This window comes from Maniola jurtina, chromosome Z, assembly GCF_905333055.1.
Source record: "Maniola jurtina chromosome Z, ilManJurt1.1, whole genome shotgun sequence".
Taxonomy (NCBI): Eukaryota; Metazoa; Arthropoda; class Insecta; order Lepidoptera; family Nymphalidae; genus Maniola; species Maniola jurtina.
This window is the reverse complement of record NC_060058.1, coordinates 11,229,862-11,516,690: the sequence shown is the minus strand read 5'-3', so window position 1 is coordinate 11,516,690 and position 286,829 is coordinate 11,229,862. Positions and strand designations below refer to the sequence as shown.

At 37.8% G+C, this 286,829-nt stretch overlaps 4 protein-coding genes and 2 long non-coding RNA genes across 14 annotated transcripts; 3 read left to right on the top strand and 3 right to left on the bottom strand.

Annotated features, from left to right (window-relative positions):
• Positions 1-86,841: 86,841 nt before the first annotated feature.
• On the top strand, positions 86,842-107,091 carry LOC123880229 (tyrosine 3-monooxygenase). 3 transcript variants are annotated; one of them, XM_045928225.1, is made up of 8 exons: positions 86,842-87,085; positions 100,807-100,918; positions 101,559-101,660; positions 101,786-101,821; positions 102,324-103,140; positions 105,093-105,219; positions 105,753-105,982; positions 106,581-107,091. In XM_045928225.1, exons 1-8 carry the CDS (start codon positions 87,020-87,022, stop codon positions 106,753-106,755), a joined length of 1,665 nt encoding a protein of 554 aa, XP_045784181.1. In that variant the 5' UTR covers positions 86,842-87,019; the 3' UTR covers positions 106,756-107,091. The 3 variants fall into 3 exon arrangements, with proteins under 3 accessions (XP_045784181.1, XP_045784183.1, XP_045784184.1); XM_045928227.1 differs by lacking the exon at positions 101,559-101,660; XM_045928228.1 differs by lacking the exons at positions 101,559-101,660; positions 101,786-101,821.
• A 7,382-nt stretch (positions 107,092-114,473) lies between these two features.
• Positions 114,474-124,223, bottom strand: LOC123880013 (outer dense fiber protein 2-like). 3 transcript variants are annotated; one of them, XM_045927871.1, is made up of 10 exons: positions 123,960-124,223; positions 123,431-123,532; positions 121,459-121,566; positions 120,349-120,492; positions 119,648-119,776; positions 119,052-119,162; positions 116,641-116,793; positions 116,151-116,290; positions 115,827-116,076; positions 114,474-114,736 (listed from the first exon to the last, which is right to left on the bottom strand). In XM_045927871.1, the coding sequence occupies exons 1-10, from the start codon at positions 124,035-124,037 to the stop codon at positions 114,554-114,556; spliced, it is 1,398 nt and encodes a 465-aa protein (XP_045783827.1). In that variant the 5' UTR covers positions 124,038-124,223; the 3' UTR covers positions 114,474-114,553. The 3 variants fall into 3 exon arrangements, with proteins under 3 accessions (XP_045783827.1, XP_045783828.1, XP_045783829.1); XM_045927872.1 differs by lacking the exon at positions 121,459-121,566; XM_045927873.1 differs by lacking the exons at positions 119,052-119,162; positions 119,648-119,776.
• Positions 124,224-129,992: 5,769 nt separating this feature from the next.
• Positions 129,993-151,750, bottom strand: LOC123880011 (endoplasmic reticulum mannosyl-oligosaccharide 1,2-alpha-mannosidase). Of its 2 annotated transcripts, XM_045927864.1 has the most exons (12): positions 151,433-151,750; positions 148,077-148,273; positions 145,115-145,249; positions 143,164-143,269; positions 141,729-141,914; positions 140,284-140,432; positions 139,546-139,734; positions 138,667-138,854; positions 137,606-137,714; positions 136,151-136,330; positions 131,779-131,919; positions 129,993-131,249 (listed from the first exon to the last, which is right to left on the bottom strand). In XM_045927864.1, exons 2-12 carry the CDS (start codon positions 148,218-148,220, stop codon positions 131,034-131,036), a joined length of 1,743 nt encoding a protein of 580 aa, XP_045783820.1. In that variant the 5' UTR covers positions 148,221-148,273; positions 151,433-151,750; the 3' UTR covers positions 129,993-131,033. The 2 variants fall into 2 exon arrangements, with proteins under 2 accessions (XP_045783820.1, XP_045783821.1); XM_045927865.1 differs by lacking the exons at positions 148,077-148,273; positions 151,433-151,750 and adding an exon at positions 146,152-146,246.
• Positions 151,751-152,017: 267 nt separating this feature from the next.
• LOC123880014 lies at positions 152,018-152,637 on the top strand. The gene is made up of 2 exons (XR_006799139.1): positions 152,018-152,285; positions 152,389-152,637. It is a non-coding gene; the product is annotated as an uncharacterized LOC123880014 (long non-coding RNA).
• Positions 152,606-255,542, bottom strand: LOC123880012 (ankyrin repeat domain-containing protein SOWAHC). Of its 4 annotated transcripts, none has more exons than XM_045927867.1 (14): positions 255,315-255,542; positions 252,333-252,943; positions 230,504-230,530; positions 227,408-227,533; positions 171,359-171,370; positions 165,715-165,717; positions 160,980-161,069; positions 160,231-160,236; positions 159,449-159,521; positions 155,967-156,059; positions 155,333-155,422; positions 154,491-154,687; positions 154,029-154,139; positions 152,606-153,411 (listed from the first exon to the last, which is right to left on the bottom strand). In XM_045927867.1, exons 1-14 carry the CDS (start codon positions 255,439-255,441, stop codon positions 153,313-153,315), a joined length of 1,665 nt encoding a protein of 554 aa, XP_045783823.1. In that variant the 5' UTR covers positions 255,442-255,542; the 3' UTR covers positions 152,606-153,312. The 4 variants fall into 4 exon arrangements, with proteins under 4 accessions (XP_045783823.1, XP_045783822.1, XP_045783826.1 ...); XM_045927866.1 differs by lacking the exon at positions 165,715-165,717 and adding an exon at positions 163,768-163,772 and having other exon boundaries at positions 152,607-153,411; positions 171,358-171,370; XM_045927870.1 differs by lacking the exons at positions 165,715-165,717; positions 227,408-227,533 and adding an exon at positions 163,768-163,772 and having other exon boundaries at positions 152,607-153,411; positions 171,358-171,370.
• Positions 255,543-266,881: 11,339 nt separating this feature from the next.
• On the top strand, positions 266,882-278,871 carry LOC123880098. The gene is made up of 3 exons (XR_006799164.1): positions 266,882-267,062; positions 269,813-269,816; positions 278,861-278,871. It is a non-coding gene; the product is annotated as an uncharacterized LOC123880098 (long non-coding RNA).
• Positions 278,872-286,829: the final 7,958 nt, after the last annotated feature.

The following is a 286,829-nucleotide window of genomic DNA, read 5'->3' as shown; positions in this document are numbered from 1 at the left end:
CAACATTGTTTGACAATTTGAATAAATGGCTTTGCATTTGACTTTGACTTTAAGAGGGCTCTCTCCGTCACTCGTTTCATACAATCGTAGTTCCAATTTCATTTGAATATTAAGCAACCAAAGTCCATGAAATTTTGCAGACATATTCTAGAAACTAATATCTATGTCTATGGTTTTCCAGATTTCTGTTAAAATATTCGGTTTCAAAGTTATGCGGTCTTAAAAATTTTCATACAAATCTTTGAGCCCCTGTAATTTTAAAACTACATATTTTTAGAAAAATTTAAAACACCACAGACACAGATATTAGTTTCTAGAATATGTCTGCAAAATTTCATGGACTTTGGTTGCTTAATATTCAAATGAAATTGGAACTACGATTGTATGAAACGAGTGACGGAGAGAGCCCTGTTAATCACGCGGAATGCGGGTATCCGTGAGATTGGCAGTTTTCTTTTCTTAAGCCTTTCGATGCTATTTTGTCATTAGATTTCCACGTAGCATCATGTGTCCAAGTCATAATAGTTTGTTGACAATGATATTGAACTCAGTCAATTAATTAAGCCAATCTCAATCGATCGTAAATAACCGCCCGACGCGTGGGGCTTACCCGTGCTTTGGTGGCTACATGACAAACATATAATGGTGACAAACATACACACACAAACTTTCACCTTTGATTTTATTAGTGTGATTAACTTTAAAAAAATCCTTTTAAAATGTAAAGAATTTATTGAAATGTTAACAAAGTTTGGAAATTAGTTGCATTAACAGCTTTGATAGTTTTAATTTTAAGTGATATTGTGAAATGGTGATAGTAAAGAGAATACCCAGCTGAATTTGTTGTGGGATTCTTCTCAGATTAGGGTGCGTTTGGAACCCTCATAGTTTTAGTCTTACCTTTACATCATTATCTTACAAATTCAACAACTGACAACAAAAAGTGTACAATTTTTCCCATTTTGAATCAATGCTTTGAGTCTGAGTCTGAAACAGCGCCACGGCGGGTGCGGGTGTTAACGACTTCGTGAGTTCTGAGCCTTAGGGTCATTACACTTGCAACTAGAGTGTTACAACAAAGTAAACAAAGTTGCTATGGCTTGTTTGTCGCGCGGTTTCCGCAATCGACAAATTAGTTTGGCACGAGACTTGCGGCGCGACGATCTTGCTGCTGCACCACTAATTTATGACAATTATGAATGACTTTTCAAATGTGAGTGGCTATTAAAAAATAAAATAATAATTTTATCTAATTAAAATTTTTACAATTACTTTTTAACCCCCGACCCAAAAAGAGGGGTGTTATAAGTTAGACGTGTGTATCTGTCTGTGGCATCGCACCTCCTAAACTAATGAACCGATTTTAATTTAGTTTTTTTTGTTTGAAAGGTGGATTGATCGAGAGTGTTCTTAGCTATAATCCAAGAAAATCGGTTCAGCCGTTTGAAAGATATCAGCTCTTTTCTAGTTACTGTAACCTTCACTTGTCGGGGGTGTTATAAATTTTTAATTTACACTTGTAAATAGTCAAATGCATCTACCACTGGTTCGGAATGCCTTTCCTACCGAGAAGAACCAGCAAGAAACTCGGTGGTTAGTTAGCGCTTAAATAGCGAAGCGGTTTCTGAAACCACTGTGTAGAGCCACAAGGCGATGTATGTCCAGCAGTAGGCGTGTATCGCCTATCGGTTGATGTGATGATGATGATGATGAATGTCCATGATTGCATGAGTCGCGATCACAAAGTTATGAGTGAAGTTGGCTGTAGCGTTTTTGCTATTAACTATTTAGCCAGCGATCTTGCAGAAATAAATGGCTTGCCTGATTGCTTACCCGTGTATTCATTCTTTAAAGTCGTAAGTATTCCTGATGACTGAAGGTCATGTCCTCCTTTCCATTAATCACATAATCGGAGTTCTCTGGAGATGATAATGCGGTGTTCTCAGATCCTTCCGCATACAACTCTAAAAGAACGAGATTTTGACTCTAAGGTTTGGTTAAGTATTATATTATATCGTTTTATAAAAGCTGTGATAGCCTAGTTGTTAGAACGTCCGGTTCCTAATCGCAAGTCGGGGGTTCGATCCCGGGCACGCACCACTAACTTTTCAGTTATGTGCGTTTTAAGCAATTAAATATCACTTGCTTTAACGGTGAAGGCATCGTGAGGAAACCTGCATTCCTGAGCGTTCTCCATGTACTCAAAGGTGCGTGAAGTCCGTTAATCCGCATTGGGCCAGCATGGCCGACCATGGCCTTAACCCTTCTCACTCTGAGAAGAGACCCGTGCTCAGTAGTGTTCCGGCAATGAGTTGATCAAGATTATATTGTTTCAACCATTTCTGCTGTGGCTCCCGGTTTCGATGCTGTCTCCCTGATGGTAGCAATGTGTCAACGCACGTTGCACCCCACATTAGGGAGACCTACTCTAGGGATTCAACGTCAATCATGCTGGCTATCCCGGCGAACTCTCCTAGGGATTCAACGTCAATCATGCTGGCTATCCCGGCGGACTCTCCTAGGGATTCAACGTCAATCATGCTGGCTGTTCCGGCGAAGCGATATCTTCTCTTCTTCTTGTCCCTTATCCCGCGCTGTGTGGGCTCGGCACAATGTGTCTTTTTCTTCCACTCACTTGTTTCGTACGTCAACGCATTTTCCACCCCTTTTACACACATTTATCCTGTTTCACGCAAGCCATCCACCTTTTTTGTAGTCTTCCTCTCCTCTTTTTTACTGCCAATGCATACCTATTTATCATACTTCTAGTGACCTGATTTTCTTCCCTCCGCATTACATGCCCATACCATACCAATCTATTCATTACCATACCAATCTATTCATTATAGCAAAGGTATACCTGTAATTGCAAATCTACCTTCATTTATGTGAAAAAAGTTTGATTAGAAAATAAGCCACGTTCCTCGGAATTCATGAAAGATTCTCAAGAAATTACACTTTGATGAAGGAAATTATGTAAAAATACACGTAATATAATTTAGTTTCCTTTGAAGATGTAGTCTATCTAGACTTTAATGTTATCATTGGAGCAATTTGAGTTCTCATAACTTGTATTGAGGGGGCAAATTGAAAACGAAAGGTTGCAGGTACGGAACCCGTTGCACTGTTACTTGGCTGGAAAACTGTCATACATATACACCAACTTTTTTTGACAGTCCTATAAAAATTTGTGCCAAAGTTATAAAGAGTTGAATAACTATTTAGATCCTACCACAGATAGTAACCAATGCCCGCGACTTCATCCGCGTGGATTTAAATTTTTATAGATCCCGTGGGAACTGTTTGATTTTCCGGGATAAAAAGTTGCCTATTTCGATTACAGGGTCGCAAGCTACTTCGGAGGGATCCCGCGGGGACTCTTTGATTTTCCGGGATAAAAAGTAGCCTATGTCCGTCCCCGGCTAACCCTGTAGTCAGAATCGGTTACACTGTTGGGCCGTGAAAAGGTAGCAGACAGACAGACAGATAGACAGACACACTTTCGCATTCATAATATTAAAGTATGGATAAGTAGGTACTGTGTTATCAAAAGAGCTGTTACTTTTTCATATTTACAGTTTCAACTTTCAGGCTTACATCTGGCCTGCCTACCTAATGAAAGAAAGAAAGAAAAAAACGTTTATTTTTGAAAGCTGTGCCACACATTACCTACCTATTAGTTATACCTACGGGTTAGGTTATCCCGGCGTGGCGTCTCTGATACCTACTTGAGCATTAAAATAATGCGCCTTCGTTATTCCTGTACATACTTGTAGCACGTAACTTCTCGTATTACATAGTGCAGCAAGTTTCTGTGATAGGTGCGTGATTATTCTCTCACCTAGCATTTTTTTAGGGTTCCGTAGTCAAAAAGGAACTCATTATAGTTTCGCCATGTCCGTCCGTCTTTACGCGGCTTAGCTCAGAGACTCTTAACTAGAAAAATGTGTATTACAGCTAGTTAGTGGAATCAATGAAGCCTTTTCATCGAAAGTCCTCAGAAACAGCTCCAATTTTGATGTTTTTTTTCTTTTTTTTTTTTTGTTATTGAAAATCAGAAACGTTTGGAAGCGGGGAAATAATTTTTATATTTTTTAATCCATATGTATGATATTTATACATGACGTCGAGTAAAACGTTACCTTCTCTTTGAAAGGTTGTAGAGGAGGTCAAAACTCAAATGCTATCAACTGACCTCTATACATCTAAGTATGGGCAAAAAGGGCCCGTTTTTGAGTTATTGATCGTTTTCAGCAAAAAAACACATATTTGTTTCATTTAAAATTAATTTAAATTAGGGCTCCAAAACAGTTTCATATTTCTGTTTGGTTAGTTTGCCAAAAATGCAATTTTTTTAAGTCACAGAAATTTTTGGCCTGCAGATTATCTGTAAAGCTTCTACACATTCTCAGTTATCTGATAACGTGCAAAATTCTATAATTAGCTGAAAATTCGTTAAGGAAATGATTAGACTATATACCCTTTTGGACCTTCCTGAGGCCGAACGTAGGAGTCGCAAGCCTGGGGCGCCAGCCAGGTAACCTCCCAGTGTGCCTGGATGCTGCTGGTCCCTTTTGGATGCGTCCGAGGGGAAGAGCAGTGTTCGGGCCGGTGCGCCCCGGTAACATGGCTAATAATTTCTCTTCGGAGATATTGTTGGCTATGGCTAATGACCTGGCAGGGGGGGAGGTTTCTCCGCGTGTCCCTCTGACTAGCAGAGGGCACAGTGGACGAAGCGGAGGACGGGACGCGGGCGACGTGCGCGTCCCAGGGTCGGGGGACGCACTTCGTTGGTGCGTCCCGGAGGTGCGGTGGTGGGGACCGAGCAGGTCCCCAGTGGAGGGTCTGCCTCGGCAGACGTCGCTGGCTGGGTTGCGGTTGTTTGCTTCGGCCGTTCCCGTGACCCAGTCGCCAGGCGACGCGCAGTAGCGCCGCTGGGGTTTAGTGGGTATTCCGGTCGCCTCTCGGCCGGCGAGTCCCACATACCCTCCCTCCGGGGGGGGATGCGTAAATGCATTCCCCAGCGTCAACAAAAAAAAAAAAAAAAAAAAGGAGTCGCAAGCCTACTACTGTGCCTAGTTAGCCTATTATGTAGATAGGGTCTGCCTCGACCCCTAGCAGCTAAATGGTTGCTTTTGGATATTGTAGAACACTATCACAGTTAAATAGGCTTTAAATACAAGTTAATTGGTCAGCTAACTTATAAAATATATTTGGAGTCGTATAAATTTCTTTGAACTATTTAGATAAACCTGCCCGCGAAATTCAAATTTAATTTGGTTTTTGCAATTTGTAAACTAATAAGGCAACATAGGCTTATGGCATTCTGATTCCGACAGTGGCAGTATCATTCTCACAGGTTTATATAAAAATCTTTACTTGAAAATGTCCAGTTTAAGAAATTAATTAAAGTATCGACTAATTTGTGAGAAATTTCGCGGGCAAGCCGGTCTCATGCCCCATAACAATAAACACTTACTTCTTAGATACACTTAGATTAACAGCTAGTTACTTAGATAAACTTAGATTAACAGCTAGACGACAGCTACGGAACCAGCTGCGCGGGAACAGACACACACTTGATCTATTTTAAAACAACATAACAACCGCATGGATTGAGGTAAATGACATCATTACTTACTTTTTCAACTTTGAAGATGATTTCCAGAAGAAATATTAAATTATCACAAGTAGTCATGGTTTCATTTTTTACTAGGTGATAACCGCGACTTCGTCCACGTGGATATAGGTTTTAACCGCGGGGGAACTTTTTGATTTTCCGGGATACAAAGTAGCAAATCCGCCTAGTAGTTTTGCGTGAAAGGATAGCAAACACACACATACACACACAAACTTTCGCCTTAATCATATTAGTGAGCGCATTTGGAACATATTTTCTTTTCTTAATATTTTGGGAATATGAAGGAATGAAAACGTACTCATATATTGCTGTATTTTATGTAATAAAAGTTTATTTTTTAACTAGCTGATTTGCTGTTACTCGTTGTTATATGAACTGGCACTGGTACTGTTTGTGCAAACCGCACAAACCGTCTATTGGTTTATATAGAACTCTAGTTTATTTAACTGTTTTCTCACAACTGTATCGAAAAACGTCGTATGATACACAGGCGTTAAGATAACTACAAACTCGTTTGTAATAACCTACTTATCGCCCTCGTATCACAATGTACTATTAAGGAATCAGGAACATTTACCTAACGGTGGCATAAAATTATTCCTATATGTTTGATTTCACAAGCCAGAGGATCATATTTTTTTGCGTCAGAAATTATGTAACCTATCACTATTTGTAAGCTATTTGGAAATACGCGTCCAATTGAAAACCTTTACTTATTTATCGAAGTAGATTATTAACTACGTGGATATCGGTTTGTTAAAAATCCCGTGAGAACTTTTTCATTTTCCGGGATAATATCAAGATTTGTACCAAATATAATACGATTTTTATAAGAATCTCTCAGAACTCAATGTCACCTGATGTTAAGTGATTACCGCCGCCCATGAACATTTGCAGCACTAAAGGAACCGCCGATGTATTACCGGCCTTTCAGGAATTTGTTGATCTGCCCCTTCAATAACCACATGTTGAATATTACCTATCCTATAGGTACCTGTCTTTAAAGGCACATATAAGAAGATTTTTCCTAAACTAATGATCTATCAACGCACTGCCCCACTGAGGTTAGAAATTTTGCTAATAAATTCCTTTTAGGACATAGTTAAGAATGGATTTCCAGAAATTCTTCCCCTAAGGGGGCAAATAGGGCATGAAAGTTTGTTTGAAAGTCTGTCTAAATATAGAATGCGATGCAAAGAGCGGCCCCTACTGTATCGATCATGTAGAGTCAAACCAGTCTAATTTTTCCACGTCTCATAAAACACGAGTTTGGATATCCCATCGCGTTGTTTCCCTACTGATTATCCCGGAAATTTGCGTTCCCAAGGAATTTTGATCTATATACTAATACTCATATACTAATCTACTAATACTCATATACTAATCTAATAATATACTAATCTTCTTCTTTCTTTGTTTGTTTATTTGTAATGGATAGTCAAAACTACAGAACCGATTTTAAACATTCTTTCACCTATAGAAAGCTACATTATCCGCGAGGCTACCTATATTTTATTTCCAACAAAATCTAATTAAACTAGAGGTGCTTACCCGGGATGAATCCCGGATCTCAGTCCTAAGCAGGAAGGCCAGTTATCAAAAAAAAATATTTAAATATTTATATTCAATTAAACTTTTACAAGTAGCTACTTTTGAATCGTCAAGAGCATCTCTACCACTGGTTCGGAATGCCTTTGCTATCGGGAAGAACCAGCCAGAAACTCGGCGGTTGCTCTTTTCAAAGATTTGATATACATTATTATGGCATGTATAAAAGTCCCTAAATTGTATTATCATCGCTTTTTATTACGGTTCCGTACCTCGAAAAGAAAAACGGCACCCTTATAGGATCACTTTGTTGTCTGTCAGTCTATCTGTCCGTCCGTCCGTCCGTCGTATCTGTCAAGAAAACCTGGGTACTTCCCGTTGACCTAAAAATCATGGGCAGGTAGATAGGTCTTATAGCATGAGTAAAGGAATAAATCCGAAAACCGTGAATTTATGGTTAGATCATTAAAAAAAAAATTAAAATGTGTTTCAATTTTCAAATGTATTTCAATTTTTCAAAAGTTTCAAAGGAAGATAACTATAGCAAATGGGGTACTATATGAAAGGACTTTATCTGTATATTCTAACACATATTTTTATTTATTTTTATGCACAATAGTTTTTGATTTATCGTGCAAAATGTCCTGAAAAATACTCGAGAACGAAACCCTCGGTGCGCGAGTCTGACTCGCACTTAGGCGATATTTTCTAGGTATGGGAAACTTAAGACTATTCCTCCATGGGTGGTGGTGTTTATAAAAGTTCATAAAGTTTTCGTGCTTTATCTCCCGTAGATTGCCAGCTAGTGAAATTTAAAACTAGTTAGCAAACAATGAGTACTAAGTAGTCAGGGTTGCAATCTAATACTTTTGTAGACTTTGTAGGGTTCTTCAGTGGAACAAGTATAGAATGTAACGGCTGTATCTATCATTATGAGATCATAAAATTATGTGTTTTAAGCATGTGTGGAATGTTCTCTTCCCTAACTCTTAAAAAATCTCGCGTCGCTCGCACTTTTATATTGTATTATCTGATGCCCGAAAGTTCGTTCGCATTGATTTGGTTTTTAAAAAGCACAGTGGAAAAATGCTAGCTATCTCTGAATAGTACCAAATTTTGGCTAAGAAGATGGACCCTGAAAAGGACTTTCGCTAATATTAATAAAGATTTGTTATAAATAGGTATATCAAATATTTCGCGCTCGCTTCGCTCGCGCTTTTAGTCAACCCTATATTATTTGATACCGGAACTTCATCCACATGGATGTACGTTTTTCAAAATCCCCTGGGAACTCGTTGTTCTTCCGGGATAAAAAACATGAGAAAAGTTGAGTGAGGTGCTTTAAGACAAAAAATGTTGTTATGGCTGAGCTCGTTTATCTTTCGCTTTTTTATCTGTACCTACTAAAAAATTGTTTCTAGTAAAATTATTCTTGTTTTTATTACGACAAGACGTTTTCTTATAAGCATGATTAAGGATCCCTACTTTATACGTACTGCGGTTTTAAAATGCACTTGACCATTTAATTGAAGAATAGGCAAAATTTATGAGAAAAAATGTTATCATATTAAGTAATATTATCAGGTGCTTAGGATAGCATATTAGGTAATATTATCTTAATACCAACCGATGCCCGCGTTCCCGTGGGAATAGGTTTTTAAAAACCCCGTGGAAACTCATTAATTTTCTGGAATAAAAAGTAGCCTATGTGTTAATCCAGGGTATAATCTTTCTGGGGTACCAGCCAGGTAACCTCCTCGTGTGCCTGAGTGTTGCGAGTCCCTTTCGGGAAGAGCAGCGCTTGGGCCGGTGTACCCTGGTAACATGATTAACGATTTATCTTCATGGGATATTGTTAGCCATGGCCAATTGTCCTGGCAGGGAGGGGGTGTTGTCCGCGCGTCCCTCTGAGTGTACCTAGCACACCCTCTGAGTGTGTGGCTGTGTTGGGTGGTTGGTGATGAGGCTTCATCACCAACCACCGGTCTCTCGCCTGTCCGGTTTGGTGACGGGTAAGGATGATGTTGAGGATGGAGGACGTGGAAAGGGAATTGCCCTCCCCGCGAACCCTAGCCCTCGAGAGGACCTGTGGATGATGGACACAGAGTGGTCCGGCGCACACAGTGTGGTCCTCGGGTTGGTTGGCGTGCTGTGGTTACGGCATGTCTTTAACGGTGTTTGGGGGCACGTAGTGTCCCAGTGGTGGGTCTGCTGAGGCGGACATCCGCTGGCTGAGTAACGAGGTATTTTGGTCCCTTGTGCTCCGTCATCATCGGTGGGATGGAACTTCGTGAGGTTTTTACTAAGTAGGAGTCCGACATAACCACTGTGCTCCCCCGTGGGCCCGGTATCTATGACGGATTTTCCACATAAGAACAAAAAAGGGTATAGTAATCTTCTCTATTCCAAATTTCAGCCAAATGCGTCCAGTAGTTTTGCGTGAAAGAGACCATACATACATACAAACTGTCGCGTTTATAATGCTAGTAGGATTATTAGGTGCTCCGGATAACATCGATGTCCGGATATAACTAGATTTGCTTAGTAAGTTGTCTTTTTAACCCCCGACCCAAAAAGAGGGGTGTTATAAGTTTGACGTGTGTATCTGTGTATCTGTCTGTGGCATCGTAGCTCCTAAACTAATGAACCGATTTGAATTTAGTTTTTTTTTTTTTTTGAAAGGTGGTTTGATCGAGAGTGTTCTTAGCTATAATCCAAGAAAATCGGTTCAGCCGTTTGAAAGTTATCAGCTTTTTTCTAGTTACTGTAACCTTCACTTGTCGGGGGTGTTATAAATTTTTAATTTACACTTGTTAACATCTCCACACTCGCTGCGACAGGTAGGTACCTATACTTAGTAAAATCGTCGTCTGTCGCTCGATATATTATATTTAAACACTGTGCCTACTATATTTTATGAACTCAGAATTTTTTCCTGTTTCATTTAATATCCCACTCGATACAACATCCGTTAGGTTGATCTTTTTCGTATAAAATGTAGTCTTTGTCACCCGGACCATAATGACGAATCGATTGACACCCCATTCATCAAAATCGGTCCAGTAATCAGCCAGTCAGTTAGGTGGGAGGCTTCGGCCATGGCTAGTTCCCACCCTACCGTAAAAGCCGTGCCGCCAAGCGATCCGGTACGATGCCGTGTAAAAACCAAAGGGCTATGGGTGTAATAAAAACTGCCATACTATAATAGTATAACTAGATGACGTCCGCGACTTCGTCCGCTTGGATTTGGAGATAGAGAACTCGAGTTACTTTTATTATTGTTAAGTATAGTTGTGATATTGTATTTGTATTTCCAAGAGATTTTTTACAAAGACAAAATGTTTATTTTTTCTTCAGGAACTATAATTACTCTTTGATTGTCCGGGATAAAAAGTTGCTTTTGTAAATTTCGGGGCTGCATACTTCTGTACTAAGTTTCATATAAATCCGTTAAGTGGCTGGGCCTTTTAGGATCCCGTGGGAACTATTTCCTTCCCCGGGACTTCTAACTCTATAAGTACCAAATTTCATTTAAATCGGTTCAACTGTTGGGCAGTGAAAAGCTAGCAGACAGACGGACACACTTTCGCATTTATAATATTAGTAAGGAGTCTGTGATAGATATGTACATAATACGGTACATAATACGATGTCACAAGGGTGATACAAACTGTAACCCGAGAGATCTTTTATAAATACCTATACATTTACTTCGGTAAGGACTTGAGTCTATTCAGCACTTTGAGATACAGGTATGAAGGTACGTGCCTACAAATGGACAGGTGGGCAAGTTTACTTTACCCCCCATGGTCCATGTACCTATGCTTGTTATGGTTAAATCGTCATCCGTATGTTATGGTATCAGCTTATTATTAGAAGAATATTTTTTAAGATTTAAGTACCTATGTTTTACACTAGCAAATTGGTAACTATCTTGTAAAGCTATAAAGATGTAATTTTTAGAAAAAAAAATCAACCCATTGCCGGCTCACTACTGAGCACGGCTCTCCTTTCAGCATACGAAGGCTTTGACCATAGTCCACCACGCTGGCCAAGATTGACTGACTTCACACACCTTTGAGAACATTATGGAGAATTCTAAGACAGCCAGGTTTCCTCACGTTTTCCTGCACCACGAAGCAAGCGGTATTGTGTTGTTTAGTTATAACTCCTAGAAGTAGCATGTGTCTGGGGTTCGAGCCTCGGACGCCCCGTACTGCAAGTCAAAGATATATATATATATTGTTATATATGACGAACAGAGTGAACGCTAGGGACATCTACTAACATAATACAATGTTATTTATTTACAATATAAACATTAGTGCTAGATATGAACCACGGGCTGCAAACGTTTGCTTGGTAATATTCGCATTTACCGTAAGATGACGCTTTCCGGCATATAAAATAATCTTAATCCTAATCCTACTAATATATTATAAATGTGAAAGTGTGGATGTTTGGATCAGATAGTACTTAAATGGGTCTCTCCGTCACTCGCTCCATATAAACGTAGTTCCAATTTCATTTGAATATTAAGCAACCAAAGTCCATGAAATTTTGCAGACATTCTAGAAACTAATATTTATGCCTGTGGTTTTCCAGATTTCTTTCAAAATATTCGGTTTCAAAGTTACGCGGTCTTAAAAATTCACATACAAATCTTTGAGCCCCTGTTATTTTAAAACTACATATTTTTAGAAAATTTTAAAACACCACAGGCACAGATATTAGTTTCTAGAATATGTCTGCACATGAACAATGAAATTGGAACTACGATTGTATGGAGTCGAGTAAGTGACGGAGAGCGCCCTGTTAATAAATAATTGTTTTAGTTCAGTCAATTTGCAAATTGCCCTCCGAAAAAAGACCTACCGTAATTTGACATAATGAATCGTTAGGGGGGCATGTCAAGAGGTCACAGGAAAAATAAAAAGGTCGCGCTGATTGCTGATTTTGAGAAATTCAAAAATGAATAAAAAAAAATTGAAATGCTTTTTTCTTGGAAACTATTGGTTTTAGGAAAAAGTTTTTTAAATAAAAAATGTAGAGGGCATTGCGAACTATATTTTTTGTTATTAAAGTGACGTCATCCGACTTGAAATACAAAGAGGGCGCTAATGGATCAAAAAAGTGTTTCAACGCTATTCTCGATAGGAAAAAATGATTTTTTTATAATAATGTAAATTGGAAAGTTGTTCGTCACAAAATTAGCTACAACTTTTATTAAAACAAATTTTTTAACATTATCTAGGTCACAATAACATAGTGGACTGTAAGCATATTAGAATAAACTAAGGACAGTTATTGGACTGAAATTAGATTTAGAAATTATTCATAAGTAGAAGTTTAAGCTAGAATAAAATTACTTATTAGCCCATAGGCTAGATTGTAGTAGGAATAAAGCTACCATTATATAATGGAGCTTTATGGTAAGAAAAAAAAAAAAAAAAAAAAAAAAAAACTTGTAACATTGCTACATTTATTTGCACAGGAGCAAGACTAAATGTTCAGCAAGATAAAAAAGTTAAACTGCATTAACACCCGACTACTACCTGCGAACTACCAATAGATAGCCATAGATATAGTAAAATTCTGTTGCTCGGTGTATTTTAACATTGCCCTATATTTACATTTATGAACTCAATTTTTTTCCTTTTTCGTTTGATATCCCACTCGATAGGAACTATGTCATTTTCAAAAAAATTTGCAGGAAAAGATTTTATTTAATTAGATGCAGGTTCAGTTTCATGGCTAATTAGTTAATATTAACGAAGGGGTGCATGTCATCGTTAAACTTTGATCGTTTGAAGATTTCCGAGAGTTTTCCATTCCCGAAGGTTTCTTCACTGTTAATATGCTCGATGTTTTCCCTCACTGCTAAAACAAGTGATGTTTGATTGAGTAAAACGAAAACTCCTAACAGTCAGAGGTCGTGGCCGGGATCGAACCTCCGAACGCCCGAATAGGGCCGTCGTTTTCACCACTTATAGCATACCGCTTCAAAGTACTAGGTACAGGAATTATGGGAGTAAGTAATAAATAGGAATAAAGACTTAACATTATCTATACATATAATAAAATTGTAGAAAAGTGGAGTCTGTACAATGGAAATATATAAAAAAAAGTAGCAGGGGTTGTTATTATATCGATGCCGAACCCGAAATTGTAATTAATTTTTTTTGTCTGTTTATCTGTTTGTCTGGGTGTTTGTGCACGCTAATATCAGAAACGGCTTATTCGATTTAGGTTTTCACTAATATATTGTAGTAAGCTTCACTTAACATTTATTGTTTATTTCATGTCAATCGGTTCATAAATAAAAAAGTTATGTCAATTAATTCAAAATATGCTGCCCGAAAAGTCACTATTCCAAGCGAACGAAGTTGCGGGCACAGCTAGTGTGTTAATAATATTATGTACGTACAAAAATCGCTTTATTTCGTACATTCAATCATCCGGATTTCCCTTTGTCCGAATGCCTTACGACAACTATTAGTCCGGATAATCGAGTCTCTACCGTATTATATTTAGTCAGTATCCTTTAAGAGCATTTCTTAGTTTCCTCGCACATTAATCACGTTGATGGCGTGTTGGCGCGTGGGAGGATTGTGTGGAGAGCCATATTTATCTGGTATACAACAGGACATCTTGGTCTCTCATAAACACGCTTGTAATACCTACCTTTTTTTTTTGTTGACGCTGGGGATGCATTTACGCATCCCCCCCGGAAGCTAGCCAGCCAGCCGTGAGGCCAGCCAGCTGAGGGGGGTATGTGGGACTCGCCGGCCGAGAGGCGACCGGAATACCCACTAAACCCCAGCGGCGCTACTGCGCGTCGCCTGGCGACTGGGTCACGGGAACGCCGAAGCAAACAACCGCGACCCAGCCAGCGATGTCTGCCGAGGCAGACCCTCCACCGGGGACCTGCTCGGTCCCCACCACCGTACCTCCGGGACGCACCATCGAAGTGCGTCCCCCGACCCTGAGACGCGCACGTCGCCCGCATCCCATCCTACACTTCGTCCACTGTGCCCACTGCTAGTCAGAGGGACACGCGGAGAAACCTCCCCTCCTGCCAGGTCATTAGCCATAGCCAACAATATCTCCGAAGAGAAATTATTAGTCATGTTACCGGGGCGCACCGGCCCAAACACTGCTCTTCCCCTTGGACGCATCCAAAAAGGACCAGCAGCATCCAGGTACACTGGGAGGTTACCTGGCTGGCGCCCCTTGTAATACCTACCTAGTTCAGACACTCAGCCTAGGGAGAAAATCATTTCAAAGGCAGACAGATAATATTGTATCTGTCTATTCTGCTACCTTTTCACAATCAATCAATCAAAAGATGTCCAAGTGCTTTACCACTCTTGTAAAGAAAAACAACATTCTTGAATTTGATTTTTGGTGCCACTAGGTAAAGTACAGGTAATTAATTATACATAATAATTATTATTGTCCAGTAGGGGGAAACTCCATGTCAATGTCATCGACTAATTAGCTCTTGGATAATTCTAGGAATCTGAGATGCGGAAAAAAGTAATTGTATTGTAACCATTTTGAGCGAATTACATAATTGTTTATCCAATTTTTAGTCGCAAATCACCTGCGCATGCAATTGTACCTTTTTTTACCATCTCGTTTTTAATTAATCGATTGTCACGACCTCCTCGGCGCAGTGGTTGGGTTTAATTATTATCATTTTCCCAACGGACATAGTAATTTAGTTTTACACTGAAGTAAAAAAAAGACTATGGAGCGGATCGCCCGTGAGGACATTCTAATAGATTTATAAATGAAACAAAAATATACACTAGTAATATTTTTATTTATGCTACGCAGGCATAGTCAGGCCGCAATGCTAGACGTGCCTGCTAACCGTTCCCACAGTCGCCGCGGAACCTGACGCCTGACGCGGCGAAATTCGCGATCACCGCGCGAGGACTGGGCACGGACACACATCAGAATTAGCTATAGAAGCCTCCGCCACAAATCGGCGGAGCAATTACGATTATTTTATTTTATAATTAGTTTATAATATGTAAATTTCTTGAAATAAAAATAGGATTTAAGGAACTGCTGTTTCCTTTCGCACCCCCTGCAGCCGCCCTAATGTAACTTTTAAATCAATGAGCAGGTAGGTACTTGGTTTAATAATAAAGACATAATAACTAATTATTTATTATTGGAGATATCTCTCAAAAAGTCCAAAGTTTTTATAAATCGTAAACTTATTGTTACAAAGTACGATAGAGTAAAGTAGGATAGTATTCAAATTACATCCATAAACTGAATGATTTGGTTTAACAAGTGTAAATTAAAAATTTATAACACCCCCGACGATCCAAAGTATTTGAGTTTTCCAAAACATCATTTTCAAATAAATAATTATGTATTTAGGCAACGTCCATCTTGACAGCTTGACATTTGTCTATTGACATAATATTAAGAACCTAACGGTTATCTAACCTTCTTTTCTACAAGAAAACTAGAAAAGAGCTGATAACTCTTAAACGGCTGAACCAATTTTTTTAGATTATAGCTAAGAACACTCTCGATCAAGCTACCTTTCAAACAAAAAAAACTAAATTAAAATCGGTTCATTCGTTTAGGCGCTACGATGCCACAGACAGATACACAGATACACAGACACACAGATACACACGTCAAACTTATAACACCCCTCTTTTTGGGTCGGGGGTTAAAAAGCAGCAACATTTACATTTTTTGGAAATTCTGAAGTGGTTTAATAAGAGTTGAAATATATGAAAGTCCGTCATTCCTTGAGTTACATTCTTGAAACTTAGTATTTGGAAAAAAAAGAAAATGAGGACATCATCGATGGAAGAAATACACGTTTCATTCTCACTATTACGAGTATCTTTAACCACTTAGTGGAGTAAATAAAGCCGTAAAATAGCCAATCTTAGGAAGTCCTCAGAAACAAATAGGGGAAATAATTTTTTGTATTTTTTTATCCATAATGTGCGATATTTATACACGAAGTCCAGAAAAACGCTACCTTCTCTTTGAGAAGTTGTAGAGGAGGTCATTTGTAGCAATGTTTCTGATTTTAAATGATGTATAAAAAACAAGAATTTAAAAAAAAAAACATCAAAATTGGAGCTGTTTCTGAGGACTTCCGATGAAAATGCTTCGTTTACTCCACTAACTACGCTATCAAAAGTGGTACGTTACAATTCATCTGCACTAGGATCCCGAGAATAATTACTTCAATGTGAACTACAGAAGTTTATAAAATCTATAAATAATACGTAGGCCTGTTATCGGACAATCTCGTAGACAAAGTAGCGTCCGGCGTTCTTGTGACCTTTAGACGGGGAACGGCTGATTGCAGTGAATTATTTCAATAGGGCCTATCCATAAATTTTGTCTTTATAATCATTTGTGGCGACCTAATTATCTTAAGTAAATGCGCTGGCGATGTACCTAACTAGTGGCGCTAATGTCTAATTTTTTCATACTTTTCATACGGAATAGAATTTTCAATAGGTCATCCTTAAAGTTTAATATCCTTTAGGTACAGAACTCTAAAAATGTGGAACTCTTTGAATTTCCGAGATAAAAAGTGGCCTATGTTCATCTCCGGGATATGTATATTTCTGTACCTACCAATTTTTAGGGTTCCGTACCTCAGAAGGAAAAACGGAACCCTTATAGGATCACTTTGTTGTCTGTCTGTCTGTCTGTCCGGCCGTCCGTCCGTCCGTCCGCCGTGTTTGTCAAGAAAACCTATAGGGTACTTCCCGTTGAACTAGAATCATGAAATATGGCATGAAGGTAGGTCTAATAGCACAAGTAAAGGACTAAATCCGAAAACCGTAAATTTGTGGTTACATCATTTAAAAAAAAATTAAAATGTGTTTAAATTTTCAAAGTAATAAAACTATACCAAGTGGGGTATCATATGAAAGGACCTTACCTGTACATTCTTATTACTAAAACAGATTTTTATTTATTTTTAAGCATAATAGTTTTTGATTTATCGTGCAAAATGACGAAAAAAATACTCGAGTACGGAACCCTCGGTGCGCGCGTCCGACTCGCACTTGGCCGTTTTTTTTTGGAATCAGTTAAATGGATGGTCTTTAAAAGTGACCGACGGATTCACTTTTGCATTTATAGGTAAGTACCTATTAGGTATTATTAGTGTGGATCAGTATAAAATAAATAATGAGCTCTTTGGCCTTTGTAAGTCAAATAATAATATGAAATATAATACATCCAATTCACTTATAAGTTTTTGCACAGTTTAGTCAGACAATTGCTTTAGTTTTATTATTTGATAAAACAAAAGTCTTTAAATCCTAAAATAGGTTTACATGACTAGCAAAATTCGTTTCAACATCTTTTCCTTGTTTTTGTATGTGAGGATTGTTTTTGTTCAATATCCAAACAACAATCTCGGTGGGTTATTCATTTTTTGTGTTACGTCATAATATAAAAGAGCTTTTATTTAGACTGGAGACAGGATACAGTTGAAAACTAAAACCCGACTGTGAACGCTGAAATATTGGAGTAAACTTGGTTTCCTGTCACTTAGTATTATATTATATTTTAATGTTATTGTACTTGTAATACATTTATATAAATGAGCTCGGAATTTGCTCTTTACTTCTTTTACTTTTACTTCTTTCATTTGATATCCCACTCGATACAATAGCAAAAACCGTGGTAAAGGTTTGAACTTCTATTTGATATTATTTTTTAACCCCCGATCCAAAAAGAGGGGTGTTATAAGTTTGACGTGTGTATCTGTGAAGGTATCTATCTGTGGCATCGTAGCTCCTAAACTAATGACCTGTTTTTAATTTAGTTTTTTTTGTTTGAAAGGTGGCTTGATCGAGAGTGTTCTTAGCTATAATCCAAGAAAATCGGTTCAGCCGCGGTTGTAAGTTATCAGCTCTTTTTAACCCACTTCAAAAAAAGGAGGAGGTTCTCAATTCGTCGGAATCTTTTTTTTTCTAGTTTCTGTAACCTTCACTTGTCGGGGCTGTTATAAATTTTTAATTTACACTTGTCTGAAGATTTTACTTCTACCGCAAGTGAACTATAGGTACCTTTTTTATGGACGATCTCTTCGGGGAGAGGTCGGGTTATGTGGGATTGCTACTAACTAAAATCTCTTCGGTGGACATTCCCAGAAATTTTCCAGACCTAATCAATGAATTTAATCCATACTTATATTATAAATGCATAAGTGTGTCTGTCTGTCTGTCTGTCTGTCTGTCTGCTACGTTTTCACGGCCCAACCGCTGAACCGATTTTAATGAAATTTGGTACAGACATGGGAGACATCCCGGGGAAGGACATAGGCTACTTTTCAACCCGGAAAATCAAAGAGTTCTTATGGGATTTTACAAAACCGAAATCCACGCGGGCGAGGCCGCGGGCATCCTCTAGTTTAAAAATAAGGTCTAAGTATGCATATTTTTGAATTAATTAAGTAGGTACTTAGATATTATGTGTCAGTGGCACGCCTAATCTTAAAAACGTGGTACCTTGTCACGACCCAAAATAATTTGTTAAAATATTTGTTAGCTGAAATCATAATAAAAGAGTTAAATGACCGACAAAGTTGCAAGTAATTACCTATTAGTCATATTGTAGTAATTTATTTGCAGATTAAGGGCGTGCTTACATGATTCCAGTTCTATGTACATTGCTACCATTGAAATAACGAATTCTGAATTAAACCTATCCTAGTGAATCCCAAAAAACATACTTTATTTTAAGGACAAATAGGTGTTTCCAAAGCAACTCAATTAATATTTTCAGTTTTATTTACTAACGATAAAATATAGGTAGTACACTTAGATTTTAAATCTAATTTAGTTTCACGTTGACTTCAGCAACATCCGACTCGTACATAACATATAGTGTTTTGGTTGGCGCTACATTTTCAGGCTGCATCATGTAATCCAGTCTTAGCTTCATAACATATTATACTTAAATGTCTATTATTTAATTTAAATCAGGATATACTTAATGCGTACTTATATTTATGCAATTTTATTCCCACGTTTAGTACATTATATCGTAAATAAGGTGTGTATCAATTACTTTCAAGTATTTTTACATGAAAACCTGCACTCCTCGGGGTCACGTTATCGTACTTACGTCATTATGTAATTATAGATCGAACTATTTTTACTCACTGTGTCATTAACGGATATAGTAAAAAGTTTAATTTGGCTACAGATTTGGTTCGGTAAAATTCCAGTTCATTAACATTTGCACAAAGAGTATTGTTGTTGTATGACCACCTGGCGCGTACAGATTTATAAAAATAACCCTTTTAAAAATAAACTCGTCTGTCTGTGACGTGTTATTTCAGCAGTATTAATATTTAAGTAGGATCAACAAATGGCTGAAAAGCCAACAACACATTGACGGTTCCTCTGGTGCTGCAAGCAGCGTGGAAAAAAAAAACATTTTTTAGGGTTCCGTACCTCAAAAGAAAAAACGGAACCCTTATAGGATCACTGTTTGTCTGTCTGTCTGTCTATCCGTCCGTCCGACCGTCGCGTCTGTCAAGAAAACCTATAGGGTACCTACTTACCGTTGACCTAGAATCATAAAATTTGGCAGGTAGGTAGGTCTTATAGCACAAGTAAAGGAATAAATCCGAAAATCGTGAATTTGTAGTTACATCACAGAAAAAAATAATTAAAATGTGTCTCAATTTTCAAAGTATGATAACTATACCGAGTGAGGTATTTATTATATGAAAGGGCTTCACCTGCACATTCTAAAACAGTAATCATTTATTTTTATGCATAATAGTTTTTGATTTATCGTGCAAAATGTCGGAAATAATACCCGAGTACCGGAACCCTCGGTGCGCGAGTCTGACTCGCACTTGGCCGGTTTTTGTTTAAAACATGTAAAACACGTGTTTTTGTGGTGGTCAGACAAATCGAGCAGGTTGCAAGGAGCCGCTGGATGGCGGCGGCGCAAGACCATGGCGTGTGGAAGCCTTTACAACAAACCAATGTCCAGCTGTGGACGTCTGTCGGTTGATAACAATGATGTTGCGATAGTACCTACTACAACTGAGGTAAATATTTTTGTTGTGAGAAAACAACCATCGAACGCAGCCCTGGAACCTGATGAATAATATCTATCTTGACCTTTCACATTTTCGTCAGTGTGAAAATTGGTTTCGCCATGGCTGAGCGGCCCCCAGGCCCCAAGGCCGGCCGCGGCGTGTCCGCATCTGACGACACCTGGCTTAGCTGTTGCGCCAGCTTGCCTGAAGAACAGCTTTTCCGCATTTCTTCTTTCCTTCCTTCCTTTGAGTCCACTCCTTTTTAACCCTCGACCCAAAAAGAGGGGTGTTATAAGTTTGACGTGTGTATATCTGTCTGTGGCATCCTAGCTCCTAAACTAATGAACCGATTTTAAATTAGTTTTTTTGTTTGAAAGGTGGCTTGATCGAGAGTGTTCTTAGCTATAATCCAAGAAAATCGGTTCAGCCGTTTGAAAGTTATCAGCTCTTTTCTAGTTATTACTGTAACCTTCACTTGTCGGGGGTGTTATAAATTTTTAATAAGGAGAGTTTTTTTTTTCTTCACCCATTCTGGTAAGCAAAGGGAACTATGCCCATACAGCCAAGTCTTCAGTAGAAGTTTTTTATTGATATGAAATGAAAATGAAATTTAATGGGATGAAATGAAATGCAACCTAACCAAAGTCATTCAATCAAATCATTAAATCTGATATTCAAACAAATTAGTAGCTTCTTTTTAGAAATATACGTATTTGCATGAATCATAAAAACTATGAATTTTTTTAGTAAAACTTCATAGTTGGTTTTTCTTTTTAATAGACATTATTTTGACAGTTGAGAAAGAGAACGCACGAGTTCGGGAAAGGTAAAAAAAAGCACGAGTATGTAATAGCCCACATCCCGAACGCTATACGTCCCTGGAATACGCCACTTTTTGAGCAACTTGTATTAAAAAATATGTACTGAATAACATCTCATTGTAACAAGTGTAAATTAAAAATTTATAACACCCCCGACAAAGTATCTGAGTTTTCCAAAACATCATTTTCAAATAAATAATTATGTATCAAGGCAACGTCCATCTTGACAGCTTGACATATTTTGTCAATTGACATAATATTATGAACCTAACGGTTATGTAACCTTCTTTTCTACAAGAAAACTAGAAAAGAGCTGATAACCCTTAAACGGCTGCACCAATTTTTTTGGATTATAGCTAAGAACACTCTCGATCAAGCCACCTTTCAAACAAAAAAAAGTAAATTAAAATCGGTTCATTCGTTTAGGCGCTACGATGCCACAGACAGATACACAGATACACAGATACACAGATACACAGATACACAGATACACAGACACACAGATACACAGATACACAGATACACACGTCAAACTTATAACACCCCTCTTTTTGGGTCGGGGGTTAAAAAATGTTTCTGCAAACAAGCAAGCAAGCATCTTGAATCTTTTAGTAGCAGAAGGAAGGTTATGTATTTGGGTCAATGTGTGAATCATGGCCGATGGAGAGAGCTATGCTTGGAGTTTCTCGACGTGATCAGATCAGAAATGAAGACATCGGGAGGAGAACCAGCGCAAACGATATAGCTCAGCGCGTTGCGAAGCTGACGTGATTTGAAAATTCGATAGAAATTGGGCTCCTAAGAAAAAAAGATAACATCCTCTTGTGTAATTCTAGCGGGCTGCAACCACTGCAACTCGCTTTTGCTTATAACTTGTTGGCCAGTGCCATACTAATTATTATTATTATTCGATAGCTTCCTAGAACACGATTTTTGTTCGGAACGACCCGTAGTACAAAGAGGTCATTATCTATAGATATTTATACTCTGGTACGACAGATACCAAGATAAATCGACAAAAAATCAGTTATTAGCTACATTTAATTATACCTACTTACACACGGCTATAATTATATTTTTAACTAGCTGATGCCCGCAGCTTCGCCCGCGTGGATTGGTCAGATCCCCTGCAGCATCAGGATTGAGGAGTTGGAATCCAAATTTTTTATGAAACAATGTCGCAAAGTTCCTCTATCGATTAAAAAAGAAATGACGCAAATCGGTTCAGAAATCTCGGAGATATCGGCGTACATAGGTAGAAAAACACAACTCCCTTTTTGAAAGTCGGTTAAAAAGTAGCCTATGTTACACCCTGATCAATCCTCTACTTGTCTGTGAAAATCCCGTCAAAATCGGTTCAGCCGTTCCAAAGATTAGCCTTTTCAAACAGACAGACAGACAGACAGACAAAAATTTTAAAAACCTGTGATTCAGTGTTGGTATCGTTCAAATAACCACATGAGCTTAATATGAGGTAGTTATTTCGAAATTACAGACAGACACTCCAATTTTATTTATTAGTATAGATGATAAATTGTCTTGTACATTAATTAAATACATTCATGTTGACAGACGTGATTTCTATTAGGTATCATTAAAATCTGAAATTCGATTGTACTGTCAAGTCGAGTTATCTTAAATCTATCAGTACCTTTAGGATAAGCAATGGTGAGTAATCATGCCCACTTCACGGTACTCGGTAGTTACATGATGACTATTAGTTGACTTTTTTTAGATCAGATACAATTTCACTGCAATCTCACCTGCTGGTATGTGACGATGCAGTTTAAGATGGAAGCGGGCTTACCTGGAAGAGGTATGGCAGTGTTCACTAAACCCATACTCTTTTGGTTTCTACAGGCCATCATACCGGAATGCTAAATCGCTTGGCGGTACGGTTTCACCATTGAGATGGTAACTAGCCACGGCCGAAGCTTCCCACCAGACCAGACAAATATAGGTAAATGCCTAGTGGACTATGAAAAAAATTACAACTTGGATATCCTCCTAACAAGTTATAATGAGTTAATTATACTTACCGACATATTATTAGGTACTTACTTATTCATTCAGAATAGAAGAAAGCAAGAATACATATTGTCAAATTCCAACTCTTTCAACATTGCTCCGTAACTAATTTAAGTTAAAAATTAGAAAAGATGTGTTTTCTTTGATAATTATAATTTTAAGGGATCGATAACGACATAAATAATAACTACAAGTGTTATCTCAAAGTTATTCTACCCAAAAACAACAACAAATAAGTACCAAATGCTCGTCATCGATGCTCGTGGATAACAAATTGGCAGGCGAGCAACTTGTTAATTCGATCACTAAATTAATCAACTTTATGTATTCCGGTAATGTCAATCCAGAAATTGTTCCCATTCTTTTCGAATCGATTTTAATATGCAGCTGAACGAGCAATCTTGGACCCAAGCATCCCTACCCATCCGTTACGGTGGTTTAGAGATTCGCAAAATTTCCAGTGTCGCATTACCAGCCTTCCTATCTTCTGTCCATAGCTCAGCAAATCTCATAAGTAAAATTTTAAGGGCATCCCCTTCAAACTTTGAGATTGCTGGCTTGGAATCTAGCCAGAAACGCTTTCTTAATTGCATGCCCAGGTCAAAATTTTGCAGTTTCCCCAAATTCACAGAGGAGCTGGGACGATATAATCTGTGAATTGACTTATTATAATCTTTTAAGTTGTAGTACATGTTCGGCGCGTGCCAGGCTTTTGGCCGTTTGTGAGCATGTCGACATCACAGGAGACCGAAGAGCTGGCAGCTACCTCGGACAAGGAATTAGTCTAGCCATCCAAAGGGGGAACGCTGCCAGTATCTTCGGAACCTTGCCTAGAGGGACTTCCTTTAATAAATTTATTTTAGTTATTATATTATATTTTTTAAGGTTTTTTTTTTAGTTTTAGGTTCTTTAATTATTAGGTATTTTAATTATTATTATTTAGTTGTTTAGTTTATTATTTATTAAATCACTGTATAAGGTAATAAATTACTTATATTAGTAAGAATACATACTTATTGCGCATACAACATTTTAAAAATAATTCTTTCATTTTAAAAATAATGGAGTTCCAGTGAATTTGAATGGCACGTTGAGGTGAGCCAGATTACCAGATAACGGACGATCACGGTCGAGGTGCGGGAACTATGCTGTCTGTTACACCAGCTTCGCCGCACTTCCAGGGAAAGTATCAGTTATTTATAACTTATTCACTATCTACGTAATACCTATATTAAATAAATTCACACTTTTACTTTATTTTTACGCGTAACCTTCCGAAGAAGGTTAATTTACGCCAACCACAATAATAATTCTTAGTAAGTAATAAAATTGATAAAGTACTGAGTACATTACATAGATAGGTAGGTACTTATTTTGGCTGTATTCGTAGGTATGGTAAATATGGTACCTATCAACTTTTACTATACCATTAAGAATAATAGATTACACAACAGACGAAATAATAAATTGAAGAAATTTAAAAAAATCAGTTCCATCATGTTGCAACAAACCTTTACCTACTCATTTTTTAAGTAAACCGATTAAGTGATCGATTACTAAGAACGGATGTTTATACAAATTAATAACCTAAGTTCCTCTCAATTATAAAAACAGATCGCATTCAGATGTTACAAATTATTGAGCAAATGAGCGAAGTTTTCGTTCTGTGTAGACTGTAGCGATGCATTTGCCTTCACTTGTATTAGATTAGCTGATGCCCGCGACTTTTTTTTAAATCCCATTGGTAGGTACTCTTTAGCTTTTTTTTATTTTTTTTTATTTTTATTTTTTTATGGAGACACACAGTATTAAAAATAAGCAAAAGGTAACACAAATATAAAGCACACGCACCACAACAGTCTCCAACGAAAAGTTATCACAAAATTAAAACACACAATAGCCGGGTATAAGAAGGTACATACATTTCCGGGATGAAAAGTAACTTATGTGTTAATCCAGGGTATAATCTATCTTCTTTCTAAATTTCAGCCAAATCCATCCAGTAGTTTTTGCGTGAAAGAGTAACAAACACACACACAAACTTTTGCCTTTATACCTACCTAATATTAATGTGATTAGTGTGAAGTGTGATGCCGAGTATGGGAAAGTGTTGTACAGGTGACAGGTCAAAGTAATATTATCTACAAGATGATGCCAGAGAATTATACATCCGCGTTGATTTAGGCTTCTTGAAAACCTCGTGGGAACACTTTGATTTTCCGGATCGAAAAATAGCCATGCCCGGGATGATCAAAATTGGTTGAACGGATGGGCCGTGAAAATTTTTCAGATAAATAGACAGATAAGATACACTTTCTAATTTACAGACAGAAAAAATAATACACAAATCACATACGACTTTGCCATCCAATGCAACGTAAATGAAACTAAAAGGTACCGCGCGGGGTAACTTTTAGTCTACCCTATTGCAATATTCCTTCACGACATACATAGCTTAATGTTCGTCCTTTGAAAGTAAAAATAACTGACCTTACAACACAAATAAAGAACCTGTCTCGGCAGACGGACAGACGGGCGAGTGCAAATTCACTCAATTAGACTCGGAGACCTCGCTTCGCGCTCAAAAACTACTTTACATGCCATAGATCAGTATTTACTCAATTTATCTTTAGTTAATATATTACTTATATATTTGGGAAAAATCTTTTTAATTGTATTTATTTATAAACTCGTTTAATGACTTGTTTGGGTACATTTTTAGTGTTCTATAATTTTTGTTTCCACATTACTAACGAACTGAGATTAATCATCAAACTCAATATAAAGGCAGAGGACTGAACCCACAAAGATCGTTTGTTCAACCTTCAATCTAACCTAGGTATATGCCTTCAAGAATCAAGAATTAAGTAATACTTAGGCATCGTCAAGGCAAGCGCGCTCCAGACTTGCCTCATCATTGCTTTTTGATTGTCGTCAAGACATACCCACTTGAAATACCCATTCGTGAAACAACTCCGAAAATAACAATAAAAACCAGCCAAGTGCGAGTCAGTAATTTCTTAAAGCAGAATGCAAACTACCGAAAGAATCTAAAACCAAAATACCAAGTTTATTTTAACTTGAAATAATAACGTACTTTCATACCAACTTTCATCCCCTATTTAATGCCTTCAGGGATTTTTTAAACAATGAAACACTATAATTTCTCCATTTTGAACCAAAAGCCAAAACTTAAAAAAACGACTAAGTGCGAGTAAGACTCGCACACCGAGGGTTCCGTACTCGGGTATTTTTCCGACATTTTGCACGATAAATCAAAAACTATTATGCATAAAAATAAATAAAAATCTGTTTTAGAATGTACAGATAAAACTCTTTCATATGAAATACCCTACTTGGTATAATGATACCCTACTTGGTATCTTTTTTTGAAAATTGAAACACATTTAAATTTTTTTTTCTGTGATGTAACTACTATAATAACACCTACCTACCTCGGGAAGTAGGTACCCTATAGGTTTTCTTGACAGATACGACGGACGGACGGACGGACGGACAGACAGACAGACAGACAACAAAGTGATCCTATAAGGGTTCCGTTTATCCTTTTGAGGTACGGAACCCTAAAAATTAGAGCCAAACTAGAATATTTCTGTACGTAGTGATAACAATTATTAGCTATATTCAGAATTACTCAAATCGGCCTTGGCTTTATTATTTTAATCAACACACTATATAATGATTTAATTGATTATAAAGCAAATTGAGATTACCTCTGACTAATATATTGTTTTATCTTTAATTAGCGGTATCTTTTATTACGACGTGGTATCGAGATACAAGTACGATTCTGCAATTATACTTTATATTATTATTTTAGCTATTAGGTGATGTTTAAAGCAGTAAAACCTGATTTTATGGAACAAAAACCTATTATGATTTTTATCATAAATGGTTTTTTATGTCCTTCTATGTTAGTTATAAAATTGTGACTTATTAATAATAATCACTACGACCATAGTAGGTATTATTTTATATTGGTAGCATGAACAATGTTTCTTTAATTTTCATGTTTTATTTTGAAGACGAGAGCTTAATTTGTAGGGTTCCGTACCTCAAAAGGAAAAACGGAACCCTTATAGGATCACTTTGTTGTCCGTCTGTCTGTCTGTCAAGAAACCTATAGGGTACTTCCCGTTAACCTAGAAGCATGAAATTTGGCAGGAAGGCAGGTCTTATAGCACAAGTACAGGAATAAATCTGAAACCGCGAATTTGTGATTACATCATTAAAAAAAAATGTGTTTCAATTTACAAAGTAAGATAACTATACCAAGTGGGGTATCATATGAAAGGGCTTTACGTATAAATTCTCAAACAGATTTTTATTTACTTTTATGTATGACAATTTTTGATTTATCGTGCAAAATGTTGGAAAAAATTCCCGAGTACCTACGGAACCCTCAGTGCGTGAGTCTGACTCGCACTTGGCCGGTTTTTTAATGAAAATAGCGAGCAAACGAGCAGGCGGATCAACTGATGTTATGTGATTACCGCTGTCCATGAACGCAGCACCAGAGAAATCGCCACCAAAAAAAAAAAAAAAAATGCATAGCCGGCCTTTCAGTAATTTGTTAAAACGAAGACAGGTGATAGTACTGATGATTAATGATAACATAGTATACAAAAACTATGAAAAATTAAAAAAAAAACCTGTATTTTTAAAACTTCACAATATATTGCAAATAAAACATCTGACTGACGCTAGAGATCAACGAACGTTCCGTAGACCACTCGAAGTCAATGCCGCGTCGTAAGTGGGGCATTGACCCGAGTTTCGTCACGCTATACAATTGTTTGAAAAATACTAAATCACTAACGGCCAAAATTAATGCTCAATCTATCTTTAACTTGTCGATAAGTTACTCAGCAACACTGTTATTTGCCAAAAGACAACTTATCGACAGATTACAGATAGATCGGCCGTAAAACTACAAGATAAGGCTAAGTGTTTGCCTTAGCCTTGCTCCACTAGCAGCGATGTCCTCCCTACCCGGAACTTGCAACATAATGCACTTGACAGTGAATTTTTACCACCAGTCGTAACTTTTATTGATATTTCGAACTTGAGAAGTCATAGCAGTTTATTATTGCGTAATAGTATTGGACTGGTAGCTAAATAGAAGAGACCATATTAAAATATCATATTGAGTGACTAGGACGATGAGTTTGATATTCATAGACAATGTTTAATATTCAAAGACAGCTTTAAAATACGAGTATATTGAACATATTGACGGTAAAAGTAATAAGACAACTATACCCAAACTGAACACTTTCTAGTAAAATTTTTGTATATAAACCTGTGGAGATGATACTGCCATTGGCGCTATTAGAAAGCCTACTTTGTCATATTATTAACCCCCGACCCAAAAAGAGGGGTGTTATAAGTTTGACGTGTGTATCTGTGTGTCTGTGTATCTGTGTATCTGTGTATCTGTCTGTGGCATCGTAGCGCCTAAACGAATGAACCGATTTTAATTTAGTTTTTTTTGTTTGAAAGGTGGCTTGATCGAGAGTGTTCTTAGCTATAATCTAAAAAAATTGGTTCAGCCGTTTAAGAGTTATCAGCTCTTTTCTAGTTTTCTTGTAGAAAAGAAGGTTAAATAACCGTTAGGTTCATAATATTATGTCAATAGACAAATGTCAAGCTGTCAAGATGGACGTTGCCTAAATACATAATTATTAATTATTTATTTGAAAATGATGTTTTGGAAAACTCAGATACTTTGGATCGTCGGGGGTGTTATAAATTTTTAATTTACACTTGTTTTACAAATTGCGAAAAACCGAATTAAATTAGAATTTCGCGGGCAGACCCTAGTGGGGTACTTCGTTTAAAAATTAATCTCTCTCTTAAAACATTTGCACGCTATTAATTTAACATTCGTTATGGCCTTCCATCTTTTTTGTAAACAAATAATTGTTTAATTATTTATTTTATTTACTCAAGTCTTCGAAAACTTATACGTTTGTCGTTTTTAGGGTCTATACCTCAAAAAGATAAAATGAACCCTTATAGGATCACTCCGTTATCTGTCTGTATGTCTGTCTACCCGTCTGTTGTGTTTGTCAAGGAAATCTATACTTTTTGTTGACCTAGAATCATGAAATTTGGCAGGTAGGTAGGTCTTCAAAAATTGGTAGGCACAAGTAAAGGAAAAAATCTGAAAATGTGAATTTGTGAATATCACAAAAAAAAACCCCAAAAATGTTCACAAAAAATTAATTTAATTACATATACTTAGATGGCGCAGTCCGTTAACTTGCATGTTCTACATAAGTGTTAGGTATACCTTGCTCAATGGTACGGAATCCTGCGTGTCCGAGTCCAACGTGCACCTGACCGATTTTTGGATGATTAGTCGCGATGAGCAGTTTACGCGACTCATTTGAGATCCACCCTCCGCGTGCTGGAAAATCTCCCAATTGTACGTTTTCCTGCGGTTTCACCATCCCAATATTTCAAGCGCCATTTCTTAAGATTATCAACTCCAACAACTGTTAGGTATCTACGTGTATCAAATTGATCATTGGTAATTCAATTAGGCAGAAGCAATTTCGACGAGGAAGCCACCAGAAGAGTTCGACTAGGTTGGACAGCTTTTGGAAAATTAAGTCAAGTCTTCTAATCGTCAATTCCTCAATGTCTGAAAACAAAAGTCTTCAACCAGTGTGTCCTTCATACATACGTTACACGTGTAGAAACAAAAAACATTTTTTACTTTTTAGTGTTTGTGGTTTTTGAAGTCGGTTTTATTTTTCTTTTGAAAATTTTTAATTCACATTTTTTAGTGGCCCCACTAAAATATACTATGCCCAATTAAAACCCTACTGTTTACTAAGCTTTTACACTGATCGCGAGCAATTTGCTCTTATCCATTGAGGAGTTCTGTTCTCCATCTCCGAAGATATTCATCAGGTCTTCACCAAAGTTATATGGGACAACCTGCACAATATTTCCTTTCAAACAAAAAAAAAATCCAAATCGGTCCAGGGGCTTTGAGTAATCGGGGAACATACAGAGAAAAAAAAACCGACGAATTGAGAATTCCCGTTTTTTGAAGTCGGTTAAAAATGGACAAACTTTAAAAACTATGCAGTGCTATTTCCTGAATCCTGACGTAAGCCGGGACAAATGCTAGAAAAAAGAAGAAGAGTGTCTGGGACGATGATACCCAAGTCTCGATTGCGCGCGCTCGTTTCGTTATCGGTGGTTCGACGGTTCAAATTCATTGCATTATTGTAATATGGTTACCGTTTGTATGCACTGTTATGATGTATGTACCCATCTTTTTTAATTGAGCTTTTAAACGTGTTTATACGTGGAGTTCATAAAGAAATAAACCCTAAATCTAAAGCATACAAAGCAATGGGGCCAAATGACGGCAAGGAAGAATTATTAAATGAACTGTAATCAATATTTTTTAGTTTCGTTCTTGGATCTTGGCGACTGGTTGAGCCGGATCGTTCAAAATGAATGATTGCAGTCACCAATACTTTTACGAGACTCGGGTCAAATGAACGAGTCGATACACAGGATGACGTGATGGACACAGGACTAGCCGGTAGAAGTGCGGCGTCCATGAGGAATTCCCCTCCTACGAAAAAAGTCATATCGTGACAAGATGCCGTGCACAACTCAGTCGCAATCACCTTGATCCGTTTGCCCCGCAAAGAGGACAAGGCCCCACTTTTCAGTCCAAGCCACGATAGCGATCTGAATTTGCTGGCGACCGTGTAATTAGGCATTGCGATTGCAATTAAAGTATCTCCTTTAATGTAATACTTCTATTAACTTTGTTCATCTTTATTTATTGATTTGATTGACAGCTGACACCCATTATCTATACTAATATATAAAATTGAAGAGTCTGTCTGTAATTTCGAAATAACTACCTCATATTAAGCTCATAATATGGTCATTTGAACGATACCATAACTCTGTCTCTCTGTCTGTGTTTGAACGGGCTAATCTTCCGAACGGTTGAACCAATTTTGAAGGGATTTTCACAGACAAGTAGAGGATTGACCAGGAAGTAACATAGGCTACTTTTTGAACCGATATTCAAAAATTGAGTTGTGTTTTCCTACCTATGTACAACGAAATCTCCGAGATATCTGAACCGATTTGCGTATATTTTTTTTAATTGATAGAGGAACTTGGCAACATTGTTTCATAAAAATTTGGATTCCAACTCCTCAATCCTGATGCTGCAGGAGACCTGAATACCAAAACTGATGGGATTTAGAAACTGTCGGTTATAAATTGATGATTGATATTGAAGGTATCTATACCAAGTAATGACTTTGTCGTTCACCTCAACGACCCAACTTCTCAACCCTGATGCTATAAGGAATTGCATTCCTAAATCCTGGTGATCCCTCGGGATTTTTAAAGAACTTTAATGGTTTTAATCAGACGTTCCCAGAGTTTTTTAGGGTTCCGTACCTCAAAAGGAAAAATGGAACCCTTATATGATCACTTGGTTGTCTATCTGTCTGTCCGACTGTCCGACTAGCTGGCTGTCGTGTCTGTCAAGAAAACCTATAGGATACTTCCCGTTGACCTAGAATCATGAAATTTGGCAGGTAGGTAAGTCTTAAAGCACAAGTACAGGAATAAATCTTAAAACCGCGAATTTGTGGTACATAATCACTTTAAAAAAATGTGTTTTAATTTTCGAAGTAAGATAACTAACCCGAACCTACCACAAAACTTATAACTTATATACCTACCTTACAAGACACAATTCAAAAGTGTTCAAAAATTCCGACTGCATCTTTTCGGTCGGCACTTTAAAGCGCATAAAATCTGCCATTATGATTTATTTAAGAACTTTATGTACCCAGTGATACTCGCACCATCAAGACGAATCTAATATCACTTATCAAAATCGGTTGAGCCGATGAATAATTATGAGCGGACGTAGGTACGAGCGTACGTACATACAGGTCAAAACATAACCCTCTTTAGGAGTTCCCCGTAGTCGGATGAAAAGTCTGACGTATTCGGAGCGCCTTATTTTGCAAATGGGTGAGAAATACAATAAACACACGTTTAGGTATGCAATACATAATTGTTTATCGTTATACATACGTAATAAGTTGATAACAAATACTCTAAGCATGTTCATTCAATTTCCGATATGAATATTGATTTTTTATCAATCTTGAGCTTGTTAAAAAATATTTGTTCTCGGCAAAATTACTTCGATTATACATAGTTACCGAGAAGTTTATAGACTGTTGATTGAATGAAAATAAATTTCCATGATTACTGTAATTACTGTCCTCTTAAGAACACCGCGATAGATACATTTCTATGAATTTTAAACAGTCATAAGTAGGTACGTACAGACCTACAAGGCGAGAACAATATTTTATTTATTCTTTTTTAACCCCCGACCCAAAAAGAGGGGTGTTATAAGTTTGACGTGTGTATCTGTGTATCTGTGTATCTGTGTATCTGTCTGTGGCATCGTAGCGCCTAAACGAATGAACCGATTTTAATTTAGTTTTTTTTGTTTGAATGGTGGCTTGATCGAGAGTGTTCTTAGCTATATTCTAAAAAAATTGGTTCAGCCGTTTAAGAGTTATCAGCTCTTTCCTAGTTTTCTTGTAGAAAAGAAGGTTAGATAACCGTTAGGTTCATAATATTATGTCAATAGACAAATGTCAAGCTGTCAAGATGGACGTTGCCTAAATACATAATTATTTATTTGAAAATGATGTTTTGGAAAACTCAAATACTTTGGATCGTCGGGGGTGTTATAAATTTTTAATTTACACTTGTTTATTGTAATTACCTGGCTAGCTTACTTTGCCTAGAGGATTTGGGTTATTTAAAAAATACGCACTAAACTTACTTAATTCTTAATTTTCCGGAAATAAAAAGGAGCCTATAGATTACTTTATGCATTAGCTGTCAAAACTGGTTCAGACGTTTCGAAGACTAACCCGGAATAACAGTCCATGAAATTTTGCAGACATATTCTAGAAACTTATATTATCTATGTCTAATTGAAAACTAAAACCCGACTGCGATCATCTTAATAAACGCTGAAATATCATAGTATAACTTGACGGTACCCATATTAAATATGGGAGGAAAACTGACCCCGGAAGGTCGTTCCATATCCTAGCGGTTCGAATCAGAAACGAGGAGTCATTTCGCTTCGTACAGACATATTATGTGCCCGTGGAATTTCGATTTCGCACGGGTGCAAACCTTGGCGATGCATTTATTGAAATGAAACAGTTATCGAAAAAGATTTTTTTCATAGCAAATGAATGCGGAATGTAATATTAGTTAATGGAGTGGTCGGTATTGTTTGGTTACGTACTTACATAACAATGAGCTGTCGTTATGACGTTACCTTGGCACTCGGGCTCGCAAGTTTATGAGCCGTGGAGCGTGGACGTGACTCCAGTCAGGCTTAGATATTTAATTTATTTCAAATTTTAATGTTTGCGCGTGAATCGACGATGCGCGACCTCCTGAGACTTTTGGGATTTTGGTACTCGTATCATAAGCTCAGAGTTACGCAGCGGACGATGGAGGGAGCTTAGCTTGGTGTTTCTCTACGTGATCAAAGCAGGAAAGACGACGTCCGTAGGAGAACCAGAGTTATCGACATAGCTCAGGCTGAAACTGAGGTGGCAACGATTAGGGAACATAGCTCGAAAAACCGATAGACGCTAGGGTACCAATGTGCTAGGACCCTAAAGCACAGCGTTGGAAGACTCCCCACCAAGTGGATGACGACATCGAGCGAGTCGCAGGAAGCCGTGGATTCAGGCGGTGCAAGATCGTGGCGTGTGGGAATCCCTACAAGGGACCTATACCCAGCAGTGGACGTGGAGATATCTGTTGACAATGATGATGATCCGTCAACTTTGTGGTCATGGCTCCCCTTTGATACGACTCTTGCTATGATGTTCTTCCATATTTCTCTATTTCCTATCCCGTGGATTGTTTATCAGATTACTATTGAGGAGAAGAGAGCGGTGTAATTGCAGGAAATAAAAAATTGTGGGAGACACAAAATCTGTATGACAGCTTCTGAAATGTTTCCGTTATTAGGCCAGTCATTTGGTAATTTGAGATGGAAAGTTTTCCGGGAGTTTTGCTAATTGGTGGTTTTATAGATTTCAATGTGCTCTTTCCGAATTTTTATTTTGCCACCTCGTATCTTTGCCGCTCACGCCGCCATCTTGGAAAAATGGCGTTCAAAAAATTGGTGGTTTTATAGATTTCAATGTGCTCTTTCCGAATTTTTATTTTGCCACCTCGTATCTTTGCCGCTCACGCCGCCATCTTGGAAAAATGGCGTCCAAAAACATTAGTCCAACATGAGCTATATTAGGTATGGTGTACCGTTTTAACCAACGACTCAATTTTAGCATCAAAATAAGATCAAGTATGTTTTCACTATTCAGTGGCCAAAATCATGAATGAACTCAGTACAATTTAGGTCATTTTGCTTGTGTGAGTTGATTTGAGTTCAGATTTGTACCTATTCAGTAGGCCAAGAACCTCCGGATTAAAGAGTAAAGTTGAAAACTAAAACCCGACTACGATCGTTAAACGCTGAAATATAATATTATAGTAATATTGCTTTTAGTGTTATAGTAATATTGCTTTTCTGTCGCTGGGTAGGTATATCTTAATGTTCAAGTGTAATTCTAGTGCATTTATATTCATGAACTCAGAATTTTCTCCTCTTTCATTTGACATCCCACTCGATACATTAGCAAAAAAAAATTTTTGGAGACCCCCTTTTTCCTGTAACATACGTTAGGTCAATTTTTTTCGTATAAAAAAAAGATCCCGACGAATTGAGAACCTCCTCCTTTTTTGGAAGTCGGTTAAAAATATAGCCTATATCACCCGGACCCGGACAAAGAGTCAATTGACATCTCATTCATCAAAATCGGCCCAGTAGTTTAGGCGCTACGGTGAAACACACAGAATCTGGATACAAACATACATACATATATACATAGACTGCTAAAATCATAACCCATCCTTTTGGCTTTGCCATAGTCGGGTAAAAAAGAAGCGTGTTTGACACAGTTTTGTTTAGGTACTAGTTCTTTCTAATTATTTCTGTAATTTATGTGAATTAATATTAGCGATCTACTGATTCAATACGAAAGAGTCGTGTTACTTATTGAAGTGGCATAGACGGCATGTCGCGGAAGAAATCACAGAGCCGGCCTGACTGGCACCTCGCTTATAAATTAATAGGTTAAAGCTGGTTTTGTGATTGCCTCTTGATTATGTTATTGCTTTTATTGAGTGCTTACTGCCAAATAATTAGTTTTTTAGGGTTTAGGTAAAAGGAAAAACGGAACCCTTATAGGATCACTTTGTGGTCTGTCTGTCTGTCCGTCCGTCCGTCCGTCCGTCGTGTCTGTCAAGAAAACCTATAGGGTACTTCCCGATGACCTAGAATCATGAAATTTGGCAGGTAGGTAGGTCTTAAGTACAAGTAAAGGAATAAATCCGAAAACCGTGAATTTGTGGTTACATAATTTAAAAAAAATAGAGGTATAATGTGCTTCAATTTTCATAGTAAAATAACTATACCAAGTTGGCTATCATATGAAAGGGCTTTCCCTGTACGTTCGAAAACGGATTTTTATTTATTTTTATGCATAATAGTTTTTGATTTATCGTGCAAAATGTCGGAAAAATTACTCGAGTACGGAACCCTCGGTGCGCGAGTCTGACTCGCACTTGGCCGGTTTTTTAATAAGTGGCCAAAAGAGAGCTATTTGAATTATCTTCGTGACTTCGTCCGCGAATGAATTCACGATTGAAACATTCCCATTGTGGTGAAAACTGCGATAGCCAGATGTTATTCTAACTATACAATCATACTAATATATAAATGCGGAAGTATGTCTGTTTGTTTGTTGTTCATTCACGCCGCAACGGAGTCACGGATTAGCATGATTTTTTGCGTGGATACAGTAAACAACCTGGAGAGTGACAGAGCCTACATTTATCCCGGAAAACCAAAGGATTCCCACGGGATTGTGAAAACCTAAATCTACGCGGACGAAGTCGCGGGAATCAGCTAGTGCTTATTAAACTTCTGCTTAATTCTAATTTTGTAAATCTTAAAAACATAGGTACATAATCTTTTCAGCTTCGAATCAAGCAACTCCTTTTTTCTTGTCCGCCCTTCATATTATGTTATCCAGTCATGGTCTTTTCACATTTCAAATCCAAAAGGTTTTTGTCAATCTCCCATGGCCCCACCGAGACCCACTGGCGGTGATGGCGCCAAAATGCGGGAGAGCGTCGGTTCGTTGCTTGCTCTTTGGCTGTTGACTTCCTACAAATTCTATCTGCTTCCTTGTCCTTTCCTAATGCAACGCTTTGCCCTCTCTGGGGCAGACGCCACGAGCGGTCAGCGACGAGTGCTCGAGCTGTCCGTGTATGGGCACTTTAAGGTTAAGCGTTAACCTCAGTCCTCCACTTGCAACTTCCCACGCCATGTAGGCCACGCCTTCGGACCATGTCCAGTTTGCCTCCAGTATACTCTAGACATTTTCCGTGTCGCTTTTTGTTAATCTACATAATTATCTGTGATTAAAATCCATCTATCCATGTCATAAAGCATGTGTGAAATGGTGACAGCTTATTATGATCATCATAATAAACTCGCACTTAAAAAACTTAACTCATACCTGGGAATGATGTAATTGAAGAGTCTTGTCTGGCACATTTTGGATCACAGAAACTTTTAAAAGATAGCAGTTTTCAAATTGAGTACTGTACATGAAAATGTAGTTCCAAAAGTGCATACTGGCGATTAAATCGAATGCACAAGGAATAAATAAAATTAATATGGATATGATTGTTTATCTACCACCATCATTACCTACATCTCTTGCTGTTATCACAGTAGAGTTAACAAGTCAATACTATCCTCAAAATTTCCTTCACCATGGAAAAAAAGCCAAGTTCTAGCTTTGCCAAAAACTAATGATCCTGTAGGAGTAAAAGATTTACGACCAATATGTATTTTCCCTTCTATATTTTCTAAGATTCTAAAAAAAATCTACAACCAAGTCACAAGTGTAAATTAATAATTTATATCACCCCCGACAGTTAAAGGTTACAGTAACCAGAAAACAGCTGATAACTTTCAAATGGCTGAACCGATCTTTTTGGATTATAGCTAAGAACACTCTCGATCAAGCCACCTTTCAAAGAAAAAAAAAAACCAAATTAAAATCAGTTCATTAATTTAGGAGCTACGATGCCAGCCACAGACAGATACACAAATTCACACGTCAAACTTTTAACACCCCTCTTTTTGGGTCGGGGGTTAATAAAATATTGCGAGACATATTATATTTTATCACATTTTCAATCGGGATTTAGGAAACATCCGTAGTACATCTTCTGCTCTATCAGACGTAATTGATAATGTACTCGTACTTACCTCTCAGGATACTGGTAAGGGTAGTTAGTATTCTTGCGTTGCCGGACTTTTCCCGGGTGTTTGACTCAATTAATATAAAAATAAACGCTTGCTAAACTTTCGTTCTATGGTTTTTCTTCAAGAACAATGCAATGGTTCTCTAGCTACCTACAGGATAGTATGCAACAAGTGGTTATTCGAAAAAATGATGGAAAGGATTTGCTATCTTCACTAAACCCTGATAGGGGCGTCCCCACAGGGCTCCATTTAGGACCTCTTTTATTTATTTTGTATTCAGCTGATATAATTAACTGTATTAAAAATTGGCAATATCATCTGTACGCTGATGACCTTCAAAATAATATATATTCCTGTCAACAATCAAGATGTTAGTAATGCAGTAAACCAGATGAGCAAAGTCCTTAACAATATTTCACAGTGGTGTCAGCAAAATGCTCTTATTCTCAACCCCTTTAAGTCTAAATTTATGGTTATGGGTACAAAAAAGCAAGTTAGTAAAATCCTTGCCCACCAGCCAAAATTATTTTTTAACAGAGTCAACATAGAACACGTCAATGGAACTCGAAATCTTCGCCTGCGCATGGATGAAAACCTACGCTTCGAGAACCACATGGCTGGCCTTGCCCGGAACTGCTTCTATAGACTAAACGTGTTGTACAACATTCAATCAACAACAATCTCAGACCTACGCAGGAGCAGTGACGGATTAAGACTACTTGGTGCCCTAAGCAATCCATGCCTGTGAGCCCCCCTATCCGTATGTCAACTAGAATCGGTCTTTAAACCTTTACCGCCTAAAAACATTAGTTTTTTGTAAAATAAGATGATGAGATGTAATGTTCTTTAGAAGTGGAGTAGTTAGGTGCGACAACAATAAAAACCAAAGCATAATTCTGTGGTCGGAAGGAAAAGGGGCACAAGTTGCATTTTTCACTAAAATTACAAAAACTCACTAATGAAATATATTATTTCAAGCTTCAAGGGAAAAAGGCATATTTTACGAAAACTTTATTTATTCCAGAATAAAAACTAAACAAAAATTGGGCACAAGTCGATTATCGTTTGTCTTAACCACTTCTTAACAAAGAATAGGGGCACAACTTAAATCATTCCTACTTGTAACAAGGTTTCGCAAAATTTTTGGTTTGGAATATGGCATCATGTCTACTTTGTTCTCAAATCGTTGCGTTTCAGAACAAAAAAAGCTCATGATAAATGACCGAAGTTGCACTGTTTAATTGTTTTGGTGTTTTTTTTGGGCCAATTATTACTATCGAACCGTTAGGTCACCGATCCCATTACAGGACAACACTGTTTGTTTGGCACCTGGACCTTTGCGCAAGATTCCACCACCATTGTTTCATTTAAGTCAGTTATGGATTCTTTTGTACCACTTCGGAAGTACCTAAGTAGGTAATAAGTTTTCTAATTTATTATTACTTAGTTAACGGTTTAGTTATAACTTATTTGTTATTTTTTTATTGTCAAAACGTGTCCGTAGTCCTACGCCCTACTCCTATAATTTTGTTGTATAATTTGTATACTACCGGTAAATTCAGAAATATATTTCTTATTCTAGATTCATCTTACTCACAACGAAAGAAAGAGGAAGACTAACAATATAAGGTCCATTATAAAACTTAAAAGAAACAGAGGATACATTATATAAACCAAAAAGGAAGAATAGTTAGTGCGAGTAAAGTAAAACACATATCTATGAGTAAAACATTAATGAGATTGCAGGAAGAAATCTGCTTATAAAATTTACCTTTGAGCAGCAAAGTCAGATATTTCAAGAGTACTGAAACCATAGTGATTTCAATAAGAGAGTTTTATATTTAGCACAACTGATTTCACATGGTCCTAAAAAGATTTTAGGTCCGTTTAACGATCAGTGTACAAAATTTATTTTTGGAAGAAATGTCAATTACATTGACCATGTATTTCGGGATTAGATTGTCTGGAGTTTAGAAGTCTTAGTTGAAATAAGAATCTTTCAAACAGACATTTTGTGAGACAGACAAAATGCGAACAGTTATTAAAAATCCTTCTTTGAAATATCCGGCATTATTACAAGTAATGACAAAACTAGATCTTACAACTCCACCTTCTAAAATTTCGGAAGAAAAGAATAAATAATTCTTGACCACATAATCTACTTACTTTATGACTTACCTAACTTATAGATCTCATTATTCACGACGACACACAGGCAAAACCTATCTTCTATTAGGCTTGAACTTAACAATTTATGTGGGTACGAAATGTATAAAGAAGACATATCCAGTTTCCAGATTACGCTTTGGCAAAATATTTAAGAGCACTGGTCTTAAATTCAAAAGCCAGTTCTAGACACGTGTAATACCTATAAATCGATACATATGATAATTAAATTAGTAGAGCCCATTGAAAAAGAGACACCAACTTGACAGTCATCAAATAAAAGCAGATTTTGCTAATCTAGAAAATTGAAGAAACAAAGAACCCTTCAGCAAATAAAGGTTTACCTTTGGTTTGCAGCAATTCTTGTTAACATCACTTTTAAAAATAATTTACAGACATACAAAAATTAAATGTACCTAATATAAATCTAAATCTAATATAATATAATATTTAATGTAATATAATATCAAAATCACATTTACATAAACATAGAATCATCTAAAAATCTGTGTTAATAACACAAATACTTCCAATTATTGAGATTTGAACCAGCTACATCCGGTGATCTAAGATTATAAGTATTTTTATCAAATTAATGAATAGTATAACAAACAAATTATCTTAATTTGTTCGTTTTTATTAATAACTGCTTACTAAAAAATGGCCTAAGTTAGTATGACGTAAGGTTGGCAGCCGAAGTTGGGTTTAGAAAAGAGGCACAAGTCACATTAATTTAAAATATATAATAATAAATTAAAAAAAAATTGGATTATTTATTATATGAGCTCATTTACAAAAGAAAACTATAAATTAAATCACAATATAATGTATATTTCAAACGGTATCTTGATTTTAAGAAACGCTGTCTCGACTAATTTCTTTCTTTGGTCCGTACTGGCGAAACGAGCTGTAGCCGCGTATCTGACTTGTGCCCCTTTTCCTTGCGACCACAGAATTTATTTATTTATTGAAATGCGCCTTGCGGCTTTCGGGGGCATTCGAATTGTTGAATGCACAAGCGGGCAGCGAGTGGGCAAGCGGGAGTGGGGTTATGACTCTAGATCGGACTCTATGTCAACTTAAAACGAGAGAATCTTCAAATTAGTCCTAGAAACTTTTTTTGGTGTGGTTTTTGGTGACGTGAAAGTGAGACGTGATGCCCTAAGGACGGATTTTTTTGTGCTTTTCTGGTGCCCCCTCAGACGTGATGCCCTAGGCAATTGCTTAATTTGATTAAGGGTTAATCCATCACTGCGCAGGAGTATCTCCTGTGTACAGAGGAGTTGCTGCAGGATTCTTTCTTGGCCCTCTGCTGTTTGCAATTTATACAGCTGACATTGAAAATTACGTAAACCACTGCCTGTACCATTTTTATGATTTACGGTGTTTACGTAAGTGAAAGATCATTTGTTTTGGAGAAAATTGTATGCATATAGACATACAAGCTGAATAAACATTTCGTCTTGCAATTATTAACAATGAAAATGTATCATAACAATCAATCATAGCTAGGGCCTACGTTGCTCGTGGTCTATGACATGATCTGTAGAAGGAAGAAACGGCCACAAGCTTTGTTCCGCATGTCTACACCACGTAGCATACAAATAAACCCGATAAGAAATATAAATAAGGTAATATTTAATTAATCTATTATCTTATTATATAAACGCTATTTGTTTAAAATATTCATTTTAATGCAAATTGTTAAAATTGCTTAGATACACTACTAAATATACTTAACTACTGCGATTTAAATAAGTGTTTTATTGCGAGGAATAAAATTATTTTTATAAGTAACATTTATACTGTACACAATTATTATACGACAAAACACATAATATAGCTGCTGAATGTACACCGTCAAATACAAATTATGTTGTTAAACCATTCAATCCTACTTATAAATGAGAAAGTTTGTATGAATAAATGTTTGTTACTCTTTCACGCAAAAACTACAGGACGGATTAGTTCCTTGGAATGGAGATATAACATTATACCCTGGATTATCATAAATAGGCTACTTTTAATCCAGGAAAACAAAAGAGTTCCTACGGGATTTAAAAAAACCTATATCCACGCAGACGAAGTGACATTAGCTAATAATATCACACTAATATTATAAAGGCGAATGTTTGTATGTGTGTGTGTGTGTGTGTATGTGTGTGTGTGTGTGTGTATGTTTGTTACTCCTTCACGCAAAAACTACTGGACGGATTGGGCTGAAATTTAGAATGGAGATAGATTATACCCTGGATTAGCACATAGGCTACTTTTTATCCCGGAAAATTAAATAGTTCCCACGGGAATTTTAAAAAACCTACGTTCACGCGAACGAAGTCGCGGGTATCAGCTAGTTATTTATAAACGCGAAAGTTTGTATGTAATGGACGGATGTATGGATGTTTGTTACTCTTTCAAGCAAAAATTACTGGACGGATTTGGCTGAAATTTAGAATGGAGGTAGATTATACTATGAATTAATACATAGGCTACTTTTTGTTGCGAAAAGTCAGAGTTCCCACGGGATTTTTAAAAATAAAATATTTTTAAGTTACGGAACCCTAAAAACCTAAATCCACGCGGATGAAGTCGCGAGCATTATGTGGTAATATCATAATATAATAATAATAATATCTTTAATATCTTAATAGTAATATCTTTTACTAGCTGATGCCCGCGACTTCGTTCGCGTGGATGTAGTTTTTTAAAAATCCCGTAGGAACTCTTTGATTTTCCGGGATAAAAAGTAGCCTATGTGCTAATCCAGAGTATAATCTATCTCCATTCTAAATTTCAGCCCAATCCATCCAGTAGTTTTAGCGTGAAGGAGTAACAAACATACACAAACACACACACACACACACACACACACACACACATACAAACTTTCGCCTTTATAATATTAGTCTGATTCCGCCAAATTTACAAACACAAACAGGTAGGGCACCATAGTTCGTGGGGAACCAAGGAGCCGACCAATGTCCATGCTCCCTGGTTTACTAAATTACTAGGTTTGAAAGGTCATCCCATCCGGAGGTCAAGGAGCCACCACGAAGTTGCAGAGTCTATAGTTTGTATATTACAAGTCACAACTGAATTAGATTCAGAGGTTCTTCACCTTGGCATTCGTAATACAAAATATAAAACTTATTTACCAGAAGGAAGTAAACAATAAAAAGGCTAACTTTTTGTCAAGATCGCGTCGTCTGGAGATGCAAAGTTTGTCTGTCTGAATACATTTTTAGGGTTCCGTACTTGAAAGGTGCCAGCGGGGCCCTATTACTAAAGCACGTTTTGCACTTGTATCTGAACTAATGGGGTCCTAAGAAACTTTAACCCTATTTTTCCTTCGGATCTTTCCACAGAGATTACAGTTTTAAAACAAATTGTATAGCGGTAGGACTCTTTGTAATGACAAGTCCACAGTAAATCAAGAACTCTTAGAGCGTCAGAAATCTATATCTTCTATAATATCTATATACCTACTTATAATAAAACTGTAACTGGATGATTTCTGTACATTACCTATTTTGAAAATTTTAATCGGAGAAAACGTTATTATCGATATACAGCCCAAAACATTTTTTTTTTAATGTTTGTCTGTCGAAAACTACAGAACGGATTTAAATTAAATTTGGTACAGTGGTAGTTGATACTCCGGATTTATATCATAGAGTAGTTTTTAATCCCGAAAAAAATTAGGGATTCTTCGGGATACGGGATCAAACTTTTTATCGATTTTACTCTATAACTTCGTCAAAGAACCGATTTTCAAAATTCTTATTTTTCACAAAGGTTCTACTGTCAGATTAGAATCATGTAAGTTTGGTGAAGATGTAATAAACAGTTTTGGAAATAGAGGATGGAACTCCTCAACGGGTAACAGCAAAACGATGGCGATCAGTATAATAGCTTAGTAGAAAGTAGGCTCTTAGTCATAATACGACACATTTAGCCTACCACATATTTTATACCCAATACCAATACTTTGTCTATGGAATAGGTAGGCTCCCCGTACGAAGCTAGGGTGGAACCACTAAGTAATGGAATAAATGGCTGCACGGAACAAAGATCGGTTATACCGTATGTTCTCTTCCCGTACCGCTGACGTTGATTGTTGAGTTACGAGGCTCTTCGGCCGGGTGGTCTTCTGCCGGCTGTTTCCACCGAATTATGAAAGAAGTCGTATTCGCGGTTCCTCATAATATGGCCAAAGTACTCCAACTCAACGTTGACTTTAGTGAAACATAATCCAAATGAGTAATCTATCCGTAATGTTTCAATAACAATAAATCTAGATATCTGTCGGAAATAAGATAGTTTCGTGACCGGAAACACAAATGGTCCTTGCGATCGAAATGTACACCCGGCTTCTGAGAGCGCAGTCCGCGGCGGACAAACGTATCTCTCGCGATCTTAATAACTTAACGTTTTAAATAGTGCTTCTATTAAAATACTGTAATTTTATTTTATTTCCGGAATATGCCTTGTCTACATTGTAATTTTACTTAGGGTTATGACCTGTTAACAATGGAACGAATAAAGCGTCTGAAGCGAACAAAATATGTTCGATAATAATGTGCCGACTGCCGGATCTAAGGACAGGTCCTGAGACTGAAAAGTTAGGTATACTATTCTTAAAAAAACCGGCCAAGTGTTAGTCAAACTCACGCACCGAGGGTTCCTTACTCGGATATTTTTTCGGACATTTTGCACGATAAATCAAAAACGATTATGAATAAAACTAAATAAAAATCAGTTTTAGAATGTACAGGTTAAGGCCTTTCATATAACACCCCACTTGTTATAGTTATCTTACTTTGGAAATTGAAAATACTAATTATTTGTTCAAACTCACGGTTTTTCGATTTTTTTCCTTTACTCGTGCTATAAGACCTACCGACCTGCCAAATTTCATGATTCTAGGTCAACGGGAAGTATCCTATAGGTTTTCTTGACAGACACGACAGCCAGATAGTCGGACAGTCGGACAGATAGATAGACAACCAAGTGATCATATAAGGGTTCCATTTTTCCTTTTGAGGTACGGAACCCTAAAAATCTGCCGAAAAATAGTCTGTCGACGGATCGTAGCTCACACCGTAACAAAATACATTACACAAAGTATTGCAAAATATTACGCAATCTGGAAAAAATCTATAGAAGAATTTTTATTGTACAGTTAAAAATATGTCTTTAACTAACTTTTGCAGGTTTTACGAAGTCATAATACTTATCTATATATTATTTTTGTTGTGTCTGCAGAAAACCGTTTTTCGGTCAAGGTTGCTGATTATATCATCAGGTGTTACGGTCAATGATTCAACGTGCTCTTTGGGAAATAGATAGAGGTTAAAAAATACATATTAGCTATACTAAAAATTACGAGTAAATCTAAAAACTATGAAAGAAAAGTGCCTGAAAAGAAGGTGTCAGACATAATATTTTGTAACTATATCACACTAATATTATAAAGGCGAAAGTTTGTATGTGTGTGTGTGTGTGTGTATGTTTGTTACTCCATCACGCAAAAACTATTAGATGGATTTTCCTGAAATTTGGAATGGAGATAGATGATATCCTGGATTAGCACATAGGCTAGTTTTTATCCCGGAAAATCAAAGAGTTCCCACGGGATTTCGAAAAACCTAAATCCACGCGGGCAAAGTCGCGGGCATTGGCTAGTTATACTTATAATGAAACTGTACCTAACTGGAAGATAAGTGCAACAAAGATAAGAACATCGTCAATGGATAAATTCGCTCCTGGTTGTCCGTGGGCAGGTTTAACGTCCTCCCCGTAGCAGTGGTAAGCGCTGTGCTCTTATTAGTGGGAGGTCCCGAATTCTGTTCCCGGCACGGGTTTTAAATTTTATAATTTTTAAGTTTTTTAACCTGGTCTGGTGGGAGGCTTTAGCCGTGGCTAGTTACCACCCTACCAGCAAAGCCGTTACGGTACGATGTCGTGATGCCAAAGGAGTATGGGTTTAATGATCACCCCTTCCAGGTTGACTAGCTTCCATCTTAGATTGCATCATCACCATCACCAGGTGAGATTGCAGTCAAGGGCTGACTTGTATCTGAATTAACTTTCACTTAGACGATGGCCAATGCTGAATAATTTAATGCTATAAATTCTGAAATTGCTCCTACCTGGAATCGAACCCGGGATCTTTTAACGCACAGCGCTCACTGCGCCAGGAGTTCGTACGAAATAAATTGCAAGTATAATAGTGTCACAAATTAAATGCACTTAAAGCAGGTAATATCCTTTTAATATACTTAATCTAATTAAATTACCGATTGAGGTCAACCGGTATCAGTAACAAAAGAATAATAATAATGGACGACAAAAAGCGCTATTGATACCATGTAAATTCAATTTCTGATAAATAATGATCAGTATCGCGCAGTTTAACATTGATAATATCTGAGATTTATTACGTAAAATTGTACGTTCGAATGAAAATTGGTGAGTTAACAGTTAAGTAATGGTGGGTTTAACGTACACACCTGCAGAGTGCAACACAAAGAAGCGGCTTCAACACAACTTGACAAATAGCAACGTTGCTAACTTATCGACAGATTTCAGATAGATTGATTATATTATTTACGTTAGCTTGAAAAATGAGATTGACTTCATCATGACGGATCTTAGGGATATATTCAGAGATGTCTCCGTGATCAACAGATTTAATACTAGAAACGATCACCGACTCGTAAGAGGCTCTCTTAGTATGGACCTTTGAGCTCCAGAGACGACGTCTGATGAGGTCAACTCTTTACACTAGATATACCAGGTATAGGTTTTGGGCAGCAAACGCGCCCTGTTTGAGCTAGAGAGGTGAAAATAATATTGCACCATCTGCCGTTTTTAAATCACTATAGTTTATGAGTGCTGTACGCTGCATCATCAGGGTTGAGAAGTTAGGAGTTAGAGTCCAAGCATGAAGTCGTTGCTTGGTGTCTACAATCTTAATTTATTATGAACACTTCCTGAATCCGATAACTCGATTACTTACTAACTAACCCTGCTGCATGAGGATTAAGGAGTTGGATCCAGAAATTTTTATGGGACCTCCACGGAAACTTTTACTGTTGATTGAAAAGTTTTTCAAATTGGTCTAGAAACCTGGAAGAAATCGGTGTACATACACAAAAAAACGGGCTGAATTGAGAACCACCTCCTTTTTGGAAGGCGGTTAAAAATTGTAAGATTAAAAAAAACAGAACTGCATATTTTAATCAAACCGAAAATCCTGCTTTTTATTTTTAACTTTGTATTATGTTTACGACATATTTGCACGCCAAGTTGGCGTGGACAGCTGCACCAATGTATAACTATGCATTTACACCAGTATACCTATAAGCTAACAAATAAAATAAAATTGAATCGACCTTATCAACAAGATGCAATAATCGCATGCTTGAATGCTATAATAATGTAATATGTGTCAGGCGCTAGTAATGTGGACATTTTCCATGGCGAACTAAACAAAGCGTGGATATTTTTGATTTTGATAGCTATTATTTTTAACCCCCGACCCAAAAAGAGGAGTGTTATAAGATTGACGTGTGTATCTGTGTATCTGTCTGTGGCATTGTAGCTCCTAAACTAATGAACCGATTTTAATTTAGTTTTTTTTTTTGTTTGAAAGGTGGCTTGATTGAGGTTCACCCGTTTGAAAGTTATCAACTCTTTTCTAGTTACTGTAACTTTCACTTGTCGGGGGTGTTATAAATTTTTAATTTACACTTGTATAGTCATAATTGTATGGAAGTTGTTGGTGTAAATAAAAAATAAAAGAGATCAAGCTGATCAGTCTGGAACAAGGCTTGATTTCGGAAGATAAGTCCCAGGTCGACTTGTTGTGGAGTAGTGTCTCCTGCTGTCTACTCATCACGCGATATACAAGTAGGTAGGAGTGGACTACCGGTCAAATCTTCTCCACATTCGATACGCAAGCATCAAGTTGCCATGTAGTAAGTACTTGAGGTTATAGCATAACGGCATGACAGTTTAAAAATCTGTGTTTCCTACCAATATTAAAACCAAAAAAAAAAAAAAAAAAATTGATATGTTGAAAGTAGAAGAAAGAGACCACCGTGTTCTTGGGGATAACTTTAGATGCAAAACTTCAATGGAACGCCCATATATCAACACTTGCTGGTAAACTCAGCTCTGCTGCTTACGCTGTTAGAAAGATTCGACGGATAACTGACGTGGAATCTGCAAAAATTTTAAATTTTGCCTATTATCACAGTATTATGTGTTACGGAATCTTGCTGTGGGGTAAAGCGGCAGATATTGGGGAAAAAATTATGTTACAAAAAAGGGCAATACGCGCAATCTATAATTTAAAACCGTGCGATTCCCTACGAGAGTATTCTTACAGTAGCTTCTCAATATATTTACACTAATATAATTTTTCTACGACAAAACATTCTTAGTTACAAAAAAATCGGTGATTTCCATGACAGGGAAACTAGAAACCGTAATAGGCTCGCATATCCTACGCTCCGCCTCAGGAAAGTGGGAAAATCATTTGAGTGTAATATTTTATAAGAAACTTCCACAGTCAATTATTTTAGACTCGCCTTTACACAAGTTTAAAAAATGTATTAAAAGTATGCTCCTGAACAAAGCTTATTATACAATCAAAGATTATCTAAATGACAAAAAAGCTAGGATTTGACTTACTCCAGCAATACACGGCGCTGCAATTGCTTGTATACACTATGGCATATTATTGTAAATTGAATATGTACTTGAAAAGAGCAACCGCCGAGTTTCTTGCTGGTTCTTCTGGGAAGGAACGGCATTCCGAACCAGTGGTAGATTATTTTGACGATTCAAAAGCACTTGTAAAAGTTTAATTTAATAAAGAAAGAAAGAAGAAAGAAAAACTGTTTATTTGGTACCAACAATAACTTAAAATAAATAAAATATAAAATGGGACGCGTGGTGTGTGGTGCCAAAATGGACTCCACTCAGCATTTGCTGCGCCTGTCTCGGGAACGCAGGCACAGCGCTGGTCTTCCGTGAAGCCAGAAGTTTCGGACGGTAACTATAGGATGCAATATACAAAATACAAATACAATACAAAATAAATAAATAATGTGGTTAGTAGATATAGGGTTAGTACAATAATTTAATGATAAAGTAGGTATATAATAAAATAAAGTAGAATAAAGATGTGGGAGGACCTGAACTACGCGCCTTCCTCACCCTTTTGCTGACGCAATAACAAAATTCTTAAATTTGATTTGAACCATGTTTTTGATTTGCTTACATCGCGCAGGGGAGGAGGCAGGTTGTTCCAGCATTTCGTAGCGGCATATTTAAAACTACCACGAAATGCTGCGGTTACATGATGAGGAGTTTTTAGAGTCCAGACTCTGTTGGAGCGAGTGTTGGTCTTTTTGGCCCATTCGATCTTATTAAAGAGGTAGTGAGGCTTTTGAGACTGTATCACCCCAAACAGTAACGAGGCCAAGTGCAACTCCCTTCTGGTTTTCATATTGAGCAGGTTTCCTTTATTGATGTAGGGCGAGATGTGCGATCTTGGAGGAACATTATAGCAGAATCGTATACAGGCGTTTTGAATTCGCTGAACAAGCCGTTGAGTGCGACTTAACAACCTGGGACCATACAGGGCGTCGGCGTAGTTCAATCTGGAGAGAATTAATGCTTCGCAAACCTTGAGGCGAGTGTCAGTGGTAAGAAATTTACGTACGCGGTAAAGAATTTTAAGTTTATAGAAACAGGCTCGGGCTACTTGAAGTATGTGGTTCTCAAATCGAAGTTCGCTGTCAGTCAGAACTCCCAGATTTCTAGCTTCTGTGGTCCGTTCCAGCACTTCACCTCTGACGCACACTGGAGGAGCATTGAGAGGAATTTTTGCTATACTCTGACGAGTTCCGAGAAACATGTATTTCGTCTTACTACAGTTTAAAACGAGCTGGTTTGAATCCGACCAGTCTGCAATACTTTCCAAGTCTTCATTAATTAAAGTTACAGCTTGAGAGATATTACTTAATTTAAAGGATGTATATATTTGTGTATCATCAGCATACATATGGTAATTACAGTTATTTATACTCTTAATGATATCTGCTGTGTATATAATAAACAAAAGGGGTCCTAATATAGATCCTTGCGGAACGCCGTTAGTCACTGGTTTGAGTGTCGAATCTACAGTATGGCCATTAGAATGTCGCAACTGTACAAACTGAGAGCGGTCATTGAGATAACTTGCAAACCATTGCAAGGAATTAGAGTCCAAGCCATAGAACGACAGCTTAGCGAGCAATAAGGCTGTATTGATGGTGTCAAAGGCACGCGAGAAATCTAGTAGTACAAGCAAACTCACTTCACCGGAATCTTGTGATGCTAGTATATTATCGACAACATCAATCAGAGCGGTGGCAGTCCCACAATTTTTTCTGAAACCAGATTGTCGCTCAGGCAGAATATCATGCTTCTCTACGTACTTAGTCAGCTGCTCACAGATTACTTTTTCAAGAATCTTTGATAGGCAGGGAAGAATACTGATAGGACGTAATTCTTTGAGAGTAGTGACATTCGCTTTTTTTGGAATCGGTCTGACTATTGCAGTTTTCCAGGCTTTCGGAAAAACACCCGTTTCAATTGACCGATTTATAATTGCAGTTATAACGCTTAGGGTTGTGGGTAAGGTTAATAAAATCATATCTAATGATATCGCGTCGATCCCAGTAGCGTTCGATCTCAGTGAACTTATGATTTTTCTTACTTCACCTTCTGTAACACAGTGAAGCTTAAACTTAAAATTGCCAAAAGTATTCGTTTTATAATAAACAATATCAGTTTCTTTGACATTTTTATGCACTTGTATGTCTAGGAAATGATTATTTATAATGTTTGGATCTTTGAATGTATTTATTATATCCTCATCAGAAGTATTGCTTTTTGGAACAACGTATTTTCTGAGGTTTTTCCATAATAGCTTTGAATCATTAATGTATTTATTTATATAATGATTATGAAAGGCCTCCTTTTCCCTATAGAGAGCGGTATTAACTATATGCTTAAGATCTTTATAATACTTCTTGCTAACTTCACAGCTAGCGTCTAGACGTGACTTTGCATGTGCATCATTGCGTAATTTCATCATTTGTACAATAGTAGGAGTGATCCATGGGTAAGATTCCTCTTTAATAGTAATAGTTCTCAGTGGTGCATGGACATCAAATAACAATAAAATGTATGAATTAAATGTCTCAAGCATGGTATTTACATCTTGCATGCCAATAATGAGATCCCATTCTATTTGGTTAAGATGTACATCAAATAAGTCCTTGTCTATATTTTTTAATGAACGAAAAGTGAGTTTCTTGGGTACTCGTTTGGTATTTACGACATCAACTTCACACTTCACAAATGCATGCCTACTCAAGTCGGGGATAAAATCAATGTGGATATTTGAGATGCTAATATCTGCACAAATGAGATCCAAAAGGGTTGAGCTATGGTCTGTAAAATGTGTCGGATCCGTGACATACTGCGTAAGATTCAAGTATCTTAAAAAGTCACTCAGCTTCTTGAAATTTGCAGTGTCGGGCTGTAACATGTCAATATTGAAATCACCCAGTAGAATAGTATGATCATAGTTCGAAAACGAACTTACCGAAGCAGTCAAAGCATCTATGAAAATAGTTGCGTCGAGCCAAGGCGGACGGTATGCCGTACCAATGATAAGCTTTAATAAACCTTTAAACTGACACGCCAGCCACATCTGTTCCACCGGAGGGCTTTCCGGGTGAGCACAAAGTTTAACATTCACACCTCGCCGAACATAAAAACCTACTCCGCCTCCGCGCATGCGCACGCTAGACGGCCGCGGGATATGACATAACTTGTAACCAGGTACCTTTGGCGCGCGACAGTCTTCGCCCTCCTTTAACCACGTCTCATTAATAGCCATTATGTCCACTCCGTGAGTCTGCATTGCAACGATAAACTCGTCATGAGATGTACCTAAAGATCCTGGATTTAGTAAACCCACTAATAACTTATTAGTTTTGTTATTACCTTTTAATAATATAAAAATAATAAAATAAAACATTTAAATAGTTTTCTTTTAATAATATTATTACCATAAGTCTGTATAAAATATAAAATAAATTATTATTAGCATATAATATAAAAACATTTTGAATTTATTTTTTTGATTACAATCCGGGTATCTTTAAAACTAGAGTGAAAAGGTATCTTCTAGGTAAACGCGTCCCAGCTTAAAGCCACATCATCACTTTCCACCGGGTGTGATTGTGGTCAAGCGCTTGCCTATAATGAATAAGAAAAATTAGGTTTAAGATAACAGCTGCTTTAGATGTACCTTGATCAACAGCAGAAGCTCAGTTCACGAGTGTTAAGAAGCTTGTAACAAAACGTCAAGGCAAGTAAACCGGCAGGCGTCCAATGTTAGTACTTACTAACATTAGTAGGTAGGATATGAAAAGACCGTCTCTTTGATTTCACGCAAAGGTACGGACCTGTATGTTAAGAACTATTATACAGTATACCCATGATTTCACGTCACCCCTAGACTAATATTTGACAGAACAGATTTCGATTCAAGATCAAAAGCGAGAGTTTCCTCACATTGACCTATAAAATAAATAAATAAATTGGTTCACTCTGCCAAAAGTAGACAGAAAAGTAAACGTGAGCATTATAGCCGTAACAACCTCTTTCAATAATAGAAATCACTCACGATAGTTTAAACACGGTAGTTTAAAGTTTATTTAAGTAGAAATAGGATTCAGTTCCTTTTATTAATGAATATTAATGAATTTGACCATTAAAATTACAGGTAACTTCATCAAGAAAACTTATCAGTGGACACATGGTCACATGGTGATACACATGTTAAGAATGAATCATAGATGTTAAAAAAGTACAATGTGAGTTTACTTTTCCTTTATCTTTGTCCACAAAGGTCCTTAACGAAGGGCAATCGCGAATTATCGGCTCTTTGAAATAATGTATAACAAATACATCCTGAACATATCTAAATACGCATGTGGTAGTATACAACCGGAACTGTCGTATTCAATGACTTAAAGTAGGCATTACTGATAAACTATTTACATAAATGGATTTTCTTATTAGGTACATTTTTTCACCCGGTAGGTTATGGTGTTTAGCAGTTGTACAGGGGTTTATCGGTGCAACGGTTCTCTCATAATTTGGAAAACTAAATACTCATTTTAGAGTTCGGTTTAGCAGTTCAAGACTCTTGTATCATCATGAACAACCGATACACGTTCACTGGACGTCTGGCTAGGAAGTAGGACGATCTATTTCGACTCAAACATCAGCAACAAAGGTAATTGTGAAACGGAAGTCCAACGTCGCATAGGTATAGCGAAAAGTGCCACGTCCCTACTGACGATAATATGGAGAGACAAGAATATTTCGCAATGGACCACGTTACACTAGACGCTTGCTTTCTCCATACTTATTCTTATATGGAGCCGAGACGTGGATCCTTAAAACTGCCGGCCGGAAAAGTATTGATGCATTCGAAATGTGGTGCTGGAGATGGATGCTTAATATTTCATGGACAAATAAGACCAACGTTTTGAAAATAAAGATGCGGCTATCCAATATCTTTCTGCGGCGGATGCTCGATTACTTCGGTCACATTGCTAGGAAAAATGCGAGTGGTGTAGAGAAACTCTTGTTCACTGGCAAGAGGAGGAAAGAGACCCCGGGGACGCGTCCCGAGACATTGGTCCGACCTAATCAGAAAAGCGGACTTCCCCTCGCCAACGTTTCGCGTCGCCATCCATCGGCTTCCGGTACGGATGAACCGTGCCTCGGAGCAGCGCGGCGGGGACCCGGCTGATCCGATGTAAATAAACTCTTTCACGGCACCGATACGGATAGCTAGTGGTAACATACTGAGATGGCTGCAGTACGCGTCGGTGGATATAACCTAGTGTTGTACAAAATCGTTCAAATTAAAGTTACACCTATTAAATGCGAAGGTTTCTCGCAGGCCATTCGAATGTTAACAATTAACTGGATATATTAACTTTATTGAGTTCATAAGCCTCAAAATAATAATGCCATTTAATAGTTTAGAGGTTAGACTAAAGAAGGTTAAAAACTTTAAAAAAAATATTATAGAAGTATGAATTATTATTGTAAAAAAGAAAGAAAAACATTTATTTTATAACATTTATTTTTTAAGTTTTGCCACATGATCACATGTTATATCTAAGTGTTGGTCATCCCGACACATCCACTGTATGCCTCAAGTAGAAGAGCTTCGGAATAAACTATGACATGTTTGGCACTACCCGAAAAAAGGTTTCTGCGCAGAATAATGCTGATGCCCTGTACATACACAAGAGCATACAGCGTTGATATATTCAGCTGAAACCCTGATACATGAGTGACCCTGATCCTGGATTGTAATGGACTTTATGGTCTAATGGACGGACTTCATCATTCAACTTAAAAATAGTAAATCCTAGTTTTAAATGGTTTCAAAATTCATCTACGCCCAAGTTCTTGCTGCTTTCTCAAGATTTTGCAACATTTTGTCCATGAAAAAGAGATGTGTCGTACAGATTGTATGAATTATTATTAATTTGAAAACCTTTGTCGCCCACATTCACTGTGTACCGAGTACTGAGATAGAGATAGCAATGTTGACTGCCACAAAACAACTAATTATAACGTTTTATAAATACTATACTAAAATTTTAATAAACAAAAACATGACAATTTCAGAAATTATAACTATCAACATAAAACTACAAAATAGAATCCAGTTAAAACTAAAAAAAAATGACGTTTTTAACGAGTAAATTGTATCCCAAGGAAATTGTTTCCATTTCATGAAGAGCTTAGCCTAAAGATCCAAAAATCGCAAAATATTACATGTTATGACATTTCAAAAGTTGATGTAAAATTGATTTTGCTGCCTATGTGCGAAGGGCCTTAGAAATCTCGTTATGCTAATGTGGTGACGTCGGCGAAAGCAATTTACATTGCTAGTGTCGAGTCAAATGTGACGTACTCAATAACCGTTATTAATTATTCCTAAGGTCTATCCGGAATTCCAACCATAAATATTTATTTAAAACCTTAGTGGTATTGTAGACACTAGAAAAACCAGAATCATAAACGCTCACCGTTTGTATCAACGATGAACGTTAAGATTCCAAGGTGGAATAGTAGCGCCCCGGATAGGAAAGCATTGGTGGTGGTTGTACGACAATAATACTCTGTCAAATACACAAACTGCTTGTGGTTCCGCCTGATAATGTCTAGTATCCTAGTGTTAAGTTATTTATAAGAATTGCTTGAATTTAAAGAAATGATCAAAATCTATACTTCTATATACTAATAAATAAAATTGAAGTGTCTGTCTGTAATTTCGAAGTAACTACCTAATTTTGAGCTCATATGGTTATTTGAACGATACCATAACTGAATCACCCGGTTTTAAAATTTTTGTCTGTCTGTCTGTCTGTCCGTTTGAAAAGGCTAATCTTCGGAACGGCTGAACCGATTTTGACGGGATTTTCACAGACAAACAGCGGATTGACCAGGGAGTAATATAGGCTACTTTTTTAACCGACTTTCAAAAAGGGAGTTGTGTTTTTCTACCTACGTACACCGAAATCTCCAAGATTTCTGAACCGATTTGCGTAATTTTTTTTTAATCGATAGAAAAACTTTGCGACATTGTCCTGAGAGATCAAAAGTTCCCACGGGATTTTTAGAAACCTAAATCCACGCGAGTGAAGCTGCGGCATCTGCTAGTTATTAATATATGAGTATTTCTTGAAGGTACTTGGTTAAGTTAAATTGAGATTTGACTCACTCGATGTCATGCGATCTATTGCGGGTAGGAAGTAGGTATCTTGAGTGAATTTGTGCCTACCTATTTGACGGTTTTTCAGGAAAACTGTCAATGTTATTTTGATTAAATAATTGCAATAACAATTGCTCCTTGATCAAATGAATATTGTGGTTAGGTTATTTTTGGATTTTGGAACCCTCGTAGCTTTAGTTTTAAGTTTACGAACTTAATTAACTATCGCCACTATATCATCTTACAAATCTAACAATTCCGACCATCAGAAGGTGTACAATAGTACCTAGTTTGATTAAATGTTTTGAGTTTGACCGACAGACGTCCATTGCTGGACATAGGTCTCTTGTAGAGACGTCCACACGCCACGGCCTTGCACATCCTGAATCCAGTGGCTCCCTGCAACTCGATTGATGGCATCAGTCCACCTAGTGAGGGGTCTTCCAACGTTGTTCTTTTCAGTCCTGGTGCAAAGTCACCATTTAAGCATCTTGGGATCCCAACCTCTATCGGTTTTCATTCACTTTAGATTCGTTGAACCATTGAACTATATCTTGTTATTTCTGATTTAATCACATGCAGATACTCCAAGCACGGCTCTCTCCATCACCCGCTGAGTGACTCTGAGCTTTCTTACGAAGCTAAAACATATTATTATATTTTCTAAGTTAATCATCATAACTTTAGATATATCCCTTACAAAATGCCTATACAAGTGTTAAGAGGCCTCCTGATCGAGTAATTACCGCAGCACCATATTATCGGTAAATCGTACTTTGAAGGTCAGGTCGTGTTTATGACAGACAGTTGAAATCCTAAAGAATTTCCGCCACTGTTTCACGGTTTCGGGGTATCAAAAGTTACGTGGAAATTATTTGTTGTGTATATTTATCGGCGTCACAAACCCAAACAGGTTTACCTGATGACACACCTAAACAAAACGAGCCGTGCGATGTCACAATTGATTTACATAATGTACTTGAGACGGGATTTTACCTGTGTGACGTTTTCACTGTTGACATTTTTTCAAGTCTAGTATTTCCACGACTTAATTTACATGTGATTACGAATTTCGCAAAGCGACGTGCGTCTTTGCTTTTGATAAAATGTACGTCTCGGTAGTTATTTTTGTGATATAGATGATAATCAATAAATATTTCACGGCCACAACAGGGCTTACACATGATTGTTTCTACAGTGCACAATTTAGAAAAAAGTAACCTCACGCAAGTGTCGAATACAATGACCGAGGCTCTAACGCACAGGTGACGGATGAATGAGCACAGACTTATGTAACAAAAACCTTTTGGGGTACCGCAAGGAAGCATACTAGGGCCGCTATTATTTTTATCATACATCAATGACCTACCTAACGCCATTAGCCAGTAATGCATCTCATATTATGTGGTTGACACAACAATAATTATAAATTGTAAAGAGAAATCTACCCTTGAAAATGAGATAAACAACGCATTGGCAAAAACAATTGAATTGCTAGAACTCAATAACTTGACAATTAACATGAATGACACAAAATATATCTTGTTACTTACAAATAGCATCCCTATATACAAATAAGTTATAAATTGCAAAACATTGAAGGAGTACAGGTATATGGTTCCTAGAGCTTATATTTGATAAATACAGCAGTTGGAAAGCACAATATTTTGATAGTCCATGCGATAGTCTTGATCGATTCACATACGTTTTAAAAAGGCTCAGCAGAATATATCATGGATATGTAGCCTCACTGTTACGTTATGGTCTTGTCTTCTTGTTCTCTCTGGGCTGGTTAAATGGTCTTGTCTCATGGGGAAGTTCTGTCAACGCCGATAAGGAATTTATAAGACGTAAAGCATGCCTAAGGTCTATCTGTGTGCCTAGTGGAAGATTTTTAACCTATTCGATCGCGTAAAAGTTAACTGCGTTTTGTATGGAATTGAAACAGCGCCATCTTCTTGTCACTAGATGGCGCTGTTTCAATTCCATACAAAACGCAGTTAACTTTTACGCGATCGAATAGGTTAAAAATCTCCCACTAGGCACCCTGAGGTGCGAGTATGATGGACAGCTGTTAGCCTTTATTTAAAAGTCAATGCATACTTCCCTTGCCTAGTCTCTATATTCTAGAATTGTGTATATATTTGTTTAAAAAATCTAGGATTATTCTTGACTAATGAGGTGAATCCAAACTTGAAAAGCAGAAGAAGAAATAATAAAATTCAGTTTGGTACCTTAAAAACGAGAATAAATCTTTTTTCTAAAAGCGCATATTACATGTGTTGTGTGTTCCTCGCGTGTTCTTCGCGTTGGTTTTGGGAAGACATTCCAATATTTCGTTGAAATTTATTGAATAATACCTGCTTTCTGACTGACGCTGATAAATTCAGATAATCATAACTTTCGTGCTGTGATATCAGATTGATATCAGCCAGCGGTCAATGTGCCTAATGGGTTTATGCGAAATAGTAGGAAGTCTAAAGTTTACTGGTCAACTGCGGGAATTCACTCGCTTTAAAACGTATGCGCAACTTTAATATCGTAACATATTTAATGACATTAAGGAAAATGTAATGAATTCTTTTTTCTCAGAAACGGTGTCCCATTTGCCTGTAATAACCTTTTTTAATATATTTCCTTATTTTTTTGCGAAAACGTTTTCCTTAAAAAGTTAAAAAATCACTACAGGGACAAATTTTAAAATAATTGCTCTTACTTCAACTCGATTAGGTTTATACTAGGTAAGGATACTCACGTATTAACACGTGTTTACGTGTATTAAATGTATTCTTCGTTCCTTCTTCGGGCTTCAAAGATTTTTCAGCAAAAAATATAACTGGTTACTCTTCTTTCACAAATTACTCTATGCACCGTTGTTTTTTGTTTGTATTCGACTAAAACCTAATGGTAGGTATAAACTGACGAGAGATTTTAACTTTTTTGCGATTTTGTGGATTCTTAACGCTAGGATTTTCCAATTAGACTGACTATTGTCCCTTTTTTTTCTTATGGAGAAGAAATCTTCTAAAGATACCCGACGTCCTGGGAAAGACATTGGATTATGTAGAATTTCTACGTACTAACCTCGGTGGCCACCCTCAGCGCATATTGAGAGGCTCCAAGACCTACTGTCCGGCTATCTAAGTGATTTGGACGTAGTAGGTATTTTGATTCAATTTCAGGTTACCTTTACTATTAAGTATATCTATCTTTTTCTCCCACTTGTGAAGTTATTTATTTACATTACATTACATTAAAATACATCGCTATCCTCCATCACCATATTGACACTAAAGATTTTAATAAAATCTGTACCTAAGTATTTGCTCGTTGATACCTATTGCATTTTTTCGCCAATGGGTTTTGCCGCGACAAAAAGGTAGGTATGGACGTTTTTGTTATTACTTATAAGTCTATATAAAACAAAATTGGTGTGGCTGTCTGTGATTTCGAAATAACCGCTATTAACCGCTTATGTTAACTAATATTATGGTTTGTAAACATGACACTATCAAAATTTTATCATTTATTTTACAAACTTTCGTGCCTGTCTGCTTGTCGGTTTATTTGTCCCGGGCGATTTTTGTTCGGTTGAACCGATTCTAAAGTCAGAACCATTCTAACTAATCAAAATAGGTAAACATATTTTGATTAGTGTACAATGGGACCATTGTACTCTTTCATAGTCATAAAATTGCTGAATTTTTAAAATAAGTAAATGATGTAATCGTGATAATTTCGGCTGAATTCTCGCGGGTAGATAACTATTTCTCGCTCAACAGACGGAAACGTTCAAGTGCGGAAACCAGCCCAGAGATAGAAAGAACTATGCAACGAGTACCTAATTCAAGATAATATTAAACTTTTCACGAGAAGACCAAGGATTTTTATTCTGATGTTCATTTAAAAAAACCCTTAATCTACACGACCAAGTCGCGAACAAATTCTAGTCTAACTATTATTATGAAGCTAGTCTAATAATAAATAATTATGTAGAGTGACTAAATATAAATTTTTTATTAATTGTTAATCACCTTTTGCAAAAAACCCGATCACAATTATAAATGGTGATACCGGAAACGATAATAATACAACAGCAGTTTTTGTTCTTATTACCACTAGAATGTACACTACATTTACTTATTGCTGTATAACGTGTCCTATGTCATTTTTTATCACCTTTGGGCACTAACTAAACTAGCGGATGTCCGTGATTTTGTTGAACAAAAAGGCCGTTTTTCCTGCAGAATTCTATGTTATATGATTGATATAATTGAGTGCATGCGGATTCATATGGTTTATATCATGTCACATACTCGTAGCTTGCGAGAAAAAACGCGCGGTAAATTTCAATAGTGCGAGTTTCCAAAAGTTAGCTAAAGTATGAATCGTTGTTTCCCATGAATAACGACACTGTTACAAAAGGCCTACTTTTCAGGAGGAGCATTTTTGTGTTTTATTTTAATACTAATGAACACGTACGCGATCTTGTTTAGTTTACAATGTTGGTAAAGGGTTTTAGGGTTGTTATAAAAGGATTTAATGGTCTTTTCTTAAATTGCCTGGATTAAAATTATTCATCAAGACTTTATTCCACGGGACCGAATCGTTTCTATCAGATCATAAGTACGGTTATGTCCTTTTTGTTCGGAAATGTGGTCGTAAAAGTATTAAAAGCTTTTATGAAACAGCCACATGTACTACGCCACGATGAAAAGGGACAAAGAGCACTTGGGGCTTAACCTCACGCAAGAGCTATGCTTGATTGGTGGGTCAAACTCTGACACTACGGTCATTGTGGCTGTTTTCGTCGAATCTTCTCCGCAAATACAATTGTGGTTTATTTTCAAACGCTAATTTGTAGGCAATAAAATCTTTTTTTCAATTTTCACGAGTGTAAATGAAGTGTTATTGTGAGTATATATTTTAGCCCCTCCGACCGTTGTGGCGTTACACGCAGCATATGACGAAATGGTGGTAATTTTTATTCTTCAGTCTCTATTGAGAGGACTATCCATTCTGATAGTATGTTGAAGTGACTGTAGAAAAGGCTTTACTGGGAATCGTTTCGTAACAATTACATTTTCCTTTGGCAAAAAAGGAAACTTTGTCCTAACCCAATGTATTATTATTATAAACCAACCATACATTATGGTATTATTATTATAATAATACAAAATTGTAAGAATTTCTACAAACAGATAACTTCATTTTATTAATATAGAACTTTTATAGATACAGTGATCTTTTATCAGTACAGTAAAAAACGTTTCTAAATATATACTTCATACAAAATGTATGAATTTATTTTAACAATTTGGCCATCGAGTATATTATTATGCGGATATCACTTAAGTAGTGTATATAAATTAAAGCCAGTTTTTCATTCAGTGGTATTAGTAGTGAAATAGGTCATTTGTACAATAAGTCAAGGACAAATGTATCAAACTCTCAACAATTACTTTTTTATGTAGGTAATTATATAATCTAAACGACATTAAATTTTCCTAATAGTAATATTTACCGCGGTGAATGTCTCCTAAAGATTTTTTAGGACTAAGATTCCCTAACCCCAGGGTATCTCTGCCAAACAGAACAGAAAAGTAGCCGCTTACCGGTTTTAGCCATTTCTGCTATGGCTCCGTCTTGATAAGTACTGTAAAACATTATGTTGGGTTGCTTCTAACTTATGAGACTTACATTTGAAGTTATAGGAACATACTGCCACAGACAGCTTGCGACTTTGTTATTTGACCTTTGCTACCTGTTAAACAGCAATATTCACGAACGATAATGCCGGTAGCACACGCGCCGGTCTCTACGGTTACCTGCGCATCTGCTGCAGTATAATAAGCTTTATTCGTCCCTCTTGCTATGAAATCGTTTCAATATTTTAAGGAACAAAATGGCAATCGGCACTATTTTGTACGCATGCCAACAATTTCCAACTGTACGATAGTAACTGGACAGTTTTGTGGCAGTAACCTCGTTAAGTTCTTTAAATGCTTACTAACATAAATATGATGTTTCTAAGCACATGTGACATTAATTTTTATAAAGCAAAGAGGTTATTATATTATTATTAAGACCTAAGCCGGGCATTTGACCTCGTTAACTACAAAATATTATGGCGTAAACTAGATGGTCATGTACCGAAAAAATTAATGAACTTGTGGAGATTTTGGTACGAAAACCAAACCAACTACGTAAAATGGGGCGACGCACTCTCTAGTGTATATAGGCTAGAGTGTGGCGTACGTCAAGGAAGGCTGACGTCTCCGGATCTATTTAACCTCTACATCAATGACCTTATTGGGAGACTGAGAAGTACCAAAGTCGGTTGCCATATTGGTAACGTCTGCGTTAACAATTTGAGCTACGCTGACGACATGGTGCTTCTCAGCCCCTCAATAAACGGGCTTAGAAAACTGCTCAGTATTTGTGACCAGTTCGCTAAAGAACATGGCCTCAAATACAATGTAGTGAAAACCGAAATGCTCATTTTCAAAGCGGGTAAGGGTCCGGAGACCGTTCCGCCGGTATTTTTGAATGGGTCGTCAGTTCGGGTTGTTAAGAGCTTTAAATACCTGGGTCATATTCTAACAGATGACATAAAGGATGATAAAGATATGGAGAGGGAGCGCAGGGCTCTCTCGGTGCGGGCTAACATGATAGCGCGCAGATTCGCGCGTTGCTCCGATGACGTGAAGGTGACGTTATTTAAAGCTTTTTGTCAATGTTTTTACACATGTCAACTGTGGACAAAGTTTACCAAGCGCAGCTATAATGCGCTTAGGATACAATATAACAACGCCTTCCGCATCCTAATGAAGCATCCGCGTTTCTGTAGTGCTAAAGCCATGTTTGCTGCGGCGAGGGTCCCTGACTTCTTCGCCATACTCAGAGCGAGGACGGCTTCCTTCTGGGAAAGACTAAGACACAGTACTAACTCCATCTTGTGTGCTATTAACGAAGATCTGAGTAATCCTTTTTCTAAAAATTGGTCAAACCTGCATCGGTGCGACAACAACAGCTTTATTTAGATTAGTTTATATACTATGTATATCTACATTAAGCTGTATATTATTTTGTGTTTTTTCTTTTTGTTTGTTATGGGTTGTCTTGTGACTTATATTGCCTGAAATAAAAAATTATTATATTATTATATTATATTATTATAAAAAATTTCAACGCTTTCTTTGAAGCCTCGTATCTCAGTTTAGTCATTCCTAACTCACCTACTTACCGCCTAGTGATCGTGTAGTAGCAGTTAGTCGGTAGATGACAGGTCACTAACAAAATGTCACGGAATGTATTATAGAAGCAGGCGTTATTTTGCGGAAGTCCATGATATACAAGGATGATATAAAATCTTGATTTGCTATAATCCGCCAAACCAACGAAATCTGTATGGTACGCAGCACCACACAAATTCCAACACCACTCGACGCGCGTTTCGCCCCGACACCGGAGCATCCTCAGGAGATGTAGACCTTACAATGTCTAATTGCAAAGTCTAATAAAAGAGCATTTTATTTCTATGCTTTACGGGGACGTAAAATTAATACATCCTTATATATATGATATAATATGTATATTAATAGATAGATTAGTAGCCGTAGCTGATATTCGATCAGGAGAACCAAAGCGGCCCGTACATTATACTTACTTTACCTTCTATGAAGCCTGAATCACCATAACGAAGTTTTAATCCCAGAAGACTATAATAATACAAGTTTCATATTACTTAGAATTAGTAATTATTAACAAAGTTCTTTAGTAAATAAGTATGCGTATTTACGCAGATCCGGCAAGCCACCGGAACGTGTGTGGCGTGCTCAAACACTTTTCTATTTGATTGGGTTTTGACATTGAGGCGGTCAATGTCCGGATCAAAAATGCTTTAATATCGATGTATATCTAATATAGTTTATCAAACGTAGTAGCCGCGGTTGTACGACGTCAAGAAGCCTTCAAATACAAGTTGGTAGAATATCATAATTCATAATCAACGGTTGTAACCTAGTTATGTCAACCCATCAATTCTACGCAACCTTAGAGCCAAGGATTTACACCTAAGGCGTGTGCTTGTCGGTTTGAAAGTAAACCTAATACTGCCGTCTTTAAAAAGAAAGGTACGAGTACATCAAGTCACACGACTGCTTGAAAAAGAATGTAATTTTTTCAGGGTTCGTGTATGTACGTATTTCTTTATTCCACCATAACTTCCAAATGCCAGAACAGACTTGGATATACGGGGCAGGGTTGTTGATTATTAGAAGTTCACATCTGCGGGTGCGGATGCTTATTTCAGGATTTTTAAACATATTTCAATTTTAAGTGCATAAAAACATGAAAATTGTTTTAATTTTAATATGTTTTTATTCAATCAAATTTTGAGAACAAAACTAAAAAAAATTTAGTCGTACCATACATATTCCTATAAAGAGAAAAAACTTTGTTCAGTACAATTAAAACACGCTAAAGGCACGTGCCACTCTAAATCTACCCACTTTCTTTACAAGTCGTTAGGTACTTGTTGCTGATCCGCATCCGTACAAGCTCCGCATGTGGAGGAATGTTCCGCATTTGCGGATGCATATATCCGGAACACCCCTGGTACGGGGTATCATTAGAATCCTTATATTACATTAATCTCAAGTGACATTAGGTAGAAATCGAAAATACAACATGCATGGAAATCGCTGGGGAGCACACTATAGAAACTTTTCTTAAATGTGACTCTATTCAAAACTATTTTATTCACTACTTTTGTCAAACACTCAATACATATTTTACTTCAATATATTGTTTTACTAAAACATATTATAAATTGTTACATACATTCTAATAAAATGCATGCCAAAATACAGTCTTATCTACCTTGTAATGCGTTTACCCAAATGGTTTCTTTATGCAAAAACATTACACCTACTAGGATTTTTATAGTAGCACTCTATAAAGATCATTATCAGCCCTAACGAAAGGAAGGAAGTATTTTGCATAGTAAGCCTCGTGTTTGCTCACACGTATGAATAAACAATTCTTGCTTTAATTATACAGTTTCCTTGCTAAATCCATCCTGCTGCGTGTTCATTCTAAATCCACGTCTAAAACATAGTGAACTACGTAAAATAGCACAGATAGCAAAAGCACCTCACCTACAGCCATAGATATTATGCCTACAGCAAAGAATACCTACTAATTACTTTTTACTAGACAGACTAACAGATTTCTAGATGTTCGATAATATTTTTGCCGTCGATATTAAAACTAAAAATTGAATTAAAGTAAATTTAATGAAATTAAATTAAAATTAATTTAATTATTTTTACGTAAATAATAAAATTTTAAAGAACTAGATAGTAAGGAAACTCTCGGTTTGATTCTAAATCGACGATATTATGTCAAAACTCTATTATAAGTGACGTAAAATTAAAGAAAAACTTTTGCAAATCGGTCCAGAAACCTCAAAAATTTGTGTACATTCTTAAAAAAACAGGATGAATTGAGAACCACCTTCTTTTTGGTGAAAAATAGGCTACCTGAGTGTACCACGACCATGATCAAAAGTATTTATTTACTTATTCACATTATAATATGCCCCTTGTAAAGTTATATGTACTCGTAAGTACCTATCTATCGTCGCGTCTTTAGATACATAATTGATTAATAAGATGGTGTAAATCTTTAAAGTTACTGTGACTCTGACCTATACACTTCGAGTTCTCTGAGATGTAAACATGTACATATTGCAGGTACCTACATATTGTATAAAACGGGTTATTCTTGAAACTTATGAGGCTAATAATTGATACTGAGACGGCATAGTTTTTGCCCTCCAATACAATCAATCTAGAGAACATTCTCTTTACGTTCCTATAATATAGTAATATAATTATGTTGATGTATTTAAAACGGATATTATTATCACGTATGCCAGATAATAACATGTCAAATTATTTATAGCTACAAAGCATTGTACTTACTGCAAAAAGGTACTTACGAATAGTTATTCAAAAGGTCGTATGAAACCGCATTAATTCTGAACGTTATATATTTTGCAGTTGATAAAAAATATTTTTCAAAAGCTCATGTGCAGGTCTTTTTATTTTTATTATTTTAAATAATTGTTTATTTATTAGCAGATTAAAAAAGAGCAAGGTAGGAGTTTGTTGCCGGTTATTCTTAGTAGAATCTGCTTTCAAAACCAGTGAGAGAGTTTTAACAAAATATTATAATATAAGTGGCATGGGCTGTCCCACATGAAATAAATTCATTTCATTTCAGATAGGGGAAAGGTGTGGGAGATGACTCCCATCAAAGAGAAACCTTGTATGAATGGAACTCAGAAGAGATGTACCTACAACATGGCAAAGAACAATGGCAAAATTAACGATATTATATTGAAGTGTCTGCAATAGAGCCAGCAACATAATCACTACGACTTTTTATTTGATGAGCCACCATAAAATATATCAATATTTCATAATGTTTTGAGATTATCACATCACACTAATATTATAAAGGCGAAAGTTTGTATGTGTGTGTCTGTGTGTCTGTGTGTGTGTGTGTATGTTTGTTACTCCTTCACGCAAAAACTACTGGACGGATTTGGCTGAAATTCGGAATGGAGATAGATAAAATATCCTGGATTAGCACATGGCTACTTTTTATCCCGAAAAACCAAAGAGTTCCCACGGGATTTCGAAAAACCTAAATCCACGCGGATGAAGTCGCGGGCGTCAGCTAGTATCAAATAAAAACACACTAAATAACTTAGTTTACCATATAAACAATAGCCCCTCGTGCCATAGCATTCTGCAAATACTTACCTATTGCGGTAGAATATTTTTTTATTATTTAACACTACCTACTTTAGATACATTAATTTTATTGAACATGACGGCAACATACATATATTTTCATAACAACGTTATTACATAATATGATAACTACAAAATTATTACAAGATTGCAAGCAGTATACTCGTAAATGTCACTGACGACAATGACTGACTGACGCGAGCATTGTGATCCGCTGATTACGACGATACGATAGAACACACATAAATTCAAACCTACATACATACATATATACATACATACACTGCCAAAATCATAAGCCTTCCTTTTGGCTTTGCCGTAGTCGGGTAAAAAACCAGATATAAAGACTTCCTTCCTATTAAAACAATAGTAAACTGTTTTACATTCTAAATTAGCGAGCTGTGTAGTATATCCTAGTAATCAGCAGCGGCCTCGGATTTATGTAAAAGTACTAAATAGGCCTAAAATATTAGGAACAACAAAGCAGCAGCGGCTGTCGGGCATTTTCACAATAACTGTACGTACCAAATAAACTTACAACATTCATTTAAACTTTTGTAATTTCTTATTTTTTTAACCTTTTGATTATAGTTGCTTTTTCCTTAGTTCGCTTATAGATAAACGAATCGTAGAAACATTCTTGAAGAAATTCGTAAGCGACGCGATTTGCCCGGCGCTTTAGACCTTCTGGAGTTAGGATTTTACGAGTATGATAATAATTTCATTATCAGTTAGCGGTGTTTTAGATTTTTGTGTAAGCGCGGCCTTAAAAATTGTTTTAAAATTATGAAAACGTCTACACTAATTGTCATTTGCGCCAATTTCTTCTCAGTATCGTACCAGGACGCTAGAACACTTGACTTATGATCACCTTTATGTGGAAGGAGTATTTGAATGTATTCGATTCGAAAAACGGAACTCGGAAATAATGCAATCTGTGACGTGTACCGGCACTCCGCTCCAATTACGGCTTAGTCACTCGGCTCCAAGGCACTTATGTTTCACGAATAAGACGACTATCTATTCATATTATAAATGGGAATCTGCAGTGCTAGGCCCCTTTTCACGGTCCATCTGTTTAACCGATTTTAATATTTTTTATTCAATACAACTTTTACAAGTAGATTTGAATAGTCAAATGCATCTAGCACTAGTTCGGAATGACTTTCCTACCGAGAAGAGTCAGCAAGAAACTCGGCGGCTGCTCTTTTCAAAGCTTGGAAATACAATATTATGCCGTGTATAAAAGTAATTGCAGTCCCACGCATAGCTGAAGAGAGTTGTAGGGCCAGGTTAAATCCACGCTCTTTTATCACTTACATAATCTTCGATTGTGTAGGTAACATGCTTTTCAGGATAGATTTTTTAAACTTGTCTAAAGTGCAAGTCCAAAATTAATTGCGGATTTTTTGACAAAAGATTATAGTCATCTCCACAAACGAATTTTGGACTTTCTTGAAGCGATTAAGATTTCTAGTTCCAGTTTTCTTGATTGCATCGTAAGGCTTTCTATCCCGGAAAAATCAAAGCGTTCCAACCCAGTTGCATGGGTCGTAGCCACGACGGGACTAAGCTTGTTCAACGGGGCATCCGCGTCATCTTGAGCGAACTTGGAAAAAGTGTACCTACATAGTTACGCGCGCGGCTACTCTTTTCATTTCCACTATATTTTTAGAAATTCAAGCGAACAAAGTCTAAACTAGCGTTGCGTTTCCGTCTGTTGGCCCTTCCCCGCCGAAGTCTTGAGACCAGCCATCCAAGCTCGCTCCAGTAGCTGAGTAGGCCGCCCAGGTGACTCTAGAAACTTGATATTTTGCAGGTTTTCTCTACCGCGCTCACAACTGCGTTAGGGAGGTCGCCAGTGAAGTGGATTGTGGAAATTCTATTTGTTACCCTTTTATTTTTCAGTAAAGTTAGAAATCCACTTAGAGTCATGCTAAGAGCCTTATTGTAAGTCTATGCTTCAAATAAATAAAATAAATAAATTAACTTTTATTTCAGGCCGTAACCCATAATTTATTATGTGTTTAAGTGTTTAATTAAGCATAGTGCCGATAGAATCTACACACCCACACACACACACACGCACGCACGCACACACTCACACACACACACACACACACACACACACACACACACACACACACACACACACACACACACACATACACACAGAAACTCACATACAATCACACACCCACACACTGTGCACCCTACTTTTTTATTTCCCTATTTATTTTTAGATAACTGAGGGAGAGGGCTGGCTATCCTTAACACAGATGTAAAAAATCTAGCTAGGATAGCCAGTCCTTGATCTTGCAACACTCAAAAACAAAGCTATGTTACTAATTACTAATTATCTTACTTTGTCATCAAAAATTTGTTAAGTACCAAATTGTATAATAATCAAGTCTTAGTACATTGTTCAACAGTGTTTAAATTTGTGTGTTTATGTGTTTATGTTTTGCTCAATAAAATTTATAATCTTAGATTATTTAATTCGAGTATTAGTAGTAATAATTAGTAGTAATACATAACTATCCAGTATCTATAGTAAGATCAACATTATTTCCTACCTCCTATTGGGGCCACGACTCACCTCATACCCCGATTGCCATCTCGACCTGTCGCGAACTATACATGTGGTACTTAAATAATTATGAATGAGTTAGAACTTGATTGACCATAGTCTTGCTTTGTCAAGTTTTTATAATATTCTCTTTTCATTTGACAGCCTTCAAGACATAACAGCCATACAAAAGTCAGAGCGCACTGAAAAAATGGTGCTCACGGTGTTCATAAATTAACAAGTCTACATTCAACAAGTCATTAAATACAAAAAGACCTTTTGAAAATCACAATCATGATTTAGATGTGTTTTTAAATTTTTCAAACAAGTTTCTTTATTCATCCAAGACAAGTTTATGAAAATATTAAATAATCATGCATTAAGCAAAAAAATCAGTCGTACTTACACATATACGAGTTATAGAAGTAGAAGGGGTCTTGAATCTAAAATGGAAGACATGGAAGAGAAGACTTCTTGCTACCGATTTCTCAGTAGTAGCGTTAAGAAAAAGGGGGCGAAGAAGGGAAAAGATACGAACCCGGAACCGCTGAGCAACTCATTGAGCAACTTGAGCAACCAATTGAGCAACCTTGATACCAAAAAAACTGTGCTGATCGGCTTGGTAATTGCAGTAGGGCTGGCTGTGTGGTATGGTTTCCACAGTGGGTGGATCCGCAAACGTTACTGCAGGATTCGACGCCGCCGGTCTTCCTGTTCGCGCAACACCTGCTGCTGAGGACGGTCCGGAAAGAACCACAACTGTACCAGACCCCAGTGCATCGAAAGGTTAATGATGTAAATCGTTGTTTTTATTTATCAATATCTATGCTGAATTGCTGATCGTAATTAGTTCAATCAGTGTAACAGTTAAAAAATAAAGAGTAAACGAGTTAAATAACCAAATATTGTGTGTAATTGTAAGTATAAATATGGAAAATTCAACTACCCTTGCTACTAATATAGCATGTTTGACAAATTTTACACAAGTGTAAATTAAAAATTTATAACACCCCGACAAGTGAAGGTTACAAGTAACTAGAAAAGAGCTGATAACTTTCAAACGGCTGAACCGATTTTCTTGGATTATAGCTAAGAACACTCTCGATCAAGCCACCTTTCAAACAAAAAAAAAATTAAATTAAAATCGGTTCATTCGTTTAGGCGCTACGATGCCACAGACAGATACACAGATACACACGTCAAACTTATAACACCCCTCTTTTTGGGTCGGGGGTTAAAAACGACTAATGAGGTAGGTAATATAGGTATCTAGTACCAAATAGCTAGTGCCATAGATTTTTTCGTTGTCTCTGCTCGACAAACATTCGTACTTGGAATTTACAGTAGTTTTTACGAGTTCATTTCTGTGATCAACTGTTTGCAGGGTTGTCAAGTTTTCATATCTCACACGAGTATCACGCTACGAGGCTCATTTTTTTTCAATTACATTATCAGCCCTAATCTCAGTTTGTGGGATTTTTACATTCCAACAATCTGAGGTTAGGGCCATGATTATGTTAATTATTTATTATTATTCGTGGTGGTATTTTGAGCGACTTGAAAATCAATGCAAAATCAATGAAGTCGATAAAAATGCAATACAATAAAGGGATTCCGATAGACTCTATGCAAATACTCCATTCAAGGTTTCAAGGTGACACGTCGTGTTTACGCGATCTCGTTATTGTAAACTCGTTTTACTTCGACACTTAGAGCACGCGCACACTGCTCATTTTTAACCGACTTCAAAAATGGAGGAGGTTCTCAATTCGTCGGTTTTTTTTTTGTGTATGTTCTCCGATTACTCAAATTCAAATTCAAATTCAAATTATTTTTATTCAATCAAACTTTTACAAGTTCTTTTGAATCGTCAAAATGATCTACCACTGGTTCGGAATGCTGTTCCTACCGAGAAGAACCAGCAAGAAACTCGGCGGTTGCTCTTTTCAAATGTACAATTTACAATAATATGCCATACTCAAAGACGCCTGGACCGATTTGGATTTTTTTTGAAAGGGTATACTTTACAGTTGTAATATAAAATTGGTGAAGATCTGATGAGCATCTTCGGAGATGGAGAACAGAACTCCTCAATGGATAAGAGTAAATTGCTCGCGATCAGTGTAATAGCTAAGTAAACACGTAGAGTTTTAACTATCATTATTTTAAGTTTGACATTTCTAGCTGTCATTATTTGGTCTCTGGGATTAAAAATTGACCAAGTATAGTCTGCGAGAGCTCTTACAAGTTGAAATTATAAAGTGCGTATACAACTGAGGCCGTTTTAGACAAAAACGAGGAATTAGCGGGCGCAAGTTGGTGTCAAGTAGATATAAAACGTTAAACCGCTTGTGCCTGTTAAACATTCACTTAATAATATCAAGGTTTGACCCTAAAGGTGCAAAAAAGAAATATGGTTATCGATGTAGTTTAACGCTTAGTAGGTATATTAAATCGATATACCTAATGTTACAATTTACAAACAACCATTTTAGTTCAATGGTAACAAAAACATAAGGTTAAAAAGTGTCAAATCTTTTAAACGTGTGCTTTCTGAAGCTTGAATTCCTTTCGCACCTTTTATGATAAGTATGTATTTTATTAGATTGGCAGACTTCACATACCTTTGAGAACATTATGGAGAACTCTCAAGCATGCACGTTTCCTCACGAAGTTTTCCTTCACCGTTAAAGCAACTGATATTTGATAGCTTAAAACGCACTTAGCTCCGAAAAGTTAAAAGTGTGTGTTCGGTTTGAACCCCGGAACACTCGAATGCGGACGTCTTGACCACTAAGCTCAGGAGTCATTGTTGTCATAGGTTGAATAAAACTGTGCCCTATTCATATAGCGTGTTTTATTTAGGTATTTATACAATGTCTAGAGTAGTTCCTTTGTTCTGGTCCGCGAATATTAATATTCAAAGTGAAGGTCAATTGCGTTTGCAATTCTGTTCGCTAGGACGCTTAAGAGCCTGAGACAGTCTCCAAAAAGTCAATAATAAAGAGTTACAAAAATAAGTTTTAAGATTACTTATTATGACCTTTATGGTTCAGCGATGCGTGCTGAGGTGTAGTAAACAAAAGTTCCGGGGTCGAAATCTGTTGGTCAATTTTGGAGTTCACATGGTGAAATTACATTTTAGTTAGAGAGTAACAAAATAAAATATCACATGCTTTATCAGTGAATGAAAACATCGTAAGGAAACCTGTATGCCTGAGAGTTCTGCCACAGTGTTCTCAAAGGTGTGTAAAGTCTGACGATCCACACGGGCTAACATGACTGTGGTCTAAATCGAGAGGACTGGCGATGTGTTGATCATATGAAAAGTCTCTATACCACATCAGGTATAGCCGATCTAACAACGATCTGACAAAGGAAGGGCGCAGTTGACACACAATATATTTGCCATGCCACACACTTATATCCCACAAAACCGAGAAAAATGGAGGATTATCGTAAAAGATAAGATAAGATAAAATTTGACTCAACAACAACAAATATAACATAAACATAACAGAAGTGTAAATTAAAAAATTATAACACCCCCGACAAGTGAAGGTAATTAGAAAAGAGCTGATCTTTCAAACGGCTGAACCGATTTTATTGGATTATAGCTAAGAACACTCTCGATCAAGCCACCTTTCAAACAAAAAAGCTACGATGCCACAGTCAGATACACAAATACACACTTCAAACATAAAACACCCCTCCTTTTGGGTCGGGGGTTAAAAACAAATTGACTTAAATCAGTTACAACAACAAAAATTAACCGTGCATCTGTTTCCCGAACTAGTAAAACTGTGTCTCGGAACACAGAGCCACACAGAGCTTCCAGTTCGGTGAGAGTGACACAAAAAGAGAGCTTATATGCTGCGTTGGCTGCTGTGGCCAAAATTCAGTCAGCAGGAATATTATTTACCAACATTTAGTGTTGTCACTACGTCATTTCGCTCTCAAGAACAGATCGATTAGTTTCAAATCGCCTTGATTGCTAATGCGTTGTACCTGCTAATCGATTTTGTTGCGACGCGGAAAATTAATTATGAACAGATAAGTCATGTATTTGATATGTTAGGTATATTGGATTATTGACGGCCGCGTTGGTATAGCCACAGTTTTACCATCTTGTTTGTTCATCGTGCAGTTCCCAGTTCGAGTCCCGAAAGTTATTCGGTTTTTAGGGTTCCGTAACTCAAAAGGAAAAAAGGAACCCTTGTAGGATTACTATTTTGTCAATCCGTCTGTAGTGTTTGTCAAGAAAACTTATAGGGTGTATCCCGTTGACCTATAATCATGTTCAAGTAGGTAGGTGTTACGGCGTAAGTAAAGGAAAAATCCGAAAACTGTGAATTTATGGTTACATCAGAAAAAAAATATGTTCATGTTCAAATAATTAGTATTTTAAATTTTCGTAGTAAGATAACTATACCAAGTGAGGTATCATATGAAAGGGATGTACTTTACTACATTCTAAAACAGATTTTTATTTAGTTTTATGCATAATCGTTTTTGATTTATCGTGCAAAATGTCGGAAAAAATACCCGAGTACGGAACCCTCAGTGCGCGAGTCTAACTTGCACTTGGCCGCGGCTGCACTTTTTTTTCTGTCAAGGTACCTTGAGACTTTTACGTCTATTGGTTCTAGGAACGGTGTCTTTTCACAATTCCTAAATAAAGGACAATTCAGCATTTCAGCTTCGCATTTCGTAAGTGAGTTGTGTCGGTTACTCTGATTCTTTTTTTTTATTTTATATTCAGATACAAGTTAGCCCTTGACTGCAATCTCACCATCATCTACTTGACCAACATCATAATCAACCCATCGTTGACACTCGACATCTTGATTTCATTTAAATTAATGTTCATCACCCACTCAAATAACTAAATTTGATTCTTTAAGGTGCCCACGCACTTGAACTGAACTGCGCGTCGCGGCAGCGCCCCGCACGATATTCTCTCCAGCCGCGAAGCCCGTACGTCACTGCCGCGCGTCGCGGCTGGAGAGAATATCGTACGGGGCGCTGCTGCGACGCGCAGTTCAGTTGCAGTTCAGTTCAAGTGCGTGGGCACCTTTAGTATTTTTTCTTCCCATCGAGTCACACCCAGAGTTCCCGTGTGACTCGCTGGGAATTCAAATGGATAAAAAGGTTGCAACTAGTAGGTAGCAGTGTGACTCGATGAGAGAAAAATTTCGATGAACTGCCAACCAGTCTCACTGTGACACGTTTGAGTATGACTCGTTAGGCACCCATCATTGTTGAAGGCACACTGTGGCTTAACACCTTCTCAGAATGGGAAAAAGTTATGCCATAGTCTGCCTACGTTGGTCCATTAGCAGATTTCACACATCTTTGAAAACATTATGCAGAACTCTCGTATGCAGGTTTCTACTACGGATCTCCCGATTTCTAAATTTCCTGATCACGTCGAGCATGGAGCTGTCTCCATCGAACGTTGAGTAATATACATTAATTCACATTACTTACACAAATTATGGAAAAATTTCCTCCCATTTAATAAAAAATCCAAATCAAAACAAAATTACCCAGCCACATGCCGCCTGTACGATTCCATTCACAGCTCGTCGCCCGTATTACAGGAAAATATCAAAACCACAACATTAGGTACCTACCTACCTACCTACCTAGGAGCGGAATGGCGCCATGATTCATCTAGTTGGAAGAAATTACCCAGTAAACTTCCTCTCCACGGGCCTTGCGTCCGTACCTAATTACTTCTATACGAAATCAATTATAAAGAACGTTAAAACAATGATTACTCTTTATTTATTACCTACCGACCTAAAAATCGTTGATTCATATTATAAAGTCATAAAAAAAACAACCGAATTTAAGACTATACCTACATTTACATACTTAGACTAATAAAAACTGACCAAGTGCGAGTCAGACTCGCGCACCGAGGGTTCCGTGCTCGGGTATTTTTCCCGACATTTTCTATTATGCATTAAAATAAATAAAAAGCTGTGAAGCTCTAGTTGTTAGAACGTCCGGCTCCTAATCGGAATCGGGGTTCGATCCCGGGTACGCACCTTTAACTTTTCATTAGGTATGTGCGTTTTACGCAATGAAATATCACTTGCTTTAACGATAAAGAAAAAACATCGTAAGGAAACCCGCGTGCCTGAGAGCTCATGTTGTCAAAGGTGCGTGAAAGTCTGCCAGTCTGCATTGGGCCAGCGTGGCAGACTATGGCGTGGCCTAAACCCTTCTCACTCTGAGACGAAACCCGTACTCAGTAGTGGGCCGGCAATGGGTTGATCGTGCTGAGATGTTACTTGTTATGATGACACTAAACTTTATTTCTAAGTGCTCGGCAAATATAATTTTAATGTTAACGCTCTTTGCGGATCGCATCTGACACCTGGGTTTTTAAACTTTTTTTTCAACAATCCGTGTCCAATGTTATCAATGTTTATCGGTTTTTTATGACTTTAATTTTTATTGATTTTGTTATTGATTAACAAAACAAAAATATTAACTCGTAATCTTTGAAATGGTTTTCCTAATGAAAGACTGCAGTGCTTCCCAAACAGTAGCTTGTAAGACCAAAACACTTGAACCTGGCACGCATAAGCGGCACTGACCTGCGTTTATTCTACACTCGTAGGTACCTATATAAATTACATACAAGAATAAACTGACTGACTGAGTGGCTTATTGATGTATATATACCGCAAAAAAATTTAATCAAATTAAAATCGTGGGGTAGACTGCATCATCACTTACCACCAGGTGAGATCGCAGTCGAGAGCTAACTTGTATCTGAAAAAAAAAATCTGAGAGGAGATCTGTTGTCAGCAGAGAGGCGGCGATGGGTTGGTGATATTTTTTATAAAATCCAACAAAGGGAGACGTAAGTCTAATTTTCTTTAAAAAAACCGGTACGGCTTGCTCAAAGATTGCCGATGTCACCGCACTCAGGCGCCGCTGACTCACAGTCATTAGTACCTACTAGTTGAACAGCTGATTTCCCCGCGACACCTGTGCAGGTAATCCCCAGCCACATGCTTTCATTGCCTATTTTTGTCGGGGTTTTCTCCGCTAACCTGTATTTGCGTAGCCGTCGATCCCACTGCCGGCGGGCTAGAGTTCAGTGCCCAGCCAGCGCGGCTGGGTGATTCGCCAACTCAGTATCTAACCCTGCATTATAGCCACTGAGTTCATTTGACATTGGTTGGTTATACATTGCTGCTTCACTGAGTTGATAATAAAATAATTTTTCGTAGAAAACCTTCAATGGATTGAAGATAAATTTCAAATAAGCTCGGTGGCTATCATTTAGTATTAGACCCTGAGTTAACGAATCAGCTCAGAATCAGCTGAGGTAACGAATGAGGCTTATCAGGCTGAAGCTCTGATAAGCCGCAATAGAGAGAGCGCGCTTAAAAGAGCGGACTGAAATCCGAAAAGTCGGCGTTCAAAACTCTTGTAATATGGTTAACAATTTCTCTTCATGGGATATTTTTAGTCACGGCTAATTGACCTGGCAGGGAGGGGATGTTTTTCGCGCGTCCCTCTAAGTGTTCTGAGTAGAGGGAGTAGTAGAGTACCGTGGGGCGTAGCCCCATTAGTGAAGATGTGGCTGTGTTGGGTGGTGGGTAATGAGTGTTTCATCACTCATCCAGTCACCGGTTTCTCGCCTACAGTGGGGTCCTCGGGTTAGTTGGCGTTCTGTGGTTCCAGCATGTCTCTAACGGTGTTTGGGGGCACGTAGTGTCCCAGTGGTGGGTCTGCTGCGGCGGACTTCCGCTGGTGGAGTAACGAGGTGTTGTCGGTCCCTTGTGCTCCGTCATCAGCGGTGGGATGGAACTTCGTGAAGTTTTTAGTCGGTAGAGGTCCGAAATAACCAATGTGCTCCCCCGTGGCCAGTGGTATCCACTATCGATGACAGGTTTTCCTCACGAACAAAATACGGTACTTAATTTGTTTTCCTTTTACCAATAACAAATGTTTAATAAATGTTACTTAGAGCTATAAAAATATATCTAATTAACTATGAAGAAATAATAGGTAGAAGAAAAAGGTAGTCCTAGCGTTCTCGATCAAATAAGCAATGGTTTCACATAATAGGTCTTCAGTTTTTACGCAGGTATCTAGAACTCGCGTGAAACCTAGAACTCTGAACTTTAGAACGTTCGTTGTGGTCTAACTGACTTACTACATGTTATCTTTTCCGTTTTATTTTGTGGGGAAAAAAGGGTTTTGCACGTGAGTTCAACCCAGTTCATCATGTAGGTATTGCATTTTTTGTTCGTGTTCTTATCCTATGCGAATAGGGTATTTCGTTTGACAGAAAAAGTTATTCAGTGCTTGAAACGACAACGTTAATAATGATAATAATCACTGGTTGTAGGTCTATAGTACGCGACAGGTCAAAATGGCGATCGGGGTGGGGACGCCCCGCACACCCGCACAGCCCCTGCGTTCACCTGGTGCTGGATAGTGCGGTTATGCGGGGCGTCTCCCCGCCTCATACCCCCATTGCCATCTTGAACTGTCGCGTATAGGTAGGTTCCACAGAAATTATTATTAGGTTATTTATTTATATAAATAACTATGGAAATGGTATATTAAGGTGCTGTCTTTAAAATCGAAACGGTACAGCGTATCGCCTCAGTCTTGCAAAAATAATATTTGGAATAATTGTATAGAACATATAAGCAACTTGTATAAATATGTTCTGAATTGTATGATAGGTAAGGTAAAGTCGGTTCAATGCATGCGTATTTTCGAAAGCGCCAGACCTCAGAATATCTTTGATTCAAGTTTTGTTATTAATTATGATAATCAATTTCCCAGATGAGATTTATTACATATTCTAAAATAATTGGAAGTCGAATAAAATTATTAAAATTTGTACAATAAGGAAATGTCGTGCTATGGCCTGTGGTGTTGGTGTAGAACGGTCAAAAGAGAATTTAGTTCGTTTTCTTTCAAAGCCCATTTAGTTCGATTGGCACCCAACGACAGATTTACACTAAATGAACAACACTTTAAACACTAAGCCGTCAATGCCTTATCAATAATAGGCCTTCTTTTTGAAAGCACGCCACCAACCATGGTCTTCCACCTTCTAAATTCATCCGTAAACCCTTCTCGGTTCGGAACATGGAAGCTAAAGATACTTAGTATTTATAAGCCAAAGGTATTAAATATTGTAAGTGGTCTCCAGTTTAGAACACGTCTGCCCTTTCTACTAGTTGCCAAGGGTCAAAGGCTTCTGTAAGGTTAAGTTGAATAAAAGTTCTTATTCTTTTATACCTATGAAATCGCCAGGTGTTTGCATGCCTACCACATTTTTTATCAGAACAAAATTAGTAATGCAAGATGCAATAAAGATAGTGCTAATAAGATTGTATCAGGTTGTATCTTAAGCAGATCTTGTAAACGACTTTTATGTCTAACGACCTTTAGTGGAGAGAATAATAGGATATAATAGTTTGCTCGTATTATTACAAACTGCAGGGAAGAACCGGTTGTGTGGACAAGGACACGGAGAAGTGGAAGAGGTTGGGGGAAGCCTTTACCCCCTGGGCTACCAGCCAGGTAATCTCCCCGTGTGCTTGAGTCTTGCGGGTCCCTTTCGGATGCGTCCGGAGGGAAGAGCAGCGCCTGGGCCGGTGTACTCGGGTAGCATGATTAACAATATATATTGACCTGGCAGAAGGGGGATGTTTGTCCACGCGTGACTCTGAGTAGGAGCACAGAGTGGTGTTGAAAGAGAACCACGACAAAGTAAAAGGAACGACGACGCGAGACGAACAGTTAAGTACCATTCCATATCAGCAAGCTATATGTAGTAGATTTATAGTAAATAAAGTAAGTGAAGTATAAACATTCAGGTCCAAGAAAAGTAAAGTAGGTGTTTACGTAAGTAAAAATTAACAAGTATGTGTAGGTATGTGTAAAAGCTGTCATAGCTGTCATATTATGTACAAGATCGACAGAATAAACATTTTTTACAGACCAAATATATTTCTATTTTCACAATGGATATGAACATCTTGGATTTGATAATACTAACAGAACCTATTGACTCAATATTGCACCTCAATTTGCATAATTTTATTGAAGTCGGTTTTTACGAGTTCGAATTTCGAAGTGAAAAAACTGGTTTGGAATATTTATATCCGCTGCAAGCGTTACACATTCGACAACTGCGTAGATATACACGTATCAGTTGTCCAATGGAGACGTTTAGAGACAAAGCAACAAGGTAATAATGCACAAGAAACCAGAAGCTTAATTGGCTATAATCCGCTAAATGCATGCGACATGCACCGCCCGCCCTCCCATTGCTAAACATGCAGGAAAAGCCAGCCACCAAGCAAGCAATACGCACCACCACCAGGCAGCACCACACAAACCCCAAAACCACGCACGCACGATTCGCACCGACACCGGGGAATCCTCAGGAGATGTAGACCTTACAATGCATGTTGCACCATACTTTGTCTGGTGATTATAGCAAATTAAGCTTTTGGTTCCTTGTATATCATGGACTTCCGCAAAGTAATGCCTGCTTCCATACAAAAATAATGATTGAAATACGTGACGCAGATGGGGCTGCCCAAATAGTAGAAGAAATTTTAATTGATATTAGCCATATTAAGAGTACGTACCTATCTCAAAGGGTCTTGGCAGGGAGGGGTTTCCCCGGCAGGCACCTAACTTTTGCTAAGCAACTAAATATCACTTGCTTTAGTGGTGAAGGAAAACATCGTGAGGAAATATGCCTGTCTGAAAGTTCTCCATTATGTTATCATAATTATATGTTAAGTCTGTCTTTGAACTTGTGGACAAGGACAACTGTCAGTGTCCACGTTTCAGCGCCATACGTTGATCAATTAATGAACAATTACATTTTTTATTTATTTGAAAAAATAAGCTAGGATAGTAAAGTCGGTTCTTCTATAAACATCAAAGCAGTTAAGCCACGCCCACTGTATGTTTCTTACGCTGTGACATAACATTCATATTTGATTGACGCAAGTCGTGGAGTATGAGTCGGGCGTAGGCCATGGGGGCTTATTTCGTCTCCTTCGAACGGTAAACCCCGGGTGACGTACATCGCAGCCTTGCTAAACACAGTTTAACACCTAACACGCTGTTAAACTAAACTAAAAAAATAATCATTTTGTTTGTTTTTCCACCGCACTGACGCGACGAAGCAACGAGTAAAAAAAGCAGTGATAGCCTCGTGGTTAAGACGGCTGCCTACTACTTGGACGGTCCAGGGTTTGATGCCGGGACAGTACCTCTAACTTTTTTAAATGTGCGTTATCACTTATCATCTATTAAAATATCGTGATATTAAAAGATCTCCATGATCTTTGAAGTCTATGGCCTGCCAACCGATCTTAGCCCCTAAAGGTAGAATACAGCCAAATCCTTCTCAATCTGGTCACAAACGGTGAAACACAAAATTTGCTAGTGAATAACATTAAATTATTTTCCAAGTCGAATCATTTGTTAGTCATCAAAATGTTAAACACAGGTTTCTGTTATTTACCTTTTAACTCTAGATATATGTTATTATTCTATGCACTATGATATTGATTAACATATTTTGATTTGCGGTTAGCAAAATGACTCTATTTACCTATTTAAATATGAATGGACAATTTATTTTATCGTAGAGTTGAATGAAGATCATTATCCATATTACATGATAAAATCCATACCTACTAATATTATTATAAATGCGGAAGTGTGTCTGTCTGTGTATTACTTTTTCCCCGCCCATCGTTCTATTTGTTAAGATTAGTCAAAAGGTACAAAGATAGTTTGCATCCTGCCCGGCTAGCATGGGCAGTAGATAAAAATTATATCCCCAATTATATCCACTGATTTGTATAACATCAGTGAATATAATCGGGGGATATAATTTTTATCTACTGCCCATGTTAGCCGGACTGGAGTCCTTTTTATGCCGGAAAGTCAGAGTTCCCGCGGGTTTCATTAAAATACTAAATCATCATTTAGCCTCAGCATACTTAATGTTATAAAGACATTATTATAATAGTTGTGTGCACGGCATTGATTTAGAATTACTAAAAAAACCGGCCAAGTGCGAGTAAGTCTCGCGCACTGAGGATTCCGTACTCGCGTATTTTTCCCAACATTTTGCACGATAAAACAAAAACTATTGTACATAAAAATAAATAAAAATCTGTTTTAGAATGGACAGGTAAAGTCCTTTCATATGATACCCCACTTGGTATATTTATCTTATTTTGAAAATTGAAACACATTTTAATTATTCTTTAAATGATGTAACTACAAATTCGCGGTTTTCAGATTTATTCCTGTATTTGTGCTATAAGACCTACCTATCCACCAAATTTCATGATGCTGGGTCAACGGGAAGTACCCTATAAGTTTTCTTGACAGACAGACAGACAACAAAGTGATCCTATAAGGGTTCCGTTTTTCCACTTGAGGTACGGAACCCTAAAAAACTGCGCGACCCATATCAATCCTACATTTGCTATACCTACATAAATAATATATTATAAATGGCGAAATTATGTCCAAATAATTTTGACGAATACAAAATAAAATGCAATAAAATACTAACGAGAAAATTTGCTTACTAAAGATGCAGTATACCTGCTATGAATCGAAATCATTTACAAATATTAATATTAATCCATAGATGTAAGTAACGAAATTAGGATGTTTCTTTTTCAACGAAAATTTTGATGCATCTATATTTTGATATATTTTGGTACAGTAAAGTATCAATATGTCTAAAAGTGTAATGATTTATGATTTAAGTTAGAAGTCGATTTTTCCGAGTTTGTTTGTTTGTGTAGTTTGTTGTTTGTTCTCCAATCTCTTCGTATCTCCAAAGCTACTCATATTAGCATTAAAGTAACCAAATTAACATTACTAAATATTAAATAATATAATATTTCTAATTAGAATCGCTAGAATATGGAATGCCCTTATCAGTTTCAGCCTCCACTTTTAATCAGTCAGTTAGTCATCGTTTTCTTTTATAGATTAAAACGGAAAGCGTCACGGCCTTCAGCAATGAGGAATACGGTGCTAAAGAGATACCTAGGGCGTTTTTATGATATCTGGTTTCCTCAAAACTGGGTTTGAACTTTGAATAATAAAAAGACCCTGGTTTGATATCGAGACAATGCTAGGTCGAAGACGAGATTATTGTAATATAAGGCTATTATAAGGAGATTATGAAGGAAACCGGGCAAGTGCGAGTCGGACTTGCGCACCGATGATGGTTCCGTAACTTGGAAGTACCGTGTGTAGTTATTTTGTTGCCTAAATTATCTCCAACTGCAAATCGTCAGTGAAGTTCTAACAGTGCGTAAGTCATTTTTCGTGGTTTGCCATTCAATGAAGATAGTTCACCTGTGTTCAACCGCTTTCATTCGACCATTTGCTTTCAAAAATCGGTGATTTCCACGACCGGAAAACTAGAAACCGTGACAGGCTCGCATATCCTACGCTCCGCCTCAGGAAAGTTGGAAAATCGTTTGTGGGAATGAGTGTAATATTTTATAATAAAATTCCACAATCAATTTTAGACTTGCCTTTACACAAGTTTAAAAAATCTATTAAAAGTATGCTCCTGAAAAAAGCTTATTATACAATCGAAGATTATGTAAATGACAAAAAAGCTTGGATTTGATGCGCTCCAGCAATACACGGCGCTGCAATTGCTTGTATACAGTATGGCATACTATTGTAAATTGTACATTTGAAAAGAGCAACCGCCGAGTTTCTTGCTGGTTCTTCTCGGTAGGAACAGCATTCCGAACCAGTGGTAGATCATTTTGACGATTCAAAAGCACTTGTAAAAGTTTAATTGAATAAAAATAATTTGAATTTGAATTTGAATTTGAATTCAAAATTATAACGTCTGTTATGTCGTCAATAACTCCATTTTAAATCCTTTTTCAAAATATATACATCAAGGGTTGTTAACGAATATTTTATACAGTTTTATTACTTTTCTGTAAACTATGCACTGTTAAAACTTCACTGATGAATTAAAGTTTGTAATCTTAAATTTTCTTATTGAAATTAAAATTATTTATTTAATATAGAGTTTTAATATAAATAATAAAAAATAATAAATAATAAAACTATACCAATTGATGGGGTTTTTGCATTTTTCCCTTTATTTGTGCTTTATGATGTTTCTTCTTGCCTTTCATGTTAGGTCAACAGGTAAATATCCTATTGGTTTTGATTCTCTTGCGAGTGTCAAAATATGCGGCATAAACTGTCGTTTCTTTTCTCTTTCGAGGAACGGATCCCTAAAAACTTCCAATATGAATATTTTTTTATTTATAAGCCTCGATAAAATAAGATTCTTAATAAAAAGTTGAATCTATTTCAATGCCCTATTAACTATTTCTAATGGTTGAATAGTAAATAGAAATAAATTGTACTGATTAAGGATTAAGGCTTGAATGAATTCATCCTAGGATCAAGGCGATTAGTAGCTGTGTTCTGTTGAGGAGTTCCGTCCTCTATTTCTGAAGGTCTTCATCATATCTCCATTGGTATCTGATACCCTGAAGACAACTCATGATCATCATGAGCAATCCATTGCCACTCACTACTGAGCACGGGTCTCCACGGAATGAGAAGGGTATTCCCAGAGTCTACCACGCTGACCAAATGGTGGATTAGCAGACTTCATACACCTTTGAGAACATAATGGAGAATTCTAAAAAATGCAGGTCTTCACTTTCCTCACGATGGTTTCCTACACCGTTAAAGCAAGTGATATTTAATAGGTAACTGCTTAAATGCACATAACTCCGAATAGTTAGAGGTGCGTGTCCAGTATCTGGGATCAGGAACTACCTAATTACCTACTACTCGAGCAATCGCCGAGTTTCTTGCTGGTTCTTCGCGGTACGAACGGCGTTCCGAACCAGTGGTAGATTATTTTGACGATTCAAAAGCACTTGTAAAAGTTTATTTGAATACAAATCTGTTCTATTCTATTCTTTGAAAATTCATTTATTTGGCCCCGATCGTAGTTGATTTACAGACATTGACCAGGGTCTGATGATGGGGCACGAAGATTGCTGGATAAACTCTTAAAGATCCACCAAGTTTGTACTCAACGAGTTTTGATAGGCAAGGTCTGATTTAGAACAGAACTGTGTCGCTAAAATATAATCGGTGGCCAGCGGGGTTATTCGCTAACTCAGTGTATAACAATGAATGATAGCCACTGAACTCATATTTTAATCCATTGGAGGTTTTCTACGGAACAATATTTTAATATCATCCAGTGAAGCAGCAATGTAGAGCCAACCAACCTCGATGTTTATCATTCAGTGTTAGACACTGAGTTACTGACACAACCTAGCAGGTGTAGCAACCGTAGACCCATACATTTCACTTGTTGGGGTTATTTAAATTTTTTACTATACTAAAATGAAATGATGGATACTACGTAAGCTTTTACCTACATACCTAGTAGGTATTATTATAATAATTATTATGAAATCAATGTCTTTAATACAATAATAAAAGGATACACAGGTCGTAAATCTTATCTTATTAACTTTATAAATTATATTTTTATATAATATTATTATAAATACAAATAATAAAAATAGTTCAAACCTCTTTAACCTTCAATATGAGATAAGCAGATATTTACTTTGGCAAAAAAATGGTCCAAAGGCTTCATTGTTGACCTTGGTAAGTAATTTTATACATGATTTTATTGAATTTATAGAAAAAAGCGCGAAAGATTTTTAAGTTACTTCAAATAAAAACTATTTTAATTGAGTTGTACACAAAATATAATTGGATATAAAATAATTATCTTCAATATAATGTGTTATGTATATTTTAATATACTTTGAAAACTTGTATTTTTTGAGTTGGCTAAAATGCTTTTTGAGGTCACATTTTTTAAGAAAAGTGGAAAATATTTTCTCAACAACTTTTATCAATATTATAGACCAAAGCCGTAATGCTGGCATATTGCGTTTGGCCTGGGCCGAGGAAATTCTCAGGAATGACGAGAGCATATTTTAACCCTAAGATAAAACTTTGGTACACTTATCTGGCAAGCTTTCGGTCCAAAGCCGAAACTGAATTTTAGCTCAATGTCTGGCTTTGGACTAGGCAATCCTGAATTATTAGCTATCTGAATCAAAATTTAAAAAACTGAAAAGGACTGATAACTTTCAAACGGCTGAACCGATTTTCTTGGATCATATCTAAGAACACTCTCGATGAAGCCACCTTTTAAACAAAAAAAACTAAATTAAAATCGGTTCATAAGTTTAGAAGCTATGATGCCACAGACAGATACACAGATACACACGTCATACTTATAACACCCCACTTTTTGGGGCGGGGGTTAATAAAGGCAAAAATGTGTTTATGTGTATATGTATGTGTGTAAGTTTGTTACTCTTTCACGCAAAAACTACTTGACGGATTTGGCTGAAATTTGGAATGGAGATAGATATCAGTCTGGATTAATACATAAGCTACTTTTTATCTTTTAATACCGCAAAATCAAAGAGTTTCCAGGGGATTTTCAAAAACCTACATCCACGCGAACGAAGTCGCGGGCATCAGCTAGTTAACAATAAACATGAAAATACTAAATAATTATGTTTTATTCAATGTCTAAACGCATACAAGTTCATTATTCGAAACTAAAAGTTAAAAGCCGAATCGATAAAAGTGAGTTTCGGCTTGACTGAATTTAGCAATTCGGCAAGTGAACCGACAACTCTACGGACAGAAGTCGAAGTTTTGGCTTTCAATTAAGCGCTTTTTGAATTCCTGAGGATTGCTAATTTCAATATACCTACCGACATGTTGATTTTTACTTTTTGCCTATAGTAACACAAGGATGTGCCTGTTAATTACCTGAGCAGGAAGTAAGTCATCATCATCATCAATAAATCAATAAATCATTACGGTGATCGGCCCACTACAGAGCACGGGTCTCCTCTCAGAATGAGAAGGCTTGCCACACTAGCCCATTGCGGGTTGGCTTGACTTCACAAACCTTTTGAGAACAATATGGGGAACTCTCAGGCATGAAGGTAGGTTTCTTCACTGTTAAAGTAAGTTAATTGCTTAAAAGTTAAGCAAGCGAATATCTACGCATATCCCACTGGTTGAAGATCACCCTTCTTTCTGACGTTATAGAAGCTTTATCTATTAGTAACTACCAGTTATTCGCGTTTAATGTGAATATGCTACAGGTAGGTATAAATAGGTGGGTTTATACCTAACCTATAAATATTTTCAGCTGGAGTTCATTGAAATCTGCTAACAATTCCGGAAAATCTAAGCGAAGACAGACGAAGAGATCAGGATGTAAATAAACACAAAAACTTACTTCTAAATTGCTAATCGCTACCTTAAGTTAATTAATTTCGACTTTTAATTCATGAAATATTAGTCAAAGTCTTATTTTCCAAAGGTTTTCATTTACAGATGCAGATTCGTACTTACCTTTATTACATATGTACTTAAAATGCTGTAAAAATAATAATTTAATAAATTTGGATTTTTTTTGAATGCTTGGGGCAACTTTTGTATCAAAAAGGTATGGAGGGTTTCCAAGGATGTGAAGAGACCAGAATTCGTGTTGCAATATGTTTGATGGATGTAGACATGGATATGGTCCCGGAGGCTGCGAGGAGCAGAGCTGGGCGCCGCGAGAGCGCGGGCCGCGAGTGACGCATGCGCCGCGCAAGGCAGCGGGGTGGGAGGCGCGCTTAACACTATTTAAACTGTTCTTGTGAACGGTCATCATGCATTGGTCTGTTCGCAACCCAAAGTTTAGTTAGCCACCGTAATACGACAGCTCGAGTCGTAGACAGACAGGCTTCAGCCCGTGGTCGAGACGCAAGCTCTCGCAGACGTGACTAGCTAGCCGCGCAGTGAACTCCCGTTCAGGCTCCTCCTCCCCAGTGCTGTGTCGTGAGCCATGGCCGTCGCCGCCGCTCAGAAGAACCGCGAGATGTTCGCCATCAAGAAATCCTACAGCATCGAGGTGAGAACCCACCGCCACCGCCACCGCCACCTCGCCACCGGCTCCTTCCCTTGTCTCGGATCGCTCGCACGCGTAGTTTTGGAGCAGGCTTGGATTTTTACCCCTCCGATAGTGGATCTCAGTGTCTAAAAGTTTTGCATTAAGTTAAAGTTTCAAAGTTTTCGAATCCCATTTAAAAATTTACTCAGTTAAATGATTTGCAAAATCCGATTAGACTGTAAGATAATTAAATCGCTTGCATGAAAATTAACAATGTTCCATTTTCACATCATAAAGTAAGTTTAAACTAGTTACCGGAATTCCGCTCTAAAACTTATAGCATTTAATTTTTGGTTCGCATGCATTCATTCAGTTGTTCCTATCAAGTAGGTTAGCACTACACAATGATCTGTTTCACCGCAAATTAGACGTGCGTGAACTTGGATACGTCTTACTATATCCGTAAACAAACATCGTAGTACAAACTAAGTCACTTGGTTTTCTTAACTTCTTTACATTATCATGCTGCTAAAGTTTATGTTAAGTTTGATTTGAAAATCGCCACTTTGCGAGAATAAATCGGTTACGTTTTTTATTCGTTAAATGACTCAAATTCGGAATGTAAACAAATAGTTTTTCACGTTACAAACTCTAAATAAGAATGAAGCTCGAATAAAACTAGCATAAAAACCATTATGCAACTCACTTTTTCTGTTTCTCACAAAGCGGGCAACGTAGTAGAGACGCCTGGGGTCCCCATTATAATCTTATGTACGATCAGACCTTCGCGAATTCACGTAATCATCTTCAGTCATTATTGCCTTACCTACTTGTTACATGTCAAATCAGTCATCGGCCTTGCACACGTAACAATGGATGCGAATTACCTACAAACAATCAAACTACAGATCGACCTACCCTAACGTTGCAGAACAATTAGCTTGCTGCGTACCTGACAGAGTACTTTTCCATTTCAAAATTTTTATTGAACACATAAAACATCCACATACGCGCGACATTAAAGGGAGAACGAAGAAATCGTGTGAAAGCGAAGACGCTATAATAATACTATTTTCACTGGAACGCCGTCTTACAATTAAAAACTTAAAATAACGTGTAATGTCATTTTAATTCGAGAAGGCTCGTAAGATCTCCGGCGTCCACTTTCCCACGGTGCAGCGTGATGTAACCGCGACGTAACAATTTTTCCCCGTAAATAAATAAGCCATTGTATTAGTCGAAATTTCCATCGAAACTAGGTGAAGCAGAGGTTAGGTGTATGTCCATTAAGCCGGTCTGTTTACTGAGAAAACATTACAAGGTGTCGGTAAAATTGATATTCCGTTTGCAATTACAATCCTAATTACCCGCGGGAGTAATCGCCATTGTCAATATTCAAGACGTTCAACAGTAGTTACCTCATCTTGTAGAATTACAGACTATAATCTCCATAATAGCCACTTTGTAAATAATTTTAGCTTCTGCGAAGTATTCTTGCGAATTATATTAAGACTAACTCTTTTTGTTTAAATGATTATATTCCTTTGTACGTTTTAATACTATACTCGTTTTTTAAAAAATAAGCTAGTTTCCATCTACTTCAACCAGTTCAATATCAAGTTCCCCAGAACAAAAACTACTACAAGTACTTTTTGTTCGATAAAATTGACCAGAAAAATTATTGTTATGTTCAAAAAGACAAAGGGATCTAAACTAATTAACATTTAGTTTGTATACCATTGCGTTGCGATATGTTTTTGTTTATTGATACGTAATTCATGTGCTTTGCGAAAAACCAGGTATGTAGCTGACGTGTTCTAATTAACGGACATTTTATAATTGGTGGCTGAATGGCTTTATTTCCTTGAAACATTGAGGTTGGACGCCCATCGGCTGTAAACAGTAACGATGATTAAAACCTGTTGACGAAGCTATTAGCCCGCGTATTTACCTTAAAACAATCGAAAAACCCCGTTACGAATACACCTATCACTTTTTCTAATTATATTTATATGCGCGAACCGAATGCGACGTCTCAAGTGACAGATTCGAGGGTTGCCCTTGACCAAACAAGGTTGTTCGTCGCGGTCAAATTAACATAAAAACTTGTAAGATGTTAGCTGGACGCGATCGTGCGTATCCGCAGCATTATGTTCCTCGCGGTGATCATACTAATTGCGCATTGAACACTACATTATACTTTGTCTAATTCTTTCTGATTCCCTGACATTGAAATTTTTAAGTAATCCATTTAATTTGGCGTGTAGCGCTGTTGTGTTTATCAAAATATTATTTACCACTGTTTGTCTGTTATTTCAAAAAAGAAATAATCACTCATGCCAGTCCACGTTACAAGTATTGCATAGCTTTTAAACACAAAATATACATATATTTCGTACAAAAAACATGTTAAAATTTAAATACTAAATGCACATCAGGAAAACCCGCGCAAAAACCCATATATTATGTATAATGTAACATCGTGTCATCAAGAGTCATTAAGAATTCATATTCCAAACACCTTTCTCGTTTAAATTTTTGTACAAACAAGTTTATCTTTTTTATTTTTTTAAATAGGCATAATTAAGTAGAACTGATAATCCTCCTCTACGATGAACTTAAAACTGATCCAACAAATTGAATTTGAATAGTTCATATATAATGGAACATACAAGTACAGTTAACCGAATTGATGCGAAATCACAAAACTCGTAAAAGGATTATATGCACTCGATGCATCTAGTGTTAGGACCGCGCCACACTCTACACTCTTAGCATCATCAAACAGCGACTTTTAGTTGCTTATCGAAAATTCGATTTGCCGAATGTTAATCTCCCTCTTGTTGAAGCTGCACATTAGATTATTAGTTTTATATCGTGTTAAAAGCTGGAGACGTCACTTCAACAGTGATTTATTATTTGTAAGATTCTACGTTTGTACACCATAATTTCAATAACTAAAACGGACGCAACACTAGAAGAAAGAGAGCTTGCAAAGAGTTGTTACTATCTCTTTCTAAATTGTTAGCATGTTTTTGGCAAGGATTGCATTCTTCAATCTTCTTTTTCCTATTACAATTTACTTCGATGACAAGAAAACTTGGGCTCGGTAGTTTCAATAATTCTAACTAGCTGAGTTTGTTGTCCGCTTCTTTCTAGAACACGGCGCATTTGGAAGTAGGAACCCTCGTAGCTTTAGTTTCAAGTTTACGTAGTTAATTATTAGCACCATTACTAATTTTCAAAACAAAGACTTTGATGTGACATCGTACCATAACGCAGTTATACCAGAAAAATACAAAATTGCTAGTCGCTGATGCTAAAAGTATTAAGTATGAGAATGCCCTTAGTGAGGGTGGCAATGGCAGGTCAGATACTCGGCTTAATGAACCGACGGATTGGAGAGGTGAAGTGGCCACTAGGGGACCAAGGCTATACAACCGGACTTCAGCGTTGTCCGCTCCAGTTAGTCGAACCTTTAGCTCGCGAGCTTGTCTGGCGTTTCCGCAATCAACAATACCGAGACATTTTATAGTTTTTAAATCGCGGAACTGTATTTCATGTTTTATTTATAAACTAGTCGAATAGACCCGGTATTGCACGGGTGATTTTTTTGCACTAGCAGTTGCCCGCGTCTTCGTTCGTTTTCAATTATCACCATATTGCGGGAAGTACCCCGTAGATAGGTTTTCTTGACAGACAGACGGACAACAAAGTGATCCTATAAGGGTTCCTTTGAGGTCACCTCAAAAGGAAAAAATGATGGTAGGAAGGGTTCTGTAGAACCCTGAAAACTGGAATAAAATCCGTTCAGTGCGTTGTGAGAGGCGGTGCGGGATTACTTGCTTTACTAAGTCCTATGTAAGTTGACAGATTGCCGTCAATCTGTCAACTTACATAGGACTTAGTAATAACTAACTTTCCGATATGATACTCGAACTCTATGATCTTTATTGAAATAGATTTGTGGCTCATTTGAAACAGTAGTTTTAGTTAACTAGTTTGGTCATTCATTAACATTCAACTGAACGAATAACAATTATACTAATAAAAAAAATTGCCTCAACCAAGAACTACCTCGACACTACCTTTGTTGACGACCCCTCTGGTGCAGTGGTGAGCGCTGTGGTCTCATAAGGTCCCGGGAGGTCCCGGATTCGATACCAGGCAAGGACAATTTAGGAATTTATGATTTGGCCGTGGCTAGTTATCGCCCTACTGGCAAAGCCGTGCACCCAGCTATTAAGCGTTCCGGTACGACGCCATGTAGAAACCGATAAATTATCACTTCCAAATTATTCCGTTTTGATCTTAGACTGCAACATACTTACCACCAGGTAAGATTACAGTCAAGGGGAAAATTGTAATAAAATGAAAACCGCAGAAACAAAGCGTTTTAGGTTTCCAGTTGAACAGCAAAAACCGTATTTAAATAAATTTTAATTTTGAGTTAATAAACTTATTAAAGCGTAGCAATGTTCATTAAACATCCGTTTCGAATGCAAACGGAACACTAATTATTATGATTTATAAACAATAATTAATTAAAGCTAACCCTGAGCAGATCATTCAGATCGCGATTCTCAGAGACAATAAATTACAAAAGAATTAACGACAGTGATTGCAACCTAGATTTAGGAAGGACACTGGATAACTATACAACGAATACGTACTACAGATCTAACTTTGATCTTAACAGTGACTTTGGTTAAATAGAAATTGACATTAATCTAAATAGAAGTAAATTTTCAAAGCGGTATTATTATAGTATTAAAGTAGTTTAATATAGACAAGTTTCATAGGCTGTCCTATGTCTTTAATGACATTATAGGGATGCAAAGGTTACGTCGCAGCAAAATGGCATTAGCCAGGAGTTGGCCTTATCCCTTAGGGAAAGGCTAATTCACGGGAGATGTTAAAACGATAACTCAATTAGACCTCACGTAACAAATGTAGTGATATCACAGAATCCCTGAGGGATATGGCTAACTCCCGGTTTATGCCATTTCACTGCGACAGATACGCAGCGATGTTGTGTGAACACATCAGTAGAATGGTTTTGATTTATTAGGTTTTAGTGCTAAGATGAAGAAAAAGAGATTCCCTTTATAATGTAGACAAGAAATAATGCTAAATTTTTGGAAATTCTTATAGGGACGAAGCTGAAGGCAATCGCTAGTCTTAATATATGAAAGGAACAGGTGACTGGTCATCAAGACACAGTTCAAATTACTGGACGGATGGGACTGAAATTTGGCATGCAGACATCCGCTAAGAAAATATTTTTGAAAATCCAACCCTTGAAGGGGGTAAAATAGGAGTTTGAAGTATATGTAGTCCACGCGGACGAAATTGCGGGTATCAGCTAGTCAATTATTATTAAAGTAATAATGATATTTGTGAATAATAGAATAAAACGATTGTATTTAGTTATATAAACTTGTTCTGAAGTATGTGAACAAGTAAGAAAGTTTCTATTCGAGCAAGCTGTAGGTACCGCTGATTTGCATTCTCTTCATGGTTTTGGCGTAAACAATCTGATTCAGTGAATAGAGCCAGTTCCTGTACCTACCAGATCTGCTTTAAGCTTGAGGCTGCTTTCAAATTGAAGGTAGCTAATTCTTAGATTTTAGATTGTCCTTTTAAATAGATACCCGTTTAGTTTATATGTAAGTATATATATGTAATCATTTTTTTTGTAAACTCACCAAACATGTTTCTATTTTATGAGGAACTAGCTGATTCCCCCGACTTTGCCCACGTGGTTTTTAAAAACCCCGTGGGAACTGTTTGATTTCCGGGAAAAAAAGTTGCCTATGTCAATGTCCGGGATGTAAGCTACCCCTCTGTTCCAAATATTTCATATAAATTGGTTAAACGGATGGACCTTTAAGAATCCCGTGGGAACTCTTTGATTTTCAGGATATATTATTAATAATTAGGCTATATCCTTCCCCGGGATTTAAACCAACTCTGTACGAAATTTCACAAAAAGCGGTTAAACTGTTGGGCTGTGAAAAGCTAGCAGACTGTCAGACAGACAGACACGCTTTCGCATTTATAATATTAAGTATGGAGGATTAAAATGAAAGACTCAAGAGTATTGAAATACCTAATAAATTTATTGCACTTGTAGTTTTTGAATACAAAAGTTTCCAAAACTCGCAAAATTTTGTACATGGGCCGTTAAATCCGTGTCTAAGTTTAGTGAGGGCGGTTGGTGCACTTTGGTACAAAGTCACTACATCCGTCCGTCGAGTGCCGTCTTGCACCGTTTCAGGGGCTGTGTAACAAAAGGTGTGATTAGTGAGTAATCCTTGACACACATTTGCGGCCGCTCTAGTGGAACTAGCTAGGTCTCCACGCCCGCCTAGTCGCAGTCGCACGCCGGTATCAGCTTTGCACCTTTATTAGGGTGCTGCCACATCCATTCAGTTAAAGCCGGTGATAGCTAAACTAGTCTATGTCACTTATAGATCTTGCAAACCAAGCAAAAAATTACGTCGATCCGTTGCGGCGTGATTGAAGAACAAACTACAAACCAATAAACCAACAAACAAACAAAACCGACAGACAAACAACTTTAAGCTCAATAGGAGTAGTGATTTTTTTAATTCATGCTGGACACAATGCGAAGTTTGTAGATATTAAATGCTACCACTATACAAATTTCATGATTCTAGGTCAACGGGAAGTACCCTATAGGTTTTCTTGACAGACACGACAGACGGACAGATGGACAGACGGACAGATGGACAGACAACAAAGTGATCCTATAACGGTTCCGTTTTTCCTTTTGAGGTACGAAACCCCAAAAACTGTCGGCTAAGTAGGTATGTATATGTTGCCTCACAAACATTTGTAACCATGACCTTAAGATTTAACAATCTTTGAGTATCACTACTACGTCATCACGTTGAACGTGACGTCATTGGGAATTATCTGCAATTTGGCAATTTACATTAAGTATCGATTAACCAAGTTAATCACCCGGCGTCTATTTAATGAGTATAATATAAACATGTAATATGACGTAGGTTTTGCCGATGACAGGTTGATCTTGACCGCGATCAAAATCACCTAATCTATAGACATGATTATTGTATCTCACGTAGCCCATTGAGCCGTAGTTGTAGTAGTGCAGTATACAGACTAGCGTATTTTATTAACTCGCTTTCTTGTCGGTCTGTTTGTTTGTCGGACCGAATAACTTTGCAATGGTTTTCAAACTAACTTTCCAATGAGCTAGAGACTTGAATTTTTAAACATAGATTAGAACTGGATAGCAGAGCAACATGTCTGTTTGTTAGTTTTACGTGTCAGTTAGTTGCATGTACCTTAACTTAGGTACTATTGATGTTTGAGACCGGTGTAAGAGCAATCATTTCACATCTTAGACAATTGCTGACTGTGCGTGAGAGAAATAGATAAAAACTTAGATAAAGTATGACCACGATCATACATTAAAGAAGAAGCCTTTCATTACACCAAGTTATTTTCATCACCATCATCATCAAATCAAGATATCCATAGCTGACATAGGTGTTTTAGGGACTTCCAAACGCCAATGCCTTTCGGCTTTCTGCAACTCGTTTGATGTCGTCAAACCACCTAGTTAGTGAGTGAATGGTGGAGATTGTTCTAAGCAATAAGGCTGCCTTTGCGTACAATTGTTATTAGTTTTTAGTTTCTTTGTTTTGTCTTGGTTATTTCATATTTTGTGTACCATAAAGTTTTCTATCTGTCTAGTTGGAGTAGTGATAGGTCTTCCAATGCTGCGCTATTCGGTCGCTCTCCTTGCACATTGGTACCCCAAGGTCTATCGGTTTTTCGATCTATGAGTATGTGCCCTGCCCAATACCACTTCATCTTTGCAACCCGTTTTGCTATATCGTTGCTCTGGTTCTCCTACGGATCTTCTCATTTCTGATTTGATCCCGTTGAGCATATAGAAAACAATTATTGGTTTGATGCAATACTGATTTTATTAGTCCATACTAGAATATATTGTCTTATGTAATTGCCCTTAAGGTATGTGGCCTAGCCTCCAAAGAGACAATTATACTAGGTAGGTAGGTACTCCTACAACGTAACATCCCAAACCTCTACGAGGAAAATCTCGTAGTAATTCTGATACACCGAGGCCGATGCAAAATTACCGACACGACCACAAATGAGTTAGAGAAAAAAATTGAGATGAGATTGCGTTATACTGTATTTCCTCTAAACATCCTTCGGAACGTGTTTGTAGCAATTAAAAAAGACACGTGAATCTGTGAATAAATTTGAACCTACCGTAACCTTTATGACTTGTACAATAAAAGGCTTCTTCCTAAATTATAATCGTCGTTACGTGGTTTTGGAACAAGAAACAATTCGTAAGTTTACAGATGAGCGGAAAAACTTGGTAGGTACTTCCAGAGGCTTGGGTTCTTCGATGACATCGTACTGCTACTTTTTATTCCTTGAAGAGTATCTATTGCACGTTTTCTAGTTTCCGTTTGGCAAAAATAAGATTAGCTATAAGCTAACTTATTGATCTATAAGCTTAGGTATTTTTTATATTCTTTAGGTTTATTTTATCTTATTGTTGTACGACTTTTGTTATCGGTGCACGCTGTAACTGCCCGTAAATTGAGTTACACGAGAGCTGTGAAATTTAAGGAATAACTTTTATAATTTGATTGTGTAATTCTGTGGGTGGTCCTTGTAATAAATAAATAAACAAATGAATAAAAATGACCACACTGACCAGAATCTATTTCTATTGTGGTAGTTATTTATCTGCTAGAGGTTAGATCTAATCAAGTTTCTCCATAAAATTTTACACTAATTACTAAATTATTTTATTCATTATATGTACTGAATGAGTATTAAAACTTTAGACTATAGGTCTCTTTCCATTGTCTGCTAAGCTAAAAATGGATATTTATAAGACATCGTAGGTATTTATTTAAATAAAAATAAATTAAATTAAATTACTAAATATATATTTTTATTCTTATTACAAAAAGCCTTTTTTAAATTGAGATTGATTTTCAATGTCCGCATGAGGATACATCGTCACGACCCAAACTTAACTGGTCGTGAAGTGTTGATCAATATTGATCACTGATTGCTTTTTCGATAGGTAGTTGACCTTTCACCTACACGGTTTAACAATTAACGGCTGTCAAGAGACCGACAAGCTTCCAACAGGTCGCACTTTACTACCCCTCATCCGAGTATAATTGCTCGTCACCCCCGGGGGACGATAGTACCTACTGTGGGTAAGATGTATGATGTGTGAGGACTTTTTGGCGTTCCGTACCTCAAAAGGAAATAAGGAACCATTATATGATCACTTCGTTGCCTGCCTGTCTGTCTGTCTGTCCGTTTGTCTGTCAAGAAAACCTATAGGGTACTTCTCGTTGACCCAGAATCATGAAATTTGGCAGGTAGGTAGGTCTTATAGGGTTATAGTACAAGTAAAGGATAAATCCGAAAACAATGAATTTTTCACATCACACGTAAAAAATTAAAATGCGTTCATTAAAAAAATTAATTTACTAAATCACATAGATGGCGCTGTTGTCTTCAACTTGCAGTGCTGCACATAAAAATGTTAAAATATCTTGTACGATGATACGGAACCCTTCATGTGCAAGACCAACTCGCACTTGACCGGTTTTTTATATGCAAGCAAGTTAACCTTTGACTAAAATCTCACTAACAGACCAACATTGAAAAAGGGGTAGATATCTACTGGTACTTTTGTATTCTAAACCACATTCCAAACTCCTTGAATCATATTGATAGTTACAAATTCTTACTGGTTTAATTAGGTTGTAAATGTACCTAATTTAAATCAAAATTAGTTTGTGCCCACGACTTCAGCCGCGTAGACTATAGAAAATTTAAAGCTCTATTTGACCCTATTAGGGACTTCAAAGGCATTTTCAAAAATCCTTTATTAGTCGATGTCTACGTCACAAAAGCTTTCCGAATTTCAGCCCGATCCGTCCAGTCGTTTGAACTGTGCGAGATCAGTCAGTCAGCTTTTCCTTTTATATATTTAGATTTTTGATTTTAAGATTTAACAAAAATATATGGTCTCAGCATGGGGTCTCAAAACTTTTTACGTACAGAGCAAAAGCTGCGCTGGAACGCTTTTGAAGGGATACCGATACTAGATATATTTTTCCCCGGCGTTATATTTTTTAGCTTCAAAACCAGTATGTAAAGTTCATTAATTAACTGTGAAACTGAGATAGAAATAGGACAATTTGACCTAACTTTGGTTCTTTCAAAGATACAAAAAGTCTTGCATCACCATTCCTCCTAGGTTAGGAATACTCTTCCGCGATCTGTGTTTAGTATTAATTATACAATCCGGATACATTTAAAACAAGAGTGAACATGCATCTTCTAGGTACACGCGTCTGATTTTAGATCACATAATCACTTTCCATCAGGTGTGATTGTGGTCATGTGTATACCTAAAGAGAATAATTTAAAAAAACCTTTGATTTCACACATTTCAAGTAAATACAAAATAAATAGATACCAAAATAGGGTCATCATTTTTTAGAGCAAAAATAATAACATTCGAAGTACATAATATTATTTCATATTAATTAATAATATGGTGCAATTCATAATATGCCGTAAGTAGTTCATATAATTAATTCATATGGCGTAATTTTAAAGCTTTAAAAAAATATTATCAAATTGTATAACTTCATGTAATCGATTTTAAAATTCAACTTAATATGATCACCAAAATTTTATGTTAAGTACCTTTAATATGATTCGATATAAAAATATATGAAGCAATAACTTTTGAGAGTCGAATAAGCATAATGTAGGTAAACTTCGTAAACACGACTACCTATCAACTAAAGTTTAATATCGTTGAGTAATCCATGTCAGTAATCCAACTGGTCACAAGTGTAAATTAAAAATTTATCCCCCGACGATCCAAAGTATCTGAGTTTTCCAAAACATCATTTTCAAATAAATAATTATGTATTTAGGCAACGTCCATCTTGACAGCTTGACATTAGTCTATTGACATAATATTATGAACCTAACGGTTATCTAACCTTCTTTTCTACAAGAAAACTAGAAAAGACCTGATAACTCTTAAACGGCTGAACCAATTTTTTTAGATTATAGCTAAGAACACTCTCGATCAAGCCACCTTTCAAACAAAAAAACTAAATTAAAATCGGTTCATTCGTTTAGGCGCTACGATGCCACAGACAGATACACAGATACACAAATACACAGATACACAGATACACAGATACACAGACACACAGATACACAGATACACACGTCAAACTTATAACACCCCTCTTTTTGGGTCGGGGGTTAAAAAATAATTCCATCGACCTAATAAATACAATTTAATTAAAACATATAACTTTGGCAATCAACCTTTTATTTTTGCTGATTTTTTTTTTTCATATCTTTGAATTAAGATTTATTATAATTATTATGATATTATTAGGTACCTATTATCTCAGATCTAATTACTATTATTATGGACAGTTTTCCTCAAGGAATATTACTATTATCGCAGATGTAAATATACTTTTACTGGTAACTTATTGAATTGTTTCTATTATTTTTATTTAATGTTTTGATTATTAATATCTACAAAGCCATTTATCAGGTACCTACTAGGTTGTCTAAATAAGAAATAAATTATGTTCGCAATTCAAAAATGTTCCAAAAAGCATAGTGTGAGCCTAGCTACTATAGGCACACTAAAGGTACTCAAACGTAAACTAAGTGTCTGCAGTTGTCACTTAGCAATAATTAACTTTCTCAACTCAACTACAATTTTCATCGCTCAAGAACAAGTCGGGAAATGCTTTTAACACTCAGTTCTCGCAGTTCAAAAGTTCACTCGACATTATAATTGGTTCCATCAAGACTCAGTGGTCCAGAAACTCTAGCCTTTGTACGCCTCGCTCCGAGATCCGGCGGCTGGGGGGTAATGGGGCACTTTACACCCGACCACGCGCAGGAAATAAGCTTAGGAACTTCGTAAAAGCAATTTCTGCTCCCACATGAAATATAACGCCTTACGACCGACCGCTATATTCATAAGGATTTAGAAGATCAACGCCTTTTTTATAGAATTGTCTCCTTTGTTATAAGAAACAGACAACGCCTACACTTCAGCTACCTTTAACAGGGCTCTCTCCGTCACTCGCTTCTGCTCGCTTCATACAATCGTAGTTCCAATTTCATTTGAATATTAAGCAACCAAAGTCCATGAAATTTTGCAGACATATTCTAAAAACTAATATCTGTGTCTATGGTGTTTTAGATTTTTCTAAAAATATGTAGTTTTAAAATTACAGGGGCTCAAAGATTTGTATGTAAATTTTTAAGACCGCGTAACTTTGAAACCGAATATTTTAAGAGAAATCTGGAAAACCACAGACATAGATATTAGTTTCTAGAATATGTCTGCAAAATTTCATGGACTTTGGTTGCTTAATATTCAAATGAAATTGGAACTGCGTTTGTATGGAGCGAGTGACGGAGAGAGCCCTCTTAAGCTTTCAAGGATCACTAAAATTATTATCATTTATACGAGGCATTGATCTACAGTTAGTGCCATAGATTCTTGCGTTGTCTTTGCTGCTTGATAAATGTGCAATCACTCCTTTGATTTCACAGAAGTCTTTTACGATTTCGATTCCACGATCAGCTATTAGTCCTATTGGAGTTTTGAACAAATTGTTGAAGTCCTCATATTATCTCCCACGAGTTACACGCATCGAGGCTCATAATTTTTTTAAACATCTGCACCTCGGTTCTAACCTTAACTTGCCGGGTTGTTACCGACTTAGTATTTGACTTAATAATTAACTTCCTTATTTTGTTTAATTTTACTAACTACTTAAACTGAGAAGGTTAAAAAGAAACTTTTGGTTGCAATTTTTTATATTCTTACAAAGTTTGTAATTTTAATATCACATGAATCTTAAATTCGATCTATAGTAATTTCTGTCGTCTCTGCCCACCTTTTTTACATCAAAAAATGTTTCAAACTAAAGTGTCTAAATTAAAAATATTGACCAATACCTATTTATATTCAACCTCCTAACTTTGGAAAGTAGTTTTAATTATTTACCGATATTTCGAATCGTAGGTAGAACCCGAAAGTTAATCTTCTCAGAAAAAACTGCTACAAAAAATACTACGCATGTTTTATTCGTTCAAATTATAAGATTTATCATCAAATAACACTTCGTTTGGATTTAGATTTTATTTATAATTAACTTTTTAAGTAATTAACTACTGATCGTCTTGTCCGTGTTATTCTGACACGATACCAGTGGAATTCCATGGAATTTTCCCACTCAGAGAACTTCGTAACATTTAGGGAGAATTCACACGTGCCACAACCACACCACATCGCATGCGACAAAAAGTGGTCAAGCAACGGTTAAGTGTGAATAGTGTCGCTACAACTTCTTGCAATTGCGTCGTAGCAACTACAAAATGTCGATGTGGTTGCGTTGTCACTTGCAGTTGCACTAGCCACTGCGCGGAATCGCTGGTGGTTGGATTGTGGTATCACCCACAGTTGAATTTAGCGACAAAATATGGTCCGTGTAAATGAAACTATTTATTTTAATACAAATGAGTTGTGGTTGCGGTGCGTCTGAATTCTCCCTTATCCCTGGATATCTTATGCTTTTGAATTTACGCTTATAATGGATTGTCTATTGTTACAGAACGGCTACCCATCCCGCCGTCGCTCGCTCGTAGACGACGCCCGCTTCGAGACGTTAGTTGTGAAGCAGACCAAACAAAGCGTGCTGGAAGAGGCTCGGGCTCGTGCCAATGGTATGTGCCCATGTCATTTACTTCACCATCATTATCAACCGATAGACGACCACCGCTGGACAGAGGTCTCTTGCAAGGACTCCCACACGTCTTGCGCCGCCGCCATTCAGCGGCTCCCTGTGACTCGTTTGTCATTTACTACATCTATATAATCTGTTTTCCGTAACTGACTTAAAAGGTAAACAAACATTTTCAATCAAACACGTGAGGCACATTATACAGGGCCCGTAGGACGTTGTTGCCGCGAACTGTAATGAAATTATATACGTGGGCAAAACCTCACTGACCAGTCGATCAAGCGAAGAAAATGGAGGTTTGTTTATTTTTTAAGACAGCTTAGGAAAACTAAAATAAGTAAGTAGTATTATTTAAAAAATCTTTATTTAAAGTCTCACAAACAATCAAGTCTCAATTACTTTGTTGTCTCAACTTGAATTGCACCAGAGTTAGCGTAGTCTGATTAAAACGGGAATTGATTTATTGGTAAGTATATAAAAATGGTTACCCACTTGCCATTTAAATATTACATCAATTCGTATGGTTCTTTTTGATTTTGAGTGACGTTAAAAGTTTCCACTTTATTTCATTTTTGTTTTTGTTATTTTTTGTTTTTTGAGTTTTATTTTTTGTTCTTAAATAGACTCTGGCTTGGAATCTGATTTTAACCAAGACACCGCTCCAATTGGTGACGACAAACCTGAAAACAATGACACCCAACAGGACGAGAACGACAATGGAAATGGTAAACATTCACTTGAAAGTTTAGTTTTTGCTTTTAAGTTTTCTGATTTTTTTACGCTTGAATTTCGTTAGAATTTTCGTTTTTGTTTATTTTTATTTTATTTTTTCTTTCAATTTTCACAACAGATGCAGAAGCTACAGATGGTTCCAACTCAGATGAAGGTTTGTATGTCTTTATTTTAATTATTTAATAACAATTAAAAACGTATCCGAGATCGAATACAATAAACTATGGCAACTTAAGTAGTTTCTAATTAGTCGCGTAACTTTAGTGGACAGAGCAACTTCTGGCAATCACAAAAGGCAAATTTGTTATATTTTAGCGCCAGACTTTAAACAACCAGTTAAGTGCGAATCTTACTCGCACACGAAGGCTTTCGTAATTTCATACCATTGCACAAGATTATGTACTTTTTTTTTAATTTACATTGCGGCCATTTACAATTTTTTATTATTTGTTGCGGCAATTATAGATACACTGAAATTTTCAATTCTCTACCTATTATGTTCATGAGATACAGCTCGCTAACTGACGGATAAACAGCGGAGGCTTGGAGATAGGGTCCCGTTGACACCCTTCGAGTATAGAACCCTCAAAATAGCTATTCTTCTTATTCACACTATGCGTAAATTGCCCGTATCTAATTAATGATTTCTTCCACAGATTACACTCTTACTGAAGAGGAGGTAATTCTGCAAAACGCCGCGAGCGAGAGCCCGGAAGCCGAACAGGCGATCCAGAAGGCCGCTCTGCTTCTCCGCATGCGCGATGGCATGGGCTCTCTCGCTCGCATACTCAAAACCATCGACAACTACAAAGGTTGCGTGGAGCACCTCGAAACGCGCCCTTCCCAAGCGTCCGGCATCCAGTTCGACGCTCTGGTGAAAGTGAGCATGACTCGCAGCAACCTGCTCCAGCTGATCCGATCGCTCCGCCAGTCGACCGCCTTCGCCGGCGTCAACCTGCTCTCCGACAACATCTCCAGCAAGACGCCGTGGTTCCCGCGCCACGCCTCCGACCTCGACAACTGCAACCACCTCATGACCAAGTTCGAGCCCGAGCTCGACATGAACCACCCCGGGTTCGCCGACAAGCAGTACCGCGAGCGCAGGAAGGAGATCGCGGAGATCGCGTTCGCGTACAAGTACGGCGACTCCATCCCGTCCATCACGTACACCGAGGTGGAGAACTCCACGTGGCAGCGAGTGTTCAACACCGTGCTGGAGCTGATGCCCAAGCACGCGTGCAAGGAGTACAAGGCGGCGTTCGGCAAGCTGCAGGAGGCCGACATCTTCGTGCCGCACCGCATCCCACAACTGGACGACGTCAGCAACTTCCTGCGCAAGCACACCGGCTTCACGCTGCGCCCGGCGGCCGGCCTGCTCACCGCGCGCGACTTCCTCGCCTCGCTCGCCTTCCGCGTCTTCCAGTCCACGCAGTACGTGCGCCACAACAACTCTCCCTTCCACACGCCTGAACCGTAAGTCTTTGTTCATTCTCTTATTTTAAGGATTATCGGACTTCTTTGTCTATCTGTCTTGTCTGTTGATACGCGTCAAGATAATAAAAACCTATAGGATACTTCCCGTTGACCTAGAATCATAAAACTTGGCAGGTAGCACAAGTAAAGGGAAAAATCCGGAAACCATGAATTGTGGTAACATCACAAAAAAGTGCTTTTTCTCGTACGATAGTTACTATCGTACTGTACGGAACCCTTTGTGTGGGAATCCGACTCGCACTCGACCGGTTTTTTTTTCGTTTGTCTTAGAACAGTATATTTAGTCTTCGAGAGCTATGTGGGTAGGTACTAGTTGGCCCTACTTTGGGCAGTATTATAATGAGCTTGAAATATTAACATAAGTAAACATACAGCCATAAATAAAAATAAAAATATCGTTTTGATCACTGTTTAAATATTTATACTAAATAATTTGTCTCGTACATATTCCGCGTACCTGTAATTAATATAATAAAGGTAATTAGTGTGGAGGATTATGTAAAGTTAAGTGTTTTTATATCATTATCTTGACTGCCGTTTCCTTGTTATTATTGTGAATTTAGAACGCTTCATAATAAAGTGATCATTCTCTGTTCAGGAATTAAACTGCAGCTGGTTTTAAATGTAGCTGTCGTGCGTTCACGAGCAATGACCTTAACGAATAATGCTTAAGTATTTCGAATCTTGATTACTTACAATACCTATTTAATTGTCGAGTTAACTGTAAATATATTCAAGTATGACACGAAAACGCTTATTTGTAGAGCCATCGTAACTTTGTTAAATTAAACTGCCTCGATGAGCTTATTCTGCGTATAACAAGATTTGAGTCACTTTTCTGGTCACAACATTATTGGGGCTTACTGTAAAGAAATTCTAGTAGCAGTTTAAAGTTGAGACATCAGCAGTTGCACTCCGTCCTGAACCTTATCTCTTTCCGATCGTGTCGGATTTCATCTCATAGGACTTTGCTCAGAATAGACACCGTTAAAACGAAACAGCGTTAGACCGCTGGCATAAATCTGAAACTTAAGTCTAAGCAAACTCAAAATGCTCTCTATAGATTTCAACCGAAGATTTTGTTTTTTCAACCCATTTTGACTTTTTCTTAATTTATAGACTGGCCTTGGTTGCAATTAGACTGCTGAGAAGTGATGACGCAACCTTAGATGCAGCGTGCTTACCTAAAAGATGCCTATTCACTTTTGACTTCGCTCAGATTTAAGTTTCAGTTGAAACGAGACAAAATACGTCATAAAAACGCTGTCTCACACAAAAGACGGAAACGTGCAGAAACGAACGTGGAACACGTGCAGAACGTGGGAACTGTTGAAACCAAGCCAGAGGCAGAAGATAACGCTGTCTTGTTATGACATTGTCTTAATTAGCTTACGCTATAGATCTCAACATGAAAGTGAATTAAAGAGATATAGGCAGTGTTAGTATGTAGTTGATAGTTAGTATTCGTGGAGATCGGCCACCGTGGCGGTTATTCACGAGAGTAATCTAGTTAAGACGCGATGGACACAAGCGGGGTAACATGATAGGGTCGTAAAATCGTTAGCTCGCTTATGATTTAGTTTCGCTCGACTGTGACAAGGTTTTCAGCGAAATGCTAATGTACTTACTGTACTTGAATTAATCGTTCTCTTGTAGTTAATTTTTGTTTTTATTGAATATGTTACAATAAAACCTAGCCTTGAATGCATGGAATGGTGCCAAGAATACAGGCTGCATTTCCGCGCTGGACATGACTTGTTCAGTTAGGACCCAAATCAGACTAGGGCTCGTGCTTGCTTCACTCGGTATTTTTTTTAAATTATGGCTAAAAAGAGGTAAACGTTCGAGAAAAAAGTAGATGTATGGAAATATCAGTGAGGTTTGAGAGGTGAGGTAAAATGAGGAGGGATTAACCGGCGTTGTGGTTTCAGTGACTGCATCCACGAGCTCCTGGGACACATCCCCCTGCTGGCTGATCCCAACTTCGCACAGTTCTCCCAAGAGATCGGGCTCGCTTCGCTCGGCGCTTCAGACTCAGAAATCGAAAAACTGTCTACTGTAAGTTTCTATAACTCTATACTCAATTTTTCCTGTAACCCAAAGGTTGCCCGTAAGAGGTTGCTACAACAATAAGACCGCCTTTGCACCATCTAGTATAGGTTCTTCTAATGTTTTCTGTATACATATTATATGTTTGTGTGTGCAATAAAGTTAATAATACATGGCGCAATAGATATCTGTGAGCATTTTTTATACTATTTAATCATCCTTAAGGCTGCCTTTTCATTGAAGCGGAAACGTGTACAGGAAACCAATTGTAATTGATGGAAAGCTCAGTAGCTCAATGCTTCAAGGAGCGGCTCTAACTCCAAAGGTCGGCGGTTCATACTTCACCTATTGCACTATTGCCGTACCTACTCTTCACACCAGCTTTACGCTTAGTGGGAGGGGAAAGCGGAATACTTTTTTTCAATCAATCGAAGCACGGGCATCTGCTTTCAACTCCACGTGTCTCTGTTAAAATGATAGCCTTAAAAACTATTCCGTCGACCGGTGGGGAATACAATATGAAGAATGTTTCATCTGTCCAGGTATACTGGTTCACGGTTGAATTCGGCCTGTGCAAGGAAAACCAACAACTGAAAGCTTACGGTGCCGCCCTCCTGTCCTCCATCGGAGAACTGCTGCACGCCCTCAGCGACAAGCCCGAGCTGAGACCCTTCGAACCAGCGTCCACATCCTTGCAACCCTACCAAGATCAGGAGTACCAACCCATCTACTACGTGGCTGAAAGCTTCGACGATGCCAAAGACAAATTCAGGTAACTATTCTTCATACTCTCACTCTCTTATTACGTCACATTCCTCATTGTTGAAATTCGTGAGTTGTATTGTCTTTCCCATTAATCGTCTTATTGAAATAACAATATGAATCGAATTGTTTCTTAGCAGTACAAAACTTTTAGTGTTAAAAGTTAAAAATCAAAGTCAAAATCATTTATTCAAAGTACTTAAAACTAAAGCTACAAGGGTTCCAAACGCGCCCAAGTCTGAGAAGAGCCCACAACAAACTCAGCCGGGTATTCATAATGACTAATCTTAATAATGACTAGCAGATGTTCAAGACAGCTTAATGATATGCTCAAAATCAAAATTTATCTATTTATCTCATAGAGAATAACTAGTGTCTCTCCCGACAATAGTTTACAATTACACCATCTCGCCACCAAATATACAAATTTTAAAGTCCTATTTTATCCCCTTAGGGGTTGAACTGTCAAAAATCCTTTCTTAGCGGATGTCAATCATAGCCATCTGCATGCCCAGCCCGATCCGTCCAGTAGATCAGCGAGTGTGGCAGTCACTTTTTTTTTGTATAATATTAAGATGAAACAATAATTGGGTTTTCCTGGTGAACAGACGCTGGGTGTCCACCATGTCGCGGCCGTTCGAGGTGCGCTTCAACCCGCACACGGAGCGCGTGGAGGTGCTGGACTCGGTGGAGAAGCTGGACACGCTCATCTGGCAGCTCAACACGGAGATGCTGCACCTCACCAACGCCGTCAACAAGCTGCGGGGCTCGCGCTTCGAGTGAGCCGCCCGCGCGTGGCCGGCAGAGCGTCGTCTTGTATAGCTAGTGATACCGTAGGTGTAAGACTGTTGTCGTGTGGAGCGTGTGTGCGTGTGCGGAAACCATCGGATGGTACTTCGTTGAATTCCTTTTGTACCTTATTATTTATTGTGCCGAGCTCATTGCCCGGGCCTCGGAAGGCGCGCGGGGCTCCCGATTGCCCATTTACGGAGGCCGCGCGCGTTCGCGGGACCTCACTATTGTATTAGTATTAATTTATAATTTAATGAGAACACAAACTAAAAATGGAGCACCAAAAAGTAAAAAAAATCAAACAGAAAATATATGTGTTTGAGTGGACGCTGTTGTTTTATTCTTATATACCTTTTACCTACATACTAGCTATGGCACTCGGCCACGCGTCGATGACCTGATATTAATTTTTTGTTAAAAAATTCCATTCCCGTTAAAATTTCTGCATAAAAAATATTTTTATTTAGAAATGCAGTATTGCGTGAAATTTTCAACAAATTTTCACATTTTACGAGCACAAACATACAGAAGCTCAATTATTGTTGTGTTGAAAAAATGGTTTTTCATAGCATGATTATCATCTTGAGATCAATATTAAGTTCCTTGCCACCTTTTCTCAGTGGAACTACTTTCCAATCCGTTAGTACTTACATAAAGTCTTCAGTCTTGACATATTATTATTATGCAAGCCATAGGTTGGTTTAAAACTTATTATTATTTCATTGAAGTAATTATAAAATTAAAACAAGTGTGCCGTTTCCTTATAGGTACTTAACAAAAATACCTGAGAGTTAAATGCGAGTCTTGTTTTTATTAGGTTTTTTTTTTTTAAATATTAATGCAACTACAATTGCACAGTGAACAAGAACAAGAATCATTACTGATCTTGACGGTTTTTGTAGGGCTGTCGTCAGATTTTAGACAGCTCAAAGCAAAATAAATGGTAATACATACTTCCTGACTACATCGTAGACCGTAGATCATCCGGGTTTACGTCCAAGTCAAAGTCATTGATTTATGTACTACTAGCTGATGCCCGCAACTTCGTTCGCGTGGAAGTAGGTTTTTTAAAATTCCCGTGGGAACTCTTTGATTTTCCGGGATAAAAAGTAGCCTATGTGCTAATCCAGGGTATAATCTATCTCCATTCTAAATTTCAGCCCAATCCGTCCAGTAGTTTTTGCGTGTACAAACATACACACACACAACTTTCTCCTTTATAATATTAGTGTGATAAGTGTGATTGTATTGTATACTACTGTAGACTTTCCGATTATCAAACAATGATGTGGTGGTAATTTAGCCGTGGTAGTCCTTATTAATACTTATCAGACAATCGTGTGTACATGAAAAAATATTTCATGGCTTGTTTCAGCCACCTTGAAATAACTTCAGTGTTCGTCTTAAAAAGCTAAAAGATAATGTAATTTACGTGCCTCAAAGTGCCTTATACATTTCTGTAAAAGTTAATATTCTTTGTTTGTTATTATTACCATTGGCACAATAATATTTTGCTATCAGTTGCTAGCGCATAGTTCACAAAGCAATGTGGTTAAAAATTACAACTACTTAAAAAAAATTAAAATAGGTAGGTACCTACTTAGGTGAAGAATAAAATTAAGACTAGCCTTTTTCCTCGGCGTTACACCTCACAACTCGCTGAGCTACGTCGATTACTCTGGTTCTCCTACGGAACTCCTCATTTCTGATTTAATCACCTAGAGAAACTCCAAGCATATCTATCTCTCTCCATCGCCCACTGAGTGACTCTCAGCTTTCTTATGACGCCCATAGTTAGCAATCATGGTGGCTAAGTGTTAACTATGGGTTTTAGGGATCAGTAATTTTAATTGATTCTGTGATTTGTATGAGATGCGTACTTACAAATAAATACACAAAAAATGTATAACATATAATATGTTACATATACCAGCAGAGGTTAAAACTGTGATATAACAGGACATTCACAACGATTACGACATAGTAATTGTGTAAGACCGCAGCAAAGGCTTGTCTGCTACGAGTAAGGTCGCACGGCATTGAAAACGCTCAAACCTTCAAAAGGCATTATTATTCCACAAGAATGATTCTATTCTTATTTAGAGGCGATTTAAAATGAAACGTAATATTGTAGAAGGTAGAAGCAATCACGGCACGGAGGCTCGGACCTGTAATACGATTTGACACCCCTCTGGGGAGATAGATCTCTTTCGATCTTATTGTATTAAAAATGTAAAACAATATAGTATCTATACCTTATCTTTTACGGATAGTATCATTTTCCTTTTAGGTTATTGCGATGTCTACCACGGAAATGAAATAGATCAAGCCTCAATAGCTCAACGGTTATAGGAGCGGACTGAAATCCGAAAGGTCGGCGGTTCAAACCCCACCCGTTGCACTATATTCGTATCCACTCCTAGCACAAGCTTTACGCTTAGATGGAGGGGAAAGGGGAATGTTAGTCATGATTCACATGGCTAATATTCTTATTAAAAAAATGAAATATATCATACACCCGAAATATTGTTAGTAGAAATTGTTACGGTTACTCGCGTATTTACGATGTATTTTATACTTATAATGGAAATCACTCACCGTACCTAGTTCAAACTCAAAATATTGTTATTCATAATTATGTACTGATCTCTAAAAGAGCGAGGTCCAACTCGCACTTGACCGGTTTTATTTTTAAAATAAAATATTTTCTATTTCGACTTTTTGCCCTTAGATGCCGGTCAGTTTTTGTTAGATTGGACTATTGAGTAGTACCTACTACCTAGCTTTATTGTTATTATTGATTCTGTTATACATGTTATATTATTAATTGAATTATTCGCCGAGGTGAGCCGCGCCAATCAATGCATATTTAATTGTCGTGACATTGAATTGTGTTCATTACAAAGTATTTATTCGTGAAACAAATGTAAAGTAAGCCCACGCTGGCAGCCCGCAAGGTACTTCCTTATACAATTAAAAGCAATTAGAACCGTCGAGTGGCAGCAAATAGTTCCTGTAACGAGTGAAAAAATATAACAAAGAGGCTGTGCGAGTCATATTTAATAATGCGTATGTATCACTACGCGTATTATAAATGTGAAAGTGTGTTTGTTTGTGGATTTGTCCTTCAAACACGAACAAACCAGAACTCTTTGACCTGGTTCCTCCTTCACCTTTCCACCATCGTACTGCCAGGCATCGTCAAGGTCTCCATCCGTACGTAGTCGAAATTCCTCGAACACGTGCGAAGCGATTTGCTTCCTCTTTTCTAATCCGAACCGCCAGGATGTGGAACGCCCTTCCGGCATCAGTTTTCCCTTCCACCTATAATATGGGTACCTTCAAGTCAAGAGTGAATAGGCAACTTCTAGGCAAGCGCGCTCGATCTTAGGCTGCATCATCACTTGCTAGCGAGTCTGATTGCAGCCAAGCGCTAGTCTATATAATTTAAAAAAAATGTCGCAACGTCTCAAGATAACGACGCTTTTTTTTGCATGGGTATAGTTAAAAAACCTGGAGAGTGATATAGAATTTTATCCCGGAAATTCAAAGAGTTCCCACGGGATTTTTAAAAACCGAAATCCACGCGAAGTCGCGGCTATTAGCTAGTTGTTAAATAAATATATCCTAGTGGTTAAGACGTTGGCTTGTTAGTCGAAGGTTCAGGGTTCGATCCCGGGTACACTGCTGTAACTTTTCGTATCAATGTGCGTTTCAGCAATAACATCACTTGCTTCAACGATAAACGTAAAAAATATCGTGAATGTCTTCATATATTTTGAAGCAACATATTGCTACATAAAGTTTACAAGTGTAAATTAAAAATTTATAACACCCCCGACAAGTGAAGGTAACAGTAACTTGAAAAGAGCTAATAACTTTCAAACGGCTGAACCGATTTTCTTGGATTATAGCTAAGAACACTCGATCAAGCCACCTTTCAAACAAAAAAAACTAAATTAAAATCGGTTCATTACTTTTGGAGCTACGATGCCACAGACAGTTACACAGATACACACGTCAAACTTATAACACACCTCTTTTTGGGTCGGGGGTTCCAAACAAATAAATGAAATACACCGATCTGAGAGTTTACAGAACTCTAAGATTACTAAATTATTTTTGTGCTGTTGACATAAAGACGTAAACATCAAGCCTCTCCGCTTGGTCTCAAAGCAGACAAGGGTGAGGACGTTATTTGTAGAGAGAAAGTCGCGAGGGCCAGACCCTCATTAGGTATTTTATAAAAGCTGAAAGTTTCTCTGCGTATTGTCCCCAAAACAGGCAGGAACGATCGATGACAATGAAGATTGGATCGTGGTGGCTTTGGGAGATCATAGGTAACGAAGGTGTAAAACATCTGTTGAGCCCTAGAAAATATCCATCGCTAGTATGATCTATAACTCAGTGGTTATATTTAATATTCATTGGTTATGATAGATTATTATAAATATTCAATTAATATACCTAACGCCTTGGATGATTAAGATTTATAAATACATGTTCAATAACCAATAATTATGTAAATCTTTCTACATAATCCACTTGTTTGACAGTTTTTTCATGGTTTTCTTATTTATTCATTATTAGTTGATGCCCGCGACTTTGTCCGCGTGGATTTAGGTTTTTAAAAATCCCGTGGGAACTCTTTGATTTTCCGGGATAAAAAGTTGTCTGTGTCAATTTCTGGGGCGCAAGCTAAGTAGGTAGGTACCTACTTACCTCTGAAGCAAATTTCATATAAATCGGTTATATGGATGGGCCTTTAAGAATTCTTCAAGAAAAGTACATCAGACAGACACACTTTCGCATTTATAATAATATTAGTATGGATTTAGTAAGTATATGTTGCAGTAAATGTGCTATACAGAATATGAGTACCTCCTCGTTTATTGAAGTCGGTTGATAAAATAAATACTTAATTATACGCGTTGCAACTCAATCAAGAGCCAAGACCTTATATGCCAGGTATCTCTCACTGCATCTTATTAGGGCAAGTGTAAATATTCGAACCATATGCTTAATCAAATGTAGTCCCATTTGCATCAGTAACGAAGGCGTAACTTGTTTTTCCATAAGGATGTTAAAAAATTTAACAAAGACTTGCTCTGGTACCTGTATGTATAACTTACAACAACATTTCTATAATTCCTGTGCCGCATGTTTCTACATGCATAATTGCCTCTTAAAGTAGATAACTATAAAAAACCGGCCAAGGGCGAGTCAGACTCGCGCACTGAGGGTTCCGTACTAGGGTATTTTTTTCCGACATTTTGCACGACAAAACAAAAACTATATCATAAATATAAATAAAAATCTGTTTTAGAATGTACAGGTAAGATCCTTTCATATGATATCCCACTTGGTATAGTAATCTAGCTTTGAAAATTGAAAACAATTATATTTGTTCATGAACACATTTCAATTTTTTTTGTGATGTAACCACAAATTCACGATTTTCGCATTTTATTCATTACTTGTGCTATAAGACCAACGGAAAGTAATACCCTATAGGTTTTTTTAACACGATGGACGGACAGACAGACAGACAACAAAGTGATCCTATAAGGGTTCCGTTTTTCCTTTCGAGGTACGGAACCCTAAAAAACTACGAAAAAAAATTTTTTTGTATCCTGAATTTTGTAAAAGTTCACAATACATTGCAAATAAAACATTTGACTGACGCTCAAGGTCAACAACCGTTCCATAAATAAGTGAATTCCACGTCGTAGGTGGGGCATTGACCCTAGTTTTGCACGCTATACAATGCCGGTTTCAAAAATACTAAATCACTAAAACTACAAGCTAAAGCCAAATAATGCTAAATTTTTGCTAGCGTTCTGGTTACACTCTGTATATGCCCAACCGTGGGCGATGGCCCTAATAGTTTTTGTATGCACACGAACACATAGGCGCATAACTTTAGGTATATATATTAAGTAGTGGAGATCAAGTTAAAAACAGCTTTTTATAAGAAATATTATTATAATATAACAATATATTTTGTAATACAAAAAAATTGAAACCTGAAGTTTCAAGCGTATCAAATTAATATAATCTGCATGATTAATAAATAGATCACGAAGTTGTTGACATATTATTATAATAAACGTACTAAAAACCTGCGTTAAATGTCATGTTTTTCATGTCGATACTAATCACACCTATAATAGATGTTGCAGAAAAAATAACATCGGAATCTAGAAATAGCATGATCTTTAATCGGGATTATTAAGCTGGAAATCTTGGGCCACTAACTCGAGACATCCACTTTTTAGGGTTTTTAGTTCCGTACTAAGCCTCCGCTGTCCGACTGTCTGTCAGCGAGTTGTATTTCGTGAATCGTAATAAGTAGAGAGTTGAAATTTTCACAGAATGTGTAAATCTATCGCCGCTATAACAATCACATCACACTAATATTATAAAGGCGAAAGTTTGTATGTGTGTGTGTGTGTGTGTGTGTGTGTTTGTTTGTTACTCCTTCACGCAAAAACTACCGAACGGATTAGGCTGAAATTTAGAAGGAGATAGCTTATACCTTTATCCCGGAAAATCAAAGAGTTCCCACGGGAATTTTAAAAACCTACATCCACGCGAACGAAGTCGCGGGTATCAGCTAGTAATAAATATTTCTATATAGCCGCCATGAAAATTTAAAAAAAAAAATTTCTTTTACGATGATACGGGACCTTTAGTGTGCGAGCCCGACTCTAGTTTAACTAATTTATCACTGTTATTAGCAACTAAGTACAAATTTTTAATAGCATTTCGAGGCTTAAACGGATGCGTTGGGTAGCTGTTGAAAGAAGCTTATTATAGAAGTTATAGAACTGTTTATTAAGAGGGGTCTCTGCGTCACTAGCTTCATATAAACGTAGTTCGTCTCTCATTGGAATACTAGCCAATCATACTCAATGGAATTTTGTATAAACGTTGCGGGAACTAATATCTATGCCTGTGGTTTTCTAGATTTCCGTTAAAATATTCGATTTCAAAGTTACGCGGTCTTAAAAATTCACATACAAATCTTTGAGCTCCTGTAATTTTAAAACTACATATTTTTAGAAAAATTTAAAACATCACAGGCACAGATATTAGTTTCTAGAATACATCTGCAAAATTTAATGGACTTTGTTTGCTTAATATTCAAATGAAATTGGGACTACGATTGTATGGAGTAAGTGACGGAGAGAGCCCTGTTAACTCAGGGGCAGCAGTTTACATGCGCCCAGGCGCCCAGCAAATATCGTAAAATCGTCGTTAGAATCTGTCGTAGTCTAAACCTAGCTACGACACCGTCCAGTACGCCAGACCGGATGTCTTTTCGGACACAATGTCCATTGCACTACAATAATTTACTCGTATGTGAAGCTTATCCGGGTCGTGTAAACGGATCCGGAAAAAAACGAGGACAATTTTTATAACGAATTAAATACCTACTCTGCTGTCCAGGATATCTAAGTATAGGCCTACAAAAAAAATTAAAAGAATGACACTGCTTTTTAATCGGACAATACTAGGTACTTATTTGTGTTTAGCTCAGGAAATTACAGGTAGGTAAATGCAGTTCACATTCCTAATACCTGTTTGAAGCAAATACCTACTGAACGCTATCCCAATTCCCACTTCGACTGCCAAATTCGCTCTACCTAAGTTAACTTCGTGGTTCAACCAAATTTACAATTTTCCTAATGAAAAAACTCTATACATGATATTAATTGCGTTTATTCGGCTAAAGGAAGAAAGGTTTGAAAAAGTATTGACAACCCTAATTACTATCATAGTATTATCACATTTGCAAATATTCGTTCAGGCGTGGTGATTTCTGTAGATCTTCATCTTCATCGGACAGTATTATTGCGTAACTATTTTTCAGGGATGTCACCTGATTCTGGAGGGCCCGAAGCCTTAACTCCGCAATATCGAAATTTTCTTGGAGGCTGTTCACTTGAAGTTGCATCCTTTGACGCACCTGCAATTAAATGATAAAGTATGAAACATGACATTTGGAGTGGAGCCTGGTGGGTATGGCGATTCAGAACACTTCGATTCGGTAAGTTATCGTTCGATAAGATGTAGTTTTCATTGAAAAATACAAGAACTTCTTATTCGAAAACTATTATGCATAAAAATAAATAAAAATCTGTTTTAGAATATACAGGCAAAGCCCTTTCATATGATACCCCACTTGGTATAGTTATCATACTTTGAAAATTGAAAATACATACTTTTGTTGACGAGCACATTTTTTTTTTTGTGAAGTAACCAAAAATTCTCGGTTTTCGGATTTTTTCCTTTCATGATTCTAGGTCAACAGGAAGTACCCTATAGGTTTTCTTGACAGACACGACAGATGGATAGACAGACAAACAGACAGACAGACAACGAAGTGATCCTATAAAGGTTCCTTTTTTCCTTTTGAGGCTCCCTAAAAATCCACGAGGACGGATTCGCACAAAAATCTAGTTGATATAACAAAGTTCTATTATAGTACAATTAGGTATGATTGTAGTTTGATAGTTTGATGTTTTACACTGATAATAAAACAATATTATAAGAGCGCCATAGATTGCCGGTGCTAATTTACGAGTAGTTCCTTTTTCTAAAATAAAGCAATACACGGGCATTAATAGTTCCGTTAATATATTACCATTTATTGTTCATTAGTTAACATAACCAGTCACGTAAATAACTTGTTATTGTACTTAGATTCATGTAGTTCATACTTCGCAGCTATAAAAATAAACATAATTGTAACATTTTAATTCCTATATAATAAACTAGCTCATGCCCATGACTTCGTCCGCGTGGACTACACCGAATTCCTAATTTACCCTCTTAGGGAAGGAATTTACAAAAACCGTTCTTATTGGATGACTACCCACGCTGTTATATTAATAGCCATCTGCATGCCGAATTTCAGTCCGATCCGTTCAATAGATTGAGCTGTGCGTTGATCGATCAGTCAGTCAGTCAAAGCCTTTCTGTCAAAGACAAACAGATGATTCCATAGTGTTCCATTTTTTCTTTAGAGTTAGGAAAACTAAAAATATCAAACTTACATCATCTCTTTCCTTCTGGAACGTTCTGCATTGCGCTCTGGTTTGTATCAACTGCCTCTCTAGCTCTGACACCTGGGTATTCATGTATCTGCGCATGGACTCTGCGCGTTCCTTACTCCTGCTCAACGATCTACTGCCTTCTTCTCTTAACTCTTCGACATCTTTTACTAGTCGTGCGCACTCTTCGGCTTTCTCTTGATATCTCAGATCTAGTTGCGACAGTTTCTCTTCTAACCTCAACACTTGGCATCTAGTATGAAAATAAGCAAAATATAAGTTGCTTGAGTAAGATATTCATTTTAAAATAAAATACTATTATCTTACTTGTAATCATCTATATTACGACATAGCTCTTCAATTTCCTTTTTGCCCATGTCAACTTCATCTTTTAAGGCATTATTTTCTTCAACCACTGTCTTTCTGTCGGCTTTTTCAGCATTTAAATTTGTAACAGCTGCAATGAGCTAAAAATAAAGAACTTGTTTTTAAAATGCAGTTAAAATCACTTGGTTCTTATTAATTAACCAGATATCTGCTATTTTAATTTTTGTTAATTCTTGAAAAATCAAAATGGCAGATATTATGCCAGAAAACCGCAGTCGGGGTTTTTTGAAAACTCTTTTATTTGCTTGTTTACAATTTTGAATAAGTATATAATTTTTCGAAAAGTCAGCGTCACCAACCTTGCTACCTAAATTACCTGCATTCAGTACCTACAGGTAATAATAATTTTAATGAAAATGACACGACTACATTGATTGTGTGCTTTACCACGGCAAACATGATAGCTGATTGTTGTGAAGAGGATGGTAACCTTTTCCTTGACGCGATTCAGTTCGTCAGACAGGTGTTCTGAGCTATCTTCCGCCAACTTCTGCAATTGCCTCGCTTCTTGAAGTTGAATCTGGGCACCTTTCAGCAAATCTGGTAAAGGAGCTAATTCTTGTAATTTTTCTTGAAATTGCATCTAATGAAATCATAAAAGTTTGGATTATAAGCACGACTAAGTAAAACTGGGTACTCACTAAAGTATTTACATTTCACGGACTTAAAGTGCCACTTGCCAGATGCGTTACATTCACTGATAATTAACTGATTATAAATAAATGTTAAATTACTACCACTTTTACCTATAAGTTACGCCGATGTACCTGCGCAGAAATATTATTTTTGAATGGTGCAAAAATATATCAGCCAAATAAAAAAATAGCATCGGATTTAGCGTATTTGCAGTAAAATCCAAACAAAATCTGAACATTTTAGCATTTCATAGGCCAAGTTTCTTAGTTCTCAAACGACTTAAAGGAAATTGAACAAGCTAAAACGAGCATACCTGCCTACATTAGCAAAACCTCAGCTCAAAAGAAACTCAGCAGCAACTCTTTTCAAAAGGAAATATGTCACAAAATAGCTATGTACACTACGTACCTAAGTATATTTGTAATAAAACCAACCGTTATTCTATCTTGTGGGCCAATATAAATTCCAAGACGCAATCGCGAACTTATAACGTGACATTAGTTACTATAAATACTTCAATAAAATTTTATAAACACTGCATTATTCTCACGGTGTTTTTTTTTTCCATTAACTAACTAGGTACCAATGGAAATATTTTTGCGGTTTTTGTCCCCCTGCGTATACCTAATACTAGGTAGGTACCTTTTGTCTTTTATTAAATAAGTTTTGTACCTAAATACTAACATTCTGGAAAAGGCACACCGCAGTAACTTTTGTCTAGTGGGAGGCTTCGGCCGTGGCTAGTTACCACCCTACTGGCAAAGGTGTGCCGCCAATCAATTTAGCGTTCCGGTACGATGCCGTGTAGAAATCAATGCAGCATGGGTTTAATGAAAACTGCCATCCCTCTTTCAGGTTAGCCCGCTTCCATCTTAGACTGCATCATCACTTACCACTAGGTGAGATTGCAGTTAAGGGCTAACTTGCATGTGTATATTTAAAAAAATGTAAAAACTTTTGGTAGAATTCTTTCGCTGGTAGATAGCTTCAATATCTCCGAATGCTCTTAAGGCTTAGGCTATAATTAATTATTACGATGAAGTCGCGCGCAAAAGCTAGTATAGGTATCGATAAGAAAGAGAATACCATTTATTATAAACGCGAACGAATATTATTAATCTATACATATAATAAAATTGTAGAAAAGTGGTGTCTGTACAATGGAAATATATAAAAAAAAGTAGCAGGGGTTGTTATTATATCGATGCCGAACCCGAAATTGTAATTAATTTTTTTTTTGTCTGTTTGTTTGTGTGTTTGTGCACGCTAATATCAGAAAGGGCTTATTCGATTTAGATACAGTTTTCACTAATATATTGTAGTAAGCTTCACTTAACATTTAGTGTTTATTTCATGTCAATCGGTTCATAAATAAAAAAGTTATGTCTATTTAAAGAATCACGGCGAACATTTTTGACGTACAGAGTACGTACTACACGCCTCGCGCCTGAGCGTCCGTGGCTATATAAAGCGCGCTGAGAGCTATTCCACGCGAACGAAGTCGCGGGCACAGCTAGTTTTAAATAACGATAAAAATAATAATATTTTGCTCAGGTAGACATTTTATTTTATTCTATTTGGGCGGATAAATATCAACTTTTTTTCTTTAATTTACATTATTGGCACTTTATTAACCGGTTGCCATTCGCGTTGTATTTAAACATTTTTAACACGTTTTTATTAACTCGCTTGGTTGTCGGTCTGTTTGTTGTTAACCGACTTTTTTGTTCGATACAAACTTGCACTCTTGCATCTTTACAACTTTGATTTTATAACAACTCCTCAACCAACATGTAATAAATCAACATGTTTTAACAAAGTTTAGTTAAGTAGGTAGGTACTTATTCCATTTAAATGTTGATAGGAAATGGGTAATACCATCGATGTGGTAATACTCTAATACTGGTAAACCACGGAAATAAGTTAGTATCTAGATAAACCTCAAAATCAAGAGACAAAAAACCTCTGTGGGCGTTAACCATTTTGAGTCACTAATCAATCACAAACGGAACTATGTCTTTGTTATTGACTTTCGAATGTTTTTGAAAACATGCCTGTTATTGGTTGATGACTCAAAATAGTTAACGCTCACTGTAGTTTTTGTCTCTGTCATTTGTATGGGATTACGTAACAGAGATACTGTTATTCCAACTTCTTTCCGTGGATAGAGAATAATTAATAGGTAGGTATAAACTTTACGCCTACCTTCATTCTTTGTATTTCTATTTGAATTTGATCCGACACTTGTTTATTGTCTAGTTCCATTACGTCAATCTGTCTTCTCAACTCTTCGACTTGCTGTTGAGCTTGGAGATACTAAAATGTGAAACTTAAATTAACTCAAATTACCTAAATCAAAAATTACATAAAACTAATAAAATACCTATGGTCGTTTTGGTATTTAGTTGTATCGCTAAATAAATGCGAATGTATCTGTTTGGTGGTTTGATGGCTTATTGGTATGTTGGGTCCTTCAATCACCTCAAAACGGACCAATGGATCGACTAGCCGAATGCCCGCGACTTCGTTCGATTGGATGTAGTTTTTAAAAATCCTGTGGGATCTTTTTGACCGCCAAGGGTCTTGAAAAGACCCCGTCGAAGGGGCAAAGCCTAAGGGTACTTTCCGTTGACCTAGAATCGTGAATTTGGCTGGTAGCGATGTCAGCATAAGTAGGTACTCGTGAATTCGTGCTTTCATCATAAAAAAAGATAATTTTTATTTCTTCTAAGATGGTTCAGAACCCCTCGCGTGCGAGTCCGTCTCGCACTTGGCCGGTATTAGTGCAACGTCCGGCTTACCTTCACACGATACTCTTGCACCTCATCGCTTTTCTCACTGGCCGTTGTTTTCAGTTCTTCCATCTCCTCTCTCAAACTTCTAAGCTGCTTTTTCAAATTCGCAACCTCATCGCTTGTTTTTCGCGTCTCCTGGTGTAACATAACACTTATTCGGTGGCTACCTCGCTTCGCACGGGTGGGTGGACGAACATTGCAATCATTTATATACCTACTTAGGTACCTACATAATAATATTATTCGAATTTAAAGAACGAAACCTTAGGTACATTACAAATGATATTATGAAAGGTAGATTTATGTTAACTTCTGTCGACCGAAACTGATCAATTGATTACGCTTTTTAAATTTTAATCAGACAAGTTCGCTGTTGACTTCAATCTCACCTGGTGGTAAGTGATAAGAGTCTAAGATGGAAGCAGGCTAACCTGGAAGAGGTATGGCAGTTATATTAAACCCATACTGCTTTGGTTTCTTTGCTTTACACGGAACGCTAAGTCGCTTTGCGGCATGGCTTTGCCATTAGGGTGGTAACTAGCCACGGCCGAAGTCTCCCACCAGACCAGAGACATTTTATAAATAATTATAAATTCCCAAATTGCCCCTGCCGGATATCGAACCCGGGACCTCACACTTATAAGACCACAGCGCTTACCAATACACCGGAGGGTCGTCAAAGAGAATACTTAGGTACTTTATTCAACCTTAACTTCATCAGCGCCTCTACTGCAGATGCCGTTGAGCTTCGTTTCCAGGTCTCTCAGTTTTCGTTCCGACTTCTCTCTCTGGAATCGCTCCTCGTCTGCTGTGTTCTTGGCTCGTATCAGTTCTTCGCGAAGTTGGGAGACCTTTGAACAAGCAATAACTTAGTAACCCGGCTGAGTTTGTTGTGGGCTATTCTCAGACTTAGGCGCGTTTGGAACCCTCGTAGCTATAGTTTTAAGTAACGTAATTAATTATCACCACTATATCCTACAAGTTTAACAATTTCGACCATCAAAAGGAGTACAATTGTACCTACTTTGAATAAATGATTTTGACTTGACTTTTAACTTATCTGTAGTCATTTTGTTATCTCATCATGATCGACGTATCCTCGGCACACTGACAGCACGGGGCTCCAAGCGATATGAGACGTGGTTTAGGCCATAGTCCGCCAAGTGCGGAGGCAGATTGCCATCGACTTTCGAAAGTAAGTTATTTTTTCACTTTGTAGTCCTTTTTCCACTTGTAAGTCGGAGGTTTTTACAAAGGCTTTTTTAGATGATGACTTAGACTCTATAATGACTTGGCCTGGGTATAGGTAATTTTAATTCGGTAGCTTTATATTTGTTGGAGGCCTTTCCACGGACTGCGGGGGCGATACTAGGTACCACTTTATTTTTTCTAGCATTGCATAAATATTCTTGGTACCTTCCAGGGACCACCGGAGGGACCACGGGTAATAAACCTCATTCGTCCGTGCATCCGTAATACGCGTCAGCCAATTGATTTAACGTCGCGAGATTAATAGATACCTACAGTTTATCTAATAAAAGGGAATCACACTAATATTATAAAGGAGAAAGTTTGTATGTGTGTGTGTGTGTGTGTGTGTGTGTGTATGTTTGTTACTCCTTCACGCAAAAACTACTGAACGGATTGGGCTGAAATTTAGAATGGAGATAGATTATACCCTGGATTAGCACATAGGCTACTTTTTATCCCGGAAAATCAAAGAGTTCCCACGGGAATTTTAAAAAACCTACATCCACGCGAACGAAGTCGCGGGTATCAGCTAGTTATAAAATACATTGAGGTGTAGGTCGCTTAACTGTTTTCAGAGGAAGAACTTTCACACTAAAATCTTCTTCATTTTGAGATTTGATAACGTTCTTATAGATGCCTGAAGTATCTTTTCCTAAGAACATTTGGTCCGGCTCCTGTAGAAACAAATATAGCAATGTTACAAGTAGCAGCAATTGAGATTATGTAATTACAAGGCTTAGCCGAGACTTTGATCACGTCCATATAGAAATGCCTTAGTATCTTTTTACCCGACAGCAGCACACACCGACAGTGAGCAGTTTTGCATTTTAGCAGTGACATAGGCTACGGTTTATATGAAAAGTACTGACGTGGCGGGTGGTATTTAAAAAAGTGGGCGTCTCTAAATTTTTTTTGCTATTGTATCGAGTGGGATATCAAATATATAGACCTAGCCTTTTCCCATGTTAATTGGGGTCGGCTTTCCTAACCATATTTCTCCAAGTTGTTCTGTTTTGGGTCGTCATTGTGTCTATTTGGGCTGTTTTCAGGTATCAAATGAAGAGAAAAAAATTAAGAGTTAATAAATAAAAATATAGAATACAAAATACACCAAGAGCAAGATAAATAATTTTACTATATCTATCGCTATCTATGGGCATTGCTTGGGTAGTAATTGGGTTGTTTAACTTTATCTTGTTCTAAGAACATTTGGTCCGACTCCTGTAAAAACAAATATAGCAACAATGTTACGAGTAGCAGTAATTAAGATAAAGTTATTGCAAGGATTAGCCGAGACCAAAGCGAACTTTATTTTAAGAATCTATACTAATATTATAAAGAGGGAATGTTTGTAAGTTTATTTGTAGGGGGTAATCTCTGGAACTGCTGAACTGATTTTAAAAATTCTTTCACCAGTAGAAAGATACATTATTCCTGAGTTAATTATTTTCGTGATGAAAACTAGTCTATATTATTAACCCAGAGTATCAGCTACCATCGTACTAAATTACATTTTAATCTGTTTTATAGTTTTTGCGTGATGTGCGTACAGACAGACAGACAGATAGATGAAAATTCCAAAAAAATATTGTTTTGGAGTCTATATCGATAATTATATTCTTTCCTCCAATTAAAATTTTCAAAATATAAAAGTACAGAAATCGTCCAGTTACAGTTTTATTATAAGTAAGTATAGATTTCAGGTAAGGGGCAAGAGCCCCTTTTCTGTCAAGAAGAAAAAGATTTTCTTCTTGACAGAAAAAGGCTTTCAAGAACAGGATTGCGTGTAATGAGTGTCTGAAAGTCGATTTCTGCTTCGCGCTCAACGCCTTGTTTAGATTTCTTTTAAATTAGTTGTAGTATAAATTTGCTAATAATATTTTGAAGGCGCTACTTGGTAATGATTATTTTCCGAGAATTTCGATGAATTCCTTGATCAAAGTGGATACTCGGGTACCTAGGTCCGAGAGTGTAATAGTACTAGGGTACTAAAATTTCATATACCCGGATCCGGGTACCCTGATAAAAACCCTAGGTGTGATTGTGCTAAAGCGTTTGCCTATAGTGAATAAAAAATCTTCATACTAGTAACGACTATCTACTAGTATTTATAGGTAAAGGTCCTATCTCGTCCTTTCTAAACTGCCTCGTTGATCTAGTGGTTAGTATCTTTGATTGCAGAAGTCGAGGTCCTGGGTTGGATTCCCGGATCGAGCCAAAAATAGTTAGCTACAGGATTTTTTTGTCAGAAATTCTCTGTACTCAGCTACTAGCCCGAAGTCAGGAAGCTGTTGACGGAGCGTTATCCCCGTGCCTCGGAGAGCACGTAATGCCGACGGTCCTGCCTCTGATAGTTCACCGGTCATGTCAGATTTCCGCTATGAGAGTGAGGGAATAGAGAGTGTACATGTGTGTACACATATAAATGCGGGAAACAGGTGGATGAGGAAAACAGAGGATTGTGTGTGGTGGCGCGCTCTTGGGTAGGCCTATGTCCAGCAGTGGATTCAAACAGGCTGAAAGATTTAATATAGGTACCGTCGGCGGTCGGCTGCTTGAACACAGTCGCTCCCGCTTGATCGCCGCCAACTCCAGCCGCATTTCCTCCATCTCGCTCTCCATGAGCAGCACTTGCTTTTGCTGAAACCATTTCATACAGCTACAGCCTTCGCCTTACGTACAAACCGATACCACATCCCAACACTTCATACCTACAGGCTTCGGCCGTGGCTAGTTACCACTCTACTGCCAAGCCTAGCTAATACCCGCGAATTCGTCTGCGTGGACGACACAAATTTCAAACCCTTATTAATTTATACCCCCTTAGGGGCTGAATTTTAAAAAATCTTAAGAAATTTTAATAATTTCTTAGCGGATGTCTACACCAATTATGGCTATCTGTATGCCAAACAGCCCGATTCGTCCAGTAGTTTCAGCTGTGCGTTGATAGGTCGGCCAATGTTGGGCCAGTCGACTTTTCCTTTTATATTTATATTTGGACATAAATATTCCACTGATTTTCAGAAATTCTACTAAAGTGAAGCCGAGCGGGTGAGCCAGTCCTTACCAACACAGACGACTCCCCACCAACATTCTGCTCCTCGACAGCCTTACTCGAAAACGGCCAAAACTCTGATTTAGGCATGCGACTTGGTCAATACTTCTACAGTTAATATCAGTACTTAGAAAAAAAAGAAAAACTGGCAATTAATTTCCGCCTCAAAATAGCTATTTAGCAAATAATACATCTACAAATTATTATCGAAGCCCACAAATTAAAAATATATGAAACCAAAGTGAACAAATTTATTGCAACGGTTTCTTAGTTGGCACTCAAAGTTGTCATGAATGAATGTCACAACTGTCATATTTTATAAATAAAAATATTGAACTCTGTCATAATCACGTAGACATTCACATAATCTGCAATCGGTCGGAAATCAGCCAGAATATTGATGTCGGTACCACATGCCTTTGAGTCCGGGTCCGATCCGTCCAGTAGTTTGAGCCGAGCGTTGATAGATCAATCAGTCAGTAACTCAGTCACCTTTTCTTTTTGCATATTTAGAGCGATTGAAATGAAACAATTACGCTTTTATACTGAGGCTACATTTATTAATACAACCCACATATAATCACATAAAATTGTATTATGTATATTGCATTCATGGATGTATAAATTCATTGCTTTATATCCTTAAATAAGAAACAAGCGTGTAGGTACATACCTACGTATAAAACAAACGTAATTAGGTAAGTACCTATTATTTTAAAAATAGACACAATATGGTGCGCTCTATTAAAACATTTGGGTATAAATATTTCGGTGAAAATTACTGCTTAATGTACCTTTCAATGTTCTATGAATATAAGCAAATAATGTTCCCATTCAAAAATATAATATTATGTAGGTAATTAAATATGCACCAAAATAACAGTTGATTTTTGTAAAGTTATCAAATTATTGCACTGATTAAGAGTGATCAGCTTTGTTAAGGAGATCCTTCTACCTACGAAGCTTTTCATCATATTTTTAAATGCAGATAATTCAATGAAGGCAAAACCTTGTTTACAATAAAGAGTCACTCAATTAGTTACGATGGAACGTTGAAATATAAATACATAATTGTGGCCTGATAAATACTTATAAATGTTTACTTTTACTTTATTTTTGATATTTAGGCAAAATAAAAGCATTTTTTTTAAGTCGATCAATAATAAATACAAACTCTTATTTATATTCAAATAATAACAATGAGATTGAGTGCCCGCTTCACAACCGCCAGCTATCTTTATACTTTTTCATTGAAAATGCTACAATAAAACAAAGTTAGCCTTATCTAATTACTGCTCAAATATACAGGCCCGCGTGATATGGTGCCGAGAACAATGGCGGCATTTCCGCACTGGACAGCTAGGCTGATACTTTGCGCAAACATAAGCCAGCCCACCAGATGAGGCTTTTTAACCGCGGTGAAACTCGTAAAAAAGTTTACCACTAAGACTCCATGGCAAACTGAACAAAAATGTAATAAGGCATACTTGCGCCGCTAACCGCTTACAGATTTCTGCCATTTCTGATACGGCTCCCGCAGTTCCATTCAGAACACTCGATTCGGTAAGTTATCGTTCGATAACTTACCGATTACCGTTCGATAACAATTGAAAATACATCTTATCGAAAGATAACTTACCGAATCGACTGTTCTGGATCGCTCTGATGGTCTTGATGCTGGTGACAGTTTTTGTACTGGGAATCTATCAAAATGTCTTTATTTGTTATATGAAGTTTATTGGCGGTTGTGAAACAGACCCTTAATTTTTAACAACACTAGATAATTTTTGGTAACTAATATTTCGACAGTAGAAGCAGATGTCGTAACTTCGTACTTACTTAAAATATAAAAAATATACGACGGCTCTATAAAGAAGAAAACTGTATCATTTGACTCACAACTTGCAGTTACTATACCCCATCCCGGAAAGAAGTAGAATAGCGCTGTCTCTGTTACGCTATCCCATACAAATGATAGAGGCAAAAATCTCAGTGGGCGTTATCCATTTTGAGCCACCAACCAATCACAAACGAAATTGTCTAATTGAATTTCGAATGTTTTTTGAAAACGTTTTCAAATTGAATTTCGAATGTTTCGAACGTAACTGAGAGGGCGCTATATAACTTTTTTCCGCGGATAGGGTATGGTCTTTGAATGCCATAGAGAATAAAGACTGGATTAGAGTTCACAAACACAAAAAAATAGATGTTAAAATCTACGCGAACATTGCATAAAATATATGAGATAAATAAAATAATTGTACGCCTAACTACATAAGTAAATAAATATATATTTTTTGTGTACATATTATGCAAAATGACTACTTCATTAAAAGACTTAGTTTCGGAGATAATATAATTACCTAATACCTACATACTAAACTGTGCAAAATTTGTTTTGCTTATTTATTAATACGTACATATTTTTTTTGGTATAACAAAAGCCTAACATCTTAACTTATTATAAAACTGTAACTGATTTCTGTTCATCTCTAATAGTGTAAAACCCCTAGTCTGTACGCCTAGATCTTTAAAGGTCATAGCATACATATCAACTCGGAAGGGAATATCGCCTTTCGCCTCACACACAACCGCCTCAACGTAATGAAAAAACAGATATATTATATCAGTATATTTATGTATAAGATTTTACTTCTCACCAACGTTGATAGTATTTGAGAGTCGAAACACTTTAGCGTTTAGGTAAAATGCGTCTTAACAGCCTTGTTTTAATGCTCAAGTTTGTACATATATTTACAGCCAGCGCTGCAAGCGGAAACGTTGCGAAATCAATGGTACTGAATATTTGACTGTAAATCAAGAATCTTTAGGTCCATTTTACTTTGACGTTATTTTGTTTCGGCCCTCGAATACTACCTATATGGCGAGAAGTAAAGTAAGTTATACTGACGGTACAGTATCTACGTTGCACCTGTACAAAGTCGTGGCGGGTTAACTAGTGATGTTCAAATTATTGTTATAATAATATTAATTACAGTTCAATGCGTATTGTGTTGTGAACTATTAATATAAGTCTTCCTATGAGAAAGTCTTCGTTCAGACGGACGCGCTAGAAAAGCGTTCATGCGAACGAGGGCTTACTTGTGTCTTATTGTGAACAGTTTCAAATTTACAGAACATATCATTCTTAATTAATTAAACTATTAATATTCAATTAAACTATCTATAGAAATTGTTTTACAAAAATTCACCTAAAGATTCTATTTCTAACAAAATTTAACTATCAAGGTCGAAATAATTAAAATTAGTGGTGTATATAAAAAATTGATTCCATAAAACAGAAATGCATAGTGTTATAATAATAAAATCGTGCTATTTCGGACAAAACAGGCATTTGCATTTGGACTGCAATCCGACTGCCAAATCTCAGCATGTGCAGTTGATTCAACTGCGTCACAACTGTCGACCAATCGCATTGCATCTGCACGCGGACTGCACAGCCAGTCGGCAGTTGCACAATAAAACTACATCCAAACGCCGGAGGCGCTAATAATAAATTGACAGAACAAAAACTAAACTATATCCACGGAGAGAAGTTAGCATAGAGCTCTCTCTGTTACGTAATTATAATAAAGACAAAAACTCAGTCAGTATACTAGTCTCAGTCACTATTTTGAGTCACTAACCAATCACAAACGAATCTATGTTTTCGAATTGAATGTTTTTTGTTTTTGAATAGTATGGAAAACCTTGCATAATATAACATATCGTTTGTGATTGGTTGGGCACTCAAAATTGTAATATTTTTTGTCATTGTCATTTGTATGGGATCACATAACAGAGAGAGAGAGAGAGAGAGCCCTATATTAATTACCCTTCGTGGATAGAATATAGTGCTATCTTTTTTATAGAGCAATATGAGCAATAGAATATATGATTGCTCTGTGTGTAGGCATTTCACATAATGGTACCTACGATAAAAGTCGGCATAAACATTAGTCCAGGTAATTTAAGACTCGAGATGAACTTAGGGTTATATCTATAGACTGCATTCTGACTTTACTCAGACTTAAGGAGTTAAAACGAGACAGATTTATGTTATAGTATATTTGTGTCTCACTTTAACTCTGTCATAAATCTGAGCAAAGTCGAAGTGCTCTCTATAGAGCTCGGCCTTATTGTTACATGTGTGATGTGCCCTTTGTTTGAAAAATGAAACATACCAACATTGGATTTGGCACAAAATACTTTAAAAAATTCTGTCACTAATTCAGTTACAAACTAAACTAAGTTTAACGTTCCAAAATTAGTGCTGTACTATTCCGCGAATATTTTGATAACACTTTTAGATCCGTTGGTATTTAGTTAGCAATTTTAGTGTAGAGATTGAATACAACCGAATAAGTACCATTAAGTTCTTCGCACATTACCCAGACTCGACGCCGGCTCCACTCCGACTCGACTCACAGTATTTTTTTTACATACTAGCATTTGGCTGCAATCAGACCTGCGGCAAGTGATAATGCAGTCAAAGGTACCTAAAGTGGAGGAAAAAACTGATGCTGGAAGGCTGAAAGTATGTAAACATGTGTTTCAAAGAAGTATTTAAAATCAATCAAAAAAGTATTTAAACCTCCTCCGGTTACGACTCAAGAAATAAGTAGCGTGTTGAGTGTAGCCGTAGGACTTGATATTGAAAAAATGATAAATTAAAGAAGTATACGACGCATGCCCTTCAATTATACACTTCAATGTTGAAAATTCCACCGTATGAACTACGGTATAAAACTCACATTTCCATACTTTACCGTGAGTCGAGTGGATTCGACGTTGAGTCTGTGTGCGAAGACCATTAACTGGTTTCAAGGAAAAAAGTCGATAAAACAAACTAACAAATAGATATACATATTAAGATTCTGCAACGTTATTTTAATGCTAACACTAGGAACCCTAAGATATATTTACGTTTAACACCGAAATACTTACTATACTGTGTTGTTTGCTATACTAATATTGTAAACATATATTTATACACCCCGATATATAAATCATTGACTTGAAATATCTGTGAAACTGATCGTTTAAACATAAAGTGACTTATCGCCTTTTTGTACGATATAAGATGCTTAAATGATTTATTATATTTTGTGGTCACCCAGTGACCTCTATCGATTTAGGACGGGTTCAAAGTGCGACAATGAATTTAGAAAAAATCAAAATGGCGGCTGAGCATACGCCACGCACCTTACTAAACCTTCGAACCGCTTTCTCTACGCCTTTAGTTTCGGATTCCATCTCCCTGACCGCTCACTAAACACTTGATAAGGCAGACCACAAACGTAGCGACAAAATTATTTGATCCCAATGCGTAATCTATTTATCAACAGATTATAATTTTTCGCAAAAGGAGATGTTTCAAATCAGGCTAAATCTTTTACACTTCTATCCAATTGAAATCTTTATGTTCTTATGAATTTTCTTCTTTATGAATTAGTTCAAAAGAGTTAGTTTAGTAGACAGAAAATAACTATAATCAATAATTAATTTAATCGATTTTTAATGTGACGCTTTACTATTATGAAGCGAATGAGGTTTTATTTTTAACCCCCGACCCAAAAAGAGGGGTGTTATAAGTTTGACGTGTGTATCTGTGTGTCTGTGTATCTGTGTATCTGTCTGTGGCATCGTAGCGCCTAAACGAATGAACCGATTTTAATTTACTTTTTTTTATTTGAAAGGTGGCTTTATCGAGAGTGTTCTTAGCTATAATCCAAAAAAATTGGTTCAGCCGTTTAAGAGTTATCAGCTCTTTTCTAGTTTTCTTGTAGAAAAGAAGGTTAGATAACCGTTAGGTTCATAATATTATGTCAATTGACAAATGTCAAGCTGTCAAGATGGACGTTGCCTAAATACATAATTATTTATTTGAAAATGATGTTTTGTAAAACTCAGATACTTTAGATCGTAGGCGCGGTCCAAGAAAATCAGTTCAGCCGTTTGAAAGTTATCAGGTGTTTTCGGTTTTTTCTAGTTACTGTAACCTTCACTTGTCGGGGGTGTTATAAATTTTTAATTTACATTTGTATTGTAACCACTTTTAAAATCAAACGTCTTTAATCCAAAAAAATGAATAATGAAAATAATAAATGACAGCTTACGTTTCTCTACGTGTCTTACGGCCATGATGAATTTTTGTTCTGTGTTGCAATACGTTTATGTTAAACACTATTTTGAGGTATTTTGGCTATTTCTGAGTGAACTAAACAATATCTAACCAAAGGCCCATACATTCTTGAAATATCTTTGTCGGCATGTGTGTGGCCTCCATAATAAAAATATATAGAAATAGGTTAAGAGCGTTGCCACATTATCGATATAAATGTTTATTATAACTATATCAAAAACATCGATGTATATGCCTTTCCCATACAATTCCGTCCGCAAAAATACGCTTGAATCTTACGTCATCGTCATTGACAAAGTCAAGAGACTTTTGCAAATTCTCTTGACTTTTTGAGCGCGTTTTATATTTTCGAAGGGCCCATCCATATACATCGATGATCAAAAAGTGTGAAAACGCTTTAATAGTTAGGTAACTAGATAAGTACCTATATATACAATTTTATATATAATTTTTTGGTAATGTTAAGCATTTATAAAATTATATCAAGAGTTCAGACTTTTTGTTAATTTGAAAGATTATTCATTATGAAATAGATACAATAATTATTTACTTATATGTGTTATTACTACCGTGACTTTTATACTAAACATATTTATGGTTGACTGTATAATTTTGCACTATATACAGAAGTTTGAAGGTAAAACTTCCCGAGGAAAAATCCCTAAAGCAGTAGGGAAAATTTCTCTACTGCTATGGTCGAGCACACAGACACCGCTCCCATACATACTCTTCCGCAATTACAGTATGAATATCTTTAAAATAAGAGTGAAAAGGTGAGTGAATCTTGGTAAACGCGTCCCATCTAAGGCCACATAATCACTTACTATCAGGAGTGATTGTGGTTAAGCGTGTACCTATCGTTCTAGGTGGACGGCACCTGACGTAGATATAAAAAAACCTTATAGTAGACCTTTCTGTGGTTGCGCTTGACGAGTGTTGTATTAGTTCTTGTGTATGGGTAAAGGGTGCGCCTCGGAGTTGATGACGTACTTGCTGAGGTCAATGATGAACCGGTCGTCCGCGAACAGCAGGTACAGGTACTTGAGGGTCTCGGAGAGGAAGAACGACTCCATCATATCGCGCGGTATTGGCTTTTCAGACTTCACGTTGTTGAGCGACGTGTAGCCGTTCTCCACGCGAGCATACTTTTCCAGGCCCTGAGAATATATGTATAGTATAGACAAAGAAGTGGACCATGAGGATGTAGAATATGTGAGAGATGTGGATGCTTTGACTAAATGGAATGGGCAGGTCATGGCAAAAGTGGACAAACAAATTGTCTGCCTGGTCTGGCCTCCGAGGTAAAAGAAAGAGAGTCGGACCACTAGGACGATGGGCAGATGAAAAATTTAACACTAGCTGATGCCCGCGATTTCAGCCGCTTGTTTTCAAAATCCCGCGGGAACTCTGATTTTCCGGGATAAAAAGTAGCTTATGTGTTAATCCAGGGTATAATCTATCTCCATTCCAAATTTCAGCCAAATCCGTCCAGTAGTTTCTGCGTGATTGAGTAACAAGCTTCCAAACATCCACACTTTCACATTTATACACACAAAAACGGCTGAACGGATTTGGATGAAGTGAAGATTGGGCCAGCGTAGTAGACTATGGCCTAAACCCTTCTCATTCTGAGAGGAGACCCGTACTCAGTTATGGGCCGGCAATGATGATGAAGATGATAATTACCTGGTATATCTGCCAGCCCCACTCCTGGTAGGTGGAGTTGCCAGTGAGCTGGTACATGTACCACAGGCTCTCGACAAACTCGGGCCGTAGCAGGCTGTGCGCGTCCGCTGTCTTGGTGTACATGTCGTCTGTCGGGCTGGCCTGAAACACCATACATCTGGTACTTAAACACCACCTCTCTCTATTTCTCCTCGTATTTTCCTAATCTTATGGTTTCCTGGTAGTGATCGCTAATAAGCAATAATGCCATGCTTTGTATTTCATATCCATACTATTATTATAAATACGAGACTGTCAGTCTGTCTGCAAGGTTTTTGAGGCCAATCCATTCAATCGATTTACAGATTTTGTAATTTGGTACAGAAATTGGTAGGCTGCTGGTGGGAACTCTTTCTGGGATGAAAAGTATTATAGCCTATGTTGCTCCTTAAGCTGTCTCTCTGTTTTCTTCAAAATCCGTTAAATGGATATGCCTTCCCTTGGGGAAAATCCCTTGGGAACTCCTGGATTTTCCACGACAAAAGGTATCCTTTGCCCATGCTCGGGATAAAAGCTATCTCTGTACCTTTTGTCAACATAGGTTAAACGGATTCAGAAATACGAGTAGGTATCATAAAAATTGAAAATTTTATAAAATAAAGTTAAATATAAATTAAAACTAAAAATAAAAAATAAAAAAAAAATTGTTCCTGTCGGGAATCGAACCCGAGACCTGCAATTTATAAGTCCACAGAGCTCACCACTGCGCCGTGGAATAGTGGCGCGCGGCACGTGGAGCTCGCCTTGGAGGCCGGCGACTACCTTCCTGGAGTAGGCCGTGACCGAGGATCAGCTCGTGACGTCATCGTCCCGATTGTATGGATTTGTTCTAGTTTTAAATCGCACTATGAGAGTTTTTATCAAATTGCGATATATATAGACCAAACGCTATATGGTGGTTGGGATCCGTCGCCTCGAGGTAAGCCAGTTCGCCACGCTGGTCTAAGTTGGCATTTGACAAATCAATTTAAATCAAATCTAAGGGGTTTGCACTGCACTCTAACCAAGTGGGTGTAAACTTCATAACCTACGAGGAGTTGAAACCAATGGCACTTAATTGAGTCATCTTGATCCCATTTTGTTATTTTTACCCATGACTTAACGGATACAGTTTAAGCAGTTAGCGTTAGAGGTTAAATGTGTATATATCAATAGTGCAATATCAATCCATAGACAGAGTAATAATAATTACATTGCTTATGAATTGCATACTTATACGTTTTTTTTTTTTAAAAAAAAAGTAAAGTGCTAAGTTTCTTGCTGGCGATTCTCAATAGAATCTGCTTTCCGAACCAGTGGTAGAGTTGCACTGGTCACTGTATATGCTCTAGCCAGCATTGTTGATATAGACTTCGAGACAATCACTTGGTGAGCACTCTCTATTCCCTCACTCTCATAATTCTCTTCACCTCTGTAGCTAATCACTGCGTATACGCTAGCCGGCACTATTGACGTAGATTATCACTGGGTGAAGCACTTTTTATTCCCTCACTTTCATAGTTTTTATTAAAGTGAAGGAATGCCAAGTTCATACAATTAAAAACATAAAAGTACCAGGCTACCATACAACATAGGCAGTCTATGTTGGTTGACGTCTTTACTATACTCTGTTTTTTTTTTAATAGGCGAGTACATTACCGATATTGACAGAGTGAGATGGGTGATTGTGTAGGGAGGAGCCAACGCCTTTGTTCTTGTGTAAAGGCCCGTTCATATTGAATACTCCTAAAATGTACTGTACAGAAATTATAATTATTTTTCTATATAAATAATTTGATAAACAAATAACAATAAAACAATATTGGATATAGTATTGGACATGTATTATGCACAAGAACGTATAAAGAAATTAATTATTACATAATTCCTGTAATCTTAAAAACTTGTTATTTGCTTTATTTGCTCGTCATCACTTCCTTCTGATGAACTTTCTGAATGATAAATTCTTCTAACATGTTTCAAATTCAAATTCAAATTCAAAATATTTTTATTCAATTAGACTTTTACAAGTTCTTTTGAATCGTCAAAAGCATCTACCACTACTAATAGCTACACCTTGACAACAAAACAGTTCCAACTTCATCAATTTTTAACTTTTGTTATTTGCTGCCACTTAGCCCTTCACTTGAGCCCAAACAAGCTCAATTAGATTGAGCTCACAGTGATACGGTGGTAACGCGACTTAGCCATCTCGTCTATGTCAAATTTTTCAAAACGATCTTTATTTTATTAATGAGATCCTAAAGTTGCAACTTTAACATTGAATCGTCACATGCAATATTTTTTTTGAGCGTAGCCATTCAATGATGCCTCGTTAGCGGGATGGAGTTGTAGGTGCTTTGTTTTTTGTTTGTCAACTGAATGTGCATGCAGCTATCGCGTTTGTGTGAAACGGACTTTATGTTGATTACGTTGACCAATAACAATGTAGTAAAAATTTGCGGTACTCGTCTGTTAAAAAAACAGACTATACACAAATCCTTTTTTCACCTCTCTAGCTCAAACAGGGCGCCTTTGAGAAAAAGTGTTTTGAATTTAGAACTCTTTGGATTGGCATTTCTTCAATTCATCATCTCCAGAAACATTCGGAAATTTTGTATATAGTATTGCATACCCCATACATTTTATTTCGATAAAAAAAATTAACTCTCTATTTTATTATTTAAACTATTTACTTTTTGTGAAAATGTTTTTTAGACTTTATAATTCTGTAAGACAACATGAAACATAAAAGAAAATTAGAATTAATTAATTAATATATTTCATTTTATGATTGACACAATTCCAAACGCAGATTAAATAAAAAAGGAATAAAACATGGCGGGAAAACAAAAGGAAAACTGTCTATGAGGTCTTAAATCTTAATAACTACATACCTATCTAATTCTTTGTAGATGATTGTTATAAAAGTTGTAAAAATAACAAAACTAATGATCCTAGTGATAATTTAACACTATCAGTTATTAGAGGAATCAGTGTCTGATGCTGAATTAAACTTTGTTCCGGAAAATTCGTGTGAAAATACTGGAAAACCTATGGATTATTTAACGATCGGAGATCTACTAAAGGTATGAAGACTGGTTTGACTGGTCTGCTTAGATACTGGTTTTATCATATAAGTACGTTATATATACCTACATGAATATAAAAATTTATTAGTGTTTCCATAAATAACTATTTTTCTTACATCTTGTATGTTTTCGCTATTGAGGTGAAAAGTTGTATGTATTACACCATAGCAAAGTTTTTGTTTCTTGTGCCTTTGAACCCCTCGCTACACTCAGGATTCTATTAAAGAATCCTTCGCCCGCTCGGGGTTCCAACTAGGCACTTGCAGCAAAAATGAATTTTGCTATCTTGTTGAACAAATAACTATATTTATTTACCCGGCAAATCCGGCAATGGCCGTTGAAATAGATTCAGAGATAATCAGTTGGTGAGCGCACTCTATTCCCTCACTCTCAGTTCCCTTCACCTCTGCTGGTCACTGCGTATGCTCTATGCACTGTTGACGTAGATTATCACTGGGTGAGCACTTTAAATTCGCTTGCTTTCATAGTTTTTATGTATGGCAAGTTTCTGATACAATTAACGACATAAAAGTACCAGGCTGCCATAAACCGTAGGCAATCAACGTCAACATCTTTACCATAATCACTCTTATTTTTACTTGACTGTGGCCGTTGACATGGACTTCAGAGACAATCAGTTAGTATGGTGACCGCATTCTCTATTCCCTCACTCTCACTCACAGGGAATAGAGTTGCTGCGTATGCTCTAGTCGGCTTGAAATTTAAGTTAGAGATTGGAACTTGATGACAGTGCAATATTAATTCGCTTTCTTGTCTCCATTTCTTAGTTTGTCTGTTCCATATAAATGCAATCGATTTTAAATTGACTTCCAGAACAGCCAGCGACTTGAAATTTTAAGTATAAGTTGGAACTGGTTGACAATACAGTATTAACTCGCTTTCTTGTCTCTCTGTTTGTGTGTTTGTCCGTTGGTTTATTCAGTATAAATTTTGTAACTCATTTTAAACTAACTTCCCGATAAGCGACTTGAAACTTTAAACATAGATCTACGGATTAGATGACAATGAACATCCTGTGGTTTAACTTCAACAAGAGGGGTATGAAACGAAATAAAATTAATATAAATTCGTTTCAAGTTTTTGAAATATTATCGAATTTATTTTATGTAGGACAGTTTGTGGCCACTTAGTTATGATAAGTCAAGGTTCTATCACCGAGAAAACAACTTCTTTTGAGAAGAGCGGGAAAGAAACTCAGTATTTGCTTTTTCTTTTTTTTTTATACAAAGAGATAGTCTCACCATGTTAAAATGCGTAATCTCGGGCGCGAGGAACGTGGGATGCGCAGCGTATGTGAGGTAGCAGGTGTACAGCAGTTGCTCAGCCAGGGTCATGTGCCAGTCGGGCAGACCGTTGGCGTGGCCGAGCGCCAGGGTCCCGGGCAGGAAACACGTTAAGTGATCCATTTTTGGATTGAATGCCTGAAAATGATAATTTATCTCATTATAGTATGTTAGAAAAGCAACCGCCGAGCTGCTTGCTGGTTTTCAGGGTTCCGTACCTAAAAAGGAAAAACGGAACCTTTATAGAATCACTTTGTTATTTGTCTGTCAGTCCATCTGTCGTGTCTGTGTGACCTAGAATTATGAAATTTGGCAAGTAGATAGGTCCTATAGCACAAGTAAAGGGAAAAAAAATCCGAAAACCGTAAATTTGTGGGTGCATCGCAATATAAATTTACGGAACTCTTTTTTTATATATGTACATGTATGTGATACAAAAATTTTTGGCACATAAATGCCTTTGTCAAACACACGGCGAACAAAACGCGTGGCTAAGCGTTTTTGTTTTGTAAAATGCACGGTATCGCTCGAATCTAGTCACATAGAAATGTGAAAGCGAAGCGGAGCGTTTACGCGGAGAACCACTCGAGACAAACCACAGGCATGAAGACGAAGCGAAGCGTGAGCGAGATAACTGTACTAGCTGACTTTGTGTGAACGAAGCTAATGCGAGTCGCGATGCGAAGCCGAAGCGTGCCGGTTGTGTTTGTTTACAAATTATTCGACACGTGGACGAAGATGATTGATTTTTTTGACAATTCAAAAGCACTTGAAAAAGTTTAATAGAACAAAAACATTTTGAATTTGAATTTGAACTTAAAATCAGCCTCAATAGCTCAACGGTTATAGGAGCGGATTGAAATCCGAAAGGTCGTCGGTTCAAACCCCAGCCGTTGCACTATTGTCGTACCTACTCCTAGCACAAGCTTAACGCTTAGTTGGAGGGGAAAGGGGAATGTTAGTCATGGTTAAAATGACTAATATTCTTTAAAAAAAAAAAAATATATGTATACCCCATTCACTCCATATTTTAAAATGAATAGCTGCTGCTTTAGCGTCTACTCGAGCTGTGGCGACTCAGGATTCCGCGACGCCTCCGCCTCGCTTCGCTTTCGCCACGTTTTCGATTCGCTGTGTGCTCACGCTTTTTTTTTTTAATATTAGCCCCGCTAATCATGACTAATACTCCCCTTTCCCCTCCAATGAAGCGTAAAGCTTGTGCCAGGTGTGGGTACGACAACAGTACAACGGGTGGGGCTTAAAACCGCCGACCTTTCAGAATTCAGGCCGCTCCTCAACCGTTGAGCCATCGAGGCTCTCTGAGGTAGTTTGACCTCTTCGCCTCGGTATGCTTTCGCTACGTGTTCAATTCGCGTTCGGATTGCCGTGTGTTTGACGACGGCTGAAAGGTACCTCGGAGCCGGAAGCCAGTTCGCCGATGAACAGCCGCTTGTTGGGCGACGAGCGCTTCGCCAAATACTCCCTCACGCCTTCTATCGCCGTCATGTAGTCGTCCAATAAACTAGAGCAAACAAATATTTGTGTGTAATAATGTGATGCCATATGGTGCTGAAACGCACACACTGGCAGTTGGCCTTGTCCACAATTTCAAAGTCGCTCAGCGTGCTATGGAGCGGGCTATGTTAGGTATCTCTCTGAGGGATAAAATCCGTAACGAGGAAATCCGTAGGAGAGCCAGAGTGACCGACATAGCTCAGCGACTTAGCCAGCTGAAGTGGCAGTGGGCAGGCCAGGTCTGCCGCAGAACTGATGGCCGCTAGGGCAGATGTGTTCTGGAGTGGAGATCGCGTATCAGCAAGCGCAGTGTGGGACCACCTCCGACCCGCTGTAGGATGTGGGTGGATGAGGAAGGCGGAAGATCTTGGGAAGGCCAGCAGGAAGGGTCCAGCAGTGGACGCAAAAAGGCTGATGGATGGATTGATTGAAACAAATATTTGTAACTACCTAAATAATACTTCTACATTCAAACGCGTGGATTCCAGCTCTAATAGATTTCAGCCATACATGTGGGTCGAATATGTAACCTTTTTCTAAAGTCGGTTAATAAGCCTATGTTACTGATTCTGAGCGCAACTACATTTTAGAGTATTCGCATCTTTTTATTATCAATGCACAAAACATGGCGCGTAGGAAACAACCAATAGCGAACGAACGCGCGCTATGATTAGCTAATACTAATACTAATACTATATATTGGTAATCCGATAAAATCTTTCTGTCCTCAATTGAAAGCTAAAGTAAAGAACATTTAATAAGATATTTTTGTGCTATTCAAAATTAAGATTTCTGCGCAGGTACATCGGCTATAGATAAGCGCATAACTAAGTAGGTAGGTGGGAGCGGTGCGGGAGCGTGGCAGTTGCCACAAGTTGACGAATCACTGAGCTCTCGCGTCACGCCCACCGCTCTGCTACCTACTCAGTTAATGAGAGCGATATGCCTGTGGTACTTACTAGTTGATGGTCTTTCCGGTCTGCAGCCACTGCTTGAGCAGATACTCGTAGTAGCTGTCCCCTCGCGCGCCCAGCGTGATGGTGGCATGGGGCAGGAAGTGGCCGGTGTTGGGGTTTATGAAGATCGGCACTAGACCATGCTTCTTTGGCAGCTGGTGTATTTTCTCGGATACCGCCGCCGCTGCGTCCTGTGATAACGATAAAACACCAAATGCTCACCATGGTGCCCCAATGAGCGCCAATGATATCAAATCGCATACTCGCTCAGCCGCATACATAGGAAATATTTGCAATGCCACGTAAAAGAAAAATTGAAAATTGTTAACTAAGCCAAGATTCAAATAACTATAAATTAGAAGTCAAACTATAAGTTAGAGCCCATAACTATGAAGACTATGCTTTAATGGAAAAAACCATTAAAGCACTAGACGATACCTGTGACTTCGTCCACGTGGATATATACGTAAGTTTTAAAAAAATCCTGTGGGAACTCTTTGATTATGCGGGAAAAAAAGTCTATGTCCATCCCCGGGATGTAAGATAACTCTGTACCAAATTAAACCGGTTTAACAGATTTTGGCGAAATGGAACTTGATAATCTAGCAGACGGACAAAAAAAAAAACAAAAAAAATTCGCTGCTAATTAAGTGTTTATCTAAATTTATGGGGAATTAAAATTCGCATTCACACGATACATTACGTTCAACTTAGCGAGTGCCATCTATAGTTTAGTTTTCTAAAGAAATAAACAAAACGCAGAAAACTTATCGGAGAAGCGCGTCTCACAAATGTGACCAGCTGTGACAAGGACCGGGGAGGGATCAAAAATCATGAAATTCGTGGGACGTAATTTTCGGATGGCCCCTTAGTGGCACTAACCTCGAAGGCAGGGTTGTTGGTGGCTCGGGAGAGTTCTCGGAACTCCAGCTGCACAGTGGTGACCTCTGCCGTGGTACTGAAGTGAGACCACTCGGGGGCGTGCGCGGTGCGGGTGCCCAAGTTCACGTCCGAGTAGGGTATACCGGAAGGAGATGAAAAGGCCGCCATCAGACGCTCGCCTAAATCTTTCTGCAATTAAGATATGTCAAATAGTCGAAAAACTGATAAACGTGGGGTTCCGAGATGCTGGAAAGGCAATTTAGCCCCGGAAAGCGTAGCGTTGGGAGACTTCCTCACTTCCCCAGGTAGATAGACGACATCAAACAAATCGCAAGGAACCACTGAATGTAAGCAAGCGGTGAGTAACATCGTCAATGGCGTATATTAAGTATTCATGAGAATACAGTGTCAGAAAACACAGAAACAAACAAGTGTAAATTAAAAATTTATAACACCCCCGACAAGTGAAGGTTACATTAACTAGAAAAGAGCTGATAATTTTCAAACGGCTGAACCGATTTTCTTGGATTATAGCTAAGAACACTCTCGATCAAGCTACCTTTCAAACAAAAAAAAACTAAATTAAAATCGGTTCATTCGTTTAGGCGCTACAATGCCACAGACAGATACACAGATACACAGAGACACAGATACACAGATACACACGTCAAACTTATAACACCCCTCTTTTTGGGTCGGGGGTTAAAAAACAGAATAGTACAAAAAAAAATGACTTACAGCTTTCTCTAGGAACATGGGGTCTTGGGTGAAGTGATAGTTTGTTAATAGCGCTCCCAGAACACGGATGGTGACCTCAAAGAAGTTGACGTCTTTGTTCTTTGTGAATACCAGTTCCGTTTTGATCCACTGTCTGCCTTCTTCAAATTCTAAAAGCAAAAATTATTACATTGTAGCTGTTAATGGTGTTTATCCATAGTGGTTAGGACATGCAAGTAATTTTGACGACGTCCCTGGCGCAGTGGTAAGAGCTGTGGTCTTATTAGTGGGAGGTCCCAGGTTCTATTCCCGGCAGTTTTTGAGTCATGTGGTTCTACACCAAATACCAAAATTTCTCATTTAAATCTCTGTAACTCATTTAGTCTACGAGCTAGAGACCTGTGACATGTTTCGGACAGATGGACGTACAGACAGACAGACAGACGAGAGACAGACAGCAGAGTGACATTAATAGGGCTCCGTTTTTACCCTATGGGTACGGAACCCTAAAAACTATTATGCAAGAATAAATAAAAATCTGTTTTAGAATAAGCAGGTAAAGCCCTTTCATGTGATACCCCACTAAGTATAGCTATCTTAGTTTTAAAATTGAAAATACTAATTAATTATTATTTGTTCATGAACACATTTTAATTTTTTTTTTCATGTAACCACAAATTCACGGTTTTCGGATTTTCCCCTTTAAAGATCTACCTACCTGCCAAATTTTATAATCCTAGGTCAACGCGAAGTACGCTATAGGATTTTTTGACAGACGACAGACGGACAGTCATTTATAGTTCCTGAGATTTCATGATTACTCAGAGAGTGAGCGAGTGGTATTTCGCATTTAAAATAGCTCAGCTTTAAAGCTGTTTTTTTTTATATTACTTTAGTAGTCTTGATCTTGAAAACATCAAGTCAAGCCTACTATGTCAAAAATTTATAAAATCTGATGACAAACGACTTTGACACTTGCATATGATATAGGATTATCGTCTTATGCTTACTGTAGAACCATAACTTTCTAACGCGACTTACATGCGGTCAGCGACATCTAGTGACATGAACTGGCACTAACTTAACCATGAGGAATTAGAATGTAGTATATACCGCTGTATTTCTACAAATACGTTAGAATTGACGTTAAACTCTAATGGGGCTCTTATATAAATAACTAGCGACCCGCCCCGGCTTGGCACGAGTGCAATTGCTTTTATTTGATTGTGAAATGATATTATCTGCACGCTTTAGTTAACAAGGGAGTGTCTGTCGGAAATGTCCATCAAATACAAAAATACTTTTACAAGCTAAGGCAAATGGTTATTGGCATTGGATTGTTTTAAGATAGTATTATAATAACGCTAAGTTTTCGCTAGCGTTCTGTATTGCACTTATGTAGACAAACGAATTTTGGCGATGCGACTTATAACAGTGGTAGCACTCTACGAGGTCTTCTAAATTACCTTCCATGAGTCCCATGATATAGGCGGTGTCCAACCCATCGACGATGGTGAGGCCCAGCGAGAACCAGTCGTGGGGCGCGCCAGACACCGGCTTGAGGTTGTCGTGACCCCACGCGTGGGCTTTGTATCCTCTCCACGCATGCTTGAAGGATTCCACCACAGCAAACTGACGCGCGTTGCTCGGACCTACAATAATAGGGACTACTAGTCAAATCAGCGACTTTTTAATGGTTCCATACCCAAAGGGTAAAAAGTTAAAACGGAGGCCTTTTAAAGTCACTCTGCCTTCTGTCTGTCCATCCGTTTGTCTGTCAGTCTGTCTGTCCGGATCATATCACAGGTATCTAGCTCATAGACGAAATGAGCTTGAATGAGCTGAAATTTTGGTATTTTGTGTAAAACGTTGACGCAAACCCAAATATTGAATTAAAAATTGATCGACGTGAATTTTTGCATGGATATACATAAATGTGGAGAGCGAGACAGACTATTTTTAACCTCCGACCCAAAAAGAGGGGTGTTATAAGTTTGACGTGTGTATCTGTGTATCTGTGTGTCTATGTATCTGTGTATCTGTGTATCTGTCTGTGGCATCGTAGCGCCTAAACGAATGAACCGATTTTAATTTAGTTTTTTTTGTTGTTTGAAAAGTGGCTTGATCGAGAGTGTTCTTAGCTATAATCCAAAAAAATTGGTTCAGCCGTTTAAAAGTTATCAGCTCTTTTCTAGTTTTCTTGTAGAAAAGAAGGTTAGGTAACCGTTAGGTTCATAATATTATGTCAATTGACAAATGTCAAGCTGTCAAGATGGACGTTGCCTAGATAAGTACATAATTATTTATTTGAAAATGATGTTTTGAAAAACTCGGATACTCGGATACTTTGGATCGTAGGCGCGGAATAGTCCAAGTCGGGGGTGTTATAAATTTTTAATTTACACTTGTTTATTTAACTCTAAACTTTTTATCTTTAAAATATAATATATTATACTGCCATAGGCACTCCCATGGCACAAGAACGTCACTAAGTTCTTGAGCTTGGATCGGGTAGAATGCTAAAATGAAATAATACAAGGTGTAACTAGAACGCTAGCAAAAACTTGGGGTTATCATTATACTGCTACACAATGCCAATAACCATTTACCTTATCTTAGTTTTAGTGATTAAGTATTTTTCAAACCTGCAATGAATAGCGTGAAAAACTTGGGTAAATGCCCCACCTATGACGCGACATTGACTCCGAGTTGCCTATTTACGTAACGTTCGTTGACCTCCAGCGTCAGTCAGATATTAAGTTGCAATATGTTGTGAACATTTTAATAATACAGGATTTTTAAGTTCTTTTTATCAGTAATCATCAGTACTATCACCTGTCTTCGTTTTTGCTAGCGTTCTGGTTTCACCTCATATAAGGTTGTTTAAAAATAATGATTTACCTGTAAATATAGGCCTTTCAATAATCTCACTTTCGATTACTGTTTTCTTTACTTGAGCCGCATCCACCGCCGGCTCAATGACTAGAGACGAATTATTCCGTGAATCCTGGAAAAATACAACGACAATAATATAAATTTCTGGACAGTTTTATATGGTTAAATGCGTACCAACATGAATCATGTAATGTTTATTTAATTAAAGAAAGTGATCAGGCCTAAATGCACATTTCTTTCAAAAGCTGTCAGAGACAAAAGGTCTGATTGTAGTCAAGCTCTAGTCTATAAGTTAAAAGTGTAAATTAAAAATTTATAACACCCCAACAAGTGAAGGTTACAGTAACTAGAAAAGAGCTGATAACTTCCAAACGGTTGAACCGATTTTCTTGGATTATAGCTAAGAACACTCTCGATCAAGCCACCTTTCAAACAAAAAAAAACTAAATTAAAATTGGTTCATTAGTTTAGGCGCTACTGTGCCACAGACAGATACACTGATACACACGTTAAACTTATAACACCCCTCTTTTTGGGTCGGGGGTTAAAAATTCACTGTTAACAATACATTCTACTGAAAACCTTTATCTATCCTAAACAGTAAGCTATACTCGCGATAACATAGTATTCAGAAACATACGGAAACTAGTAGCTTATCTCAATCAGGGTTTTAATTACACGTTCTAAATACATGCGATAGTGAAACTTGTCTTTTAAAACATAAAGTCGACAGTTGATAGGCAATGATAAAACATTGCATGAATAGGATGCTCAAATTACATAAGTCGCCAACTCATGTTAGAGTTGAATGAAGCAATAGTTGAATGATTCAGATTCGTGTAGTGGTTTTATTTCACGATTTTTAGGGTTCGGATATGTAGAGAAAAAACTAGTCGAGTGCAATCGAAGGGAAAAAATAACATTTTTTTTTGTTATGTAAGCACTAATATCCACGGTTTACGGATTTCTCCCTTTACATGTGCTATAAAACCTACCCTTCCTACCATGATTCTAGGTGAACGGGAAGTTTAGGTGACAGACACGACAGACAGACGGACAGACAGACAGACGACAAACTGATCCTATAAGGGTTCCTTTTTTCTTTTGAGGCATTCCTTTTCCTGATAATATGGGATCACTTCGATGTCTGTCTGTCAAGACTCGTCAAAACTTTATATAGGGTACTTCCCGTTGACCTGGAATCATAAAATTTGGTAGATAGCTATTATCTATTAGCAAAAGCGAAAAATCATAAAAATAACAACGTCGCTGCGCATGCAAAATCCGCTATGTAATTTTTTAGAATTTTCGTTTTTGATATCATTTTGTTCAATTTTACATACATGACAGCAGAAGAAGCGCCAGAATAAACTATTCGAGTGCTTTTTTGGTTGAGGTCTTTTATCTTTAACGCTCAAGTATTAGAGGCGAGACGCCGGGATGACCCATAGGTATGACTGGTGATGCACAGCTTTCAAAAATTCATTTTATTTCAATTTTGAAAGAATAAAGCAAGAAAATGACCCATTCTTAGCGTATGCGCTGGTCCAAGCGATATAATTTTTAACCCCCGACCCAAGAAGAGGGGTGTTATAAGTTTAACGTTTGTATTTGTGTATCTGTCTATCTGTGTACCTGTCTGTGGCATCGTAGCTCCTAAACAAATGAACCGATTTTAATTCAGTTTTTTTGTTGTTTAAAAGGTGGCTTGATCGAGAGTGTTCTTTAGCTATAATCAAAGAAAATCGGTTCAGCCGTTTGAAAGTTATCAGCTATTTTGCTAGTTTTCTTGAGAGGGTTATGTGTCGGGGATTTTTTAAATTTTGAGTTAACAGCTAAGTAATTTTGATCTAAAATTTGATATAATAGAGTCGACTGAAAACTTGTGATTTCCCACATAGCGGAATTTTCATGAACAGCGACGATGAGAGATTTAGTTTTTGAAGAGCAAACTCACCTGTTCCACTTTTTTCCTAATTTTATCGGCGGAGACGGCCATCCTCGAGGTGTAGAGCAGCACGAATATCGTGGCGACGACAACCACCAAGCCGTAGACTAGTGACCTCTGCAGACGGGACAGCTGGTTCCATCGCTGAAACGATAAAGTTCAAAACTAAAGGCCGATTCACACCCATTGCGTATGCAGCACGTACCCGTGACACGTACGTAGTGACGCGCGCGAATCCGTAGACATAACTGCATGCATTACGTCTACGCGAACGTTTACGCCACGCAAGCGGTATGCCATGTCTCATACATTTCCATACATTACAACGCAATGGTACGCGTTACGTCTACGCTTACGCAGCCTGTGTGAACGAGCTCTAAAACCCGACTTCTCCTCGTGATAAACGCCGAAATAAAGTTGTTTTTCGATCGCTTGATATATTTTAAACACATTACCTAATAAATAATTGTTAATAATAATTGCTTAGAGAAAGTATAATGCCGTCAAAAGTGAAAACTTTGAATTTTTCAACGCTGACTGACATAAAGGCTTGATACACATGATTCGGAGTATTCGGTGTCTCATAGCAAATTGTTGCTAATTCACTGTTGTTAGGGTTCCGTACCTCAAAAGGAAACAGAACCCTTTTAGGATCACTTTGTTGTTTGTCGTTTGTTTATCTGTCCGTCTGTCGTGTCTGCAAAGAAACCCTATAGGGTACTTCCCGTTGACTTAGAATCATGAAAGTATTTTCAATTTTCAAAGTAAGATAACTATACCTAGTTGGGTATCATATGAAAGTGCTTTACCTGTACATTCTAAAACTGATTTTTATTTATTTTTATGCATAATAGTATGTATTTGATTTATCGTGCAAAATGTCGGAAAAGTACGGAACCTTCGATGCGCGAGTTTGACACGCCGGTTTTTTTTTTTTGCGTGATAGGTTTGCGCTTGACGAAATCATACTTAATTAAGAATAATATTGAGGTCCAGGTCGGAGCACGCTTGCCTAGAGAATACTAGTAAAATGGAAGGATACACACCATTCGACAGAACCCACACACTGTGTTGTCCATCCTATCACAATAGAACACAATTAGATCTATTTACGTAAACTGCTTTATCCTCCCAGTGCGCATGTGGACTGACTGAGCACATTATATTACTTTACTACTGACCAAGACCAAATTGCAATTCAGCTAAAGTATGATTCATATTTCATATTTATGAGCTATTTTTTCTGCTTCCTGTGCAAAATATTGTAAAGGCATAATGTGTAGCAGCTATCGTTCTGATATTATGAAATACATTATAATATGCATATTGTTAGAGAGATTTTTTATTTGTACTAGAAAGTTGTAACAATAAAGTGAAAAGGAAAGAAAAAGTGAACAGGGAAGCTCTTATCTCTATAAGAGACCTGTACCAGTGACCGTTGGCAGTTCGAAAGATTATAAAGGAAGTAGAATAGGTACAACAATGTGTGGAGGAGCAGACATGGGTTTGTGCAGATGTATTAGGAGCACACTCAGAAATATTTTCCTCAAGTGACAAGGTACTTGAGCGGTTCTTGCAGCCTGAACTGAGGAATATACAAATTAGTGATGCTCAGTTTGGTTTTCGTTCCGGTCTCTCTACAGACTCGGCAATTCTGTCTCTAAAGCACACCGTAAATAATTATTATAAAAGTCGCGCAACATCGGTCTATGCGTGTTTCCTGGATTTGGATCGCGCGTTTGATCTTGTTAATTATAATATACTAGACTCTAGAGGATGCCCACGACTTCTTCTGCGTGTATTTAGGTTTTTAAAGATCCCGTGGGAACTGTTTGATTCTCCGGGATAAAAAGTTGCATATGTCAATTACTGGGACGCAAGCTACCTCGGTACTAAATTTCACGGTTAAGCGGGTGGGGGTTTAGGAATCCCGTTGGACTCTTTGATTTTTCGGAATTAAAAGTAGCCTATGTCCGTCCCCGGGATATAAGCTAACTCTGTGCCTGTCAGAATCGGTTAAACTGTTGAGCCGTGAAAAGGTAGCAGACAGACAGACAGACACACTTTCGCATTTATAATATTAAGTATGGGTGGATATGGGTGGTTTATGAAGAAAAATACGCGACTCAAACGTATACCATAGCAGTATTGTCGAACTGATGAGATACTGGTACGAGAATCAAACGAACATTGGGACGACACAGCTTCTAGTGAGTTTAGACTAGAGTGCGGTGTATGTCAGGGGGGCTAACCTCGCCGGACCTGTTCAGTCTTTATGCTGATGACCTTATTGGAGAGCTAAGTGGTACTGGTGTCGATTAGCATATTGACGGAGTTTGTTTTAATAACTTAAGCTACGCTGATGACATGGTGCTACTTAATAAATGGTCTCCGCAAATTAGTATCGATTTGTGAAAGTTACGCTTTTAGATATAGATTAAAATACAATGTACGCAAATCAGAAATCAGTTTCTAATTCGAACCGTTAGGATGTGGCATCCTTCTGGCATCAGATTTCCCCTCCAATATTATTATCAAGTCAAGGGTGAATTGGCGTCTTGTAAGCAAGTATGCTCCATATTAAGGCCGAACCGCATTACAGAGGCGCTGCACAGTGCGGCACAAAGCGGCATCAAACTAATAACGGCGAAAATTTGCGTGTATGTATGTGTGTATGTTTGTTATTCTTTCACGCAAATTCTACTGGACGGATTTGGCTGAAAAGAACGGAGATAAATTATACTCTGGATGAATACATAGGCTGCTTTTCAGTCTGGAAAATCAAAGAGTTCCCACGGGATTTTTAGAAACTCATATTCACGCGAACGAAGTCGCGGGCATCAACTAGTAGAAATTATTTTTGTGCAAAGCGATGCGCCGCGCAGCGCCGTTGTAATGCGATCCGGCCTTTAAGCTGCATCATCACTTGCCAGCGAGTATGTTGTAGTCTATAAATCAAAAAATAGCTCACCCTTATAATTTTTCTATGTGAAATAAACTGTTCTAACTGTAGCGCCTTGTTGTCATTGCTACTCATCCATTGTTCTAGTTTGCTCTGCGGAGGCGGGGGTTCAGCGTCTAGATCAATTGTGGTGTCCACCTTAGGAGAGTACATGTTGCCAATCAGGTTTGGGATGTATGTATGCTATCCAATTTCTTCCATAGTAGCTGCAACAAAATATTGAAATCAATTTAATAACACTTCAGACTTGTGCCAAGAGTGAACTAATAAAAATCTCACTATAAAGGAAAAATAAAACCGACTAAAAAGTAAAAAATAACTTTTGTTTAGCTACACTTGTAATGTGCCTAGGTATGAAGTCGAGCGAGCATATTAAAACAAAATTAGAAATCCAAGTGTGAAGCTCGCCCGACTTTCAAACAAAAAAAATTTTTCAAATCGGTCCAGGGTTCAGGGGTCTTTGAGTAATCGGGGAACATACATTAAAAAAAAAAAGATTCCGACGAATCGAGAACCTCCTCCTTTTTTGGAAGTCGGTTAAAAAGTTTAGCAAAGTTGTTTTCATGAAATACACCTAGAATTTTAAATGCCCGCGGAATAAGGTTCTTAAATATTTCGTGGGAATTCTTTGATTTTCGGGATAAAAGTAGCCTATATTATCTTTAAGTATACCCACGCAAAAATCAAGTCAATTCATTGCAAACGAGCAGGCAGCTATTAATATTTTTATTGGTACTATGAATATTGCATGAATGTTTTTTTTTTATTGATTGTAAAAATATAATATACAACAAGTACAAGCAATAAATATGTTAATAGGTTATTGGCACTTATTACTTACTATTGTTTTAGTGTTAACAAAAATTAATTTTAACAAGTTTACATGAAAAAAATTATAACAGAGAATTATTTTGTGAAATCTTAACAAACTGATGAAAGTATTTATAAACAATATAATGTCGCTTTTAAACATGTTTAATAGACAGTACGCAAGATTTTTTCTGGATACTTAGGCTGAGATCTATAGACTGCACTTTGACTTTAGGTACTTAGATCAATGTGGATTCCAAGTTATTTTATTACATTTAATGTTTCTATCTCATCGCAGCTGCAGCTTATGAGTTTATATCATTCCAACTGTGAATTACTATTACTATGCTAGGGGATAAATTTGGAGCTTGATAAGTTTTTTTTTTTGCATTTAGTGTTTTATGGTTTATGGTTTGAGTGTATTTTATTGTGCCCTTTCAGGATTTGCCGTGAAAGACCAATGCTGTGTCGTCAGCGTACTTGAATAGCGTCAGTTGAATTTGGATAAGCAAATTAGAAATTTCTATTAACAAAAGTAAGTAATTTGTAAGTCTTATCATTCTTAACTCTGAAAATTTCCATAAGTGAAAGTTGATAAGCACTCACTTTTTTGACTAGGCATTATGGAACATAACCATAACAAGATAAGGCTAAACAGCATCAAAACCCGACTACTTACCGCGAACTGCTGATAGATATATAAAACTAGCTGACGCCCGCGACTTCGTCCGCGTGGATTTAGTTTTTTCGAAATCCCGTGGGAACTCTTTGATTTTTCGGGATAAAAAGTAGCCTATGTGCTAATCCAGGATATTATCTATCTCCAATCCGAATTTCAGCCAAATCCGTCCAGTGGTTTTTGCGTGAAGGAGTAACAAACATACACACACACACACACACACACACACATACAAACTTTCGCCTTTATAATATTAGTGTGATTGTTTTTCTAAAACAATTTTGCTGTAGTATAGTTATATTTATGAACTTGGAATTTTTTCTTCGTTTATTTGATATCCCACTCGATACAATAGCAAAAATCAGACAGACAGACAGACATGGAAGTGATTTTGTAAGGGTCCCTTTTTTCTTTTGAGACCCTAAAAATAAAGGTCGATGGAGCTTGGCAAGTGTGGTGTCATTGAATAAGTGTTTTAAAACCATAATTAGGTGCCCTGAATCATTTTTAACCCCCAACCCAAAAAGAGGGGTGTTATAAGTTTGACGTGTGTATCTGTGTGTCTGTGTATCTGTGTATCTGTGTATCTGTCTGTGGCATCGTAGAAAATCGGTTCAGCCGTTTGAAAGTTATCAGCTCTTTTCTAAAAAGAGCTGATAACTCTTAAACGGCTGAACCAATTTTTTTAGATTATAGCTAAGAACACTCTCGATCAAGCCACCTTTCAAACAAAAAAAACTAAATTAAAATCGGTTCATTCGTTTAGGCGCTATAATGCCACAGACACACACATCAAACTTATAAAACCCCTCTTTTTGGGTTGGGGGTTAAAAACAATTTTATTCAAAGTATCTTTTTCATGTAGACTTACCTACTTGTGGCTTGTTACTTGAATGACAAGTCAACAGTTTTAAGTGCGGAAACCAGCCCAGAGAGAAGAAGACAAGTCAACAGAGATGGATTATTCACTGAAGGTGAGATCCACAAAGATTTAATGTGTTGAATGTTAATCTTCACTACTACTATTACAATAGTTTTTGTTTTACTTAAACATTACTTAATTATGATAATTTTATTATGGCTGTGACTTTGTCCACCGTACATATACTTAATATGTAACTTATAGCCTATGCTACTCCTGGGTAAATTAGCTTTCTAATGGTGGAAGAATTATCAAAATAGGTCGAGTAATTTCAGAGTCTATCGATTACAAACAAAAAAATCTTTCCTCCTTTTATATTAAATGTAAAAAAATTATATCTTAATACATAATTTATCAATATTATTGAATTCGTATAGAGAAATTAGGAATCTGGGTTGGGAAGTCGTATGCAAATTATTATCGATCCCATATCGTTGCTTACCTAGGTCGGTAAGAAAATCAATAGTTCAATGACCTGAATGGCAATAAAAGGTTATATTATTGTGGTAACTGGAGGAGACAATTAAATATTTTTATTGAGCAACTAGCTGACCCGACAGACTTCGTCCTGTCAAAAAGATTTGCAATGTGGCAGTTTTTGTGCCTACGTATTTTAAAAAATTCTCCTGAACAGAACCGTTGACGTTAGGAACACACCTACATTGCTTAGACAACAGTGAGTGCTTGTAATTTAATATGAACTTTATACCATAGCAATAAAGCTCAAATTGACTACGTTTTAGTTAGAAATCATTTGTATGGGAAAAAGAAAAGGGCTATTTTTAGGGTTTTTCCAGCAATAATTCTAATTTTTCTCGCCGTAAAAACCATCCTTGAACTTCAACGAACATTTAAAAAAAAGATTTGGCCAAATTGGTCCAGGCGTTGTTGAGTTATGCGCTTACCAACACATTTTGCGATTCATTTTTATATTATAGATATTAGAGTACTTACATTTTATATGTAGGCAATAATTACAAATAGAAATCACTTCTTTTTCCGTTTATATTGTTCCACGTACACAATACGCAAAGTGCATCCTTTTTTTTAAGGATTATTTTTTGACTGCACTCGGGTTTTTCTATTTACACTGGGATTAATTCAGGCACTTTAATCTGATAAACGAAGCACAGATTTAAATAATTTTTTTACTAAATTTTCCGGGATTAATGAGAAACGCTGGAATACCACTTTTAAAAATTCTAATTAAATTCTGTACCGATTGGTTTGGTAATTGGTTCCGATCCGAGTTCGACTGTCTTTTTTAGACTAGCAAAGTACTCTTTGACTGACACCTCCCTGGCATACTTGCCAGGGAGGTGTCAGTCAGTGTCACTCTCTCATATTAGCTTGTTTTTAGGATGCTACTAGCGCCATCTTACAAACAGCAGAAATATGTAAGTTATTTTTTGTATGATCGCTCAATAGATGGCGCTAATCAATCTGTAGTTTGTGGCATGCTCAGACTAAGTATATAATATAAGGCTTGGCATGTTTGTACTTTGTGGTCTGTCACACGTCAAATGTGTATTGTTTGGAAGTTGTTTGCTTTTCAATTTCAAAACTTTTGCGTAACTGATTTTGAATGGATTTTGATGTTTTATTATGGCTATCGATCATCGATGCTATCGATAGTCAAAGTATACTAAATGTTCTATTTTGTTCCCTTTTCCGTTTTTACATTGAAATGAAATGAAATTTATTTATTTGCTAAATATGCGTGGTTAACAAAGGTCTTATAATCTAAAATAGTCCCTGCATATTTACTGAAATTTCAGTATGCAAATATTAATAATATACTCTACAGGTATTTTTTATTTGTATTACAACAAATAATGTAGGGTATATTACTCAATGTTGATTATTATTATTACATTTGATATATTATTCTTTTGTTTGACTGTATACAGAAGATAGCGGTGCCGATGGCCTAAAATTTTATGACAACGCATGATATGATATATCGTGGAAACTTTCATAGGAAACGTATTGAGGTGTGGCGTCGCACCGCAAGTATAGTAGAAGGTTCCTTAATATTTTGCTGAAGGAAGAAGGAAAACAAATGAAAAGCTTTAAAAAAATGTGAAAATTTATTAGTTGTATATACCTAAGGTACTTAAAATTACAAATAAAAATATTCCTACGCATTCCATACACAATTACTGTAGTAAAATTACAATAATATACTTGAATTTTTATCTTCTTTTAAATAACGCTTATTGCTAATTAACTTCTATTATAAAATTGACTCCTGATCTGTTATTTTCTGAGTAATACTGCGATATAAAATATATCCTTAGGCAATTCATGAACATTAATTCGTATTGTAAAGTGATATATTATTAAAATGACATTTAAAACAGCTAAATATGTCCACCTTTTATAGTACAGTTAGTTTCTGATCATAACATCTAAAATGTTTCATTTTCCTTTGAAAAACAAATAAAATTGTGATAATTATGTAGATAGGTAACTAGAACAAAGCAATAAAATCTTATATACTTAATGTCTCTCTCCTCAAGTAATAATAATAAAATTGTGACCTTGTAAAATGCTTAATCAGCATTGATGTATACAGGTAGACCAGAGTTCCATATAATAAAGAAAAGTTGCTAAATCACTACACGTTGGCATCGATGCAGAAGCGATGTTGAATCGATACTATGTGATTGTATCACTATTACTGGATTGCTACTGTCCCGCGTTGCAAACGGCTAGGATTGCCAGACTATACTTATCTATATGAGTGCGGGTATTCATTTAGGAGGGCTAATCTATATACATCAATGCAAATAAGAGGTTTTTCCGCGTGACATCAGTTCGTCTGTTGAAAGTTAACTCTGCGAGGCTCTTTGCTGTCTCCACGCAGAGTGGAAGCCGGCGGCCGAGTCGGAGTCCGAGTCGGGGGGGTTTACGCCGATTTGCGCTCGAGGCTGGAAAAGAACAATGGGTTTAAAAAAAATAAGAATATTTCAGACTCTAAGTCCATATTATTACAACATGATTACAAAGTTAGTGTGTTAGTAACAATGATTCGTTACAATAGAGACTCAAAAGCTCAACGGTTGAGGAGCGGACTGAATTCCGAAAGGTCGGCGGTTCAAACCCCACCCGTTGCACTATTGTCGTACCCACTCCTGGCACAAGCTTTACGCTTAATTGGAGAGGAAAGAGGAGTATTAGTCATGATAAGCATGGCTAATATTCTTTAAAAAAATGTTAGTAATATTAGTCCTAAGTAATGTTAGTAGTTTATATACACGTGTCGTATATATTTTCGAAGAACTTTTTGAGGCACGATTAGTAGCTCATGTTTATTAGGACCAAATTTTTGAGTACTTATGTTTAGCAAATTAAATATCACTTGCTTAAACGGTGTAGGAAAACATCGTTGGGAAATCTGCATCCTGAACCTGAGTTCACTTCATAATGTTCTCAAAGATACGTCACTTGACCAGCGTGGCGGAATATACTATAAACCCTTCTCATTCTGAGAGAAGACTCGTGCTCAGTAGTGGGCCGGCGTTGAGTTGGTCAGTAAAGGTCTCACCTGATCAGGGGTGGACGGGGTGCTGCGGCTGTGCGAGGGGTTTGCCCGGCGAGCGTTGGGCCCGCGACGGCGCGCTTTGCTGCTAGGGGGCGGCATTAACTTTTCACCTTTCTGAAATACAGAAAAATCCAATTCCTAGAGTCTGTCTGACGAAAGCAAAAGTCTTCTTGGGGATTATAAAATACAGAGGGTAAAATTCGATGCATAAGAGTGAAACACCGCCAACTTTCTAACTCCAGGCTAATAAGGTATTGAGAATTTCTTAACAGAAAAATCTGATACCTAACAATTTGGCCCTAACAATCTGCAGTCCAACATGCCAACCAACGGGTCAGTTTCAATGCAAAAAGGTATCTTCTTCCTCTGTCCTTCTCTCTGGGCTGGTTTCCGCACTTAAACGTTTCCGGCTGTTGTGCGTGCGTTGCCCCTCCCCGCCGAAGTGCAACGAGGCATTCCATTTACCTGGATATTGTCAGCAGAGCCCCAGGACTTCAACTGGTCGCTGTCGTCCGATCTGCGGTCCAGTTCTCTGTCACGGGCCGACTTGGGCACGTAGGCGGAGGCTCTGGTCGCACCCACTCCGAGGAAGTTGCTGAACGCTTCGGTCGTCTTCTTCACGCGGACGTTCAGCGAACCGATGCGAAGAAACCCCTCTTTTTCTGAAACACATTGACAGGTCTTGTATTAAAGGAACGGGTATCTTCAAGTCATAAGTGAATAGGCAACTTCTAGGCAAGCGCGCTCTATCTTAGGCTGCATCATCACTTGCTAGGAGGTCTGATTGCAGCCACGCAGTCTTAGTCTTCTAGTCAATTAAAAAAAAATCTCAATCTCTCAATCTTGATGGGTTTACGTTAGTAAATCAATTAAAACTTTTAACAACAGCTTAAACTAGCCGCAAAACAGAGCATACTGCGAGCCAAAGATAAACTACACAGAGTAGAGCATTTTTTAAACTGGTTTTACGGCTCTTGGTTCAGTAGAGTAGTTCCAGTAGTGAACTGAGCAAGATGGATGTTTTTTTTCTAAATGGCTTTACAGCTTTGGGCTGTATGTTTTAAAATCTATCCTGTATTTTTATTCTTTGTCACAGTATTAATAAAGATGCTTAAATATATAAATAAACAAACATACACTAAAATTGGTTTTTGCACAATTAGGGGTCAAAATAGGGGTTTGAAATTGGTGTAGTCTGTGCGGAAGAAGTCACTGGCAAAAGCTAGTATTTTATAAACAGTGAAGGATGACATCACAATACTCCACGACATGTATTGACACCAATATATACTTGTGCAAATGTTTACCATGCCCAGTAACTTGGAGATGAGCTAAGTGAGGCGAGTTCCGACTGCCGGGTAATGTGGAGGAACGGTGTAAGTTTTTGGTTACTGGCACTGTAAAAAATTCTTATATTTTTGAAAAAAAATATTAGACTTGCAAAGTCCGCTACCTCCTTGAAAGCCCTGTTAAAATCTCTCTGTTTCAAACCACTGACACTTTAATTTTTGAAGTCAATCTATACGAAACAAACTTTTAGGAACGAGCAAAAATTACAGCTCACCTCAATTACATTATTAACAGAACCCTCGTGTTTTATTTTTTAAGGGTTTCGTACCTCAAAAGAAAAACGGAACACTTATTTTCACTTCGTTGTTCCACGGAAAGAATGTAGTATAACTCTACTCATCTCTATGGGCGCTAATCATTTTTGAGTCACAAACCAATCACAATCGAAACTACGTTTTCGAATTGAATTTCGAATGTTTTTTGAAAACATGTTTGTGATTGTTTCGTGCATCAAATGGTTAGCGCCCACTGAGATTTTTGTCTCTGTCATTTGTTTGGGATTACGTAACAGAGAGAGCGTTATACTAACTTTTTTCCGTGGATGGAGTATAGTATAAATATATAAGTAGATGACGCGTAAGTGACACTCACTGCGGTACGAGCCCGGGGAAAGAGACGTGTCCATATGCACCAAGTACTGGCGTGGTTTCTTCCCGGACCAGTCTCTCACGTTTGGATCCGCGTCTGAAAACAGAAAAATTAACAAAATGTAGGCTATCTAGCATATCTAACACCGACTAAAGCCGAATGTACACCAATAAATAAATAATCTTTATTTGCAAAAATAATGCTCAGATAAATTTTTGAGAAGAACAGATCTTAATTAAACTCAAGAACAACATAGACTCATGCTATCGAGAAACCACGAGTCTCTGGTTGTTCTTGTGTTTTATAATTCTCATAATTCACGCGTACAAAACTTGGCGCGTAGGCAATAACCAAACAACAAGGCGGACGGTTGCGCGCTATGATTGGCTGAGATTTTCTCGCGCCATTCAAAAATAAGGACATATTAGATTATATTCATCAAGGACAACTCCTTTCTTCTGTTGATTTATGGTTGTTTCGAACATTAGAAGTTAACCTCAGGAAATGATCGAAGTACATCATCTGAGCCAAGCTTCTAAGGTTCGCGATCAGCCACTCTCTTCTGAATGTTTGATGATATCTTGATGTCTTCATCTTGATCAAATGTTGAGGATGTACAGTCAAAGGCCGTAAGTCGTTTAGCATTTTAATAATAAGGATTCTCGAGGCACGGTTATGCGCTCTTTGTATGAGCGCTGTTTCAACCCGCACAATGTATGTGGCGTGTTTATAGAAAAAAGTTATAAGTGCGACTGGTTTTTATGCAATAGTTACGCGGAATTGCTACTCGAATTCTGAGGCCGACCGTACCTAGTACTTATCATAGAACAGATTATTACAATGATCGTGGGAATTATATTATACCCAGTGACGGATTAACCCTTAATCAAATTAAGCAATTGCCTAGGGCATCACGTCTGAGGGGGCACCAGAAGAAGCACAAAAAAAATCCGCCCTTAGGGCATCACGTCTCACTCACATCACCAAAAACCACACCAAAAAAGTTTCTAGGACTAATTTGAAAATTCGCGCGTTTTAAGTTGACATAGAGTCCGATCTAGAGTCATAACCCCACTCCCGCTTGCCCACTCGCTGCCCGCTTGTGAATTCGACAGTTCGAATCCCCCCGAAAGCCGCAAGGTGCATTTCAATAAATAAATAAATTATGCTTTGGTTTTTAGTGTTGTCGCACTTAACTCCTCCACTTCTAAAGTACGTTACATCTCATCATCTTATTTTACAAAAAACTAATAGTCCAGTATTTTGGTAATATGAGATGGAAAGTTTTCAGAATGTTATGCAAATTGGTGGTTTTATAGATTTCGATGTGCTCTTTCCGAATTTTTATTTTGCCACCTCGTACCTTTGCCGCTCGCACTGCCATCTTGGAAAAATGGCGATCAAAAACAGTTTTTTCACGATAACTTCTTTCCCACTCATTTTACGATAAAGATGGCTATGTAACAATTAAACTAGAGACAATTTCCTACAATTTGTGTAGTCACTTTTTTTTCAGACTCAATAGTTTCAGCGTACGAGCGCCACAAAGCCCACTCCAACACTCGTTTTGGCTAAATAACTCATTTCCACACCACCATGTGGTAGAGGGAGTGGCGTGATTTTTTTTATGGTATCTCCAGGAGACGGTAGTCACCTTCAATTTAAGCCATCAGTTCGTCCAGAGAATACTAACACTCTTCATAATTCTGCTCGAGATAAGAGTAAATATACTGCATCGCAGTTTCGATCTCACGTGCATATGAGCCTTTTTTTTGGGGTTTTAAACCCAAAAGATGCCCATGAGACCTTATTACTAAGCGTCCGCTGTCATCTGTTTGCTTGTCCGTCCGTCCGTCTGTCTGTGAGCGCGCTGTATCTCATGAACCGTAATAGGTAGAAAGTTGAAATTTTCACAGAATGTGTATTTTTATTGCCGTTATAATAACAAATAATAAAAATTTCAAAATGGCCGTCATGAAAAAATAAATATAAAAGAGCATTATTTCTTGTATTATGGTACGGAACCCTTCCTATGTGAGTTGGACTCGCACTTGACCGATTTTTCGGCGTCTCGAGCATGTTTATAATGTGGTCGCAGTCAATACACAATATCGCAATTCGTGCATGAAAAATTTTACCACGCACTACAAACTAAAAAAATAAAAAAATGGGTCAAGTGCAAAACCCAACTCGCACACGAAGGGTTCCGTACCATCAAACAAGAAATAACATTACTTTTTTGTTTTTTTTTTTCATGTCAGTCATTTTGAAATTTTTATTATTTATTATAACGGCAATAGAAATACACATTTTATGAAAATTTCAACTCTCTATCTATTACGGTTCACGAGATACAGCCCGCTGACAGACAAACGGACGGACGGACGGACAGACGGATGACAGTGGAGACTTAGTAATAAGGTCCCGTTGGCATCCTTTGAGTTCGAAACCCAAAAAAAAGGTTCATATTCACATGAGATCGAAACTGCGATGCAGTATATTTACTCTTATCTCGAGCAGAATTCTGAAGAGTGTTAGTATTCTCTGAAAGAAGTGATGGCTTAAATTGAAGGTGACTACCGTCTGCTGGAGATACCATAAAAAAAATCACGCCCCTCACTCTACCACATGGTGGTGTGGAAATGAGTTATTTAGCCAAAACGAGTCTTGGAGTGGGCTTTGTGGCGCTCGTACGCTGAAACTATTGAGTCTGAAAAAAAAGTGACTACACAAATTGTAGGAAATTGTCTCTAGTTTAATTATTACATAACCATCTTTATCGTAAAATGAGTGGGAAAGAAGTTATCGTGAAAAAACTGTTTTTGGGCGCCATTTTTCCAAGCTGGCGGCGCGAGCGGCCAAGGTACGAGGTGGCAAAATAAAAATTCGGAAAGAGCACATCGAAATCTATGACACCACCAATTTGCATAACCTTCTGAAAACTTTCCAGATAAGCCCCTTTTTGACGACCAAATTACTGGGCTATAATGTTTTTAGGCGGTAAGGGTTTAAACACCGATTCTAGTTGACATACGGATAGGGGGGCCCACAGGCATGGATTGCTTAGGGCACCAAGTAGTCTTAATCCGTCACTGATTATACCCTATTGTCACTTATGCTGTTATTACGTATTATAATTTCACTGTCGACACCATTTTCTGCTTTGGGTACCATGTGGTAAAAACGAAATAACGGATTATATGCAACATGCAGGATTTATGATTCATTGTCATCATGATCAACCCATCGCCAGCCCATTATGGGCACAAATCTTCTCTCAGAATAATCTTCGGTATTGGTCGGTGTATGTGTCGCTTGAGTGCCCGAAAGATATCCATAATGTTCTCAAGGGTATATGAAATCTGCTAATGACTAATGTACACTAGGTTAGCGGGGGCGCAGTCTAGGAACTTCTCATTCGAGAGGAGACCCGTACTCAGTAGTGGGCCGGCGACGGGTTGATCATAACGATGAGCATTGCTTACCGTACACTTCGACCAGTAGTCTGTAAACGTTCTCATGTCGGAACTGCATTGCTATATGCAGCGGCGTGTAGCCCTGTAAGAAAAATTTGATTGTTTTATTTGTAGACTAGACACAAAATTCTAATATATTTAACCAACTTAAGGATGAATTTTCAAAAATCTTTTCTTAACGGATGCCTACGTTGTAATAGCTATCTTGCATGCCAAATGATGAAGAAACGAGCACTATTTTATTACCAGACTATATACAAAGCTATTACCCAACTATTGTGTATATGAAAAGAAAAGTGTTCCCTTATTCGAAATGCGCATGTAGATATCAAAGTTTATATTTGATATGATCCAGATATTAAACTTGGATATTCCGAGTGAATAATATATCAATGCCGACAGCTGTAAGCCTGTTACGGAAGGGAAGTATTTGACGCGCTTTTATAACAGAAATACCTGTACAGACAAACTGTTCCATCCCGGCTTCGCTCGGGTGCGATTTGCCCTAGGAAGTATATCTCTGTACCAAATTACGTGTATGTACGTAATTCAAACAGGTGACATACAGACATACACTTTATCGTTTATAACATTGGTAGATATGGATGGAGCAACAAAGCCAATAGAATAAAGAACCTCCTCCATTTTGAAGTCGGTTAAAAAGCCAGACATGCCCCCTCGTTTATTAAGTTGATGGCACACTAAACAGGGGCATGATCACATAACGGCGAGTTCGCACTGAATCCACAAGTAGTCAGCAATATAATACGTGTATAATGCTGGATACATACCCCGTTCTGCGAGCGGTCGTCAACGCCACATGGAAAAGAACGCAAAAAGTTTTATTAATGTTGCTGCAAAACAGAATGACGTAAGTTCTGAGTTACGTCATAAATATCTAATCCTGATCGTGACGTCATCATCGTCAATCCATCTGCAGAAAGAACTGCATCAATCATTATGACAATCTCAATTATTGTGATTGGCTGAATTTATGGTATTCTTCTTCAACAATGCATTGTAGCCAATAGCAAGCGACTGTCGTCCAATCAGAGGCGATTGTGATCGTCGCACTGTAACTCTTAAACTAACGTGATAGAACCCCAACTCGATTATGGTCAAATGACAGCTACAATGTCATGATCGCTATCACCTCTGATTGGTTGACGCTTGCGCACTGTTGGCTACAATGCTTGTTGTAACAAAAAATACCATAAATTCAGCCAATCACAACAATTGCGATTGTAATAAATGATAGGTGCAGGTCTCCCCTCACAATGAGAGAGCCAAATGCTTTCACATCTTAGAGAACTGGAGAAAGGTGTGCGTTTTAAGCAATTAAATATTACTTGCTTTAACGTTGAAGAAGAACTTCGTGAGGAAGCCTGCAATGTTCTCAAAGATGTGTGAAGTCTGCCGATCCGCACATAGGAGACTAGCTATGGCTTAAACCCTTCTCATTCTGAGAGGAGACCTGTACTCAGTAGTGGGCCAGAGTTGGGTTGGTCAATATGATGATGATGATGACAAAAATACTGACCGATCGTTCGTTGACGATGTGACGGTGGATGCCGGCTAGAAGTTTGACCAGGTTTTCATCGCCTCGCTTGCACGCCCAGTGCATCGCCGTCTGAAAACACATTGTATGAACACTTTACTGATGTGTTTCACCAACTCATTGGCTAACTTCTAATTTGATCATTGCCGTGATGCCGTGATTTTTAGGGTTCCGTAGCCAAAGCGTAAAAACGGAACTCTATTCATTCTGCTGTCTATCCGTATGTCTGCCCGAGTGTCACAGGTCTCTAGCTCGTAGGCGAAATGAGTTCCAAACCTGTTTTTTTTTTTTTTGTATTTGGTGTAGAACGTTGACCAAAAACCAAATATTGAATTAAAAATTCAATTAAATTGCTTTTCGACGGGGCTATCTCAAAAACTAAACTAAGTAGTTAAGAAAATTAAATTTCGGTATATTATTGTGGTGTATATGCTGTATTTAAAAGACTAATACTGAAAACAACGATTTATAAAATAGTTTGTAGGCTGACCAAAACAAACGAACATTTACTGCGATGTTCTAGTTCGGAAAAGAAAATTTGATACACCCAAAATACGTACGCAACCCTAAAAGAGCGAGGTTCGATTCGAACTTCGACAGTTTTTTCATTCAACTTTTACTGACATACTCTACTAACGTGACGTGACGTAGATATCACAGTTTTAACATGAAAAATTGTGTTCTGGATACTGGTTCACCATGACAAATGCCAATGCCAGAGTTATTTTGCTCAAAAACGTACAGGTCCCTTTAGTAGCAGTAGGCAAGCGTATGTCTACTGCAAAATGAACAAAAAAAACCCACGATTAGTCATTAAAAATTCGCACGGAAGCATTAAAATGTTTCTACCACGAAAACATCCAAATAACACCGAATTATAATGATAAGTATCCGAAGCCTAAGCTCCGAATACGATATCATCACGAAACAGTTTTAGTAGGTCGACCATTGATAGACAAACACCAAAGATACGCAAGATCTTACATTGCAAAGGATTATTATTTAAATGATAAAAAAGCTTGGCAAATGGCCTCAACAGCTTTGATAGTTCTAGTAGGTAAGTTTAATTGATATTGAGAAATGGTGATAGTAAAAAGAATACCCGACGGAGTTTGTTATGTTCTTCTCAGACCAGGGCGCGTTAGGAACCCTCGTAGCTTTAGTTTTAAGTTAACATAATTAATTATCACATCATCACCTTACAGGGTATACAATTTAAACAAATGATTTGATTTGACTTAATACGAAAAATTTGGAGCTTTTAACGTGACAGATTTTCTATGCAAAAACTGTCAAATGACAATTTAATCATCAGTTAAAGTTTAATTTTCTTGTGGTAAAGTAAAACTAACAGCAATGGAACTACTTGAAGTAAGCCATTTTAATGCTTCTTCTTGAGCTGTATTTTTCAGTGAGCGATGTGACAATCACAATATCCATGTTAGCCCCTGGTGTTCAGTCGTCTGTCTGTGTATCTTAGGTTGCATAGGTCAACGAGATCAGGGAACAAATTGCTTGATTGGCGATCATTTTTTCCGATGTATGTAAAACATTGACGGACAATATAATGCCGAAATTATAGGTCACGATAATAGGAACGTATTAGGATGATTTGCATCGAGATTAAAGATTATATTTTGTTGAGGTAGGTGCCATTAGCATAGTTATAGGAATTACCATCATCAGGGGCCCGTTTTCATTTTTACGAGTAAAGCGGTCCCGAGATGTTCCCGCCCGGTGTCGGTTCTCGTTATCTTTAATGCGACCGTTTAGATTTCAAGTTTCAGTTTCGTTTACATTAAAAGAAGTAAGGTATCAGTCACAATTCGGTAGAAACAACTTCGACAAGGAGGCTGACAGAAGAATCCAGAGCTGGACAGCATTTTCAAAGCTACGAGTACGTTTCATTAAATCGCTATGATTATGTCAATTTATCAAGACTCTACGACCGGTTCGGAAAACAGATACTACTGAGAAAAGCGAGCAAGAAACTCAACTCTTTCTCAAAAAATGATTTTGGAAAGAGTTGAGTTTCTTTTTTGCAATAATTGGTATCTCATGAGGCCCATAGTGAGTGGCCATGTCTCGGATCCATATGTCAACTGGCAACAGACACTATTTGAAGACTTTGTCTTCAAGCGCTGAGGGATTTCGGAGAAGACATCTCGAAGTTTCCCGAATGCTGCCAAGCCTAGTTGGATTCGGCAAATAACCTTTTTCTCGAAATTGGACCTACCTACTGGATTTGCAACAATTAACCAGACTCAATGTAAATACAGTGTAAATATAATAGGGTCGGTACTCCACAGTAGGTTCCCTGAAGTAATCAAGTGCGGGCCGGGTCGAGGGGCGGGGAGGGGCGGGGAGGGGCGGCAGGGGAGAGGCAATCGGCGCGGGAACAAGGCAGAGGCGTGATCGCTGATTCAGTGGTGATGTCGGGGCGCGGGATATATGGGAGCAGTTCGTTTGCACTGCCTTACTACATCGGAAATTGGAGATATCCACCGATATTTTTATTATCAATATTATATATCTGTTTGGTATCAGGTAAAAAGAGGATGCTAGACGAAACATTCCCGTCATCATTCCTCATCCGCATGCATTACGTATGCCTCAGGTCTGGAATACTCTTCCGGCATCCGTGGTTTCTACAAATTACAATCGGGGAATCTTTAAAACAATAAGGCATCTTCCAGATAAACGCGTCCCATCTTAGGCCACATCATCACTTTGCATCAGGTGTGACGTAAAGTAAGGAGCACTAAAACACATAACTCCCACACTAGGTGGAGAGAGAACCTCAAACGGGTCGCAGGGAGCCGCTGGATTCAGCCAGTGCAAGACCGTGGCGTGTGGAAGTCCTGACAAGAGACATCTTTTCTTCGATCGACATCTTTTTTCGACGATCTTTTCTTCATCGGTCCATTATCACACCGCAAAGAGATAGATGAGACATAGATTTGACTTTTTGGTGGCAAGGTCAATGTCCGTTATGTGTGGTTTATTACTTCCCTATTAGCACGTCTCGATGAACAGGGTAAGGCTTAGAGAAGTACAATAGTAGGTACAATAGCAAACGCAGGAGGTGCCCTTCATAGGCAAAGAGACAACTGTATTTGTTTTAGCCGAAATTGAATGAGGATTGTAAAGGGGTGTGGCCTCATTTACATTGAAAATGCGAAACGGGGTAGGTGTATCGATTGTGACAAATTACTGACTAGTAATTAGTGACTTGTGTCGCGTTTGTTTATTCTAGGGGATCGTTTTCGGAGGCGTTAATTCCATAGCCCCGACATCTTCGTCACAATCCACCGATAGAGCTAGGTCTCAAGTAGGAACTTCCACACGCCACGATCTTGCCCGCCTGAACCCAACGGCTCGCTCCAACGCTGCGCATTCCAGTCGGAGGTGGCTATTCTAGTATCTTCGGCAACGTCAACGTCCATCGGTTTTTCGAAGTATGTGCCCTGCCTGTCGCCACTTCAGCTTTGCAATTCGCTGAGTTATGCCGGTTAATCTGGTTCTCCTACGGATTTCCTAATTTCTGATTTGGTCACGTAGAGAAACTTCAACCACAGTCTCTCCATACCCGCTGAGTGACTCTGAACTTTCTTATGATGCCCATAGTTAACGACCATATCTTGTAATCCGAACTCTTTGATTTTCCGGGACAAATAATAGCCTATGCCACTTATATTACATGGAGTGATGTTTAAGCAGTACATTTTTATTAGTAAGGTCAAAGAAATATAAACTAATAAAACATTTATAACACAACATTAATATGAAGTTGCGCAAATAAAGCCGGTAATTTGGGTCTATTCAGATTTCCTAGAGATTAACCGGAGATCGGGCGATAACGAGACATTCCAGTTTATAACGTAACGAAACCGATGCAGAGATAACGTTATTTATGCGCGGACACTTAGTTAATGGGACCCGATACTAATTAGGAGCGTTCTTTGTTCGGAGGGTAACGAGTAGGGACGTGCGCTGACGGGAAGATATCGACGAAAATGCGATCCAAGCTAATATTATTAATGCGTAAGCGGTGATAGTATAGTGGTTAAAACATTGACCTCTATTCAGTGTCGGAGATTTGATTAGGTTTTTAGATACACGTGATATTTATTATTATAAAGCAAAGATTATAGGCTGAATGGCCATTTTTTCCAAAAGTTTAAGAATGGAACAAGACTGTTCGCTGTCGAATTGGCGCGAATGTAAATTAATACTGACTTTTTTCAAATCACAATTAATTATTTGTTGTTTTGTAAAAAAGAAGGGACAACATGGTGACGCAAGCTTGACGTTTTTCGTCCAAAAATTGTCCAACGCCCCTATATAAGATCTCACTTCAACAAGTGTAAATTAAAAATTACCCCCAACAAGTGAAGGTCACAGTATTTAGAAAAGAGCTGATAATTTTCAAACGACTGAACCGATTTTCTTGGATTATAGCTAAGAACACTCTCGATCAAGCCACATTTCAAACAAAAAATCTAAATTAGAATCGGTTCATTAGTTTAGAAGCTACGATGCCACAGACAGATACAAAGATACACAGATACATACGTCAAACTTATAACACCCCTCTCTTTGGGTCGGAGGTTAAAAATAGAGTATATCGACTTCGGCAACCAGTCCAACATCACTGCTAACCCCTGTACGCTTATAATGTTAAGCATTATTTGAAAAGTAATAAAACCGTACTTACATACTGTTGTGTTGACGGCGGCGCGGCGGGCGACATGCAAGGAAAGAAAGAACACATTTGATTAGCCAATAAACACGCGTGTACGCGCTCAATGAAACAAGTGTAGAGTTTGGAAGTGCAATAACCACGTTTTATACTACACTTAATGTACAACACTTAATTGTAACAGTGGACACGGGTGTGAGGGGAACTTCAGTTTTCGTTCAACACAAAATCGTCTTACTATACTTACTCTCTCCGTGGAAGAAAATAGTAGCTATAGCGCTCTCTCTGTCTGCACCCACTGAGATTTTTTGTCTCTTTCATTTGTTTGGGATTACGTAACGGAGAGAGCCCTATTCTAACTCTTTTCCGTGGATAGAGTATAGAAACCAGCATAAACAGAGTGCGAGTTGGGGAACTCTCGGTTTGATTCTGAATCGACGATATGTCAAATATTAGTCTATGGGAAACGTGAAATCAAAGAAGAATAGGCGATTTGTAGGGTACCTAGCATAGCGCTCCCAAAATCTATGGTACCTAGCGTCACATGTAGGAAAATTTGACGCCTGCCAGTGACATCGAAGGTTCGACGATTTGTTGCAAGTTCCTTAATTGCCGTGAACTATGGTAATAAAATTATTATTTTCTACATACGTCCATACTAATATTATAAATGAGAAAGTGTGTCTGTCTGCTAGCTTTTCACGGCTCAACATGCGATTTTGATGAAATTAGGTACCGAGTTAGCTTACATTCCGGGGACGGACATAAGCTACTTTTTATCCCGGAAAATCAAACGGTTCCCACGGGATTTTTGAAAAACCTAAATCCACGCGTACCTAGTCGCCGGTATCATTTAGTAATTAATATTATATTTGACTGTACTTATTCAATGCCATGGGTTGCAACCATGCAGCGTCAATGAGGCGTACCTACAGGTTTGTTAAAGGATTTGTGCAAAAATAACGTTTTTATAAACCCCATGACACACAGCGTTTATCGTTAGTGGCGAGTCGCCGCCACCTGCCTGGAGCTCGGCGATAGTGATCTAATTCCGCCTAACTTTAACGCATACATTAAAATTTGTTTAGCCTGTCATTATTTTACGCTGGCTTCATTATACTATTTAATATCCATATTTTAGAGGTTGTTAACATTTACAACCACATACGAGTTGTATTATAATCGTAGTTAAGTGAGCTAGGTACTTAGCTGTTGTTTCTTGCGATTCGATGTGGAATTATTTTTTGTCTCCTTGTTAATTTACGTACACTCTTTTACCCTTTCTCACTAGTCAGTTTATCCTCTGTAAAGTGGTAGCCTGGCAGAGATCGCTTCAAAGCGAATCGCTTCAAGGGCGCCAAATTGTACCACTTACTATTTTTGCTGTGTAACGTTTTATTTTTATGATTCTTTTTATGATGGTGTACAAAAAAGCATATTTCAATCTCAATTTCAATGCTAATTTTGCGATCTGTAACTAAACTGACGTGGAAACTGCAAAAATTGTATATTTTGCTTCATCGTCATCATCATTATTAACCGATAATCGTCCGCCGCTGGACGTAGGTCTTTTGTAGGTACTAACTTCCACACGCCGCCTGAATCCAACGGCTCCCGCAAACTTGTTTGACATCGTCTATCCATCTGGTGGGGGTCTTCTGACCCTGCGCTTTACAGTGCGAGGTCACCATTTCAACATTTTGGGACCCCAACGATTATTGGTTTTCCAAATTATCTGCCCTGGCCATTGCCACTTTAGCTTCTCAATTCACTAGGGCTCATGAGAGCCATAGTTAGGGGCCATGTCTCGGATCTATAATAACGGCAAGCAGGCCTAATAAGTGGTGCGAGTTTGATCTCAGTAAGTACGCGCTCACGATAACTCTCGAGATAAGACTGGGATTAGTGAACACGCGCGCGTCAAGAATAAAACGTTACAAGTTTCTCCAAAAACCTGTTCCTTAATCCGACCAAAGTCCTTAGAAATTTATCGACCGAGATCCCCGACTAAAATTAAAGGACCTGCTTAATTCATATATAATTGAAAGAAAATTTCTTCAGTAACGCGATGTGTTTTGGTACAACGTGCAGCATATGATATCGCATCGTTTTTCGGTGCAAGATCGCTCTTCTATTACCTTGGGAGCTCAACGACTATGGGTTTTTCGAACTATGTGCTCTACCCATTGCCACTTTAGCTTTACAACCCTCTGAACCGTGTCAGATACTCTAATTCTCTTACGGATCTCCTCGTTTCTGATTTGAACCCGTAGATAAACTCCAAGCATAGTTCTCTCCATAGCCCCGAATGCCTCTCAGCTTTCTTATGAGGTCCATAGTTAGCGAGGTCTAAATAGTTGCCTTTATGTAAAGGAACCCTAAAAACGAAATTCTAAGTCGGCCAGCGTTTCCGGGTCAGGCGCGACGGCGGGCGGGTGACTTCACTAATTTATTGTCCTCCGCGCTAATAAATTCAGAAGTGGGATTACTCCGGTGCAAACCAAAGCTTTATAATTTCCTATAAATCTCTGCTCTTTTGACTAACGCACTACACTAATTTTATACGAGGCCTGTATCTATTGTTTTGTTATTGGAAGACTAGCTTGTACCCGCGACTATGTCCGCATGGACTGAACAAACTTCAAACCCCTATTTTATCTGTATGCCAAATCTCAATCGGAACTAGGCATCTACGCAAGATATTATATCACTTAAATGACTTACTGCGCAGGTTTAAGGTCACAGACTTGTTTACCAACGCGACTTCACAGGTAGAAGAGGCCCGCATACAGGGTGTAACCAGAACGCTAGCAAAAAGTTAGCGTTATTATTATACTTACTACCTTAACACAAACCATTTGCCTTATCTTATAGTTTTAGTGATTTAGTATTTTTCAAACCCGCATTATAATGCCCCACCTACGACGCGGTATTGACTTCAAGTGACCTATTTACGGAACGTTCGTTGACCTCGAGCGTCAGTCAGATGTTTTATTTGCAATATATTGTAAACTTTAAAAAATGAAGTTTTTTTGAAATTTTTTTTTTCGTCTTACAAAGACATGGATTTACATTTACATCGCTGGTATCTTATTAGTAATCATCAGTGCTATCACCTATATTCTGTCGTTCTGGTTACACTCTGTATAGCTGGAACCAACTGTTTTATCTACTACCGTTTAACATTATTACGCAGCACTAAGTGAATCCACAAATTCTTGATACCAGTTTAAGTGTCAATAAAGCTATTCGACTTCCGGCGCGACTGTAAATTTCTACAGGTCATTTTATTTTGGGGTTTCTTAAAGAGCAATGTTATGTTCGGGGCCGGACGGTGCGGTGTTAAACGAAACCGCTTTTCACTAAAGTTAAAAGAATCAAGATTTAAGTCGATTTGTCTGTCGGTATGCATATTTACTTTAGAAAATAAATAGAACATTGCCAGTAGGGTCGCCGTCTGCCTGTTTATAGGCATGCCTGTGCACGTCCACTGTTGGACATAGGCTTTCCCTATAAAGCGCCACCACACCCGGTCCTCAGCCTTCTTCATCCAGCTACTTTATATCGTCGGTCCATCGTGCTGGAGGGCGTCCCACACTACGCTTGCCTAAACGCGGTCTCCACTCAAGGACTTTCCAGCTCCAACGGTCATCACCTCTACGACAGGCATGGCCTGCCCACTGCCACTTCAGCTTGCTAATAGTTTATAGGCAATAGGCATGTGACGCCCGAAACACACTTCTGTTCTATTCTATTGTATTCATCTCCCTCCAACACTAGCGCAAGATGGCTGCGCGAAACCGCGCGTTCACTAATCAAGTAATCACACAACATAATTCCCAGCTTAGCTCGTCTCCTTTTAATCGTATCCGAAATCCACTCAGACACGCATATCAATTTGCTGTCAAACAATATAGGCGAAGAGCCGGCAGCAAAAGCCGGCGGCTATGATGTAACGTTTCAGGTTAACGTGACTGTGTGTATAGTCAGAGTACGGATGGGAAAGGGAGAAAAATTGTTGAGACTCGTCATCTTCTTTTTTTTCTTTCATTCGTTCAGATGCCAATTTTACAAACTGTATGTGAAAATCACGTGAAAAGCCGTTGAAAGTGAAAAGTTCGAAAATTATTACATATTTGAATCCAAGCTCTCTAGCAAAACTACCCGACTTCGCCGACCTGGATTGCCTGCTAGGATTTTGAAGTGAGCTAGGCTGTGTAGAGTGATCTAGGGAGGAGCCGCGCCAGGGGTTTCACACACGACGGACGACTACGCGTATATGTGTGGAAAAGAAAGAAAGAAGAACCGCGAGTTTCACCACAAGCTCTCGGTCCACGAACGCTAACATAAGGCGGTATATAGGTGACAAGACGCTAATTAGCAGAAGACGCATGGCCGCGGATCTTAATTGACGTACATGCAAACGCAATCAATACGACGCGTTGACGGATGTCGTGGCGGAACCGGAACACGGCCGGGTCAGGTGACACGGCCTATTGCCTCAACTCTACTGTGCAAACACACTAACTCATTTGCATTTTTAGGGTTCCGTACCTTGAAAGGCCGCGTGGCCTAGTTGAGGATCGAGCGTGTGGCTTAGTAGTCGCTTATCAATCGATGGATGGGTGGCCAACTTTGGAAAACCGAATTCGGGCTTTTCATTTCCTCCCGTCGTCGGTCCTGGTTATTATTACCAATATCATATAGTAACTGTAAAACCTGAGAGTCAAAATCTCGTTCTCTTAGTCGAGTTGTATGAAAAATGATCTGAAAACCTACCGCATTATTAACCCATTAAAACTTCTACCACGAACGTGATAGTGGAAATGGTCATGACCCCCTATTTTGACTCAATCAAATTCAAAAGTTTACCAACCGTTGACCTATCATGAAAATAAAATAAATCATGAAAAAAAAAACTTTACACGTATCCTTCCAAAGTGCGGAATTCTTGGGGCACGAGTTCGACTCGCACTTGTCTGGTTTCTTTAAATAATACATGACGTGTCTACACACTTAACTAATGCCTCATTAGGTGTCAACTCATTAGTCTAATTATATGAGTAGGTACATTAGTGCGAAATGCGTAAGTGTATTCTCGTCAGCAAAAAAAAAAAAGACCCAAAGTCGGAAGAGAGTGAGTGAAGTTTTAACAACCTTTCTAGTGCAATGGTAAGTATGGATTTGAACAAAAACTATCATATTCCTACCAACTTAGCCCGTTTCAATCTTAGACTGCATCTTCCCATGCCTTCAGATGAGATTGAGGACTACATAATAATATTATTAATAAACAATAATTACAAGATAAAGAATTAAACAGCACTAAAACCCGAGTAAAACAAACATATTTTTTCTACTATATTTCATCGTATATTAAGAGGAGTAATCGGGTTTCAGTACTGAACTTTATCTTGTAACAATCTTGTAGCATCGATATCAAAAGTATAAAGATAATATATAAGAAAGATATATATAAAGATATATATAAAGATATATAAATATAGTGCATAGATAACAGATTAAGGAATACTTACACCCTGAAGTGCGCAGCAGCAGGTGGCCGGCGCAGACGGATATGAAAACAAAAGTTAAGTTTAATTGTATGTTTGCTTTGATAGCAGTTTCACCCGTTGCTTGCTTCAAATCAGCAGCTTACCGTGAAAGGATCCTGAAACAAAGAAACACATCTATCAGATATTTCAATTTATTCAAACTTAAACAAAGCCATTTTTTAGAGTTCCCTACTAGACAACCCGATGGGACACTATGACTAAGCTTCCAAAGTCCGTCCGTCTGTATGTCAGCGGGATGTATCGCATGAACTGTAATAGGTACAGAGTTGAAATTTTCACATAGTATGTAGGTATTTCTATTGCAGCTATAACCACGAAAAATTAAAATTTCAAAACTGCTGGCATGGAAATTGAAAAATAGTTAGGTACATAGTTTTATATCTTATAGGATGGTATGGAATCCTTCGTGTGCAAGTCTGACTCGTACTTGGCCGGTTTTTATTTAGAAGTTATAGTAATTGTTAAGAATCTGGGGTAAGTTCAAAAGAGTTCCTAATTTGGCTCAAAGTTGTGACTAAGACGCTCGCAACATCGCTCTAGAGTCTAGGTGATAAGCTTTCTTAACCACACGGTTATGACTAGGTATATTTTCATGGTAGGTACCTATTAAAACTCCATTCAAAATGTATCTTTGAATTTAAACAAGTTTTTTATTCTTGTATTTCAACTGTCAAACGTTTTGGACACGCATTCAAATTAGATTTCGCAAGCTCTTTTGTAATGTCCTTATAAACAACATAATGAACAATAATAAAGTCAATAATAACACACGAGTTGATCGTACGTGAATTATCGCGGAGGCGTTACCCGCATCGATAGCAGCGATTACCCCGCGCCGGGTCCGGCCCGGGCAGCGGTAGTGTGATGGGGTATTAGAGGCATTACCGCCAGGAAGCTCCACTTACACATATTAGCGTTCCATATTTCATGCGCGCCACCATCGAGCGGCGATTATGGGTTCATTAAGTCGTCGCAGTCTCCTGCCCATGGGAATTGCTTGACCTCAGGATTATCTACATTTTAGAGATCCGTAATACAATTTAGATATTTATTGCTTCTCGACCTGACGGTGATGGTATCTATATCTATAAATAATACTAGCTGCAAGGGTAGGTGGTGGAGTGCAAAACTCTTGAAAACGTACTTTCAGGACAAGTCTTTTAATATCTAAGTATAAATTTGCGACAGCACATTTCAATCGATTGCCACTAAACAAAATTGATCTAAGTCGGAAATATAATGAATAGTCTTTACCTGTCTCATTCGAATTAAGTTGTCGAGCTGCGTTCTAATAGTACTTACTGAACCCTTTCAAATAAAGGTACTGAACCCTTTGAAATGAGAGTCAGGTGAAACTTGACCAATTTGTGTTTTTTACAATTTAGTAGGCCATTCGGTAAGAGCCTCGGCATGGCCACATTATGGGGCATCGGGCTTAATGGTTCCACGTATTTTGTTTTTATTTGGCGGGGGCTGAAATTGCTAATGTAACCTACCTATTTTATTAACTCTGCAAGCTTTTATTAGGCCCGTTTTTATTAAGAACATGTACTCGTACATTTATCTATCAGCGCTGTACCTGTGCGGTTTTTACTACACGTATATTATCTCGATCAGACTGAGAAATCGCATCTGAACTCATCAGATATGATTTCAGACATTCAAGATCACGACTTGTGAGCATTCGGGCTTGCATCGAGGTCATAATAGAGGTCAGTGTTAACTTCACCAGCTGATCGATAACGGAAAAGCTGCAGCAATATTTAATTCGTTATTAATCGTTTTGCGTCATCATTTCTCTTTCGTATGGCAAAGGTTTGGAAAACTCTTCCGCGATCTGTGTTTTCTGCCAATTACAATTCGGTTATCTTTAAAATAGGCATCTTCTAGGTATACACGTCCCATCTTAGGCCACATCATCACTTTACATCAGGTGTGATTGTGGTCAAGCGCTTGCCTATAATGAATTTAAGAAATAAATACCTACATCGCTGCCTACATACTATATAGACACCAAGTTTTCAATTTCAACAAATGACACGAGAGGTAAAGTAAAATAGGAAACACTATAATGTATTCTATCTCAATTCCTCGCAGACTAAATCCTATAGATTGATATGTTTATTTCTTTTTAGTGTCACTTTACACACGAATTTCAAATCACAACGTAACCAAAAAAGATTTCACTTCAAAAAAAAAACTTTAAGATATTTAACCTATTTAAAATATCCGATGGTTATCATTTATCAAGTTATTTATCATCTTCCAGAATTCTTTAGCATTAACGAACATTAATAAAATCGTAAAGAAATATCAAATTAAAACGGAAAGGAAATCCTAAACGATTAATCTCAATCATAAAACCACGAAACGGTAAATAATTAGTCATCGAACGTCATTACGAGTAATGAGTGTCGCGAGTGTAAATGATACTTTCGTAAAAGTGCAAGAGACCACTGTCATATCTTTATCAACATATGTAAAACGAAATACCGTTCACTCACTCACTCACTCGATGACCAATCACGGAAAGTTCAGGAACTATAAAGCTCAAAACTTGAAACTGGACAGTAGGTCCGTCTCAGTGTAAGAGACGGTTTTGAGAAAATCCTATAATAGGAGATGAAAGTTTCTATAGGAAGATTTGAATTATTATTAACTTCCAACGAGAAGACTTTCTTTATAATGTACCTACACATGTATTTCAGTGAAATTAAAATACAAGATTGGTTCAGAATATATATCCTGCAGTGCAGTGGAGATCAGTGGAGAGTTGGGTAGTAAAACAAGATAAGATCGTTTATGGTTTCGTCCAGAAAAGTTTATTTTCTATTCGAACAAGTTAGTACTGATTTTGAGCGCAACTAAATTTGAGAGTATTCACATCTTTTTCTCACCAATGTAATAAGAAAAGGACAGACAAACAAACAAACCTAAGTCAAACCTCGTGACTTTAGGGTGGGTTCCCATTTCCCAACGAGTCACACTTAATCGTGTCACAGTGCGAGTCGTTGCGAACTAATCGACATTGTTTTCCCATCGAGTCACGCTGTACAATATGTAGTACAATATTGTATAATATGTAGTTGCAACCTTTTATCTATTAGCATTCCCAACGAGTTATACTGTAACTGTGGGTGTGACTATGGGAAAAATCGATGGATTCCAACAAGTCACACTGTTACACGGCTAGATGAGACTCGTTGGGAACCTACCAACACAGTCTCTTTAAACTCTTTAAATTTAAAATTCATTTATTTAACAAAATTAAAAAAAAGATGCAGATAAATGATTTAGTTTAGAGAAAACCATGAGAATCGACACCTACACCTACAGTGTTTGTATTGGTTGCGCAACATATGTGGCAGCCGTCTCTTCGTGTCCACGGATCGAGTGCGGCGAGTGTGGTGTGGATGTGAATGAGGATTTCTAAAATAAGAGCTAATTTATTACGGAAAGCGCACCAACTGCGCGCGGCGATGGCAAGTGAGGCAGTGAGTCAAACACTCGGCGACAGTTATTAAGCGCTCACTCACTACAAACCTAGCACGAGTTTTCTCATCTCGAAAACGTTGATGATTTACGTGAGTTTCGATTTCTTTAAATGAAGTTAATGAAGGTTTGAAAACCAGCGTAAGCGTTAGCACACAGTTGTACATGCATCTCATAGTATGCAAAGCGATAAAATTTAAAAAGTTGTTTCGAATTTGTTCAAGTTTGTTAAGCTAAAGCTTATTGCGTTTAATATATCCATATAGAATCTCTCTACTCAGAATAAGAAAGGTTTGGCCATAGTCCACCACGCTGGCCAAAAGCATAGGCAGACTTCACACACCTTTGCGAACCTTATGGAGAACTTTCAGACATGCACGTTTTCTCACGATGTTTTCTTTCATCGTTAAAGCAAGTGATATTTAATTGCTTAAAACGCATATAACTAAAATTAGAAGTGCGTACCCCTGAATAAGAGGGCCGACGTGTTAACTCTTTACTGTCAGGATATCGCCGCTTCAAATCGCAATCAAATATACAGCACCCAGTAAAAACTTTGAAATGAAAATGGTAGTTAACATTTTCAAATTTAAAACAAAGGAATGTAGACTCGTTTTGTTTCGAAGGAAACTCACAAAACTATCGATCACTGATATTTTTCCGAGACCTGCAAACTAGTACTAAGTGCAATGCATCAACACGAACAACTTGATATCGGATATTCAGATAAATTCGATTGTGGCACCCGAAACTAGTGATACATCAGCGCGTTGACAAATGGCATCCCATCATTCTTTGCAGCTCTCATCTAAGACTGGATCCTGGACATTCACAAAAAAACGGTCAAGTGCGAGTCAAACATGCACATGAAGGGTTCCACACCATCATACAAGAAATCTTAAACCAGTACAATAAAAATTTGCAAGTTGTCACTAACTTAACATTAACATTCTAGGTCAACGGGAAGTACCCTATAAGTATTCTTGACTTTTTTTAAATTTCCGTGGCTGTTTTGACAACGTGCGTTTTTAAAATGCTTAGGGAAATAATACCAGTCAATTTTAGCTTTATCATCACGCGAAATATTGGTTTATCGAGCATTGTGTATGTCTAATGCAAGAGGTTCATAATTACGTTGTATACAGATTAAGAATGTACGATTGTTCTTTTTCGAGTCACAACCCCCGACTAAGAGTAAACTTACACCGACGACTTTTTGTTTCACAGCTTCTGTCATGTCATCGTGTCGCATGCTCGCCGGCACACACTTGCCTCGAGGACAATGCTGAGTATTAGAATTGAGCGACCAACCAAGAGTTACCAACATTTTGTTTGCGAAGGTTGCAATTGAGTAAGGTATGCCGCAGTATTACAATCACCTCTGATTGTCCAGACACTCTGTCGCTATTTGCTATAATGCATCGTTACAGTAAAAATACAATTAATTCAGCCAATCACAGCACTTGAGATTGATTCTTGAGAATTGAATGATTGGAGCAGTTCTTTCAGAATCGAGCTGCGTGATTTGCGACACCACCAATTTTTTCATCCTCAGCATTATCGTCATAAAAATGTGTGAACCAGTACGCGACATAAAAGTCTTCTGTGACTAACGCAGCTGTATCATCATCGTAAAGAAGGCAACTGGCGACTGTCGGGCTACATTTTGTATCTATGGCGCGGGTCGCCTCGTGTACACAAAGAGCATATCGCCGAACATTGTGAATTTAATTGGTCGCGTTAACGCGCTGGGACGCGCGACGCGTCGTTAATAGACCGTCAGCGCGCGGCGGTCGCGATTGTCGTTTTGTCGCGTCGTCGTTCAGTGACTCTGTTATTTCGGAGCGGCGATAAATCGCGCGATGACAGATGTCAGCTGCGCCGCCGCCTCTGCACTCTTGCGTGGATGTCTCATTCCTCACGCTGCGCCGCTCAATTTACTTATTTTATCAACGCTTCGTTCAATTTCGACGATTCGCATCGTCCTGCGTCGTGTCTATTTGTTTGTATTAGCATTAACGTGTGTGGTGGAATTCCTGATGTGCGAGAAATGCTTGTTTGTATTTTATTTGTAACTATCTGAGACCAGCTGACCCACCCGGCTTCGCTCGGGTAGTATTTCTGACCATCTTTCCTTAGAAGGGTACACGTTATAAAGAAACCTACTTACATTAAAATCTCAAGTTTCTATACCTAGCGGTTAAAGTTCAAAATTATATGTCTTTGTCAGTCTGACTAGTTATGTAAATTATCTATTCCCAACTAGTACTGAGGAGGATACACCAGTCAATTAGATGAGGCTTGAACCCTCTTACATCATTTCGAATGAATTGGATATAAAGTGAAAAAAAAAAAAAAACAATATGCTACGCCTGTATCGTCACTTCCAGATGAGACTGCAGTCAAGAACTAACTTGTTATCGATTAAAAAAAAGTAAGTACCTATAAGGGTGAGATGCATGCGAGACCGTCTATGTCGCTACCTCGTAACACTTGTAGCATCTAATTGGTTATCTGTATCTGGGTTCAAGTTGAACCCGATTGCTCGTTTATTTGCGAGTCGACGACGGAGGAGTAACGCGGGCGTTGGACGTCAGTCAAACGGCAGCTCCACTCGGCCAATCGGCCGACGTCGCGGCGACGTCTGTCTCATATAAATCTCCTTTCGGCCACGTCCTTAAGCATTTAATTTATAACCGCGTAAAATATAAACGGCACTATTCGTTGATATGGGAAACCGAAGATATAACCGTGAACGTCGGCACCCGTATGTAGTCGACAGCCAATCTACTCGTATGAAACATTTAGCTCAATATATCTAATACGAAAAACTATTATGTGGAATGCAGAATGCCCTTCCGGCGTGCGTGATTCAAACTACAAAAATACTATATATTGGGGATTGTCATTATCTATAATATTGCAGTCTGCAAGTAACTTATAGGGACAGAGAATGAGGACTACATATCTTTGGTATTTAATATCGTGGTTGAACGCATTCCTTATCGTTTTGTCTTCCACATTTTGAGAAATTACGACACGCACGAGATCTTCAAAGAAGTTCATATTTTATATCGAACTATACGATTCTAACAGTAGGTTAATGTTGTGAAATGACTTGGAAATGTGTTTTTGTTTGTAAGTTGTTATATCTATCTTTGCACGAAAAAAACCACTGACTAGATCATTTAGACAAAATTAGGCACAGGGATAGCTTGCAATCTAACTTAAACTTACAATACCCGGCAGGAAATATTGCACATCGAACTTTAGAAAGAGATAATGGTTTCGTAGAGCGTTGTCTCTGTCGTTGAAACCGACGAAACGTCACATAGGTATGAGTGACAGAGACAACGCTCTACGAAGCCGAAATCTCTTTCTAAAGTTCGATGTGCAATATTTCATGCCGGGTATTGTACTTAAGGGTTATGAGACCGGCTTGCCCGCGAAATTCAAATTTAATTTGGTTTTTCGCAATTTGTAATACGACAACGTAGGCGTATGGTTATTTTATTTGCGACAATGGCAATATCATACTCACAGGTTTATATAAAAATCTTTACTTGAAAAGGTCCAGTTTAAGAAATAAATTAAAGTATCGACTAATTTGTGAGAATAGTCGATACTTTAATTTATTTTCGCGGGCAGGCCGGTCTCATGCCCCTTAACGTAAACTTTTAGGGCTCAAGTAACATTTTGCAAATTCAACATTGTAAGAATTCAACATTTTAGGAATTCAACATTTTGGGCCTGAAAGATTTTTTCAAAGATAAGTGGCTATTTATTTACTTAAAATAGTTTACAATACTTTTCACATTTAAAAACTATTTTGAGTGCGAAAATAGAAAAATTATTTTACATGGAAGATCGGCTGTGAAATCAATGTGAAGTAAAATAATAACTCACCAAATGAAAATGATTTAACAGGGCTCTCTCCGTCACTCGCTTCATACAATCGTAGTTCCAATTTCATTTGAATATTAAGCAACCAAAGTCCATGAAATTTTGCAGACATATTTTAGAAACTAATATCTGTGTCCGTGGTGTTTTAGATTTTTCTAAAAATATGTAGTTTTAAAATTACAGGGGCTCAAAGATTTGTATGTAAATTTTTAAGACCGCGTAACTTTGAAACCGAATATTTTAACAGAAATCTGGAAAACCACAGGTTTTTTAGTTTTTATTAGTTTCTAGCATATGTCTGCAAAATTTCATGGACTTTGGTTGCTTAATATTCAAATGAAATTGGAACTACGTTTGTGTGAAGCGAGTGACGCTAACGAGGTCGCGGGCAACAGCTAGTACCTACCAAGGTAATAAACTTACATATGAAATAATAAATAACGCGACAACGACAAGCACCTGCTAATTGCAGAGCTATTAATTTTTCAAAATGTTTATTATAACATGTAATAAAATCGATTTATTGTAAACGGTTGCGTTTGTACGAACTAATAAAATGCCAACTGGCACATAAATACTATTCGCAAACTAGGCCTTTCTATTTAGTTTTAAATTATAGTTATATGTTTAAGTGTAAGTGAAAGTTTTGATGTATGTTCTAATGAATACCTCTTTGAAAGTTTCTGAAACTGCTGTATGACATTTGCTGTTGTATGACATTTCGACCATAGTTGCACATAAAAGTGTTATATCTTGTAGTTACGATAGCACGGAACCCTTCGTGTGCGAGACAGTCTCGCGCTTGACCGTTTTTTTAATGGAAGTTACTATTATTTTATGCAAGAAGAGTCCGTTTACAAAAGCTGTTTTGGTGTGAAAACTATCGTTGTTTTAACGTGGGATGGTCATTGGTTAAGCGCGTTTGTACCCTTAGTACGAGTTAGCATATCTCGACAACGTTCATAGATTTCGAGTACCGTATCTTTTTATTTCAAAGTAAAATCGACCTAAACATTTTAAAGTAATTTATCAATACTTTTGATTTATATATTTCAAAGTTTCCATTTGAGGGGAAATCTGTCTAACCGTTTGCGGATTATAAGCTATTTTCTCAACTGTTGTAGAGATCTCAGCCATCCAATTGATATTTACTCATAATTCAGTACCTGCCCTTCATTCATTTCAGCCCTGGCTGTAAAAAAATGTACAAACTTGAGCATTAAAACAAAGCAGTTAAGGGCCATTTTACTTCAACGTTAAAGTGTTTCGACTATCAAATTCTATCAACGTTGGTGAGAAGTAAAATCTTGTACTGAGGGTACAGATACCGCCAAGCGCCAACAATGCAATATTATACTAACCTTAACTTTCGAGGGTGATTAAAAATTTTCATTTTGACGTTATGCGTTTCGACACTCGAAATCGATCAATGTTGTCGAGATGGGCGAACTCACACTAAGTCCACTGTTTCGGCTTGTGGCTAGTATTTCTTTTCCAGTGGTCGTTAATTACAAGGCTCGGGCCGCGGCGTCGCGCGTCGCAGCGGGCCGCGCCGCTACAAGCAAATGCACTTACGCCGTTGGTGCCGTGACGTCATCGCGCACCACACAACACCTCACACTACAGTACTGTTTATTCCGAAAGATATCCTTTTATATTCGCAAAACAATAAATTGTTGACAGATCTTGAAATCCACCTTCCCAATTATGGCCAAACACAACTGACTGCAGGCAAGCAGAGAGGCTTTCCCTAACATAGACCAACGACAAACTTACAAACTACTCCGCCTGGACAGAGGTAAACTTAGGAAGGTGGTGGGACTCATAACAAACACCTTTTCGTTATAGGTGTCACCGACAGTCCTCTGTGCAGGGCCTGCATGGCGGTCGATTCACACCGACGCACATGCTCCTAGTGTGCACGGGCGTGGCGGAACAACGAGAGCGCCATTTGGGATACCTAACCTCAGTTCATGAAGCCCTCGGCAACCTGGACGGTCTACTCGGCTTCTGGAGCGAGCTTGGATGGCTGGAGTGCAGACTTCGGCGGGTAGGAGCAACGCACGCACAACAGACGGAAACGTTGAAGTGCGGAAACTAGTCCAGAGAGAAGGAAGGAAGGAACGCACCACACAACACCTCACACTGCAGTACTGTTTATTCCAAAAGATATCCTGACAATCTCGACTACACCAGAGTGAACTGAGCGAGGCCAAGTAGGTATTCAAGGTCAAATATTAGGCTATCGATTGCACACTATATTTTAGTTTTCTTTAGCTGACTTATAAATTAAACAAATCGCAGAACCTTCTCGGAGAAACGCGTAAGCGACGTGATTTGCCCCGTACTTTAGACCTTCTGGAGTTAGATTTTTCATGCGTATGATGTGTTATATTTGTCAGTTCGTGGTACCACGGTCCTATTTGTTTACCTTTTAAGTCAGTTAAGAAAATATTGTTTATATGATGCACTCGTATCGTAGCATACGGGCGTGCGATTTTCAACACAACTGCATCGTGCAGTCCGTTGCATCACTTCACAATACCGTGATGTACTTGCGCCCTTAAGCGCGGACATAAAATTACATATAGAACCAATTAATAAGCTTCCGAGCGCCCATATAAGCCGCTGCGTAATCGATTCTGAATATTCGATCAAAAATCGACCCCCATAAACCCGTCAGCGTATAAAAACAAACAGAAGTCGTATTATTATTGATACAAATAAATTGTACGCACCGTGAATGGATATCGATAAATTGAAAAGGTAAAAACATATCGATTATTGTAAACAGCTGGCGGGCATTTATGCAAAGCGCTCTTCGGATCAATTCAACAGCGGTAGCGGACACTGGCCTTAATTGAAAACTAGGGATGCGACTGCAACCTATAACCTATTTTTCCTTAACTGACTTATAAGGTAAACATAAGTGATGTGCATGAGAGGCACACTAAATGCGGCCCGTAGGACCTTGTTCCCACGGACTGACAATAAATCATGACACGAGTCAAAACCTAACTCCAAAAGGTTTAAAGTGCCGGACAAATCGCGTCGCTTACGCGTTTCTCAGATTCAGCTTCTGCGCAAGTCTTGATATAAAGTAGGTAAGTAGGTATATAACTCTAATCACACTACACCACAGTTGTGTCTGCAGTTTAATTTAGTTTATCTTTTAAACCAGCCAAGCTTTCTTATAGCACAAGTAAAGTGAAAAGTCCGAAAACCATGAATTTGTGGTTACATCGCAGAAAAATGTAATAAGTACTATGTTACGGAACCCTTGGTGCGCGAATCCGACTCACACTTGATCGGTTTTTTTGGCAAGGCAGGCATGTTTTTTTTATTTATTATTAATAAGACTTGTAGACATGAGCAACATCCCTACAATGTCGGCAAAAATGTGAATACGCACATCACTATACTAAAATACATGCTTGGCCTCCCCACTCGCACCGCAACGCCCACGACGCGTCCCCTCGCATTTTTCCAAAACGTAATTGATTGTATTAACCCTTTATAAGCATTTGTCGAAATATGCTAATTTTCAACCGAGTATTTTGGTTTGTGCAAAAAGTATATTTTTTGTTTAATAGCTATATTATACAAGTTGTTTAAGGCCGATTTTTCAATAGACAATAATGTGGCTAATTCTGTTGTAATTCACCATCTCTAACCTTAGTAAAATTGAAAAAAAGTAATTTAAAAAAAAATAGATTAAATGTATTAAAGTTATTTTATGTACCTACTAAGTACTATTCTTACGGACTGAACAGTTAATATCTCTTATGATAGGGCAGCGATTTATCGTCATAACCATTAATTAAGAATGCTGTTATTATTATATACCTACATAACGGCCAGTTACATATCAGTCTGTTAAAGTCTGGTTACTGATAAAATTAAATTTGACCACCAAAACAAGCCACTTTGGCTCCTTTAAGTTTTAGCCTATGTGACCCGAATACCCTTAACTTAACTTAGAGGGAAGAATATTTTATTGTTTACTTTTGTTCCACTACAAGTTAGCCATTGACTGTGGTCTCTCTGTTAGTAGGCGATGAACTCTAAGAATGGAAGTGAAATGACCTGGTATGAATAGACCTCTGGCCGGGAAAGGATAAAGGTATTCAGTTTCTTTTTATTAAATACATATCCTAATCGGTTTATTTGTGGGGCCGTATAGAAATGCTAAAAATTAACCACGGCCAAAGCCTCCCACCAGTCTATAGACCGGAGCCAATTCAGAAACTATAAATTTCCAAATTGAACCAGCCGGTTATCGAACCCGGAAAATCCTACATATGAAACACAACGCTCACTACTGCATCAGGAAAGTCATCAAAAATACTTTCTAGCTTGGTGTAACCCACTTTGTTTTAAGCTGTGAACGACAAAGCATAGAAATATTCCGTAGGGTCCATTTGGACGTAATAAAAACTCTACCGCAGTGGGCGGTGTATGTAAACTCTACCGCACGTATTTTCAATTCAATTGTAGCTCCGTAACTGTCACTTCGATTTGGCCAATCACGGCAGCGGCGTCGGATGACACCCAGTGCAAACCAATCAGGAGCCGGTTTCGATATAAACAAACGTTAGTTTGTGGCCTCTATTTTCCAATGCTTTGTCTCCCACTGGTTTTAAAGGTTACGTTAACTTTAATCACCTAACGTGCAACTGGTCCTAAATAAGTTGGAAAATTGTGCGTACAAGATTAATGATGGGTGCTGCCAACTCAAATTAAAGTTCTTTCCGAGATTTTAATAAGGCCTTTGTGATGGGGGAAGTTTTGGATTTATGTAAATTGCCAAGTTTCGCGCAGTCGGCAACTCGCGCCGCGTCGCCGTGTATTGTGTGCGGTAATTTGTCCCTCCTCAGGTATGGGAGGATCTTCGCAACTAATTAACAACTAACTTGTATCAATATGGTGGTACGTAGTACGTACGTACTGTTATAATATTCTCCGACCATAATAATAGTTGCTGTGATAGCCTACAGTGGTTGAAACATCCGGCTCCCAATCGGAAGTCGTGGGTTCTTCGCACGCACCTCTAACTTTTCAGTTATGCGCGTTTTTAACCCCCGACCCAATAAGTGGGGTGTTATATTATATAGTATAAGTTTGACGTGTGTATCTGTGTATCTGTCTGTGGCATCGTAGCGCCTACTACTAATGAACCGATTTTAATTTAGTTTTTTTGTTTGAAAGGTGGATTGATCGAGAGTGTTCTTAGCTTTAACCCAAGAAAATCGGTTCAGCCGTTTGAAAGTTATCAGCTCTTTTCTTGTTACTGTAACCTTCACTTGTCGGGGGTGTTATAAATTTTTAATTTACATTTGTGAGCAATTTAATGTCACTTGCTTTAACGGTGAAGGAAAACATCGTGAGGAAACCTGCATGCCTGAGAATGCCGATGTCCGTCCCCAGGATGTAAACTAACTCTGTAGCTTTCATCAAAAACGGTTCAACCGATGGGCTGTAAAAAGCTAGCAGACAGACAGACACACTTTCGCATTTATAATGTTAACAGGGCTCTCTCCGTCACTCGTTTCCACTCGTTTCATACAATCGTAGTTCCAATTTCATTTGAATATTAAGCAACCAAAGTCCATGAAATTTTGCACACATATTCTAGAAACTAATATCTGTGTCTGTGGTGTTTTAGATTTTTCTAAAAATATGTAGTTTTAAAATTACAGGGGCTCCAAGATTTGTATGAAAATTTTAAGACCGCGTAACTTTGAAACCGAATATTTTAACAGAAATCTGGAAAACCACAGACATAGATATTAGTTTCTAGAATATGTCTGCAAAATTTCATGGACTTAGGTTGCTTAATATTCAAATGAAATTGGAACTACGATTGTATGAAACGAGTGGAAACGAGTGACGGAGAGAGCCCTCTTAAGTATGGATAATCAGGGGTATTGGATTTATTGTCACACATGGCACATGTCATGTTAATTTTGTTGATAAGTTATACTGTGGCCTGTATATCGTGAGCTAACCGAAACACGTTTTATGCAAATGAGCATTGCACCGAAATGGGAGTACAGTCAAGTAGGTATATAGAATAGGTAGACGCCGTGGAGAGGGTCGCGTTTACCCCATCTGTAGTTAATTTTATTTAATCAATTAACTGCGCAGTATTAACCCGTCCGCGGCGGTTGAACGTAAATCTTTCCAAGGGGTTAGTGTAAACCGATGGAATTTGCCGCTTCTGCGTATGTTACACTTTTGGTGAATTAAAAAGGTTGAATTACTTACTAAGATTGAAATTCTGAACTCTCTATTCAGATACATGTACAGAAAAGATTAAGTAGGCAAATCAATAATTTTGTATTGTCGTCGTGATAGTTTTGATGATATCCCTGGCGCAGTGGTCTTATAAGTACGAGGTTTCAGGTTTGATTCCCGGCGTGCCAATATGGGTATTATAATTTAAATATAAAAGGTTGAGAAAAATTTCAACATAGCTGTACCAGACTAGCAGAATAACAGATTACGTATAATAAACAAAATTTGAATCCAGAAAAAAGCTAATTCGCACTTGGCTTAACCTTCCTCATGTGAGAGGAGACCCGTTCTCAGTAGTGGGCCGGATGTTTAGAATAATAAGAATCATGTGGCATTCAGAAATTCGAGTTTAATATCAAGTTGAATAGTAATAATGACGTTATACAATTGAGCTATTGTTGGATCTCATTCGGTGGTGTCTCCGAGGAGGCTAATCCCTCGAGAGGCTGCCTAAGATGGAAATTTGTGTAGCTTTCATTCAAACGCGAATTTACAAGGCTTTGTAATGGGGTTTACTGGGAAAATACGTTACTACTTAGTAGTACAGTCAGCAACTAAGCTAGGTTTGCACCCGCCGATAGTCTGACTGTACCTGGATAATGGCCCAGGTTTCTCCTCTTCCGGAATTTCAACAGTTCGATTGCCATTGTCTTGGAGAAGTGAAAACCGTCACAAAGTTAAATTTATAAGTCGGTAAAAGTTTATTTGACAACGGAAAATTCATCCCTATTAAATCTTAATTATTTTTATTAGGTATGTATTAGGTAATACATATTATTAGATTTTGGTGCTTAAAATTACGAAAATTGGTGGTGGGCGGCTTTGGTCGTGGCTAGTTACCACCCTACCGGCAAAGTCGTGGCGCCATACGATTTAGCGTTCCAGTACGATGCCGTGTAGAAACCAAAGGGGTATATGTTTAATAAAAACTGCCATATCCCTTCCAGGTTAGCCCGCTTCCATTTTAGACTGCATCATCACTTACCACCGGGTGAGATTGCAATCAAAGATTAATTTGTATCTGAATAAAAAAATGCTTTTGTATCACTGAGGAACTAAGTAGGTACCTTCTGCAATACCTACAGATATTTCCTAGTGCAGAGGGTAGCAAAATCGTTATAAAAATTATTATTATTATTTTAAGTCTTAACAAATAATAAGTTATCGATGAGAGTGAAGTATCGTCATTTTGTGTTGATTTTTTTAAGTAGCCTCCCCAACTTATTACATTAATGTACCGATATCTGAAGGGACCAAATATTTTCAAATTCCTAAAGAGTTGCTACCGCTTTTTAAACAATCCTTTTGGTATATTTAACCGTTTTCTTTGATACCGCCTCGGGCGCCGTTCTGTCAAACTTTTATATTTTGTACCCACATCGGTTTTGTTTCGAAAATTTTATATAAATCTGTTTAGAAACAATTTGCTCTTTTTCTTATTAAACTATTTAGATAGAGATAAAGTTTGTAAGTTCGGATGTAGGGGGTAATCTCTAGGAGGTAACTAATTATCCGATACTGAAAATTCTTTCACTGATCTGATTATCGCTGAGTGCTATACTTAGGCATCTTCTAGCAAGCGCGCTCCATCTTAGCCTGCATTTACCAGCCTGATTGCAGTCAAGCACGTAACTAGTATAATTATAAAAATGATTATAAGTTGGTATCTACTGAAATAAACATTTTTGCACTAGATGGTGCCCGTGACTTCGTCCGCGTCGATTTAGATTTTTTTTAATCCCGTGGGAACTGTTTGTTTTTCCGGGATAAAATGTTGCCTATATCAATTTCCAGGACGCAAGCTACCTCTGTACTAAATTTCGCATAAATCAGTTAAAAGTATGAACTTTTAAGAATACCATGGAAACTCTTTAATTTTTCGAGATAAAAAAAGCCTATGTCCGTCCCCATTTTCAACTTTATCTTGTGACTTTAATGCTCAATACAAGTATTAGGAGCGCCGAGATAACCTAACCCGTAGGTATAACTGGTAAGTAATGTGTGGCAGAGCTTTCAAAAATAAACGTTTTTTCTTTCTTCCTTTCGTTTCTTTAGGATGTAAGCTAACTCTGTACATCAAATCAAAACTGTAGGACCGTGAAAAGCTAGCAGACAGATAAACGCACTGTCGTATTTATAATATTAGAGTGGAAGTATGTATTTAGTAATAATAACAGAAATAGCCCTGTAGAGCGGGTTTCCCGAGTCCAGCCCGGGGCGTATACGTTATCACAAAACTTTTATATTCTGTTGCAGATCGCTCATTGTTTCGCGAACTCCTCTCTATAGGGTAAAATTCAAAAGAACTTCGCCGCTACAATACTCTTTTTAACAGAGAAACTTTTAATTAATCAAAGGAGATCATTCTAGCTCCATACATTTTTGGGCCTTTTCTGAAAGTGCCGGCCAACGAAAAAAAATGGTACGGATCGTTAGAACTAGCCATTTGGAGTAATAGTTAATATGGCAGAAAAGTTGTAGGATTGCTCTGAACCAAGTTATACAAGGTCGAAGATTCGTCATTTTCATACATTTTATTGATTTCTAAAAGTGCTGGGAAACATAAAATAATGTTAAATATTGCTAGAACTAATGATTTGAAGCAATTGTCATTATGACCCGAAGGCTGTGGGGCAATTATATGTCGTGTTATACAAGTTATACAAAAAATTAATATACTTAGTATAATTAATTGTTACCGATTTTATGATTTTGTTACTGTTCTGATTGTTTTATACGGATTTGAATACACGTACAATTATTTTGACTCCCACGAAGTGCTGGATCAGCTGCAATAAGGACAAAATTCGTTTATACATACCTGGATTGTATGCGGCCTTGTAATACTAGGTGATCTCATCCAGCCATCTCCCAAACTTCTGCCACTGGGATATCTCCGGCGAGCTCTGTGATGAATGCACCATTTGGTTATAAGTACTTAACTGTTCACCATAGTAACTACGGGCTTGCTTCAGTCGATAGCTGCCCAAAGCAACCTGCGTCAATTCTTCTGTGAATCTAGGAAAGTCATTGAACGGAGGATGTTGGCTTCCATAGCCTGGAAATGAGCTCTCCTTCTATTATAACTACATATTGTTTGTGATAACAAGTTCTGCTGAACTGTTTTGCTCATTGACCGTTCATGGATTACGTCAAGAAAATCACGTGCATGCACGTTGTCGTCTATCAGGACACGATAGCCTCAGCAATGCTGACAAAATCCTGAAATAATCGATCATATTACTTAATGTCCGGTTACAAATCCTGAATAACCCTGAGTAAACAAAAATCTCTTCCAAAGATTTACATTATCCAGCAGCAAATGGTAAAAAGTCTAGATTTATTGGCTTGGTCAGTAGTTAGCTGGGTTTTTACTGATGTTTTGTTACTGGCATTTGTGCCACATAACCGCACACCTCAAGAAAGAAAGATTACCTCAAGATTGTTTATGGTATCTCTAAAACCATGGACTAAGATAAAAATCCGGTAAAAATCTTCTATATCATTTAAGGTTTCATTTAAAATCTGGGCATTGGAAGTTGCTGAAGCGTGTAGATTATTGTTCCATCGCAACAAATATAAAGTCTTTTAGTGGTTTCGGAACTTGTGGCTAGGGTATGATTTTCACTGAAAAAAGTAATTAGTGCTTTTCTGAAGATATATGTACATGCCTGTATCTGTCTGTACATGCCCTTTATAGATAGCCTTTCTTTCTTGAGGCATGCGGTTATGTGACACAAATGCTAGAACCAAAACATTTAAATGAAACCCAGCTAATTACTGACCAAACCAATAAATCTAAACTTGTTACCATTTGCCGCTGGATGGTGGAAGTGATGAACAATTGCTTTAAAAGAGATTTTCGTTTGCTCAGGATTGATCAGAGTGACCAGGCATTAAGTAACGTGATCGATTACTTCAGGATTGCGGTAACATCGCTAAACAGCTATCATGTTCTGATAGACAATAACGTGTACTACAGACGTGATTTCCTTGACAAAATCCATGAACTGGTCAATGCGCAAAACAGTTTAGCAGAACTTGTTATCACACACAATAATTATTATAATAGAAGAAGAGCTCATTTCCAGGCTATGAAAGCCGACATCCTCCGTTCAATGACTTTCCTAGATTCACAGAAGAATTGACGCAGGTTGCTTTGGGCAGCTATTGGCTGAAGCAAGCCCGTAGTTACTATGGTGAACAGTTAAGTACTTATAACCAAATGGCGCATTCATCACAGAGCTCGCCGGAGATATCCCAGTGGCAGAAGTTTGGGAGATGGCTGGATGAGATAACCTAGTATTACAAGGCCGCATACAATCCAGGTATGTATAAACGAATTTTGTCCTTATCCAGCACTTCGTGGGAGTCAAAATAATTGTACGTGTATTCAAATTCGTATAAAACCATCAGAACAGTAACAAAATCATAAAATCGGTAACAATTAATTATACAAAGTATATTCATTTTTTGTATAACTTGTATAACACGACATATAATGGCCCCACAGCCCTTGCGTCATAATGACAATTGCTTCAAATCATTAGTTCTAGCAATATCTAACATTATTTTATGTTTCCCAGCACTTTTAGAAATCAACAAAATGTATGAAAATGACGAATCTTCGACCTTGTATAACTTGGTTCAGAGCAATCCTACAACTTTTCTGCCATATTAACTATTACTCCAAATGGCTAGTTCTAACGATCCGTACCATTTTTTTTCGTTGGCCGGCACTTTCAGAAAAGGCCCAAAAATAATGATCTCCTTTAAACTCGGGTTGTCTTAAGTTTTCACGTCTAAAATATACCGTTTATATTATAACTAGTTGATGGCTGCGACTTCGTTCCCACGGATAAAGATTTTTTTTAAATCCCTTGGGAACTCATTGGTTTTCCGGGATAAAATGTAGCCTATGTTTTAATCCATGGTATAATCTATCTCCATTTCAAATTTCAGCCAAATCCACCAAAGGTAGTAGGAATTGCTAATTCTTTGCAATGTCATGTAGACTCATTATACTACCGCCTTAGTGTGTGCTTTGCCTTTGACTAAAGAAGAAGCTAGCTTCTAATCGCTTGTGACCTAAGTGTCTCTATGGTCTCCAAGGCAACGTTGCCAAGTGCTTTTGGGGATAAAATCTAGTAGGTACATTATATATTTCAACGCTTCTAATTAGATTTTAGTGCCGTGCCTAATCCAGCGCATTTTTAACCCCTGACCCAAAAAGAGGGGTGTTATAAGTTTGACGTGTGTGTCTGTGTATCTGTGTATCTGTGTATCTGTGTATCTGTGTATCTGTCTGTGGCATCGTAGCGCCTAAACGAATGAACCGATTTTAATTTAGTTTTTTTTGTTTGAAAGGTGGCTTGATCGAGAGTGTTCTTAGCTATAATCTAAAAAAATTGGTTCAGCCGTTTAAGAGTTATCAGCTCTTTTCTAGTTTTCTTGTAGAAAAGAAGGTTAGATAACCGTTAGGTTCATAATATTATGTCAATAGACAAATGTCAAGCTGCCAAGATGGACGTTGCCTAAATACATAATTATTTATTTGAAAATGATGTTTTGGAAAACTCAAATACTTTGGATCGTCGGGGGTGTTATAAATTTTTAATTTACACTTGTTAAGAATATAAACATACTATAACATAGCTATTGAATGACTAGTTCGAGCAATGAATAGATATTTGTCTAAAGCTAACAGGGGCATGTCAAACGAGCACACAAACTTACAGCGACTCACAATATCATACAATCATTTTCATCATTCGGTTTGGTGAGTGACGATGCAGTTTAAGACCAAAAGCGATTACTCAAAAGAGGTATGGCAGTTATTTTTTACATTCATGCCCCTAATCCGCGTAGTTTCTCGATTTGCATCGTACTCTTCATCACTGAAGGATATAGTAGTGGAGGTTTCTTTCCGCATAAAATAGTGGAATAATCAAGTACTTGTAAGTAATTGACATGAGGAAACCTGCATGCCTGAGAGTTCTCCATACTGTTCTCAAAGGTGTATGAAGTCTGCCGATCCACACTTCGCCAGCGTGATGAACTATGGCCAAAGCTCTGAGACTCAGCAGTCATCCGCGATGATTAGTTAATGATGTTGAAGTAATTAAACTGAGGACGGATCGCAAAGCTGAAGTGGCAATGTGCAGCGAATAGTTCGAAGACCCGATAAACGTTTGAGCCCCAAAGTCACATCACTAGGAAAGCACAGCGTTGGTACAAACGAAAGGGAAATTTGGTAAAGAGATAGCTTGTATCCCGAAGAAGGACATTACATACATACATATAGGATACATTTTATTTCGAAAAACCAAAAATATCTACGGGATTTTTAAAGAACCGAAACTTACGCGAAGGACATCACAATAGTTCACTGACGTAGCACTAGCAAGCAGTTGATTCGCCAACCACCGAGTTATTGAGACAACTATAAATAGGTGCACTTGTTAACATTGTAAAACTTTCTCTAATAGAAGTTAATAATACAAGTCATTAATAACACTCCGCAGTCCGCCGCAGTGGCCGGCTAACGAGATAACAGCTCTAAAATATTTCATTCATAATCAGAAGCCAATTAAACGAACAAATTACAAATAAAATGAAACAACACGAAAATAATTACTAAACAATATTGAATTGAATGTCCGATCGGAACGCCATTACCAACAATTGGAGATACAGAAATTATAAGCCGAGATCGGAGCCTGGAAGTAGCGGATCCCCATCCGATTATGGTTTAAGTCGACTCTTACACGCTCCGGTCCGGTTCCGTACAGTTATAACTTACAAGTGTAAATTAAAAATTTATAACACCCCCGACAAGTGAAGGTTACAGTAAAAGACCGAAAATACCTGATAACTTTCAAACGGCTGAACTGATTTTCTTGGACTAAATTCCGCGCCTACGATCTAAAGTATCTGAGTTTTCCAAAACATCATTTTCAAATAAATAATTATGTATTTAGGCAACGTCCATCTCGACAGCTTGACATTTGTCAATTGACATAATATTATGAACCTAACGGTTATGTAACCTTCTTTTCTACAAGAAAACTAGAAAAGAGCTCATAACTCTTAAACGGCTGAACCAATTTTTTTGGATTATAGCTAAGAACACTCTCGATCAAGCCACCTTTCAAACAAAAAAAACTAAATTAAAATCGGTTCATTCGTTTAGGCGCTACGATGCCACAGACAGATACACAGATACACAGACACACAGATACACAGATACACAGATACACAGATACACAGATACACAGATACACACGTCAAACTTATAACACCCCTCTTTTTGGGTCGGGGGTTAAAAACTGAAAATCATAACGTCACCACTCAGCACCAAACTTCGCGCCATTTGAGTGTAACTAAATTGAAGCTGTTTCACTCTTACTTTATATTTGTAACAAAAAGATGATGACTGATGATCTACATGGATTAAATTTTTTTTTTCATATAGTGGGAATCATTTGATTTTACAGGAGAGAAAGTATCCTCTGTCTGTTTGTTCGTTTAGGTGTTTGTTGACTTGTCCTTCAATCACGCCGCCACGCGGTAATCAATCGACGTGATTTAGTACATAATTATTGGTAAAGACCTGGAGAGTGACATGAGATACTCTTTATATCGATACATTCGACGGATTCAACCACGAATTGATTGGCGTGGAGTTAGTTTATTAAAAATAATAAACTACACTATTAGTTATTTTATGATATTATAGTATGAATAATGGATCGAATACCTAAAGAAGGTGTTGGGGAGTGGGTTAATGAGGAAAGCGGAGGACCGCGTTACACCCAATCGTGTGACAGTGTGATTCATTGGGCTTCAGGCGCGCTCTTGGAAAAGCCTAGGTCCAGCTGTGGACGCATTCTGGCTGTTGGAATGTAATGAGAAAATGGATACTAGAACTTTTAACAGATTTTACGACGATACACACGACCCGGATCCCGGCCGGAAGGTTCGCAGTCAGCCTATCTCGTCCACTATAAGACGCCGATGTTATCGTTTCATATTTTAATACGTTTCCGCGGCGGCACCTCGCCGGCCCAGTAATTATATAACGTATTTGTGGAGGATAAATCCAGCAGTGAGGCGGGGGCCGGCCGCGCCTGATGAAGCTTAAATCAACACACGAAGTAATTACAATCCAGCTACACCTCATCTCAGATGCGAATACTGATTAACTGTACCTACTTGTGGTGTAGGCTCTCTCTCCGATCTGCCGAGTGTCGAATCCTAGGGTTCCGTATTTCCAAAGAACAAAAGGAACCCTTATAGGATCACTTCATTATCTGTCTGATGTCACGTCTCGAGAATCAAAACCTAAGGGATGTTTTCTGTTGACCTAGGAATCATGAAATTTGGCAAACAGCAATGTCTTATAGCACAAGTAGGTAAAGAGAGAAATCCGAAAACATGAATGAATTTGTAGTTAGGTACATAAAGTGTTATTTCTTGTACGATGGTACGGACCCTTTGTGACTCGCATGACCACAAAATAACGGTTTACAGATTTTTCCCTTTACTTGAGCTACCTGCCAATTTTCATGATTCTAGGTCATCGGGAAGTGCTCTATCGGTTTTGAGTCCTGAATCTTGTCTAACAAGACAGGCAGACAACGAAGTGAACCTATAAGGGTTCCTTTTTATTTCTTTGTTGACACGGAACTCTAAAAACGAAAAGATTAACATTTCTCCTTATCGATTTGTCTGTTTTATTTTTGCGTTTGCCAAAACAAATAGAGGCCCAGGTCGCTGCGCCGCGCAGTAGGCAGGTCCTAATTAAAAACTAAACATACGCCGGCGCGACGCGTACGCAGAGCCCGGCCGTTACTCACTCCGCCTGTCCACCTCCCGATCGATTACACCACTGCTTCCCAAACTAGAGTTTTTTATTCATTATAGGCAAGAGCTTGACCACAATCACACCTGATGGAAAGTGATGATGTGGCCTAAGATTGGACGCGTTTACCTAGAAGATGCCTATACACTCTTGTTGTACCTATGCCGAAATGGAGCACAATGAACCGCGTTACATCCCCACACGCATGCAGTACAAGTAGGTACATACGGTAGGTATGTAGGTGGTAGGAGGCTTAATGCAGAAACGTTGTCTATACATATATCCACATTTGTATAATAATGAGCGCGTTACCGCGATTTCGGTGCCTACCGACGCCGTGGGCGTTCACAGCGACTACTGCCCGGCTGCTTTAGCTCGAAACCTTGTAAATGACAATTAATTCATGAAGGTTCTTGATGTAAGTGCTGAGAGAACATGTAGACAAATGTCTCTAATCAAGAAAGACTAAGATGCGTCAATGGACTATTGATTAGTATCAATCGTGCTCCAATTAAATTATTTATTTTGCCATTCGTTTTTATTGTTACAGTTGGATCTGTGTTCTTGGCGTAAGTTTTGGAACGACATTCCAATAATTCGTTAAAATTATTTAAATAGCTTTTCTGAGCGATGCTTATCAGTTTTTCGAGCTGTACCCTGTCCCTTGCCACTTCAGCTTCGCAGCCCCTTGAACTATGTCAGATACTCTGGTCTCTGGTTCTCCTACGTTCCTCCTCCTTTCTGATTTTATTACGAGAAAATTCAAGCGTATTTCTCTTTATCACCCGCTGAGTGGCGGTAACACGCACAGTTCGAAGACTGGTCTTCAAGTATTTAGGAAAACAACTATGAGAAAGTAACAGCTAAATAAATAGGTGTTCAATAAAATCAAATATTATTCTGAAAATTAACACCTGAAATATTAAATGAAATGCCGCTACGGGGTTTGGACGAGCAGTAGCCCACGCAGGCCTCCGCCAATTAGGCTTAAAATAATGAAGGTATTTTATATTTTCCGCGCGGCATGTTAACCCCGCTCGCTCCGGGACTGTACCCCTAGCACAAACTCACACGTTTCGAAACATTTGATGGTTTTCGAAACTAACGGAAAAACGTCAGAGTGAAATAGGCCTAAGGTTACTTCAATCTTATATCGTATGTTGGTACCCTTGTTGTATGTTTTGCTAAACGTTCTGGTTGTGAGTGAACGAATGTGGCAGACGTCATCATAGAATAAAAAATATACGATAAATGATGAAGAAACTAACTAACTGACATATCGATATCGATGAAGCATTAACCGTTAGGTCCAGGAACTAGGAAACAAAGTTTTTGCATGTATCTTCTCTTCATAGACTAACATCTTCGGTTTGGGCGGCACATTTACAACTAAGCTTTGGCTGTAGATGTCGATATATTTTATGCTCTAGTTTTTCTTAGCTGACTTAAATATAAACAAATCGCAGACACCGTCTCGGTGAAACACGTAAGCGATTTGATTTTCTTGGCGCTTTAGACCTTCTGGATTTAGGACTGGATTTTTTACTCGTGGCACGATTTCATTGTCAGTTCACGATATCTAGGTTGTACAGACAACTCCGCGAGAAGCTACTTGATTAAGCTTTAAGTTAGTTAAGGCAAAATAGATTATACCTGAACTCGAAATCGAATTTCGTTGAGGATAACTATGGGAACTCGTGGTAGGGACGCCGGAGGTCATACGCCGCGGCCCTCCACAGTATTATCAAGTACCTACCTAATGTTACAGCACAAAGGGACACGCTTCAGCTTCGCCGGTAACGTTTTGTGTGTAAAATCATCCCCGTAATAAATAGGCAGAGAACTGGTAGCGATAAACGGGTACTTATGGCTGTGCTTGTGGGTTCAATAAAAACTGTCATTCCTTTCCAGACTAACCCACTTCCATCTTAGACTGCGTCTTTACTTACCACCAGGTTAGATTCCGAACAAGAGCTAATTCGTATCTGAATTTAAAGAAAAAATATTCAATGCAGCGACGCAATGTTGCCCGTTTATCTATCGGTTTTTTATAAGTATATTAGGAACTTCAAGACTTTAATCACACTTTTTCTACTGTATCAAACTCAATGCATTTATTCAAAACAGGTAGGTACAATGGGACACTTTTTGACAGTCAATATTGCTGAATTTTTAAGTTAACAGGGCTCTCTCCGTCATTCGCTTCATACAATCGTAGTTCCAATTTCATTTGAATATTAAGCAACCAAAGTCCATGAAATTTTGCAGACATATTCGAGAAATTAATATCTGTGTCTGTGGTGTTTTAGATTTTTCTAAAAATATGTAGTTTTAAAATTACAGAGGCTCAAAGATCTGTATGTAAATTTTTAAGACCGTGTAACCATGAAACCGAATATTTTAACAGAAATCTGGAAAACCACAGACATAGATATTAGTTTCTAGAATATGTCTGCAAAATTTCATGGACTTTGGTTGCTTAATATTCAAATGAAATTGGAACTACGTTTGTATGAAGCGAGTGACGGAGAGACCCCTCTTAAAGTTGTAACAATATGATAATAATTAATTACTTTCACTTAAAACTAAAGCTACGAGGGTTCCAAACCTGCCAAGGTCTGAGAAGAGCCTACACAACTCAGCCGGATAATCTTTTTATTATCACTTTTTTTTCGTTCAGTAGTTTTTGCGTGAAACTTTCGCCTTTATAATATTAGTTTGAAATCAATGCTAAAAGTATCTAATAATAGTATTGTACTATAGGCATTTAAGTCGAAGCTGCTCAATCGGCACCGGCTCGCGGCCTACAATCTGGTCGGCTCATTAGTGTTTAGTATTGTAGTCATATTGTACGGAACCGCGGTTCCTATTGTTGATTTAATAACGATGTACCGAACTAAACTTATTAGTTATTAGTATTACCTACCCACGGGCTGTTTGGTTCACTCAAGTGCTCTTCAAACAAACACGGGGGTCACGGGTTGAAATTAAGCTTTTTCGGGTTCCGTACCTCAAAACGGAACCCTTATAGGATCACTTTGTTGTCTGTCTGTCTGTCTGTCTATCTATGCGTCCGTCTGTCCGTCGTGTCTGTCAAGAAACCTATAGGGTCCTTTCCGTTGACCTAGAATCAAATTAGGTAGGTAGGTCTTATAGCACAAGTAAAGGAATAAATCTGAAAACCGTGAATTTTTGTTAACATAATTTAAAATGTGTTTCTTTGTGTCTCTGAGAGTCCCTTACACTTATATCCAGCAGTGGACGTCTATCGCTTGATAATCATGCTGATGTTATTATATTTAGATCAACATTTAGGCTTCGGAGATATAATACTTTTAGGGATTTACTTAGAGATTTAAACTTTTTTACAGTTTACAGAGGATAGCTATCTGTGTTTATAATTAAATGTTTTGTTAAATGTTAATGAACAATAAAGAAAAAAATACACAATGTTATGATAGTTAAGGGTTTTAAAGGAGGTCTTCGATTCTAATTACTGTATTGATGATATTGATTTTTAGTTAGAATTAAGTGTGACATGAGTCTCTTAGTCTCCAAAAATAAACGGCCGCTCAAAGATTGTAGCAAGTAAGCTTGAATAAATAATCAGTAGAGCCGCGGAGCGCGCGGCCGCTGATCGATAGCCGCAATAGCGGGCGGATGATGGATGCGGCGAGCCGGGGCGGTAAATATCCCGAGACAAATGTTTAGAGCGGCTCCGGAGAGTTGCGGTGACACTAAATTTAAAAGCATCAATTGTACAGAAATAACACGGAACACGGTTAAGATCTTTCGAAAACAAATCGTGGATCGCTCGCCCGACGACAATCGTGATTGACTGCGCAAGTGAACTTCTCTAATATAAACAAATTAATAGGGAGCCGAACGCCGCCGCGCGCATAACTCAACCCGCTCGACACCCGAGCGCGGCCTGAGCGACAGCGACACCGCCATCTAAACATTCTACACTTATAAAAGTGCCTCTACATCACGGGATTGTGATTAATGCGCCACTCTTGCTCACACTGTTCATTCCAGCTGATAGTGACAATCGCAGGATAAGAGGTTGGGCAACAGGAGAATCATTTGAACTCGAAAGGACGCAGTCACTGAGCTCTAAACTTCGAAATGGACCCCTGTTTTGCGGCTGGTCAGATACAAAACTTCCGATTCCCTGAGTCAGCAACATGGCTGATGACGTCTCAAAACCTTTTCATAGAAACTTTCAAGTTTATACTTGTTATTATCAACCTCTATATCACCGGATTGTCATTAATCTGTCACTCTTGCTCCAACTGTTGATTCCAGCCAATAGTGAAAATCAAAGGATTCATTCATAAAGGATATTTGGAAAACCAACCCACGAAGGTCGTACAACAGAAGAATAATTTTGATTTAACTCAGAGAGACGCAGTCACTGAGCTCCAAACTCGAAATGGACCCCTATTTTGCAGTTCATCCGATTCTCCGAGTTAGCAACATATTCTATTGACGTCTCGATCTCTATTCACTATCATTTTTACTGATCATACATACATAGGTATCCAATTCCTCGAGTCGGCAACATTCTTCTGGTGCTCCAAAATCAAATCTTATCACAAGTTTTCAATTCCTAACAATTTGCCCCAGAATTTTCAATTCTTACTTTTTACTCTCTCTACATAAAATAATTTCTCTCTTGCAAACTTTGAAACGTCACAACATTACTGATCCTAACAAAAAACATCTAACGTCGATAGTAAATCAGGCTAACATAGAACACGTTCCGTTTTTATATCACACTTCCTGTCTCCGTTACGATTATGATTTTAAAGGAAACATAACTCGCCGTCATAATTTTTATATGCGTCCACTCATATTTTATTACAACCTATCACACGGTGCTTTTATTGTTTTATTAACTCAAATAACATTTTTGTATTCGGTGTTACTTATAGCTCTTGTGAGTCTACCTAGCCTCTATTATATTAAATCTTGTCATACATATTATTAGACCAACAATTTTGTATATCATTATGGGTCTTGCTGATACAAACGAGAGAAACATTGGAAGCTTACATATTTTAACGTGTGTGTAAGCCATATGTAAAAAACTGTGTCTTTTTTTATTACCTACTTGAATGGATGACTTGCCATACATCTGAGTGATACTATAGTTGCTCCTAATAAAGATTATTTATCATTATTATAAACTTATCCATACAATATATTATAAATGCAAAAATGTATGCGTAAATTTTATACAGCATTAAGAGCCGCGTCATCAGCCAATCTTATCGTCATCATGATCATGATCAACCCATTGCCTACTACTGAGTATGGGCCTCCTTCTCATATTCTACCACGCTGGCCCAGTGCGTATTGGCAGACTTCACACACCTTTGAGAACGTTACCTAAGTATGTATGTAGAACTCTCAGGCAGGTTTCAACAAGTGTTTTCCATCACCGATAAATCAAAATGTTTAATTGTTTAAACCCACGCACCCTCACTTAGTAAGCTCATAAGTATACTATATAGTAAAGTGCTAGAACGTGGATAATTTTTATTGCTCGTGTTATTTTGACTCGTAAGTCGTATTATCTAGTGGTAGTCATCCAACACGATACATGTGTTAATCACACCGCTGCCGGAGGGCGTCTTATCAGAGCCGGGAGCAATTTTAAGAATGAGTGCGCCTATAAATAATGGAGTCTTTACATTAATTATGAGCTTAATTATGTTAGAATCCCTTTGATTTACAAGCCACTCGCTGCCGCAAGCGAACTGTAGTGGCTTACCGGAGTTTCGGGAGCCGACGCCTCGTGGTTATAATTATTTTTGTCTTCCTGTACATACCTACAGCTTTACATATATACGTCGAGATGAAAGTGAGTTCGGATGTGACGACGCTTCTGCCATTTGCAAGGATTAGAGCGCAGCATCGGAGTAACATGTGTTGATAGTGTTTTTGATAGTTTCGAACTGGTGATGTTTATATCTGTTTAAACTTTAAATTCCGCGTTGTGGTGGAAGGGTTTAAATTGAATTGTTTTCGATGTCGCGTCGAGCGGCTCGACTTTGTTGCGTTTTCTGTTGTATTTTACTTATTTAACTAACCAATATAAATCGGTTCCATGTGAAATAAATCAAAAATTACTTATGGTTTTCAACATCCCCTTCGCCCATGACAAGAATTAATAAAGAGCAATATTATAATATTAAAAAATTGTTAATTGAGCAACCTCTTAGTCCGAGACTCAATTCCGGGCACGCACCTCAAACTTTTCTGAGTTATTTGCGTTTTAAGCAAGTAAATAAACTCTCCATAATGTTCTCAAAGTTGTGTGTGTGTGACAGTAGGTACGTTCTCCGCAAAAACTACTGGATGGGTTTGGCTCAAAATTGGAATGGAGATACAGAGATTGAAATAGATTATACCCTGGATTGACACATAGACTACTTTTACTTCGGAAAATCAAAGAGTTCCTGCGGATTGTTAATATATCTATATCCACGCGAGCGAAGTCGCGGGCAGCAGCTAGTAGGAGCCTCTTAATTTTAAGTGCTACCGAGTGAATTTTTATCTGGTGTACAGAATGTAGCAGTTGAATATAATAATGCGAGTACGCGGAACAATGGCAGCCAGCACTAATGGTATAATACGATATAATATCGCGAACATATTCACATGCGGGCTTCCGCGACGCCCGCGGCCGCGCGCGTGTTCGCCGCCGGCCACGATATGCCACAACTCCGCCGTCAATGCACTATACGAGTAATAGCTGATGCTCGCAACTTCGTTCCCGTGGATTTAGGTTTTTAAAAATCCCGTGGGAACTTATTGTTTTTTCAGTATAAAAAGTAGCCAATGTGTTAATCCAGGGTATAGTCTATCTCCATTCCTTTCAGCCAAATCCGTCCTGTAGTTTTTGCGTGACAGAATAACAAACATCTAAACATACCTACGTACATACAAACTTTTGCGTTTATAATAGTAGGATTTTCGACTGTACTTCTCGGTTGTAAAATATCAAAGAGTTTCATTGGGCTCCAATAAAGCATCTCTTTACACTAGAATCACTTTGTTGTCTGTCAGTCTGTTTGTTTTATTATTTTATTCAGATACAAGTTAGCCGTTGACTGCAATCTCAGCTGGTGGTATCGTACGTAATGATGCAGTCTAAGATGGAAGCGCGTTTTTAATAAAACCCATACCTCTTTGGTTTCTACAAAGCATCGTACCGGAACGCTAAATCACTTGGCGGACTATCTGTTGATGATGATGATGAGATAGAACAATTTATGAATAGGTCTGATTGCCTGTACAGGTACCACGTATATCGGGAGGCGTTCTCGCAATCAAATAGCATTGAGCAATAAAGCACCGCATCTGGCCAGCACAATCGTCGTGCTAGAACAATCCCCGGCCGCACAATCGTCTCACAGTGTTTAGGAACAATGGGCCCGCAATGCGATCACTCTGTCGGACGGATGTCGCCCCGGTGTCGTAAATCTGCGCACAGAGTGCCGCGTGCGGGTGGAATCCGTCGGGTTAATTAATGCGACGCTGCTAGGCTTGCAACGATATATCGGAAAGCCGATAATATCGATACAAACATCGATGCAACCTATCTACACTAATAAGTAAAATTGAGTGTTTGTCTGTAATTTCGAAATTACTACCTCATGACCTAACTCCTCAACCCTGATACTGTTTGGAATGGCATTCCTAAATCCTGGTCATTCCACGGGATTTTTAAGGGATCATCTGTTTAAATGTTTTTACGTGGTACAGAAATACCTTGCATCCCGGGGACGGGCTATTACGGATAGGCTACTCTGCCCTCGTAACGCTATCTGCAGTAATCGAAATTTTTGAGATTTCCACTTTTTCAAAATTACAATAAAAAATAATTTTCAGGAAAATTTCCATTGGAAGTATGTTTTTTGCTAAGGATTTTCCTGAAAATTATTTTTTATCGTATCGGAAAGCTCGTTGGGAGTATATTTTTGTAAAAAGTGAAAATCTCAAAAATGTCGATTACTGCAGATAGCGTTACGAAGGCAGTACTTTTGTCCTGGAAAATCATGTTCCCATAGTATTTTTTCAACCTAAATCCACGCGGGCGAAGCAGCGGGCATCATCAGCTAGTTCAATTAGGTATAATTCTTGTCTATTATGATAATTATATCGAAAATATCGGGGCCGATGACTACAGAAAAATTCGAGAATGAATTTTTAGAAAGTTTAAAACCGATTGCAATATTTGTGCCCAACAAACAAGAGCCACAAACAGATTGACAAGAAAGCGAGTTAATAAAAACGTATTAAAATAGCAATATCGATAAGTTTTTAATAACTTGCATCCCTAGAAGCAACGAGGTCGCTCTATGCACAGCGCAAAACGCCTGGAACTAGCCTTTCCTAAATTGTGTTCACATAATATGTACCTAGAATAGAAGCCTCCCCCGTGTCTATAGGGTCACCCCTACATCACCAAACCTTTATGCCTGTCACTCTCCCACTATAAGACAAAGTTTTACAATGTCGATAACAAAGAATGATTAAATTTTAATAATTTTCACCTAGTGGTAAGTGATGATGCACTCAAAGTTGAAAGGGGCTACAAGGAAACAAAAGCTTAATTTATATAAATATTTATTAAAATCCGCAAAACAAAACAAATCTGTATGGTGGAACATGCACCGCCCGCCCTCCAATTAAACATGCAGGAAAGGCTAGCCACCAAGCAAGCCATACGCACCACCACCAACGCGCACTTACAATGCCTGCTTGCAAAGCCTCTGCAATTAGACATTATAAGGTCTACATCTCCTGAGGATGCTCCGGTGTCAGGGCGAAACGTGCGTCGAGTGGTTTTGGGATTTGTGTGGTGCTGCGTGGCGGTGGTGCGTATTGCTTACTTGGTGGCTGGCTTTTCTTGCATGTTATCAGTGGTAGGGCGGACGGCACGTTGCACCATACAGATTCGTCTGATTTAGAGGATTAAGGTATATTAAGCTTTTGGTTCCTTGTATGTTATGGACTTCCGACAAATAACGCCTGCTTCTATACAACATTTGATTAGAATTCACCATGAAAGGGATAATGAGGGTGGGGCGGGGCGCCGGCAGCGTGTGCACAGTTCGCATGACAAACTACCCCCGCGCTAACGCATGCTGACCTCAACCTCGCCGATCAGATTTGGGTCACACGGTTGACCTTTCCAACGGGTGTTGTTATAAACATCGTGTCAACTAAACCTTATAACAAGTGTAAATTAAAAATTTATAACACCCCCGACATAACGTTCCGCGCCTACGATCCAAAGTATCTGAGTTTTCCAAAACATCATTTTCAAATAAATATTATGTATCTAGGCAACGTCCAACTTGACAGCTTGACATTTGTCAATTGACATAATATTATGAACCTAACGGTTATGTAACCTTCTTTTATACAAGAAAACTAGAAAAGAGCTGATAACTCTTAAACGGCTGCACCAATTTTTTTGGATTATAGCTAAGAACACTCTCGATCAAGCCACCTTTCAAACAAAAAAAAATATTAAAATCGGTTCATTCGTTTAGGCGCTACGATGCCACAGACAGATACACAGATACAAAGATACACAGACACACAGATACACAGATACACAGACACACAGATACACAGATACACACGTCAAACTTATAACACCCCTCTTTTTGGGTCGGGGGTTAAAAACAATATTAGAGATAACTAATATGCAAGAGGTCATCAAATTCGCAACCTCTCGAATAGGAGGCCGCCGTCTTAACCACTAAGGCTATAGGCTCACCGTATGGACCTCAGACACTGAGGAGTTCACTCCTTCGCCCCACACTTACCCCACGATTGCTTTTAGGTATTTGCTATGAGGTCTACATCTCCTGAGGATGCTCCGGTGTCGGAGCGAAACGTGCGTCGAGTGTGTTCTGGTGGATTTGTGTGTTGCGTGGCGGTACTTGGGGCTTGTTTAGTGACTAGCTTTTTCTGCATGCTTAGCAGTGGGAGGGCGCGGGTGATGCACGTCGCATGGTGCATGTTGTACCAAACAGATTTGCCTATTTTAGCGATTATGGCAAATTAGGCTGTATATCATGGACTTCCAGTAACGCCTGCTTCTATAGTTTATACAATACTTTACGCCACTGTTAGACTAGGCCAGCGTCGTCTTTTCATTCTCAGAGGAAACCCTTCCCATGCTCAGTAGTGGTCCGGCGATCATGATAACCCTTAATCTGTGCTTTATTGGTCTCTAAATTTATTAATTCTCAAATGTAGCGCCGGGCGAGGTGCAACAGCATTTACCTTCCATTCCGAAGTGACAAGCGAGCCCCGAAGGCCGTACGTACACCCACACGTGTCCGTTGTAAGGGACATAAATCCCACCACTACACGCGCTCCACTTTTTATCCCCGGGAAAAAGAATCACCGGAAAATAACCATAGACTCGCCTTTTTACTCGTCTCTGGAAGGCTTATAACTTATACACTTGTGAGTGGACTCAATTATTAGGTTAAGCAGTAGGGGCATAGAGGCGATTCCGAGTTCGACTTCCGGCTGGGACACTTAACTAGATGATACCCGCGACTTCATCCGCGTGGATATAGATTTATATCCCGCGGGAACACTGGTTTTGAGGGATAAAAAGTAGCCTATGTGTTAAGTCAGCGTATCAGCTATCTCCATTCCAAACAGCCAAATCCACCCAGTAGTTTTTGTGCGAAAGAGTAACAAACAAACATACACACACACACATACGCGCGCACATACACAAACACACCCACACACACAAAAAATGCCTTTATAGTGTGATTTCTTGTACCAAAGCCGTATGTGTGATGTAACATTTCGATAGGTATAATATTTCTGCCATTTCCATACCAGATTGACCTGAATCACCAGGTGAGATCACAGTAAAGGTTAATCTGTCATCGAAAAAAACATGGAAGACGAGATATACAGAATCATGTCAACAAAAATGCATTCACAGAGGTTATCTAAACTACAACAAACTAACAGGAAGATGGTGACGAGATCAAAATCTTCAGAATTATTGAACTGACAGTTGACTGGAGCTAAAGAGTTCACAGCGATATAATAGCTTGCTTTCAAGCTATGGGGTTATCGATACAACCTTCATCAATCAATAGAACTCATGGGAACAGTGAGCGCATTTAAAAGCCATGACTAGGACGCAGCAGTCCAAATATATTGGCCTTGTAAAGAAGTGGCCTGGGTTTCGATGCCCTGATTCCTAACCATAAATTAGTACCAGCTGTCATCATCTTAAAATCTTCATGAAAATGAGCGCAAAAGCTATTTTCTTACGCAAGAGATTATTTTCCAATATTTTAATTAGCTTAATCAGTACTTTTGATATCGAAATCAATTAAGGTAATTGCTATTTGACAAATCGCAAAAATGCTGTACTTTGAAGTAAATTGTTTATTTTTCTAAAGCATTAACAGCTATTAAATACATGCAATTAAAAACTTCAGTTTGTGAAGATTATAAGGGCCTTTTTTAATTTAGTATACATTATCCCAATAATAATAAAAAACCAAGTTGAAAACATTGCTGTTCGCAACTTGTTCTGTAAAAGTTTTCTTTAACATCTTGATACTTTGAAGCCAACCTCCAGAAAATGATATGTTTAGGTTTAGCAATCAATTTTAACTGTTAGTTTTATACTAAATGTTTTTCGTTTCTTAAATAATCTAAAACTAACCAAAAAACTTCCTGTGCTATTTATTTTCTTGCAGGCGCTCTATGGAATTCAGTGTCCACTGGACTGTCATGGCGGAAGGACTGTGCGCGTCATTTCGTCGCAAAATATTATTTAAAATGAATATAAGCTTATTATTTTTGAATGAAAGTTGTGTTTATAATCGTTGAAAAATAAAATAGGGATTTTTTCATTTCTAAATGAAGCCTGCTTATATACTAAATTTTATTCTAAAGTTACGGTTTTACCAGGTAAATACTCGGAGGTTGTCATAGATTATGATGACAGATAGTAAGTGTTCTAAATAGGTATTATACCTATGTTAGGAGATAGCGCGCCTCGTTCCGGGTGCCGTGTTCCGAAATGGATTTCGTAGTAGTGCAAGTTTGGTGCAAGCCCCACATGACGGAGGGGTATGCGTCAGGCATTTCCTGTGTACAAAAAAAAGACCTATATTTCGGATCCATATTTCATCACTGACAATATGCACTATTCAAAGACTGTTCTTCAAGCATTGAGGAATTTTGGACAGAGACATCTCGAAGGTTCCCGAAGGCTGCCTGAGTTAGATTTGTCGGCTAGCTAGCTTTTTTCGAAATTGGACTTACTTAGCTGGATTGTGTGTTAGAGATTTCTTATGAGATATTATATGTACATAATATAACCATCATAAGGAAGCTCAGATTCATGCTGCGGGCAATGGGGAGAGCCTAAAGGTTGGAACGCCATTTCGGCGGCCGTGTTTCCTGCCATATATACCATAGATACCTGCAAGCCAAGAGTGAATAGGCATCTTCCAGGTAAGCGTGCTCCAACTTGGACCTCATCATTGCTTTCTTTAAAGCATGATTGTCGTCAAGCGCAAGCGCAAAGATTCAGGCGGCGCAAACCCGTACCATGTGGAAGACCCTATTAAAGACCTATGTTCACTGTGGACGTCTGTCGGTTAAAGTTGATGATTATGTCTTTAGTGCAAGTAGTTCAGTAGTTTCAGAGTTTATCGATAACAAACAAACAAACCTTTCCTCTTCATAATATATGTACTTAGTAGCGCAAACTTGGAAAAAATCTCGTGGAAACTCTTTGATTTTCCGAGATAAATGTCATTTTACCTGGCAGCCCTAATCAATTTTATCACTGATAATAATAACTAATTCATAACCGTTAAAACTAAGAGTCAAAATCTCGTTTTTCTAGTCGAGTTCCGTAGGCTCTTTGAACCCACCGCATTATTATCCCAAGAAAACCTACCATTAGATGTAGGAATAATGGAAAGAGGTCACAACCCTCAGCAATAAAGAATACGATGCGGAGAGAGATGTCACTCTCAAGGTCTTTAAATGTATCCATGCAAAAAACCACGTCGACTGGTTGCTCCGTTGCAGCGTGATTGAATATTAAACCAACAAACACACTTTCGCATTTGAAATATGGCCAGTGATTATAAGAAACAGTTTAAATCTCTCTCTGCTCTCCGAGAGACGTTAGGCAAAGTGAACACGAATTATGACACTTCTGTGTTCTTATACAAGCTTAGGTCTCTCAATTTTGTCAATTAATGTCAAATTTCTTTCTCAGATCAAAACCTAGTAAGTGGTTTAAATTCAAGAGAAGTTTAGGCCGTAGTCTTCAACAAGAAACTCGGCGGTTGCTCTTTTCAAAGATTTGATATACAATATTAAATTGCTTAAAACGCACATAACTGAAAAGTTAGTAGTGCGTGATTCCAGGATCGAACCCCCGACCTTCGATTAGGAGGCGGACGTTCTAACCACTAGGCTATGACAGTTTTTAAATTAAAGGGGTTTAAATATTTTAGTGTGAAGACTGGCCTACACATTTATTCATTAGATGTGCATCACTTTCTTTTTTAGGGTTCCGTACCTCAAAATGAAAAACGGAGCTCTTAAAGGATCACTTCGTTGTCTGTCCATTTGTCCGTCCGTCCGTCAAGAAAACCTATACAGTACTTCCCGTTGATCTAGAATCACGAAATTTGTTCTCGGATTTATTCCTTTACTTGGGCTATGAGAGTTGAGACCTATCTACCATAATTCTAGGTTAACGGGAAATACCCTATCGGTTTTCTTGACAGACACGACAGACGGACAGACGGACAGAAAGACAGACAACAAAGTGATCCTATAAGGGTCCCGTGTTTCCTTTTGAGATATGGAACCTTAAAAACATTATGTAAGTATGCAAAGTATTTCCCTTGCAAGCCATATTTAACAGTTGACATGTAGAGGTCATTGACTTTTCCTATCTTACTTTTAAGTTTTAATGCATCATTAAGTATTTACTGTTTTGACATGGTATTTAGATAATGGGTGATATTTATTTTATTTTATCTAATTCCTTTGAAAAACTTAGTAAGGCGCATTAATCTATAAAAAACCTAGCCAGTTCATAGACTTACTATGTTTTAAAATGGTCAAAGCGACTTACTAGCTTTTAATTTTACTTTAATGTGGGTGTCCTTACAATACAACGGGACATACTATGAAAGTTAGGCTTATGACATAAAACGATTTTCGGAAAAATGACATTTACTTTGTTTTGATATGGGGCGGTCGATATAATTAGGTACTAGGGTAAAGGCTCAAGTAAATGAACAGATTGGACGTTTTTACATGTATTAAGAGCTGGAATAAAAAACCGGCTGATATACCTTTTTTAAATATTTTCTTACAAATTCTTACACTTTTTTCAATTTCAATTTCAAAACCGTGTTCCGTTCAAACCGTTCAAAAGTGCGTGTGCGTGCGTCCATGTGTGTGTGTGAGTGTGTGTGAGTATATACTTGTCTGTATGTTTGTACGAGTGTTTGTTAGTGTGGTATTGCGTTGTATAACCACATGAGTAGCGAACAGAGTCAAAGCTTCATACAAGCGCGCTACGATAGGTACACTACTACAAGCTTGAGGCGCGTGTGTGCGTGAGCACAGGCGCTACGTCGCGTACGGAGAGAAATCGGTTTATACCGGCTCGGCCTGTGCTCAAGCTCAGGGGCTGCAGTACACGTCGCGCGTCGTGTTTTCATTTAATTTAATGTTAATGATAATAATTTAAATAGTGTTTAAAATCTATTTTCTTGAACTGTCATAGATTTTGTTCAAAATCAATATCTGAGGATCCCTAGGATCACAAAACAGGATATTGTTACCAAATTTAAAAAAATCGACGCCATTTTGAAATTCTTTGTTAATTGACCGATTTCGTTCAAAATCGATATTTAGAGCTCCCTGGGATCACGAAATAAGAAACTGTTACCAAAATTTAAAAAAGTCGACGCCATTTTGAAATTCTTTGTTAATTGACCGATTTCGTTCAAAATCGATATTTAGAGCTCCCTGGGATCACGAAATAAGAAACTGTTACCAAAATTTAAAAAAGTCGACGCCATTTTGAAATTCTTTGTTAATTGACCGATTTCGTTCAAAATCGATATTTAGAGCTCCCTGGGATCACGAAATAAGAAACTGTTACCAAAATTTAAAAAAGTCGACGCCATTTTGAAATTCTTTGTTAATTGACCGATTTCGTTCAAAATCGATATTTAGAGCTCCCTGGGATCACGAAATAAGAAACTGTTACCAAAATTTAAAAAAGTCGACGCCATTTTGAAATTCTTTGTTAATTGACCGATTTCGTTCAAAATCGATATTTAGAGCTCCCTGCGATCACAAAATAAGAAACTGTTACCAAAATTTAAAAAAGTCGACGCCATTTTGAAATTCTTTGTTAATTGACCGATTTCGTTCAAAATCGATATTTAGAGCTCCCTGGGATCACAAAATAAGAAACTGTTATCAAAATTTAAAAAAGTCGACGCCATTTTGAAATTCTTTGTTAATTGACCGATTTCGTTCAAAATCGATATTTAGAGCTCCCTGCGATCACAAAATAAGAAACTGTTACCAAAATTTAAAAAAGTCGACGCCATTTTGAAATTCTTTGTTAATTGACCGATTTCGTTCAAAATCGATATTTAGAGCTCCCTGGGATCACAAAATAAGAAACTGTTACCAAAATTTAAAAAAGTCGACGCCATTTTGAAATTCTTTGTTAATTGACCGATTTTGTTCAAAATCGATATTTAGAGCTCCCTGGGATCACAAAATAGGAACCTGTAACCAAAATTTAAAAAAGTTGGCACCATTTATAATTCTTTCTAAATTGACTGATTTCGTTCAAAATCGATATTTAGATCTATCGATCGATATTTAAAGATCGATATTTAAACTAGGCAATCACAACAAAAACAAACTTTACCATCTTGTTGAACAAATAACTATTGTTAATTAAATTGTATCCTCCAGTGCCAGCCCTACCAAAATAGTTATAAATTTTGCTCGCTTCTTAGAAGCTTTGCCTCTGTTTGCTACTCTATGGTATAACACCATGTTAGTAAATCTTAGTATATTTTTAACCGACTTTAAAAAAAGGAAGAGGTTCTGAATTCGTTGGTATCTTTTTTTTTATGTATGTTCCCCGATTACTCAAAGACGCCTGGACCGATTTGGATTTTTTTTTTGTTTGATAGGGTATACTTTGCAAGTGGTCCCATATAAATTTGGTAAAGATCTGATGAATATCTTTGAAGATGGAGAACAGAACTCCTCAATGGATAAGAGCAAATTCAATTTTTTTTTTAATGTATGTTCACCGATTGCTCAAAGACGCCTGGACCGATCTGGATTTTTTTTTTTTGAAAAGCTAGGTATACTTTGCAGGTGGTCCCATATAAATTTGATGAAGTTCTGATGAATATCTTCTGAGATGGAGAACAGAACTCCTCAATGGATAAGAGCAAATTGCTCGCGATCAGTGTAATTGCTTAGTAAACAGTAGGGTTTTAGCTGGGCATGGCATATTATTATAGTACAGTGGGGCCACTAAAAATTTTGAAATAAAAAATTTTCAAAATAAAAATAAAACCGACTTCAAAAACCACAATAACTTAAATTATTTTTTACTTTTTAGTGTTTGTGATTTTGAAGTCGGTTTTATTTTTCGTTTGAATTTTTTTTATATTTATTCTGGTATTCTGCTTTCTTGGATATGGATCCCTTTGGGTATCCCCATTTCTCTCTGTCTTTGGTACTATCAAGCTAATTTTCTTTCGCGATTTGCACAATAGCATTAGACCAACGCGTCTTCGGTCTACCTACCTGTCTTTCTTTCATCTGTAAAAATCGATACAATATGACCATTTGCATTTCAGTTTTAGGGCATGTCTCAAGGTGTCTGTAGGCTTTGTCTTTTTTCTTATGTCTTCAATTCTCACTTTGAATATTTTTTGCTTAATTTATGCACCTTGCCATCGCCCTTTAGCAAGTCACTATTTCTTTTTATATTCTTTGTCTGGACCCATGTTTGGCTGGCATAGGTAAGGCATGGCAGGATGCATGTATCTATAACGGATCTTTTAAGATGTACTGGGTAAGCTCCTTTCATTCTTTCCTTTTGTGCCCAGTAAAACAAGCATACTCGGGCTACTTTGAGAACCCATTAGCAGCTAACAGCAAGGCCTGGACTCAAATTTTTATATGTGGAAGCTGTATTTCCTCGTTGCGTTTATGAGCAAATAAGAATAGTTAACTACTTTTACTAAAAAAAAATTTTATAATTTGGCGCAAACCATCTAAACACCATGATGATTATTATTTCTGCATTGTGAATATTACCAGAAGAAACAGCAAAAAAAATTGTTCCAAGCGGCTCTATTGTAACTTGCAGTCTTCTAAAACAGGTTTTATTTATTATTATTATGTAAAATAGTTTTTGATTTATCGCGCAAAATGTAGAAAAAAATATACAATAAGTCAAAAACTGAAAATCTGACATTTTTTTTAAAATTCCAAGGCGAAAATATACTTAAGAATTTATTAATAGGAATCGAGAGTTTATGCACTAGATAGAGTTCGTTCATTCACTGAAATTCCCAGTTCATTTACTGGCAATTTATCCTTTTGTTAAATAAAATAATTTATAATAATTAATACCACGCATTTTTTTGCGTTTTTGATATTTAAATAATTTAAGAGTGTATACCTACTGTGTATAGACACAGATAAAAAAAAATATAAAAATTATATATAGAACGATTCTCATATATCTTAATTTTAGGTCAAAGTCAGGGTAGTCCTTATTCGTTCATGTACTGGATCTTTTACCCTCCTACGTCAAAATACTAAAAGTCCGCGTAAATTTCGCAGATTGAAATGTCTGCTTGATTAATTGTCAATAGAGGGTCATGACATGTCAAAATTGCTAGTTTGAAGGGGAAATCGTCAATGTCATTCGCATAGGTTTTCCTCTTAATTGCAAACACAACATTCATACATCCTAAATAACTTGTCCGAGAGAGCGGCAATAAAATACCCCGTACAAGACAGAAAGAGACGCATATAAACAAAACACAAGCACAAAAAAACACAAACAACAAATTGTATTACCGGCGAAGCCTCTAACTCTCGACCATAGTTTCCCAACTATAGCGTAGAGGCGTCATTCGCATTTCGATACTCTATTCTCGGAGAAAAATTAGTACAGGCTCAGAACAGGTACAGAGCTCTCTCTGTTACGTAATCTCATACAAATGACGAAGACAAAAACTCAGTGGGTGTTTCACTTTTGATGGTCAACCAATGACAAACGAACCTATGTTTTCGAAATGAATTTCCAATGTTTTTTACGGCTCATGCAAATGAGTCAAAACATCGGCAGTCAATCGTGGTAAGCATGTGGATGTACCCGTTATCCACAGTATAAAATGTCGTTAAACCACAAAATAAGCTTAAAATCATTCGTAGCTTTCGTTCTATAACATTCCTTCATAACAATTTTTTGAATAAAAACAAAAAAAAAACAAATAATTTAAATCAAAATATTACATAAAAGTTTGACAGGCGCACACGCCACACTAAAAGTGGACACCGCAGTTTGAGGAGCGCTGCCCTCTAAACAAACACTCGCCCGTGACTGAGTATTAAACGGTCACAATAAAAGAAACAATAGCATTCAATAAATAAGTTCTGCCAACACCTTGCGGCGCCAGCACAAAATTACCGAACCAACGAACCAGCGAGCCAACGCTAACCTGTCTCCCCTCGAAACTCTGATCGTGCCCACATCACACGCCCATGTACGTTGACGTACAACACCAGAGATACACACAACTTTAGCCTGTAACCCTTGCAAAAAAACCGGCCAAGTGCGAGTCAGATTCGCACACGAAGAGTTCCGAACCTACTTACCGTCGTAAAAAAAATACACTTTTTAATTATTTTTGTGATGCAACTCATTATAACCAACAAATTCACGGTTTTTAGGATTTTTTCCTTTTACTTGTGCTATAAGATATGACTACCTACCAAATTTCTTGATTCTAAGTCAACGGGAAGCAGGTATATATGTAGGTTTTGATTCCCTTGACGGGTCTTGACAGACAGACAGACAGTGAAGTTATCCTAATTAGAGTTCCTTTTTATCTCTGGAGATACTTACAGATCCGTAAAAATACTTAAGTGTCCTTATTTCTTTCAATAAATTACATAAAGCAACGAAAGCCCTACTAAATAACTAAATAATAGATAATAAAGGCCAATAATAATAATGTAGGACCTCATCGAATATTCAAAATACGGTAGGTACCTATTTCAAAATCTTCGCAAGATTTTGTTTTCGCTATTTTTTTCTTACTCTTTTTCACCCGTGATTGTGCCGTAAATAGTAAATAGGTATGTACAGTCAAAGGTCGTAAGTCGTTTAGCACCTTAATGATCATATTCGCGTGGCACAGTTATGCTCATGGGTTAGGTGTGTGTGGCGTGTTTATAGAAACAGGTCATAAATGCGATAGGTTTTTGATGCAATAGTTTCGCGCAATTGCTACTCGAATTCTGAGGCCGACCGTACATCTTGCATTAGTATATCAATGGCCGTGAACTATAAATTTAAACTATAATAAAACATGAGTATAAAAACAAAACTCGGCATATATGATTAGGTCGATACACGAGTAAGGTAGACTGACTAAACAAACAGCCATTACAATATTGCCGAGTCACCAGTGTTGGAAATCACTTATTGAGTGAGTGACTTGCACTCGCCAGTGCTTTATGCTGCGCGCCTCGGCCCGTGTTTCGGGACCCCCCGTTTAAACGGATACCTAATCCACTTTGATTGTTTTACAGACTGTCTACCTTTTTTATATCAATAACTTGTTAACTTTACAATAATTCTTTTTGCCCAGGAACAACCGAGTACGTCCTCTCTATCATGAAATCTGGAGTTGATATACCTACCTACATTGGAATTCTCAATAGTTATTTATTTTTAACCCCCGACCCAAAAAGAGGGGTGTTAAAAGTTTGACGTGTGTATCTTTGTATCTGTCTGTGGCATCGTAGCTCCTATACTAATGAAACGATTTTAATTTAGGTTAATTAAAAATTTATAACACCCCCGACAAGTGAAGGTTACAGTAACTAGAAAAGAGCTGATAACTTTCAAACGGCTGAACCGATTTTCTTGGATTATAGCTAAGAACACTCTCGATCAAGCCACCTTTCAAACAAAAACAAACTAAATTAAAATCGGTACATTAGTTTAGGCGCTACGGTGCCACAGACAGATACACAGATACACAGACACACAGATACACAGGTCAAACTTATAACACCCCTCTTTTTGGGTCGGGGGTTGAAAAGCGTGATTAGGACTCGCTCCAGCGAGAAAAGTCACAATTGACTTAACTAAACATTCACAAGTTACGAAATACAAGACAGTTTTCGCTTCGAGAGTGAGAAGCCGCAATTAACCCGTTTCAAGGAACCCTAACCAAAAACTGACAGAAGAGTGTTAATCCACCAATCTATTACTTTGTTATAACACCACTTAGGTAGTGACATGACGGACGACACATCCGCATGGGAGTGTTTGTTTTTGCCTATGATAGCTTATGGATACGTGGTCCCGTGTGGAACAACGCAAACATCGCCCGAGCCTCGATTCCGAGGACGGGTGAAATGAGGCGATCAGCGTCTCATATTGCATCGACGAGGCGCCACACATTTTTTGGGTCTAAACCAAAAAAAAAATGAAACAATACATCGTTCGCTCGAAATCAAATAACGAGCATAACAAAAGGTCTCCGTTTCTGGATCGAGTTCACGACGGCGGCTTTTAAGTTTTAGTACGTTAAGTTTAGTGTTTGTGTTTTTTTTTATTTAATTCTTAAACACATAACCCACCTTAATCTAGCGAAACTAATACATATTCCTCAAATTCCTAGCGCTAGTTTCACGCTTAATCAGTCGAGAAGTTAAAGCATTCCAATGAACCCCTAATTTAGTTTTTAAGATTCGAGCTACAAGGGTATCTTTTGAAACAAAAATTCATTATAAAGCCTGGAATTTCAAAATGAAGATTCTTTGCAGAATGGCGTAGTATCACCAAAAGAACATCAAGTTTATTTTGCACATGTAACTATTTAACAAATAAATTCTCAAAGATTTTGCAATAGTTCATTTGTTGAACCAGTACCTATTGTAGCAATTAATATAGAAGTGCTGCGCTGTGTAACACATATTATACTTTGCAATTGAGAATTGGGATATCACACGTGGTTTGCCGGATACTGTACGATGGTGCGGAACCTTTCGTGTGCGAATCCGACTCGCGCTTGACCGGTTTTTATGTGTATTATCAATATTATCATTGTTTATATCGTCTGACAATGACAGATCACATCGCATCCGTTAAAGCGTGTTAAGACAAAAATCGCGTCGTGATATCTGAGTGCGGTAAATCATTAGTGAAAATCAGTGTCTTAATTAGACTAAGAGATGTCAGCGTCGGGCCGCGGGGGATAAATCAGTGTAAAATTGCTCTCCGCACGGCCACACCCACAGCATCACTCCGAGCGGGTGTTAATCACGCGTGCAACGCACACTTTCGGAACAATTTTTCAACTTAATTTTTAGGGATCTGTACACTAAACAACGGCATTAAACAACGGCTATAAGCGTTAGTACAGAGTCGCATATTAAAATTCTTTGGACACGTCTCCCGGCGTGAGAGTAACTCCATCGAGCGTCTTGTCGTGCAGGGCAAGGTGGAGGGCACCAGAGGGCGAGGAAGGTCGCCCATGCGATGGACCGACCAAATTGAGTCTGCTGTGGGCGGTCCCTTGCACGAGTGTACGAGGCTGTCGGCCAGCGGAGAGAAGTGGCGAATGCTCGTAAGGGGTATAACATGTGCCCTCAAAGACGTTGCTTCGTGATGACCACGACCGATCTGCCAACAGTGTTACGACGAAGAAGAACCCGAAGGCTGACCCTAATACTAAGCCGTCCGTCCGTCTGTCAGCGGACACAGTAGAGAGAAGAAGTCTCTAGTTCTCAGAGTGTGTATTGCCGTTATAGAAACTAATAATCCATACTAATATTATAAATGCGAAAGTGTGTCTGTCTGTCTGTCTGTCTGTCTGCTACGTTTTCACGGCCCAACCGCTGAACCGATTTTAATGAAATTTGGTACAGACTTGGAATACATTCCGGGGAAGGACATAGGCTACTTTTTATCGCGGAAAATCAAAGAGTTCCCATGGGATCTAAAAAAATCGAAATCCACGCGGGCGAAGCCGCGGGCATCCCCTAGTGGTAAATAATTCCGACGATTCAAAAACACTTGTTATGGTTTATTTGAATAAAAATGTATTGTATTCTATTCAAAAATAATGAAAATTTAAAATGGCCGCCACGCAAATTTAAAAACCAGTCAAGTGCGAGTCAGACTCGCACACTAAGGGTTCCGTATAATTGTACAAGAAATAAATAACACTTTTTTGTGATAGAACCATAAGTTCACGGTTTTCGGATTTTTCCCTTTAGGTACCTACTTGTGGTATAAGACATTGGTCTACCAAATTTCATGATTCTAGGTCAACGGGAAGTTCCCTATAGGTTTTGATTCCCTTGACGAGACAGACAGACACACAGATAAAGAATTAATCCTACAAGGGTTCCTTATAGAGATACGTGGAACCAAAAAAATGAAAAAACGTTATTTCTTGTACGGTGGTAGGGGAACCCATTGTGTGCGATGCCGATTCGCACTTGACCGGTTTTTTGGTACATTTTTTTGGGTCTGTAATCGAATCCGTGGCGTCTAACTCCACGTGTTACCGATTTACACGGTCCCGTAGGCGGAGACTAATTGGCTAGCCTTTGTAGTTGTAATTGCAGGCTAGACTGGTTTGTATTCATATAGCTCGTTTTCCTCTGGTGCGGACTGGAATTTAAGCCCTAGACGAAATAAAACTTTATATTATATTAAGAGAACTTTATATATTTAACCTCACCGGTTAAAGTAGTGGATTGAGCGTGAGGTTTGAATCGGCGACCTTTCGCATTTCAGTCCACTCCTTTAGCCGTTGAGCTATCGAGGCTTTTAATTGGTTTAAAGACACATAAATCCGGAAAGTTAGAGGTTAGTGCCCGCAATCGAACCCCCGATCCCTTAAATAGGAAGCCAACATCGTAATCACTAGGCTATCGTCGCTATTCATCATGAAGGAATGTTTACGTGCAAAACCTTTTCACTTCAACTTAATGTTTATAACTCGTAATAACTCAATATCGCTAAAGTATAAACGACCACATTATTGTTTAAATAAATACAATTTTATTCCATATCATTATTTCAATTTAAAGTTACTGAGAATCGTTTAGGGTTGCCAATCGAATAAAAACTATGTTTCAATTGAATAGAGCCCGAAGCCATGTTTTCAATTAAATAAAATTCGCGTGTACATAATTTAATAGGGATTAGATGATACACGCGATTTTCTTATACCGTTGTCACTGTTGGGACTCTCATAATATTGCCCAGGATAAAAAGTTGCTAATGTCTAATAATAATTACTGTATTTAACCATGACTATGCAAAAAATCACGTTACTTAATTACTCCGTTGTAGTGAGATTGAAGGACAAAGCAACACACAAACACTTTCGCATTTATAATACTAAGCAGAATTGTTATTTTTTAAACTACAAAAGATATGTCCGGAACATGTCCGGAATGCAATCAACGCAAACTCAAATCTCAATGTAATCACAACCACAAATACAATTCCTTGTATAAAGTTAACAATACTAATTCGAAAAGGTATGGTTCGGATTCGGCGCGTCTGTCTGATTGTACCTTACTATTCTGAGCTGAAGCGATTTGGATTAAAAGATTGCCACACGATTTCAGAGTTGAATAAATATTATTATCTACTAGATGGTGCCCGCAGCTTCGCCCGCGTGGGTTGGTCAGATCCCCTGCAGCATCAGGATTGAGGAGTTCGAATCCAAATTTTTTATGGAACAATGTCGCAAAGTTCCTTTAACGTTAAAAAAAAATTACGCAAATCGGTTCAGAAATTTTGGAGATATCAGTGTACATTGGTAGAAAAACACAACTCCATTTTTCAAAGTCGGTTAAAAAAGTTGCCTAACTCCTTGGTTAATCCTCTACTTGTCTGTGAAAGTCCCGTAAAAAAGATTTAGCCATTCCGAATATTGGCCCGTTCAACGACTCAATTTTACACGACAGTACGACACTCCAATTTTATTTATTAGTATAGATAAGTATATAATTGAGTTTTGCACGTAATTTGTTTTTTGGCGCAGATTAACTTATATATACCAGACAACGAAATGGCGTGCCAGCCCTAGCTCAACACTCGTAAATCACTAATAATAAACAAAGCTCTCCTCCTTTATTGGGCAAACAAGCCTTGATCGAGGAAATTACACGGCCGTCAAACGATAATTAAATAACTCCCAGTCTCCCAGCGGCCCTTAGTGCGTCGACAACTCAAATATGACCAATCAAAGGACGACTTTTTTTACAATTTTTACAGGGGTGTTACTAAAATATTCATATTTTAGATATTACCTTTGTGATTGATATACACATACATACAAAATTACACATGCATATAAAATCACACTAATATTATAAAGGCGAAAGTTTGTATGTGTGTGTGTGTGTGTGTATGTTTGTTACTCCTTTACGCAAAAACTACTGGACGGATTTGGCTGAAATTTGGAATGGAGATAGATAATATCCTGGATTAGCACATAGGCTACTTTTTATCCCGGAAAATCAAAGAGTTCCCACGGGATTTCAAAAAACCTAAATCCGCGCGGCTAGTTGGTTATAAATAAAGAATTTCAAAATATATACATAGTACGAAATTATAAACAAACTAGCTGATGCCCGCAGCTTCGCCCGCGTGGATTGGTCAGATCCCCTGCAGCATCCGGATTGAGGAGTTGGACTCCAAATTTTTCATGAAACAATGTCGCAAAGTTCCTCTATCGATTAAAAAAGAAATGACGCAAATCGGTTCAGAAATCTCGGAGATTTCGGTGTACATAGGTAGAAAAACACAACTCTCTTTTTGAAAGTCGGTTAAAAAAGTAGCCTATGTTACACCCAGGTCAATCCTCTACTTGTCTGTGAAAATCCCGTCAAAATCGGTTCAGCCGTTCCAAAGATTAGCCTTTTCAAACAGACAGACAGACAGACAGACAGACAGACAAAAATTTTAAAAACGTGTGATTCAGTGTTGGTATCGTTCAAATAACCATATGAGCTTAATATGGGGTAGTTATTTCGAAATTACAGACAGACACTCCAATTTTATTTATTAGTATAGATTATTAGTCTACTGCGCTGACCAAGTGCAGATTGGCAGACTTCACACATATCTGACAACATTATGGAGAACTCTGAGGCATGCAGGTTTCCTCAAGATTCGATGTTTCAGTTGACCATCAAATGCAGAAAAGTCAGTTTTCCGGGACATGTTCTCAGGCAAATGATGGAATGGAGAGAGTCGTAACTTAGGAATATCCGAGAATAGACTGGGAATGAATGAATAGATAACGTAGCACAACATTTCTGCTTGGCGAAAGCTAAGAAATTATATGACGAGATGGCGGCCATTCTCCAAAAGTGTAGAGACAGGCGAAGAAGAAGAAGAGGATGTTTTAGAGAAAACATCGTGAGGAAACCTGCACGCCTGAAAGTGGATACTTGGCATAAGGAATCCTTCAAATATTCGCCACAGGCCACAGCCCTACTAAACGAATTGGCAACTATAAAAACAGACGGTCATTACCAGTGACTCACAAAGGAAAAAAAGGTTTTTTATCTGAAATCATGTTATCTTATTTGTAATACGAGAATGATATTTTGTTTCTCTAAGCCCTTGGGATGGCTTTGTTGAAAAAAATAGCGAATGCTTATCTAGAATGGATAAATTACACATACTTGAAGACTTATTAGTATGCCCATTAGATCAGTTTGTTTGTGGTAAAGAACAAAAAGTATATAATTCTGATTTTAGCAGTTCTTTTAAAAAAAATTATTTCCTCTAGCTTACGTTATTCTTAGGTAGTAGTGTTTTGCCCATACAATAACTATAGTATGAAACCAAAATGGTATATTTTTCCATAGCTAGCAGGTAGTTTTATATTACCGGACAAAGTTTTACATTTTATTTTATAGAACCCGACATAAGCATGACTTTAAAAATATGGCGTAAATCAAAATAAATCAGATCAGCTCTGTTTAAATCTTTTATCTAAAAAGGAGAAGGTAAAAGATCAAAGTTTAGAACATCGGTACGAGGTTTACAGAATATATTAGGTCCTTATATATGAAATTGGCGTTTTATCGAATGTGGAATGCCCTTCCGGCTTCCGTCGTCTCCGCTTGCAGCGAGCTGTAACACTGATACCATAAAGGCACTTTCACCTTAGACTGAATGATCACCTATTTTTGAAATTAAATTATCACCTATTACAGTAAAATAAATAAAAGAAAGAAAAAATGACTCAGTAAAGATAAAACCGAGAGAAATTTCCCAAAAAGCGGCCCAAATAGATGAAAGATCGATCGATCAACAGACAAAATCGATAATTGTAGGAATTCCAAGAGACTCGGAAACGGGGCTCGCGTCCCCGCGGGCGGTCTTTAGTCAATTAATAAACATCCGAGCTCTTTAGATAGGAAACAACGATGACATATTTAAGTATCTCGTGTCTGAGATACAGGCGGACTCTGTAATAAAAAAATTCTTAAGGGTGAGTCGAATTTACAAGTAAGAGATCTTTTCAATATTCCTCTTCCTCTAAATATTAACACGTTTGAGGAACGGTGGTCTAGTTTTAACAACGCATACCTACCCAATCGATTAGGGTAGTTAAGCGACATTGACATAAGTCGGCGATAGCTCGATGGGTGATCTACTTTGGAGGTCCGAATTGGGCCCATTATAAGCCGTAATAAATAATACTGTAAAAAGTAAAAAACTAAGCTTTCGTTTGTCCTCTTAGTCGAGTTGTAGGTGCAAGTAATCAAAATAAGCCATTGTACACTTTTCGATTGTCAATTTTTGGATTTGTAAGATATTGATGTAATGGTGATAATTAATTAACTAAAGCAACGAGGGTTCAAAACGCGCAAAGGTCTGAGACAACGGATAGACGGATGCAAATAAAGCAGCGAGTTTCAGCCGAGACGGCACTGAACCCTAAAATATCATAAGGACATGCACACAGTCTCACATCCACGAATCGATAATTCTCTCATCAGTTAGGGCGAATACGAAAATAAGCATCAAAGTGTTTTTTAGTGTGAAAACGACTAATGTCAAACAGCGCGCCGCGCGGTAGCGACATATGTTCCGTACTGTAGTACAATATTTACTGTTGCTTTATTAGTTGCTAGTAGAAAACGACAACTCTCAAAGCAGATGTTCCTAACCGATAGCCTCGGTGACATACTAATTGGGGACAAATTTGAAATAATGCGGTGAATAATTTTATTAACTCGTCCGAGTCATCCGCGTGTAGGTATGCGTATGCCTACACGATACGGATTGACCGTTTCACAGGTAGCATGAGATAAATAGTATGAACAGCCTTTTCATTTATAACACTTGCTACGTTACTCAAAGTAGCCTGTGAAAAATATCAAAAATATCAGCAAAATATCAAAAAGTTTGAAAATATTTGCATATTTTACTGAGTACATTCAATCCCATTTCATTGTTAAATTTTACGCGCATCGATCCAAACTAAAGAGCGCGCAAGCAAGAACACACGAATCGTGCGTGCGCACTCGCTGCGTGTTAGGAAGAAAAATATGTATTTCTATTGGGTGTAACCAATAATCGTTTGCTACGTTTCACGAAAAGCAAATTTTCGCACATACAATCATAAGGGCAAAAATTCACTTTCCGTAAAAACGAACTGCAAAATAGGTCAGCGCTATTGATCTTGATCATAATTCTTAGCTAAATTAATGTAGGTAGTAAACGATTGTAAGTATATGAGAAATTGAAAATTCACTTTCGTGAAAATCACATGTGCACCCACTGTGAAGAAAAATACACAGTGAAATTTCATCAAATGAAAATGATTTAAAATTAGCAATCATGCCCATCACTACTTATACACGTATGTAGCTGGTGCATGAAAGTGAACATGTGTTAGTGCTGTGAGACATTTCTTACACGTGAAAGCTTTGCTACTTGCTAGTGTCGATTGACTAAAAATGTTCAATTTTCTTACTAATTAGAATAGCATCTGACTGTGATGACTGTGGTACGACATCAAATGAGTTACAGGGAGCCGTTGGATTTAGGCGGCGCACGACCGTGGCGTAAGGACGTTCCTACAAGAGATCTTAATGGATGTCTATCGGTTGATAAGATGATATTTATGATGTAATTAATTATTATGTAAATGCATCGAAGAGCCAATACCCTTCTGAAGAGTTTTTTGAAGACACCCCATTTACTACTAAAAGCTAAAAACAAAAGCTTACTCAATCAAATCAAATCGAAACACACGTAAATTAGAAAACCAAATTAAAATCTGCAAACAAAGACACTGGCAGGATGCGAGGCAGTAAATCCAAAAACAACAGATGAAAAATAACTTCACTTGGAGGAAATCTCGAGGAGTCTCATTAAGTTCACTTAACAAGTACTCACATATCCGAGAGGATGCCTATAAAATTGAAATCCAATTGAGTTGGGACCTGATTTACAAGGAATCAATAAAAGGGAAGGCAGTCATTAGGATTTTTATTGCGTATACAATAAAAGTAATGCACTGCTCGCCAGAGCTGAATGCATAAATTGAGACCTAAATCATCGATGTACGAAACCCGAGATAAATGCTGACTGTTGTAAACGGAAAGATTTGTTAATCCGAAAATCTTGAAACAACACAACTTTCAGGCAACAAATATAAATCGAAAATTGTATCTGTGTGTGTGTGTGTGTGTGTGTGTGTGTATCTGTGCATCTGTTTGTGGCATCGTAGCGCCTAAACGAATGAAACGATTTTAATTTAGGTTTTTTTTTGTTTGAAAGGTGGCTTGATCGAGAGTGTTCTTAGCTATAATCCAAAAAAATTGGTTCAGCCGTTTGAAAGTTATCCGCTCTTTTCTAGTTACTGTAACCTTCACTTGTCGGGGGTGTTACAAATTTTTAATTTACACTAATTGTGTAATTACACGAAAAAAATACACCTATTTTATTTTAGGATTCTCTTTGAATGGAACTGTATATCTTAGGATCTTAGCATCAATAAGCTAAATGAAAATTTTAATACTTACTTATACGAATAAATTGGATAATGGACATAAATAATGATTTGTCTATCAAAGTATTAAGTACTCAGTTTCCATTATACCTACATTAAAATGTCATTGTACCATTCTTATTGGCTCTTAAGTGACTGGCCTCATAAATTACGTTTTAGTATTTTATAGATCTAAGTCTAACTTTCATTTCAGTTACCCAGGCAATTCATATGAATTTCAATGTACTTGAAGAGACTATCCAGCTATGCACTCTCTAGTCGCTCAATCTCATACTCTTACAAGTAGGCAAACCGACACGATTAGAGAGATCTCAGAAGCAAAAATAAAATTTCATGTAGACAGCTTGTGCTTCATGATAAATGTCAGTACTCTACCACGGGTCCCGAGAACAGATTCTACCATCCAGGTACAATACCAAGGTACCATCTACATTTGTAAGTTATATTGAAGTGGTCTACTTTTGAGTTGGTCGAACGGAACATCCAGTTCAATCCTTCTTTTGCTGCCAAACTCCGTAACTAAGTGCCTTTACTTTCCTCGGTTCGCTATAATATGGTACGGAACAACATCAGTCAAGAGCACAAGCAATAAATCAGCGCGGAATTAGACATCACCGAGTTTATAACACGTAAAATATATCAAGTGCTCGCTTGCCTCGGCCGAGCATAAACAATAGTTGGAAAACAAAAAAGGGCTTGAGAGATGGCTCGTAAAATAAAAGGGACGTCCGGAGATGTGTCAAGATAGCGGGCGGCGGGGGGCGCGGGCGGGCCGGCGCCGGGGTCCTGCAGGACCCAATTAGACGCACACCTTTTGGACATGTGCTCTGGATGGCGCTAACCAGGGCTCTAAAAACCCGGGATGAGGACCCACTACATCCGTTACCGTTTATCACTTTTACCAGTGAGATGATGTACGAGTATATGGAGGAGCAAACCTCGTACGTACAACAGGGGATCCAGTATTAGATATAACTTTTAAAGTTGACTCTGGGCGTAAATCTTTCATTTACTTAACATGGATGGAAATAATCATGATGTTTTCTCCAATTTGGAAAGAATACGTATATTTACCTCCAATTTGGAAAGAATGGAATGAATATTAAAGCTAACTGACGACCTTAAGAAGATAGCGGGAAGTGGGTGGATGAAGAAGGCGGATGATCGTGCGTGGTGGCGAGCTCTTGGGAAGGTCTACGTCCAGCTGTGGACGCAAACAGGCTGATTGATTGATTGAAAGCTAACTTGGTGACCGAAACAAAATTTAAAGCGGCAATAGGCAGACAGAAAAACTGATAGACAACGAGGACCCAAAGCGTATGGCGATCACGCACCGGGAAATATAACATTGGCAGAGTCCTCACTAGGCGAACAGATGATATATGCTCCATGTCGGAAAGCGCAATAGTGTGGTAGTTCCTAAATGAGACCTACTAATAATGAGTATGTCCAGCAATTGACATGGACGACGACGACGACGACTTAGGATATTTATGCACTGGTAAAGTTAACTTGAATAGCTACTCAATCACAACACCCAAGTACAGAATCTGTCTAAGGGCTAAATTTTCAATCGTCGACATTAAGATAGTGGGGCAACGCACGCACAACAGACGGAAACCAACCCAGAGGGAAGAAAAGAAGAACTTAACTAAATGAGAAGGACATTACTTTAATGTTCATATCACGTTGCAGTTCACATAAAAAAGTCACACGTCACAGCCTCACGCGTCAAAAGTGTCACCTACACTTTAAGTAAACATACACGAGTATTATCTATTTTACTCTTGTTATTATACTATATTTATCTATTTTACTCTTGTTACTTTATGGTAAGAAGTGCATCTTATAATAAAGTTAGCGAAAGATTTGAAATACGCAGCAAAAACAGATCTCACTCTATTTTATTCGAGTCTAATTTGTGGAATATTGCACGCTCTAGTAAGGTAAAAACTCATTGACTATTCCTCGTTTCTTTTTTTTTTCAAATCTGCGCCAGTTTTTGCTGCAGCAAATTTTATCGTAGTGGAGTGATTTTTTGTAGTTGTCAATATTATGAGATATGTGGGTTTCCGAGTGGCGTTACAGCTTCCACATTGTAAAATAAACCACATGATCCCACCTACTCATTAGTCAAAGACTATAAAGACATTTGGGGGATGAATTATTAATGAAGATTATGTATAGAGGGCAGTCAATAAAACGATAGGTAGGTACGGTACGGACGACAGTGGGTAAATGTGATGACAGGACTACCGATACTTTTAGCTTTAAGAAACTTTCTCAAATCTAAAGCTAAGCTACATTCTTCCCCAGCTTTTATTGTTCTGTAAATTCATCAGCAGCCAGTATTTGCTCACCGATCTGTTTCTATAACTTTATATATACATACTAAGTTTTTGAACTTCAAACATAATTTAGCCTTTGAACGCAATTTTCATATAAGTTCTCTTATTTCCTGCATTAAGAGGGGTCTCTCCGTCACTTGCTCCATACAAACGTAGTTTCAATTTCCTTTGAATATTAAGCAACCAAAGTCCATGAAATTTTGCAGACATATTCTAGAAACTAATACGCCTGTGGTTTCTAGATTTCTGTTAAAATATTCGGTTTCAAAGTTACGCGGTCTTAGCAATTTACATACAAATCTTTTAGCCCCTGTTATTTTAAAACTACATATTTTTAGAAAAATCTAAAACACCACAGGCACAGATATTAGTTTCTAGAATATGTCTGCAAAATTTCGTGGACTTTGGTTGCTTAGTATTCAAATGAAATTGGAACTACGATTGTATGGAGTAAGTGACGGAGAGAGTAATAATAATCAATATGTATCCAGCTTTTTAAAAAATCTGACCCTTTCGTCTTAATAGGTACTATCACTACTATGTTATAGTATAAGCGTTCTGCTTTATAATTAATTAGTTTTTGTATTTGTTATTAAATTGTAATGTATATATTGCAATGCTATAGCAAGGATTAGAACAAGCTAATGAAGAAGGTGTTGTCTAGTATTATAGAATACCAATATTAACATGGGGGAAAATTGCACTGTTCTGTTCCTTTCGAAAAACCGCACATTAGACTGTACAAAAAGTATTACAAGTGTAAATTAAAAATTTATAACACCCCCGACGATCCAAAGTATTTGAGTTTTCCAAAACATAATTTTCAAATAAATAATTATGTATTTAGGCAACGTCCATCTTGACAGCTTGACATTTGTCTATTGACATAATATTATGAATCTAACGGTTATCTAACCTTCTTTTCTACAAGAAAACTAGAAAAGAGCTGATAACTCTTAAACGGCTGAACCAATTTTTTTAGATTATAGCTAAGAACACTCTCGATCAAGCCACCTTTCAAACAAAAAAAAACTAAATTAAAATCGGTTCATTCGTTTAGGCGCTACGATGCCACAGACAGATACACAGATACACAGATACACAGATACACAGACACACAGATACACAGATACACACGTCAAACTTATAACACCCCTCTTTTTGGGTCGGGGGTTAAAAATAATTAAAAACGTCTCTGACATTGCATCAGATTAAGCAGCCGTTTCTTGTTAAGTGACAAGAGAATAAATAAAGTACAAGTGTAAATTAAAAATTTATAACACCCCCGACAAGTGAAGGTTACAGTAACTAGAAAAGACCTGATAACTTTCAAACGGCTGAACCGATTTTCTTGGACTATTCCGCGCCTACGATCCAAAGTATCTGAGTTTTCAAAAACATCATTTTCAAATAAATAGTTATGTATCAAGGCAACGTCCATCTTGACAGCTTGACATTTGTCAATTGACATAATATTATGAACCTAAGGGTTATCCAACCTTCTTTTTTACAAGAAAACTAGAAAGGAGCTGATAACTCTTAAACGGCTGAACCAATTTTTTTGGATTATAGCTAAGAACACTCGATCAAGCCACCTTTCAAACAAAAAAAAGTAAATTAAAATCGGTTCATTCGTTTAGGCGCTACGATGCCACAGACAGATACACAGATACAGAGATACACAGATAGACAGATACACAGACACACAGATACACAGATACAAACGTCAAACTTATAACACCCCTCTTTTTGGGTCGGGGGTTAATAAATAAAGTAAAATGTCAATTGTAATGTATTCTTAAGGCTCACCTTGGTCCTGACCAGCTTGGCGTTCTCCTTGCACATCTTGGCGAGGGTGTGGTACTCCCCGCGCGCAGCGCACAGTATCCACTGCTTCTGTTTCGGATCCAACGGGTCATTCTCCTTATGCTCCAGCTGGAAGAGGAAAAGAAATAAAGACATTCGCCAACACACTATCAACTTGCAGTCAGTCAAATTCGTTTAGAATACCAAACACCATTATCATTGCCTCGAGTAATGTTTAAAGGCATGTAGGCCCAGATGTTAGGAAGTGTGGATCTCTATCAAGGCATCATTATATGTACTACGAAACCAGAATTCTTCACAGGCACTTCGGTCTCTCGCTTCTTTACGCCTCACTGACACCTAAACAATGAAGTAGGTGCACCGATTACATAATAGATAAATGTAAATTAAAAATTTATAACACCCCCGACAAGTGAAGGTTACAGTAACTTGAAAAGAGCTGATAACTTTTAAACGGCTGAACTGATTTTCTTGGATTATAGCTAAGAACACTCTCGATCAAGCCACCTTTCAAACAAAAAAAAAACTAAATTAAAATCGGTTCATTAGTTTAGGAGCTACGATGCCACAGACAGATACATAGATACACCGATACACAAATACACACGTCAAACTTATAACAAGCCCTCTTTTTGGGTCGGGGGTTGAAAATCACATACTTTTCATCTAGATAAGGTTCGCAAAGCAATGTTGCAAACGTTGAAGTTTGCAATGGTAATGCTGCACTGGTTGAATAGGATAATATTTTGTAACCTTTTCATGTACTTTCACTTGATCGTACATTTTGTCTTCCCTTATTTCAGCGTGTTGATGGAAAACAACTGCTGCAGAATCTTTTGTCTCATCATTGATCTCTACGGTTTTTTTATTATTTACGTAATATGATCTTCCAGAATTTTTTGATTTGCTTCATAGTAATCAGAATTTTTCTTTAGTTTTCTTTCTGTAGAATGAGATATCTTTAGAGTTAATTCCTTGTTATCGAAAGATCGGGATGATGGTAAGAAAAACGCAACGTAGCCCAAGACGAGCAGGGGTACGATTACGGTAAACTCATAGCTACAGTCTGACAATCTTTACCAATATCTGCCTACCTACCTACTTACGTATATCTACCTATATCAACCTATGTCCACCTATGTCCACCTATGCCCACCTATCCATATCTACTTATCTACCTACCTATATCTACCTATATCTACCTATGCCCACCTATGTCCACCTATGTCCACCTACCTACCTACCTACCTGGTTGCCACTCTACCAGCCGTCCAGCCAAGCTATTTAGCCTGCTAGTAGGTACGATGCCGTATAAAAACCAAAGGAAAAACTGCCATACCCCTTCCAGGTTAGCCCGCTTCCATCTTACACTACATTATCACTTACCACCAGGTGAGATTGCAGTCAAGGGCTAATATTTTGTATCTGAGTTTATTGAAAGGTTATCAGAAACGAGCTACGATCCTCGGTAATGAGGGCGAGACGCAAGAAGAAGGACACCTAAAAATATGGTATTGAGACGCAACTTACGGTTAAATTCAGAAGCGAAATGATTGGCGCGTACTGTACCTATGTAGGTAAATATGTCAAACATGCTCTAAGAACGTGGAGCAAGCGAACATTAGAATAACACTCGTGTAAAAATGTGTAAACTATTTCAGTTCTATACAGTCGAGCGAACGAAGCAGAATTAATTACGGTGTCTCACGCTATGTACAAACATTTAATAATATCTAGATCCAGGTACATATGTACAACATAAATAACTTGTTAAACACTTAACACAATATTTACGTACACAATTTATTTTACACTAGATGAATATGCCAGCGACTTCACGTCCGCGTGCATTTCCAATTATTAAAAATCCCGTAGCAACTATTTCATTTTGCGGGATAAAAAGTTGCTATGTCAATTCTCGAGATGCAAGCTAACTCTGAACTAAATTTCATCAAAAGCGGTTAAACTGTTAGGCCGTGAAAAGCTAGCAGACAGACATACTTTCGCATTTATAATATTGTTAATTCAGGATCAAACCAAGGTTCCCTCACTCTAGTTCACTCTAGTGCTAACGTGCTTACTAACAAGTGTAAATTAAAATTTATAACACCCCCGACAAGTGAAGGTTACAGTAACTAGAAAAGACCGAAAAGACCTGATAACTTTCAAACCTCTGAACTGATTTTCTTGGACTACTCCGCGCCTACTATCTAAAGTATCTGAGTTTTCCAAAACATCATTTTCAAATAAATAATTATGTATTTAGGCAACGTCCATCTTGACAGCTCGACATTTGTCAATTGACATAATATTAAGAACCTAACGGTTATCTAACCTTCTTTTCTACAAGAAAACTAGAAAAGAGCTGATAACTCTTAAACGGCTGAACCATTTTTTTTGGATTATAGCTAAGAACACTCTCGATCAAGCCACCTTTCAAACAAAAAAAAGTAAATTAAAATCGGTTCATTCGTTTAGGCGCTGCGATGCCACAGACAGATACACAGATACACAGATACACAGATACACAGATACACAGACACACAGATACACAGATACACACGTCAAACTTATAACACCCCTCTTTTTGGGTCGGGGGTTAAAAAATAAGGCACTTATGCTATCTCTATTCACTATATGTGTAAGGCGTCGGTCGGTCTTTAATTCTAAGTATAGAGTTGTACGTTCCGCTGATGAACAAAACTTGACCAATCAAACACAAATATGTACAGTACCTACGTCAAAAAGTTGCTTATAATATATTGCCGTCACGTCTACTTTGACGTGTGTATCTGTGTATCTGTCTGTGGCATCGTAGCTCCGAAACTAAAGAACGAATTTTAATGCAATTTTTTTGTTTGTTTGAAAGGTGGCTTGATCGAGAGTATCCTTAGCTATAATCCAAGAAAATCGGTTCAACCGTTTGAAATTTATCAGCTCTTTCTAGTTACTGTAACCTTAACTTGTCGGGGGTGTTATAAATTTTTAACTTACACTTGTCTCTCTGAGACTTTGTACGTTTCATACACACACAATCGAATAATAAGTATATACCAAATAGACGTAGTATTTACTCACAGATGCTCGGTCGTCCTCGTCCACACTCTGAAACAAAACAAAAGAAACACGTTAAAAACTGAGAAAACACATTTTTTCATTAATTATTCAAAAATTTAGGCAAACACATGGGAAATACATTTATTTTCATAAAACATCATGACTGTTTTACATGATTCGGATTTTTTCTTGTCACGAAGAAAAAGGTGACTTAAAAATTCCGCATACGGGCATGCCACTCAATTTCCTTCTTTATCTCATGGTACGAAGATGTCAAAACAACAAATCATCCATTAACACATTATTGACTAAATATATTAGCGCAACTTTTTTCATTCAGTAAGTAGGTAGGTACTAGCTGATGCTCGCGAGTTCGTTCGCGTGATTTACTTTTTTAAATCCCGTAGGAACTCTATAATTTTCCAGTATAAAAGTAGTCTATGGCACTCTCCAGGTGTTTAACTATATTTATCCATGAGAAAAATCACGCCAATACATTGTTCTGTTGCGGCGTGGTTGGACAAACCATCAAACAAACACACTTTCGCATTTATAATATTATGGAATAGTGATAGGCACACGGTTGGCCACGATTACACCTGATGGAAAGTGATAATATGGCCTACAATGGGACGGCGCGCGGCGTTTGCCAAGAAGATGATTGAATAAGGTGACGACTAGTCAAGAGCTTATTTGGCTATCGGAATACAAACGCTACTCTAGAAATAAATCTTTGTATTAAACATATTATTGCATCAAACTGTAATAAATTAATTCTTGTTACCGATTCGAATAAAACCTCATTCGATATTTCGAAAACGATCTGTCATCGCACACGCGGCAATCAAATAAACGAAACCAAAAGGAAACGGACTCGCCCGTCGCGTTGATAACAAAAGATTAGCTTTATAAATAAAGACGATATTTAAACATACATAATAAATATCTTAAAGACACATATAAATTAATCGGAACCTAATATTTCAAAATTAATAAATGAGTACTTATATTGTGAAAATAATATTTTGAATTAATGGTCAATAAATTCGAATTCTCCCGTCTTCGAGCTTGCGTTGGCACTGAAGCGGTTAGGGAAAGACCTCGAGAGCCTTGAATTCAACGCACCAATAATCGATTTAATATGTATAGATTTAGAGTTGATTATCGATCGTTGTCGTCGGGTGGTTGTGACGAGTGGCGACGGCGAGCTGGGCGCGCGTTGCCCAGCGTGGCCACTCTACCACCTGTCGTTACATATTTATGCGTACACTATCACCGCACTGTTAGGGACTCCAATATTGACGAGATAACATCCTTAATGTGATGTGTTTGATTTAATAACGAGATTAGTTCGTACCGAGCCGGCTTTTTGGGTTCTGCGATAGACAATTAACGATTGAACGAATGCTGACCGACTTTAGCACCGCTTCAACGTTTAATCTAGAACCTAAACGTGTCCAGTTTCAAGTGGGCTCTACACTCGCGGCGCGAACAGCCTCGAAAGCCCGCGACAACTGCGAATCACGAGTTTAGACGTTGTTCACGCCTTCGCGTTCGCGCTTCGCGCCTTTCCCCGGTCAGTGTCGGTTTTTGGTCCGCGACAAATAGTTTCGTCCATAGTCACGAACAAGACTGAAAATTTACGAGTGTGGAGGGACACAGTTCACGCGTGGATCGCGGCGTACATTCACGGCGCGACTTCACGTGCGAGTGTAGAGCCGGGTTTAGAATAACTGACATAACAAATGGGGCTAATTCTGTTGAAAACAAATCTAACTATTTGGAAATTGATTGATTTAAATATTGGGCCACCATTTTTAACCCCCGGCCCAAAAAGAGGGGTGCGATTTTAATTTAGTTTTTTTGTTTGAAAGGTGGCTTGACCGAGAGTGTTCTTAGCTATAATCCAAGAAAATCGGTTCAGCCGTTTGAAAGTTATCAGCTCTTTTCTAGTTACTGCCTTCACTTGTCGGGGGTGTTATAAATTTTTAAATTTACACTTGTCATAAGGGAGCATTATGATAAACTAGCTGATGCCCGCGACTTCGTTCGCGTGGATGTAGTTTTTTAAAAATCCCTTGGGAAATCTTTGATTTTCCAGGATAAAAAGTAGCCTATGTGCTAATCCAGAGTATAATCTATCTCCATTCTAAATTTCAGCCTAATCCATCCAGTAGTTTTAGCGTGAAGGAGTAACAAACATACACACACACACACACACACACACACATACAAACTTTCGCCTTTATAATATTAGTGTGATATCTAACGTCAATATTGGAACCCCGTTGGGGCACAACAATTTTAGTAGTTTAGATTTTAACAACCATAAACATATTTAGTACTTATTTACCAATAGGTACCTACTCATGTAAAAATATGCCTAAAGTCAATTAAAACAAAATCAATATTTATTTTAGGTTAGACGATATCTTTAGTTACCACCCATCCTTTCTAATGGCCTGAAGCCTCACCTACCTAGGAATCAGGATCGTATATAAGTAGTATAGTAACTACTTTAAGCGTTTTGTAATGTTTCAATATTACCTTTGGAATCTTAATTTAGCACTAATTGAATTGGACTATTCCAATGGGTACCTACCTATGTAAGAAAATTTAAACATTTTAATCTGATATATTCCTATCATTCTTGCTATGTAAAGGCCGGAAGGATTATAAAATACTAAATGATTCCCGCGACTTCGTCTGCTGGATTTAGGTTTCCAATTCGTCCGTCAAATCTTGTGGGAACTCTTTGCCTATCCGGGATATAAAGTTGTCCATTTCCGGGAGGCAAGCCACCTCTACCATATAAATCGGTTAAACGGATAGACCTTTAAGAATCCCGTGGGATTTGATTTTCCGGGATATAAAGTAGCCTATGTTCGTCCCCGGGATATAAGCTAACATTGAAAAAAATTCATCAAAATTGGTTAAACTGTTGGGCCGTGAACAGCTTACAGACGGACAGACTCTTTCACATTTATAATATTAGTATGGAAGTATAAGTAAGGATTCCATTCTTCAATCGTCATTAATTACATTGGACGATTTTATCGATTAATTGGGGAGTCCTAAATGTACCAATTGGTGGTTCGGTTCTGGTGTGATTTATTTGAAGTGGTCTTCCGCAAGATTACCGGCATGCGGCCGGCGTGCATAGCCGGTATATAGCCGTTGTACAGCCGGGCGCTGTGCAGCGGCTACAAATCAGCCCTGTAGCTATTTATTGGCGCAATCTCGGCGCGCTCATGAATGGGTATAAACTTGCACATGTACGACTTAATGGAAGCTGCTTTATGCTAAACGATAACCTAAATTCCGAGGCCGTATATCCACCAATACCTATCTCTATATCGATAGTCGTTATTCCTCATTACTGAGGGTCGTGATCCTCTCCCTTCGTTTTGACTTTGCCGCAGTCGGGTAAAGAGCTATGTAAGTAAGGATATTATAATGAGCAAGGAACGTTGTCATGACGTTCACAGACCATGGGTCACCAGTGGCCCCGCGGCGCGGCGACACACGCAGGGAGCCCACGGCGACGCGGCGCCGCGAGTGACTGATGCAATACATCCACCATATCCACTCTCACTCACTACACTACGTTTTATACTTCCTTCGAATTCAGCCAATTTTTAGGGCTCCGTATCTCAAAAGGAAAAACCGGCCAAGTGCGAGTCAGACTTGCGCACCTAGGGTTCCGTACTCAGGTTTTTAATGCATAAAAATAAATAAAAATTTGTTTGAGAATGTACAAGTAAAGCCTTTTCATATGATACCCCACTTGGCATAGTTATCTTACTTTGAAAATTGAAAATAGTATTAAATTATTATTTGTTCATGAACAGATTTCAATGTTTTTTTGGTGATGTAACTGTTCACGGCTTTCGGATTTTTTCCTTTACTTGTGCTATAAGACCTACCTATCTGCCATGATTCTAGGTCAACGGAAAGTGCCCTGTCGGTTTTATTGACAGAAACGACAGGCAGACAGACAAAGTGATCCTATACGTGTTTCGTTTTTCCATTTGAGCAACGGAACCCTAAAAAGTAGAGAGTAAAGATAATATGCTATCTTTATTTTGCAAGGGTTTACTTAAGTCGTTATCTTTAATGGGCCGTGTTCAACAAATCAAGCGATGAGTCTTGTTTCTGATTAGTCGCTTGTCGTAATAAATGTTTTCTCGGCTTATCAGTTTACACACTAGTGTCATACTTGGATCTACTAACGTGTAAAGGTAGATAGATACTTTAACTTTTTCCTCATGGTCTCGGTTGAAGCAAGATGATGTCTGTCTATTCACTCTTGCTTCGACACGATAGCCCAGGCGAATGCATTTGAATGAAACCTCGTAGTTTTGATTTTTGGCACATGTGTTCAAAATAACTTCCATTAAATCCATACCATCCATACTAATAAATACAAGTGCGAAAGTGTGTCTGTCTGTCTGTCTGCTACCTTTTCAAGGCCCAACAGTTTAACCGATTCTGACGTTTGGTACAGGGTTAGCTTATATCCTGGGGACGGACATAGGCTACTTTTTATCCCGGAAAATCAAAGAGTTTCCACGGGATTCCCAAAAACCAATCCGCTTAACCAATTTGTATGAAATTTGGTGCCGAGGTAGCTTGCGTCTCTGTAATTGAAATAGGCAACTTTTTATCCCGGAAAATCAAACAGTTCCCACGGAATCTTTCAAAACCTAAATCCACGCGGATGAAGTCGCGGGCATCCTCTAGTAATATTATAAATGCGAAAGAGTGTCTGTCTGTCTGTCTGCTACGTTTTCACGGCTCAACCGCTGAACCGATTTTAATGAAATTTGGTACAGAGTTAGCTTATATCCCGGGGACGGACATAAGCTACTTTTTATCCCGGAAAATCAAAGAGTTCCTACGGGACTCTTAAGAATCTATTCGTTTAAGCGATTTATATGAAATTTGGTACAGAGGTAGCTTACGTCCCGGAAATTAACTTCAGCAACTTTTTATCCCCGAAAAGCAAAGAAGTCCCACGGGATTTTTAAATAAACCTAAATCCACGCGGACGGAGTCGCGGGCATCATCTAGTTACCTATAAAATGGTTTTTAATCAAGGTACCTACTTTGCATGATTTTATTTTTCGGAAAAACTGTTAGTTTCTAGCAATTTTTGCAACAAATATAAGAGCTAACAAAAAATAATTATTGGAATTCAAAATAATCATTTAATTACCTACAATATGGTGTATAGTTCATTTTGATAGGAATAATAGTTTTCGGAATATAAAGGGTTTCCAGCGGGAATTTTTCTATTTCAAAATTAAAATTAAAAAATTAAAACAAACGAATAAAGAATATTTATTATAGTAAAAAAAATGTAATATAGGCTTGCGGATTTTATTTTTTGAAAACAATGTCGCCCAAATGATGATTGTATATGCTTGTGTAATAATACGCAAATAACATTTGCTTACTTCTGCAAACGATTCCACCCGAACGCCATGCAGCCCTTGGCCATAGTCCTCGCCAAGTATCTGCAGGAACTTGTTTTCCAAATCTATTAGTCGTGGCTCTATAGCTACATGAGTGCCATCAATGCATCCTTAAACTCCAGGAAACTTGAATGTATTATAGAATCTAAAATATAAAATAGAAAATGTGCAAGATCAGGATGCAAGATTAGGTGTAATGCCTAAACTTAGCATCTATCTAGTGGAAACACGTCCAAGACCTCCGGTCCCATTGTAAGGTCGTGAGACATGACCATGACCACTCCAACGGGATTACGATATTTGGCGAGGGCCACGCAGGACTACTTCCGGCGCACCCTTGTCAGAGGCGGAGTTAGTAGGTACACACTGAGCTCGCCTCTCCTTCCGATTGTCTGCCTCCACGCGTCTCGTCCACTGTGCTCTCTCTGCTAGTCAGAGTAACCTAACCTAACCTTCCCCTCTCTGCCAGGTCATTAGCCACAGCCAATAATAGCCGTACACAGAAATTATTAACCATGGTACCGAGGTGCACCGGCCCGAATACTGCTCTTCCCTCCGGACGCATTCAAAAGGGACCAGCAGCACCCAAGCACACTGGGAGGTTACCTGGCTGGCACCCCATCCAAAAGGGATCAAAAGAAATATCTTGCTAACGGAACAACCACCATAACGCCATGTTTTCCTTCGCCGTTGAAGCAAATAACATATTTCATTGATTGAAATGCACATAGCTCCAAAAAGTTAGAAATGCGAAACCCGAACCCCGAAATATTAGAACAACATCTTGACTACTAGGCGACCTCCGCTTCTATATTGGTATACAATACATTATGAGTTATTAGGGAACAGTTAATTTTCCGCAGTTGGATAAAAAGAAAACAATCAGGCTAGCATTTCTACTGTCTAATCTATAAACACATCGTTTACAACACGCATGTCTGGCTAAACATTTTTACTGTCCAGCCGTTGATATAATAACACCTAGGATAGGGATACACAAAATTGAAAATAAAACATGTTTGGGGTTCATGACTGTGTTGTTATAAAGATTACGATGCAAACAGAAATAACTTTTAAAAGAAATTATTTATCTAAAATGACATGAGAGGAAATTACATACCTAAGTTGGCGGATAGATTTAAAAGGCGACCATTTTTACAATGATGTGAAGCCTAAAGCTTAAGCTCACGGTCCAGTCTTTGGTTTGCAGCTTGCAGTATCCATGAACTTGGACAATAGTATTGCATAGGATATCATAATAAAAATACGACTGGCCCGTCATATTATTAAAAATGTCCCAAAAAAAATATAGGCAGTTTTACTTGGGATGATGCAGGATTCTAACGATACCCCATACGCCCAAATCTGTTCAGGTAGAGGTTATAGTGGAATAAAGGAACTCACATACATACCTGAAACCTGAAAACATTACTCTTCGTTTTTGAGTAGTCGTTCGTTCGTTAGTATAAAAGCGGAAACAAGTTAACGGACGCGGCTGACGGATGGCGGCTGTCAACCGCCACTTATACCTGTACCTACCTGATATAGTATCACTGAACTGTGCAAACTATCGGACGTAAGTCGCGGACGTAACCTTGAGCGCTTTTGACGTCCCTCAGATATTTCACAAGCCGATCCTAAACAACTGGTAAACCTATCCGTCGCAGATGACGGACGCGTCCAATACTTTGTTCTGCTTAAGTGTGTATCTTTGGTTTCGCTAGGCATATCAATGTGCAGTAGTTTCTCTGAATGGGAAAAGGATCGATGTTAAAATTCAATTGTTTGTTGGCAACGCATTACTCGACTCAGTTGTTTCAACAGCTAATTTCCATCGCAATCGACAAGGGTCGTTAATTGCGCCGGCGCCGATGGCCGCGAGTGATTCTGAGAGGAGCTGCGAGAACAATGAAATCGGTCATATTCGCCTGTTCCTGTCAGCTCGCAGCGGACCGTGGTCGCTTATCTGTGGCATCGCGCATATCTCATAGGTATACTACCCTCCACAGCATAAAGGCATAGGGGATTGATATATATACGTAAAGGCCGGACCGCGTTACAACGGCGCTGTACAGCGCAGCAATACAGGGTGTAACCAGAACGCTAGCAAAAACGAAGACAGGTAAGTAATTATAGTACTGATGATTACTGATAACTCAGTAATCAGTAATCAAATCAGTGATTAGATACCATAATAACTACAAAAATAAAAACCTGTATTTTTTAAACTTTACAGTACATTGCAAATAAAACATCTGATTGACGCTGAGGTCAACGAACGTTACGTAAATAGGTCACCCAAAGTTAATGCCGTGTCATAGGTGGGGCATTGACCCGAGTTTAGCACGCTATACAATACGGGTTTGAAAAATACTAAATAACTAAAACTACGAGATAAGGCAAATGGTTATTGGCATTGGATTGTGTTAAAGTAGTATAATAGTAACGCTAAGTTTTTGCTAGCGTTCTGGTTATTTCCATCATTTCGTATGTTGCATATCGGACTAGTGCGGCTTTGTCAACTCCAGTTTGTCTATGAAGATTGATGGCAGATTCCGCTGGCCGCGTGTATCATCGAAGCAGGGTTTTCACGTTGACCAATGAGAAGAAGTCTCGTACTCTATTGGCTGACAAGTGACGCGATTTAACTACCTTCATTCATTCATATACATCCTAAAATGTCTAACCATTCGATATTCAGTTTTCACCTGAGTAACAAGTCGCTCTAGAAAGTGAACTATCTACATGTACCTTGTTTACGCGTGAGTTCTCTTTGTGGAGCTAAAACACGGAACTTAAAGGTTACCGATCGGAAGAGAATAAATACTTTCGGTAAATGGTTCTAGCTGTTTGCGGAAAACACTCTGGTACTTCGGTCCCATGGTAAAGGTTGCTACCATATAAAAGCTCATGCTCACAGGAACGGTCAAAAGAAAGAGGCCAGAGAACGAAGCCCGAGACTTTGAATGAACCCGGTGAAAGAAGCACTTGATTCTAAATTTTAACATTTACATTTGCAGTGTCGGAGATTCAACAGATGAGAAAACACCATAAAATAGGCATATCAAGCAGAGCCATGATCTTTAGCAATGAGGAAAAAACGTAAAGAGGCCTTTTACGTCGTTCTCTCATTGCTGAAGCTCCCAGCATAAACTTCTTCTTTACCTGATCCAGACGAGTTTTATTTTTCTTTGACGTTTGTACGCATACAAAAAGTTTTGCGCGGTCTGTACGTGTACACCTATCACTGATCTTTATTGCGGCTTCGTATGCGATCACCAATGACTGCACGCCGTAGAAGCCGAACAGCACTGCTTACCCTAGTTTAAATATTTCAATGCTCGGTTATCATTATGCCCTGCCTGAAAATAGGTACTTTCTTGACAAATTCTTACCGAGACTTCTAAGCCTGTGCAGGCCACTGGCAAATAAAATCGAAAATTTAAAACAATGCTATAAAATATCGACCCTAGCTAGACCCCTTACATACCTACTAGGAGTAATCCAATCGACTAACGTCAACTCAAGTGACCGCGCTAATGGTTGTTTAAGTAGAATCTTAATTTTAAAGCTTCTGGTGAATGCTGAATGCGAAATCCAATCCGTTTTTACTATGTTAGCACTTAGTGGGCCCTTTATTGCCTCAGTTGGCTATAGAATGTTTCATTTCAAGATGCCATAAAATGCTTAAGGTGTTCGAATTCAATTAAGAGCGTAGTTTACGTAATTAATTTTATCACCATTATATCATCTTGCAAATCTAACAATTCTGACTATCAAGAAGATTACAATAGTTCCTACTTTGAATAAATGATTTCACTCAATTTTTTTAAAATGAAAATAGCGAGCAAACGAACAGGCCAGCGGGCCACCTAATGTTCAAATCAAATCAAATCAAATCATTTTATTTGCTTAAATGCGGGTTAAATAGGTCTTACAAATGTTGAGTGATTACTGCCGCCATGAACATTTGTAGCACCATAAAAACCGCCAATGCATTGCCGGCCTTTAAGTAATTTGTTGGTCTGCCCCTTTGAATAACCCCATGTGTTAATCTAGTTGGTTACTTAGTTCTTTGAAAATATAGGATATATTATATTCAATAAAGCATTAAAAAAGCCATGAATGAATATTATAAAAGTCATGAATGCCACACAAAGAAAAATAAATTACTACACAGTCAGCATCAAGTTAAAGGTCACGCTAAAGGTCAAGACGTCATTCCACTGCCACAGCCCAGACAGTTGCCCTATAACCTAATATATCATCGTACTTGTTTTTTTAGGGTTCCGTATCTCTGGAGGAAAAAAGGAACCCTTTATCACTTTGTTGTGCAGACAACAAAGTGATAAAGGGTCTGCATGTCTGTCGTGTCTGCCAAGACTCAAGACCCGCAAAATCAAAATTTATGTATTTCATGTGACAACTAGGGCAGAGTGAACTATGAGGGAACTCTCGATTTGATCCTGAATCGACAATATATCAAATATTAGGCTATGGTGACGCGAAATCAGATCAAAATAGACCTACATTAGGGCTACCTGAGTCAAATGTAACATTTGACGTCTGCAAGTGACGCCGAAGCCTCGACGTTTTGTTAGAAGTTTCCTAAAGGTTATGAACTGTGACTAGGGACTTTTAATCTTCGCCTGAGACTACCTGGTTCAGAATGCAGATTCTACTGAAAAGAACCGGCATTCGGCAAGTACTTAACTCAAAACAAATACTCTACAGTCTACAGTTCTACACTATCTAGTGGGCAACTGAAAGCATAGCCGATTGCTTCCACAACAATTAGAATTGCAGCTCCTCAATCTACTGCTTCATAATGCGCACATGCGAAACATGCGAAAGTGTGTGTGTGTGTGTGTGTGTGTGTCTGTCTGTCTGCTAGCTTTTCACGGCCCAACAGTTTAGCTGATTTTGTTGAAAACAGGTACAGAGTTAGCTTACATCCTGGCGACGGACATAGTTACGCTATTTTTTATCTTCGCAAAATCAATGAGTTCCCACCGTTTAATCGATTTATATATGAAAGATACAGAGTTAGCTTGCGTCTCTGAAATTGATAGGTAAGTATAGGGCAACTTTCTATCCAGGAAAATCAAAGTTCTCGCAAGATTATCAACAAAAGCTAAATCCACGCGGACGAAGCATCTATACCTATAGCTATAAATAATTATTATCTTCAAACCGAATTTGACGACAGTAGCCAATTTATATACAATTATACATATTATGTAGCTTAGTAAGGTAAGGTACATGACCTTGCTACAAGATCAACTAGGCATATTCAAAATACTCTTCACTGACGAAGTATGTACTATGTAGTATAAAAATGAAGTACCTAGAATAAAAATACAATTTAATACAGTCGTTGCACGAATGACCTTCTTCGAGCGTATGGCGCGTGCGTGCGGAGTCACACGACAAGCATTGTGTAGTTACACAGGTACAATCGGTTAGAGTCACGACGCACAGACAGACAGATGCGTCGTGAATATTAATGTTAATATTGACTTTCAATCGGGAAGTTTAATTTTGATGCCGAAACTTTGCGCAGTGTCAAATGCATTGCAAAACAATCGTAGGTCTATGAAAACAAGTGTAAATTAAAAATTTATAACACCCCCGACAAGTGAAGGTTACAGTAACTAGTCCAAAGTATCTGAGTTTTCCAAAACATCATTTTCAAATAAATAATCATGTATCTAGGCAACGTCGATCTTGACAGCTTGACATTTGTCAATTGACATAATATTATGAACCTAACGGTTATCTAACCTTCTTTTCTACAAGAAAACTAGAAAAGGGCTGATAACTTTTAAACGGCCGAACCAATTTTTTTGGATTATAGCTAAGAACACTCTCAATCAAGCCACCTTTCAAACAAAAAAAAGTAAATTAAAATCGGTTCATTCGTTTAGGCGCTACGATGCCACAGACAGATACACAGATACACAGACACACAGATACACACGTCAAACTTATAACACCCCTCTTTTTGGGTCGGGGGTTAAAAACATTTGTTCAAAAGCGTTGGCGCAAGTACTTATAAGTATTTTTTTTACAAAATCCTTAGCATAATTTATACATTACCAATTAGGTATTTAGTAATTACCTCTTCATACATTTAAATGACAGTAAGTGCCTTCGGATGTATTCCAGTAGGTAAGTAGTCAGAGATACAAATTACATATGTATAGTCCGGGACAAAATTTATTTGTTCCTACTACTAATGAATTGAAAAAACTGGCTAAGTATCGAGTCAGACTCTCTCACCAAGGGTTAGGTACGTATTCGAGTGATTTTTCCTAAATTTTGCACGATAAGTAGAATGTATGAGTAAAGCCCTTTTATATGATACCCCACTTCGTATTAATCTTATTTTGAAAGTTGAAAATACTAATATTTGTTCACGAACACGACTTAATTTTTTTTTGATGTTAAGTCTAAATGATGATGTTAAGAAATTCACGGTTTTCGGATTTTTCTCCTTACCTGAGCTATAAGGCCTACCTACCTGCCAAATTACATGATTCTAGATCAACGGAAAATACCATAAAGGTTTATTGACAGATACGACAGACAGACAACGAAGTGATCTTATAAGGCCTCATTCGCACGAGAGCTTTCGCCAAAAAGCGTTTCAAATAGAACGAATTCATTCCCAAGTATCTGTTCACAAGTCAACGCTTTTTTAATGCGCACTTTGTATGTTAAGCGCAACGCCGGGTTTTAACGCAACGTTTTTTTAACGCTCGTGCGAATTAGGGCTAAGGGTTTGTTTTTTCCCTTTTGAGATACGGAACTCTTAAAATACTAAGAAAGCTCAAAGCTTCACCGTTAAATAAAGTGACATCTAATTGCTTAAAACGCACATAGGTACATACCTACATATAACTCCGAAATGTTAGAAGTGCGTGCCCGGGACAGGACTCCCGACCTACCAAATAGGAGGTTGACGTCTTAACCACTGGGCTATTACGGTTAACCTACTTAACTAAAATTACCGCATTATGCATTATCCGAGTACAAGATTGGAGTGGATCCTGATCGGTCCTCCGTCAAAGGAAGCGGATCAAAAAAACTTGACGTTTAAAGCTCATAGTCAGAGAGCCTGTAGCGTATTTTGCGAACTAAAGGCTAACTTGTTGCAATATTTTTCATGTCTGACAGATTATTAGTAAAAAAAAATATTCATTTTCAATGCGAGGCACATATTGTGTACAGAAAATCTCAAATGTTGGATCCAGCGACTCGAGCTGAACGTTGATATTGTATGTCAATCAGTTTCATTGTATTGTTACGTCCCTAAAGATATTGTTATAGATGCGATAGTGTATAGCACCCAAAAGATGGACAGAGTATTTTTACACGGAAAATTAAAAAAAATAAACGAGATCTGGAATTTTTGGAAAACCTAGACCCTAATTTTTGGAAACCTAGTACTTCAGTACTTTCCTTGACTAACTCTTAAACTACAAAGTGTCCCTTTATAGCGACTTGAAAAAAGGAGTATGCACTTTCATAAAGTCTTTTTGAGATTAATTTTGAAAAGTAACTCCCGATTGAGGAGCGGAAGCGCGCGTCGGCATCTATTTCGGGTTTGATTTATGCGACAGCATCCCGCTTGCTCGCCAAGGCAATATGGCATATTATACTCCGAACATTAGGGCTAACGTATCCTGACGGAGTGGAGTGGAGGACAGTCTTTATGATAGCAACTTCAATTCAACTCTTCAAGTTTTTGTCAGTATCATTTGTATGGAAATACATAACACAGATAGAACTATACCTACTAATTTCTTTCGACGGATAGAGTACAGGCTGATGATGATAATGAATACCTGATAACCTAACCACAGCCCCCGCGCTAACCCGCAGCGGGTGAGCACGGAGCGTCCCCCCGCCTCCGATTGCCATCTCAACCTGTCGCGTACTGTTATAGGTAACCAAAACTCATTATTTCACATGAGCATAATTGAGAGTCCTGTCATAATGTATGCTAAATATTGTTTATTTCCACAATGATCATGCCGCTTTTTATTTTTTATGCGTCCCAAGGGTGCAGTGACGCGATGTTCGTTTAGCTGTGCCGCTGTGCCGTTGTACCTACGGAACCCTCGTACTGCGTAATGTTTATGAGCCTGTTAAGCCGCAGTTTGTCATCGAAATAGAATTTGCATGTTTTCTATCCGTGGTTTATATAAATAACGGGGATTAAAGGCCATAGCTCATTAGAACCACCCGGTCATAAGTAGATATGACGCGATCACGAAAAAGCAATCGATAGTAATCAAATTGACGTCACATTGACCGCCAAAGGGTCATGACGAAGGTTCTACAATTCAATTAGCCGCCAGGTGCGGCGAAGGCAACGTTTAAGGTGGAAGCGACGGGCCTGCCCGCGAAATTCAAATTTAATTTTTGTTTTTCGCATTTTTTAAACTAATACGACAACGTAGGCTTATGGCATTTTCAATTGCGACACTGGCAGTATCATCCTCACAGGTTTATATAAAAATCTTTACTTGAAAAGGTCCAGTTTAAGAAATTAGCTCTAGTATCGACTAATGTGTCAGAATTAGTCGATACTACAGCTAATTTCTTAACCTGGACCCTTGAATTGAAAATGCCATAAGCCTACGTTGTCGTATTAGTTTAAAAAATGCGAAAAACCAAATTAAATTTGAATTTCGCGGGCAGGAACGTCTCATGCCCCTTAACCGAACTCTAACGCAAACGCGTCACTTTTAACCGACTTCATAACCAAAATATACTTTGTACCTACTACCTTTTAGTTCGGTTTTGTTTACGCATCGATTGGGAAAAGTGAACTAGAGTGAGGAAACTCTCGACACAGCTCACTTACAGTTAGCGAACTACTAACAAAACGTCGACACTTCGACGTCACTGGCAGGCGTCAAATGTACTAACATTTGACGCTTGCCAGTGACGTTGACGCCTCGACATTTTCTTAGAAGTTGCTGCCGTGAACTGTGCTATGGGTGACGCTTGTGAAATCAAAGATACTTAAGTCGTTTCATAGCCTACCTAGCCTATACACATTTGACGCCTGCCTATGTGAGTGACGCATCGACGTTTTATTACAACTTTTGTGTCGCTGTCGCGAACTGTGGTTTAGGTAAAAAGGCACTTGTGAGCAAGCTTCAAAAAATTTTATAACTACTTACCAGTCTATAGAACTCGTGACCTAACTAAAGCAACGTAACATTCGTATTATAGTCATAGTTCCACCACAACATACTAGCTGATGCCCGCGACTTCATTTTACTAACCTATATCCATACACAGGTCTTCAAAAATCCCGTGGGAACTCATTGATTTTTCGGGATAAAAGTAGCCTGCATGTTCATCCAGGGTATAATCTACCCCCATTCTAAATTTCAGCTAAATCCGTCCAGAGTAACAAACATACACACATACATACATATACACGAACTTCGCCTTTATAATATTAGTGTGAAGTGTTTTTATTTCTATCAGAAGCAACGGTTTCATTAACGAAATGTTTATTCAGGAGTTTTAAATACCTACCTAACTAGTTCAATGGCAAAACATAGGTAAGTGTCACCGACAAATTATGATGTACTTCATAATAGTTAAGGCCACTATCCTGGTAATTATAGATTACACGGCAACCCATAAAGGAGCAAAAAATTTTAAGTACCTAATACGACTTCGATAAAGTAAACCTAATTGCCGGGGCTAAATATAAGGCACTTACAAGTCAACCCGCATTATAATAATAACATCTGTAAGCTTAATCCAAAATGGGCGTTATAATTTAACTATTTTTATCAGTTATTAAATGTTCTTTCATATTAAGCTTGCGCGAGGACATAAGCCGCAACGCGTAGAGGCTTATCAAGAGTTTTAATCTTCAAATAACCTAACTGCAATATTAATTTGATCGGGGCGCAATTGCTATTGCAACCACTCAATCAAAATAGCGACCTAAACACAAAAGTATTTAATAGTCGTTGAGTCTCGAGTCGGAACGAGACTGGCTTAAAAACCGTCAAGCAGCCGTATTTATACAAATCGATTCAAGATGGCTGCTCGGAAGCGATCGTGTGACGTCGAATGAGTCAAATATCTGTTTTATTATTTTAAATTTTAAATAGTTTTTTTTGAAAAGCTAACAGTCGGCCATCCAAATTGGGTCGTTCGACCTCGAGCGACGAAATAAATATTAGGCCAGGTTGTCCAGAATACTAATAGGGGCACGGTTGTTCGTAATACTACGGGACCAGGGTTGTCCTGACACATTTTATTCTAGGACCAGGGTTGTCCCTTAAAGGGTGTTGAATGAGTGGACCAGGGTTGTCCCAACACATTTTATTCTAGGACCAGGGTTGTCCCTTAAAGGGATGAGTGGACCAGGGTTGTCCCAACACATTTTATTCTAGGACCAGGGTTGTCCCTTAACTTCGAACTATATTCATTTGTGAACTATATTTTGTATGCTTAAGTGGATTTTTCCGTTAATTCTATCCCACTTTCTGAACTGTAAGCTTAATCCAAAATGGGCGTTATAATTTAACTATTTTTATCAGTTATTAAATGTTCTTTCATATTAAGCTTGCGCGAGGACATAAGCCGCAACGCGTAGAGGCTTATCAAGAGTTTTAATCTTCAAATAACCTAACTGCAATATTAATTTGATCGGGGCGCAATTGCTATTGCAACCACTCAATCAAAATAGCGACCTAAACACAAAAGTATTTAATAGTCGTTGAGTCTCGAGTCGGAACGAGACTGGCTTAAAAACCGTCAAGCAGCCGTATTTATACAAATCGATTCAAGATGGCTGCTCGGAAGCGATCGTGTGACGTCGAATGAGTCAAATATCTGTTTTATTATTTTAAATTTTAAATAGTTTTTTTTGAAAAGCTAACACATCCAATTATAATACGATTACAGACCAAAAAAATTACAAAAATGAAAATCGATGTTGTTTAACCGTAAATACTTCGTATTTTAATTTTTATTCATGAAGACATTATCTCTGTTCAATGACAGATTGTTGGCGTTGCGTTCATCCCATTATGTACTGAGGATAGTGGCTTCTACAATAATAATTCATTCATTCATTCGTTAAGAGGGCTTTCTCCGTCACTCATTTCATACAATCGTAGTTCCAATTTCATTTGAATAGTAAGCAACCAGAGTCCATGAAATTTTGCAGACATATTCTAGAAACTAATATCCATGTCTGTGGTTTTCCAGATTTCTGTTAAAATATTCGGTTTCAAAGTTACGTGGTCTTAAAAATTTACAGACAAATTTTTGAGCCCCTTTGACTCAACTTGACCTTTGGACTTTGGTTGCTTAATATTCAAATGAAATTGGAATTACGATTGTATGAAACGAGTGACGGAGAGAGTCCTGTTAAATCTCGAGAAAGAGGTTATCGCCGAATCATACTCGGCTGGGTAGCGTAGATAGGTAATATGTTCAAAATTACTCAGTGCTTTTAAGTCTTTGAACAATGCGTACAGCAAGTGACGACATATGGATCCGAGATATGGTCACTAACTATGGGTCTCATGAATGAGTCACTCATAGATAGAGAGTTTACATATTAAATGCTCGGAGTTTCTCTGCGTGATCAAATCAGAAATGAGGAAACCCAGAGTAACCGACATAGCTTTGTGTTTTTGTCAAAAATTCGATTCGATTGTGAAAATTGATTATGGAATTTCGTTACTCATAGATTATACCTATACTACTCATTCTCACAAAAGACTTTTGGACTTTTCAGAGGCGGAGTACCTACCTTAAGTATTTTATTAGAAACAATTGTAATATAATGTTAAACTTTAAACTAACAATGTTTATCACGATCGCCAAACACATTGTCATTTGACACTTATCACGTTGTTACCAAGTTATTAGTACACTCGGCTTCAAAAACTATGGAAGCAGAGCAACACTTGTATAGAACTTGCATATTTGACCTAAAGACTCCGCTTCATGGAAGCGATAACTCGTTGGCGGGTGGAACCTAAAATAGTGCACAGATGACGACAACAACGTTATTTGTGCATTTCCCTTTAACTGCACCTCACCACGAGAAATGCCAGGTGAACGAAGAGATTCAATTTTTTTTTGAGAAAACGGTAAAGTGATAATTGCTAATCGACGTTTGTTATCAAAATCATTTTTTTACACAAACTAAAGATATTTCAAATTATTATAAGTAAAGCGTGACATAAAGTTGTAAATTTTTCAATTTTTAACCCCCGACCCAAAAAGAGGGGTGTTATAAGTTTGACGTGTGTATCTGTGTATCAGTCTGTGGCATCGTAGCTCCTAAACTAATGAACCGATTTGAATTTAGTTTTTTTTTTGTTTGATAGGTGGCTTGATCGAGAGTTCTTAGCTATAATCCAAGAAAATCGGTTCAGCCGTTTGAAAGTTATCAGCTCTTTTCTAGTTACTGTAACCTTCACTTGTCGGTGGTGTTATAAATTTTGAATTTACACTTGTGTAGTTTTTTATATGTTTATTTACGTACGAAGTTGCCTCAAAATTAGCCCTAAAATAGAGATTCTCTTAAAATAAATACAATTTTACGATATTAATTATTTAAGGCATAGATATTGGAGAGTTAAATCGATATATGGCTTATTATAGATCTAGAACAACAAAGAAATAGGCGTCATACGTTTGTATGGAGAAGCGCGTAAAAAGTGTACACTTAAGTTCTTGAACGTATCCTGATTCCCAACAGAGTAAATATATCTCACGCCGAATGTACATCGGCAGGTGCCGGGACCCTCCAAACTTTGTGGTCCCCAATTTTTTTTATAATTACCACTTACTCAAAGCAATAATTAAGTAAGTAAATATCCTACAATATAAGTAACAAGCTGCCTAATTAAAATGCCGATTAGTGACTTTCTGTAAAACATCTTTGCTTGGAAAGTTTTTTACGTCCGTCGTCAACGTTGACGTGACCGGTTAGTTTTGAATTCATCGGATTTTTATTAATTTAAGTACTCCTTGTATTATTCCTTCATTAGGACTTAGTTCACAAAACTCAAAGTCGCTCAGCGCGCTATGGATTGGGGTATCATTCTCAGGGATAAAATCCGCCTCTGTAACGAGGAAGTCCGCGGAAGAACAAAAGCGACCGACATAGCTGTGAAGGAAAACATCGTGAGGAAATCTGCATGCCTGACAGTTCTTTATACTGTTTTCAAAGGTGTGTAAATCCACACCTGGCCAGCGTGGCGGACTATGGTTTAAATCATTCTCATTCTGAGACTCCTCTCAGAATGAGAATGATTGAGACTCGTGCGTGGTATTGGGTCGGCAATGGGTTGATCATGATGATGATTCTTTGAAACGTTAGGTACAGCAAGGACACCGCTTTTGCCAGAAGTATAATCCAAAGTAAGAATAAGAAAGTCCCACAAGAAAGCCCCTGTTCTATCAAAAGTCAGTTAAAACATTATTAACTAAGCGTTAGTACTCATTACTAAAGCTATTGCTAATTAGGACGCCTTATGGTATACTGAAAAGATTAATTAATTTTCATTCCGAGTTAATGCACTCGGAGACATAAAAGGTCTATTAAACTAATAGGATAATAAAATAACAGGAAAACCTTAAAACGCTTTTTTGTATCAAAGAAATCCTACCGAACTGTTTCAATTAATTGTCTGTTTTGTTAAAAAGTCGAAAAATTGAGTAACTATAAAGCTACGTTTTAAATCAATAGTGAAAACGCCAAGACCGATAATAATTTCCCCTTTTCCGTTAACCAACTCGCACTTGAAGGGTTCCGTAGTCCGTACTATGGTACAAAAATAGCACTTTAATTATTTTTTTGTGATGTAGGCACAAATTCATGGTTGTCGGAGTTTTCTCTTTAAGTGCTTGTACTATAAGACATCGGCCTCGATACCTGCCAAATTTCATATTTCTAGGTCAACAGGAAGTATCTTATGGGGTTTGATTCCCTTGACAGACAAGACAGACAACGAAATGATCCTATAAGGGTTCCTTTTTTCTCCGGAGATACAGAACCCTAAAAATACTAATGACAGTCGCATTAGTATTATATGGGTGGCTAGAAGATTTTTCGTAGCAGACTATAGATAGACCAAATTTAAATCGGTGCGTTTTTTGGTGGTCCGAAAGATGAATAAAAAAGCAGTGATCCTCCCGTCACTTCCGAGTTCGTGAAGATTGATGGCACCAAACTATTTCCCTAAAAAACTGCTATTGCGGCTCAAAACGATCCCACTTTAGACACGTTTAGTCTAAAGAGGAATTCACATTACGAAACTAGTGACACGAAAGTAGTTTCACGACATTTATTTCATTATCAATAATTGCACGTTTAAACGTCTAATTTCGTGCATCTGAAATTAGACGGTTACACGTGCAATTGATAGTGAAGTTAATGTTTCCCACGTATAAAAAAAAAGCTTAGGTAAGGTTAGATTCTTTCATTTAATAAACAAAAACACTACAGTTCACCTATTTTATTACTTTGCCCAAGATAGGGTGGGCATTATTCATAATGGCCGGGAAAAGTGATTAATTATGCTGTTTTAATCACATTGCCCAATTGAGTCGGGCATTATTAATACAGACCGGCCATTATTAATAGTGCCCGGATTTATCAAATTGCCCGTAACATATATATACAGTGTGTCCGGACATGAACTAGCGATTTGACTTTGAGCGACTGAATTTGTGGTTCACACATCATCACAGAAAAAAAGTGTTTTAATTTTCAAAGTAAGTGAACTATACCAAGTGGGGTATGGTATGAAAGGGATTTACATGTACATTCTAAATAAAACAGATTTATTTATTTTTAAGCATAATAGTTTTTGATTTATCGTGCAAAATGTCGAAAAAAATACCCGAGTACGAAACCCTCGGTGCGCGCGTCTGACTCGCACTTGGCCGGTTTTTTTTAAAATAAAAACCGGCCAAGTGCGTGCCAGACACGATCGCGCACAGAGTTCCGTAATCGGGTATTTTTTCTGACCTTGGAATTGCAAATTGAATCGGTTGAAAATATCCGCTTCAAAATTAAGTTGCAAGATTCCACCAGAACAAACAGTTACATAAATTGCAAGTTGAATAAAAGCTTTAAAAAAAGAGGTAACGATAGAGAGTGGGCCCTGAAAATTATGTACAAGAAATAGATCCCAAAAAAAAAGTAAAAAAATCTATAGTACCTGCAAAAAAAACCCCCCACCAAAAACATTTCATGTGAATTTGGTTGCCAAGACCTGACAAGTTCATAATGCTTTCATTGTTAAAAAGTTATGAGAACTTTGGTAGAGCCAAGCCCCTCGCTGAGCTTTGTGCTCTTAAGTGCTCTTGACTGTATCACATTTATAATAATTAATTAGTAACAATAAACAACAAATAACTTTACTAACAAGCTCTGATTCTACAAAAACCCTACATGCAATGCATAACTGAGTAGGTTCCTGGTAGGGTTTGTTCCCGGGAATTCTCGTCCCGGGAATTCCCGGGAAATCGGTCGGTCTCGTACCCGGGAAATTCAGCTCGAGAAAAGTCGAGACATCGAGAAGTTTAAATAAACATTTTTACGCTTAGCTTTCTTTGTAAATGCGAGGCGGCAGCGGCATCCTTTGACAGCACGGCTCGTGTCTGTCGGTATCCTTTGTTTTTGCCTTAATCTCTTATTTAATTACATTAAAACTGCCAAAAATTGTGATACCATACCACCCACATAGTGAGATTAGTGAGTGATCTTTAGTTATGATGAGAAAAATTATGATTGTTTTTAGTTAAGATGTTTGTTTTAAGCTGATTGTTAACAGAGATTTTGTTTTTTATTAAAGATTAGTGAGATTAGTTATAATAAGAAGAAGTATGATTGTTTTTAGTTAAGATGTTTGTTTTAAGCTGATTGTTAACAGAGATTTTGTTTTTTATTACAGATTAGTGAGATGAGATTAGTTATGATAAGGAGAAGAAGTATGATTGTTTTTAGTTAGCAATTTTGTTTTGAGCTGATTTTTTATTGAGAACTTGTTGTTTTGTTAAAAATTATGTTGATTTTTTTCATGTAAAATAAACACAGTTAAATTAAAGACTCTTTTTATTAATTAAACAAAAATTTAGACGTATTTTATTTTTTCTCGACAACCCGAGAAGACCCGAGAAATCAGGCTCGAGAAGTCTCGACACCCGAGAACTAAAAAACCTCGAGAAATCGGAAACCCTAGTTCCTGGGTAGTGGAGTGATGATAGACGCGAGAGTTCTATCAGCCTCCCCAAACCCCTTCAGTATGCGCTACACACCTATAAACATAAATGTAAAGTTTAAATTATGCAGTACTCACCGAGGAGTTGAAGCTGAGTTTCTGTGATTTCAACACGTCACTCTCCGAAGCCATCCGGTTGAACATCTGTTTGCGTTCCTTAACAGATATTTTCTGTTCACTTTCCACAAGCATGCTTTCACTGCGAGATGTTGCAAGCGGAGTCTCATTCAACTCAGTCGTACTATTGGGTATAGACGACCGCGGATTTAAATTGTAACTCGGTATGCTTAGGACACTTTTTTCTGATGACCGCCTCCGAGGGTGAACTTTAGGGGGTACATCTTCAGTATTTAAACTTTCTTTGCTTATACTCTGTGTTAATTCTACAGGAGTTATTGGTGATGTTATGGGATTGGAGTCTTGTATAATATTATTGAGAATGTTAAAGTCTTGGTTCAACTGCAAAGGAGGAGGTGGTCTGTAAGGAGGTTGGACTGGAGGCTCGGTACTAGCTTCACTACTCTCAGAAACTGTAGAAACTTCACTTTTAGTCTCCGCCGTCTGTTCATCATTTTCTTTCCCACTGTTAACCATATATTTCTTTTTTAGAATCAACCATTTCTCATTATTCTGGTTTTTGATAATCGCAAGTGTATTTACATGCTTCTTGAAAGTGCTGCGCGCCTCATCTGTAAAGAGTTTCAATTCTCAAAGAAATGTTCTATTAAGAGCACACAGAATTTTGAGAGATATAAATTTGAGATATAGATTGGTAATCATATTGCATTATGAGGTAATTCAACTCATTGCTATGTTTAAGTAAGAGATGGCTATCATTCAAATTCTAAAACAGAGATCAAACATTTTTAGTAGGAATTGCTATTGAATGGTCATAAAAATCTATTGAACTACCGAATAAGCTAGAACTTGGACCATACTATCCTTTTATAGTGCCTTATTGAAGACTTTTTAACCCCCGACCAAAAAAGAGGGGTGTTATAAGTTTGACGTGTGTATCTGTGTGTCTGTGTATCTGTGTATCTGTGTATCTGTGTATCTGTCTGTGGCATCGTAGCGCCTAAACGAATGAACCGATTTTAATTTAGTTTTTTTTGTTTGAAAGGTGGCTTGATCGAGAGTGTTCTTAGCTATAATCTAAAAAAATTGGTTCAGCCGTTTAAGAGTTATCAGCTCTTTTCTAGTTTTCTTGTAGAAAAGAAGGTTAGATAACCGATAGGTTCATAATATTATGTCAATAGACAAATGTCAAGCTGTCAAGATGGACGTTGCCTAAATACATAATTATTTATTTGAAAATGATGTTTTGGAAAACTCAAATACTTTGGATCGTCGGGGGTGTTATAAATTTTTAATTTACACTTGTTGTTCAGTGAAATTAAGTTTCTCTATGCTTAGAAAACAAAATATCTGGACATTAGTGTAATTAATATACATTTACCTATTATTTAATTGGACACATTGAGATTGAACTTTATTTTTAACTTGGTTGTATAAATATTAATTTAATATTATTTCATCATTTTACTGTTTGTGGGGCTAAATCTTGAGAGTTTGAATAACTGAAGTTAGTATACAGAAATAATCAACATTACAAACAATTGTTACCTGCATTCATCGGCAGCCAGAAATGAGAACCTAATTTGTCTGCCTGCCCAATGTTATCTTATTCAATTATTGTACTATTTGTTGGATGTTAATTGCAAAACTATACAGATGAAGATCATAGTACGTACAAAATACAAGTGTAAATTTAAAATTTAGAACACCCCCGACAAGTGAAGGTTACAGTAACTAGAAAAGAGCTGATAACTTTCAAACGGCAGAATCGATTTTCTTGGATTATAGCTAAGAACACTTTCGATCAAGCCACCTTTCAAACAAAAAAAAATTAAATTAAAATCGGTTCATTAGTTTAGGTGCTACGGTGCCACAGACAGATACACAGACACACAGATACACACGTCAAACTTATAACACCCCTCTTTTTGGGTCGAGGGTTAAAAAGGAATACACACAAAATCACCTGTCATAGATGTCATAGTTGGTACTTAATTCTCACTGCATTACCCTAAGCATAACCTCTATGCTCACGGTTCTTAAAACAATCTAGAGTACACACAAGAATGCAGAGAAGCGAAAATTAAATTAAATTATTTTAATTAAAATAATCAATAATTTGAAACCTATCCAATCAATAAACCAGTGAAGCCACTAGCACGCACCCTAACATAATTTGACTACTAGTCACCCACTCAACAACCAGCAGGAAACATCAACAAGTGTAAATTAAAAATTTATAACACCCCCGACAAGTGAAGGTTACAGTAACTAGAAAAGAGCTGATAACTTTCAAACGGCTGAACTGATTTTCTTGGACTATTCCGCGCCTACGATCCAAAGTATCTGAGTTTTCCAAAACATCATTTTCAAATAAATAATTATATGTCTAGGCAACGTCCATTTTAACAGCTTGACATTTGTCAATTGACATAATATTATGAACTTAATGGTTATCTAACCCTCTTTTCTATAAGAAAACTAGAAAAGAGCTGATAACTTTTAAACGGCTGAACCATTTTTTTTGGATTATAGCTAAGAATACTCTCGATCAAGCCACCTTTCAAACAAAAAAAAGTAAATTAAAATCGGTTCATTTGTTTAGGCGCTATGATTCCACAGACAGATACACAGACACACAGATACACAGATACACACGTCAAACTTATAAAACCCCTCTTTTTGGGTTGGGGGTTAATAAACCAGTGAAGCCACTAGTATTGCCCCGTAACCTAACATTATCCAGTGACTCATTCAACAACCAGTAGTAAATACACCCACTCAATAAACCATTGCAGCCACTAGTACACCCCCTTAACAAACATTTACAATTTATTTCAGTAGAACAAATAATATTACTACTAGTAATTGTTGCAGGTGGTAAACTGCATAATTTGTATGAAATTATGCAGTCTACATGATTAATGTGTGATAACGCACCCCAAGATTTAATTCTACAGTTTAGCAGAAGTCTGTACTAACCTCGCATATCAGGATTCATCAAAAACACTTTGAAATGTTTCACTAACTCATGATTTGTCACTTTGCCATTGTGGGCCACCATGAACTTTAATATTTCCTCAAAGCTCAACTCTGCGGGAGGAGACATTATCGCGAAAATCACTTATTCACACACAACACACGAAAACTTAATTAAAACTTACAAACTTTGAAAAATAACCAAAGTTCGGAAAATAACTAAACGTCAAACCTAAAATGTCAAAACAACAATAGCAAAGCGTTCCGTTTCTGCATACCAAATTATACAATAAGACTTTAAAAATTTAAAAAACTTTTGTTTAAAATTTAAAAAGAAAGATTTTCATATAGGTGCATTAATAATGTAATTTACATACATTTTACTACTTCACTAAATTGTTTGTAAATTTAAATCTTACTTTTATAAATCTAATATTGTGTTGATTATGAAAAAAAATGTTGACAGTTAGATGCAGGAACAAAACGCGGGTCACAAGACTTGAAGCGAACGGGCGGCAAAAGGCGGCAGAGTGAAAGTTTTTAAAATATACTTACCTAAAACTGATTTGTATGAATTACGTTTATAAGGAACTCTTAGCACCTTTAGCTTTTGCTAATATTTAAAACTAGATAATACCCACAACCTCATCCGCGTGTATATTAAGTATAGGTTTATAAAAAACTATTTCGCCATAAGTAATAATTTGCTCTGAGACTGGTGGGTGCTGGGTGGGTTTGGTAGAGAAAAAAATCCTTAAAAATATATAGGTGCTGGTACCCAATTCTTAGTTATTGCCAAAAAGTGTCCAAACCCAACCCTTGATTGTACACACTTTGAATTTCGTACACTTTGAATATTAATAAGGCAGCATAGTCGTGTTGGGACGTACACCAGTTTGAATAGACACCTGTGTGTGTATATGGGAGTGATCATCACGACAATAATTCGTGTTCATGGTTCTGAACACGAAATTACCTTACTTACTTTGCTTAGCTATTTGGTACTGTAATCGAATGTAAAGTGTCAATAATTAGGTACTTAAAATCCATCGCCGGCGCACTACTGAGTACCTCCTGTCAGAATGAGAAGAGTTTGGCTATTAAGTCCACTGTCCACCACGCTGGGCATCTGCGGATTTTCAGACTTCACGCACCTTTGAGTACATTATGGAGAACTGTCAGGCATACAGGTTTCCTCACAATGTTTTCCTTCACCGGATGTTTAATTGCACTTAAGGGCGAAGCGACCGGCCTGCCCGCGAAATTCAAATTTAATTTGGTTTTTCGCAATTTGTAAACTAATACGACAACGTAGGCTTATGGCATTCTGATTCCGACAGTGGCAGTATCATCCTCACAGGTTTATATAAAAATCTTTACTTGAAAAGATCCAGTTTAAGAAATTAATTAAAGTATCGACTAATTTGTGAGAATAGTCGATATATTTTTATAAATACTATACATACTATGCTCGCGACTTCGTCCGCATGGACACGACAAACAAACCCCCATTTTACCTCCTTAGAGGTTGAATTTTCAAATATCCTCTCTTTGTAGATGTCTATGTCTACGTCATTATTTTGATAGCATCATTAAATTATGAGATATTTGACGATTCAAAGTAGGTATAATATCTACTTGAAATAGTTCAATAGAATTTTTTTTATTTTTTTTTTAACTTTATTTTATCTGTATGCCCTGCAATTCGATCCGTCCAGTAGTTTAAGCTGTGCGTTGGTAGATCAGTTAGTCAGTAAGATGAGTAAGTCGCATTTTCCTTTTATGTAAGTAATGTATTTAAGTATTTAGATCTAGATAATTTCCTTAATTGCATGCCGGGAATCGATCCCGGGAACCCCAGCTTAAAAGACCACACCGTTTATCATTGCCTCGGTGAGATCGTCGAATTTATAAAGATGTTGCCGCACATCCTCCGCAGGGGCTTCGATAGGAATTTTCCCTAAATGAGGGAATTTCCGAGCTAATTCCGCCACGCGCCTCCCCTGTTGACGGATGCACGTGGGTAAAAGATTCCTTTTAACAATTGCACCTATGCCATAATTAATATCTAGTAAGTAGGTACAAAAGCTGTGATAGCCTAGTGGTTACAACGTCCGCCTCCCAATCGGAGGTCGGGGGTTCGATCCCTGGCACGCACCACTAACTTTTCAGTTATGTGCGTTTTAAACAATTAAATATCACTTGCTTTAACGGTGAAGGAAAACATCGTGAGGAAACCTGCATGCCTGAGAGTTCTCCATGTTCTCAAAGGTGTGTGAAGTCTGCCAATCCGCATTGGGCCAGCGTGGCAGGCTATGGCCTAAAACCTTCTCATTCTGAGAAGAGACCCGTACTCAGTAGTGGGGCGGAAATGGGTTGATCATGATGAAGTAGGTACGCGACAGGTTGAGACTGCAATCGGGGAATGAGGCGCTGTGTGGGTGTACGGGGCGTCCCCACTCCGATAGCCATCTCGACCTGTCGCATTACCTAAGCAACTTCATTACACAACGAGGTAACAGCAAAGTGCACGACATTGTTAAACACTTAAGAAGTTTAGTTTCGTAGACCTCGTCTACCTCTCCGTATGAACTATGAACCTACCCACCAATTAAAAGTTTAATGCCTGATTCTTGTTCAGCGCATGTCCACACTTTGTTTCAAAAGATAGTCGGTATAGCATTGAATTATCTCTTTTTGCGACTTATTGCTGAAGGTCGCGACCTTTTCCCATTAATCAAAGCCGGCAAGCGATTAGAAACCAAAGGAGTATGAGTTGGATGAAAACTGCCATACTCCTACCAGGTTAACTCGCTTCCATCTTAGACTGCATCGGCACTTACCACCAGGTGAGATTACAGACAGGGGCTCATTTGCATCTAAGTAAATCCATACTAATGTTATAAATGCGAAAGTGTGTCTGTCTGTCTGTCGGTCTGCTACTTTTTCAAGGCCCAACAGCCCAACCGATTTTGATGAAAGGTTAGGTATTTAGTTAATTATCCTGGAAGATCAAAGAGTTCTCACGGGATTCTTAAAGGGCCATCCGTTTAACCGATTTATATGAAATTTGGTAGTTAGCTTACATCCCGGAAACTGATATAGACAACTTTTTATCCCGGAGTTCCCACGGAATTTTTTAAAAATTTAAATCCACGCGGGTGAAGTCGCGCGCATTTAGTAATAAATTAAAGACTCTCGAGCCTTTCAGTCAAAATGTTTCGAAATGCAAAAAACTAAGTGTTTCGGGTAGGTACCTGTACGTAAGCTACCTATAAGTTCAGACAACAAAGTGCAAGACATTGTTAAACACTCACAAACTTGCGTTGCTGAAGATGGTACAAGGTACCAATTAAAAGTTAAATGTCTAATTCTTGTTAGCGAGCGAGCCCGCAACTAGACCGAAAGTTTCAGACGATAGGTATGACATGGTGTGTCCGGGAAATTGGAGCATTACTTAAGCAGGAATTAGTAAAACTCCGATCCTGCGAATAATTTAGTAGCAGGTATACGAACAGAATTAAATGCACTCTGAGAAGGAAGGGAAGTCTCAATCCATACTTTCCTTACTAAGGTACCTGGGTCGAATATGGCCACCTTAAGGTTTCGTGTCTATTTTGTCATGTTTTTTTTCAGACTAGACGGCAAGCCAGGGTATTTTTCTCAAAGATTATCTATCTATCAAACTTTCTTAATATTGGAAAAAATATCTAAAACATTTAATATTTACAGATATTCTTTACTTTTATTAAAAAATCGGAAAATGGCCATATTTCCGACAGGGTCGGTTAATATGCCCATAAAACAATACAACAATACAATATCAAAAAGATCTTGTTTTCTTTTTGTGAAACATTTGATGGCCCTTTTGGCTACAGTTTTATTGACTTTCCAATATTTTTTTTCTTTTTTACATCAGATAAAGCCAATTTCATATTTTCAGCGTTCCATTTACTCCAAATTCCCTTACATTTGTATCGCGGCACGACCTAAAACAAAAAAGTAAAAAGGTTTAGTTAGGTAATAAATAAACTAAAATATTTTTTATTTATTCTTTAGGTATCAATAATTCATACAGTAAATATGGCCAACTCTTGGCCATATTCTCACGTCACTTCATTTTCAAAGTCACGTCATTTTTTTCTTTTCATTCACATAGATCATAAACTCAAAAGTATTTTGAGAAATACACACAGAAATAACAAAATACAATTGCCATACAGTAAAACATAAATAGAAACTCATGAAATCGAAAACTAACAGTAATGCAGGACAAAACTTACAGAGATTTTTAATAACGGTGATATGGTCTCCCACTTCGACGAAACCTGAGCGACAGGCGTTTGTGCGGGAGGGATGGTGGTTGCGCCGTTCGGATAAGGTTGCAACTCGCAACCATATACCACCGCGTTTAGTTTTAAAAAATGTTGCGTTTTAGAAAACTAATAGTATGTGGCCATATTTTCCGTCTGGCCATATTCGACCCAGGTACCTTAAATACTTACCTACCTACTAATGCGAAAGTGTGTCTGTATGTTTGTCTGTCTGAAACCTTTTCACGACTGAACTGTTCAACCGATTTTGATGTTTGGTACAAAGTTAGGGTAAATCCCGGGCACGGCCATGGGCTACATTTTAATCCGGAAAAATAGAATGTAGGTACTCTCAGAAAAACGGAAATTTTTAAAAATCAGCCAAGTGCGAGTCGGGCCTTGCTCTTTTTGGTTTCGTGCATAGGTAATAATAATTACGATATGGGCAAAAATATCATAATCGGTTCGATAGTCTTTGAGATAATCGCAAGTATACCTGCCTACCTACATACATACGGATCGAATGTATAACCTTTTTTTGAAGTTGGTTAGTGACATATTATATTATAATGCACTATGGCTAGAAATTGTTTCACTTTGCGATACATAGAGTGCACTGCCACAAACCACTCTGAGGGTAGAGCCAGGCCCGTGGGGTGCCTCGGGCCGTAACGATGACTACCTATTAGTTGAAATTTTGCTTTTACACACAATAAATACCTACATATCCACATTTTTTTAGGGTTCCGTACCTCCAAAAATAGAAAACGGAGCCATTGGATCACTTTGTTGTCTGTCCGTCTGTCTGTCTGTCCGCATGTCACAAGTCTCTAGCTCTAGTTGACTTGATTTTTGAAAGATCAAGACCTAGTAAACTAATATAAAAAAATACAGCTCAAAAAGCGAAGCTATTACGTAAAAAGCGAAGCTATTACGTAAAAAGCGAAGCTATTACGTAAAAAGCGAAGCTATTACGTAAAAAGCGATATACCACTCACTCACTCACTCTCTGAGTAATCGCGAAATCCCATGAACTAAATTATAAAGTCTACAAACTTGAAATTTGGAAGGTAGGTTCCTTCTGGGACGTACCTACCTAAGTATATACTTAGGTGTCAGCTAAGAAACGGTTTTCGGAAAATCCCCCTAAGGGGTTTTTAGGGTTCCGTATCGAAAAAGTAAAAACGGAATCCTATTAATGTCACTCTGCTGTCTGTCTGTTCGTCTTCTGTCTGCCCGTCTGTCTGTCTGGCCGTCTGTCTGGTTGTCTGTCCGCGTGTCATAGGTCTCTTGCTCGTAGACTAAATGAGTCACAAATCTGCCATATTAATTATTATCTACAACCTGATCATTCGGTAAGTACAACACAGGTCTTTTCTTATGAATGAGCATTTAGGCTTGGGTTTAGGCCACAGTCCGCTACGCTGGTTCAATGCGGATTTGCAAACTTCACACACCTTTGAGATTATGGGCCATAGACTTCCTATATTATGGGCATTATGATATTAATTAATTGCATAAAATGCACATACTTACCTACCTACTTAAGTAGTTTTTGTTTTTGATGTCATTTTTGGATGTTTGACATCGTAGCTCCTAAACTAATGAACCGATTTTAATTTAGTTGTTTTTGTTTGAAAGGTGGATTGATCCAGAGTGTTCTTAGCTATAATCTATGAAAATCGGTTCTACCGTTCGAAAGTTATCAGTTCTTTTCTAGTTACCTTCGCTTGTAGGGAGTGTAATAAATTTTTAATTTACACTTGTCTCTAGTTTTAAAAGGCTTGTGTGCCCGTAAGAAATCTGTTATTTGGGTGCTTGTACTTTTGTATTCTAAATGTAAAGCTGCAAAAAGTTTAATAGAGTGTCCTGAAAACTTATGATTTTCCACGTAGCGAAGTTTAGACGCTCAGCGACGAGTCGAGCGGAGGCCGTAGAGAGTAGAGAGTAGGCCGCTCATGGTCGGAGCTGGTCTAGGCGCTACGGCCATGTTGCACGGCCGCCCATGGGAGGCGTGAGGCGCCGGGAGCGGGACGGAGCGAGGGCGCGCGCGCCGGCGCGAGCGGGACGGCGGCGAGGCGGCGCGCCGCGGAGGGCGTGCGGGCGGCCGGCACGCACTCCTGTTCCGGTCGCGTCCACGGGCGGCCGGGGACCCGCGCCGCACCGAACTCACTTTTCCCTGCATCCGATGCGTGGACGAGCCGAACCGCGACGTTTTTTCACCCTCTCACACGTCCCGCGAACACCGCGCGTGCGAGGGCGCAAGCATACCTCGGAAAGCGCGCCAATTTTCCTAAAGTTCGAGTTTCGTTGGCGCGAAAACTTCGCGCTCTGTTTTGGGTTACTTTGAGCCCGTAAAGTTTTAGTTTCGGTCACTGTAGTTGGTTTGAGTGACTTTACTGGTTGTTATGATGGTTGTCAGTGAACACTACTGAGTGGCCTGGTCCTCATGAGTTATCCAATGATGGATGACTGGGAGCGCCACGTCAGCCCCTTGCTGCAGGACATGGGCTGCCCCAATGACGAAACCCAAGACGACTTCTTTAACCAACAAGATGTAAGTCCACAACCAATACTTCAAAGTACTAACACGGATCTGGTACAGTTTTCCTCCCATTTTCATTGCTAAAAGAGGGAGAAACTTAAAAAGTGGATCAGTTTCAATTAAGTACCTACTTAAGTAGATACAATCACTTGACAATTGATAAGTATGTTACTGACAGGCATCTAAACATCTGTAACTAACAAGGCTACCTAAGTACCTACTTACTTAGTTACCAAATGAAACTATCTAAGTAACCATTCCTAAGTACTTAAATAAGTCAGAGGTATTCAGGTATACCTATTTTGGCAACTTATCTACATTTTCCATCTAAGTAGATATGTACTTAGATAGATACATTCGTCTTGGCGTGAAAACAAAGTCAAAAGTCAAACTCAAAATCTTTATTCAAAGTCAAAGTCTAAATCTTAATTCAAAGTAGTAAGGTACAGTGTACACCTTTTTATTTATTTAATAATATTTAATTAATAGTTTTATAGGCACTTATTAGACCTATCAAAGCTGTTTGGCAACTTATTCCCAAGCTTTCGTATTGTAATACCTAGTAAGGTTTTATCAATCAGTTTACGTTTTTTAAAAACTGAACTATGAGAGACATCTCCCATAGGTACCTAGATATGTCTTCTGGAAGCTTATTATACTTAGAAACGTAAGTACATACACAGTTACCAATAAATGACTTGCTAACTTTACTTAGCTTATAGGCGGGCATTACAAGTTTATTTTTATTTCTAGTAAGTAGGTACTTACTTAGCTAAGTAATTACATTAAGACTTTTTTAAATAAATTTATTAATATTTTTATGGACCTATAACATATTTTCAAAAATATATTGGAGCACTGTCATAATTATAACTTCACTAGATGATGCCCGCGACTTCGTCCGCGTGGATTTAAGTTTTTTGAAATCCCGTGGGAACTCTTTGATTTTCCGGGATAAAAAGTAGCCTATGTGCTAATCCTGGATATTATCTATCTTCATTCCAAATTTCAGCCAAATCTGTCCAGTAGTTTTTGCGTGAAGGAGTAACAAACATACACACACACACACACACACTTACAAACTTTTACCTTTATAATATTAGTGTGATTGAATCCAAAAATTCAGAAATTATGAATTTTCAAACCCCTGCCGGGAATCAAACCCGGGACCTCCCACTAATAAGACCACAGCGCTTACCACTGCCTGCGCCAGGGAGGTCGTCGAATTTCTGTATTTGTATTTGAATCGATGATACGTCAAAATACTAAGCTATGGTGACATGAGATCATAGACAAGTGTAAATTAAAAATTTATAACACCCCCGACGATCCAAAGTATTTGAGTTTTCCAAAACATCATTTTCAAATAAATAATTATGTATTTAGGCAACGTCCATCTTGACAGCTTGACATTTGTCTATTGACATAATATTATGAACCTAACGGTTATCTAACCTTCTTCTCTACAAGAAAACTAGAAAAGAGCTGATAACTCTTAAACGGCTGAACCAATTTTTTTAGATTATAGCTAAGAACACTCTCGATCAAGCCACCTTTCAAACAAAAAAAACTAAATTAAAATCGGTTCATTCGTTTAGGCGCTACGATGCCACAGACAGATACACAGATACACAGATACCAGACACACAGACACACAGATACACAGATACACACGTCAAACTTATAAAACCCCTCTTTTTGGGTCTGAGGTTAAAAAATAGGGCTATAGGGCTATCTGCATCAAAAGTACTTACCTACATGTGACCACCATTTGACGCCTGCCAGTGACGTCGACGCCTCGACATTTTGCTACAAGTTCCTAACTGTCGTGAACTGTGCCTAAGTTGAAATACACTACAGATATATCTAGATAGATATCGATATAGATCCTAGGATCGATATCTATCGATCGTTAGATCGATAACGATCGAAACCAATGGCTGTCCAAAAACCACACAATCTCTTTTAGCGGTTATTGCATGTCGCAACTAAGAAAAAGTTCTCGTAAAACTATGCGTAGATAAACCGCCTCCAACACGCTTTGCCATAGAACTTTGTAGGTTTTAGTCCTATAGCACGCGACAGGTTGAGATGGCAATCAACTCGCATAGCCCGATAGCGCGGTGACGTGTGGGTGTGCGGGGCGTCCCCCCGCCTCATACCCCGATTGCTATCTCGACCTGTCGCGTACTAGGTAAGTACCCATCTACCTACTGACAAATTTTATTAGCCCAGTGAGGCTTACTCAAACTTGCCTATGCTAGTGATCGTTTAAGAAATATATATTCTGCCACTACGGATGAGTTAAAAAATAGTGATATTCTACCAGAAGTTATTTGCTTCTAACCGATTGGTAACAGACGCGCTCCGTCGTCCCTTCATTCAGCTCCCCTTATCGGCTTTCGTTCCGTTACTAATGTAGCCGGCTCATTTCGCTTGCCACCTCATCCCTTCACTCCGATCGGCCTCCCTTCTTTCAGTATTTCGCTCCTGGCTTCGTGTTTTACAAAAATACTAGGAGAAGAACAGACAAGACTGGGTGAAATTGGGATCAGATGACCTTCTGGGTTTCCTAGTTAGGAAGTACTCGAGCAAATTATACTTATTGATAATAACTCGGTTATTATATTGGGATGACCTTGGGGGTGACAGACAGACAAGCTTTGAGGTAGGTACCTAGTTATAGGTTTTGGTCAACTCTACATCAATAGATAAGTATCTAGATCCGTGATGTCGCACGCTACTGACTAGACATCTGATAGATGACAGACAGAAAAGGAGCTTGGTAAATATAGCTTACTCACTGATTCCAGAAGAATAACTGAATCAGAGTCACACAGCGGGCGATAGAGAGAGCTAAGCTAGGAGTTTCTCTACGTGAACAAATGAGAAGATCCGCAGGAGAAACAGAGCAACTGACATACTACGCTAAACGGATTGCGCAGCTAAAGATGACAATAGTCAGAAAAAACTGGTCAAGTACGAGTCAGACTCGCGCACTGAGGGTTCCGTACTCGGGTATTTTTTCCAACATTTTGCACGATAAATCAAAAACCATTAGGTATACATAAAAATAAATAAATAAAAATTTCATATGATACCCCACTTGGTATACCTACATAGTTATCTTACTTTGAAAATTTAAACACATTTTAATTTTTTATGGCAAACCAATTTTCCGTGGAAGTTTGCATGGTAATGTACATCATATACATATTTTTTAGTTTTATCATTCTCTCATTTCAGAAGTTAAAGGGGAGGGGGGGGGGGGCACATTTTACTGTCTCTCGCGCAAACTATTCAATTTAGAAAAAAATGATGCTAGAAACCTCAATATCATTTTTGAAGACCTATCCATAGATACCCCACACATATGGGTATGATGAAAAAAATTTTTTTGAGTTTCAGTTCTAAGTATGGGGAACCCCCAAAATTTATTGTTTTTTTTTTCTATTTTTGTGTGAAAATCTTAATACGGTTCACAGAATACATCTACTGACCAAGTTTCAACAGTATTCTTATAGTTTCGGAAAAAAGTGGCTATGCACATACGGGAGACAGGCAGACAGTCATGACGAATCTATAAGGGTTCCATTTTTTGCCATTTGGCTACGGAACCCTCAAAACGATAGACGTTGGGGTCCCAAGGTGTTAAGTAGGTATTGTTGTAAGGCTCCCACTGCATTCAAGTGGCGCAAGACTGGCGTGTGGATGTCACCTTAGAAACCTATGTCAAGCTATGGGCGTTTATGAGTTGATGATGATGATGATGAAAGAAAGGTTTATTACTCATCACACTAATATTATAAAGCCGAAAGTTTGTATGTGTTTGTGTGTGTGTGTATGTTTGTTACTCCTTCACGCAAAAACTACTGGACGGATTTGGCTGAAATTTGGAATGGAGATAGATAATATCCAGGATTAGCACATAGGCTACTTTTTATCCCGGAAAATCAAAGGGTTCCCACGGGATTTAAAAAAAACTTAAATCCACGCGGACGAAGTCGCGGGCATCATCTAGTCAAGAATAAAAATTTCCACCTACTGTTTTTTAACCGATTTCAAAAAAGGAGGAGGTTCTCAATTTGTCAGTTTTTTTTTTGTTTTTACACTGTATCGTTTCCCGCTCCAAATAAACTATGTAATATTTACTTTTAATTATAACAAAATTATCCAGTTAAAAACTTGAAAGTGTTTTTGTGTTAAATACTTGCTTATCTATTTCTTATTTCAAATGTTATCAATGATAAGAATCTTATCGGCGGTGTTATTTGAAATCAGTTCACGATAATTGATTTTAACGAGAAAGTTTCGCCGCTACATTTAGTTACATACCTAATATATTTTGTTTAATGGTTTAGGTCTATGCCGGGGCCCCCTATTGCTATTATCAAAAGGAAAGATTCGTAAAATTTTGAAAAGGTTGAAAAATTTACTTGCAAACTTATTTTTAACCCCCGACCCAAAAAGAGGGGCGTTATAAGTTTGACGTGTGTATCTGTGTATCGGTGTATATGTGTATCGGTGTATCCGTGTATCTGTCTGTGGCATCGTAGCTCCTAAACTAATGAACTGATTTTAATTTAGTTTTTTGAGAACTTCATGGTAAACTCTCGTCCATGCAGGTATCCTCAAGATATTTTTACCCACTCTTAAGCTCATTTTACACTATAAGATATACATTACTTATATTATAATAAATCCCTGTCAAAATAGACATTCAAGGATACAATAATTCGCATAGAGCTAAAAATTGGTGCAAATGTTTGGAATACCAATATAAATGAACTGTGAAAAGTCCCCATCGATCCCACATTTGCAAAATAAGGTCAAAGTTCACAAAAAATGGGATTAATGAATTTTCCAGCTAAACAGTAGTTTTATCATAAAATAGTTAAGACAAAAATTGTATACCTATAATATATATAATATATATAATTGTATTGTATTGTATATTGTGTAATTGTATTAATTCAGACTTATGTAAAATTAGTACTTGGAGTGAGTCGCACGGGCTAACTATAAACGCTAGTAAGTCACAGGCTGCTATCATCGGTAACCCTAAGCTAACCTGTAAAATCGATCCCAATTCAGTAGGTTCGATTGTGCTGAATAACTCGACATTGCCTTTCAGTCATACTGTCAAGAATCTCGGCTTGTTTATTGACTCGTCATTCTCCTGGATTCCGCAAATCAATTATGTAAGCAGACGCCTTTTCGCTGCTGTCGGCTCCCTTAAAAGATGGAAGAATCTCCTCCCAATCAAAACAAAAATATCCTTGGCTGAATCTCTGCTCTTACCCATTCTTGATTATGCCGATAGCAGCTATACGGATTTGAACGAGGAGTTACTAAACAAGCTGGAACGGTTGCAAAATCTTTGCATTCGATTTGTCTTTGGCTTGAGAAAATTTGACCATGTCAGCGAATACCGTTCTCGTCTCAAGTGGTTGCCAATTAGACGGCGATGAAATTTCCACGTCCTCATTCTACTCTTTTCTATTCTCTATGAGCCTCACACTCCTCCCTACCTTAAAGATCGCTTCACTTTCCTCGGTGCTGCTGATCGCCACATGAAGTTGCGCTCTTGCTCGGATAACAAGCTCCAAACCCCAAGAAATTACACAAAATTCTACGGGAGGTCCTTTACGGTACATGCAGTACAACTGTGGAATGACCTCCCCAAGAATATTCGAAGTTCGAAATCCCTGCCCATTTTTAAAAATCGTTTGAAAGAATTCTACTTATCTATGCCATAATAGTTTAAATATTGTTTTTATTTATTATATTATTATTTTTTATATTATATGTATCCCTTTTATATTATATGCAAGTAACTATATTATCATATATAGCATATACATATATATTTATATATTATATATATATATATATATAATTACTTTTTTATGTTTATTAGTATATATATAAATCTTTGTAAAAAAATCCTTGCGACTTGGTACTATCCAACCTCCTTCCTAGAACTTCTCCTTTCAGCAAAGGTTGCCTGGTAGAGATTGCTCCAAGCAATAAGGCCGCCTTTGCACACAATTGTTTTTTTTTTCTGTTTTCTTCTTACTGTGTTGTTATCCTTATATGTGTTTTTGTGTGCAATAAAGAGTTTCTATCTATCTATCTATCTATCTATACCATATAAATTTATTTACAAAAATTGTTCTTACACTTATTTCCCTATTCCTGAGATATCGCGATTCTAAAACAGGAAAAGAAATTGAAAAGTAGCCTATATTTTAATCCAAGTATAATCTATCTCCATTGCGAATTTCTGCTAAATCTGTTCACCAGCTTTTGCGTGAAAGAGTAACAAACATACACACATACACACAAACTTTCACCTTTATAAAATACTATATATATATAATATAAAATACTAGCTAATGCCCGCGACTTCGTTCGCGTGGATGTAGTTTTTTTAAAAATCCCGTGGGAACTCTTTGATTTTCCAGGATAAAAAGTAGCCTATGTGCTAATCCAGAGTATAATCTATCTCCATTCTAAATTTCAGCCCAATCCGTCCAGTAGTTTTAGCGTGAAGGAGTAACAAACACACACACACACACACACACACACACACACACACACACACACACACATACAAACTTTCTCCTTTATAATATTAGTGTGATTAAGTGTGATAGTGTGATGGAAATCACTCACGCTAGTTATACCTACCTACTAGTTATTATTTGTGAACGTATCGCAAGGTACATGCGAAGGCAGCGAAGGAGTATAAAGGCTGTGCGATAAATCCAAGCCGTTACAAGTTCCGCACCACAAGTGGACACTAACTCACGCTGCTGCGGCGCGGACACCCGGACAGCGCCGTGGCATGCTGCCCGGACCCTGGCCAGTTGTGCCAGATTGCCTCGCCTCACTACAGCTCACGTCAGTTATGAAACTGTTGTATACTTAGAAACTGGCGTTACTTTGCGGAACTCCATGATTTAGGTACAAGGAACCAAAAGCTTAACTCTGTTTAGTACTAGCTGATGCCCGCAGCTTCGCCCGCGTGGATTTAGGGCATGAAATCCCGTGGGAACTTTTGATTTCCCCGGACAAAGTAGACTATCCGTAATAGTCCGTCCCCGGGATGCAACGTGTTTCTGTACCACGTAAAAACATCTAAACGGATGATCCTTTAAAAATCCCGAGGGATCACCAGGATTTAGGAATGCAATTCCTTACAGCATTAGGGTTGAGGAGTTGGGTCCTCGAGATCAACGACAATGTCTTTACTTGGTACAGATACCTTCAATATTAATCAATTTATAACCGACAGTTTCTAAATCCCATCAGTATTGATGGTGAGGTCCCCTGCAGCATCAGGATTGAGGAGTTGGAATCCAATTTTTTATAAAACAATGTCACAAAGTTCCTCTATCGATTAAAAAAAAAATACGCAAATCGGTTCAGAAATCTCGGAGATTTCGGTGTACATAGGTAGATAAACACAACTCCCTTTTTGAAAGACGGTTAAAAAAGTAGTATATGTGACTCCCTGGTCAATCCTCTACTTGTCTGTGAAAATCCCGTCAAAATCGGTTCAGCCGTTCCGAAGATTAGCCTTTTCAAACAGACGGACAGACAGACAAAAATTTTAAAAACGTGTGATTCAGTGTTAGTATCGTTCAAATAACCATATGAGCTTAATATGAGGTAGTTATTTCGAAATTACAGACAGACACTCCAATTTTATTTATTATATATCACACTATCACACTTCACACTAATATTATAAAGCCGAAAGTTTGTATGTATGTGTGTGTGTGTGTGTGTGTGTGTATGTTTGTTACTCTTTCACGCAAAAACTACCAGACGGATTTGGCTGAAATTTGGAATGGAGATAGATAATATCCTGGATTAGCACATAGGCTACTTTTTATCCCGGAAAATCAAAGCGTTTCCACGGGATTTCGAAAAACCTAAATTCACGCGGGCGAAGCCGCGGGCATCGGCTAGTAGATTATAAACGCGAAAGTTTGTATTAATTAATGTATGGATGGATGTATGGATGAATGGATGTATGGATGGATATATGCCGTGTGGATGGATGTGTGAGTGTTTATTACTCTTTCACGCAATAACTACTGGACGGATTTAGCTAAAATTTGCGCACCACAAGTGGACACCAACTCGCGCTGATGCGGCGCGGACACCTGGCCAGCGCCGTGGCATGCTGTGCGGACCCTGGCCAGTTGTGCCAGATTGCCTCGCCTCGCCACAGCTCACGTCAGTTATGTAACTTTTAACAAAACGTCGAGGCTTCACCTACATTGGCAGGCGTCAATTATTATTAATGTACTAGCCGATGCCCGCGACTTCGCCCGCGTGGAATCAGGTTTTTGAAATCCCGTGGGAATTCTTTGATTTTCTGGGATAAAAAGTAGCCTATGTGCTAATCCAGGATATTATCTATCTCCATTCTAAATTTCAGCCAAATCCGTCCAGTAGTTTTTGCGTGAAGGAGTAACAAACATACACACACACACACACACACACATACAAACTTTCGCCTTTATAATATTAGTGTGATTATGTAGGCTATGAAATAAAAATCATCATCTAAAACAGATTTTTATTTATTTCTATGCATAATAGTTTTTGATTTATCGTGCAAAATGTCGGCTAAATTCCCGAGTACGGAACCCTCGGTGCGCGAGCCTGATTCGCACTTGGTCGGTTTTTCTCTAGAAATACGGAACCCTAAAAACGCCAAATTTTCAACATTAATGATGTCAGTTAATAAACAATAGATAACTAGTCAAAAAACCTTATATTAACCAGTCGTTCCAAATCGATGGAAATATAGATAAAAGTTCAACCCCATGCAGGTTGATACTGCCCTGTAAAATAAACTTTATTACCAAAGAAATAGGGTCTATTATAGAAGATAATATCGCATGAAGGTTCTGTTTATTATAATTATAGAATGTAGGCATGTCATTAAGGCTTGTAAATAATAGGCTGTGACATGACGCCAGTATGCTAAGGCCTAGTTTAAAAGAAATCGTTATGTTCCAAACGTTTAAGAATCTACTATAAACTATAATATTGCTGATGATGACATATTATGGATCCGAGGCTAGGATATTGTTATCTAAGTATATGAGCCTAATAAGAAAGCTTGCAGTCACTCAGTAAGCGACGGAGAGACCTCCAAGCATATTGGAGTCATTCTGTATGATCAAATCAGAAATGCCACTTCAGAATTTTCATCAATCTTCATGTCAGTTTTTTTATCCCCGACCCAAAAAGAGGGGTGTTATAAGTTGGACGTGTGTATCTATGTATCTGTGTGTTTGTGTATCTGTCTGTGGCATCGTAGCTCCTAAACGAATGAACCGATTTTAATTTAGTTTTTTTTTTTGTTTGAAAGGTGGCTTGATCGAGAGTGTTCTTAGCTATAATCCAAGAAAATCGGTTCAGCCGGTTGAAAGTTATTTACTTTTTAGAGAGTTTTGTGTCGGGTGTTTTTAAATTTTGAATTTATACTTGTTTTCGAGTTGCGCCTCACATGGAACAGTTTATTCGAGTGCCTCTTCTGTTTGAGGTCTTTTGACTTTAAGCTCAGGTATTAGAGGCGCCGGGATTACAGCTAACCCTTAGGTATAAGTGGTGTGGCACAGCTATCAACAATAAAAAAAAATTCTTTGTTGCTTTCAAATGAGGAGATCCGTAGGAGATTCAGAGGCAAGGTAATCAACATAGGTCAGCGGGTGAGAATGGGCAGGGCACACGTTTCGAAAAACTGATAGACGTTGGGGTCCCACCCAAAGTTTTAGAATGGTACCAGCCATTCTAAGGTTGCAGCTCCCTAGGTTGACAGAGGACATCAAACGAATCGCATGGAGCCGCTGGATTCAAACAGCGCAAGACCGCGATGTATGGATGTCCTTATAATGTTGCGGCTATAATGCCCAACAACGAAATGAGTGGCCACACTTCAACGGTTAGGTAATATCTTATGCCAATTGAATTGGGCTTAAAATCGTCTAACGCCAAACGGCATTGTGAGTGCCGTTGTACATCTACGTTTAACGGGAAACGCCGTTGAACATCGCGTTGTTGTTGGCCGGGACTTAAGAGACCTTTGTCCAGCGGTAGACGTCTATCGGTTAATAATGACGATGATTATCAAACTAATTTACCTAATGCTTAAGCGATGTAATAAAAAGTCTTGTACACCTAAGTAGTTAAAGTGTAAGTAAGTAATTCGTACCTACTTATGATCTAAAGGGCCGAAGTCGCGACGCGTCACGTTGCAGCTCCTCGGATTTCGTATCGTCAGCGCATTCAATCTCGTGCTTCCACGGAACTCCGATGCGGCGTGAGAACGGGTGTCGATAGCAGCTGGCTATGCCGGCATAACATTTCCTAATGTAATCAATAACATAAAACATAAATAGCTGATGCCCGCGACTTCGTTCGCGTGAATATAGGTTGGAGCTCTTTGATTTTCCTGGATAAAAAGTAGCCTATGTGTTAATGCAGGATATAATCTATCTTTAGTTCAAATTTCAGCCAAATCCGTCCAGTAGTTTTTACGTGAAAGGATATTGCGATCTATCCTAAATCCTTTCTTAGATATCGGATGTCGACGACATAATAGCAATTTGCAAGCCAACTTTCAGCCCGATCCGTCCAGTAGTTTGAGCCGTCCATTGATAGATCAATCAGTCAGTCAGTCACCTTTCCTTTTAAATATTTAAACTACTTCCTTCTTTATACAAATGCGGTAGTTTTTCAATCAATGAAAAATATTTCTAATTCTGTACATTTTATTTGAAGCAGAGTCCTCTCAAAACTGTATGAACCAACAAACTTTTCAACTTCGCCATATAGACAGACCTAAACTATATGTGTATGGTTTCCATTTCAATTTTCGTTCGAGCAATTTCAATTTTTATATTTTTGTGTACAAAGTGGTTGCATCGTTCGACTGTTGCAATATTTTTGTATTGAGTTCTCTGCTGTTTGAACGAAACGTAAATTTTTGAGAATACCTATCTATTTTTTATATTTTTTGCAAATAATCTAAGGGTTCAAAGTAGGTATGTACCCTATACGTATAAGTACATTAAAAAAGTCGTTAGGTCATCAATTTGATGTATAATGCCTGAGAGTTCTACATAACATTCTCAAAGATCTACTTATTTACCGGTAAAGGTAAAGGTACCTACTATGTGAAGTCTGCCAATCCGCACTTGACCAGCAAGCGTGGTGAACTATGGCCTAAAACTCTTCTCATTCCAAGAGGACACCCATTCCCAGTAGTGAGATTGATGATCATGATGATGTACCAATGCCATATTTTGTATTCACAATCGCATGAATAAATATTTACACAATAGATATTGTACAGTCAAATATACAAGATAAAGTTGAAAACTACAAGTGTAAATTAAAAATTTATAACACCCCCGACAAGTGAAGGTTACAGTAATAACTAGACAAGAGCTGATAACTTTCAAACGGCTGAACCGATTTTCTTGGATTATAGCTAAGAACACTCTCGCGATCAAGCCACCTTTCAAACAAAAAAAAAAGTAAATTAAAATCGGTTCATTAGTTTAGGAGCTACGATGCCACAGACAGATACACAGATACACACGTCAAACTTATAACACCTATCTTTTTTGGTCGGGGGTTAAAAACCTAATAATATCATGTAGCATGTTCTCACATAAATATGTGTAAGTATATATATATATAATAGGTGCATATAAATAATTAATCAATCAGTCGGTCCGTGATCCTCAGAGATTATAGTTGCAGGCTGTAGAACTTGTAGCTATGGGTACCTCGCATCCTAGTCACGGTACCTACATCACATGCAAATTCCATTACAATCTACTTCCTACAAATGTGACTATATGTCTGTAAGTACGTAGTTATGTAGGTACCTTCACAATAAGGCTTCTTATATTAGATAATAGGTATTGGCATCGATTCTAATGCTATTCTCTATTATTACTGCATTAGTTTACTATTCTTTATTGACATCAACATAAGAGTTTTTTGTTATACAATAATTTATAACACCCCTGACTAGTAAAGGTTACAGTAATAACTAGAAAAGAGCTGATAACTTTCAAACGGCTGAACCGATTTTCTTGGATTATAGCTAAGAACACTCTCGATCCAGCCAGCTTACAAACAAAAAAAAACTAAATTAAAATCGGTTCATTAGTTTAGGAGCTACGATGCCACAGAAATATACACAGATACACACGTCAAACTTATAACACCCCTCTTTTTTGGTCGGGGGTTAAAAATAAACTTACATCTAAATTTAAACTAAAAACAAATAAAAATAATTAAATTAAATTAGTTATTAATTGCATAAGTTTCTTTTAAACGTCAAAAATAGACTGAAAAGTGCGAGTTGGACTCTCAAACGAAAGGTTCCGTATCATCGTACAAGAGAAAACACTTTTTGATTATTTTATTTGCATGGCGGCCTATTGAAATTTTTATTTTCTATTTGTTGTTAGATAAAGCGGCAAAAAATTTCAACTCAACAAATTACGGTTCATATTAAGATATAGCCCCGCTGACTTGTAAAAGGGCAGACGGACGGACGGACGGACAACGGGGGCTTAGTAATAGGGTCCCGTTGGCAATCTTAAAAACCTTGGACCTTTAAAAAGGAGATTAAATCAAGAGTACCTTCCTATCTATCTACAACATAAATAGAAAGAGTTAGTAATTATTCAAAACTAGATAATGCCAACGACTTCGTCCGCGTGGATTTAGGTTTTAAAAATGTCGTGGGAATTTGATTTTCCGGGGTAAAAAGTTGCCTATGTCAATTTCCAGGACGTAGCTAAGCTACCTCTGTACCAAATTAATTCATATTGGTAAGTAAATCGGTATGAGGCATGGGCCTTTTGGAATTCCGTGGAACTGTTTGATTTTCCGGGATAAAAAGTAGCCTATTTCCGCCCCCAGGATGTAAGCTAACTCTGTACGAAATTTCATCGAAGCCTGTCAAAATGTTGGGCCATGAAAACAGTGGACAGACAGACACATTTTCGTATTTACCTATAATATTAGTATGAATTTCGCGTGTCCTTAGTACCTACTCGTACTAAAGTTAACGTCGTCGCTCTAACTGCAAACAGTCACGGCTGTTATCACCATTATCGCGCCGGCGATCAAACGTGTAAAAGCACTAAGAAACACATGTATGTAATCAAAATTAGTAAAAACATCTTTAGATTACAAAGATTGTAGCCACAATTATTGTGGAGTACAAACGATTTCTCAGTAAAGTTTCCATGTCACACAACATTGATGACTACAACCGATTACGTCGGCAAAATTGCGATCCGACGTCCACCATCGCCCCCACATTCATATCGCCAGAGATATTCAACCTTTATGGTACGTGTTTGTTGTTAGCAACAGAGAGGACAATGCCGCTGTTCACGACAGTTGTGCAACTTTGAATGAAACGTCGAGGCTTCGCCTACATTGGCAGACGTCAAACGTTACCTACATTTAACGCCAGGTGGGCTATGAAATGGCTAGGTACTTATCTTTTCTTGCATTGATATAGAATAGTAGGTATAGATGACAGATCACGGACAAAATGACATCCGTCAAGTGGCCAGGATTTTTTAAATGAGAACAGAAATATTTCTTCAGGTAGTGGGGGGGGGGGGGGGGGGGTTTGCTATTCTAGCACCTGGCATAGAGAATAACCTTATTTCAAGCCAATCACAACGTTGCAGCCAAATGTGACATTCACAGCGAGGGTGTTTAGTAAATAAGTTACAATAGCATGTCTGCCAATGACGCGTCAACTCTTCGACTATAAAACGATCAAAAGTACAGCAGTACACGCATGTTGCTTATCACAAAACACTTGTCAGACGTTTTTGCCGCCCGTGTGCATCGAGCCTTAAACTTCGCGTGATCCAAAGTCCAAACGTACGTTAACGTGTTACTATTAACAGACGCCCCAATTCCGTTGGTGCCAACTACCAACCTCGATCGAACCAAATTGGTTATTGCATGTTACACGCGCCAGGACTCAGGATATGTGAAGAGTTAAGGTCACTTTCAGTAATTAATTGACATTTCTTCTCCTTACTTCACTTCTTCTTTCTTCTTTATTTATATTTAGATATAATATAATCTGTACCAAAAGATTGCAAATACAGGGGTCTAGGCTCCGAATATGATTTTGTCCCATTCGGTGTCGAGACCCTTGGCACCCTTGGTCCGTAGGGTCCTAGTGCTATAAGGCTTTTTAGGGAAATATCAAAAAGGTTAGTCGACATCACAGGAGACCGAAGAGCTGGCAGGTACCTCGGACAAAGAATTAGTCTAGCCATTCAAAGGGGGAACGCTGCCAGTATCTTCGGAACCTTGCCTAAAGGGACTTCTTTTAATAATAATTTATTTTAGTTATTATATTATATTTTTTAAGGTTTTTAGTTTTAGGTTCATTCTTTTAATAATTTAGATGTTCTGAAATTAAATAATACAACTATTTGTAGCCATATTATGAACATTATATCATTTAGTGTATACTAGGAGAGCAGTGTCATTTTAATCAGTATCTATATTCAATGCGTTTAGATTTAGGGCTTTAAAAATCCCATGGTAACTCTATGATCATTGTAACGATCAAAATCAAACGTAACCTAACAGGCTGATACAATTTCGGATTTAGATAGTATGGATTGTAGGTAAGGTAACAAAGAGGCGATATTTAAGCCTTGCAGATACTAGCAATATCAGAGACGACAAAATCGGTGCGTCTATCAGTACTCTACGGCTGGACTCCTGGAAAAAAAAGATATATGGAACTATAGCTGTCATATCGGTACAAATGGACATACGAGTTTTTACGGTTTGCTGCAAGCGAGGCGTTCAGGCTTACAACTTTGAATCATTTGAATGTGTTTTACTAATAGCGCAACGGCGCGTATTTTCCTAGTTAAGTAATGAGTTATTACATAAAAAATATAGGTAACTATAGAAAAATGTATAGATTTATTTACGAATTCTTGTGATGACTCTTGATTTACTGGAAGCTAGTTTTGTTCCATTTTGCCTGCATAATAATGACTGCGATATCAAGCGCTTGTCATCAAATATACGAGTAGTCTCAACCACAATATTATTAGACTCCAACGGATTAGCAAGCTGAAGTGGCAGTGTGTAGGCTATGTCACCTGGCCACCATGGCCATTGCGCTGGGGCAGACGTGTTCTGGAATAGAGATTGCGTACCGTAAGTGCATCGTAAGAAAATCTCCAGCCCGCTGAACTGATGTCCTGAAGAAGTTGGGCTATGGATGGATGAGGAAGGTTGAGGACCATGTATGATGGCGCACTCTCGGGAAGGCCTATGTCAAACAATGGACGCAAGCAGGTTGATTGATGATTCCAATCATGCGATGTTTTAGATTTTCATCATAAGTATAACCATTATCAACCGATACACGTCCACTGCTGGACATAGGGGACTTCCATACGCCACGGCCTTTCGCTGACTGAATCTAGCAGTTTCCTGCAACTAGTTTGATGTCGTCTGTTAACCGAGTGGGGGGAGGGTCTTCCAACGTCGTACTTTTCGGTGGACATCATTCTAGCACTAAGTAGGTATCGGTTTTTCGAACTATGTACCCTTCCCATTGCCACTTCAGCTTCGTGACCCATTCTCGGATCTTTTCATTTTTGATCTGATCCCGTAGAGAATCTCCAATATAGTTTTAGATTTTGCTGTTATGGAATGTCTGTGAGTTCTTTCTACACATCTTCTGTCATTGTCCACCCTTTGTTGCTTTGACGCTGCCGAGATTTTTGCTCGTCGCCTTTTTGTGTTGCCTTACTCTGATTCCTTAGCCAACTATCCAGTACCACTCTGTTATATCTTGTTCCAACTGCTGGAAGTTCTCAGTACATAACCTGTGCTTCAATCGTTTTGGTCTTATTTTCATCATCTTCTTAGTTCTTATAGATTAGTATAAATGTAAAATAGTGGTTATCTGTCTGTTAGTCTGTCTGTTTGATCCTATTGAGTCGAAACTTTGTATAGTTGTTATTGATACTTGCGTGAAGGATTCAAATATATTAATACCATCAACGTTGATGGCACGCGAGTTGAATTGCAAGTTATAACGCATGCTGGGTCTTAGCTACCTATAATTAATTAAAAAACTTAATAATTCTATAGATAATTACTTTTGAGCTACGTCAACAATAAATTAATTAAATAATCCCACCTCGACTCACAACAAAAAAAGTGTGGAAACAATTATGTCCATCTCTAGAAACTATAAATGACAAGTTCCCAGAAACCATAACGCCTATAATGTGAAATTAACACGTAAACACCATAACGCTTGCTGCAAGAAATTGCAAAAAGCTTGCCCGCGACAGGACGAATGCTGTCGTAAGGGGGTGTTTACACAAAAGTGCTATGGTAATGGTAAGTGAAGATAGACTTTCTGATCTTATTTTCTGAATGAGAAAAAGCAGGATGGTTGAACTTATACCTGCCATGCTTGGTTGCAAAAGTAGTGTCAGTGGTATAAAAGATGAGGGATAGGGATTAATATATTGTTCATCTATATCTAATAAAGGAAGAAAATCAGATCACTAGAAGTATGTTAAATATGAATGTGGACGGAAAAAAGGAGAGGAAGACCAAAGAAAAGGTGGATGGATTGCGTGAAAGAGGATAGGTATGCGTGTAAAAAAGGATAAATGATGATGCGTTGACGGATGGCAGAAGTGAGTGGAAGATTTATGTTGTGCCGACCCCACATAAGGACAGAAAGAAGAAAGTTTTGGGATGCAAATGGTCCAAATGCAATCTTGTAACCAGAATGAGCCTCACCCACCCGTGGTGCACCCTGCCAATTTGCTAACAATGCTCTGACACTCCAAGTCACCTTTTATAGGTCGCTTTGTCTCATACGGCACGGTATAATCTCAAAGGTATGTTATACTAGCTGATACCCGCGACTTTGTTCGCGTGGATGTAGGTTTTTTAAAATTCCCGTGGGAACTCTTTGATTTTCCGGGATAAAAAGTAGCCTATGTGCTAATCCAGGGTATAATCTATTACCATTCTAAATTTCAGTCCAATCCGTCCAGTAGTTTTTGCGTGAAGGAGTAACAAACATACACACACACACACACACACACACACACACACATACAAACTTTCTCCTTTATAATATTACATAGTGTGATTTGCTTCGTGGTAGTCAAGCCGGCATCGCATTTGTGTTTCCTCTGGTGCTGCAAATGCTCATGGCTAGCGATTATCACATAACATGAGGTGAACCGCCTGCTTTGGTCGCTGTTTATTTTAAAGTATGGATTCTGAGGTAGCTAGGGTGTGGTCAAGTTATTTATACCGCTCGGTTCTGTGTAAACCCTCCTTTAGAGCGGAGTGGTCATTATCTTGGCAGTTAATTGAAATACAAGGCTTTGAAACTATCGGTATGTGACGCCTTCCCTTGTGGAGTGTCGTATGAAAGCAAACGGTCCGCTTATAGCAGCTCACAAGACGGTTGCACATAGTGAAGGTCTTCCTTCAGAATATCATTCAGTTTTTAACCGACTTCAAAAAGAGGAGGAGCTTTTCTATTCGTAGCATGTTTTTTATGTATGCGTGTATTTAGCGTGCGAGAGAATGAGTCGGAATACATTTTACAGTGTTTTCCTGTTATTTCATAGGTACCAAAGTCCTTGTTGGACTCGAAATCTTGGGAGTTCGTATGATATCAGTGTAATGTCTTATGTAATAATATACCAAGACAAGTACGTAGAATAAAAGTTAAAATAATTTTTAAACTTGGTATCATAACAAATAAACTCTACGATTTTTCTACTTCCGATTCTCTGAATTAGTCTCATTCTCACGAAGTTTAGTTTTCTGAAGGATTCACTTCTGCCGTGTGTGAACTGCACACATGTTTTTCTCGTTGTGTGATACCTTTGTTCGATAATTCCTCGGTATAAAAGCGTTACACTTTTAGTTACAAGTGTGTGCGAGCAGCTGAGTGCATTTAACAATGTTTTTGTGCCACCAGATTCCTCTTGTCTTGTCCAGCGGGCTTTTGCTCACGACTATATCTCATACAACCTTTAGTTGCTTCAGTTTTTATTGATCTAAAGTAATTGTATGAAGTTAACTAACACTACAAGAGTGGTAGAGTTATAGTGGTGGAGTCTAGAAGGTTAATATGAACATTGCTTATTAATCAGGAAAAAACTCCGTTTCAGAAAACTGCGATACGATGCGATTTTGAACAGCAGGTAGGTACTGAACGTATTATTTGTTGTTGAGGATTTTTCTAATGACATGGAAGGTTTACCATCCCTAAGTCCCCCTATTATTTTGAATTCTGAGCAGAATTACCTACGTAATAAGTATACGTAGGTACCTACAAGATAGGCATAAGTACAAATAAAACTGAAATAAAGCCAAAACTGCCAAAACTCTCTCGAAAGTTATGTAAATATTGTGGAAAATATTATTCACCGTAATAATTTATACATGTAGGACTTACGTACTTTTCTCACCAACTGAATATAAGTAATAAAAATTTGATTGATGATGAGTGTTGATTTTTTAATTATAAATAGCTACTTATTCCTACAATTAAACTAAGCGCTGTATTTTTCGGTCTTTAAACTTTCATTTAAATAAACTATCTTTAATCATGATCAACCCATTGTCGGCTCTCTACTGAGTACATCTCTCCTTTCAGGATGTGAAGGGAGCCCATAGCTACTCGTAAATAAGAACAAAATATAAGTTTGCCATAGTCGCGAAGACCCGCAGGTTTCCTCGCGATGTTTTCCTTCACCGTTAAAGCAACGCACATAACTCCAAAAAGTTGGAGGTCCTCTCCAGGACCAAAATCACGACCTCTGGAGTAGAGCAAAACATTTAGCAGAAGTCATGAATTATATTTTAAATCAGCTTTGGCACAGTTTTAGTGGCTTTGGCTTTGAATTAAGTTCGTTGTCAGTATATTGCGAGTGGGTAATAAAATTATAATTAACATAAATGTAACTATTCTAATTAGTCCATGTCTAGATATAGTCTGCGGAGTTTAACTTGTCTAGTCTCTGTCTCATTGGACTGTGTGAATATATTTTGTGCTTAAAATTAAAAGAAAATCTTTTCACACCTTCTTTTGTTTTTAATTTTCGCTTATTAGGGTTTCGTAGCAAGACAGGGAAACCTATTAGTCAGTCTGTACCACTGACGTCAATGCGTTACGACATCAGCACCGACTACCACGCTGACCAAGCCTGGATTCCGACTATAACGCTGTCCAAGTCCGGATTGACAGACTTCATACATACGAGTATTTGAAAACATTACAATTCACGACCGAAGCGCGAAGGATGGATAGTTTTCATCCAGGCAATCTGTCCGTCTGTGCGTCATAGATATTTACCGACCGACCACCACGCTGCCTGGCCAAGTGTGCAGATTGGGCGACTTCACACACCTTTGAGACATTATGGACAACTCTCAGGCGTGCAGGATTCCCGAAGCTTTTTTACCGTTAAAGCAGGTGATATTTAGTTGTTTAAAATCAATAGCGATATAAAATAAGTGTCATGTCTTTGCTTGAAACGCAAACACCGAACTGGTGATAGCCCTGTGGTTAAGACGTCAGCCTTCGATTCAGGAGGTCGGAGGTTCGATCCCGGCCACGCATCTCTAACTTTTCGGAGTTATATGTGCATTTTAAGTAATTGCTTGATTGTCAACGGTGAAGGAAACATCGTGAGGAATCCTGCATGCCTGAGAGTTCTCCATAATGTTCTCTAATTCGCACTTGGCTAGCGAAGTGGACTAAGTATGGCCGTATCCTTCTCATTCTGAGAGGAGACCCATGCTCAGTAGTGAGCCGCCGATGGGTTGTTGATGTCTTGGATAGGTAGTTTTTGTTAAAACCATCAATATCTAAATGCAAAGAAGAGTTGCTTCAAACCCCGGACCCACCAAATGGAGACGGAAGTCTTAACCACTACGTTATCACCGCTTTACACCGAGTAAATGCAGCAAAAAATGCAAGCCATTATAAAAACCAGTCAAGTGCAAGTCGGTTTCGCACACGACGAGTTCCGTACCATCATACGAGAAATAATAGCTTTTTTTGCAAGTCATTTTTTGCCATTTTGCAATTTTTATTATTTGTTTGTTTATACTTATTAGCAGCAATAGAAATACAAATTCTGTGAAAATTTCAACTCTACCTATTCGGTAGATGGTACATTTCGCTGACATACAGACAGACGGATGGATGGCTATCACGGCTCTGCTACACGAAACAGACTGACGGGCAACGGAAGCTTAGTAATAGGGTCCCGTTGGCTTCAGGTACGGAACCCCAAAGAGCGTTTTTTAGTGTACCGTCCAGCTCACGGTGTCTAATGAAGTCGCATCTTAGACATGCGCATACAAAATTAGATACAAAGTGCGCGGCGGTATAATTAAGACCGCATAATGATACACGCTTTTTCAAACACTTAGACGAAAACCTAAAGTGTTTTAAGTGCAGTTACCGCATTTTTCCATTACCTCTAATGTTTTATTTGTGAGAAAGTCATGTGAAATTAACTCAGGTGGCTCCTCGGACACACGTGTATTCATTTTAACCGTTTCGCCCGCATTTCATCCAAGGTCCGGTAATTTTTAATGTTATTCTATACCTACTACACTCAGGGCTGCCACGGCTAAGTTATGAGCCTTACTTAGGTACGGCGGTCTAACTTGATGAACTTAACAATAACCGCTACTAATTTATTCAATTAATGATTTGAAGTGTAAACGTTCTTAGTACCGTTGTGATTTGAAACTCGATGAAACGAAAACAAACGACAATAAAAAGAGAAAAACACATACTTAGATATTATGTATGTATAGACAAGAAGAATCTATTGACTCAACAACACAAATCTAGTAACCGGTAACCAAACAAATTAACCGTTGAAATACTAGTTAATAGTCTTTTACCCGTAACTAGTAGTTGTAACTCGTAAGTCAAAGTTTAACAAAAAAAACAGTAAACAAATAAAACAGTACAAATCAAATCACTTATACTTGTGCAGTCTTCTGCTGTTGACATGTTGTTGCTTTGCTGAATTACAGTTATTTTCAAATTCAAGACCAAAGAGGGTTAGAAGAGATCCCATTTTTTTTTCTTATGGGCTTAACTGTCGGCTTTTCTCGGTAGAATCAGCTTTTCTCGGTAGATTCTACTTTCCTAAATACTTATGAAAACCTACATAGCCGTGAGTCCGGCTTACAGCAGATTCTATGTGAAATACATACTTTTGAATTAAGTTAGTTTTGAGATGTCGTCAATAACTGAATACTCGCCAAAACTGTGCAGCCAATAAAAAGAAAAAAACAATAAGTATGGCTGTCTATTTAATTTATTAGAACGGTGAATAATAAAATGTTTCTGACAGAACTTACATCTACTATACTTACATAACTATAGGATTCAATTATAAAGAAAATTTTCCCAGAAAGTTATTTTAATATTTGGCAGCCCTAACCAAATTGCAGCTGTGCTACACTTCAATGAATTTACGCTAAGAATAAACTTGCGCATCAAAATGCGTACTGAATTTATAATTTTATATAGGAAAAGGTCAAATTACCAACGATTACATCAATACCGGTGTATAAATTTTAAAAAAAAAACGCTCGATCGTCGATAAATGATTAAAATTTATTGTAACAAATAATTAAGTACCTACCAAGTATGGAAAAAGTATTAAAGAAATTAATGCTCAATAACTGACACCTGAGAGTATTACTTACTGCAAATAAATTAATAAACTAGTTATGATCGATTGATTGATTAGATGTAAAAAGAGAAGTATGCGCCATTCGCGCATTTTTATACCTATTTGAAATAGATTAACTTGTCAATTATGTAACATCTTATTATTTTCACTTACAATATTAACAATCAATCAGTTTTAGTTTATACTTCATCCAGTTACGTTACAATTATTTTATTCAGATACTAGCCGCTGCCCGCGACTTCCCCCGCGTGGATTTAGGTTTTTTGAAATCCCGTGGGAACTCTTTGATTTTCCGGGATAAAAAGTAGCCTATGTGCTAATCCAGGATATTATCTATCTCCATTCCAATTTTTAGTCAAATCCGTCCAGTAGTTTTTGCGTGAAGGAGTAACAAACATACACACACACACACACACATACAAACTTTCTCCTTTATAATATCGATGTAACTACATCGATGTAAGTATATTCAGATTTTGAAAACAAATACATTTCAGGCTGGGTAACTCCTGAACATGAAAGTAGGTAGGTAAGAGTCGAAAATTTTTTTGGCAAGTCAAATGGGACATCATTATTTTTAAATCGTTATGAGGTTTTTTTGACCATTTTTTCTAAAAAAATTACTATTTACGAACAAAATATGAGCTTCAAACTCATAGTTTGACGTGAGTTGAATTTCTCAGCGTCTAATCCTTCACTACTTACCTACTGTATTTCAAAGAGTATGTAAACACTACGTTATACTGTATTTATACATCTAATAATAGATATTAGCGCATAGAATTTAGATACGAAACTACTTATTGCAATATTGGTGTAAGAGCAATATCTAACAAGCTATAATAATTTGACAAAGATAGTCGGACTTGGAACAAACTAAAGGAGAGTGAGAGAAAAAAATTACACAAGAAACAAATAAGAAACAACTTTGTTTCTCGATTATCTTAAAGTTCATACAAAAATAAAATCCCACTTTATGCGTGTTCTGACATACACTTACTAATTATTTTTTCTTTTTCAATGAATACCTACATGTAAGTACGGTAAGTACTTATTCTTCATGCTATGATATTCCAGCACATTTGTTAACATAGTACATAATTGGCAAGTTCATTAAAATAAACCTTACATAACCCTCTCACAGTCGAGCATAAAATAAAATAAATAAACCTTACTTTAATTAATAATATATTTGTCTAGACTAAACCCGTTCCGCTTATCACTCGTGTAATAAATTACCCGTTTTAAGTATAATTAAAACAAGTTAATATCACAAGCATGAGTTTAATACATTGTTAAGAGCAATTACAGATGCTTTAGTGGTTCGTGCTTGACTGCGTGTGTTGAACAGCTTTCTATAACCACAATTGATTTGTCTTTTTATCCGACATTCAAAGTGGGTGCTATAAATACTGTATACTAATAACTTGTAGAAGAGACCACACAATTAGATAACTTGAAGTTTCAAAAGAGAAAGAAAAATATGAAAGACTAGCTGATGCCTGCGACTTCGTCAGCGTGGATTTAGTTTACAAAAAAATCCCGTAGGAACTCTTTGATTTCAGGTTAGGTCAACTATACCCATGCAAAAAATCACGTAGATCCATTGCTCCGTTGCAATGTGATTGAAGGACAAACCAATAAACCAATAACCTAAGAAACACACTTTCACATTTATAATATCTAGTGAAGTGATATCTTATAGGAAACATGCTACCAACCCCAGCGTAAAAGAAAATTGTAATGTGATGGTGTTGGGTCTAAGGTTGAAATCTATAGAGCGCACTTTGACTTTGCTTAGACTTAAGTTTCAGTTAAAACGAGACAGATTTATGCCTGCGGTATAAAACTGTCTCGTTTTAACAAGATCTCAGCCTAAGATCTAGTGGCTTTGTGTCGTCAGCCTCTTATTCGGGAGGTCGGGGGTTCGATCCCGGTTTGACTTTTAACTTTTTGGAGTTACACGTGAGTTTTAAGCAACCAAATACCTATCTATCCCATGATAAAGCATCGTGAGGAAAGTTGCGTGCCTGTGAGTTCTACACAATGTTCTCAAAGATGTATGAAGTCTGCCAATCCACACTGGACCAGCGCAAGCGTATCGTAGCGAACTATAACCTAAACCCTTCTCATTCTGAGACAATACCCGTGCTCAGTAGTTAGTCGCTGATGGGTTGTTTAGGACGATAATGCGTGGGATAAACCTACCCAAAACTGTATCTTGTGTGAACAAGTTATGCTTCACTCAAAAATTAACACCTGAGGCATCTTACAAATAGTAAAGTAAATATTAAAACATGCTCTACTTTCATTTTTATAATCTACAAATAATCAGTATAATCTGTCGGGTTGATTAATTAGATTTGTCGATAGTCGCCGGTTCATTCCCGCACCGAAGTTAATTTAATATTCAACGATAGATTGATCACCAAATTAATGGCGATAATATCCGACTGGGTTGTATACCCAGCTCATAGACGTTAATGATTTGAGGTGCACCTACAAAACTGTTTAAATATGTTTTTATTGAAAAGTTAACCTCTCCAGCTTCCTTTCGTTGTAAACCTACGACTTGGGGCACATCTCGACTGAATGAAACTCGTCCGAATGGCCGAGCTGTCCCTTAGAAATTTTATCGGATGGTCAACTCGACCGCACGTTCCTACCCAGGTGCGGGCCAGCGCCAACATAGTAGGCTACTGCTATTACGATATTTCTGATTTTATCCCATAGAGTAACTCGAAGCATAGCGCTCTACATCCCCCGCTGAGTGATTCTGAGCTTTCTTATGAGGCCCATAGTTAGCGACCACGTCCATCCATAAGTC

Bases quoted from the DNA above. Each gene is read 5' to 3' on its own strand.
- LOC123880229 (XM_045928225.1), top strand. From the start codon at position 87,020: ATGGCCGTCGCCGCCGCTCAGAAGAACCGCGAGATGTTCGCCATCAAG. The intron at 100,919-101,558 runs GTATGTGCCCAT...GTTCTTAAATAG, and splicing joins GGCTCGGGCTCGTGCCAATG to ACTCTGGCTTGGAATCTGAT. The intron at 101,661-101,785 runs GTAAACATTCAC...TTTTCACAACAG, and splicing joins CGAGAACGACAATGGAAATG to ATGCAGAAGCTACAGATGGT.
- LOC123880013 (XM_045927871.1), bottom strand. From the start codon at position 124,037: ATGCCTAAATCAGAGTTTTGGCCGTTTTCGAGTAAGGCTGTCGAGGAG. The intron at 116,794-119,051 runs GTAGGCGTAAAG...TGATTTCATTAG, and splicing joins TAGAAATACAAAGAATGAAG to ATGCAATTTCAAGAAAAATT. The intron at 116,291-116,640 runs GTTACCATCCTC...CTTTATTTTTAG, and splicing joins TGAATCGCGTCAAGGAAAAG to CTCATTGCAGCTGTTACAAA.
- LOC123880011 (XM_045927864.1), bottom strand. From the start codon at position 148,220: ATGTACTCTCCTAAGGTGGACACCACAATTGATCTAGACGCTGAACCC. The intron at 143,270-145,114 runs GTGAGTTTGCTC...GTATTTTTCCAG, and splicing joins TTAGGAAAAAAGTGGAACAG to GATTCACGGAATAATTCGTC. The intron at 141,915-143,163 runs GTAAATCATTAT...CTATTATTGTAG, and splicing joins TGAAAGGCCTATATTTACAG to GTCCGAGCAACGCGCGTCAG.
- LOC123880012 (XM_045927866.1), bottom strand. From the start codon at position 255,441: ATGTCTCCTCCCGCAGAGTTGAGCTTTGAGGAAATATTAAAGTTCATG. The intron at 252,944-255,314 runs GTTAGTACAGAC...AACTCTTTACAG, and splicing joins GATGAATCCTGATATGCGAG to ATGAGGCGCGCAGCACTTTC. The intron at 154,140-154,490 runs GTAAATGGAATG...TCTGTATTTCAG, and splicing joins GCTCTGCTGACAATATCCAG to AAAGGTGAAAAGTTAATGCC.